This window comes from Mesoplodon densirostris, chromosome 6 (assembly GCF_025265405.1).
Source record: "Mesoplodon densirostris isolate mMesDen1 chromosome 6, mMesDen1 primary haplotype, whole genome shotgun sequence".
NCBI lineage: Eukaryota > Metazoa > Chordata > Mammalia > Artiodactyla > Ziphiidae > Mesoplodon > Mesoplodon densirostris.
This window is the reverse complement of record NC_082666.1, coordinates 75553027-75812069: the sequence shown is the minus strand read 5'-3', so window position 1 is coordinate 75812069 and position 259043 is coordinate 75553027. Positions and strand designations below refer to the sequence as shown.

The following is a 259043-nucleotide window of genomic DNA, read 5'->3' as shown; positions in this document are numbered from 1 at the left end:
GTGCACCTTGAGGGGACTCAGGATGGAGAAAAACAGGATACGGGCCCTAGATAGTTAATGTGCATATTAAAGGAATGATTTCACTAAGCCCAGACTCTTTCATCTTCCCATACATAGAAAAGCACTAAATTCATTAACTTGAGATGTCTGGTTTTCTTTAATTAACAGTAATCTTTTGATGTTCTAACTACCTGGTTTGGGTTTTTTGTTTTTTCTGTTTGTTTGTTTTTTTGTTTGTTTTGCAAAAACTCCTAGATCCTGGCTCCTCCCTTACATCTTCCGGACAGTCCCTTAGAGCTATCTGAGAGGCTGTTCCCGTGCTTAATTCCTCATGAATAAAACATAATTCTCAACTTTTAGTTTGTGCATTTTTTTTTAGTCTACAGTAGCTCTCCTTTATATTTACATATATATTTATGTATATTTACAATGAACTCCTTTGACCTCACCTCTAACCCAAGAACATTACCAATAAGTTACACCTATTCATGTAGCTGTCTCCTATTCCAACCCTCTGCCTCTCCTCTGAGATAGTAAGTACTCTCATAGTGGTTGATCATAGGTGACTTACTTCCTCTTTTCTTTTTAGTTCTATCACTTATATATGTACTTAGACAATATGATGTTTAATTTTGCTTGTCTTTGAATTTCATAAAAAGAGTATCGTACAATATATAATCTCCTAGGGTTAGCTAATTTTCCAGCTCCACTGTTGTATTATATCGTTATATGACTCTGCAGCAACTTATTTATCCATTTCCTGTCAATCATTTTCAGGTTTTGCTCTTATGAACAGCATTGAGTGACACTTCAGCATTACTGCCTGAACAGAAGCTGTTACAGCTGTGACTTCCTTCTCTTACATACTTCTCAGGCAAGTTCTTGCAGATTCCCTTACATGACTCTGGCTGAACATTATACTAACATCTCTTATCTCTCACCAAGAACAACGTGTGCCCTTTAGTGGCTCAGTCAAGAGGATGGACAAGTACTGCTGTAACTGTGTGTAGCCTCAGTCAGAAGCAAAAAGAGTTTTATACAGTAGTCAAAACTTAAAGGCACCCCAAATGTCCATCAGCTGATGAATGGATAAACAAAATATGGTATAATGGAAAAGTATCTCACAATAAACAGAAATAGAGTACTGATACCTGCTACAAGATGAATGAACCTCAAAAGCATTATGCTGAGTGAAAGAAGGCGTTCACAGAACACCACATACTGTATGATTCCATTTACATGAAATGTCCAGAATAGGCAGATCTATAGAAACAAAGTAGATTATTTATCACCAGGGACTAGGGGACTGAAGGCAGTGACTGTAAATGGGTACATTTGGGGGGTGACGAAAATGTTCTAAAATTGACTTGGTCATGGTAGCACAACTCTCTGAACACACTAAAAACCACTCAATTGTACACTTTAAATAGGTGTATTGTACAGTGTGTGAATTTTATCCCAAAAGAGCTGCTATTTAAAAAAGGTTCCCAGGAGTTCCCTGGTGGTCCAGTGGTTAAGACTCCAAGCTTCCACTGCAGGGGTCCCAGGTTCAATCCCTGATCAGGGAACTAAGATAAATAAATAAAATAAATAAAAATTTTTAAAAAATAAAATAAAAGAGTCTCCTCTGTGCATCAAAATGTGGTGGTGACAGTGTGCATTTGCACAGAAGCACTGCCTTCAGGTCTTGCCTCCAGCAGTTTCAAGTCCTGGCCTTCTGGGTAGAGTTATCATTTGTGGTTATTTCCCAATTGAGACATACCTAGGTATGAGTATAAAGATTAGAGCTTAAAATTTTTCCTTTAGTCTTTTTCTATAATATTCTTCAGCAAGATGTCTATCCATGAATTCTATGGAGTTCTACCATTTTCTTTTCTGACTCTAGTAACTGGACAGAATTTAGGAAGCACGTGTCTGAAGAGGTGAGGGATTTGATTTATTTAGTTATACGGCTTTCAATCTCAGCTCTTCTTGCATGTCTGAGTATGACTGTTGTTACTTCTATCTTAACACAGGACACCAATTTTATCCATTCTATTCTGAGTGAGACGTTGTTGTTGTTGTTTTTATTTAATCCAAAATGCCTTTTAAAGTAAGTTTTTAAATGTCCTAAGTATAATATTGTAGAATCTATCACAATCTCTTCTATTCTATTCTGCAATCTATTACAATCTATTCCAATGTAACTTTAAAATTTCCTCATTTTTGTGTTTTATTTAATCACAGTTGCTTTATGGTAAAATGATAACAATAATAATAATGTGTGGATCCCTTACTAAGTGATAGGCATTATGTTAAACATATTAAATGCATTATCTCATTTAACTCTGCAAGATAAATATTATTTGTATACCCATTTATAAGCAAGGAAACTGAGGCTTAGAAAAGTTACATATCTTGCTCAAAGTTGTACATTCAGTAAATTCAGCCCTGCAGCTCAATGCAGATCTTCCTGACACTAAGTCCCATGCTCTTCTAAACCAGAGATCTGCAAACTTTTTCTGTAAAGGGCCAGGCAGTAAGTACTTTAGTCAACAGGAAAATTCAAGGATGTTACATAGGTACTCATAACAGAGAAAACAAATGTCCACACGTTTTGAAATGTGAGCCTCATATAATTTTCATGTCATGAAATATTATTCTTTTAATTTTTTTCAACCTACAAAAAATATAAAAAGCATTCTGAGCTTGCAGGCTATACAGAAAGAAGCAGCAAGCCATAGTTTGCCAACTACTGATCTAATATGCACTGCCTTGTTAAGCTGAATTTTGCAAAAACAGATCACCCTTGCTATTTTCAACTCAGTTTGTAAATCATTCACCATTGCAACCACTCCCCGTCCTCAAAGGGTTAGGTACCATAGTATACTACCATACTAATATTCAGAGAAAGGTAGGTCTGAAACTGAGAAGTCTAAACTATTTCTCCAAGGACACTGATACCCAATTTAAAGAGCACCTGACTCTTTGCATTGTGGTAAGAGCCCTCTGTTGGCGCAGAGCTGGATTTCAGCAGCTCAGCTTTGTGGCAATAACTCTGCCATATGTCCTTTGGCATAATTCCCTGCTCCTCCCTTTTGCCTCATTTCTCTCCTTTGAATAATTATGATTGTTGCCATGAGAAAAAGTAAGGACTGTAGCTACATCCAAATCAGGGGAAAGCTAAAAATAATGCCAACTTGGTATTGTTTTTTTCTCTCAATTTTGCAACTTCCTGCAAAAGAAAGAACAACACATCAGTGACCAGCAATAACTATTGCCTTAGAGAAAAGGAAACTGAGGGTTTCAAAATTAACCCAGTTCCTCTTATCTAGCTGCAGTTGGCAAATAAATAAATATTTCTTAAATGCTAATATTTATTGATTTATTTGCTATTTTTCATTAGATGCACATGAACTTAGTGGGAATATCTCTGAAAGTCCAGAGGCCAGTGGTTTTTATTCTTGTAACTGCCTTAGATAAGACAGAATAACAATATTCAAGTATCACATAGTCCTCTGTTAGGATATAAAACCATTTTATGCACATGAAATAATATTCCTTCCCCCAAATATTGAAGGTGAGTGGTAGGTGAAATAAGTACATTTCTGTGTTTTTAGGGAGTGTGACTTTCATTTAAGGCTGTCAGTAATATTATTTGAATTCATTATCTTAGGCTGTTAAACTATGCTACTTGTAAGGCTTATTTATAGTCCAGTCACTTTTAAATCAGCTTCCCACAAAATCTTTTAAAAAGAGAAAAGCACTATTCAAAGCCTGCATGCTGGCCAACTTGAGTGGTGCACTATTCTCTCTAAAATATACTATCAGGCAAAGAGTGGGTGTTGAGCAAAACTAGAAAAATGTTGTGCAATGATTTATATTGTAATGGTTTAGGAGACAGTCTAAATAATAGCCTCTTCTACTGTCGATAGAAATTTAGAAGTGACATTTGTGGCTTTATTTAAGTTTCACTTGCTAACTTCTATGGTTTTAAAGAAGTGTATGCCAAAATCCACAGGCACCTGCTCATGATTGCTTAAATGTAAATAAAAGACACAGAAACAAAAGTGAAAGATCTCCATTCTTCTTTCCTCTTACTATTCCTCCAAATTTCCTCACAGAGTGTTTAATTGCACTTAACCGAAATACTGTGCTATCAGCAAAGCCAGGGCTTCCTGGTTTCAAGACCAGTGTCTTTGGAGTCCCATAGCTCTGTCTCTCAATTAGGCATTACGACTTCATTTATGGAGGAAGATTCATGAACTTTCTTCAGATTGACTTACTTACTTTCCTCTTATTATTTTAATGTTTTTGTTCTGCCCTTGAGTCTCAGTGTAGGCTGCTCCAAATACATAGCAGCAAATATTTTCAAGCCACGCAGCCACTTCCGGATCTCTGTCTCAATCACATAATCTTTCTATGGGAACTTCCTTCACATCAGCATCCTTCAGCACCCTTACTCCTTCTGCAAGCTACCTTTATTTTAGTGGTCCTTCCAAACTTATGTGCATAATAATTTGAAATTTCCTGAATTAGGTACTGTATGACTCATCCCCCTCTTCTTTAATAATAGCAGACCCCCTGAATTTTAAGCTAGGTACATGGCCTCTTAGGATAAAGATTACCCTTCCTAGTCTACCTTGCAATTAGGAATGGTCATGTGATGAAGTTCTGGCTCATGGACTGGATGAGAAGTGGTGTGTGGCAGTTTTGTAGAACCTAGTGTCCTTCATTTCTTCTTTCTCTGGCTGCCTGGGATACAGAAATGATGGCTGGAGCGATTCTTGGTTACTAAGTATGGGAGCCACACCCCAGAGATGTGGGAGCAGAGACCTGGAAGCAGCCCACACCCTGGCATGGAGCTGCAGGAGAGGAAAATGAACTTTCGTGCTGTTTAAATTTCTGTTCATGCCACTGAAACGAACTCTAACCAGTAGAAGGTTTTACTTGTTTGTCTTTAAAATAATATAAGTAACACCTGAATGTATTCTAATTAGAAAAAATTCAGACAGTGCATGTATACATGAGATTGTACTTATGTACGTGTGTGTGTGTGATGACATGCATGCAGTATGTTTGAAAGGATACACATCACTGTAATAATAGACAGGGGCAATGGGGGAAGAGGAGAAATGGTTACATTTTATTTTTTAATACATCTTTGTATCATATTACTGGTTACAAAAGACAAAAGGCATCTATAATTTTTAACACGAATACTAAACATTTTTAAATAAATAAGATATATATCAACAACCTTTTTATGGAAGACAAAATTTTAAATAACTATCAAAATCTTAATTTTATATGCCTTTTGACTTAGGAATTCTATGGCTAGAAATTTGTCCTACATATATACGTATGCAGACATTTATGACATTTATAGTAGGTGTGTTATAGGTAAAATGTTGGAAAAATCCTAACTATCCACCTGTAGGGGAATAGCTAAATAAATTTGGTACATCCATACATTGGAATACTGTGGTAAAGCTTTGAGTTATATTTACATATGAAACTGCTAGAAGCATCTTTGTTTTGGACAGCCCCCAAGGAAAAGACAGAAAGAAGAGTCTGAACGAAGCTTTCTGAATAACAAGAGAATCTATACTATACACGATGGATTTCTTTCTGATCACAGGTATGGTAAATTCATGTACAGCTTAATTGAACAAATTTAGTCTCCCATAACACTTGTATTCTATAGGTTAAATAACCAATTATGATTTCCTTTAACAAACATGTTTATAAGCTTTATGGTCATTACATGCTTTAAAGTTGAAGGTGACATTCCTAGGAGATTAAATAAAAACTTTGAAGTTAACAACTGACTCACCTGGAGAGCTACTTGCTCTTTTTCAGTAAACATTGAAGAGAAAAATTAATATAAGAGGGATTAACATATACACACTACTATATATAAAACAGATAACCAACAAGGACTTATTGTGTAGCACAGAGAGCTATACTCAATATTTTGTAATAACCTATAAGGGAAAAGAGTCTGAAAAAGAATATATATATGACCGAATCACTTTACTGTACACCTGAAAGTAACACAACATTGTAAATCAATGATACTTCAATAAAAAATTAAAATTAATTTAAAATTAAAAAATAAAGACCATACTCATAAGCACACATATGAAAAATATATCACAATAGCAATAGCACACACATAGACCTTTGCCCTACCTGGCCAGTGCTCCTTGGCTCCTTGTTCATTGTGCTTCTGTGGTCACCAGAATGTAAAACATTCACTTTGTTATCTCAACTGAACAGAATAATAACCAGATGAGTACTTTGAATTCTAAAAACTCATGGGTCAATAAGATTCTGCCTTTCCAAGTTTTGCATCAAATATCATTTTGACCATAATTTCTCTTTTAATATTAAGCAAAGCAGAATCAAGTTTTTAGTTTAAAATGTTTTATTTCACTAATACAAGAGTCACTAAAAAGATATATTCTTAAGAAGAAAAAGAAAAGTACAGAATGGTGCCGTTCCACTGGGAAGGGAAGAGCAGGAAAGAGAATGGTTAATATAATAATATTTAGTTTTAGTACTTCATTTAAAAATGTCTCTACCTCACCTTGTTTTCCTGCTTACCGCTTTATGAGCAATGGGTAAAATTCTGGTCACTACTTCACCATTAATTTCTTATCAATCCATTGCCATTTTCCCAGCTGAAAGTAAAACATCCTTTTAACCTTTAACTTTTCATTTTGAAACTACTTCAAAATAACTTACAAAAGTTACAAAAATAGTACAGAGATTCCCACATATACCCTTCATCCTGTTTCCCCTAATTTTAATATCTCACACAATCACACCACAGTTATCAAAAGCAGGAAATTAACATTGACACAATGCTGTTAACTAATCTACAGACCTTATTCAAATGTTGCTTGCTGTCTTCTGTTTGCTCGCTAACATGTTTTCTGCACCAGGATCCAGCATAGGATCTCACATTGCACTTAGCTGTCACATGCCCTACTTTAATCAGGAGTATTTCTCTGTCTGTCATTCCTGAACTTGACAGTTTTGAAGAGTGTTTGTCAGTTATTTTGTAGAATGTCCCTCAACTTGGGGTTGTCATATGCTTCCTCAGGATTAAATTCAGGTTATGCATTTTGAGCGGGAGTAACACAGACCGATGGTATATCCTTCTCTGTGTATCACTTCAGAAGGCATATGATATCCATCCGTCCCTTTACTGGTGATGTTAACTCTGATCATTTAAAAGTACTGTCTGCCAGGTTTCTCCACCATAAAGTTACTGTTTTCCCCATTGCAGTTAATAAGTATCTAGTGGGAGATACTTTGAGACTATGTAAATATCTTGTTTTTCATCATACTTGTACTAATTTAGCCCACTAATTTTATCATCCATTCTTCTTTTTTTTTAATTACAGCCTTTTTAGGGTATAATTTACCTAGCACAAAATTCACCCATTTTAAGTGTACAATTCAAGAGTTTTAATACATTTATCCAGTTGTACAACAATCACCACAATCTAGTTTTAGAACACTTCCATCATCCCCCAAAGTTCCTTTGTGTCTGTTTACAATCAGTCTTCTCTCCACCTTGGGCCCCAGGTAACCATTGATCTACTTTGAGTCTTTGTTTATACAATACACTAATCTTTTTCTCATTATTCATTTGCTTGACTTTTTACCCTTGTTCATCTGCATAGGAGCAGGCATAGATAGTTTACGAATGAGAAAACTTCAGTCTAACACATTGTTTGGTATTTGACACGGGACACTGATCAGCCTGAAAGTCAAGAGAAATGATGAATCATTCATTGACGTCAAACTAAACATGGCCTTTGGAAATTCTATATATTAGTAGGAGCTGAACGATCCAGATGCTTTAGATCTTCAATTAATTCATAAGTCTTCTCAATTAAATTCCCTTTCTGAATATGCTAAGTCAAAGGCACAACATTTGATATCTTACAAGTGTTCAGTAATTCTGATTTTATCACATCAGCGTGACTTGGAAAAATATTAAGGTCCAGAGGTTTTGTTTCTTCGTTTTGTTTTGTTTGGCTTTGGTTTCTTAGTCTTATAGGTCTTCACTCCTTGGTTTGCTGTTTAAAAGTGTTTTCATCAGAGCCAGTTTAACTAACTCGATGCAATATAATTTCAGGGCTAGTATGTCTTTCCCACACCCTCCAAGTGAGTATGAAAAAGCTTCATCATTTTAGAACTGCCAGCTTGAACTATATAGACCAATTGTAGCTCACAGTTATTATTATTATTTTTTGTATTAAGCAATGTTTAAAAAATCAGGACATTTCCATTTGTAAAAATGTACATATCTGGCTTTTCTCGAGAAATCCCTAAATCTTGTGATATAAGACTCGTGTTTCCATAGCTAGAGCTAAGCAGTAGCAGTCCACTTGAGGAACAGAGCACGTGCTCAGAGTACATGCTCTTCAGTTTGTCACATCCCACCAGTTCCTTATTCAAACTTACCAAGACTGCTTCCCTCCGTTAAGCTCCTTGCCCAACCCCGTTCGGCATTTGAGTTTGCAATCCTAGGTTGAAACCTGAACAATAATTGTTGGATTTTTTTTTTAATTGAGCCAAAACAGACAATAAATCTCACTAATCTTAAGTGTACAGATTGATGATTTTTCTTCATATAACCACAGATATAGGAAAATTTAACTGTTTTTTCATCCTTCACCTACACGTACACCTAGTACAAACACTATTTCTATCTCCCCACACTTTCAATATATTTATGTTGGCTAAATTAATATTTATTTTAACAGTTAAGACTGTGTACATGATATTCACAGTTGAGCCTCAGGGTGTCCTATGAATATATTTTTCTTTCTTACTCAACTTTTTTTTTTTGAGGTACGCGGGCCTCTCACCCCCGTGGCTTCTCACGCCGCGGAGCACAGGCTCCGGACGCGCAGGCCCAGCGGCCATGGCTCACGGGCCCAGCGGCTCCGCGTCATGTGGGATCCTCCCAGACTGGGGCACGTACCCGTGTCCCCTGCACCGGCAGGCGGACTCCCAACCACCGCGCCACCAGGGAAGCCCCACTATGCTGTCGTAATGATGATTTCTTTCTGGGCTTCTTGAGGGTTCATTTTCATGTCCCCAGGTCATTTAGTTATGTTCCCTTCTCCTTTTCCAATCCAATTCCCATACTATATGCCCTATGTCAGTGAATGGCATCCAGCTGCTTCCGTCTTTCCAAATGTCTAGACCACTCTTCTAACCTGTATCTGGCTACCTTCTTACCCACCTTACACATCACTCCCTTGGAAAAGATTTCATGACTTTCCAGGGATCAATTTGGTGTCTTTCGTGTGCTTCTGTAACACACACAGAATCCTGTTTGACTGATTAAAGCAGTGAGTATCCTGTCTAGAAATTATTTATTTACTTATCTATATCTCAACTACACTAAACTATAGGCTCCTGAGGACAGCGGCAATAGTCATCTTATTCATGTGACATGTCTATAGCCTAGTGCAATGCCTGGCACATAGCAGGTGCTCATTAAATATCTTGTTGAATGAATGAATAAACGAATGAAGTTATACATACACCTCAGTCTGAATGAAAAAAACTTTTTCATTTAAAATAATGTTCTAATGACATTTTAACATATGTCAAACAGGATTTCATAAAACACACATCTTTAACACTTTACATTTACTATTCAGAATACAGATAATATTTTAACTCCCACATTTAAAACTGTAGTGTGGATGTTAATCCATGAAGTAAATGCTGACAAGTTTGCAAAATACTTATTGAATTTCATTGTAGAATTTTAAAATATGAATTTTAATCTATATACAAATTAAATATCATCTTATTCTCAGATAGAAATCTGTCATGCTTTGAAGCCTTCTGTTTTAATTGGGGAAAAAATTCCATTATATAATGTAAAGTAAAATGCAAGAAATAATCAGAAAAGTATTTATGGTCTCCAGTTGTTACTGTGAATGGATCTGCTGCTATTTTTCTTGAGGCCTATGTGATAAACCTCTTATTGTAATTCCTGAGGAAATAGAAATTCATATGACTGTTATCAGAATTTATGCAAAATGTTTCTCAGAAGATGTGATTTTCTAGCTTAGACATTCTATGATTCAAAATCAGCCAAATTAAAAGAGCAGATTGATGGGATAAAATACAAAGAATGGGGAGAAGTAATAAACTCTTTCCCTGAAAGAATATAACCTTTTACACAGGCTTTTAAAAATTGTAAAGGGGCTTCCCTGGTGGCACAGTGGTTGAGAGTCCGCCTGCCAATGCAGAGGATACGGGTTCATGCCCTGGTCCGGGAAGATCCCATATTCCGCGGAGCAGCTAGGCCCGTGAGCCATGGCCACCGAGCCTGCGCGTCTGGAGCCTGTGCTCCGCAACAGGAGAGGCCACAATAGTGAGAGGCCTGTGTACAGCAAAAAAAAAAAAAAAAAAAAAAAATTGTAAAGAATTCAACTGCTTTGTCATGACACCCCATACAAATCTTTACAGTGATTTGAGAATCCACCTGTGGATTCTATTTAGAATCGGGGAAGGTCTAGGAAGCCACAGTCAACCTCTAAGCTACCCTTGAGGGAAAAGAGTCATTGACCAAATATTAACTGTCCAGGTATACTCATAGCATGGCCACACAGTAATGAGAGTGAATGGTCTCCAACTGAAGACAAAAGTATGGATGAATCCACAAACAAAATGTTGACCAGGCAGAAAAGCTTCCATTTACACAAACTTCAAAAGCAGATAAAACTGATATATGGTGTTAATAGGATATTAGTTGCCCTTGTGAGAACTCAACTAGGAAAGGGTAAGATGGGGGCTTCTGGAAGCTAGTAAAATTCTCTTTCTTGAGCTGGGTGATTATTACATGGATGTGTTTACTTTGTACATTTATTGCCGTGTACTTATCTCTATGTCTATTATACAGTGAAAAAATTACTAGCAAAATAAAGCATCATCTGTAACATTTTCCAATAATCTACTGCAGTCTCCAAGAGCTCCTAATCTAGGTAAGAGAATGCCCTGAACTATGGCCTTCCTAAATGCGGCTTAATGGCAGGATATCTAAGACTATAGTAACAATATGCTGAAATGTAAGTTCCACTGGGATAAACAAATACAACAAATGAGATATTCCACAACCAGATCACCATATGCAGAATTTACCAAGGAAATTCTGAGAACCATTTCCATGATTCTTGGATCCCACAGGATTTCTAAAGTGTTTTTGTTTGTCTGTTTGTTTTGTTTTGTTTTTGAGAAGATTTTGCCAAGGAGAGTTCCCATTTCTTCCTGTGGGGACAGGAGACATAAATGAGGGAGGGCTACCACTTCCTTCCAAGGCTTCCAAGACACATTTTAGAGCTTGAAATTACAATTTTATTGCAGCTAGGAGACACAAGTATGCTGCCTGATGCCTGACCAAGGATGTTAAAGTGGCCTGGGACACAAAGGTAGAGGTTGTGTTGGGATCAGCCAGGATTGTCAAGCCAAGGAGTTGAGCAGTTTCAGTGAATCAGATGTGGGCCACATGGAAAAGATCCAACCAAGGGTCATTTGGGGTCCCATCAAGTAGGGTCACTTAGAGAGTGGAGGACCCTAGCAACAGGAAATTGGAAGGGAGCTGCAAAGGAGTCACAAGTAAACAGGAGGCATAGAAATGAACAAACCAAGTAAAATGACTTATAGGAGAGAAGTCTCTAGGAAAACAATCTTCCAAAGGACCTAAAAAGATCCAAGGAAAGAGTCAGCTTTGAATAAGAGCTTTCTTATACTCACCATTCCTCCAACCCCAAGAGGTCAGAAACTAGCTAGCCAGCTGTGGTGGGAGAAGAAAAGAAAGGAAAAATAATACAAAGTGGAGGGAAGAAGCCAACCATGCATTCTTCCCCTCCTTTGCCTCTGCAGGCTGCCAGGCTCAAGCATTCCCCAGCTGGGGGAATATTTGCCATTATACATAAGGTGGAGTTTTGATCAGTATTTTGGGCTGGACATTCTGGTCTCAGACTTGAAACTATGTTTGCAACCAAGAACTTTGACCTAAGAGTAAGAGAAAAGTCATGGGACCTGCCCACATTCCCATATGGGATTGGCAAGGATTATCCCTGCTGAATGCACTTTTGAAGAAGCAGTGGGAAACCATAATAAAGATGTGTTTTGTTTCCATTTATCAGTCATATATTCACTGGATGGGTTACATGGACATTTACACTAATATACTCAGTTTTTATTTTTTAATCTGTTTTTTAATTTTTTAATGAGGTATAGTTGATGTACACTATTATATAAGTTTCAGGTGTACAACATAATGATTCACAATTTTTAAAAGTGTACTGAATTTTTAAAAAGTTTATTGCTGAATGATGATCTGGTCCTGGACAGAGAACCATGTCAGGATTCTAAATTCACAGTATGCCTGCTCATACAGGTTGCCTACACTAACTGACGTTTCTTCAAGCTATCCCTCTCAACTATGTTAAAATAATCCAAGCTAAAACTTCATCTGATAATAGTTTTTAATCTTATACCCTTTGAGGATATTTTCATTTTATTTGGGAAGTCTCAAGCAGCTTTGGTATATAACAGAATCATCTGGAGACCTTGGCAGACTTATGGAGGTCTATGCTTCATCCTATTTCAATGAGTCTGGGCCTCTGTGTTTGTTCTTAGCTCTCCAGGTAATTCTAATCTCAAAGTTTGAGAACTTTTGTCTTAAAAGACATAAATTGTTAGTGGTTGGGACATAGGTTTGCGGGCATGGCAGACATAGCACCTGAATTTAACATCCATATTCTACATATTACTCTACACCAGCACCGTGCTGCTACACTGTTATAAGAATTGCAAAGATCACATGGTTGAATTGTGCCATAGTATGACATCCAGTCTGTGGTCCTGCCCAGTCAATGGTGTGCGAGGACCAGGGGACACTGAGTCAGGCAAATTTGGACAAAGAACCACCATGCAACCTGCTTTTCCATCTTTTGAAAGTGTCCTGGTGCTTGTCGTGCTACCTGAATCCTTACGGTAATATGTGGGGCTATAGGGTGGAGTGAAGTGACTGGGAGGATATTGAAGAACACTGAAATGGGAAAAAAGCATTTCAAAAATGCATATTAAATTTGGTCTCGTGTTGACAGTCATCCAGGGCCAACAAAATTTCTAAAATTCTGTAAACTTGTCTGCTTTCCATTGTTCTCCAAATAGCTCAAGGTATTTAGGGAGATCATAGTTCCTTAAAGAGAGATAACCTACAATGGTAACATATTACTCCAAAGGGTCGACACAAATCAACAAGAAAAACTCTAAGGCTTTAATAGGCAAGTGGGACAAGATACAAATAGACACACAAGAAAAATACAACTCTATAATGAAATAACATGGAAAAATATTCAACTCATTTAACTAATAAACACATAATTTAAAATTTATTTTTAGTTGAGTAAACTTGCAAAAATTAAAAATGAATGCCAGTGTTAGTGAGCGTATAATGAAAGAGCCTCTTATACATTGCTTATAAGTTGCCACAAACTTACAAAAGCCAAAATTATGTTTGTAATTTTTATTTTTTTATCTTTAACTTTTTATTTTGAAAATTTTTCAAATTTACAGAGCAGAAACTTCTACATACTCTTCATCTAGATGGATTTAGTTAATTTATTATTATTTACAATTTTATTTTAGTATTATAAACATTATTATCATTATCATTGTTGTGATCATTGATGACCATCTGAGAGTAAGTTGCAGACATCATACGATTCTGCCCTTTAGCATAAATACTTCAGTGTACATCTCCTAAGAATAAAGCTATTGTCTTTATTTTCTTATGCAACCACGATGTAAGTATCAAATTTAGAAAATGTAATTTTGATACAGAGTCAAATACAGAGTCAATTGGCACATCTTGCCAATTGCCTCAGTAATTTTGTTTATGGTGTTCTTTTTGCGGTACGCGGGCCTCTCACTGTTGTGGTCTCTCCCGTTGCGGAGCACAGGCTCTGGACGTGCAGGCCCAGCGGCCATGGCTCACGGGCCCAGCCGCTCCACGGCATGTGGGATTCTCCCGGACCGGGGCACGAACCCGTGTCCCCTGCATCAGCAGACGGACTCTCAACCACTGTGCCACCAGGGAAGCCCTGGTGTTCTTTTCTTGATCCACGATCCACTCCAGCATCCCTCATTGCCTTTAGTTGCTCTGGCTGTTTAGTTGCTTTTAAGCTGTACCAGTTCCTCAGCCTTTCTTTGTCTTTCATGGCACTGACATTTTTTAAAAGATTGGCAGTTGTTCAGCAGAATGTCCCTCAATTTAAGTTTGTCTACTATTTCCTCATGATAACATGCAGGCATGTTTGGCATGAGATTATAACTTTGACCTAACAATTTCCACTTCTGGGAATCTATTATGAGGAAATAATAGTAAATATGTAAAAAACAATTTAAAAAACAATTTTAATGTTGTATCTACATGAGATGATGGATGTCCTCCATCCCCTAAACCTGTTCTGGTAATCATTTTGTGATGTGTGTAAGTCAAATCATTATGTTGTACACCTTGAATGTATACAGTTCTGTATGTCAATTATCTTGCAATGAAACTGGGGGAAAAACCCAATTTATATGGCTCCAGAGCAATACAAATGTCAAATAATAATAAAATCACAGCCCACATGTTCTGAGAGTGCATACTCGATAACCAGCAGTATGTTCTGTCATTTATGTGCTTCGTCTTATTTAATCTCAATGAAATGAGTCTGGCAGCCTCTGTTCACTGCCTATCCAACAGCTACTCTCCCCTTTGTCCCTTTTCTGTTTTTGCAGCGCAAGAGAATGAATCAGAGTAATTCTAAGCCAAACATAATCACCCACTTCTGTTTCTAGATGCTCTTTCCCCGCTTCCCATGCAGCCGAGGAGTAGCATCTGACCCATCTCTGGCTAGTGAGTTCTCATGGCAGGTTTCCTGGAGGACTTCTGGGAAAGGCAGAGTTTCTCATGGAGAAAGCCTTAGCCTCTTTCTTTCTCTCTTATTGGGGTGCTGGTGTGTGCTGTGGCTGATCAGAGTCCTGACCTCATGGCTACAAGTCCAGCTTGTAGCCATGAGGTCGTAAGAGGGATAACCAACATGACCAATGGACTGAGTATGGCAGAGTGGAGGGATGGAAAGAACCTGGACGCTTGATGGTGTTGTTGAGTTACTGACCTAGTTTATTACGAGGGTAATAAACTTAAAGATTAAACTACTTTTATTTAGACTTTTAGTAATTTGCTTCTGTAGACATTTCAAATAGTGATAATAATAGGAATAATTATATGTCACTTACTATGAGAGTTTTATATTATTTAATCTTTGGAACAGTCCTGGAATTGGTACCACTATTAACCACATTTTACACATGAAAAATGTCAGCTGCAGCCTAGAATAGAAGCCCACCACTAAATCCCCCCCAGGCGGGGATCAGAACCCAACTTTTCCCCCTGCAGGGACAGTGGAAACTAGCAGAAGGAGAAAGTGCAACATTTAGTGGATGCCTGGGAAATTGCCCAGACATAACAACAAACCAAGGGATGGGTAACTGATTCTTTAGGGAGAAGATGGTAGATTGATGGGAAAGTGGGTAAATAAAGAGGCAGTAACCATATTCCTGTGGGACACTCCAATGAGGGGCAGAGGTAACCAGACCAGAGGACCAGCACCTGACTTTCTGTCCCCCATAAATCCTCCCTCTCTCCATGCGATATGACTTTGGGAAAATTGCCTAAATCCTGCTGTAAAGAGCAATTTATTTCTTCATTAGTGTCCAGTGTGTGTGCTCAGGTTGAGAAAGATGGGGATGGCAATGCCAGATCTGGGAGACATAATCCTTACCACCCTGTGTCTATACTCTATGGGACAGTCCTTATCATGGATTGCCAGGTGGCAATGACCTTTATAGAAAGAGCAGTCCCTTTTTGGTGGTTTTCATAGCCTTTGGGATAAAGTCTGAATTCTTTAACAGGACCCTCACATTCAGGTCCTGCCCACCTTCCAAGTTTCATTTCTCGCCACTTGTCTCTGCACCCGTGGACTCCATCATACTTTTGACTCCTGGGATGGGCACTGGTGTCTCCTGGCTCCCTGCCTTTGCATGTAGTGCTCCTTCTGCCTGGAATATCCTGAATGCGCTCTTCTCTGCCTGGTGAATGCTTACTTGTCATTTAAGACCAGTTTCCATGTCACTGGGTCAGTAAAGTCATTCTTCCTCAGCGTCAATTTCTCTGCCAACACCCTCTCCACAAGAATAAATCATTTCCTGTCTGTGCTTCCTCACTCTCACGGAGTTCTGTGCAGGAAAACATTCCTGCACTGTCCCATGGAATAAGTCTCTTCTTTCCTTGGTAACGTGTATCTTGTTCCTAGATCATGAGTTCTGGGAAGTCAGGGAACAAGTATTGTTAATGATTTTGCCCCTAGTATCATTTAGTTCAGAACCTGACATATGGGAACTACTTGGTAAATGTTTGGGGAATTAATGGAAGGCACATAAATGATAATGAGAGAATTTATTCATTCATGAATTAATCCAAGGTCCTTCTAGGTATAAAATACTATAGTATGAATATTCCTATTGAATATGAAATAGCATTGTACATTAGAGTATGGCCTAACTCTTACATTTAAAATACTAATATACATAGTAAAGTAACCACATAAGATACATGTATATAATATGTGTGTATACAGTAGTACCCCATTATCCAAAGGGGATATGTTCCAAGACCCTCAGCGGATGCCTGAAACTGTGGATAGTATTGAACCATATACATACTATTTTTCCTAAACATACATACCTATGGTACAGTTTAATTTATAAATTAGGCACAGTAAGAGATTAACAATGACTAACAATAAAATAGAACAATTATAACAATATACTGTAATAAGTTATGTGAATGCAGTCTCTCTCTCTCTAAATATCTTATTGCACAAATTCAATGCCTTTTCCAAATTAATAAGCACATATCACATACCGTGGTCATAACTTTTGCAGTCTGAATTGTGATAGCAAAACTAGTATGAATTTCTTTGTCCTTCTTCACAATTTCATGGAGAGAAGATTCATTCTTACCATAGATCTTAGCAAACTCAACATACAATATTTTTTCTTTCCTTATTAATTTAGGCGCTTTCACCTTTTCCTTAAAAGAAGCTTCTCTTTGGCATATCCGGATTCCAGGTCACTACTGTTGCACTTTGTGGCCATTATTAAGTAAAAAACATTGCTTGAACACAAGCACTGTGATACTGCATATATAACCAAGACGGTTATATATATGCATATATATAACTGACTACTGGGCAGATACACTGGACAAAGGGCTGATTCATGTCTGTGGTGGGATGGAGCAGGACAGCGGGAGATTTCACCACGCTACTCAGAACAGTGTGCATTTTAAAACTTATGTTTATTTCTTGAATTTTTCATTTCATATTTTCAGACTGTGGTTGACTGAGGGTAACTGAAACCGTGGAAAGTGAAACCATGAATAAGGGGGACTAATATATACATATTAAGGGAAAGTTTCTTAGTTTTATTCTTTTCATATTTACAGATCTCTTGTGACAATATGAGAAATGAAGTGGAGAAAATTAGAAACTCCAAATTCTAATATCTGAGCTATGGCTGGATTTAAATACTAGCACACAAATCTTTCTATATCTGTCCTCAATTACAAGATGATAATAAAGAGATCTACTTGCTAGTAATAACCTATGTGCTAGTTTGATTTCTCAACCCAAGACATAAATACAAAACAGAGCTGGAAGATATTCATAAAAAGGCACAACTGAAAAACTCAAGAGAGTAAAAAAGGCTCTAACTTCCTTCTGAAAGACACATCAACTTGGCCACTCCCAGTCAAGTTCAATTTAACAAATATTTATTGAGTGTCTGCTTTGTATTCAATACCAAATCAGCTTTTCATTCATTTATTCAACAAGAACTTATTGAACACTTACTTTGTACCAGGCATTACTCTAGGTAATAGAGATAGAGAAAGGAATAAAACAAAAATCTCTGCACTCATGGAACTTATATTCTAGAAGCATGAGCGACAATAAACTTGCGAATAAATAAAATATGTAGTATGTCAGATAGTGACAAGTGCTTTGGAGAAAAACTATGCTTTGAAAGTTGGAAAAGGAGCTAGGGAGGGTCAGGATTAGGGAAAGGGGCATTGCAATGTTAAGTAGATGGTCATGGCAGGTGACATTTGAGTGAAAGCTGATGGAGGTCTTGAATGGCTTGCAAAATAAGGAAGGAAATGCACAAATGTCACCCTTTTCTCTATAGTCCTATGGACCTTGCATTCCACTAGGCTGTGTTTACTGGTGATGACCTATTTAACTAAACAAAGGGTGCTGTCAGACTGAATGAGACACTCCTTTAGGTAGAGGTGGAAATTGACAACTTGACTCAAACTTTACAGGATGGGGAGAGACTGGATGTGATGTCTGGTGAGGATGGCAGGAAGAATGACATAGCAAAAGAGGCCCCAGGCAGGAAGAACACCGATTTCTCTAGCTGAAGATCTTCCTTGCTTCAACAAAGAGATAAGGGATAGAGTTAGTTACATGACATGGAGAAGTCACTATAAGCCAGTTGGAGAAGGTCACACTTGGTCCTAGAGGCTACAGGAAGCCACCAAAGTTAATTGAGCAGGGAAGTAACATGATGAAATGGTATTTTAGTAAAATTAATACAGTGGTAGAGTCAGATTGGATTGGAATAAGGAGAAGCTATAGGCAGGGAGCCATCTAAAATCTTATTTTTGTCATCCAGACATTAATTTATAAGGGCTGGGTCAGAATGGAATCAGTGAGAACAGTGATATTTATAAAGGAGTGATGTTTATATAGAATAAATGACAGGCCTTGTTAGCTGATTAGATCTGAAGTGTAAAGAAGAGGAAGAAGTCAGAGCTGACACATTATAAAGAGAAGGGCAGATGGGGTCATTCTATGACTGAGAATTCTGTGGTCCAAACGGTGTGACTCGCTCAGAATCACATAGTGAAAACCTGAAGCCAGAACGCAGATTTCCTGCTTTCCCCTCCATTAAATGATTCCAAAGCTTTTAACTGGCAAATGGGAAATAGTGCCAACAGAAATGAGTGATTATGGAGGGATAGCAAGCTTATACAATGGGGTAGAGGAGATGGAGAGTTTCAGTTTTATGTTTGTGGAGTTTGAAGATATTTAAGTGGAAATATCTGGGGGATTGGAAATGCCCCGTACTAGTCTGTGATCTCGGGCCAGTCACTTAACCTCTCTGAGCCTTGGTTTCCCCAGCTGCAAAGTGAGGATAATATTATTACTTAAGGGTTGTTATTAATTAATTAATATTTGAAAAGGGCTTGATACAGGCCCTGGTGCAAGGTAAGTGTTATTTAATTGTCTGTTGTAAAAAATAAGTAAGATGCAATGTAAAGAAAGAGATTGGCTTTCTGAGGAGGTAAGAAGAAGAAGGTATGGAGAAAACGACAGGAGAATTTGGGATAATTGATATAAGGTCTGTCATAGAAGGGAGGAATTTTATAAAGGTGACAAACAAAATCAAATGACACAAAGATGCAGAGAAAGAGGAAGGCCTAGAGATGTCACATGGTGTGGAAAGAAGGAAGCCTTCCAGAGTGGGCTTTGGACAGAGTGGCAATTAGGAAAGAAGCCCTAGAGGGAAATAGGAGGGAGTGAGAAATGAAGCAAGGCACTTAGCTATTTTTGAAGTTTGCCAGAGATCTGTGACTGTACCCAAGAGCAGATAGAATATTTAAAAATAGGCATTTGCCTAATTTAGTGGGTAACACACTCATGGTGAATTACCAAAAGGCTGTTAAGGAAATCTGGAGTCATTTCTAATCATCACTTCTAACTAAGGAATTGATGGGATGGAGGATAATGATGCTGGCCTTACTTTCATAGTTAGGTACCAAATGCTAAGGTGAATGAGTTGAATGCAGCATGAGCTGACATAAGATGGGACATTTTAAGATTCCTCCCCTTCTCCCCCACCACACAAAAGTTTTCCTTAATTGCAGACTCTGAAAATTTGAGATACTCTCATTACATTTTATTTATGTTTGTGTGGACAACAATATATTTTGCTCTGTATGAAAGTGTATGTCACCATCATTCAGAAACTAAGAGAAGCTCATCTGAAAGGCTGACTTAGTACATGGTAGACTGAAGATTCTAGTGTAAAACAATTTTCTACAAATCATCTATTTGTTCCCAGTTTGAAGAAGTATTGAATTGTTATTATTGAATTGTTCTCTTACTATTTTTGTATGTAAATCTTTGCTTATAAATTCCAGTGTGGTAAACATACCTGGGAGAATTTTGAAAGTCAGAAACTCCAAATTTCAAAAAGGTTTCTTTTTTTGGGGTCTCGTTTCATAGTCTATGTAATGTTACACTTATGACCTGTGTCTTATACTATGCTTAAAGCCATTGATATTTCAAGTGGGGAGGGGGAGGAGAGTTACCTAACCAGCTCTGAAGAATTACTAAACTACCTGAGCTAGCTGAAACCAGAGAAAGAAAGTCAGTGGGCAAGAGACAGAATTCAGTTCTCAGGCACTTTAATATTAGGTTGCAAACGAGGTTCTATTGAACCAGCACTATCTAACAGGAATATAATGTGAGCTACATGTGTAATTTTAAACTTCTTTAATGAGAGCCACATTCTGAAGAGGAAAAACAAACAGGTGAAATTCATTTTAATAATATTTACCTAACATATGCAAAGTATCGTTTTAACATGATCAACATAAAAAATCATTGACAGGCTATTTTGCATCATTTTTTCTGTACTGTGTTCAAAGTTCGGTGCGTATTTTACACAGCACATCTCAATTCAGACTAACTATAATTTCAAGTGTTCCATAGCCACATGTGGGTAGTGGCTACCTACTGGACAGTAGTGCAGCTTTGAACCAAACGTATCTCGATTTCGTATTTTTTTTTTAAGGGTCAGTTGACAAACAGAGGCATTACATACGGAGTGCTCTAGCAGAGTAAAACTTAGAGCAAGTCGGTAAACACAGCCTTTTCCACTCCGGTGAGCACTGGGACTTTTCTGATTTTTTTCTTGAGTTTGGGGCTGGACTTCTTCCTACACTTCTCGGTCTGAAGCTGAAATAAACAGGGTTGCAGCATATGCTTGAATCACAGGAAAGTGCTGTGCACTGTTTCTCCAGAGAAAAGCATTTATCTCCAGGTTTTAAAAAATTGTTTATTCCTTGCATGGACTCGTTGTATTTATTTAAAGTCACCCCAATAAGGATGACGGACATACCGTTTGCGAAAGTTGGTATGTCTCCTGAAATTTCCACCAACGTTTTTTTTTCTTCTTCTTCTTGTTAAATTTAAGCTGCCTGCTCCAGGGCATGGTGCGAACACTTAACAAGGCCTAGCGCAAAGAATTCCAGGGTTGCTTTCCCGACCTCGCCAGCTGTGAGGGGCGGGCGGAAGGCGCGCGTTCCCAGCTCTTGCCCACAGGCCCTTGGCCGCCTCGCAGCTTCGGGCAGATGGAGTTTCCGGCCTCGCTCAGTGGTCGCCGGGTCATCCGCCCGAGCTCCTTTCTGCCTGAGGTCAGGGCCCCGGGAAGAAGCGCGCCGGCGGTCCGAGCATCCGGAGGGCAATTCCGCGGTGGGTCCACACCCTCCTCGCGCGCAGCTCCCTGCGCGCCGGGCCGGGCGCCGGGTGGCAGGGCTGGCCGCCGCAGCTCTGAGGTTGGGCCCTCCCCCGGGGTGATTTCAGCGCTTAAGGTGGAAATGCGGAAGTTTCCAGCTGCGACTGACAGATGAGGCTCGAGTCCCGCTCGGCACGTGCTGCTGCAGCCCTGAGGCGCGCCGGGCCCCCGCTGGGCGCCTCCCGAGACCCTAGAGGCCGAAGAGCCGCCGGCGCGCCATGGCCACGCTGCCGAGCGCAGAGCGCCGCGCGTTCGCGCTCAAGATCAACAGGTAAGAGGCGCCCCGCGGCGGACTCGCGGCCGCACCGCCTCAGCTGGTGGAGTGCGGCGCCTGGGCCGCTCCGAGGGGTGGGGGTGGAGGTTGCCGCCCGCAGAGTCCCAGGGAGTCCGCGGGGGTGGTGGTGGCACCCGAGACACGGCAGGGGGCCCGGGGCCCTGAGGCGGCTGCGATGGGGCCGTTGAGCGCGGGATGGCCCGAGGGCTGGGCTCAGCCAGCTCCTCCCCGAGAATCCCAGTCCTCCTGATGGTCCTGTCACCAGTGCCTCTTCCCGGAGCCACGTCCCCAGCCCCGCCTCGCCCGCGCCGCCCTCGGGGTTGACAGGTGGCCGGGCCCTGGTAGTGGGAAGGACGCCCGGTTAGCAGTGCTGGGCACGCCACGGAGTTTCTCATAAACTGCGCCATGCTTTGAGGCTGCTCCGAGAAGGGGTGAGAGAAGTGGTTGAAATGAGGAGAGTTTTGCTTTGAGGCAGCTGCTTCAAGACTTTGGTTGTTCTAAGGAGGACGCTTTCCCCTCTCGTTTTATTTTTCCAGAAAAAAAATTGGCTCCTACTGACATCGCTATTTTTATTCTCTGGTCCAAAGGAGGCATGAAGTGGAAAAAGTGATTTTTATTTTTTACTTACTTATTTTTTTTGTGGTACGCGGGCCTCTCACTGTTGTGGCCTCTCCCGTTGCGGAGCACAGGCTCCGGACGCGCAGGCTCAGCGGCCATGGCTCACGGGCCCAGCCGCTCCGCGGCAAGTGGGATCTTCCCGGACCGGGGCACGAACCCGTGTCCCCTGCATCGGCAGGCGGACTCTCAACCACTGCGCCACCAGGGAAGCCCGAAAAAGTGATTTTTTTAAGTTCTCCGTTTAAATAAAAAAGGAATGGCCTGTGGCTGACATTTTTAGATTTCTAGCACTCCAGCAAAGAACTAAAGACATAGATCCAACCCACCATCCAATTCATAATGAAAATTGCACAAACTAAATGCAAGCACATCTACTGCTCAAAGCTCCCACTAAAGGTGCTTTAACTGCAGTTTTTCCTCCACTGAAAACTGCTGACAAGTGTTTGGAGACATTTTTGTCGTGCCCTGAGAAATCTAGGCTGTCTGGTTAAAAGATAATATGAAATTCATCCTGAAGGGTCAACTTATTATTTTACTGCCCTCATTGCTCTAGGATTAGTTAGTCTTCTTTTAGCTGAGCCTGTGAAAGGCTAGTTCCACAGTCCATTTTTGTGCTGCTAGACTGTGAAGAGGTTTCAGCCACGGGGAATTAGAAGCCTGGAATAATAAGGTGGTAAGGTCTTGCAGAGGGCATATTGAGCTTTACTGGCCATTTTATTTCCACCTGTTGTGTAGCTGTGAGCAAACCATTTCTCTTACTTTACTATTTCTTCATCTTTAAAATGAGTTTAATTGTTATTGTGTACTGTGTATTAATGTTGGAGGCTGAAAGGTAGTAGTCAAAAGGCATAAAGTATATCAGGGATTTCCCTATGGGGATTTTTTTCTGCATCGGGTTTCGTGCCTGTTGCCATGCAGGAGGGGCAGTTCGTTTGGGGGCTGAGGGAAATCAAACTGAAGTTTCTGATGGATGTACCACTTGTCCTAGCTGCTGCTCTTCTGTCTCTGTGAACTTCAGGTCAGGTGGTATGACTCTGACAGAAATACGTTAGAGACTTGGGGTTCGGTGGAATTAGTCTGAGGAGAGCAGTAGGACCTGCACTAATCCCTATAAGGCAGTCTTGAAAGCAGCAGTGGGGTTGGTGTAGCCTGGGGGTTCAGAATAAAGGCCCTTTCTGGCTTACTTAAAATGGTATAGATGATCCTATTTGCAAAGCAGAAATAGAGACACAGGGAGAACAAATGTATGGATACTGAGGGGTAAGTGGGAGGGTGGGAGGAATTGGGAGATTGGGATTGACACATATACACTGTTGATACTATGTATAAAATAGATAACTAATGAGAACATACTGTATAGCACAGGGAACTCTACTCAATGCTCTGTGGTGACCTGGATGGGAAGGAAGTCCAAAAGGGAGGGCATATATGTATATGTATGGCTGATTCATTTTGCTGTACAGTAGAAACTAACACAACATTGTAAAGCAACTATACTCCAGTAAAAATTAATTTAAAAAACTAATAATACCTGTGTAACCATGACAAATACTAGTCTATTAATCCAACGAAACAAGATAATCAAAACTGAAATAAAAACAAAGATTCTAAAAAAAAAAAAAAAGAATAAAAGCCCTGGCTGGAATCCCATCTGCTTACCAATTGGCTCTCTGCACCAGACTAACTGTGTGACACTGGGCATGCTATTTAACCTCTCTAAACTTTGAGTTTTTATATGTTGAATGGGGATATTCATCATATCAATACCTACCTTGTATGACTGTTGAGAGGATTAAGTGAAATAATATATACAAAGTGCTTATAGTGCCTGGCTCAGAATAAATGTTAAATAAATGCTAGCTGGCTTCATCCACATTACTATCAGCTTCATCATTGTCGTCATCATCTCCATTGCCACCAACTTGAAGATTCTAAGAAAGAAATGTAGGAAGGAAAGCTGAAGCTGGAGAACTTCCTGTGCAGAGACCAGTTTGGGCTGGGAACAATGATGCCAGTAGCAGGTTGGAGTGCCCTTGAGGTTGATGTTCTTGCTCATATGTCTTCCATCTCTGTGCTGAGTATACCAGACAAACCCAGTGGAACAGAATGCATGATGCAGTCTGACCAAGAAAGGCCCCACTCAAGTTAAATAAAATTTAAAAGCTTCCCTAATCCTCAGGCAAAAATAAGGATTGGATATTCCTATTTAGGGGGTTCTATTTTCCCTTTGGAAGCATTTTGTGTACTTGGTAGAGAGTTATGCAGAGGAGCTTGGCAGAAATTATTGTTCAAAGGAATGGATTAATAAGGGCATACCTAGTATTAACATAATATTAAAATGCACCATTTATTGATCATTTACTATGTCCCAGACACTGCGTTATGTGCTTAATGGATTATATTGTTAGATTCTTTTTTTTTTTTTTTTTTTTTTGCGGTATGTGGGCCTCTCACTGTTGTGGCCTCTCCCGTTGCGGAGCACAGGCTCCGGACGCACAGGCTCAACGGCCATGGCTCACGGGCCCAGCCGCTCTGCGGCATGTGGGATCTTCCCAGACCGGGGCACGAACCCATGTCCCCTGCATCGGCAGGCGGACTCTCAACCACTGCGCCACCAGGGAGGCCCTATATTGTTAGATTCTTAGAAAAACCCTATGAGGCTCACCTGACGTCTCATACAGAAGAAGAAAATGAAGCTTGGAGATGTAGTTGCACAGGCCATGTAATTTGTTCAAGGCCATGCAAACATCAGAGGCAGAGCTGGGGTTACAAACTGCTCCAAAGACTGTGCTCTTAATTGGGCATGTGCTATTTTGATCCACATTTCTTAAGAATTTCCTTTAAAAGCAAGTAAGTAATTAATTAAAAAAACAAACATTTCAGTAGCAGCATTGCAAATTGTTCTGATCAGTGTTTAACATGTAAACAAACTAAGTGTGATGTTTTGCAATTTTGAAGTTGGAAAAGAAAATATTTTCCCTTGCATACCTATGTACTATTCGTTTTTTAAAATAGATCAACTTACAAAAGTAAGGCAACGTTGAAATAGGGCCATCAGTACATTCAGCATGGGTTCATATTTTTTCACCTTTCTACCCTGAATGATACAAACTATCATTAAAAAATGTTTGTGGGGGGCTTCCCTGGTGGTGCAGTGGTTGAGAGTCCGCCTGCCGATGCAGGGGACACGAGTTCGTGCCCCGGTCTGGGAAGATCCCACATGCCACAGAGCGGCTAGGCCCGTGAGCCATGGCCGCTGAGCCTGTGCGTCCGGAGCCTGTGCTCCGCAATGGGAGAGGCCACAACAGTGAGAGGCCTGCGTACCGCAAAACAAAACAAAACAAAAAAAAACACAGGATATAGATCTAGATCAAATATTAAAGTAATGTAAGGACCTTGGGTAAAGAGAGGAAAAATGCACATTGTAGAAAAAATATTCATGATCCTCTGGACCTTAAGGATGGAAAGGAGTAAATAATAATGACTTATGCTTGTATAATTCTTACTGTATGGCAGGTATGGGTCTATGCATATCGTAACTCATTCACCCCTGTGATGTAGGAACAATTACTATCTCCATTTTACAGATGGGAAAACTGGGCACCAATGACTTACGAAAATTGTCCAAAGTCACAAACAGCTAAGGCCAGAGCTGGAATTCAAATGCAGGCAGCCTTGCTCCAGAATCCTCTCCCTAAACCACTATACACCATGCTACTGTCTCAGCTTTGTTATATTTATTTAGTTTTTAAATTTTTATGCTGCACTGAGTAGCATGTGGGATCTTAGTTCCCTAACCAGGGATGGAACCTGCATCCCCTGCAGTGGAAGCATGGAGTCTTAACCACTGGATCACCAGGGAAGTCCAGTTTTATTTTAAAATAATCATAAAGTAAGTAATATTTATTGACTACTTACTATGTGCCTAGTATTATGTTGAGAACTTTACATAACTTCATTTCCTCATTGTAGAAAAGGAACAAAATGTGATGCATAATAATTATCATTAGAGAGTGATCTTGTGTAAGATAAAAACAAGGGTCCAAGAAGACAGATTGCATTTAAGAACAATCCCAATAATCTTAGAAAAAAAGATACAAATGAACTTGTGTACAAAACAGAGATAGACCCACAGACATAGAAAATAAACTTATGGTTACCAAAGGGGAAAGGTGGGGAGGAATAATTTAGGGGGTTGGGATTAACATATACACACTACTATATACAAAGTAGATAACTGACAAAGACCTACTGTATAGCACAGGGAACTATACTCCATTTTTTGTAATAACCTACAAGGGAAAAGAATCTGAAAAAGTATATATATATATATATATACACACATATATATATATACACACACACATATATATAAAACGGAATCACTTTGCTGTACAAAGTGACATTGACATTGACAATGTAATGAGATCATAACATGACATTGTAAATCAAGTATACTTCAATAAAAAAAGAACAATCCCAATAATTTTCAGCATAAAGACCAGAACAAGAAGAAGGCACTGAGCTGTGCCTGAGAAGTGTTTGCTAATTTTGTCTGCAAAAATGATGCAAGCATAAAATATATGTATTCATATGTCTAAATGCACGTCTGCAGTGAAACAGTGCTATTCTTTAGTAGTGATGGCAGAGCAGGGTGTGGTTGCTTTCAGAAATTGCTTCATTCGTCGGACGTGTTCTAGACCAAAAACCACGAGAAGAGGCTTCAGGCAACTGAACTCAGGATTTTGGTCTTTCACATTCAGAATCATTTTATTTTTGGATTCTTGGAAAAGCTCCACTTGAACTTCAGGCATCTAGTACAATTGAAAGACCCTTCTGCCAGGGTGAGCTTTTCAATTGGAGTTCTTTGAGCTCTGACAATTTCACATGTATATGTAAAGTCAGTGTTTACTTCTACATGGCAAAGAAAATATAATTATGTCATGTGGTTACCTAGGGAGAGAGGAAGAGCTCAGGGGACCAGGTCTCACATCTCCACTCCCCACACAGAGCTAGTGATGGAATGAGATGATGTTAAAAACACCTCAACCTTCCATCCTCTGTAACAGACAGGGATGTGACTACTCAGACTTCTTGCTGGAGGAAGCTAAGAAAAAAGAATGCTTAGTTCTTTTCAGTGGTAAACACCAGGTGCTTATTCATGTTTTGGTCAATAATCAGTGGCTAAAGCAACAGGAATGTGCTATTCCTTTTCCCACGAATGTTCAGTCTAATTTATTACCAATCAGCAGCTATAAAGGTTCTCTAGGCTCTAGGAAATTACAATAGAGTTTATGCAGTTGTGGTTAAGTGTGGTCCCTGTGCTTCTAGAGTTTGCACTTTAGTAGTATAGTTTGCTATATTGACAACTTGGGGGTACGCAGAATAAAAACAGAATGATACCTCTGAAAGTATATAGGAAGGTATCTGTATGCAGGGTGCGGTGAAATCAAACAAACTGGCAAGGTTGGCCTAGGGTATAAGACCATTATATTATGTCCCACTGTGTTTAGATCAGATGCAGGATTAGAAAAGCAGAAATGGCAATGGCAGAACCAGTGTTTCATCCACATTCTATTCTTTCATCCATGTTCATCATTAAAAGTAGGAAAGTACAGCAAGCAAAAATTTCTATTACCCATAAGTTATAGCTCTTAATATTTGGATGTACATCTTTCCATTTTTAGAAAAATGAGATCACATTGCACATGTTTTATGCTCTATTTTTTAAATTTAAAAATATGAACTCTCCATGTTCATCCATGTAGAGCTACATTATAATTTACATAGGCTGTATAAAGTTGTGTTGATTAGATATACAGTGATTTATTGAATTAATTCACTATGCTTGGGCCTTAAGATAGTTTCTAATTTTTTATAATAATGTACAGAGCTTGATGAACAGTTTTATGCATATATCTTTATGTGTTAGTGCAAATACTCCCTTAAAATTTCTAGAAGTGGAATTGCTTGCTTAAAGGAAAGAAACATTTTTCAAGCTTTTGCTACACATGGCCGAGTTGTTTCCCAGAAAAGTTCTACCTATTTACACTCCTGCCAGTGGCCCCGCAAGTTCTCATTTCCTCACATTCACACCCCCGCCTGGTTTTATCATTCTTTTAAAACTTTTTTAGAATCTTGACCCCTTCTCTTCAATGTCTCTTACCTCTTCCTATTCAGCTTCTCTCCCAGATCCCTGTATGACCTCTGAAGTCATTCTTTAGGGATTAAAGTAGTTGTACAATATATACACTACCAAATGTAAAATCCTTATGGGGATATTTGGGGCTTGGTAAAACTGAATGGTTGGGCTGATTCTCCCCTGTTGAACGGGGAGATGTAGTTCCTCTATTATACCATACCTCAAATTAGACAAACTGGGAAGAATGGCCATGGATAGAAATGTTTCTCCCCAAATCTCTGCTTTGCCTTATTGCTACCCAGGGCAATACTCAGCACACAGCAGACATCTTCTTTGTTGGATCTGTTTGAGTTCTCGGTAGTCAGTTCTCTGCTGTGTACTCTGAACACTCAGGAGAACTTGGGGTCTCATCAAGAAGTTACCCACCTGAGGCCCTGGGTAGTTAGGGAGGCAAACTAGAGTTGCCTAAGGGGTGCTAGTCCTCATGCAGTAATTTACACCAGAATGACCATCCCCTTTTCCTTTTGCTAGTAGAAAAACTTGGGTTCAAAGTCCACTAAAAATGCACTTTATCCTGCTATTTACCATAAATGTTGTTTCAAGGCAATGCTGGCCATCTGTTCTCTATGGGAACAGGATTGCCTCTGGTTTGCTTTACCTACTGGTATTTTACTCTTTCATTCTAAATAACTACCTGTTCTCACAGTATCCCTTTAGAAGGGGTATCCAATTTGCCTATTTTTAAAAATTAATCTTTATTGGAATATAGTTGATTTACAATGTTGTGTTAGTTTCTGCTGTACAGCAAAGTGAATCAGTTATACATATACATATATCCACCCTTTTTTGGATTCTTTTCCCATATAGGCCATTAGAGAGTATTGAGTAGAGTTCCTTATGTTCTGCAATAGGTTATTATTAGTTATCTATTTTATATATAGTAGTATGTATATGTCTCCAATTTGCTTATTGTATCTTGTTCTCTACCCAATAATTTCATTCAACTCACATGAATTTTTTGATTGCCTATGATTTTCTCTAGGCATTATGAGAAAAAAAAAAAACCCCAAACTCCCAAAACAACAAGTTTATGCCCCCTGAATTCAGCTGGAGTGAGCAGATTCACATAAGTGAACACAAGAGATGGTGTTTGGTTGCATGGCCAGGTGAGGGTTAAGGGCAGGAATGAAATGTTGACATAACTCAGAGGGGAAGGAAGGAGTAGCAGCCCTAGAGGGTGAGGGGGTGAGGCTTCAGCCAGGCCTGAAGGACAGGGAGGTGATTGACAGATGAAGCTGGTATAGTGCGAAGAGTGGGTTGGAGGGGGCTCCACGAGATGGGTAAGGAGGCAGTTGCAGTCATTCCGATGTGAGGTGATGTCTGGGATTAGGCTGGCGTAATGAGCATGGAAAGAAAAGGGTCTGCGCCAACAGATACTTCAAGGGGAATCAGCTGGACTTGAGAAACAACTAAATATTTATTCATTGGCTCATTTCATGAATATTGATTGTAGTCAACTATGTGCCTGGCAGTGTGTGTTCTAAGAGCTGAGGACAGAGCAGTGAATAAGCAGACAAGGTTCTTGTCCTGAAAGAAGTCATTTTTCCAATGGGAAGACAATAAAGAAATAAACCAGGAAATGAAAAGGAAATATCAGGTAAAATATGGTGATATGTATTTAGAGAATGTAAAAAGGGCCATGTCAGGTGTGTGGATACCTTAAGATGGAATCCAGGTCAAGGAAGGCATCCCTAAGGAGATGAGCTCCGGCCAGGACCAGGCAGGGGAGTTAGTTAGCAAGTGCCATACCCAGGGCAAAAGTAAGGCTGATGTGTTGGAAGAAAAGAGAGCCAGTGTGTCTGGATAGAGTGAGTGTGTGTGTGGGGCGGCGGGGAGTGGTAGAGATGAAGAGAAAAGTAGGCAGAAACGAAATCATAAAAAGTCCTTAGAAGCCGAGGAAAATGTTCAAATGTTATTCCAAGTTCAATGGGAAGATTTTGGGGGCAGAAGCACGATGTGATTGACCTCTGTGTTTAGAAGATCACTCTGGCTCCCCCATGGAGAAGAAAAGAGAAGAAGCAAGGCTAGGTGAGAGGTAGTACAGGGTCCAGGGGACAGGTGATGGTGGCAGGACTGGAGAGCCGAGAGTAGAGGGAGAGAAGTGGTCAGCTCTGAGACATATTTTGGAAACTGGGTTGATGGATTAGATGTGGCATGGAGGACAATGAGAGAAAAAGAGGAATCAAAATGTCTCTCAGGTTAGCGTTATGTGTGGATGTTGATGCTTTTAACAGATAAAAAAGACTGGATGAAGAATAGGCTTTCAGGCTGAATCAGGAATTTAGTTGGGGACATACTAAGATGCATATTAGAAATTCAACTGGAATTACCTACTACGTAATTTTATTTGGGAATCTGGGGCTCAGGGGAGAGGTCAAAGCTGGATATTTAAATTTGCACATCATTACCATCTAGAGGATATTTTAAAATAATGGGGAGAAAGAAAATATTAGAGTTATCTTGGTAAGTTTTTTAACAGCCACAAAGCTATATGTATAGTATGGTATCTTTTTTTATAGAAATGTAAATATGTGTCTCCCTACAGAGATTAAATAGATTGATACATGTGATAGGGAGGTGAGCAGAAGGACATGTGCTAACATGTGATAAGTGTTGGATAATACCTGGGTGTTAGGATTATTGGTGATTTTTGTCTCCTTGTATGCGACGTGTGTGGATGTATATTTGACAAGTTTTTTTCAAAGAGTGTTTTTGTAATTGGGAAAACTAAAGTTTATAAAAGAGGTAACACTAAGATTTCCATCCTGGGGAAATTGGATAAAGAGGATGCCAATGAGAAATTATGAAAATTAGGACCTTGAGTTGGTTTAAGGAGGATGATTTTGTACTTCTCTTGTAGAATTTTGTTTAAGAGAATATAGTAGATTTCACATTTCCATATATTTGCTCTCCCTCCCTGTCAGAGGACTTTACTTTTCACCTTGTTGAAAGTGATGTGGTCACCTTGAGGTGCGCTTTCAGAGCTGGCCTGCCCTTTGTCATATCGTTGCTTCCTATTCTATACAACCAGCAATGTTCCAGACAGAGGCTGATCTGTCAACCTGTGTCCTAGAGTAGAGACAGAGCAGAGCCACAGTTGCTCTCTGGAAGTCTTTGTTTTTATAAGCCATTAAGATTTTTGGATTATTTGTTATCACAGCAAAACCAAGCCTACCCTGACTAGTACAGATGTGCATAAAATATACAACATTTCTAGTGGGCAGTTTGAGATACAAGCTTGAGGCTTGAATGATAGGTCAGGATGGAAAATATTGATTAGGAAGTCATCGATAAGATGGGGCTGGGAATGAAGAATGGACACATTTTCTAAGTAGAGACGTAGACTGGGAAGAGAAAAGGAATGGGCCTAGAGGGTCACTGCTAGTTGGTGCAAGAGAAGAGCTATACAGAGAGGAGGAAGAATTGGACTAAGATGTGGCAGACTGAGGTGGTATCAGAAAAGGGAGGTAACAGGGCAGTTAAACAGGTCAGATGCAAAATTATGAGGACAAGGAAAGAGGCATCAGATTTGACTTGATGGTGATCAGTGTGAACCTCTGAGACAGCAGTTTTAGTGGAGCTGTGGGGAAGGAAGTCAGATTTCACAGGTTATGAAGGGAGTCAATGCAGAGGAAATGGAGGAAGCTGGTAGAGACCACTCCTTTCAAAAGTGTGGATCAGGCAGAGGAGAAGTGGGGCAGCGGTAATCAGATGCTCAACAAGCCTTTCACTTTCACACAAATATCACACGCAATGCTAACAGGATTCTTTCATCTTAGAGAGAAAGCACGCAGTTGTAGTTTTTTTTTTCCCCCTATAAAATAAGTCTTACATGTGACTAAAGATATTTAAAATACCTGATACTGTCTAATATATCATAAATTTTGCTTGGCACTAACAGTAATTAAGATAGTCAACTTAGATATTTTCTTCCTGGGAGATTTTGAAACTCAGTGGCACTGTCATATATTATCTATAAGAACATGGTTATCCTTTCTGTTTTGTTTTCTTTACATTTATCTTCATATGTTTGAAGTACAAAAATGATAGGAAAGAGTACCAATATTAGCTATATGTTAAACAAACCACATGTTTTGCATTGAGTTGTGTTCCCCCTAAAAGATTCCTAAGTCTTTGTGGACGTCATCTTATTTTGGAAATAAGGTTTTTGTAAATGTACTCAAGTTAAGATGAGGTCACACTGGATTAGGGTGGACCCTAAATCCAATCACTGGTGTCCTTATGAGAAGAGACACAGAGCCACACAGAGAGGAGGCCACGTGAAGACAGGCAGAGAATGCAGTTATGTCACCACAAGCCAAAGAACACCAAGGTCTGCCAGCAACCACCAGAAGCTAGAAGAGGCAAGGAAAGATTCTTCCCTAGAGCCTTTAGAGGGAGCAGGTCCTGCTGACACCTTGATTTTGGACCTCTGGCTTCCAGAATAGCATGAGGATAAATTTCTGTTGTTTTAGGCCACCAGCCTCATGACAATTTGTTATGGCATCCCTAGGAAACTAATAGAGTACCTCAAAGTTTATTCACTTAAAACAACAGCAGTTTAGTGTTTCTCATGATTCTGTGGGTTGGCAGTTTGGGTTGGGCTCAGCAGTTTGGTTCTGCTGGTCCTGCTGTGGGCATCATGTGGCTGCAATTCCCTGGTGTCTGGACTGAAGCTGGAGCATCTAAGATGGCCTTACTCACAAGTCCAGGGCCCTGGGGGGCTGGCTGTCTCTCTGCACATGGTCTCTTTTCCTTCAGAAGTCCGCTCCACATTCCTTACATGGTAGAGAGGACATTCTAAGAGGATGAAGGTGGAAGCTGCAAGGCTACTTGAGGCTTAGTCTAGAGCTCCTACAACATTACTTACACCACATTCCTTGGTCAAAGCAAGTCACAAGGCAACCCAGCTTCAAGGGATAGGGAAGTAGACTAAGTCTCTTGATGGGAGGAGCTGCAAAATATTTGTCCATTTTAATCTATTACAGCCCCCAGCAAAAAAAGTGATCATATCCCATTTCAAATTGCACATATTTAAGCCAAAGGTCTTGTCATTCTCTGTTCAGATCACAATACCCATTTCACTGGCAGAGAAACTGAGAACAGATTAAATCAATTCCTTCAAAGTTACCAATGAGTCATGCTTTGTGAGAGACTTTTTTGGCCCATGGAAGACAGCTATATATCCGGAAGAGCTAATCACAGTCCTGTCTGGAGGCAAGTGAATAAACAATAACTTCTTGGGTTTCTCTTAAATCCCATAATGACGTTGATGGAGCCCAGATTGCAGAGCTCTCTAGTCCAGAGATGAAGCAGCAGTTTGAGGATATCAGAGAAAGAAGGTGCTTGAAAATTGCTATGTGTCATTCAGAGGAGTAGGATTTGAGACTAAATTAAATGACTAGGAAAAGGGCCAGTGAGCTCTTTATCCTCAAGAGTTACCAAATGGGCTTAGAAATTCAGTGACTGCTCTGGTCCAGTGTATGTTCTGGGCTGGGAAGAATTAATGACAGTAGAAGAAAAGAATGGTGCAGAGAAGCAGAGAGATCAACCTGTTAGGAAGGTATGTGCTGTGGTCTGTCTTAGAAGGTTCACCCTTTTATGAGTTACGATTGCTTTTAGCTGCTGCAAGGAACAGACAATCCCACTAAACAGTGTCTTAAATAAATCAGGGGTTTACTTGTTTTTCTTGAGTAGGAAGAATTCCAGTGGTTGGCAGTCTAGGCTCGGTGTGATAGTCCAAAATACCACTGGAGACCCAGGTTCCTTGTGTCTTTGTCACCATCTTTAGTGTGTGGCTCTCATCCTCATGGTCAGAGGATGGCTCTTGAAATTCTATGCATTGAAAGAATATTGAAGACAGAAAGAAGAGGAAAGGCCAAAGAGGCATGTCAGCTAACTTTGCTCTCTTTTCAGGAACTTTCCCAGAAACTCCCACAGTGACATTTGCTATATACCTCATTGATCAGATCTGTTACTCTACCTATTAAAGAGGTTGGCAAATGTAGTTTTTATTAGCCCAGCACATTGCCACCTCCAACAAAACTAGGGCTGAGTTAAAAGGAAGGGGATAATGTCTATTGATGGGCAACTTAATGGTCTTTGCCATTGTTCCCAACAGTTGCTCTGGGGACAAATTAGTGACAGAACTTCCATTGTGGCAACATGGTGCTTCCATCCTGTTAATACTTGTAGCAGATTCAAGCTCATCTAATTCCAGGACCCTGGCCTAATGAGGAGGGATATCCAGGCTTATAGGTCTAGTATTAAATTAGCTGTTGTAACAAATAATCCCAAGATCTCAGTGGATTAACCCAACAAAATCTTATTTCATATTCATGTCACAGTCTGATGCAGGTCAGGTGGCTCTCCTCCAAGCGGTGACTCAGGGACCCAGGCTGCTTCCACCTTATGGCTCTGCCATCAGAAAAACTTTCAGGTTTTTCTGATAACATTCAGCTGCTGGCCAGGAGGAAAAGAGAGTGAAAGATTGTGCCTCCAGTTCTTAAATACCTCAACTCAAAAGTGGTACACATCACTTCCACTCACATCCCATTGATAAGGACTACTTACAAGTCCATTGATGTGCAAGGAAGGCTGGGGAAGATAGCTCTTGTCCAGCAGCTACTTTCCAGCAACAAATCTTCACTGCAAAAGGGGAGCATGAATCTTTGGGGGTCAACTAGTCATCTCTGCTACAGGGTCCCAATCACAAAGGAGGAGCCATTAACAAAATATCAATAAATGTATGTGTAGGCTTGGTTTGCTGTGTGTTTGGTGGATAGATAAAAGCCACGTGGTCTCAGTCACAACAGTAAGAGAGTAGAGGCTGTAATGGAAGCAAACATGAAAAGCAAATGCTGAAAGCACCTGAGATTCTAGGAGGAGATAATAAGAATACAAGGCATAATTATCCTTTTAAGGCAGGTGACTGATAGTTTAAAAAAATTATTTTAAATCTAATTGCAGTCAAGGACACCAGAAGTGCTATGTACAGCTGAACACTTATTGGAAACTCTGCAGATTGACAAGGAGCCAAGTTGCTCAGCCATTTTTTTTTTCCTGAGAACAATCAGTTTTAACACACTTTAGGAAAAACCACAAGATGAAGATATTTTTAAAGCTTTTGAGTGATTAACTTAGAATTAATATTTCATTTGACAGGAAATAAGATGTTCCAGATGTTAGAGAAAGAAGCATTCTAAAACTTTGCATTCCCACGGAGGAGTAACAATGTCATAGTCCAATCTCCTCTCTGTGACAGGAGAACTTTGATGAGAAGCTGAGTCACTACTTTTCATGACTGGTTCCCTTTGGGTCGGTTGAATTCTCTTGTTTATTTGCCTTTTAATCGTTTTAATAATCTGTGAAATCAGTCTTCCTTATTCATGTTAACAGTTGTAGTAATAATAATAACAACAACCCACAGAGAGAAAACAGGTTAAACCTTTGAGTCAGGATAGGAGGAGGCAAACAAGTCAGATTCCTGTCCCAACCCCACTGATTCCCAACAGGAGCATTTTTCAGAAGTTCTTTAACTTCCCCAAGTCTTTGTTTTCTCATCTGTAAGACAGAAATATTAATAATGCCAACATCAACAGGGTCAAATGAAATAGTATCTGTGAAAATGCCACATAAATCAGAGAGCACTGCACGCATTTTAATAAAACATCTGTAAAATGGGAATAGGTGCCGTGTTTCTGTGATCAGTCGATGAGGTGACATATGTCATACACCTGGCACAGGGTCTCACACTTGGTCACACAGGGTCTCAGAAAAGAAAAATAAAACACATGTGGACGAAGTAAAATACACTGGAAACGAGAGATGGAGAAATGTTAAAAACAGCCACAACAACATAAAATAAGGGCTCAACTCATTTACATGTACTTTTTCCCCCAAAAGTAACTTTTTATAGAAAATCTTGGAAGTTGTATAAGACTATAGAGGGAATTTGGTAGAGTCACTTAGGTAAAGCATGTCATGTGATCACCAGGAATGTTTATATGAGAGATGGGAAAGAAATAAAATGTTGAAAAAACAGAACCATTGAGGAGAAGTGATTCATCCTGAAGAGTAGCAACTGTAGTTAGAGACTGGAGACCTACAGGCATGTTTCCTATCCTTTCCTAAAATGAAAAATGGCTTTTTATTACAAAAGCTATATTTGTGAATTATGGAAAAAGCAGAAGTGCACATAGCAAACAATTCTTTTGTTTGTTTGTTTTTTTGTTTTTTGGCTGCATTGGGTCTTCGTTGCTACGCGCGGGCTTTCTCTAGTTGCAGCGAGCAGGGGGCTACTCTTCGCTGCGGTGCGTGGACTTCTCATTGCAGTGGCTTCTCCTGTTGCGGAGCACGGGCTCTAGGCGCACGGGCTCAGTAGTTGCGGCTCGCGGGCTCTACAGCACAGGCTCAGTAGTTGTGGCACACAGGCTTAGTTGCTCCATGGCATGTGGGATCTTCCCGGACCAGGGCTCGAACCCATGTCCCCTGCATTGGCAGGCGGATTCTTAACCACTGCGCCACCAGGGAAGTCCCGCAAACAATTCTTAAATGAAAATTATTTCTAGTTTTTTAATCTAAAGTTAATCACTTTTAATAGCTTGATATATATACTTTTCAGATACACACAAATACATGCATCTTTTTTACGGAATTGGAAGCATGCTTATATACTGCTTTTTTATTTAAAAATATATAATGAACAACTTTTCATGTCACTAAATATTTTTGCATTACACTTCTAAATGAATGCATAACATTCCATTGTGAGGCTAGTTCATAATTTAACTAATTCTCTTTTGAGAGAGAGAGAGAAATATTTCCTTTATATTGTTGTCCTTCTGGAAGGTTTTGTGTGACATCTGTCTTTAAAATGAAGTTTAAAAATATTTGAAAAACATAGCATCCCTGAACTTTGCCTTGATTCGTGGGGAAAGTTATTGAAAGCTGGTTTGTTTTCAAGTAAGTATAACTGGTAAGGTCAGTCTTTTATAGATGACATTTAAAAAAAATCAACCTCGAAAGATTGAACTGAAGCCGTTATTTTTTTTTTTTTTTTTTTTTTTTTGCGGTACGCGGGCCTCTCTCACTGTTGTGGCCTCTTCCCCTGCGGAGCACAGGCTCCGGATGCGCAGGCCCAGCGGCCATGGCTCACGGGCCCAGCCACTCCGCGGCATGTGGGATCCTCCCGGACCGGGGCATGAACCCGTGTCCCCTGCATCGGCAGGCGGATTCTCAACCACTGTGCCACCAGGGAAGCCCTGAAGCCGTTATTATGGTTGAGTCAGTGAACCTGCAGGTAAATCTGATTTGGACAAATACTATTAATTCATTAGGTTTTCTTGTGGCCTCAGTTTTTAAAAATAAATGCTTTTCTGGATAATCTTAGTCCTATTTGAGGCTCTCCTCATAATAATTACCAACATTTCCAGCTATAACCAGGAGTCTATAAACTATCCCTTTTAAGGCAGTTAAATGTATATTTTCTCAAAGAGAGTAAAGTTATATAGAAGTGTAAGTTCACCTAGAAAAACTATTAATTTATTATGTACAAATTCTTTCTTATTGCCAGAGTTATGTACTATTTACATTTATCTATTTAATTTTCTATTGTGTCCCCTTATTAAGTCATTAATAACTAATTCATTCATTCATCCATCCATTCATGTGACAAATATTTCTTGAGCACTTACTATGTGCCAGGTTCTATTTTAGACTTTGGGGCTGTTGAAAGACCCTACCCTCATAGAACTTAGATTCTAATGGTGGAAACAGATAACAAATGCTCAGATCAATACATAATATAACATCAGGTGGTGTTAATTGCTGTTAAGGAGAATAACACAAGGTGAGGGTTTATGAAGACACTAAGTCATTTTGAAACGAACCTTAATATTTGAGTCACACCAGGCTCCAAATGCCCATTTTACCACTTCCTAACTAGCTGTGAGCAAGTTACTTAACTTCTCTGGGCCTCAACTTCTTTATCTGTTACAAAGAAAGATAATGTGCTATCCTATAGGGTTGTTATGAGAAGTAAATGAGACTATGCAGAAATTACCATATAGGTGTTTGATAAATGTTAATTTCTCTTTCCTCTTCTCCTTTGGAAGAGGAAAGTGATTTGGTATAAATAGTTGAATTCTCATTTGCGATTAAGAAATAAGCAAATTATTTATTCCATATTAAAGGAATTGTTTTGTTTTCTGAGCAAAGTTAAATAGCAACTGCTCCTCTGCAGTTTAAAAAAATTTTTTTAACATTAAAAAACATTGTTTTGTTTTGTTTTCTGAGCAAACTTAAATAGCAGCTGCTCCTCTGAAGAGAAAGGCAGGCTGAGCCTTCATATCAAGTAGTCCTGATGAATCAGGTTTTCTTTTGCCTGAACAGAGCTGTCCTGGGCTGCTACACACACCCCGCACGGCCTTAGAAGAATTCATACATTTCAACTTTCTGGGTCTCAGTTTCTTCAAGATGGAGTTATAATAGATGATTTCTAAAATCCCTTTCAGAGCTAACATGACTTTGTTTGTTTATAAATGCTTCCCCCACTAGATCCACTCAAAAGGATGAATGCCAGGTCCCAGACTGTCCTTGAGAAGAAATTTGGGACCCAAGCCAATAACAAATGACAGCAACTTAACTATGACTTTTTCAAAATTCTATTTTACTGAGAAGTAGACAGAGCAACTGTATAATTTGTCTTCACTGACAGAGGAAGACTGTCAATGAGAAACTGAGAAATCAGTGGTATATTTCTTGTCCCATCAGAAGGAAAGAGAGAGACACAATATGATCAATGACTATTATTTTTAAAAATGAATTCTTGCACTTTTGAGCACTTTTACCATGTCCTTCACATGTGTTACCTTGTATAATTCTCATAACAGCCTAAAAGGTTCAGGGTGTTCTTATTATCCCAAGGATGTAGATTTGGAAACTGAGGCTGTGAGGTTATACAGTTTTCCCAAGGATATAAATAGTAAAGCTGTGGTGGAAACACAGGTCTAGCTGAGACCAAACCCATGTTCTTCACCGCTTTCTTCTTGTTACTGCCAAGCATTGCTGCCAGCAAGCCAACTTTCTCGCTGAAATAAGTTTTCATGGTGACCTTGCCATGCAATTTGTCAAGATTGTTTTTTCCGTATGCCATAATATGTTTCGTTTCGCCTCAGATGAGTCAGAGGATTAACTTCCAAGAGAGACGGACTGTGTCCACTCCGAACACAACTAGAGGTAGCCTTACAGCATCTGAAAATCCTGTGCTGGTGTCTGTTCATCACAACTTGAATATGATTTTACGGACTTTTTTTAATCTTTCCATTAGAGTGGACCAAAACAGACTTGATTTTTTTCTCTGAAATTAGCTATGAACAAAGGTGCATTTTCAAACTGAAGAGTCTTTTTTTTTCCTTCTGCATGTTATCAAAACTAGAAACAATCTGCTAAAAGCACTGCCCAGCCTCAGGGGCTTAATTAGCTCAGTGGTATAATGGATGAAACTTGAGTTTTAGATGGAGGAGAGAAAGTTTGGGGTGTGGGGAGACCTCTTTATGTTTTGGTGTAACAGACACAGTTCCATTCACATCTGGCCCCTTCAAACCAGTGCCCATTCCCATCCCCGAGTGCTGCTGACGTTATGAACTGCACCACACCCACAGATGGAGAGTCGACTGCTGTGTTCCTTCTCTGGGAAGATGTCATAGTGTGGAGAAAGAGATGCCACCCTGGGGATCAGACTTGGGTTCTAGTCTCTACTACCAGTGAAATTCAAGTTTCAGATACAAAGAAGAAAGATCTGATTGATCCCCTGACAGTTCAATATTTACTAGTTGATGTGTGCTTTGTTTAATGTCAAGATTCTCAGGGTGCCCTAGTTTGAACAACAGCTGTGTTCCCAACTGCAGAGCTGTTTTTCTTTCTTCCCTACCCTTGCCCCGAGGCCTCAAGTGGCTCCTGATGAAATGGGGTGTTTGGAGGTGGGGGGGGGAAGGGGATGGAGTTATTTCATTTAGCTAATTGCCCAAATCTAGACGACTCTGACAGCAAAAGTATTTTCCATCCTACCCTCTGGAAGAGTATGTCAGTGAAAGGGACTGCTTGGTCCACAGTCCCCCTTTCTCTCCACAGCTCCATCATCCATCCTCAAAGGTGATCTGTGGTACCTACTACTCCAAAATCTTAACTTGGTCTTTAATATTAGCTTTCAAAGTTTTTTCACCACCATCCACAGAAAGAAATACACGGTACATCACAATCTCCCCCTTTCGTATGCACAGAACACTCTCTTCTCCTTTCCAGCATGTATCACAATTTGTAATCCTAAATTTGTATGATTTAGGAGGCTTCAGAAGAGTAGGTTTTGCTAACTTTCCAATGTTTAGAGCTTAGCATAACTCCTAGCATTAATAAGTATTTATTAAAGAATTAATAAACTAATTTATGTGGCCAGCCTTCCCCAGGTCTTCAGGGTTCCTGCACAGAATTCCATCCCTCCTCTCAAGTCTAATGTTAGCTCCCAGCTGTGGAGGTTTGAAGTTCAATATTATTGGAGGTGCTTCCCCACCATAGCCCCTGAAGGCCCTACTCGTGTTTTCTTCCTAGTCCGTCTATGGTCACCTATGACAGGTGGGCCAGTGAATTCTGAAGATGGCTGGCTGCTGCCTCACCGAGTTCTTGGGGGCAGGTGCATCCCTCCAAGGGAGCGGATGGAAGGGCTGTCCAGGGGCAGGGCAGACCTCTGGGTCCAAGTCATAAGACACCTGGGTTTTCTGACTGCTGGCCATTTGTTTTGCCCACATCAGATTATCATTCTAGGTCACCCACCTTCTAAGGCTGCTTTGCTGATTGCTGACTTCAGGTCCTAGGCCCCTAAGGCCTCACTCAGCCTGCTGTGTACAGCGTAGTAGGCCATCTTCAGCTAACAGCATGGGTAATTTAGCTAAGGCTAAATTTAGCTAAGGCTAAGGTAATTTAGCCTTCCAGGGTACTTGCTTTTTCAAAAAAGGCAGCTCTCAAAGTATTTATAATACATCTCTAATGATGAAATCATTAGGCATCTTGAAAAACAGTGAAGAAACTGAAGGGTTCTCTCCATAGGACCCCAGTGAGGCTGACCCTACCCTACTCCCTACCATAGGTTGGCTCCATTTGCTGTACTGCTGTGACTAAAGAAAGAAACTGATATCTTGAAGCATCTACTCCGTGCAAAGTATCAGGCATTTTCCCAGATATCTCTGATACTTACACAATTCCAGGTCATTGGCGGAGAAGCCAACATTTGTTGGCTAGCACCAAGATGTGGATGTTAAAACTTCAAACTCACTAGACCAAGGGATATGGGACTTTGAGATGATTTTTCAGACAATTTAGGCAAGCAAACAAAACAATTAAAAAGTGCACACAAAAAAATGTGGTTTTTTGACCTACTTTTTATCTGACAGAGGCAGGAGAGGCAGAGGAAATGGACTGTAGGAATACTTAAGGGATTCTTTCTTATGGTGAAAGGAAGGACAAATATATATTTGAAACCTTTAGAATATACCTATAAAATGACTCCACTTTTCCAAGTGGTCTTGCTGTTGAATCCCAAGATTGTGGGCATGTAATTCACAGGTAATTTACCAGTTTTAAAATAAGACCTTCAACAAGTCCAAGTAAGTTAGATAAACTAGATGGAGGTGCCACAGAAAAAAATGAAATTTACCAGTATTTTTTCTCTTTGAGTATTCAATTTAGTGTCTCCTAATTGGCATTGAAGATCACATGTGAATGTTGAGTATTTAAAAGGTTTTATATGACCTGAATATTTTCCTTTTGATGCTTAGTAAAAATATTTTTAAACTTACAACCAAAATAGAATATAATACTGCATAAATTAATTGTCACTCACACCTGATGTATAGAAAGAAGTACATTTCCTTATTTATTAGACTCTTAATTTGAATTTGCTGTTTGTTTTTTATTTTCTTTCTTTCTTTCCTTCCTTCTTCTTAACATCTTTATCAGAGTATAATTGCTTTACAATAGTATGTTAGTTTCTGCTTTATAACAAAGTAAATCAGCTATATATATATACATATATCCCCATATTTCTTCCCTCTTGCATCTCCCTCCCTCTCACCCTCCCTTCCCACCCCTTTAGGTGGTCACAAAGCTGATCTCCCTGTGCTATGCGGCTGCTTCCCACTAGCTATCGGTATTACATTTGGTAGTGTATATATGTCCATGCCACTCTCTCACTTTGTCCCAGCTTACCCTTCCCCCTCCCCATGTCCTCAAGTCCAGTCTTTAGCAGGTCTGCGTCTTTATTCCCGTTCTTCATGACCATTTTTTTTTTTTAGATTCCATATGTATGTGTTAGCATACAGTATTTGTTTTTCTCTTTCTGACTTACTTCACTCTGTATTACAGACTCTAGGTCCATCCACCTCACTACAAATAACTCAATTTAGTTTATTTTTATGGCTGAGTAATATTCCATTGTATATATGTGCCACATCTTCTTTATCCATTCATCTGTCGATGGCCACTTGGGTTGCTTCCATGTCCTGGCTATGCTGTTTGTTTTTTAATGTCTCTTTGTCAGCTGGAGAAACATTATGAATTGCTATTTTATGTCTTTTCACTGCTTCCACAATTTGAAAATTAATCAAATATGGCAAGTTAATGAGCCTGTAGAATTTACATGAATTTTCTAATCTTTAATCAAGAAGGATATTTTTTTAAAATTTATTTTATTTATTTATTTTTGGCTGCTTTGGTTCTTCGTTGCTACGTGCAGGGTTTCTCTAGTTGCAGCGAGCGGGGGCCACTCTTCATTGCAGTGTGCGGGCTTCTCATTGCAGTGACTTCTCTTGTTACGGAGCTTGGGCTCTAGGCACGTGGGCTTCAGTAGTTGTGGCACACGGGCTCAGTAGTTGTGCCTTGTGGGCTCTAGAGCGCAGGCTCAGTAGTTATGGCGCATGGGCTTAGTTGATCCACGGCATGTGGGATCTTCCCGGACCAGGGCTCGAACCCGTGTCCCCTGCACTGGCAGGCGGATTCTTAACCACTGCACCACCAGGGAAGCCCAAGATGGGTATTTTTGACAGGAGATCTTTTATGGTGCCTATTTGTCATTTTTAAAATATTCAAATTTGTTTTATGGCAGAGAAATCTTTGTTTCAAAAGTGTGGCAGTCTCTGGGGAAATAAATATTTCCAAGCTTAACTTCTGTTGATAGTATTATTGTTTATAAATAGACTAAAATATTTCTAATTCCATTCTGTCGCCTCCATGTAAAGTATATTAAAAAGTTCTTTTCTGTTCCTCTATATATTAAAAAAAAAAAAGAAACAGAGTTGAACAAGCAATCTGTGCAAACTTTGTGTTGAAGTTCTTCAATACCTTCAAGAAAAAGGGTCTTGTGTTTGGTATAGTAATCTGGTGGGCTGGGGCCTCACGTGAGGTGGCTTTTCTGGGGGACACTGACACTGAGGTGTTACATGCTGCCACACTCACTCTCCCCCCTGGGCTTGTGTTCCTAGAGCCCCAGAAGGGAGCCCTTGGTTCTCTTGGTTGGCTATTTTTCTCCATGCTTTCCTTGACCTGTGTCTTTTATACAAAACACTAACATTGCCCTGTCTGTCATCTTATGGCCTGACTCATTACCAGATTTACTTGGTCAATTTTATATTTCTTCCTTTCAAAGAAATACCATTCACTTACATCGGGTGCTCTTTTTTTTCCCCTTTTCTCTGATTCAGTTATCAGGGCCTGAGGAAAATTGAGACATAAGTGATGTTGGTTTAGATTCTCCACCTTCTTATTCCATCCCTCCCTGGCTCCACCCACTTCTTGCAGGTTCTGAGATTCTGATCCAGACATGGTCTGCAAGGGCTCTCTCTATCTGTACCTGTCTGTCTTCTTCTCCCCCAGCTACTTTCAAAACCTCCCCTTACCTGATCCATCCTTCAATGTGAATCGGTTTGTGGCTGGTAAGCATGCAGTGGGTTATTGCTCATAGAGCTAGTTGCATTTTTACTGAGATAAAGTTATTACCAAATGCAGGGTCACTGCCTGGGGAAGCAGAACTAACTCTGGAAAATGGGACTTTCCAGAAACATCATAATCTATGGATGGGCATTTGTGGCCTGATACTGTTACTTCATTCTAAAGGACAGAATGAGGTGAGGGCAGAACTGAATGCAGTTTATACTCCACTCTGGGCAGGTAGCAGGGAGGTCATGCCTTTACAGGTTGGACCCAAGGCCCCATCTTCTCGTTTCTCTCTTTGTACCTGGTTGTGTTTGTAACTGTTGTCACTGCTGTATACACTTCCCTTACCTGGGACCTCACAGGATGGGGTGAAGGTGGAAGCAAAGGACTGCTGGGAAGTTGCCCAGGATCTTGGGCCAGTGCCAGGAAATGGCAAGCTTTCATGTCCAGAAATAGCCCTATGGCATGACTTTTGGGGATAGAACTGCCTACACCAGAGTATTCACATCCCAAATTTGTCACGCTGAGTTTTACTCTCCGACAGTAGCCTCTTTAAAGCAGTACAAAAATAAGTCACCATCCAAGTCTTAGCCTGCCTCTGACTGCCGTCTATTTTTCCACACAGGTAAATGAAAAAAGAGCAGTCAGTGATGTTTTATATACTGTCAGCACCAATCTGACAGCCTCAATAAACGTCCCTTCAAAACCAATATATAACATCAAACCTTTCTTCTCTGTTCCTGGCTGGTTAGAGTGTATCACATCTGCCATGCCATTTTTGGCCTTTCTAAGTATATTCTATTACTTTTAATTATAGCATCAAAACAATTCATAACACCCTGAAAGCTTGATAAAGTTGCCATTGGCCCAAAGGCCCTCTCTCTTATTTTAGAACATGGGCTTTGTAAGGAGAAGCCACAGCTTGTGATCATCTGATCTTCCTGACTGTATTCCACACACTAAGGATCTTTTAAGTTGTCATTATGTCCTGACACAAGCATTTACCATATCTTTAGGAGCAATGTGCGGTTCAAGATGAGAGGGCAAGAGAGGGCTGGGTTGTTTATTATTAAACTGACAGGAAACAGTCAAGGCTCATGCGCTACTGCTTTCAGTTGGGCAAAAGAGGATAAATTGATTGCTTTAAAGAAATTCCTTTCTGCATTCTTTAGGGAAAAATTTTCCATGTGGGCCAAATGATCAAAGTGGGGGCAATTTTGAGCTCAACAACTTTGACATTGGCTCTTGAAGGAATGAAACAATTAACTGATTTCCTTTGAGAAAAGACCATTTAGTATAATCTATCTATTCTGCAGAAAATATTCACAATAGACTCATCACAACAGGACTCTCTAATACCACATAACATTGGGGTTTTCATTGCTGGGATTCTCCCCTGTTTTTCTTCAATTTAATGCTTCCCTATATTTTTTTTTTTTGCGGTACGCGGGCCTCTCACTGCTGTGGCCTCTCCCGTTGTGGAGCACAGGCTCTGGACGCGCAGACTCAGCGGCTATGGCTCACGGGCCTAGCTGCTTCCCAGCACGTGGGATCCTCCCGGACCGGGGCACGAACCTGCGTCCCCAGCATCGGCAGGCGGACTCTCAACCACTGTGCCACCAGGGAAGCATCCCCATATTTGAGGAATAAGATTTACTTACCTGGATCAGCTGCTGATCCTTTTCCTCTCAATCCCAAATTTATTCAAGTACTACCAGTTGGGAATTAACAACATCTAAAGGACAGAAAGGGGGAGGAAAACCAGTTTAAAAAACTAAGGACATTTGGCTCGGAGAGTTGGTAGTATGTGTATAATTCCAGGGAGGGGTTTCATGAAGGATGGAGAAGGTCAACAGTGTGTGATGCAACAGAAGGGTCAAGTTAGAACAGGACTGGAAAGAGGTCACTGGCTGCCCAGTGTATCAAGGGCAGCTTCTGCACGGAAGCCTGAGAGCACTGGATTAAGGATGGGAGGGGGTGGCGGAAGGGGAGGCTGGGTGGTCAGGGGAAGGGGAGAGATAGGGAACTTGAGGATGAAGGGAAGGTTTTCTTTTCTGATAGAACTGAGTTGAGCAAGTCTCTAGGAAGTAGTGAGGAGTCGGGAGATGGAGAGTGCTGGTTAAGATCGTATATGAATCATTGATGAGGAAAGATCTTGAATAACATCTGTTCCAGGTACCTTTTCTGCCTTCTCCATTCCACATCCCCCCCAAATATTTAGTGCATTAACAGATTTTGGATTTCAAAGGGCTTCACTTTTCATGTGCTTGAGATTTGTTCCTTGGTGAAACATGAAGAGACAAAACTCTACACAAAAAAAGAGAATCATAGTTGATGAAAAATCAACCTTCATTAGTTGATCTTAAATCTTTTACCATTGCTAAATGTATTTGAATTACATTTGGAGCGTATTCCAAGACTACTTACTGTGGAAGGGTTAATGATGTTGGAGCTGGGTTCAAAGTCTCAATGACAAGCTAAAACCTGTTCTCTTCAGTAGTCAGATGTAAGGTTTAATATCCCTTCTTCAGAAAGCTTTCACATGCTGGGCTTTCCATTGCTAAGCTGCTGGAACAGGAAAATGCCAGAAATTTAACTCTTAGAACAATTACATTATGCAAGTTTCATAACCTTTGTTGGCCTCAGTTTTCTAATTTGTAAGGTGAAGATAATACCTATCTCATAGGGTTGTTGTGAGGATTAAGTGGGCTAATTAAAGCAGTTCCTGTCAAACAGTAAGCACTCAATAAGTGTGAGCTAGCCTTATAATTGTAGCGATTGTAGGCTTTTCTAGGTTACAAGGATTATGGATACTAATTACCTCTGGTAATGGTGAATGACCAACTTACCTGTTGATAGTGAATTATTTTAAGGATACGACACAAAGTAAGGAGAACAGGAAACTACTTAGCACATTAGGTTGGCAGATCCAAGGGAAATGTTTTTTTTTTTCCTTCTCTTGCCAATACTTACAAACTGTAGATTTCATATGAAAATTCAGATTTCCAGTAACACTAGGCATGTTACTCCAATGATGGCCTGGAGCAAAGTAGTCCCTCACTTCTCCAGATGGGTCTGTGATCTCAGGTTTGCCAAGGTTAGTGGCAATCCCTACTACTAGTTACGGGCCCAGGGCCTCCATGTAAGGCTGTTCAGGTTGCCACTGCACAAGGCACCCAGCTATGGAGCCAAATAGGGGCTGAATTCCTACAACCTGCAAATGGCATTTCTTATAGTCTGACAGATTTGGGACTCAGGGTGTCCCTCTTTCCTTCTTTTCTTTATCCCTTCTCCTTCCTCCTCTACTAGAACCATTGACATCTTTTCATTTCATGGCTTCTGCTCAACTGTGGCTTCTACTGCTTTACAATTTCTGCTTTTGGCCTCCTCTTTGTCTCTATACCTCTGCCTACACCACCATGTTTAGAAGGTCAACTAATTTGCCCCAGATCACACAATTAATAGGTGATGCAGCAGGATTTGGTCCAAGGTTATCACTTGTTAGAAAATGATTACTATGTAAGTTAGCATGAGGATATTGAAGGTAAATTTCTTATTCGATTTTTTTATTAAAAAAATCCTATGTAGACTTCCTTGCAAAAATTAGGGCAAGGCTTATCGTTGACTTTTATTCCTAGCCAACATGCATTTAAACTACCTTGTTATTTCCTAATCTAAGGGAAACTGGAAAATGGACAAAGTTGATCCTAGAGTGCCCCCAAGGTCTTAGAGTGTCCCCGTGTGCTTTGTTCTGCCCGTGGGACGAGGGTTTGATTTAAAATGCATTAGTCTGAGACTAGCCTTGAAAACCTGATTTTTACCTTCTTTACTCTCCATCCCTCCTGGAAGAGGACTGGACCCCCCAGTCCCACCATTGCTTTTTGGGACTCGTTATCTTCCTCAGTCCCCTAGGCCAGCGGTCCCCAACCTTTCTGGCACCAGGGACTGGTTTCTCTAGAAGACAGTTTTTCCGCAGATGGGAGGTAGTGGGGGAAGATGGTTCAGGCGGGAATGCGAGCGATAGTTCAGGTGGTCATGTGAGTGAAGGGGAGCGCTGGGGAGCTGCAGATGAAGCTTCGCTGGCTTGCCTGCTGCCCGACTCCTGCTGTGCGCCCCGGTTCCTAACGGCCCTGGGGTTGGGGACCCCTGCCCTAGGCCCTCATGGGATGGTCTGGGCTCCATTTCCTCAGTGTCCCTGTATGAGAGTAGAGGAAATAGATTAAGCCAATATAGGGACCTGACATAATAGTAGGTTTCATTTATCTATTATTCTCTCAAGTGACTAATCAATTCAACCCAATGAAACACTTCCTATAATGCTTTAGAAGTGGTGAAAATTACAAGTACAGCAAGTTACGGTTGGTCAGGTATTTTTGCCCCCTTTAAATCATAACACACTGATGTATGCCCATTGTGCCTCCTTAAAGCAACTTTCTTAAGAAGAAAAAGACCACAGCTGACTTTCTTGAGCACTAAGGGAACTGAGTTCTCATCCCAGCTTTGCTGCTTGCAAGGCTTGTTAGCTTTAGCCAGTGGATTAACCTCGCTGCTTGCTGACTTGTCCCTTAACTCCCTGAGTGTTGTTGACTGGTCTTGCCTATAGGCAGTGAGGTTTTGGACAGGGAAGGTGAGCCTTAGTAAGGCTCTAAAAGTTGTGCCAAAATAAGATACTAGCAGAGCTGGAGACATGTTCAGTAGCCTTCTTGTGGGAACACCTTGCCCTTGACCAAAAGGGTTGCTACAGGATGGGCTGTGTGAATTTGGCTCTGCACCCATCATGTGGCCTCTCCGCTAGGTGCAGTGGCTTCATGTCAGAAACTTGTTTTAGATTTTTTGTTTCCGAAATCTCATTCATGTTAATTACCATGTAGTAACTTCCCCTCTTCCATGTTTTGTGCAGTCACCTAGTACAAAGGCATTTGAACACTTTCAGAAATTATAACTACATACTCATGCTTTGAGCATAGAGGGTGGGTGTCGCCTAGATTTTGAGATGTGTTCAAATGCAAGAGACTTTTTTTTTTGGCTGCGTTGGGTCTTCGTTGCTGTGCGCGGGCTTTCTCTAGTTGCGGCGAGCGGGGGTAACTCTTCTTTGTGGTGTACAGGCTTCTCATTGCGGTGGCTTCTCTTGTTGCAGAGCACAGGCTCTAGGTGCGCGGGCTTCAGTAGTTGTGGCATGCAGGCTCAGTAGTTGTGGCTCACGGGCTCTAGAGCACAGGCTCAGTAGTTGTGGCGCACGGGCTTAGTTGCTCCACGGCATGTGGGATCTTCCCGGACCAGGGCTCGAACCCGTGTCCCCTGCATTGGCAGGCAGATGCTTAACCACTGCGCCACCAGGGAAGCCCACAAGAGGCTTTTAAAGCACAAAGTGTTCTAGAACTGTAGGAAGTTAAAGCTAAGAGTTATTCCTTTGTCAAAGTTCAAAAGTAAAGCTATTTTCAGGAAAATGCTTTTCCTTGTGTGTTTGATCACGGGGAACTGCATAGGAGAGCAGTTTAATAGGAACCATGGCATCAACAGTAAGATATGTCTTAATGTAATAGCTAGACCCAGAGTAGAATTTGCAAACCCTTGGCAGACATAGGGGTGACTGAAGAAGAATTTGGTCATCAGGAATCTCACTGAGACATGCAATTCCATGCCATCACTTGGTATGGATTGAGATTTCTGAGCAACATCACCCTTTTAAATGCTCATGGACTCTGCAGAAAATATGAGGCCAGAAAGTGAATAATTCCCAACTCTTACTATTTGGTTACTGGTGAATATTCTGGCTTAGCTGAGTACATGCCATCTGAAGCAGACCCTGTAAGTATGCAGCATTTACACTGCAGTCCATCCCACTTATGTGAGCCATATAACCTTTCTGTTACTGTTTTTCCTGTAAAAAATCCTCCTTTTCAATCGTTCCTTCTTTCTCTTTCTTAACTTTTGTAATCTAAAGCCCTGAACTTGTTTACATAGAGTGAGGAGGAAAATATTTACGTAGGTTATCCTGGGAACCTTGACCTTACTGCCTTGTGGATAAATCATTCCCCTGCTGGAGGAAGTGGGAAATTACAGATTGGACCACAGAGACACACATTCTCCTAGTTCTGTCTGAGTGAGCACCAAGTATGTATTATTACCTGAGATTTAGTGGTTGGTCTAATAGCAAGCTAAGTTTCTCTGTCAGGTTTTCCATTGGCTTTGAGGTCATGAGGCAGTCCTTCCTGTTCTCAAAGTGTGCCTAGAGGGACAGCATCTGAACCCCTGCCACTGTTGAAAGTGCAGATTCTGGCGTTGCTCAGACTCACGAATCAGAATCTCTGGAGGTGGGGCCCAGACACCTGCACTGTTTACCAGTTTCCTAGCTGATTCTTATGTACACTTAAGTTTGAGGCTCACAGCTGGAAGAAAAAGGATTCCAGGACAGAGGCAGCAAAGGAGGTGTTCAGTTTGGTCAAGTTAGCCTTGTTTTTATGTTATTAACTTGAATATCAGAAGATTTTTTTATTAAAGTTTTCTAAAAAAAGAAAAAGAAAAAAAGTCTCAATACATAAAAGGAAAGATTGTCACATATGTGCCCAATTATAAATATTTTGCATAATTTTCTAGGCATCTAGACAGAATGTCTTTAGGTCATCCTTATTATTTTGAGACTCTTTGGACTGCTTTGATTTTAAGACAAGTAATAAGAAAGAATCATCAATTAACGGAGGAAGAAAGAAATTTCTTTATATACAATCCTTACTTTTGCCATTTGTCTCTTTAAAAAAAGTTCATGGTTTGGCTTCAAGATGGCGGAGGAGTAAGACGCGGAGATCACCCTCCTCCCAACAAAAACATCAGAACTACATCTACATGTGGAACAACTCGTACAGAACACCTGCTGAACGCTGGCAGAAGACCTCAGACCTCCCAAAAGGACCAAGACTTATGAAAGAGACAACCTTCCAGTTTCTACTCCTGATACTCACGCCTATCACTAGGACATGTAAGCGGCGGCAGCAGCGCTTGGCAGCGGCAACTTGAGACTGCGCCCGGGGCAAGCCCCCCCCCCCCAGGGTGGTGCTCAACTGAGACGGGGGCTCAGTGCCCGAAGGGGCTGCCCCTCCAAGAGCAGAGGCAGCGAGAGGACGTGTGTGCACCGGTCCGCATGGGGAAGCAGTAGGGACGGAGCCCGGCACCACCTCCCGGTTCTCCCTCCAGCTGCGGTCGGCTGGAGCAAGCTGCGGCCCGGCCCTGCTAGCGGCTGGACGGGCGAAGGCGCGAGTCCCAATTCCAAGGTCTCCCAGCACCACAGTGGCTCCGAGCAACTCCTGGGATGTCACAGAATCCTGTGGCAACTACTCTGAATGAAAGCAAAGGTGAAGAGCATCCAATGTGAGAGCAGAATGTTTTACAGTCAGAAGTCCGCTATGGGTCTCACCAAAAATTAAGGTGTCCACCAGACGTGGACCTGTCCACCAGAAAGACAAGATCGAGCCTCAACCACCAGAACACAGGCATTAGTCCCCCCCACCAGGAAGTCTATACAACCTACTGAAACAACCTTAGCCACTGGGGTCAGACACGAAAAACAACGGGAACTACGAATCTGCAGCCTGCAAAAAGGAGACCCCAAACACAGTAACATTAGCAAAATGAGAAGACAGAAAAACACACAGCAGGTGAAGGAGCAAGATAAAAACCTACCAGACCTAACAAATGAAGAGGTAATAGGCAGTCTACCTGAAAAAGAATTCAGAATAATGATGGTAAAGATGATCCAAAATCTTGGAAATAGAATAGACAAAATGCAAGAAACAGTTAACAAGGACCTAGAAGAACTAAAGATGAATCAAGCATCGATTAAAAACACAATACATGAAATAAAAAATACTCTAGATGGGATCAATAGCAGAATAACTGAGGCAGAAGAACGGATAAGTGAGGTGGAAGATAAAATAGTGGAAATAACTGATGCAGAGCAAAATAAAGAAAAAAGATTGAAAAGAACAGAGGACAGTCTCAGAGACCTCTGGGACAACATTAAACGCACCAACATTCGAATTATAGGGGTTCCAGAAGAAGAAGAGAAAAAGAAAGGGACTGAGAAAATATTTGAAGAGATTATAGTTGAAAACTTCCCCAATATGGGAAAGGAAATAGTTAATCAAGTCCAGGAGGCACAGAGAGTCCCATACAGAATAAATCCAAGGAGAAATACACCAAGACACATATTAATCAAACTGTCAAAAATTAAACACAAAGAAATCATATTAAAAGCAGCAAGGGAAAAACAACAAATAACACACAAGGGAATCCCCATCAGGTTAACAGCTGATCTCTCAGCAGAAACTCTACAAGCCAGAAGGGAGTGGCAGGACATAATTAAAGTGATGAAGGAGAGAAACCTGCAGCCAAGATTACTCTACCCAGCAAGGATCTCATTCAGATTTGATGGAGAAATTAAAACCTTTACAGACAAGCAAAAGCTGAGAGAGTTCAGCACCACCAAACCAGCTTTACAACAAATGCTAAAGGAACTTCTCTAGGCAAGAAACACAACAGAAGGAATATACCTACAATAACGAACCCAAAGCAATTAAGGAAATGGGAATAGGAACATACATATCAATAATTACCTTAAATGTAAATGGACTAAATGCTCCCACCAAAAGACACAGAGTGGCTGAATGGATACAAAAACAAGACCCATATATATGCTGTCTACAAGAGACCCACTTCAGACCTAAAGACACATACAGATTGAAAGTAAGGGGATGGAAAAAGATATTCCATGCAAATGGAAATCAAAAGAAAGCTGGAGTAGCAATTCTTATATCAGACAAAATAGACTTTAAAATAAAGACTATTAGAAGAGACAAAGAAGGACACTACATAATGATCAAGGGATCGATCCAAGAAGAAGATATAACAATTGTAAATATTTATGCACCCAACATAGGAGCACCTCAATACATAAGGCAAATACTAACAGCCATAAAAGGGGAAATCGACAGTAACACAATCATAGTAGGGGACTTTAACACCCCACTTTCACCAATGGACAGATCGTCCAAAATGAAAATAAATAAGGAAACACAAGCTTTAAATGATACATTAAACAAGATGGACTTAGTTGATATTTATAGGACATTTCATCCAAAAACAACAGAATACACATTTTTCTCAAGTGCTCATGGAACATTCTCCAGGATAGATCATATCTTGGGTCACAAATCAAGCCTTGGTAAATTTAAGAAAATTGAAATTGTATCAAGTATCTTTTCCGACCACAATGCTATGAGACTAGACATCAATTACAGGAAAAGATCTGTAAAAAATACAAACACATGGAGGCTAAACAATACACTACTCAATAACGAAGTGATCACTGAAGAAATCAGAGAGGAAATTAAAAAATACCTAGAAACAAATGACAATGGAGACACGACAACCCAAAACCTATGGGATGCAGCAAAAGCAGTTCTAAGGGGGAAGTTTATAGCAATACAATCCCACCTTAAGAAACAGGAAACATTTCGAGTAAACAACCTGACCCTGCACCTAAAGCAATTAGAGAAAGAAGAACAAAAAAACCCCAAAGCTAGCAGAAGGAAAGAAATCATAAAGATCAGATCAGAAATAAATGAAAAAGAAATGAAGGAAACGATAGCAAAGATCAACCAAACTAAAAGCTGGTTCTTTGAGAAGATAAACAAAATTGACAAACCATTAGCCAGACTCATCAAGAAAAGAAGGGAGAAGACTCAAATCAATAGAATTAGAAATGAAAAAGGAGAAGTAACAACTGACACTGCAGAAATACAAAAGATCATGAGAGATTACTATAAGCAACTCTATGCCAATAAAATGGACAACCTGGAAGAAATGGACAAATTCTTAGAAATGCACAACCTGCCAAGACTGACTCAGGAAGAAATAGAAAATATGAATAGACCAATCACAAGCACTGAAATTGAAACTGTGATTAAAAATCTTCCATCAAACAAAAGCCCAGGACCAGATGGCTTCACAGGCGAATTCTATCAAACATTTAGAGAAGAGCTAACACCCATCCTTCTCAAACTCTTCCAAACAATTTCAGAGGAAGGAACACTCCCAAACTCATTCTACGAGGCCACCATCACCTTGATACCAAAACCAGGCAAGGATGTCACAAAGAAAGAAAACTACAGGCCAATATCACTGATGAACATAGATGCAAAAATCCTCAACAAAATACTAGCAAACAGAATCCAACAGCACATTAAAAGGATCATACACCATGATCAAGTGGGGTTTATCCCAGGAATGCAAGGATTCTTCAATATACGCAAATCAATCAATGTGATACACCATATTAACAAGTTGAAGGAGAAAAACCATATGATCATCTCAATAGATGCAGAGAAAGCTTTCGACAAAATTCAACACCCATTTATGATAAAAACCCTGCAGAAAGTAGGCATAGAGGGAACTTTCCTCAACATAATAAAGGCCATATATGACAAACCCACAGCCAGCATCGTCCTCAATGGTGAAAAACTGAAACCATTTCCACTAAGTTCAGGAACAAGACAAGGTTGCCCACTCTCACCACTCTTATTCAACCTAGTTTTGGAAGTTTTAGCCACAGCAATCAGAGAAGAAAAGGAAATAAAAGGAATCCAAATCGGAAAAGAAGAAGTAAAGCTGTCATTGTTTGCAGATGACATGATACTATACATAGAGAATCCTAAAGATGCTACCAGAAAACTACTAGAGCTAATCAATGAATTTGGTAAAGTAGCAGGTTACAAAATTAATGTACAGAAATCTCTGGCATTCCTGTACACTAATGATGAAAAATCTGAAAATGAAATCAAGAAAACACTCCCATTTACCATTGCAACAAAAAGAATAAAATATCTAGGAATAAACCTACCTAAGGAGACAAAAGACCTGTATGCAGAAAATTATAAGACACTGATGAAAGAAATTAAAGATGATACAAACAGATGGAGAGATATACCATGCTCCTGGATTGGAAGAATCAATATTATGAAAATGACTCTACTACCCAAAGCAATCTACAGATTCAATGCAATCCCTATCAAACTACCACTGGCATTTTTCACAGAACTAGAACAAAAAATTTCAAAATTTGTTTGGAAAAACAAAAGACCCCGAATAGCCAAAGCAATCTTGAGAACAAAAAAAGGAGCTGGAGGAATCAGGCTCCCTGACTTCAGACTATACTACAAAGCTACAGTAATTAAGACAGTGTGGTACTGGCATAAAAACAGAAAGATAGATCAGTGGATCAGGATAGAAAGCCCAGAGATAAACCCACGCACATATGGCCAACTTATCTTTGATAAAGGAGGCAGGAATGTACAGTGGAGAAAGGACAGCCTCTTCAATAAGTGGTGCTGGGAAAACTGGACAGGGACATGTAAAAGTATGAGATTCGATCATTCCCTAACACCATACACAAAAATAAGCTCAAAATGGATTAAAGACTTAAATGTAAGGCCAGAAACTATCAAACTCTTAGAGGAAAACATAGGTAGAACACTCTATGACATAAATCACAGCAAGATCCTTTTGGACCCACCTCCTAGAGAAATGGAAATAAAAACAAAGATAAACAAATGGGACCTAATGAAACTGAAAAGCTTTTGCACAGCAAAGGAAACCATAAACAAGACCAAAAGACAACCCTCAGAATGGGAGAAAATATTTGCAAATGAAGCAACTGACAAAGGATTAATCTCCAAAATTTATAAACAGCTCATGCAGCTCAATAGCAAAAAAACAAACAACCCAATCCAAAAATGGGCAGAAGACTTAAATAGGCATTTCTCCAAAGAAGATATACAGACTGCCAACAAACACATGAAAGAATGCTCAACATCATTAATCATTAGAGAAATGCAAATCAAAACTACAATGAGATATCATCTCACACCAGTCAGAATGGCCATCATCAAGAAATCTAGAAACAATAAATGCTGGAGAGGGTGTGGAGAAAAGGGAACACTCTTGCACTGCTGGTGGGAATGTGAATTGGTACAGCCACTATGGAGAACAGTATGGAGGTTCCTTAAAAAACTAAAAATAGAACTACCATATGATCCAGCAATCCCACTACTAGGCATATACCCTGAGAAAACCATAATTCAAAAAGAGACATGTACCAAAATGTTCATTGCAGCTCTATTCACAATAGCCCGGAGCTGGAAACAACCTAAGTGTCCTTCATCGGATGAATGGATAAAGAAGATGTGGCACATATATACAATGGAATATTACTCAGCCATAAAAAGAAACGAAACTGAGCTATTTGTAATGAGGTGGATAGACCTAGAGTCTGTCATACAGAGTGAAGTAAGTCAGAAAGAGAAAGACAAATACCGTATGCTAACACATATATATGGAATATAAGAAAAAAAAAATGTCATGAAGAACCTAGGGGTAAAACGGGAATAAAGACACAGACCTACTTGAGAATGGACTTGAGGATATGGGGAGGGGGAAGGGTAAGCTGTGACAAAGCGAAAGAGAGGCATGGACATATATACACTACCAAACGTAGGCTAGATAGACAGTGGGAAGCAGCCGCAGAGCACAGGGAGATCAGCTCGGTGCTTTGTGACTGCCTGGAGGGGAGGGATAGGGAGGGTGGGAGGGAGGGAGATGCATGAGGGAGGGGATGTGGGAACAGATGTATATGTATGACTGATTCACTTTGTTATAAAGCAGAAACTAATAAAAAAAAAAAAAAAAAAAAAAAAAAAAAAAAAGTTCATGTAACTTTACCATGCATGTCCTCTAGTCTCTTCTTATTTCTCAATATTAAGAATATACCCAGTAGTATAAATTTTGCTATACTTTTATACAGGAATTATAGTATCATTGTTCTAATATTGCACATGGGGGAAATACCACATAAGAAACCTCTTCCTGGGAATTCCCTGGCTGTCCAGTGGTTAGGACTCCATGATTCCTGGTTGGGGAACTAAGATCCTGCATACCGCGTAGTGCAGCCAAAAAAAATAAAAGAAATCTCTTCCCCCCCAAATTAGATGAGCTAGTGTTTTTAGCCAGTATCCTTTTTGCGGTACGTGGGCCTCTCACTCATGTGGCCTCTCCCGTTGCGGAGCACAGGCTCCGGACGTGCAGGCTCAGCGGCCATGGCTCACGGGCCCAGCGGCTCCGCGGCACGTGGGATCCTCCCGGACCGGGGCACGAACCCGTGTCCCCTGCATCGGCAGGCGGACTCTCAACCAGTGCGCCACCAGAGAAGCCCTTTAGCCAGTATTCTTGACTTAAAATACTTCTTGGTCCATAACTCAGGCTTTGCGATTTGACAAAGCAAATACTCTAATAACTGTCATCTTAAATAACTGTTTAGTGCACAGAATATGCTCGCAATTATTAGGAAGTAATTTTTTTTTGAGGGTGAATACGAATATTTATTTATTTATTTATTTTTGTAATAACTTTTTTTTAAAAACATCTTTATTGGAGTATAATTGCTTTACAATGGTGTGTTAGTTTCTGCTTTATAACAAAGTGAATCAGCTATACATATACATATATCCCCAATTAGGAAGTAATTTAAGGGACTTTTACTTCTGCATATATCACACTAACATGACCAACACTTTAGTAAGAGACGAATAAAAACTTATTTTTCTAACTACATAGAAATTTTATTAAGGATACAGCCTCAGGATTTTTATGGCAAATAGTGGATGGAACACAAGAACGAGGCTCTTTCTACCCGAGGCCAGCAGGAAAGAATATTTGCAAATTAATAAAGGGCATGGTGGTTTCCTGGAAAATGATGGCAGAAGACTGGGCCTTGCTTCCGGAATAGAATGACTGCTAAAGCTAAGTGAGTGTAAATATGCCCATTCAGCAAGAAAAAAAAAAACCTAGGAGAGGAAGACTTGACTTTTTAGGTCAGAACAGGCTCTGCATCAGAACTTGACCCAGTCACCCAATTCTCTATTTCAGTGTCCTTTTCTGTGAAATGAGGGTATTACTTATCCCATGAGAGACGTGTTATGAGGATGGATTTGGCTTTATAGAAAATACACGATACTAGGAACTTATAGAGAAATAAAATTTAGAAGCCTCCTTTGCTTTCTGAGTGGCTAAATTTGCTTAGTTGAGATGAGACTGGTTGCCTTCCCTTTTTGAACAATTTCCCCTCATTTTGGCCATCTCCTCCCCTCCCATGAAGGCACCCAAAGATTCCCTTGCCTCAGACACCTACTGTCATGAAACCCATGAGCTGAAAAATCACTGAACAGGGCAATGCTTGGTACCCACTAATGGTGCAGAAGCTCAGGTATCACTGCACATTCAAATATCAGCTTCTTAAGGACAGGGACTTTTGTCTGCTTCCCTCACTGTAGAACCTTGAACAGGTAGGTGCTCAATAAATATTTGTTGAAAGAATAAATCAGTGTCGGACTTCTGGGCTTACATCTCATCTTTCCTTTCTACTCTTCTCAACTAAGAGATTCTCTTCATTCTGCATCTTTCCTCACCTTGCTCTTTCTACAAAACATTCCCCCTTCTAGTCTCCACTGCCCCTCGATTCAGAGCTTTTTCCTAAAGTAAACAATAGTTCATTATGAATAGCTTAATAACTTAGAAATGGTGCAGTTTGTTTTGTTTAAGAAGCACTGTTCCCATCCTCCAATCTAAAATAAATTTTGAGGAGATGGTTTGGGACTGGGGAAGGTGATTATTTTGGGGTGCATTAACAATTTGTATAAAGTGGCATGTTTTAGTTAAATCTGGCTATGTAGGAATTTAAGCATCATTAAATGAATGTCTGTTAGAATCTTGATCTTCAAATTAACTAGCTAGGCAGAGTTAGTTAGACTGAGGAAGGGTGATCAGATGGCAAAGTCCAAAGTCTGAAGGAGGATGAGTACAAGGCAAGGGAAAGCTGGCAGGTAGAGCTGGGATTTGTCTGCTACAAGAGACCTGCGGTTCTCAGACCTGAGAGTGCATCAGAATCACCTGGAGGGCTTGTTAAAACACAGATTGCGGGAGCTTCCCTGGTGGCGCAGTGGTTGAGAGTCCACCTGCCGATGCAGGGGACACGAGTTCGTGCCCCGGTCTGGGAGGTTCCCACATGCTGCGGAGCGGCTGGGCTCGTGAGCCGTGGCCGCTGGGCCTGCACGTCCGGAGCCTGTGCTCCGCAACGGGAGAGGCCACAGCAGTGAGAGGCCCGCGTATCTCAAAACAAAACAAAACACAGATTGCTGGGCCCCACCCCGGAGCTTAGGATTCAGTAGGTCTGGAATGAAGTCCAAGAATTTGCATTTCTAACAAATTCCTAGGGGAATGTTGTTGGTCTGGGGACCACACTTTGAGAACCATCCTAATATAGGGCACACAAGAAGATACAACCAATCTTACAGTCCGTTTGTCCAGCACAGGTTGAGGCTGTGTTCAAGGGCAAACCAAAACTTTCTCTCTCAGTCACCTCAATAAATTAAACTAAATTCCACTTAATATAGGAAACACAAAAATGGAGGGGGTTAAAATCGCACCATTTTATCTTATGGTAAAAGGCATTTGAACCTCACAGCTGCAATTACCTTGGGTAGCAGAGGCCAGGGGGTTCTCAGGATCTTTCTGAAGGAACTGGCACAAATAACTTAGATAAATCACAGATCAGAGTGGAGAAATGAGGTGCTTTTTTAAACCAGTGGCACCCAAAAAGGTTTGTTGAGTTTAATTGAATCCAGATAGATCAGGAAGTGGATACAAGGGCTTAAACAAAGTGTACTGAGAACACAGTTTTATTTATAAATTGCAGGAGACTTAGAAACAAAATAGTAATGGTGAAAGGGGCCCTCAAGACACTCTTAAGATATTCAGGTTCATTCTTGTGTGTCTCAGCAGAAGAATTTACATTACTCAGTAAGTTGACACATGGGAGGTTAAAAATGTGTGTGTGTGTCGGGCTTCCCTGGTGGCGCAGTGGTTGAGAGTCCGCCTGCCGATGCAGGGGACGCGGGTTCGTGCCCCGGTCCGGGAAGATCCCACATGCTGCAGAGCGGCTGGGCCCGTGAGCCATGGCCGCTGAGCCTGCGTGTCCAGAGCCTGTGCTCCGCAACGAGGGAGGCCACAACGGTGAGAGGCCTGCTTACCGCAAAAAAAAAAAAAAAAAAAAGTGTGTGTGTACATGGTTTGTTATAAGATTATGGCAACCACAGTACAGACACATTGGAAAAAGAAAAGAGAATAGAGGGGAAAAACCTTTATTATCCTGCCTCTCTAACACAACTGTAAATAGTATTTCCTTCTAGTGGTTTTTCTTCTGTATATTTTTTAACAGTGCACTTAAATTTAAATACACTTTTTGAGCTTACATAATCATAGTGACTAAGAACACAGTCTTTGCAGTCAGATAGCCTTGGTTTCAAATCCTGACTCCAGACATTTCTAGCCCTGAGTTTTGCGTTTGTTAAATTTGAGAAGATAAATTCAGCTTAAAGTGTTGCTGTGTGGATTCAATGGGATGGTATGCATCAGTGCTCAGCACAGGGCCAGGCATCATGCAAACAGTTGATAAATAGTGGCATGGTTTGCTGTTCCCACTAAAAGGCTGTGTCAACTTTCCACAGTCCTAATAACTGGGAAGTTTTTCTCAACATTTAGAACCATATCTATTTTTATTTCATGAGTTTGGCAAAATTTTATTCCATAAAATCTTCTGTGATTCAGCCACTGCTTTGAGGATCTTTTATGAACAGCTTGTTGAGAGCCCTTATTACCTGGGTTTTCTCAAAGAGTAGAGTCATCAAAGAGGACTCAAAGCTAAAACATAAGGATGACTGTGCTTGAACTGAGAGGTTGGTTCAGTTGCTCTTTAGCTAGGTTGTGTGGCTGCGCTCCAGGACCACAGATTCTGACCACACCCTTGCAGGTACCACATACAGCCATCTAGGTGATGGGTTGCTAGGGAGATGGGTGAGAAACCATAGGTGGAGAGGTATAGATCTCTCACTCCTACTGGAAAAACAACCCCTAGCTCCAACCTGGCTAAATTTACATCTGCAACCTGACCTATCATTTCTGCTCCAACCTGATTATCCAGCTGCCAACTTGACCTCCACTTGGAGTCCTTTTCCTTGGGACCACAAACTCAGTATATCTAGACCAAATCTTCAGCCTGATGGAAGGTAACCAACCATATAGTCCTGAGTTTTACAGTTGCCCTGTAAACGAAGGGATTAACTTTGTTAGATGACACCTTCCGGTCCACAAAAGGCAAAAAAGCTCCTCATTGAAGACGTTGGTTTTGTTTATCACATAAACAGATCTTGACTCTACAGGATAGTTGCAGATAACAATAGGCAGAATAGCCAATTCATTCATTAATTCCTTAAATTTGATGGAACCATTCTGTACGTTCTCTTATATTGCTGGCTAGAGTATTAATTGGTAAAATACTATGAAGGACAAACACGCAAACCGTTTGACGCAGCAACTCCACTTCTAGGACTATATTCCACAGATATATTTATAAATGTATGAATTAATACGTGCAATTTACTGAACGTCATTTGTGTTGGCAAAAGTATAGGAACAACACAGGAATGTAAATTGGTGTGGCCAATTTGGAACACAGTATGGAAGTCCCTCAGAAAATTTTTAAAAGTTGCCATTTGCGACTACATAGATAGGTCTCGAGGGCATTATATTAAGTGAAATAAGTCAGAGAAAGACAAATACCATATGATCTCACCTATATGCACAATCTAAACAAAACAAAACAAACCATAGATACAGAGAACAGATAGGTGATTGTCAGAGGCAGTGGGTGGGGAGTGAGCAAAACTGGTGAAGGGGGTCCAAAAGTACAAACTTCCAGTTATAAAATAAATAAGTCATGGGGATATAATGTACAGTATGGTGACTATAGTTACTAATGCTGTATTGCATATTTGAAAGTTGCTAAGAGACGAGATCTTAAAAGTTCTCATCACAAGAAAAAACTTTTTTGTAACTGCGTATGGTGACAGATGTTAACTAGACTTATTGTGGTGATCATTTTGCAGTATATATAAATACTGAATCATTATGTTGCATACCCAGAACTAATATAATTTTATATGTCAATTATACCTCAATTTAAAAAATTGGAAAAAACAAAAATATGTAAAAGAGACTAGTTGAGAAGTTATTGCCAATCTATATAATAGAATACATATGCAACTGTAGAAAGAATGAGGCATTCTTATGTCCTTACCTATTAAGTGAAAAAAGGCAAATGCAGATCACCAGTGGATGATAAACAGATGATGGATAAACAGATTGTGGACGGGATAAACAGATTTTGGTATATCCATACACAATGTAATACTCCATAAAAAAAAGAATGAACTATTGGTCCACACTACAACATAGATGAATCTCAAATATTGTGTTCTCATTTGTGTAAAGAAAATGGAGGAAAGAAAATATACATGTATTTGTGTGTATACTCTATATGCACAAAAGGTACACAGAAACTGTTATGTGGATTGTCTATGGGGAGGGCACCTGCATAACTGCCAGACAAAATTATGAGGGAGACATTTTACAGTGTTCTTTTTTAATACTTTTTATATTTAAAAATACAAAAATATTACAGACTCAAAATAAATATAGAATAGTTTATAACTATTGCTATGTCTAGGTATTATACATAATTTCTCTCTCTTTTTTTAAAGTTTTTAATCAGTTTTGAAAAATCCATTTATTCAGCCTGTGTGCAGAAACATAAAGGAGATGATGCTTAATATTATGCCATTGGCAAAAATAAGCAAATATTTAGAAAGCTAGTTTGTTTTCATTGATTTCTAGTTTAATTCCACTCTGGTGTCAGACTACCTGCTCTATATGATTTCTGACCTTTGAAATTTGTTGAGATTTGCTTTATGGCCCAGTATGTGGTCAATTTTGGTAAATGGTTCACTGTGCACAATAAAAAATGTGTACTTTGTCATAAGATGTTGTGTTTTCTGTATAAGTCAATTAGATCAAGTTTATCATGTTCAAATCCTATATATCTCTAATTTTTAAAAATCTACATGTTCTATTGCTTACTGAATGAGGTATGTTAAAATCTTTCACTATAATTGTGGATTTGATATTTCTCCTCTTCTACAGTTCTTTTTTTTTTTTTTTTTTTTTGCGGTACGTGGGCCTCTCACTGTTGTGGCCTCTCCTGTTGTGGAGCACAGGCTCCGGACGCGCAGGCTCAGCGGCCATGGCTCACGGGCCCAGCCGCTCCACGGCATGTGGGATCTTCCTGGACCGGGGCACTAACCCGTGTCCCCTGCATCGGCAGGCGGACTCTCAACCACTGCGCCACCAGGGAAGCCCTACAGTTCTTGTTTTATACATTTTGAGCCTTTATTACTTGGTACATACATATTTATAATTGCTATATCTTTCTGGTGAATTGATCCTTGAACATTTAGGAAATGTCACCTTTATAGTCATGTGTCTGCCTTAAAGTCCTTTTTGTCTGGTATTACTATAGTTACACAGCTTTCTCTTGGCTATTTTTTTTTCTTTTACATCTTTATTGGAGTATAATTGCTTTACAATGGTGTGTTACTTTCTGCTTTATAACAAAGTGAATCAGTTATACATATACATATGTTCCCATATCTCTTCCCCTTGCATCTCCCTCCCTCCCTCCCTCCCTATCCCACCCCTTTAGGTGGTCACAAAGCACCGAGCTGATCTCCCTGTGCTATGTGGCTGCTTCCCACTAGCTATCTATTTTACGTTTGGTAGTGTATATATGTCCATGCCCCTCTCTCACTTTGTCACAGCTTACCCTTCCCCCTCCCCATATCTTCAAGTCCATGCTCTAGCAGGTCTGTGTCTTTATTCCCGTCTTACCCCTAGGTTCTTCATGACATTTTTTTTCTTATATCCCATATATATGTGTTAGCATACGGTATTTGTTTTTCTCTTTCGGACTTACTTCACTCTGTATGACAGACTCTAGGTCCATCCACCTCACTACAAATAACTCAATTTCGTTTCTTTTTATGACTGAGTAATATTCCATTGTATATATGTGCCACATCTTCTTTATCCATTCATCTGTCGATGGACACTTAGGTTGCTTCCATTTCCTGACTATTGTTAATAGTGCTTCATTGAACATTGTGGTATATGTATCTTTTTGAATTATGGTTTTCTCAGGGTATATGCCCAGTAGTGGGATTGCTGGGTCATATGGTAGTTCTATTTTCAGTTATTTAAGGAACTTCCATACTGTTCTCCATAGTGGCTGTATCAGCTTACATTCCCACAAACAGTGGAAAAGGGTTCCCTTTTCTCCACACCCTCTCCAGCATTTATTGGTTGTAGATTTTTTGATGATGGCCATTCTGACCGGTGTGAGGTGATAGCTTATTGTAGTTTTGATTTGCATTTCTCTAATGACTAGTGATGTTAAGCATCCTTTCATGTGTTTGTTGGCAATCTGTATATCTTCTTTGGAGAAATGTTTATTTAGGTCTTCTGCCCATTTTTGATTGGGTTGTTTGTTTTTTTGCTATTGAGCTGCATGAGCTGCTTGCATATTTTGGAGATTAATCCTTTGTCAGTTGCTTCGTTTGCAAATATTTTCTCCCATCCTGAGGTTTGTCTTTTCATCTTGTTTATGGTTTCCTTTGATGTGCAAAAGCTTTTAAGTTTCATTAGGTCCCATTTGTTTATTTTTGTTTTTATTTCCATTTCTCTAGGAGGTGGGTCAAAAAGGATCTTGCTGTGATTTATGTCATAGAGTGTTCTGCCTGTGTTTTCCTCTAAGAGTTTTATAGTGTCTGGCCTTACATTTAGGTCTTTAATCCATTTTGAGTTAATTTTTGTGTATGGTGTTAGGGAGTGTTCTAATTTCATTCTTTTACATGTAGCTGTCCAGTTTTCCCACCACCACTTATTGAAGAGGCTGTCTTTTCTCCATTGTATATTCTTGCCTCTTTTATCAAAGATAAGGTGACCATATGCGTGGGTTTATCTCTGGGCTTTCTATCCTGTCTCTTGATTGATATTTCTGTTTTTGTGCCAGTACCATACTGCCTTGATTACTGTAGCTTTGTAGTATATTCTGAAGTCAGGGAGCCTGATTCCTCTGGCTCCATTTTTCTTTCCCACGATTGCTTTGGCTATTCGGGGTCTTTTGTGTTTCCATACAAATTGTGAAATTTTTTGTTCTAGTTCTGTGAAAAATGCCACTGGTTGTTTCACAGGGATTGCACTGAATCTGTAGATTGCTCTAGGTAGTATAGTCATTTTCACAATGTTGATTCTTCCAATCCAAGAACATGGTGTATCTCTCCATCTGTTTGTATCATCTTTTATTTCTTTCATCAGTGTCTTATAGTTTTCCGCATGCAGGTCTTTTGTCTCCTCAGGTAGGTTTATTCCTAGGTATTTTATTCTTTTTGTTGCAGTGGTAAATGGGAGTGTTTCCTTAATTTCCCTTTCAGATTTTTACTCATTAGTATATAGGAATGCAAGAGATTTATGTACATTAATTTAGTATCCTGCTACTTTACCAGATTCGTTGATTAGGTCTAGTACTTTTCTGGTAGCATCTTTAGGATTCTCTATGTATAGTATCATGTCATCTGCAAACAGTGACATTTTTACTTCTTCTTTTCCAATTTGGATTCCTTTTATTTCTTTTTCTTCTCTGATTGCTGTGGCTAAAACATCCAAAACTATGTTGAATAATAGTGGTGAGAGTGGGCACCCTTGTCTTGTTCCTGATCTTAGAGGAAATGGTTTCAGTTTTTCACCATTGAGAACGATGTTTGCTGTGGGTTTGTCATATATGGCCTTTATTATGTTGAGGTAGGTTCCCTCTGTGCCCACTTTCTGGAGAGTTTTTATCGTAAATGTGTGTTGAATTTTGTCAAAAGATTTTTCTCCATCTATTGAGATTATCATATGGTCTTTATCCTTCAATTCCTTAATATGGTGTATCACATTGATTGATTTGCATATATTGAAGAATCCTTACATTCCTGGAATAAACCCCACTTGATCATGGTGTATGATCCTTTTAATGTGCTGTTGGATTCTGTTCACTAGTATTTTGTTGAGGATTTTTGCATCTATGTTCATCATATTGGCTTGTAGTTTTCTGTTTTTGTGACATCTTTGTCTGGTTTTGGTATCAGGGTGATGGTGGCCTCGTAGAATGAGTTTGGGAGTGTTCCTCCCTCTGCTATATTTTGGAAGAGTTTGAGAAGGATAGGTGTTAGCTCTTCTCTAAATGTTTGATAGAATTTGCCTGTGAAGCCAACTGGTCCTGGGCTTTTGTTTGTTGGAAGATTTTTAATCACAGTTTCAATTTCAGTGCTTGTGATTGGTCTGCTCATATTTTCTGTTTTTTCCTGGTTTAGTCTCAGAAGGTTGTGCTTTTCTAAGAGTTTGTCCATTTCTTCTAGGTTGTCCATTTTATTGGCATATGGTTGCTTGTAGTAATCTCTCATGGTCCTTTGTATTTCTGCAGTGTCAGTTGTTACTTCTTTTTCGTTTCTAATTTTGTTGATTTGAGTCTTCTCCCTTTTTTTCTTGATGAGTCTGGCTAATGGTTTATCAACTTTGTTTATCTTTTCAAAGAAACAGCTTTTAGTTTTATTGTTGTTTGCTATCATTTCCTTCATTTCTTTTTCATTTATTTCTGATCAGATCTTTATGATTTCTTTCCTTCTGGTAACTTTGGGGGTTTTTTTGTTCTTCTTTCTCTAATTGCTTTAGGTGTAGGGTTAAGTTGTTTATTTGAGATTTTTCTTGTTTCTTGAGGTAGGATTGTATTGCTATAAACTTCCCTCTTAGAACTGCTTTTGCTGCATCTGATAGGTTTGGGGCCGTCGTGTTTTCACTGTCATTTGTTTTTAGGTATTTTTTGATTTCCTCTTTGATTTCTTCAGTTATCTCTTGGTTATTTAGTAGCATATTGTTTAGCCTCCATGTATTTGTATTTTTTACAGTTTTTTTCCTGTAATTGATATCTAGTCTCATAGCGTTGTGGTTGGAAAAGATACTTGACATGAGTTCTATTTTCTTAAATTTACCAAGGCCTGATTTGTAACCCAAGATATTATCTATCCTGGAGAGTGTTCCATGAGCACTTGAGAAGAAAGTGTATTCTGTTGTTTTTGGATGGAATGTCCTATAAATATCAATTAAGTCCATCTTAATGGACTTTATTGTATCATTTAAAGCTTTGTTTCCTTATTTGGTTTCATTCTGAATGGTCTGTCCATTGGTGAAAGTGGGGTGTTAAAGTCCCCTACTATGATTGTGTTACTGTCAATTTCCCCTTTTATGACTGTTAGTATTTGCCTTATGTATTGAGGTGCTCCTATGTTGGGTGCATCTATATTTACAATTGTTATATCTTCTTCTTGGATTTATCCCTTGATCATTATGTAGTGTCCTTCTTTGTCTCTTGTAATAGTCTTTATTGTAAAGTCTCTTTTGCCTGATATGAGAATTGCTACTCTAGCTTTATTTTGATTTCATTTGCATGGAATATCTTTTTCCATCTTCTTACTTTCAGTGTGTATGTGTCCTTAGGTCTGAAGTGGGTCTCTTGTAGACAGCATATATATGGGTCTTGTTTTTGTATCAATTCAGGCAGTCTATGTCTTTTGGTTGGAGCATTTAATCCATTTATATTTAAGGTAATTATCGATATGTATGTTCCTATTACCATTTTCTTAATTGTTTTGGGCTTGTTTTTGTAGGTCTTTTCCTTCTCTTATGTTTCCTGCTTAGAAGAATTCCTTTAGCATTTGCTGTAAAGCTGGTTTGGTGGTGCTGAATTCTCTTGCCTGTAAAGGTTTTAATATCTCCATTGAATCTGAATGAGATTCTTGCTGGGTAGAGCAATCTTGGTTGTAGGTTTTTCCCTTTCATCACTTTAAATATGTCCTGCCACTCTCTTCTGGCTTGCAGGGTTTCTGCTGAGAGATCAACTGTTAACCTTATGGGGATTCCCTTGTATGTTATTTGTTGCTTTTCCCTTGCTGCTTTTAATATTTTTTCTTTGTATTTAATTTTTGATAGTTTGATTAATATGTATCTTGGCATGTTTCTTCTTGGATTTATCCTGTATGGGACTCTCTGCACCTCCTGGACTTGATTAACTGTTTCCTTTCCCATATTAGGGAAGTTTTCAACTATAATCTTTTCAAATATTTTCTCAGACCCTTTCTTTTTCTCGTCTTCTGGGACCCCTATAATTCAAATGTTGGTACGTTTAATGTTGTCCCAGAAGTCTCTTAGACCGTCCTCAATTCTTTTCATTCTTTTTTCTTTATTCTCCTCTGTGGTAGTTATTTCCACTATTTTATTTTCCAGGTCATTTATCCTTTCTCATGCCTCAGTTATTCTGCTATTGATTCCTTCTAGAGAATTTTTAATTTCATATATTGTGTTGTTCATCATTGTTGTTTGCTCTTTAGTTCTTCTAGATCCTTGTTAAACATTTCTTGTATTTTCTCCATTCTATTTCCAAGATTTGGGATCATCTTTACTATCATTACTCTGAATTCTTTTTCAGGTAGACTGCCTATTTTCTCTTCATTTGTTTGGTCTGGTGGGTTTTTACCTTGCTCCTTCATCTGCTGCATATTTCTCTGTTTTCTCATTTTGTTTAACTTACTATGTTTGGGGTCTTCTTTTTGCAGGCTCTAGGTTCGTAGTTCCCATTGTTTTTGGTGTCTGCCCTGAGTGGGTGAGGTTTGTTCAGTGTCTTGGGTAGCCTTTCTGGTGGAAGGGAACGGTGCCTGTGTTCTGGTGGTTGGGGCTGGATCTTGACTTTCTGGTGGGCAGGACCACATCTCCTGGTGTGTTTTGGGGTGTCTGTGAACTTAGTATGATTTTAGGCAGCCTCTGTGCTAATGGGTGTGGCTGTGTTCCTGTCTTCCTCTTTGTTTGGCATGGGGTGTCCAGCACTGGAGCTTGCAGGCCGTTGGGTGGAGCTGGGTCTTAGCGTTGAGACAGAGATCTCTGGGAGAGCTCATACTGATTGATATTATGTGGGGCCGGGAGGTCTCTGATGGTCCAATGTCCTGAACTCGGCTCTCCCACCTCGGAGGCTCAAGCCTGACACCAGGCCAGAGCAGCAAGACCCTGTCAGCCACAAGGCTGTGTGACTTAGGATAGTTGTTAAATAATTCTGAATTTCAGTTTTCTCACCTGAATAAAGAATATCTGATATGCTTTCAGGGTGCAGTTCTGGGTATCTGTATAATTGCTTTATCCATTCAGTCGTTGATAGGCACTTAGGTTGTTTCCATATCTTGGCTATTGTAAATAGTGCTGTGGTGAAAATGGGGTTGCATATATCCTTTTGAAGTAGTGTTTTCATTTTCTTTGGATAAATATCCAGAAGTGGAATTGCTGGGTCATATGGAAGCTCTATTCATAATTTTTTGAGGAAACTCCATACTGCTTTCCATAGTGGCTGCACGAATTTTCATTCTTACCAACAGTGCACAAGGGTTCTCTTTTCTCCACATTCTTGACAACACTTGTTATTTGTTGTCTTTTTGATAACAGCCATTCTAACAGATGTGAGGTGCTATCTCATTGTGGTTTTGATATGCATTTCCCTGATGACTAAGGATGTTGAGCATCTTTTCATGTACCTTTCTTTTTTTGGGAAAATGTCTATTCAGATCTTCTGCCCATTTTAAAATCAGATTTTTTTTTTTTGCTGTTGAGTTGTATGAGTTCTTTATATATTTTTGGATATTAGCCCCTTATCAGATATATGATTTGCAAATATTTTCTCCCATTCATCAGGTTGCCTTTTCATTTTGTTGATAGTTTACTTTACTGTTCAAAGGCTTTTTGATTTGATGTAGTCCCACTTGTTTATTTTTGCTTTTGTTGCTTAGGCTTTTGGAGTCAGATTAAAAAAATCATTGCCAAGGCCTATGTCCAGGAGTTTATTACCTATGTTTTCTTCAGGACTTTTATGGTTTCAGGTCCTGTGTTCAAGTCTTCATTTGAGTTTAAATGTATGCTTCTACTTTTTTTTTTTTTCTATTTTTCAATCTGTCTCTTGTTTCCATAGAGGTTACAATCCATACTCGACTTACTAAAATTCTAATATTAGTGTTTTTTATCATTTCATAGACAATGCAGGAACTTTAGAATATATGAACTCCATTTACCCCTCCCACCTTTTATATAACCGTTGATGTATATTTTAATTCTATGTATATTTTAAATTCCACGTTATTATCATTATTTTTTACAGTCATTATCATTTAGATTTACTCACATATTTACCCTTTTGATGCACTTCATTGCTTTCAGCACTTCTGTGCTTCCAACTGGGATCACTTTCCTTCTGCCTGAAGAACTCTCTTTACTATTTCTTTTAGTATGGCTCTGTTGGTAATAAATTCTCTCAGCTTTTGTTTATCTGATGAAATCTTTATCCTTTATTTATGAAGGATATTTTCACTGGGTAGAAAATTCTATGTTGGTAGTTGTTTTCTTTCAACACTTTAAAGATTGACGTTGCATTGGTTTTGGACTTTACTTTTTCAGTTGAGAATTCAGTTATTACTCTTACTGTTCCACTTCCAAGGTAGTGTGTGTTTTCCCCAAATGTTTTTTAAGAGCATTAAAATTTCTCTTTGGGGAACTTCCCTGGTGGCACAGTCATTAAAGAATCCAACTGCCAATGCAGGAGACACGGGTTCAAGCCCTGGTCTGGGAAGATCCCACATGCCGCAGAGCAACTAAACCCATGCAGCACAACTACTGAGCCTGTACTCTAGAACCTGCGAGCCAAACTACTGAGCCCGTGGGCCACAACTAGTGAGCCCATGCGCCACAACTACTGAAGCCCATGCACTCTAGGGCCCATGTGCCACAACTACTGAACCCGCGTGCTGCAACTACTGAAGCCTGTGCACCTAGAGCCTGTGCTCTGCAACAAGAGAAGCCACCGCAATGAGAAACCCACGCACCACAATGAAGAGTAGCCTTCACTTGCTGCAAGTGGAGAAAGCCCGCACACAGCATAGAAGACCCAACACAGCCAAAAATAAATAAATAAATAAATAAATTAAAATTTCTCTTTGATTTTCAGCAGTTTTACTATGATGGATCTAGGTTTGATTTTCTCTGTATTGATTCTTTTTTTTTAACATCTTTATTGGAGTATAATTGCTTTACAATGGTGTGTTAGTTTCTGCTTTATTCTGTATTGATTCTGATTGGGGTTTGTAGAGCTTTACAAACGTATGTCTTGGTTATTTTTGTCAGCAAGTTTTCTTTAAATGTTACTTCTGCTCTTGTTATGTCTCTCTTCTTCTTTTGGGACTTCAGTTTATATATGTTAGATCTGTTTCTTTATGTCTCAACACATTTTTCTGGAGAACCTCTTTTTTGTGTGTGTGTGTGTGGTATGCGGGCCTCTCACTGTTGTGGCCTCTCCCTTGGCGGAGCACAGGCTCCGGACGTGCAGGCTCAGCGGCCATGGCTCACGGGCCCAGCCGCTCCGTGGCATGTGGGATCTTCCCGGACCGGGGCACAAACCCGTGTCCCCTGCATCGGCAGGCGGACTCTCAACCACTGCACCACCAGGGAAGCCCTGGAGAACCCCTTTTTAACAACCAGTTACAAATAAAAAGCACTGAGTATTTACAGATGTAAATGCTTAGGTGATTATGCTGTCTCACTAGTAGGTGGTGATAATGGCAGGAGAAAAACTATCTTACAAGGTGATATCTGGGGGCTGGGGGGAGGAGATCCCTTAGAGAATCACTGAAGACACTGAGTAATCCTTCTTCTCTAGGCTTGCTGCAGGAATCCTCAAACACTGCAGTCATCTAATAAATATTCTTCTGTATGCTTAGGAATTTTCCAAGTGAAAGGGATCTGGGACTCCCCTGTGAAGGAGAAACAAGTTCCACAGCTTGTTAATAGGGGCAAACTTCTGTTTGTAGTCATGTTTCCACCTGTTGAATCATCTTTACAGAAGTTGTACATTTATGGCATGTCTGTTTATGAGAAGAGATGGAAAATATGAGAAACTCTAAAACTTGAAATATTTATTTTGAAACCTCAGCATGATGAACTTCTGAGGAATTCATTGCCTAAAACGTATACATGTATGTATATGCAAGGATGGAGATAGATAGATATAGATATATAAATAATAGATAATATTATTTATAGATATATAAATAATGTATAATATTAATACATATATAATATATATATCTATAGCTGTATATTATATATTATATAACATTATATATTATATGCATATAGATTTTGCCACAGAAATTCATTTTGTAGCCTTTTAAATTTAAAGATGTACTTCACTAAAAGTATCTGAGGATGCATCTCAGAAAAAGCCTTAGATCATTTTTATATGGTCAGCTCCAGGAACTACTCACTCTTGAGCCAGCTCTGTGTTTTCAGACGTTATCCATGCCCCAAAGTGTGATCCAACCCTGTGTTATTTACATCATTCAGAGCTAGTTTTTCTACATACATACAGCAAATTTTAAAAGCTTTATTATTGTTTTTATATAGCACTGCCCTAAACTTATAATTCAGGAAGTTTGGGGGGTAACGTTCTTTCACCATTTACTTGGTGTAAATCATTTCTAGTTCTGAACAGTGCCTCTTTGGCAAGGTTTAATTATAAAGTGTGCTTGTGGCTACATCCATATATATGCCACCCTCAAATGTCTCTAATTATTATTTGTTACCAGCTGTATACTTTACACTGTAGTTGTTGAGTGTTTTATAGTCAGTTTTTAGTTACTAAGAGTAACTATATGTAAACTAAGAATAAATTATATGTTTACTTTTCTTTATTCCACTCCTTTCACTATTATTTAAAACATGTCAGATTCAGGAAGACCCTAAACCTCTTTAAACACTTATAGACCAGGTTTTTTTCTTGAATCAGTTTTAAAATCCTCCCAACCATTTTGGCTGCTGGCCATACCAGCATACAGTGTGAAAGAATATTCTTTTAGGGATGAAAGCCAGAGAGAAGCCTTCTGGGGCTGTTCGGTTTCCTAGCAGAACTGCTGGTGTAGATGACGGTGCCGATTGTTCCACTTGGAGAGGCTTAAGCATCTTTGCCAGTTAGAGCTGGAAAGGTGCCCAGGAGATCATATAGCCCAGCCCCTTCATTTTACATGTAATGAAACTAAAACCCAGCTTGGTTAACTGATGTACTTGAATTCAAAACAGCTGACGAATGGCAAAGCTCAGGACTAAGTCACTGAGTTCACACTCTTTTTCTTTGCTCTTCTAGCTATGTCTGTTGTAAAGAAACAGGGCAGCCCAGATACTGCCCTGTTAAAGTGCAGGGTTAAAATACTTGAAGTAGGAGTATAGAAACCTAATGTCTAGATGTCATGAAATGGTTAAAAAAATGCTTGAAATGCATTTTTTTTTCCAATCAGGCCTGTTCCTACTGATTTTTTTTTTTTTTTTTTCCAAAACATGGTTCCAAAGTCCCCTTTTCCTGGAAGCCTCCTAAGCATTCTGAGACTGAGTTAGTAACTCCGTCCTCTTTGCTCACAAGGCACTGTGCACATTCCTGTGTATAATACATGCTTATCATATTGTATTATAATTATTCAATTATCCATCTGCCCTCCACCCTCCCACCTACTGGACTGAACTTCCAGGAGCAGCAGCAGTGTCTTCTTGGACTTCAGTCCCTAGCACTTGGCAGAGAGTCTGGCACTGTGTGTGCCCTCAGTGTTTTTATGAATGAATGAATCAACCAACCACTCTCTCATAGACTTGCCCCATCAGTAAATCTTATGCTTTGTTGGACATAAAAATCACGTGGAGGTGCTGGTTAAAAATGCATTTTTTCCAGGCCACACCACAAGAGTGGGGCAGGGTCTAAGAATCTGCCTTTTTACTGAGCAGCTGATGATTTGATGCAAATGGTCCATAGGCCACACTTAGCAAGCTCTGCCCAATCATTAATTCCACTGATACTTAGTTCCAACTGTATATATCACAACAATCTGTCCATCTGAATAAAAACATAGAGCTTTGCTACCCACCCCATTCTACCATTCTGACCCCAGAGTAGGGGTATCGACATTTGCAGAAATAAAGAAGATAATATTTATAAAGCATTTCAAGTTATTAGAAGAAGGCTATCTTAGCTCGTCAGGGAAATATGATATAAATCTAGCATCATAAAAATTATCTTAGACATGTTGAATTTGATCTGAGACTCAAATGCAGAGGAAATAAAACCCCCATGTAATACCTACATGGACACCACACCTATAGGAGCTCCTTCCCTGGTTGGGTTCTCTTATTTGTGTTCCATATCAGTAAATTTAATAGCTGATATTTACATAATTTTTAAAAATCCCCAGTAGTGCATCTATGCCTGCATGGCACTTTATAGGTACACACTATTTTTTTAAATGATGACTTTTTAAAGCAGCTTTATAGGAGAAAGAGCTGAATTGGGGTAGTTATTAAACTCCCTCTATATAACTACCAGAAGCATTTTTGAATCTTCTGGTATATTTATTTATACATATATTGTTGAATATTTGTATTCAGTTCCTCATATTACTTTTTACTTGTAACTTCTTTCTTTATGTACATTTCCATACAAATATTTAAATGGTAAAATCATATTTCATGTATTTTTTGCTGTTATGCACTTAGTGTTCTCCCTAATGTTGGATGCATTGGTTATTTTCAATTATTTGCTATCATATACAGAGTTCTTATGTTCATTTTTGTTCAAATTATATTTTTGTCTGTATAAATTTCCATGGGGTATATTCCCATGAAAGAGTAACGACAGTTTTAGAGTTCTTGTCACATGTTACAGTATTATTTTCCAAAGACACGACACCAATATACAACCCCACAGGGGTTTTCCCACAGCTTGACCAACATGTAATTTTATCATTCCAGCCTATTTTTGCTAGTTTAAATGTGCATAGGGCCTCTCCAGAGCTATTTTATTTCGAAGTTCTTTAAGCGAATACAGAGCAATTCATTCCACGTGTGATGATTCAGTGTTTTCATTTTAAGGACAAACAATTCATCTCCTTATTTGACGGTTTTGAAGGGACAGGTTTAATTGCCTTTTGTAGGATTGATTCTGTAGGGATAGGAAATAGGCTTGGGGCAGGCTTGACATGTCAGGGAAAAAAGATGAGTTATATATCTCTGAATCAGGAAACTTATGTGAAGGGTTGAAACAGGAACTCCAGCTGTTTATGCAGGGCTGGGGAGCAGGAACATTCTGATGGCATGATGAAAAAACGTATTGCAGCTTTGTTAGACAGCCAACTGTACTTCAAAATGAAAGCAAGAACCTGTACCTCCTGCTGTTCTCTGATTCTCTCACGATGCCACTTCATGTTGGCATGTTCACTTTCATGAACGTTTTCAGATATTCCCAATTCAGGTAGACCCCTCTGGTCTATGACAGGAAAGGCTTGAGAATGGCCAGAAAACTAAAACTCATTATTTGAGAGGCCCTGGGGGATAGACCTGGAAGCAGAAATCACAGGAGCCGTCAGTCTTATCTGTGAAAAGTCAGCCCAGTCACAGAAAAGGACCTTTGCTTGGATGTCTCTGCCCTGCATGACTATGGTCACCTTCTGAAATAAGCAGATAAGTGATTGCTCTGCTGGCTTGGGTTTCTGTGATGCCAGAAACAAGATACAATGTGGTTTATGCAAGATGGGCCTTTTGTTTTGGATAGTTGTCTAGGCTGTTGATTTTTTTTAGAAATGGTGACTGCCAAACTTGTAATGAAAATGAGCCTATTGAGCGCTGGGGATCAAAATCTGAAAGTTTTCCTCCATTCTTGGTCATGCTAAATTGTTGCCTTCCCTCTTGTCTCTGTAGAATACTTACACACACACACACACACACACACACACACACACATACACAGCACACATTTATATCTCTATCAGCTTTATTTAGAAATAATTCAGATACCACACAATTCACACATATACACAATTCAGTGTTTTTTAGTATATTCACAGAGTTGTGCATCCATCACCACAATTAATTTTAGAACATTTTCATTACCCCTAAAAGAAACCTCAGTCCCATTACTCTATAGATTTGCTTATTCTGGACATTTCATATAAGGAATTATACAATATGTGATCTCTTGGTTTAGCTTCTTCGACTGAATGTAATGTTTTCAAGGTTCATCCATGTTGTGGTATGTATCAGTACTTCTTTCACTTTTTTATTGCTGAATAATAGTCCATGTATGGTATACCACATTTCGTTTATCCATTCATCAGTTGATGGACATTTAGGTTGTTTCCACATTTTGGCTACCGTAAATAATGCTGCTATGAGCATTTATGTATAAGCTTTGTGTGGAAGTATGTTTTCCTTTTTCTTGGATTTAAACCTAGGAGTGGGTTTGCTGGGCTATATGGGAGCTCTATGTTTACCTTTCTGAGGAACTGCCAGACTGTTTTCCAAAGCAGGTACACAATTTTACATTCCCACCAACAATGTATGACTGCTTCAATTTCTTCATGTCCTCACCAGGACTCATTACTGCCCATCTTTTTTTGGTTTATCCACCCTAGTGGTTGTGAAGTGGTATCTCATTGTGATTTTGATTTGCATTTCCTTGATGGATAATAGACTACTTACTCCTTATCCTAGTATTTTCTCATACTTTAAAAAAACAGAGAAAGAAAATACTTCGGGAAATGGAGGAGTACAATTACTACGGGCTGCTATAACTTCTCTGGGGGTTCACATCTCATTGCCTCATAGTGTAAGGGGCCACTGCTGACAAGACTGTGCTCCAGCCATTTTCTTCCTTTCTAATATCCATTCATCATTCAGGATCCTGGAAAGGAGAGAGAAGTGTCTTACGTTGGGTTATGTGCCCGTCCCTTTGATTTGTGGTTATACCTGTACAACCTGAGTGTGCCAATCCTGAAAGGAGATTGAGGTGCTCCTGGGTTGGGAGAATGGATGCCACGGGTGGGGCCAGGACAGGTTTCCTGCCTCTCTAGATGCACCACATTTACTAAGATTGGGAGCCAAGCAGGTCATGGCAGAAACCTCACGCAGAAAAATTAATAATTATTCCCTAGCATACTTTATAATGGAGAAAATATAATAAGATTTATTTATAATATTTAAATATTTTAAGTTATAATTTTAAAAATGTGTATATCTCTGTTGGACATGCAGCATGTTTCAAATAGGGTCTCATTTTATACTCAATAATGCCAGTTTCTAGTTATTTTCTATAGTGGCCTCATTGTGGTTTAAGTACACTTTTGTGAACTAGGCTAAGAATCCAGACACCAAAGACTGACTTAATGAGAAAATGTGTTCTGGGTTACAAACCAATGACCAACAAGTGAGCGCACAAAAGTCAACCTGCTCATAATCCGGGATATCACTTGTCGGTAACTCCTGCCAGCAGGTGTGCGTGGACAGTGAAGAGCGACTCTCCTCTGCTCGGTTCCCGGCTACAGGGATGTTGTCTGAGGGCTCAGCAGTGTCACTGTGGCTGACTCAAAGGATCACTCACTAGGAGTGGTTTGGAACAAATACAGTCCTTGGAACTCCAGGTAGCATCTCAGGTGCCTGTGGGGAGGTGGAAGTGTTCATATAACAGGTCACTGGCATTTTCTGTGAAAGCAGGCAGCGACCATAGGGCTCAACTGCTTGAAAGGAGAGTGACTGGTTCAAGATGACGGCTTGGGGGTTTAAAGGACTCTCATCAGAGGCCAGATGTCCTCATGTGGAGAAAATGCCTTTGAATGGCCTGGGAAGAAAGAGCCAAGTGTCCTGGATTTTTTCCTTGGGCTGCAAACTCTTCTTCCTCCTCATGCTGTCATCCTTCCAGTATTGGGCAAGAGCCATAACTGCAGGAGTCCTGGCTTCTGTGAACTTCTCAAGAGTGTATATTATCACCCAAAAGCTCTAGTATCTACCCACAGGCCACTGAGGACATTTTAGTCAGTTCTGCCAGTCACCCGGCTAAGGAATAAGTTTTATAACATGCTATCAAAGATTGTATCTATAATTGTGATGATGTTTTAAAATAACCACTTCATTTAGATTTTTCTGTTTTAACCCAAGGTATTCTTCTGCGGAAATAAGGAAACAGTTTACCCTCCCACCAAACCTTGGCCAGTACCATCGACAAAGCATAAGTACCTCTGGCTTCCCCTCTCTTCAACTAGTAAGTATGAGTTACAGGTTTGCTTAGAGAATGGTCAAGGGCAGAAGTGCCCAGCGTATACTTTTGCTTCCTGAGTCTTAGATTTTCCCACCGATACCTTACATCACCAACCACCAGTTCCTGGCTCTGCACTGCTTTTTGACATCAATCCCCCTCTCTCCCTCCGTCCACTAGGGCTGGGAATACAAAATGGATCTCCAGGGACTCTGATTCTGAAGTCTCTGGATTCAGTGGACTTCCAGGCTATTTGATTTCACCCAAATTATGATTCATATTTTGGGGAGGTGAAGGATTAGCCTGGAAGCTTAAAACCATTTGTGACATGCTTTTATTGGAAAAAAATGTATTCCCAAATCTGAAAAGTCAAGTTATGAACCTTAAGCTTTTTAAATAATTTTTTTGGAAGTGTAATTTACATACAATAAAATTTCACTCATTTGTAGGTGTTTGTAGGTGTTTGAGGAATTTGGCCAAGTTATAGTTAACCTGTACTCAGTCAAGATATAGAACTCTTTCTTTACCCCAAAAAAGCCCCGTCATGCCCCTTTGCAGTGGGTCTCCTCTCCCAACCCTCAGCCAGCAGCCCTAGGCAATCACCGATACACTTCTGTCATCATAATTTTGCCTTCTCTGGAACTTCACGTCCATGGAATCAGACAGTACAAACCTTCATTTTTAAAACACACTCCCCCTTTTAAGTTGAAAATTGCCTACATTTTTATATTAACGCCAGTTGTTGAGTGTGTATACATATGTTATGTTATTTGAGGACTAAATGCTAGGCGTGTGCCCGGTGGGTTAAATCTGACTTAAATGAGATAGTTTATAAAAACAGAAGTGAGTCTTCACTTCCTTTGTGAAAGAGCTGCAGCCTCCACTGTACTCACTTCCCCTCACAGCACAGCCCCACTTTCTTGCTCATTCTCGTGGTTATCTTAAGGAGGTTAGTTATTTTTTCTTTCTCACTTATTACTTCAAAACCACTTCTGCTCTTAGAAATTTTGTAACCTTCCACTCGGTTTCCTGTAGCCGCCATTTTGTCTCCTGTAACAGTTTCCACGCCGTGTAACTGTGTATCTTTTAAAGGTATGTTTACTGGAGTGATTTGTGGTTCTTTCAGTAGGATAATTTGTGTGTTGTGTCACTGATGAAATAGTAGTACTAAAAAATGTATAGCACCTTTTACTGCAAGAGGTAACTTTCGATGACAGTTCTTTAAAAAATCTACTTATGACTTCGGTGGCTTGTTCAACTGCCCTTTTTATTTGTACTTTTCCTGTCTGTTTCAGAGTCACAGATTATAATAAAAGCACACCAAGGACATAATGTCCGTGCTTTCAGATGTATTAGATATGCTTTAATCCAAGATAAATTAGATATGCTTTTTGGTTTCATGTGGTGCTGGTATAGATTTCATTGAAAACCATAAAAAATTTGTTTTTAAATTTCTGACTCAAATTGTCTTCCAAAATATGCAAAATGCAGTTAAAAAGTGACTGGAGGGCTTCCCTGGTGGCGCAGTGGTTGAGAGTCCGCCTGCCGGTGCAGGGGATGCGGGTTCATGCCCCGGTCCGGGAGGATCCCACGTGCCGCGGAGCGGCTGGGCCCGTGAGCCATGGCCGCTGAGCCTGCGCGTCCGGAGCCTGTGCTCCGCAACGGGAGAGGCCACAACAGTGAGAGGCCCGCATACTGCAAAAAAAAAAAAAAAAAAAAAGTGACTAGATACATTTTAAAATCTTAAACAAGGTGGGGGAGGTGGGGTTTGGTGCTTTGCTTCTTTGTAAATTTAGACTGCAGCTTTCTGCAGTAGTTGTCTGGAGAAATAGTGTGGCCCTCACTATTAAGAGGCTTTAAAGAAGTTTAACTCACAGGCTTTAACCCCTTAGCTACATACCAGCTGCAGCCTGAAATTTGTTCAGGAGAAATCTTTTCTATTTAAAGTCACAAATTTTTAAAATTGTTTCTTATTTTTGCAGGCGTTCTTTTGGTAGTTATGCTGCGTCATCAGGTTTTGACAAAAGTGAATTTGGATGAATTACTTCATTAGCTAGGTGGTAGAGTTAACATGTGGCTTAACTTCTAATAGAATATGTCAAAGAAATAGCAAAAATGTTTAACTATACATGAATCATGTGGTCCTGTCATAATTTCTACCCGGTTCTATTTGCAAATAAATAGCCTTTAAAATGTATTTCTCCTGGTTAATTCCAGTTTAGTCTCCTGAATGTTTTCCCCCAGACCTCTACCCCAGCTTCAGCACAGTGTGCTGACCCTGCTTCTTTTTTTTTTTTTTTTTTTGCGGGCCTCTCACTGTTGTGGCCTCTCCCGTTGCGGGGCACAGGCTCCGGACGCGCAAGCTCAGCAGCCATGGCTCACGGGCCCAGCCGCTCCGCGGCATGTGGGATCTTCGCGGACCGGGGCACGAACCCGTGTCCGCTGCATCGGTAGGCAGACTCTCAACCACTGCACCACCAGGGAAGCCCCCTGCTTCTTCTTGTTAACTGCCTGAAGAGCAGGTGGCATATGAGGGAGCAAAAGTCTGCATTTGATTCCTCTTTTGTTTTTTAAATGCAAGGACTGCTCAGGAAATCCCAGCACCCTAATGTTTACCTGCTGGTCTTGTTGTAATGTCAGAATGAAGTAGCTGTTCTTTCCCTTGAGTCATCTTCCCGAATGAAGGTTCCTCCAACAAAAAATCATCCACTTACATGGTGATTTCCCTTTCCCTTAAAAACATTATTTTGTTTCATAGAAAGATAATGGGACATTTCAGGAAGATTCATTTCTGGCAAGGCAGAGGAGTAGTTTATCACCTAAAGACTCTCACCCTGAAGCACCTTTAAAAAAACTTTCTTAAATGAGAAGCCATAGACTGTTCATTGTACGATTTTAGACAATTGGAAATTTTGATTAAGTGCGTTTTGACCTTTATTTCCCTTACCTTTGTTTATAGAACCACCATTTCAACAACCCTACATGCTGATATAAATATTTAATTTTTAAAAGTACTTAATTGTCACCACGTTATTTATTTATTTTAATTTAATTTTTATTTTATATGTGAGTAGAGTTGATTTACAATGCTGTGCTAGTTTCAGGTGTACAGCAAAGAGATTCCGTTACATATATACATATATTCATTCTTTTTCAGATTCTTTTCCCATATAGGTTATTAAAGCATATTGAGCAGAGTTTCCTGTGGTATACAGTAGGTCCTTGTTGACTTTCTATTTTATATATAGTAGTGTGTATCTGTTAATCCCAAACTCCTCATTTGTCCCCCCCACCCCCTTTCCCCTTTAGTAACCATAAGTTTGTTTCCGAAGTCTGTGAGTCTGTTTCTGATTTGTAAATAAGTTCATTTGTATCATTTTTTAAGATTCCACATATAAGTGATATCATAGGATATTTGCCTTTCTCTGACTTACTTCACTTAGTATGATAATCTCTGGGTCCATCCATGTCGCTGCAAATGGCATTATTTCATTCATTTTATGGCTGAATAGTATTCCATTGTATATATGTACCACATCTTCTTTATCCATTCATCTGTTGATGGACATTTAAGTTGCTTCCATGTCTTGGTTATTGTAAATTGTGATGCAGTGAACATTGGGGTGCTTGTATCTTTTTGAAGTATGGTTTTCTCCGGATATATGCCCAGTGGTGGGATTGCTGGGTTGTATGGTAGCTCTATTTTTAGTTTCTTAAGGAACCTCCATACTGTTCTCCATAGTGGCTGCACCAATTTACTTTCCCAACAACAGTGTAGGAGGGTTCCCTTTTCTCCACACCCTCTCCAGCATTTACTGTTTGTAGACGTTTTGATGATGGTCTTTCTGACCAATGTGAGGTGAAACCTCATTGTAGTTTTTTTTTTTTTTTTTTTTTTCTTTTTTCAGTATGCGGGCCTCTCACTGCTGTGGCCTCCCCCGTTGCGGAGCACAGGCTCCGGACGCGCAGGCTCCGGACGCGCAGGCTCAGCGGCCATGGCTCACGGGCCCAGCCGCTCCGCGGCATATGGGATCCTCCCAGACCGGGGCACGAACCCGTATCCCCTGCATCGGCAGGCGGACTCTCAACCACTTGCGCCACCAGGGAGGCCCCTCATTGTAGTTTTGATTTGAATTTTTCTAATAATTAGCAGTGTTGAGCATCTTTTCATGTGCTTTTTGGAAATTGGCACCAAGTTATTTAAAACCCAATCAATTATACCTTGTTGTTGTTTTGCAAGAGGCTGGAACTTGCAGTCAGATGGATCTGGGGTGGAGCATAACTGTCACTTAATTAGTTACATAATTTGGGGCAAGTTAAGTAACCTTGATGAAGACTTCAGTTTCTTTTTTTTTTTCTTTGCGGTACGCGGGCCTCTCACTGTTGTGGCCTCTCCCGTTGCGGAGCACAGGCTCCGGACGCGCAGGCTCAGTGGCCATGGCTCACGGGCCTAGCCGCTCTGCGGTATGTGGGATCCTCCTGGACCAGGGCACGAACCCGTGTCCCCTGCATCGGCAGGCAGACTCTCAACCACTGCACCACCAGGGAAGCCCAAGGCTTCAGTTTCTTCATGTGCACTATGGGCATAGCAATGCTACCCCTATTAGGGTTAATAAAGAAGGATAAAGTAGATGCTGTGTGCATAGAGGCTAATGTTGCTGTCTGTTTATTGGGCACTATGGAGACACTGTAGGAGATTTCAAGAAGATGAGTAGGAGATGGTTTTGCCTCTTAAGGGCCTTATGATACATTTGGGAAGGCAGATAATACAGAGAATCCATGCTGGCTTTGGGTGTGGTAGGTGTTCAGAGGAGAGAAAGATCCAAGATAAAATAGGAGGTAAAGGCTTAAAGGGGGAGGCTGAGAAGATTTAGAGGAAGGTTCTCAGATCTGGCTCTCATTAGAATCACCTGAGACCATTAGAAACATCCCTGTGGTCTATCATAGAACAATTACATCAAAATCCCTAGGGTTGGGGTCCCGGTGTCAGTATTTTAAAGTTCCATGGGACTTTAACATGTGGTCCAGGTTGAGGATCATTTAAAGAACCTATATGTTGATAGATAGAAGTAGTCCAAACAGGAGGAGGAACATAAGAAAGGTAAAGTTTCTTTTTTTGTCCTGGTTGCTCTGAATTTCAGAAAATGTAGTAAGCGAGGACTACTTGCTAATCCTGTGAATATAGTTTTATATAAATATAGCGGATTCTGTCATAAATCTGATAAATCAAATGAGAGGAAGGTTGCGTTTGATTTTGTGGGTATGTGTGTGTGCATGTGTGTATGTGTGGTGTTACTGGGTTTTTGTTTTTTTAACCCTAATTGTAAATGTTAGCTGTGGTGATTGTGTAAACATGCATTTTCAAAGTAGATAAAATATTTTAAAATTTTGCATTTTTGAAAATGAAGAGGATTCACCATTTAGAGTTGGTTTTATAAAACAAAATGCAATGATTACAGACTTGCCCTGGGTCTTTTTGACACTCCTAATACACCCATCAGAGTGCTTTGTGGCCAGTGCCAAAGAGGGGCTTGTGAATAGAATCACCTGTGCATCACCCATTGGCCTTGGAATTCTCCATCGCCACAGCTATGTGAATAGGTTGGCCAGACCCCCTCTGATGCCAATCATCTATAAAGGCAAACAACTATATATTAGTTGTCTTCATTAAGATGAAACTGTAAAATAGTAAAACTATTTTTCTGATTATTCAAAGTAGAAAGGAGAGTAAAGCGTACAAGAGAAGAAAGGTAGGTCTTCTTTGCCCTAAGTTAGAAAGGATTTGAGATACTGTGTGCATGGTTAATAACTTAACTTACATTTTTATAGAGGAAAAGTGTTATTTTTAAAAGTGAGAATAGAAAAACTTTGAAGTAAAATGGAATGAATCAGCTGGATCATAACAGCTCTGGCTGAAGAGAAGGATGTAGAAAGCCACATCCTGGATATAAATCAAAACACTATGGTTACACGACATGTTTGTATATAACAGCTACAGGGGAAAGAAAAAAGAAGGTCTCATACCTTAGAAAGCATTCTTTTTTGTTTCATGTTTAAGCTTCTCTGCAATAAAAGCAACCTTTTTTTTTTTAACCACTAAGGATGATCTAAATGGTGGATCACTTGATAAACGTGGTCTTTTTTATTTTTCTTTTGTGCTTCATCTTTCAAAGAAGTTGGACTATCCTTAGGTTTCATTGATTTCACTGGAGGGGACATGATGGAAAATGAAGACTTCATTACAATTTTCATGCAAATTCACAGTGGAAGGCAAAATGAAAGAGTGCCACCCTGCACGCAGAGCATGAATTTCATTACTGTCACTGTAAAGCGGAGGAATCAAATCAGTCTTGGTAAGATTAGATTGATGTCCATTATGGCATGTCAGTGTCTTCCATGCAGTGGCATCAGTGGAAGATTGCCATTGGTTGAAACAGGGAAGTATTCCTTCATCTAAGCCATGAAGTACTTTGAAATATTGAAGCCAGAAGAACTTTACTGCCTTCTGCTCTGTTTACTTAAAGATAGTAGAGAGCCAGGAGGATTGCTTTACATATTCATTTATTCAGGAAACATGTATTGGGTCTCACTCTGTGCCAGGAATTGCTCTAGGAGCTGGGGATACAGTAGTGAATGTAACAAAGTGTCTATCTTCATGAGCTTACATTCTAGAATGAGACGTAGACAAATAAGTGAATGTAGACTATCTCAAGGGGTAGTAAGTGCTTTGAAGAATGAAACGTGGATAGGGAATAGAGAGTGACACAGAAGAGAGCACTATTTTAGACTGAGTGGTCTGTGCAGGCTTGGAGGGCTGGAAAGGAGACACTTGGGAAGAATTCTGAATGAACTTAACAGGTATTTGAAGGAAGAATATTTGATTTAGAAGGAACAGCAAGAGAAAAGTCCCCAGAACAAGAGCATATGGCATGCTCCAGAAACAGTAAGGATGCAGACAGTGAGCTGAGCAGAGTGGGCAACAGGAGATGAGATCGAAGAGGAATCAAGGCTGGGTCATAGGCCTCAGAGGCCATGGAAGAACTTTGGCTCTTACTTGGATTAAGATGGGAAGTCACTGGAAGCACAGGCTCAGCACCATCTGAATTTTTATTATAAAGGTAGCTTATAGGGTTCTTTTTATAAAGATCACTCTGGCTGCTAAGTGAAGAATAGACCGGGGTGGGGAGGGCAGTTAGGAAATTGTCACAGTAACTCAACAAAACAATGGTGGTGCTTTGGAATAGGGTGGTGGCAGTAGAAAAGGTGAGAAGTGGTTGGATTCTGGATCTATTTCAGAAGTTAAATGGATAGGATTTTCTGATAGATAATATGCAGGATGTAAGAAAAAGAGAGAAATCAACATTGACTCCAAAGATTTTGCCCTGGCAGCTGGTGGAGTGGAATCGCCACTTGCTGAGATGCACAGACCTGGAAAATATGGGAAGAGCAGATCGGCAGGAAAGTTAAGTAATTTTGAATTTGTCATGTTTGAGAGGCCTGTTAGATCACCAAGGTGCAATGCTGAGATGTAATTGGAAAAATCAACCTGAATATCAGGGCAAAGGTAGAGGCTACAGATATATAGCAATAATTTTAAAAAGAAAGAAAAAGAGGGTATTTAAAGTCATGGGCATAGATGAGATCGTATGGGAGTAAATTCAGACTGGGGAGGGAAGCTCTTTTAGGACTGAACCCTAGGGCTCTGCAAAGGAGAAGGAGAACCTAGGAAAAGTCATGTCCCAAAGGTAGAGTGACCAAGTGTCTGTTCCAGTTTGCTGGACTGAGGGGTTTCCTGGTACATGGACTTTCAGAGATTGGGACACACTAGGACAGTTGGTCCCTCTCCATGTGAAGAAAGTGTTTCAAGAAGGAAAGAGTGATTAACTGTCCAGTGCTATAGATAAACCAGGAATGAGCAACAGCCACTGAATTTTTGGCAACATGGAAGTGTTGGGTGACTTTGACCAAGACCCGTCTCTCATGAACAGCCAAGTTGATTTGAGGACCATCCACCACAGGGATAAACATGCATGAGGGTACAAGGCCAGGGCATTTGGAAGCATCATGCCTCTTCCCCTAGCCCCACCCAAAGCGGCATGAAGCTTCCCCAGTGTTGTAACAAAGAACCCAGGTCTTTTGTGATTACCTGTGTGATTTGGACCAAGTTATTTAACTTCTCTGTTTTTCAGTATCCTTATTTGTGAAATATTGTCCAGATTTGTTATTTTAATCATCTATCAGTGTGATGACAGCATACTATGCTGTGCTAAGGCTACATAGATTAATTTTAAACAGACATGGTTCTGATGCTGTAGAAATTTTCAGCTTCAAAACAAATTGAATCCTACCCCGTGTCAGGAGAACTAGCCCTTGATGTGCATTAGGGGACAAGGAAAATCTTCAACCCTCTTTATTAAAAATGAATATTTGTCTCTGAATAATTTAAGCTTTTAGAGTATTTATACTTTTTGTGTATTTCTAGTCTTCTGTTGATCAGACATCTGAAGAAAATAGCTAGAAAGAAAGACTGCACGAATCTTCACTAGAGGAGTGTTGAAAATTGATTGAGGTCATTGACTATGTCTCCTTGGCCTAGTGATGGACTGCTTAGGACCCCAGCGAGTACTTGTTGAATGAGTGAAAGTTGGTGTATTATTCTAGATTCAACCAGAACAGTGGAACTGGTAGGAGATGCATCTTCATGTTTATTAAGGAATTGATTACAGGGAATTGGTTTACCCACTGGTGGTGGCTAAGCAAGCCTGAAGTCCACGGGGCATTCAGGAAGGCAAGATCACAGCAAGCTGGAACTCCACGGGCATGAGCTGAAGCCTGGAGCCCTGAACTTCCAGAGAGCCTCCACTCTCTTTGAAAAGACATCCAACTGATTAAGTCAGGCCACCCAGGCTAATCTCCCTTTTGATTATCTTAAAGTCAACTGGTTAGAGACTTTAATTACATTGGTAATATCACATCACACCTAAATTAGTGTTTGATTGTATCAGTAGGTGTGTGTATGCTACAGAATAGCTGCAGTCTCCCTTCTGTCCTCCAGTTCTGGCAAGAGAAAACCCCGGTAGCCAACCACGACTGGAAGAATACTAGGAAGGGATTTTGGAGGAATGTAGCTCTGCTGAGCCAAGTTGACACATTATAGAGCCATCACAATCAAAGCCTGATTTAGGATAATGTACAGTCTTAAGTTGTTTTGTTTTTAAAAATGGGTTTTTTTTGTTTGTTTTTATTTTGATTATTTAGGGTTTTTTCTTATATTATTTTAACAAATGATAGACATGATGTGATAATTCCTTGTATAAGATGACCTTGAAATTACTTTGGATCATACCATTTAAACTAGTCTTGAGTCTCCACTAACTAGGAGACCACATATAATTCAGTAGCAGAGAAAACAGAAATAGTAAATTTTCACATTTGGCTTTTATGTTCCCAAGAGCCCAAGGGATGTTCTGACCTCAGAACATCCCCCTCTGGCCCCATTCCCAAACTTCAGCCCCCAATGAAATGCACAACCACTGTAAATCTCTTCAATATTTGTTTACCCCTAAATGTGTGTTAATTGCTTAATAATAAAACCTACTCTTGAGATTGACTTCAGATAGTTTAGAGAACAGAAATCTCTTTTGGTTCCTGGTTATTTGAATATGCAAGAGGAACAACTTGCTTGGAGGCCTAGATAACAGTAGTTGGCCTCTCCACCCACTTGCCAACAGCAGGACTAGTTTACATCTCTTTTGGAATGAACAGTTTCCTCCCTTGTTAGTTTCAGCATAGAAAGCGTAGTGGTGACTCGTTATTAAATGCCAGCTTATGTGTAGTGCTAGAATGATACTCAAGAATTCTATCATTATGGCTTATTCTTATCGTCTATTCAGTCCTGAAGTAGATTCAGACTGTAAGAGTTTATGACTTTATGATCAGCTGTGTTTATTGCTTTTGGCACATTGCTGCACAGTTAGTGCTCAGTGATGACACTGTATTCTTTGTCATAGCTCCCCCCTCCAAAGATAGCATTATTTTGTATGTGAGAAGGTGGCAAGCTTCCCCGTCTCACAGTTGGCTCAAGGTCTGGGGAAAGAGGCATGAGAGCAGCTTCCTGTATTCATCTTTATCCCTAAGGGCCAACTCAGTGACTTGCATTTAGTGGATATTCAGCAAGTAATTGAACTTGCTGATGAAGTTCAAAAATGCAGTCAGCTATCCTTTGCCCCCACCCCGGCTCTTCAGCAGCCTGTCCTGTAGGTAACAGGTGGCAGTATCAGCCAGGTTTTTCTTATCCCTTGTGGCTTTGAATTTTAGGGACATGATAAGTATAATACTTTGTCTGGACCTAAATTTTTTTCTCTCTGATGATTTCACACAAATGCCATTTCTCTGTGGAAGCTTCTATCTACTATTGGTTGGCCAAAAAGTTCCTTTGGGTTTTTTTCCATTAAGATGTTACAGAAAAACCCAAAGGAACTTTTTGGCCAACCCAATCGTTATTAGTGCTGGTGTCACATTGTTTCAAATGTGCTTCAATATAATTTTTCAGTATATCTTTTCGATGCCTCTGCTTGAATAATTGATATTCTTCATGATAAATTTACGTTTAGGATCACTTTAATCAGTTAATTACTTCACTATTACTACTTTGAGAAGCCAATCTCATGAGAAGTTCAGAGTGGAACTTGTGCGTGGTGGCAGATGGATTTATTTTACTCTCTTCTAAACACGCTTACCGCTGCCTTGTGTTTAATTATTTTTGGAAATCCAGATTCCCTGGAAAGCCTGCAAGAGAAAACAAAATTAGGAGCCTGCCTAGGTTTGAATTCCAGATGGGCTGCTTCCCAGCTATGTAAACATGGGCAAATTATTAAATCTCTAGGCTTCAAAGTCCTCATCTGTAAAATGAGGGTAATAAAAGAGTGTACTTTACAGAGTTCTGGTGAGGATTAAATGGGATAATGTCTAGAATGACCTAGCACAACTTCTTGGCACATAGAGTGCTTAACAGTTTTTAGTTCAAGGGTATAAACTTTCCAGTAACAAGGTTGAGTATGCAAACAGTGCCATCTCTTCATTTCGAGTTGAAGCCATTTCAGTCCCTGCCCCTGACCTCTGTGCCGTGTTGTGATAAGGACTGGAAAGTCCACTTTCTCCTTCGGGGTTGGTCTTATGTTAAGTCTGCAGTAGATTTTTTTTTTGTTCTGTGCATGGATAATGCCTGTTGTTCCCTCTGGTAGAGGTCAACAATGTCTTTTTTGCAAACTGTCCCCACCTGGCTTCTGCATAGCCTGATCTGCGGTTCTCTGAGCCCCTGATGGTCCCAGCTGCTTCATTTTGAGAGGCCCCTCTAAGGACTGTGGTCCTCTCCTTAGCTGACTTCCAGGTCCCCAGTCAGAACCCAGGGAAAGAAACTTCCTTGTCCTCGGTCACACTTTGTGGGAGCCTTGGGGAACCAGGGGAGTGCCTGTGCTCTCTCCTACTGAAGGATGTCCTGCTGCCTTCTCTTCTGCCCCTTTTGGTCCTGCTGGCATAGGGCATTATGTAAGCCAGCCACTTCAAGAATCTCAGACAAAGAGGGCATGTTTGCTCACTTCTCAGCTTCGTCCTCACTCTTTCATGTGTCACTCAGGTCTCTACCACTGCCAGGGACACAAAGGTGGGAGGAGACAGGGCGAGCCACACTTACCTTCTCTAATCTTCTTGTCTCTTCCATGGCACTTTTTTCCTCTTTTCTAACCTGGAGCCTTACATCTAGCCTGGTGTATGGTTTCAGGGTGATGAAAAACCGGTTTTGTCAGCATTTCCTTTGGATCTGTCCTTGTTTCAGAGCGAGGCAGTACAAGCCAAGAGTCTGGGGTGTTTGTTGGACTGATGGCTCCAAATAGTCTGCCATAAATGAACACCACAGAGCTGCTGTTATTATTATTATTATTGTTGTTGTTATTGTTATTATTACTACTACTACTACCACTACTACACATGTCAACTTGATCTAAGTGATTCTTTTACTCCCTTAAGGCAGTGGTTTCCTAAGTCTATGTGGACTTCACAAGCTAGAAAAATATATTTGTTGAATTGCCAACTTGCACCAGAGGAAAATTATTTTTTAAATTACCACCTACTTCTATCATTTCTTTTATACCCCCACTATGGAAGGTAATAATTGAAGAGAAAAAAAAAAGGCAATCCTTTTCAAGCAAGTACATTTAGCCTTATGAAAACTCAGCCAGTTGCCCTTAGTTTGCTCATTTAACTGCAGTCAGTGAAAATTCTTCCCAGCCGGCACCAGGCAGTGCAGCAGCGTCTGGAAATCACTGCCTTGGAGTGTCCCAGCCACCCAGCCTGGTTCACTGTGGGCTGTGATTACAAATGAAGTGCCTTCAAGAATCAATGTATAGGATAACTCAGGCCAAAGAAAGCACTGTACCTAAATACTCAGACAGAAGGACTGTCGAGTTTGCCTGATTTTCTAGAAAATTGCCTCCGATTCGCCGCTTCACTGTATTTGGGTAAACGCGGCCTCAGAGAGCTTTTGCATAAGAAATTATAAAAATGCAGCAAAGCCTTGTGATCTCATCTTGGATCTTCTCAGGAATCCTCATCAAGATGCAATTAAGCAGAGAAAAATTCTACCTTGGGGTGTGATTTTAATTACTCACTGTGGTCTGAGTTGACTTTCCATGCTGTGTTTCTTTTCCTCTGCATATGACCACTTCTGTGTTTGACAGCTTCTCTAAAGACAGCCCCACTTAGTTGTGCATGAAGAGCAAAGCACTTACTGGGGGGAGAGGGAGGACAGGGCACACATCTCCTGTCGCCTTAGTGCTTTTACCCTAAACCGTGTGGGAACCTCTTTTTCCTTTCCCTGCCCCCAGCCTCAGTTTTATGACCCGGTGGAGCCAGTGGACTTTGAAGGACTTCTGATGACACACCTGAACAGCCTGGATGTGGAGCTTGCCCAAGAGCTGGGAGACTTCTCCGAAGACGACTTGGACGTGGTGTTCACGCCGAAGGAATGTCGAACTTTGCAGCCCTCTTTGCCGGAGGAAGGGTAAATTGCTTTCTTAAAATGTGGATGGGATTATGATGATCATGGCTGTTCCTGGTTAGGGAGAGATGCCCTAATTCTGGACTTCTCTTACAAGTAACATGACTCAGATCTATCAAGATGTGCAGCATGACTACGGTGGTACTGTCACCTACATGTAGATAGATTTTGAACTGGTTTGACCAGAGGCTTTGAAAAGCCATGTGGGGACTAAGCCAGTTAAAGGGCTGCAGTGGAACAAAATCGACTGCTTAAGAAGAGGTGAAGAGTGAAGGCTCTGGACCCAGACTGCCCGGGTCAGCTCAGTGACTGTGGGCGAGTCATGTGACCTCAGGAGGCCTCAGTTTTTCCATTTGTAAAAATAATAATCATTGAAATGCCTCCATTCAGGAGCATTTTAATTGTTTCCATATATGAGACTGGATCAAGTCACAAAAGTAAGTCCGATCCACATTTCTTGATCATCTACTGTGTGCTGAGCAGTGGGATAAAAAGATGAATAAGGCAAAGTTCTTTCTTTTGAAGCAAGTCTTGTCAAGCGGAAAAACAATGGGGAAATCTCTGTAGTGTGAATATGTGAATAGCTGCTTAGGGTTGAGTTTCTACAGTGGGTTCATCGATGTGTTTACAGGTGTCAGCATTAGCCCTCAGTATCAAATGATGGAATTATATTTAGATGAAACTCCTGTTATTTCCATAGTGTAACAAGCAATGTCTCTTTGGAGATTTAGGATGAACTTTTATTTGCATTCATCTTCAAAACCAAATTAAGATTCACATCCGCCTGAGATTTTCAACCTTCTCCTCTTCCCCAAAAAGTCCTGGAAATGAGATCACGAAACACGGCCCCTGCCCTCACTACTCGGGGATATTCCAGTTCTATTTTGGATTTTATTTCATCAAAGTTTAAGAAGGTTAGATGACAGTGATAGGGTATTATTTGACCCTTTGCTCTTTGTTTACACAGTTCTCATTCATATAGAAGAGCTGACCATATGCTCTGCTCTAACATTTTGAAGATACTCACTTCCCAGAAAACAAAATCATGGTGATTCTTGGGAAACAATTTTCCCTGTTGTCAGTCCATTTATTCAGATGTGACTTTCATATAGGTAACATCTATTATTGTTACCTTTGGTAGAGAATCATGTAATTTCTTTGCGTAAAATATATGGTTAATTGACTTCAAATGAGATCAGAATCTTGGAAAATCCTGTTTACAATAAGTTTACAGGTAGGAGGATTTTGATTTTTTTTTGAAATTTGGTAGAAGAGGTAATTTTTTTCTTAACATCAGTTTTTTGTTTTTTGGTTTTTGGTTTTTGGTTTTTTTGAGGTACGCGGGCCTCTCACTGCTGTGGCCTCTCCGTTGCGGAGCACAGGCTCTGGACGCGCAGGCTCAGTGGCCATGGCTCACGGGCCCAGCCGCTCCGTGGCATGTGGGATCTTCCCGGACTGCGGCACGAACCCGTGTCCCCTGCATCGGCAGGTGGACTCTCAACCACTGCGCCACCAGGGAAGCCCTTAACATCAGTTTTTGAGCATAATATTGCCTTGTCACCAGAATTGATAACAAATACGTTATCTGTCTGATGGCTTTCAAATACCCTCCATTTCAATCGTTGCCCAAAAGTCTTGTGTGTAATTAAAGCCCAGGAAAGTACCATCATCATCAGAGTAAACGACAGCTGACTCCTGTTAACCCCAGTGCCTATCCGAGAACTTGATGTTGAGCTGTGATAGTGTAGTGGGTGTAAACCTGCGCTCCCAGGTGAGTGGCCTGGGGTCGGTTCCCTGCTCTTCCACTTGCTGAGTGACTTTGAGAAAGATCTTTTCATCTCATCCCTCTGCAAAATGAAAATAGTAATAGCGTCTGTTCTATGGAGCTGATTGACATTAACTGAATTCATACATGTAGAGGGATTACATCAGTGCCTAGTGCAGAATGAATGGCACACAAGTGTGAACTATCACAGGTAGGTCTTATTATATGCCAGACGCTTTTCTAAGCACTTCACACACTGACTTCATCTTCATCACAGCTCTCCAAAGGAGCACTGCACGATTACTATCACCACTTACGGTGAGGAAACTGAGGCACAGAAGGGTTGAGTGACTGGCCCAAGGTCACGTAAGGAATGGGGCTGGGATTTGAGTAGTCAGGGCCCAGGGACCACATGTCTGACTTCTACAGTATTCCATCTAAAACTAACAGCCAGTCCACAAGGTGGGTACTGTTCTTACCCACTTTCTACAAACCAGAAAATGAAAACTTAGAGCACTTAGACCTATTTATCTGTAGTACCAACACATGTGGGAGAACAGCAAAAAAAAAAAAACCCAAAACAAACAAACAAACAAAAATAACCTTTGCTATTGTGGGGAGGTAGTGATTTCTAAATTTCCAGACTCCGAAGCACTCTAAGAGTTTCTCTCATGACACACTCTACTCAGTAGACAAGAGCTGCCCAAATTAATAATCACCAACCAAAGCCAGGGCCTGTCAGCTCCTCAAGTACAACTCCTCTTCTTCACGGCTTTCAAAAAGGAAAACATGCATGTCCTAACAAGGTTACACGTAAGCAAAAAATATGCCTAGATTACCCCAGAAGAGACTAGTATTTATACTTATTCTTCTTGTTTTGTATATGACTACAGCTAGTTCTACCTGTCTTGTGTTGGAATGCCTTCAGGGATAGGTAATAGTCTAATACGATTCTATGTAATAAAGAAAACCCACAAAGCATAAAATGCCAACGTTTGTCTCATCGAAGTAAAAATGTTACTGCCTCAGGAATACTTCAGACACTTGAAAGGACTGGATAACAATGCCCTCCACATTCTCAGTTGATATGGATTTGAAATCCTGCTGCTCTCCTTGGTTATGATAAACGATTGCTTTGTTGTGTTTGCCTGGTAATAACATTTTAATGTTGTTTTCCACCTCATTAGGGTTGAACTGGACCCTCACGTCCGGGACTGCGTTCAGACCTATATTCGGGAGTGGCTAATTGTGAATCGGAAGTAAGTTCATTTTTTTCCCTCTTTACATATATACTTACTTTATATCGTTACCTCTTTATAACTTTTTAAAAAAATGAATAAACTTTTTTTGGAACAGTTTAGGCTTACAAGAAAATTGATTAGAAAGAAGTACTGAGGGTTCTCATATACTACCTCCCACACACATCTCCCCCTATTATTAATGTATTGGGTTTTTTTTTGTGTGTGAGGTTTTTATGTCCTTGAATGACCATGAATACTGATTTTGGGGATTCCAAATAAATTTTAGCAAGTAGGCAAATTTGCAAATGCAAAATCCATGAGTAATGAGCATTGACTGTATCTTGTATCACTCTCCTGCTCAAACACCTTCTAAGGCTCTCTCTTTCCTACTATACCAAATATAAACACCACCTGCTTGCCTTTCAAGGGCTTTAATAATCTGGCCCAACTCTATCTATTAAAACGTGTTTCCCTTAACTCCTGGAGCCCCTTCCTTTCTCTGAGCCTGCGTCTCTTCCTCACTGTTGCACCACATGACTGACTCAGTTCTCCCTCCACACCTTTGCTCTTGCTGTCTCCCCTCTGGGCATGCTCTCCCTTCTTTCATCTGTCTACCCAATCCTACCTGTGGATAAAAGATCATATCAAATTTCTTTTTTCTTCGTGCAGCTTTCTCTGACTAATTTATCCTTCCTTGGATGAGTCTGACGTAAGTGTGGAATATTTGGTACAATTGATGAGCCAGTGTTGATCCATTATTATTAACTAAAGTCCATAGTTTCCAGTAGGGCTTATGTTTTGTGTTTACATTCTGTGGTTTTGACAAATGTAAAATGACGTTGATCTACCACTGGAGTGTCATACCGAAGAGTTTCACTGCCCTAAAAATCCCCTCTGTGCCATCTGGTCCTCCCTCCCTGGCAACCACTTATCTTTTTACTGTCTCCATAGTTTTGCCTTCTTTCTGCATGTCTTTTTGTGGCTTGATAGCTCATTTCTTTCTTCACTGAATAATATTCCACTGCGTGGATTTACTATAGTTTGTTCATCCATTCACCTACTGAAGGAGAAAGTTACATTTTAAACACAAAGAATAGGGCCCTTTTATTTCTATTCTGATGAATTCCTGGGGGGTGGGGGTAGGGATTAATGAATGGAAATTTGACCTCAGATTCAAAGGGCACATTTAAATTTATGACCAAGAAATAAATTACTTGCTTGCCTTCTAGTCAAAAAGGCCCTTCTCTCCTGGGTTAATTAAATGTTCTATGACATTGTCCTGAGTTTTTTGTCTCCATGCCAATGACCTGGAGAGTACCCTCTAATGAGAAGCATCTACCCACACTGGAATTTGCAACCTGTATGTGTGTACATGTTGGGGAGCTGTCTGGGGAGAGTCTGCAATCAGGGGCACACCCCACTAGAGAAACATCAGAGAACCTGTGACAACACACAAGTAGTTTGAAATTCTGATGTCCTCACCTCTCCTATACTCGAATAAGAATTACCGTTCTGTGGGATAAATGATGAAAGACTTTGGAGGTTGGGTTTTATCCAGCTCCTGGAAGGGTGCCATTGAATTTGTGCTGATGTGTTTTGGAGTAATGTCAGTATGCATATACTATTTTCAGTAGCTGAGAAAGAGAAAGCTTCACTTCTATAAAGTAATTAAGAGAAAGTTAGATGCTAATCCATCATCTATTCTAACTTGAATAGAAAACCAAGTTTGCCGGGCAGTCAAATAAGATTATACTTTGCTGGTAATAAATAAAAGGCTTCAGAACAAGTTGTTCTCATGCTTTTAAATGTTATAATTAGAGGTAATTTCTGGATATGAAGGTTTGAAAGAAATCTGAGAAGGGACAATAAATAGAAAGGTCCATTTTACTACATTTGGTTTTTATTTTCTATTTGGGACACTGCACTTTTTCATTCTTCATGGCAATTCCCATTGGAATTTTTTTCTCTATCTTGAACAAACTTAAAGAACTCTTTTTAGAATACTCATTGTAAAAATTTTGGAGATCATAGTGAAACAAAAAGAGAAAACAAAAATCACTCAATTTCGCTATAGACAGATAACCACCATTAACATTTGATGTGTTACCTTTGAATCATATTTCTTTGTATATATTTGTATAAAAATTAAGTCAGATTATGATACTATTTTGCAGCATGCTTTTTCAGTCTTCACACTAAGTGGTAACTATCTCTTTGCTATTAAATACTCTTCCTCAAGACAATTTTTAATGGTTGTATAATGTATTTATACAAAAATTTATTTAAACAATTTTAATGTTTAGATGATCCCCTGTTTTTCAGTGTTATACCCAGTATAGCAACATTCTTGTGTATAGTTATGGTTTTTTCCCTTTGGAATAAATTCCTACAAGAGGAGTTTCTGTGTGTTTAAGTGTATGCACAAATTTAAGGATTTGAGAATAATATATCAGAAAGATTATTAGCAAGATATGCATGAATCCTCAAGAATATTGGATGATATCTTTTAATAAATTTCCAATTTTATTTGTAAAATGGCTGTCTTTTATTTGCATTTTCTTTGTTTCAGTTCGGTATCTTTTTTTCCATAAATTTGTCGTCCATTTGTAAGTTTTCCTTGGTGCTCTGCTTATTCATTAAATTTGTGCATCTCTATTAATGTATTTGTCTGGTCTTGTTTATCTTTAGGGCTGCTTTTATTTGGTAAGGATATTAACCCTTTGTATGTCATATAATACAAATTCCTTACCCAGGATACTCTTTGTCTTTTAAATTTGTTTATACTTTTTTAACATTCAAAATTATTTATTAGTAAAATCTATATTGACAGTTTTCCTTATGATTTATATTTTTGCTGTCATGCTTAAAATTTAATCCATAAACCTAATATTATTTACTAGGAATTTAGGATTAAAATGTTAAACTAGACCATTAGCCACTTTGATTATTGCTTCTGTTCCCTCATGTGTCTCCATTTGTTTTTATCTCTTCTGTAGGAACAGTGGTTTTTCATATATTTATTCTATGCAAGTTTTGTATCTTTTTATTTTCACAAAACAAAGCAATGTCTGTTTTAACTTTATGTTTGGCAACATACTGAGGATGGGGATTGTCATTGGCCCCGTTATCTGTGCACTTGGGTAATGGACCAGCTTGTTTCCCAGAAATTAGCTGATGGACAGGTAGACGTGTGCAACTTTGAAACTCGTTGTCAGTTTCTGGCAAGCTTTGACTAGTGTTCAACTGAGGAAGCCCCTTTTCCAACCCCACTGTTTGACCTTTTGGTACTCTAAATCTGATACTCTAACATAAAGGCTGTAATTCCTATTGCACAGTCCTCCCAGGATCATTCTGCCCTCACGTGCATCCATAATATTTTATTTGTGGGGAGAATCCAATACATTATTCCAGGTGCCCTTCATCTCCCAACCCTACATACATATTCAGCTAGTTGTTTTCTATGAGTTATTTCTATATGGTTGCAGAATGATGGTAGAAAGAGAAAGGCAAGGAAGGTAGTGGTTCTGGTGGTAGTTCATTTCAGTAAAACCAGGTGGAACCTGTGAATGGCTTCATAGATAAGCCATTACAATGAAGAAGGAGAATTTAGATTTCTGACTATTATAGACATTGACTATTGGGGGACTGGCAGGAAGGAAAGTACAAAGCGCCTTCCTCTGCATTGCCCTTTGGGGAGGCAAAGTATGGTACATCCTTCTCTTTCCCGCTGCATCTGATCCACAGAGATTCTGTGTAGACTTCAGCATTAAGTTATCTGTTTTGGTGAGTTACCATTTTTTCTGTGTCTTCATAGGCAGGGAAGTTGGAGAAAGTCACAATAGTAGTTGCTGACCAGTTGTTAATTAGCAATTAATGAGCTCTCCTTTGAATTTGTTATTTTATGTGCTAAATAATGTAAGCTTGTTTTGAAAGAAATCAAGTAATAAGGAGTGTCTTAAGTAAAAAGCTAGTCTCTTCCCTCACTGCTCGCTTGCTCCCTGTCCTTCTCTTCAAGTCACTCTCTTTTTTTCCTAACTTTTTTTCAGATTTATTTTTTTATTTAGGTAACATTGGTTTATAACATTATGTTTCCCATCTACAACATTATATTTTTACTTCTGTGTACCCTACAGCACGCTCACCACCAAAACTTTAGTTTCCATCCATCACCGTATAGTTGACCACCTTTACCCACTTCATCCTCCTTCTGCCCCTTACCCTCTGGTACCCACTACTCTGTTCTCTGTTATCTATCTTTTTGAGGGTTTTTTGTTTTTTTTCAACCCACTCTTAACTGCATGGAGGTCATTGTGTAGCCTCCCAGATCTTCTTTTCATGCCCTCACAAACATACATGAATATTCATATTCATATTTACACAAATATTTATGTATGCAAAAATACACATGTAAACAAATATTTTACATACATACATAATATACTTTTTTTCAATAATGTCTTTGAAATCTTTCCATATCAAAAACCTATCCCTTTCTTTTAAAATGCTGCCTGGCATTCAAGGGGTGAAGGAAAATACCATAAATTATTGACTTTCTTACTGTGGATGTACACTGCAGTTGTCTCCATTTTCCAAAATATAAATGATACCACAATGAACATCTATGCACATTTGCCTCTACACATGTGTGAATATTTCTGAAGGTAGAAATGGAACCAGTGCATATGATATAGTCTAATAAGTACTGCCAAATTCTTCTCCAGAAAAGTTGTGTTAATTTACTCCATTACCAGCTGGACATGAAACTGCCCTTTCTCCTCATATCCTTGCCAAGGCTGGATATTATTGATTAAAATAAAATTTAAATGCCTCCAATCTTATTCTAGTTATCATTTTAAACCAGGAGCTATTACACCCACTTTCATAATATTGTTTTCTTTCACTGGGTTTTCTTCCCTTACCTATCCTAAAATTCCAGTTAAATATACATTTATCATACACCCTGAAGTCCCACTCCTAGGTAGTTACCCAAGCAAAATGAAAACCTGTGTTCATTTAAAAATATGTATGCAAATATTTATAGTAGTTTTATTTGTAATTTCCAAAAACTAGAAATGACCCAAATCATAGTCAATGGAGGTAATGGATAAACAAACTCTGGTACATTCATGCAATGGAATACTACTCAGCAGTAAATTGGAACAAATTATTGATACATGCAGTAACATGGATGAATAAGGTATACTCTGAATAAGGAAATAAAACTAAACATTTAGAAAAGATATCAAGAGAAATATTCAGAATAATTTCTGTTTTGGGATTCCTAAATGCTAGCAAAATAAGCAAAATTTAAAACATAATGTTCACAAATACCAATTAATAAAAAAGTATTTGGGGGGACTTTTTTTTTTAACTGAAGTGTACTTGATTTACAATGTTGTTTAGTTTCTGGTGTACCGCAAAGTGACTCTGTTTGGAAACAAATGGAATGACTTTTGAGGGTTAGAAGTCCAGAGGGACTCAGCTCACAGCTCAAATCTCAGTACATCTGTAAGTAGGTTATGTTGGCAGCTTTTCTCACAACCTAAGGTCTGTGAAGTTGGTTTTTGTTCTGTGCGGAGGGACGCCAGACTCATTGAGGTGGCTAAAGTCAGGGCTGCGCCCTTCTGTGTACGTGGCCAAAGGCAGCCCTGTTGAGGGAAGGAGTGAGGAACAAATATGTGTTTTGCATCAACTGGAGGCCTGGCCTGCCCTAGGCGCTAGGGATGCACCTGTGAACAAGACAGAGGCAGCGCCCTTTACAGAGCTCAGGATCTAGGAGGACAGAAAGCACTAGATAAGAGTTGGAAAGGCGAGCACCCCGCAGTGCTGTAGACGTCTTTAATGAGATGGTTTAACTTGGTCGGGGGCATCAGGGAGGGTGTCCCCAGGGAATAATAATGATAGTAAACAGCCTTTATTGTGAAAAAAATATGTATATGTATTCTTTTTCATATTCTTTTCCATTATGGTTTATTATAGGATATTGAGTATAGTTAGCTGTGCTATACAGTAGGACCTCTTTGTTTATCTATTTTGTATATAGTAGTTTGTATCTGCTAATCCCAAACTTCTAATTTATCCCTACCCACCTCTTCCCCTTTGGTAACAATAAGTTTGTTTTCTATGTCTGTGAGTCTGTTTCTTCTGTAAATAAGTTCATTTGTATCACATTTTAGATTCCACATGTAGGTGATGTCATATGATATTTGTCTTTCTCTGTCTGACTTCACTTAGTATGATAATCCTCTGGGTCCATCCATGTTGCTGCAAATGGCATTATTCCATTCTTTTTTTGTTGTTTTTTTGGCTGCATTGGGTCTTCGTTGCTGCGCGTGGGCTTTCTCTAGTTGCGTTGAGCAGGGGCTACTCTTGGTTGCAGTGCGCAGGCTTCTCATTGTGGTGGCTTCTCTTGTTGTGGAGCACGGGCTCTAAGCACATGGGCTTCAGTAGTTGTGGCGTGCAGGCTCAGTAGTTGCAGCTCGTGGGCTCTAGAGTGCAGGCTCAGTAGTTGTGGTACACGGGCTTAGTTGCTCCATGGCATGTGGGATCTTCCCAGGCAAGGGATCAAACCAATATCCCCTGCATTGGCAGGCGGATTCTTAACCACTCCACCACCAGGGAATTCCCTTCATTCTTTTTTATGACTGAATAATACTCCATTGTGTGTGTGTGTGTGTATGTGTGTGTGTGTGTGTGTGTGTGTGTGTGTATGTATATATATACATATATATATACCACATCTTCTTTATCCATTCATCTGTAGATGGAAGTTTAGGTTACTTCCATGTCTTGTCTATTGTAAATAGTGCTGTAATGAACATAGGGGTGCATGTATATTTTCAAATTATGGTTTTGTCCAGATATATGCCCAGGAATGGGATTGATGGATTGTATGGTAGTTCTATTTTTAGTTTTTTAAGGAACCTTCATACTGTTTTTCATAGTGGCTGCACCAATTTATATCTCCACCAACAGTGTAGGAGGGTTTGGGGGGACCTTTTCGAACAATTCCTCAGAAGAAATAACTATTTAAAATATTTACGAAAATGATTTTGGTTCCAGTTGCTCTAAGTGTGCAAATCATAGTGGTAAGAAAAAAAAGTAGATCCACATGTGACCAAACTTCATTTTATCTTATAATATTTATTTTCTACTTTCTAACAGAGATCTTTGAGAGAGAGCCTCACATGGGCATTCATAAACTTGCTAGCTTCTTCAAAGTTATTCTCACCAATATTCATTAAGCAACATGTATGTGTATGCCAAATGGGTAAGCTTTTCTAGTGTATAAAATCCTTAGGGGGCTTTCCCTAAGGATTCAAATAAAAAGCTTCATGTGATCTAATGTCCTGGCAAAAAAACCACCCAACTCAAAGTAATGGAAAATATAGGCAAACATTAAATTGCTTCCTAAGATTACTACCCTAAATGACAACACACTGAATTAGTGAGTGTTTTTCCCGAGAAATCCAATTTTAAGGGGAAAAGTTCCCAAAGGAATTAACTAACGTTAACTTGTTCTAAGGTGGAAAGAAAATAGTGAATTAAAACTCAAAATTCACACTTGCCCTTTGCCTTTCTTAGGATGTGTACACTCCAGAGGATATTGATGTCACAGGTTCAGTGTCACATACTTCTTCATAAGGAAGCCTGTGTGGGCCACAGGAATAAAAATCTGGAAGCAACCTAGCTTGAGACCTTATGTGTGGTAGCCTTGGAGACCAGAACTATATCTGGTCTTTAGCTTTCTTCCTTGTGTCATAAAATGCACTTATTTCCAAGAGTGTTTACTTACAAGTGAATCCCCACCCCCGCCACCAATTACAGCCATGTGCCTGCTTCCATTTTCCTCAAGTCACTTCTCTCTACGCCTCTTTCTCCATTGGGTATGGCATAGACATGAGGTGAATTCTAGGACATTTCCCCCAGCTTTAAGATTTTAAGATAAAGAGTTCATACACCATATCTGAAAAATTTTATATCAGATTTTCTCCTCAAAAGAAACTTAGATTTGGGAGAAATTAAACTTATTTGGTTATTGTTCTTTTGCTATTTTATGCAAGCTGATGCTTTCTTTTTTGTCCTCCATTTTGTTAGAATGTTTTCTGAATCATTTACCTGGACCGCACAAAGACACTAACAAATGGGCATTTAAAAAAAAATGAGTTACAGAATACTGTTAAAAGTTCATTTCACAACATGTATACTCTAACCCTATATCTGTGTCACCCTCAGGATTTGGAGGATGGAAAGCATTAAGACTAAATGTATTCCATGGCTGTGGATTTGAAACCAGAGCAAACTGTGCTCCCCTTCCTCATTCTAGATTTAGCATCTACTTCCCCATTTTGAAATCTCAGAAAGTTGCAAAGCTACCTTGTGACAGCAAGGGTAAAGCTGGCTGGTGAGGAGAGGCCAAGGGTTGGCAAGCATGTAAAGATGACTCATTTCAGAAGTGCCAGCCACAGAAGTCAGAAACCACCATGGGGTAGGTAGTGAGACTGCTGGCTGAGTGCCATCAGCTACCAGAGTCCCAGCCTCACTACCCGACCCAGGCATCTGAGCCAAATAAAGCCATGTTCCTGTTGAGCCTATTTGCAGACAAGAGAGAGATGGGCAAGTAGCCAAATGGTAGAAAGACTATTTCTCATGAAATAAACACAACCTATTGCTTCTCCAGAGAACTGTGTTCCTTTTCTTCAAACACTACTGTTACCCATTTGGGGACAGTCCAAAGACCAAACATATTTTGAGAGTGTTCTCTTTAGAGGCAGTGTCATGGAGTAGATAGAGTCTAGACTTGGGTCCAGATGCTGGCTCCTTATGTAATGGCTATGAGACCCTGGGGAAGTGACTTAATCTCTCTGAACCAGAGTTTCCTCAAGTGTGAAATGGGGGGAAATGTTGCTCATTTTGAAGGCTTATTGTGAAGACTGGAAAATAATACATGCTCCTTTTCTTCTTTTTCCTCTTCCCCTTCCTATACCCTTTTCTCTTTCCTCTCCCTTCTTGTACAATTTGGTGTGAAAACCATCAGAACAAGTTAGCCATCCATGACTCAGGGTGGGGAGTAGCTGAAGAGGACCAGAATAAGGAGTTGAAGGCCAAACACAGTGAGGAGGACACACATTTAGAAGGGCTGCCTGGCATGAAGAATCAGAACCTACATGGTGTGAGGAGGGTATCTGAGGGTATCTGAGCCTGGGGCAGCCTGGCATGTGATAACAGAGCAGACATTCTGAGTAGAATGAGCGGGTGTTACATGGGGGAGAAGCCTACCACGAGGTGTCAGAGCCCAGGCAAGGGACAAGGATGTCCTACCACTAAGTGTCAGTGCAGACTGAAGAAGACATCATGCCAAAGGGGCAAGCCTGGTGCAGGGTGTCAGAGTCAGAATATAAGGAGGGCAACATGTGTGGGCATGGAGGGATGCTGTTAGCAAGGGTTACATTAAGGGGATTAATCAAGTAAGTAAGTATATTAAGGACAGTAGGTGTTAGATTTTTCACTGTCTGAGAAGGAAGTTAAAAATATGGAAAGGAAGAAAACTAGAATGGATACTGTGATGTCAGATTGAGATTGCAAGGATCAACATGAACTCTTGGCTTTCGAAACACACACACACATACACACACACACACATAGACACATGCTCCCTACCTAACTCTGTTCACTGAGAAGACACAGGAGGAGCAACACCTTAATAGCAATGAGCACACCCAACACCTACATCTTGGCTTCTAAGAACTATTTTCCACTAAAAAGAATCAGAGCTTCTTGGAGAAATGACTGATTCCAGGGTTGAGGAAAGGGAAGTATAAGATCAACCTGAATATCTTGTGGCAGAAAGCAGGATGTGATCAGTGACTGCTGGGGACATGTAAAAAGATGTAAGAGCCAGCTGAAGGGATTCACACTGGTCGAATTGAGGATAATTAGAACACCAAAATAAATAATAGAAATGGATTAAGATATGTTGAATAAAATAGGAAACTGTGAATCCATATTGATACAAATCAAACTGAAGGCTTGATGAGGAATGGGGCATTTACAACAATCAAACCCAATTAGAGGGACTTTCTAAATAATAATTGGCCTATAATCTTAAGGTCATGAAAGGCAAGGAAACACTGAGGAACTGTTCCAGAGTGAATAAGAGTAAAGAAATGTGACATATAAATGCAATGCATGACTGCGGACTAGATCCTTTTGCTCTAAAAGGCATTTGGGGGACATTTGGTGAAAGCTGAAAGGGGTTAGAGGATTAGATGGTAATTTTTTTTTTTTTTTTTTTTGCGGTACACGGGCCTCTCACTGTTGTGGCCTCTCCCATTGCGGAGCAGAGGCTCCGGGGCCATGGTTCACGGGCCCAGCCGCTCCACGGCATGTGAGATCTTCCCGGACCAGGGCACGAACCCGTGTCCTCTGCATTGGCAGGCGGACTCTCAACCACTGCGCTACCAGGGAAGCCCTAATGTTTCTGTTTTTAATTGTCTCAATGACTGGCATGGGCTACTGCATTTCACACCCTGCAGTGCATGGGGCATCACATACAATGAAGGATCATCCCAAGTTCAACATCCAACACAACTATCAAATGTCCTGCTGAACATTCAGGGTGGTGAAAAACCAGTCTGTAAATATCCAAGCCAAGCCTCTGTGCCATCTTACAAATATTTTTGCACTGAATTTTTCAGGAAAACAACTATCATGTAAATATAGGGTAAATTAAACTTTGTGCTGATTAGAGCTCTACAAGAGTTTTCCCCCATTTTGGAAAATCACATTACTGACAGCAGTGCTGCTTTGTGGTGTTTGAGTCACCCATACAACACATCTGTTGCAGTCTGCTTTTGTAGGTGTTATATATACAACGATTCTTCCTACAGGTGCAAACAGCTATTTCATTATGTTCTCTGGTGTAGTTGTGTCCAAGCATTTGCATATTTACATACATGCTATTTTAGGTATTATGTTTCTTTTATTTCTCATTTATATAACAGCTGGGACATTTTATTGACTTCTAAAAATGAGAAAGTTGATGGGTTATAAAGGTGGCCTTATAAAACATTTGTTACAGAGAAAGACAGTGTTGGATCTGACAGATTTGAAAACACTTGTGTGAGAGGAAAACGATATAGATATTTGCTTGTTAGAGTTTCATTCATTCTCCCATTCAACAAATGTTTAGAAAATATCTCCTGAGAATAAGGCACCAAAGAAGATGCAAAGAGGAATACACAGGAATCCTAGCTCTAAAGGACTCCCTGTCCTCAGCAAAGTCATAGTCTAGTGAGAGAGAGCACATATTTAGCAGGGGAGATAAAAATGTAGACAAGTAATTAGACTGTAACATAGAATATTATAAAAGCTTCTAAGAGAAATACAAACAGCATGCTTTGAAAATTCAGAGAAGGGAGCAGTTACTTCTGGCCAGGTTAGGGAAGGCTTGGTGCAAGTTCTGGCCTTTAAATTGGGCTTTCGTGGGAGTGGATTTATGGGGATGGGGAGTCTGCGTGTAAGAAGTCAAGAGTGGCTCAGTGATTTCCACAGCTGGATTGCTCTTTGTCACTGCATAGGCTGATGAGCCTGGCTTGCTTTCCATACTTTTAGAAAGCAAATAGCTAAGCACCTTGACAGCCAGAGCAACAAATGCATGTCATAATAAGCAATTATTGATCAGGGAGACATTTTTATGGTGTTTTGGGAGTAACTGAATTATATTCACTGATGTGTTTGAATTTTAATTGTTTACCAGTTCACTGGGAGTAAAATATGGAGTAATAAAACAGATGATACCCCATTCCTTGATATCCCAGCTCTCCTTGAGCATGACCTTCCTTCAGAATTACCTTAATCACCCAGGATGAAAGACAAAGTCTAAGGGCTTTTATGATGCTGCTCATAACACTCATGAAATGTTTCACTGTCACTATGGGTAATACACCAAGAATAAATAGCATGTAAACAAGTTTAATTACTTCAGAGTTTTACTGTCCACCAAGAAACCAAACACATTAAGTTATTCACTCTTTAGTTCATTAAAGAAAATTACAGAGAAAATAATGCTTATAGTATTTACCATCACCCAGAGGATGCCAGTAAACAGCAATGCATACAAAATTGTCAAAATATATGGAAATAAGATGAGATAAACAAGCAACCATGGCACCGTTCTATTCATTAGATTAATGGTCATTTGCAAAAGTCATGAAGAGAAAAGCACTATGATTTTTAGAGCAAGGAAACAAAACTTTGTGCTATAGGCATGAAAAAGATAAAATGAAATTCATTCAAGGCATCTTCCAGTCTAAGTAACAGAGGCAAACAGTTCAAGTAGGAAAATACATTTCTCCCAAAAAGAGAACAGTACTTTGTGCTTCTGTGTAGTTTGAATCTTTCCTTACTAAGTTAAAATCTAAAACTTTCCTCTATCCTGCATGAGCAGCACTATTTGTCTGATTTAAAAGTCTCAGTTATAGAATCTGAGTGGCAAATGTCCTATAGACTTATGAGGGTGGGAGGGAACACAGGTGGCCATTACTCTACTCCTCTGGCCCCTAAATGGGACTCAAAGCCATTATCACAGATAGCAAGGACATAAAAGACTATTCCTAGGTATTATAGAGAAATGTAATATCAGCAAGGAGATAATTGAGGAATAAAAGAGCTAACTAAATCAGTGTTTGACTGTATGGTTATGGATGACAAAGACATGTCCATAGACCAAGGGGGGAAAGCAGAGGTGGGGGGGATGGTGGTGGTGGTGGGATGAATTGGGAGATTGGGATTGACATATATACACTAATATGTATAAAATAGATAACTAATAAGAACCTGCTGTATATATATAAAAAAAGGCATCCATAGAAAGCAAAGCGGCTTCATTAAGCATGGTCCTCCAGAGGAAAGTAGTTTTTTCCACTATGATGCATTAAAATATATGTGATAGAGTTTGGGGTTCATTCCTCTGACATACTAAGATAAGTGCTTTTTCTGAAGTCCTCAGAAAATCTTACTTCACTTGAAAGGAATATTTTGCATAGGTTGAACTGGAACGAGAATAGCCCTAAAGTATAATTCTTATGATTTTTCAAATCTTATCTTTATTCCATGAATACATACATTTTAGTGCCTATGATGTGAAATCTATCCTGGACCATTACATTAAAAGAAATCTTCAACAATACTGAGTTGTATCTTTTTTTTTTTCCCTTTGCTTATAATATCTTATTCATTGGTCTAATTTGGATTATTTGTCCACTGACAGGGACAATTGGCATATAATTGAGCCATATTCTCTAATACTATTTAATAAACATCATTAAGTAGTGGCAGATATTCACTGAATTATGGCCATAAGCCAAGAAATCTTCTAAGTATTTTACATATGAGAATTTATTTATTGCATGCAATAGAACTGATGACCTAGGTATTATTCTAATTCTTATTATCTTCATAAGGAAATTGAGGCATAAAGAAGTAGACTAATTTGCCTTAAGTCACACAGCTTGCAAGCTGTGGAGCCAGGACTTAAATCCATTCACTCCTGCTTCAGTGAGACCACCATCCTATAATAAACCGCAGTGAAGTATCAGCCCTTATGTTGAATGACTATTAAATGTACATACTATCCTAATTAATGCCAGGCATAATCCGAAACTGTCCGTTGATTTGGAGGTAATTATAATTCATTCTTTTTAGACTAAAGTTCTGTGAGTTTTGACAAATGCATACAGTTGTGTAACCACTATTACAATCAAGATACAGAACAGTTCCATGCCCCACCCACCCCCCAAATTCCCCCAGGCCTCTTTGTGGTCAACCCCTTTCTCTACGCCCAGACCCTGGCAAGCCACTGATCTCTTTTCTGTCTCTATAGCTTTTCCTTTTCCAGAATGTCATATAAATGGAATCATGCAGTTATCTTTTTATTTTTTTCCTGGCTTCTTTTACTTAGTATTGAATACTTGCTCTGTGCCACTGTGCATAACCCAACACTTCGCCCCCCCAGAGTTGTAAACTGTATTTGGATCATTGCTAGTAGCTCTCCTACATTTCCTGCTTTACCTGTCTTCCATCTGATCTGCCTAATAAATCCTAACCTCATTTCACGTCCCTTTACCAGCTTGTTCAGTGGTTTCCTAATAGTGTGGAAAATCAAACAAAACAGGTGCATATTTGTGTAGTTGAGTTTGCAGCATGTTTTCCAGGAGACCTTTGAGTCATAAAAATGGGGAACACACATGTTGGTTTCTATAGTTATTATTTGACAGTGTATATCTGTTGCCTTTTTTGTGATGGTCTAACTTCTTTCTCCAGTGACAGTGCTAGACATCATATTAAACCCTTTCCATAGCAACACATTTTAAAAAATTGAAGTATAGTTGATTTACAATTGTGTGTTAGCTACAAGTGCATAGCAAAGTGATTCAGTTATATATGTATATGTGTGTATATATATATATATGTTTTCAGAATATTTTCCATTATAGGTTATTATAAGATATTAAGTATAGTTCCCTGTGCTATACAGTAAATCCTTGTTGCTTATCTATTTTATTTTATTTTTTTTGAATTTTTGAATTTTATTTTATTTATTTTTTATACAGCAGGTTCTTATTAGTTATCTATTTTATACACATTAGTGTGTATATGTCAATCCCAATGACTATACTACCCAAAGCAATCTACAGATTCAATGCAATTCCTATCAAATTACCAGTGCAATTTTTACAGAACTAGAACAAAAAATCTTAAAATCTGTATGGAGACACAAAAGATCCCGAATAGCTAAAGCAGTCTTGAGGGAAAAAAATGGAGCTGGAGGAGTCAGACTCCCTGACTTCAGACTATACTACAAAGCTACAGTAATCAAGACAATATAGTAGTGGCACAAAAACAGAAATATAGATTAATGGAACAGGATAGAAAGCCCGGAGATAAACCCACGCACCTATGGTCAACTAATCTATGACAAAGGAGGCAAGGATATACAATGGAGAAAAAAGTCTCTTCATTAGTGGTGCCGGGAAAACTGGACAGCTACATGTAAAAGAATGAAATTAGAACACTCCCTAACACCATACACAAAAATAAGCTTATCTATTTTATGTGTAGTAGTTTGTATCTGTTAATCCCATACTCCTAATTTATGCCCCCCCCCTTTCCGCTTTGGTAGCCGTAAGTTTGTTTTCTATGTCTGTGAGTCTGTTTCTGTTTTGTTTAGATTCATTTGTATTATTTTTTAGATTCTACATATAAGTGATATATAATATTTGCAAAATTTTTTAAACACAAGTTTAATGGTGTGTATGCAGTGGTGATTGAGAATGGCAGCAAAGACTTTCGGTACATAAATCATTTATTTCTATTTTTTCTTAACCATGTTCTGCCTTTTTTAGTCATTACTAAGAACATTGATTTGGAGATTAAATGTTTTCCTCTATTTTTATCTTCAAACGACCTTTATTCACTGCGTCTGCACTTTGTTAGATTTATTCCAGCCTCTTACACTAGGGTCATAGTTTAGCTTCAGCTTGGAGCCAAATGCCCCACAGCTGAAATGGCCGCACCTCTGAAGTGGCATTTTCCCAGGCCACTCCTGCCTTTAATAATGAGCCAGCCAGGAAGCAAGTTTGTATCTCATTACAACAGAGCCTTGTGTTAGGCCTGGTGCATAATTAGATGTGAAGAATTACAACTGGTCCTCTCTTTGCAAGATCTTTCAGCACCATGTCTGCACTTAAGCCATTACTTTTATTTTAATCTAATGATTTTGCCTCTCTCTCTCTCTCTCTCCCTCTCCCTCCTTCCACACTCTCTCTTATTTAATAACAACAATGAAAGAAACCAAGGAAGTTCGGAGATTTGCGGCTTTAAAAAGACTGGATCCCGAAAAGATTTTCACAAGACGCTTCAGAAACAGACGTTTGAGTCAGAAACCTTGGAGTGCAGTGAACCCAGCACTCAGGTATTTCCTACCAACAAACACGGTTGCCAGGTTACTGGACGTTCTTCCATGGCATGCTGGCGATCTTTTTTGAAACTAATAAAAAGGCTAGACTCATAGAATATTGGAATAGGAGGAATTCTACCATTAGAGTCAGTGATTTTTTTTTCAAACTTGTTTATAGCTATAGACATTGGTGTTCAAATGAAAATAGATGAAAGTGGAGGGGCTCTAACTGGGGAGGGGGGGGAATTGGGCCCATCCCTATAATGATTCCTACAGAGACTCAGAGGTGCCCCCAAGCCTAAGGCAGGCTGCAGCATGACTGAAAGCTCCACACTGAGGCAGACTGTCTATCACATACCAACTCTATAACCTCAGACAGGATAACTCAACTCTCTGGGCTTCAGTTTCCTCTCCTGGAAAACAAGGATGATAAAAGTACCCAACTCATGAAGTTGTTTGAGTATTAAATGAGTTAATGTGTGTAAAGCATTTAAGACAATTCCAGCTCACACTTTGCACCCTATAAATATTGGCTACTGCTGCTGCTGCTGTTGTTGTTATTATTAATTACTATTACAGAGTAGTTACAGTTTAAAAATCAGTGCTCTATACACCTGTGTTCATAGAGCATTATTCACCGTAGCCAGAAGGTGGAAACAGCCCAGTGTCCATGGGCAGATGAATGGATAAACTAAATGTGGCATATACATACAATGGAATATTATTCAACCTTAAAAAGGGGGGAAATTCTGACATACTACAACATGGGGATGAACCTTGAATACATTATGCTGAGTGAAATAAACCAGTTACAAAAGAACCAATACTGTATGATTCCATTTATATAAGGTACCTAGAGTAGTCAAGATTCATAAATATATAAAGGTAAAACGTTGTTTGCCAGGGGCTGGGGAGGAGTAGGAATGAGGAGTTACGGTTTAATGGGTATAGAGTTTCAGTTTTACAGAATGAAAAGAGTTCTGGAGACTGGTTGCACAACAATGTGAATGTAATGAACATTACTGAGCTGTACATTAAAAAATGATGAAATGGTAAATTTTATGTTGCATATATACTTGACACAATTTTAAAAAGATTTTAAAAACCAGTGCTCTGGGGCTTCCCTAGTGGTGAGGTGGTTGGGAGTCCGCCTGCTGATGCAGGGGACACGGGTTCGTGCCCCGGTCCGGGAGGATCACACGTGCCGCGGAGTGGCTGGGCCTGTGAGCCATGGCCGCTGAGCCTGCGCGTCTGGAGCCTGTGCTCTGCAGCAGGAGAGGCCACAGCAGTGAGAGGCCCGCGTATCACAAAAAAAAAAACAAAAAAAAAAACCAATGCTCGGGTCCAATCTGTCCATTTTATAGGTAAGAAAAATAAAACATAGAGGAAGAAACGTGTCCAAGTTTGCACAGGACTTCTTCTAAACCAATATAGTTTTCAGCTTCCAGGTGCCCTCATAACACAAGCATCTCGACATGCTGAATATGACTAGAGGTTTTAAATAATACCTATTTTTTCAAACTACAGTCAGGCTGACTACTTATCTCTGCAGAGGAATCAGCCATCAATTCCAGTGCTGAACCTGGTGGGCTTACTGAGGAATGGGATATCTGTATGCTGTCCTCTGTGGGAAATTTCAGGGGTTTTTCATTGGTAATTTTGACTAAATTCAGCTTTCATCATGTAGGTGACCAGCTAAATTGTTCCTTGTATCAGTCAGACAGATGAAACACTAGGTATTTCCACAGAAGAAATTTAACATAGGGAAATGGTTAAACACATTTTGGAGGACTGCGAGAACCAAAAAGGAAAATTGAAGTCATACAGAAATTGTAACTACAAGAAACAGCACGCCACCCTAAGCCTGGGGTCTGTGGCAGTGGTTCTCAAACCTAAGCTTCATCAGAACCCCCTGAAGGGCTTGTCGGAACACAGAAGGCTGGGCCCCACTCCAGAGTTTCTGCTTCACTGGGTCTGGAGTGGGGCTTGAGAATTTGCATTTCTAAACAGCATTTCCCAGGAGTTGCTGATAAACATGGTCCCAGGACCATGTTTGAGATGCATGGGTCTAGTGGGAGGAGCTTGGAGTTATCAGAACCTAGCAGCTCAGAAGAGGGGCCTCAGAGCTAGGACTCAAATATCTGAGGAGGGGGCACAGCCTAGTCAGTGGTGTCGTCAGAGGAGAGACCTCACAGGGGCTGGGAGTCTGGACTTAGACCTCCTGGGAGAAGGAATTGCCCAGTTGGTGCTGATACCTCCAAGGAAGGTAAGATGAGGGTTGTTCTGGAAGTGCCAAAGAAACAGAAGACTAGGACCAATGGCCATAACCAAGGTGAGAGGAACTGCAGGCAGAGAGGAAAGGGTCAGTCCCTTTTCCCTCCCCCAGCCATCCAGTCTCCCTGGAGTGCTCCCTGTTGGCAGAACCTAAAGGGAGAAGGAGCAAAGCAGAAATGTGATTTGCTGAGTTGCAGACCCAGCACCACAGAGCAGAGCATAAAAGGGTAAATTCAAGAGGTGAGTGTCCAGCACAGCCATAAAGCACACTCATTTCTTCAGCACACTAACACAGCACTCAAGTCATCGGCTGGGTTTCAGAGCCAAGTTATACAAGAGAGGTGTGGTTTTAAGTATCAGACTAGTACTCATCATGGAGAGATGCTCAGTCCAGCAACATCCTCCCTTTCAATCATTTTTTTTAATTAATTTATTTTTGTCTGCGTTGGGTCTTCATTGCTGTGCGCGGGCTTTCTCCATTTGCGGTGAGCGGGGGCTACTCTTCGTTGCGGTGCGCAGGCTTCTCATTGCAGTGGCTTCTCTTGTTGTGGAGCACGGGCTCTAGGCACGGGGGCTTCAGTAGCTGTGGCACACAGGCTCAGTAGTTGTGGCTCACGGGCTTAGTTGCTCCACGGCCTGTGGGATCTTCCTGGATCAGGGATCGAACCTGTGTCCCCTGCATTGGCAGGCGGATTCTTAACTGCTGTGCCACCAGGGAAGCCCTTTTCAATCATTTTTATGCACCTTATTGAGTGGAATTGTGAGGCCAAATGCCTGAATTTCATAAGTTAAATATATATATGATGTGAATCCATGGTACACATAATATTTCATAAAAATTATATTATATACAATATTGTATAACTTCCTCTTTTTTATTAACAAGACAATATACTGTGATCATCTTTCTCTTCCAATGGCAGCACATTTTTCTGTTTTTCAATGACTGCCTAATGTTCCACTGTATGAAAGTTCCAAAATCTCTTAATCTGAAAAGTTTCTTTCGAGGGGGGCATTTAGGTTGTTTCTATTATTTTGTTATTACAGAGTTCCAGAGATACTCTTGTCCTCACATCTTTGCTCACTTGTCCAGTTGTGGCCTTAGAATAAATTCTGAAGATAGATAAAGACATCAATAACTATCTATCTATCTATCTATCTATTTATCTATCTATCTACATCTTTACATCCTTTTAAAGAGTGTTGGGAAATCCAATTCAGTTTCCCAAGCATCTTACAAATTCTAAGACGGACAAAACTATTAATAATTAAATTATTACCATTGATTATTGTTAACACATTCAGTTTAGATAAAATTTATGATCTAGGAGAGTAACACTTTTATGAGGTAGACAGATGTCACCAAAAATATGTATTATGGAGATATTGTACAGTAGTATGTCCATGTAATAGTATTTTGAGAATAACATTTTACCGTAAATTTTACAGGTGTTTATAACAGATCCATCTATTATTCTTACAACATATTCTTGATTATGATTGTATGTTTTATGCCAAGTCTGTAGTTAGGTATCCATTTCCCAATTTCCAGGACATTTCTCGTGGAATGAAGTGGCCATTTTGTGACTGAAATAAGACAGTTTTTTTCAAACACACTGCAGCTGAGTGAATACTGCTGGAATAGCAAACGCTCTTTTTTTTTTTTTTTTCCTGGTGTTTATTCCTGTAACTGCTACTACAGTCCTGTAGGAAAGTGTTCCCATGCCCACATCTCTGTCTTCGGAAACATACTATTCAGCTTTGGAGTTTATATAAAATTTAATTTAGAAGGCTTCTCACAGATCGTCTTATTTTCCAGTTTCGAAAGCCAAGCTCTGGAGTTGGGATTAGGATGAGGTCCCTTTACTCCCCAGTCCAGTCTCTGCTTTTTTTAAACACCTTATTCCGGTTCTGTTCTGCTTGAGCACAAGGCATGAGTAGGGTTCATAAGAGGTTTGGCTCCCAATCTCCAGGAGAGAGCATGCCCCAAACTAACAGCAATACAGAACTGTTTTCAAACTTTTCCTCAAGAACAGGTGTATCTACATCTGATGAGTTAATTACCTGCTTCCAGGCAGGAAGGATACATTTAATTTTAGGATACCCAGTCCAGGAAGCTATGATGTGATTCTTGTCAGAAATTCTTTGAGACCCAACCCTGCAGTCTCACATTGGAGCAGTCTTGAGACATTCCAGACCCTTTAGTTCTCATTTTAGACCCATGATCTCTCTCACCAAGACATGTCTTTTTTCACAGGCAGGCCCCTGCCACTTGAACGTGCTGTGCGATGTATCTGGGAAAGGCCCCATCACTGCCTGTGACTTTGACCTCCGCAGCCTGCAGCCTGATTTGCGGCTGAAAAACCTCATGCAACAAGTGAGTGCCGAGGACTTTGAGAAGCAGAATGAGGAGGCCCGGAGGACCAATCGGCATGCCGAGCTCTTTGCCCTTTACCCATCAGTGGATGAGGTGGGTGTGACCATCTTTATGCTGGAGAATTTCAATGAAGACACAGGGAGCCTCCAGGAAAATATTATTGTTTGTCATTACTGTATAGTAATGTCAGGATGCTTACTTGTGTGACTTCTGGGCTGTTCTTTTCATTAAGGCAAGCCTGTGTAACAGCAGAGCAAATTATTGATCAATCATACAGATGAGGTTCCTTAATAACAACTAGGATTTTCATAGCACTTTACAGAACACTTTCACTGATACTGTCTCATTTAATCCTCAGAACATTCCAAGGGTCTACATGCAGCAAGCCCACTCAGCCAGTCAAACCATTAAGTTACTTGAAGGTGTGTTTTGCAGCTAATCTATCAATATATGTATTACTTAATCCCTGATGTTCGTTAGTGCTCTGTTAAGATTTTTTGTTTTTTGTTGGATGGTCTCTATGAACAACCAGAGAATGAACAACCAGAGAGACCTGCTTTGAAAACATTCCAGTCGAAAATAATCATAGCTGTGTTCCCAATGCATAGAACACCCAGATCTTGATTGTCCACTCTATGTAGTGGAGCTGACCTGAAACAACTTGATTTAGGCTTTGCCTTTGGTCGTTCCTGGGGGCACTTTGGATGGGATGGCGGATGACCGTTATTCAAGCCTGTTCAGGCTCCTTTACAAGAGGCTCCTAGTCTTCCGTTCTGCATGTCAGAATATCTACATTTCTGCGTCTTGCCAGAAACGGATTGCCACAATATATCTTTGCTGTCCAAATTTTATTAAAAGCTGAGTTGCAGGAAATAAGATTTAGGGAAATTTTGCATAAAAGATATGCCATCCTTCCATGCCTCTAAGTATTTGAAATGTGATCTTTGGATCAATCAAAACCATCAGGGAGCCTCACTCTCACACCTTGTGAATCCCCCACCCCTGTGAATTGTTTGCTTATTTGCCCTTCGATGAGCTTACTAGTTAGTGGTCAGCAAAAAAAGACAATAAGGGAAATAGCAGTTATTTGATATGATATGTCCACTGTGCAAATATTATTAAGGATATTGACCTACTCATCATGCAGCACCCGCCTCAATGAGGATCCAAAAAAAAATTGTCCCTCAAACCTTCAGACAAAGAAGAATTATGCTCCCACTGAGAAAATGTGTATGCTTAGAGATTGTCACATCTTGTAATCAGCTCCACAAAATTCGTTACTTGGAGTCAAATTTCTGTTCACCTCTACTAAATCTGGTGGCTTACTTATTGGTGTCCTGAATTTACTTCAGCTTTCTTTTTTTCTTATCCTTATTTTCCAACCACCTTGGTTTTCTCTTCTATTTATTTTATTTGCAATGGCTTCAAATCCTTTTTTTTAATTGTCAGGGGCCTCGAATCCTCTTCTGAATGAGGCAGATTAAAAATAAATATGAATTATGTGGGCAGTGTTATCATCTCCATCTTCAGATTACAAAGTAAGAATTAGAGATGTTAAATAACTTGTTCAAGATACAGCAGGTAAATTGAATTATAGAATGGGGAATCCAAACCCATTAACTCCAAATTTTATGTTTAACTGTTTATTTATCTATATATGGCTACCTGGTATATGAGCACACCTAATGGAAATCCAAAGATGACATAAACAATCACATCTTGTAACTTTTCAGTTTCCATCTACAGCTTTAAAACTTCTTACCAAATTTGTCAAGAAATATTATATCTGACTGATATGACCTTCACTTGCATTCCTCTTCCTCCCAATTCCATGATGGAGGTGCCAAAAGGTAATAAAGACCCAAAGTGGACACAAGTAGAGAGAAAACAGTTAAAGGGTGAGGAGAAGACTACCAGTGAGACATCAGCTCATTAAAGTCTCCTTCATGAGATTAAATGGGAGGATATCCAGGCTTGATTACAAGGATGAATCATAGACTATTTTGAAGGAATTTTGTTTTATGGTCTTTAAACAATGCAGAAACTCAATTGAGACTAAAAGTTATGATCTAGAGGATGTCCTAATGGAGCCTGCCATACTAAGTGGAGAGGAATGCTTTGTGATTAGTGTATAGTTTATTTGGAAATTGCTAAGTCTAAAATGTTAGAGGGCTTCTATACCAGCCCTTTAATGTGTTGGAGTTGTACACACAGAAATTGCATTTGTTCTTGTAATTTGTACTTTCTCCAGAGAAAGTCCTGTAGAAAAAAGGGTAACTTTCTGGCCTACCATGAAATGATTACAAGTGCTGAATTTTTTGACACCACATTAGTGAAATTATTTTATATTATTATTACTTTATTTCCCAATGAAAAAAAAGAAGAGAGGTGAACTCTTACATCCAAATTATGACTGAGTATACAGGGGATGCAAAAGTAGAATTCAACCACCAAGCTTCTATGAGGTGAGCTTTTTCCCTGATTCACTCTGATTCTATAAAAGGCATCCTATGTGTTGATCCATACGAAGGGTGCCACTATACTCCAAATCGTAGAGGAGTTTGCATTAGGACTCTTTTGGTTGCAAGTGATGGAACCCAACTAAAAACCAATTTTTTTTAAAAAAGGTAGGGACTTATTGGCTCACATAATGAAATCACAAGTAGGCAGATGTAGAATTGGCCTCAGGATCCATTGGGTCAGCTGATGGAAGAACATCATCTCTCATATTATCCCTTTCTGTCTTATGATCTCTCTCTCTCTCTCTCTCTCTCTCTCTCTCTCTGCCTTTCTCCCTCTCTCTCTTTCTCTCTCTCTCATTGTAAATATCTATCTGTTTTCTCCCAGGAAGAGGAAAACAACAGGTATCCAGTACAACTTCACATTTCCTCTTCTGCTTTATTGGCAATTCATTCTTATTTCAGATAACTGTAAAGGTGCAAGAAATTCATATAGATTAGAGTTAGCAAATATATGAATATGTAGACTTTGGAACCTGGATTAACAAACTAACTGTAAAAAAAACTGAGAGAGCTGGGGAAGTTTGGAACTGACTACGTATTTCGTGACAATAGGACATTATTTTAAAAAAGTAATAATAGTATTATGGTACGTGTTTTTAAAAAGTCCTTATCTTTTAGAGATCTGTACTGAAATATTCACAGATGAAAATATATGATATGTGGGGCCTTGCTTCTAAGCTTCCAACACTGAATGGGGGAAGGTAGTAGGAGGGAGTATAGATGAAACCAAGTTGCCCATGAGTTGAAATTGTTAAAGCTAGGTGAGAGGTAAATGTGGTTCATTACATTCTTCTCTCTACCTTTGTATATATTTACAATTTTCCAAGTGAAAAGCTTTTTAAAAAGGATCCCAAAGCTCTGAATCCAGACCAAAGGCAGTCTTGGAAACCCATGAGTGTCTTTACGGTGAGGTTGTTTTCCAGTAAGGGGCCCCTTCCCTTTCAGATGTGTCTGTTCTGATCACCCTGAAAATTCCAGCTTGCTCTGAGAGACTTCAGCTCAGTGTAGGTATCGGAACAGAATTTTAAAATTCTTCTGGTTGCTGTGGGGTATTTGGGATATCATTTATAGCCCAGGAAAATACAATTAGACATGGCTCTATTCGTTGCACCCTTGTGAGCTGCAGACCACTCATCAGAGTTTGTATAGCCTACTACAAGAGCAAGAATTAAAGTTCTCAGGGAAACTTGCACTGTTGATCTTTGCATGCATGACTATGCTTAAGATACTGTGATAGTTCACATTTGAATGTTAAAAGTTACAACAGGAACTTGATACTTCCCTTTAAGTACCTTGGTCCCTATGTAGTAAAATAGACAGACGTATCTCTTAAATTTGTCATTACTAAGCTTCTCTATACTTAGAACTTTAGCAAGTTCTAGCTGGACATGTCTATTTAGAACATACAAATTCAACCCCACATCTCTATCATCTGTTTAAGAAAACAGTAAACCGAGAAAGACACTGTATTATAGTTTTAATGGTTTACAGCCTCAGGTGAACTGTTCTGACTCAGATCTCCAATCTGAAACTCACATATTTACAAGTAAAGCCTTTGGCAGGAGAAATATTCTGTGTCCTTAGAGCCAGCCAAAAAAAAAAAAGTCAACAATAAGTATAAGATTTTGCATTGCCATCTGGTGGATGTTACTAAGCCATATCCATGTTCACATTTCCTTCCTTCCTCCCTCAGTCTCTTTGTCTTAAATGCTTGGCTTTCTGAAAGGAGAAAATGTTTGCTGTAAATGCTGACTTTGAAGCATAGGGGTTGGATAGTAAACTCTCTTGTAAAAGTCAATGTGTTATTCTGCAATTAGAAATAAAGCAAATGCAAGCTGTCTTGCATGGTGGCTAGCAGCCTTCCCTTCCCCGAGTTAACTTCAACTGAGACTCTTCATGGGAATTCACTACTGATTTCTTTTACAATGTGATTAACAATAGGAGGATGCTGTGGAAATACGCCCGGTACCAGACTGTCCTAAGGAACATCTGGGCAACAGAATATTGGTCAAGTTGCTGACCCTGAAGTAAGTATGAGCAGACACTAATCACTACATTGAGGTCTGTCTTGCCTTTCAAATACAGACTGTGTCTTTACCATCAGAGCTTGAATCGGGGAGGACCCCCAACACACTTTTAACAGTGCCCTGTGAGGTAGTAGAAAGAGCAGAGTTTGGAGTCAGCTATTCCCAGAATCTAATCCTGCCAAGCCTTTGACAGTCATTCTTCTATGACAGGGAAGGCAAAACACTAAGGTTAGGCATGTAGGTAATTAATTGAGTGAAGTGGCCTACATTAAGAAAAATAACGGTAAAAGCCAATGGTGTGCTGGAGTCCGCTCTAACTCCTGAGAGCTGATTGTATACTTCTCTTCCCAACTCTTTATTCAGTGAAGTCACGTTGGTAGCTTGAAATTGGCCATAGTGAAATGGTGGAAGTATTTACAACACTGAACTCAGAAAATGCTACAACTTAGAGCCTTTTTTTTTTTTTTAGAGGCTTGTTTGTTAAACATTTACCAGCACACCACTGTTAAAACACAATGAAAAATGCAACTAAAACTCAGTCTCAGTGCCAGTGGACAATATAGAGTAGTGGGGACTGCAGCAAACTATCTCAACGGGGCACCCACTACTGGCTAGGGTCAATTCTTGCCATCCAAGTAAACAAGCCCATTTTGGTCAATTGTCTGATATTTTTTTTAAGAGAAGCTAGAAATCCAGATTTTTCTGCATAATTTCCTGACTTCTTAAATATTTTCTGATTTCCTTCTTAAGTACCACACGTTTCAAAAAGAACATGTCTGAAATCTGGATTCATCTCATGGGCCACATTTGCTTTAAAGCAATTGTTTCCATATTTTTTTATTGTATTTAGAAGTCACACATCCTCTGCATGTGTGTATTCATTTTTTATTTGTTTATTAAATATTATATTATAAAACATACATAAATGAGGCATTTTGAAGGATGAACTCAATAAATAAAAATAAATTATAGTATTTTCTTCCTGCATTCCAGTGGATTGTCTTGCCTACCCCCTGGAGTGCTTGCCTGCCTCCCTTTCCTCTTTGCAGACTGCTGCTTTAGAGAATTAGTTCTTCCACTTCTTCATAGGCTCTTTTGAAAATATTAAGTTGTGAATGCTCTACCAAGGCAAAAGTTCATAAGCATAACATTTTTTCATACCCTATTAGGAAGGTCATCCATCTCTTGAAGTCAATTCATGGACCCCTTAGGCAGCACCTGATTTGCAATTAGAGCCTTTGGATTCTGGATTCAAGACTATGTTTCAGCCCTGGGGACTTCTCTAGGATTTTGAGTTCTTGTAAATGAAGTAGTGAGACCAGATCTCAAAGTTCCTATGTGCCATAAATTTCTGATTCTATTGCGGAGCCTCCCGAATTCTCTGCTCAGAACACAAGCCAGCATGACTGCTTACACAGGTGTGGAGATCTCTTGATGTTGTAACACCCTCCTTAAGCCAGTTCTACCAGTAGGATGGGGGGAGCAGTTCGGACGTTTTGTCTTGTACACGGAGATGAGCAGCCGATAAGTGAGTTCTGTATCAAGCAATGGGTACAGAAAGGCAAACTCTAGCCCTTCCGAGCTGACCCGGAAGGGGGAACCTCCTAGCCCTTCAGCAGGAGGACTGAGTAGAAGTGGCTGATCGGTCCCCCTCTGCATTCATTGTTCAGGAAATCCACCCTATTGCCTGAGGCACTCACCCACCCACCACAGGAAGCTCATCAGATACAGCAGCTATGCCCTTTGGGATTGGAGGAATTCTTCCCTGTGATGCATGACACTAAGTCTCCTAGATGTTTTCCATAAATAAATGGTAGCTCTTCTCACAAGTGGTAACACGTGGTCACTAAGATAGTCATGTAATATTATTAAAAAAAAATTGAGTCACTTGGATTTCTCTTGATGAAGATTGTGAAGTGTAGTTTCTAGTTATTTTTCCCCCAAACTGCCAAAGCAGAAATTAAGTAGAATCACAGTGTTTGCTCAATGTATACTTGACCTACTCCAGTATCTTAAATAGTATTCATACCAACATATGCCTGCAATAGGGGAGAGGAACCAGAGATCATCCTGTCTTTCACTACTTTAAATAAACTGGATAAAAGAAAGCAAGTTCTTATAGGTAAACCTAGAATGTTTAAATATGAACAGTAAAAATTTAATAATGTTAAATTTTATTTGTGAAATATGCATAATGTAAAATTTGCCATCACAACCATTTTTAGTGGTGTTTCAGTGGCATTAAGTACACTCACACTGTTGTACACCTATCACCACCATCCATCTCCAGAACTCTTTTCACCTCTTCAAATTGGAATTTTGTACCCACTTAACAATAATTCCCATTTCTCTCTCCCACCATTCCCTCATTTAAGTGGAATTATATAATGCATGTCCTTTTGTGACTGGTTTATTTCACTTATACAGTGTCTTCAACATTTTTCCATATGGTAGGATGTGTCAGAATTTCCTTTCTTTTCAAGACTGAATAATATTCCATTGTATGGATATACCACATTCTATTGATCCATTCATCCCTTGATGGACACCTGAGTTTGCTTCCACCTTCTGGCTACTGTGGATAATGGTGCTCCTTGACATTGTTTATAAAGCATATTCACACACATTATCTTCCACAATGCTTACAACAATCCTAGGGAATGGGAAGAGCAGGTGTCCCTTCCTCATGTTACAGATAAATAAATGCAACTGGGAAAAGTAAGTAACCTGATTAAGATCCCAGAGTTAGCAAACAGTGGGAGAGGGAACAGAGCCCAGGTCTGTCTGACTCAGTGCCCTACGAATTTGCCCTCATGCCTTACTGCCTCATTTCCAAAAGTGCCATTTGACCAACTCACTCTTGTCTGTGGTTACCTCTGCCCAAATATTCTTCTTCAAAAGTCCTCTTTTTAGACAAAGCTATCTAATGATAAGGCCATCCTCTCACATATGCCTTGAAACAAAATTTGACCTAATTTATCTGACTTCTGCAATAACAGTGATCCAGGGCCTGATTAGTAGGGCTCTTAGCTGGCAGTATCATGGATTGTTAACCTGAGAAATTTGGAAGGTGAACATCTCTGCTCCATGTGCATCCTATAACGTGTGGCAGGATTATGCTTTGGGGATGCCCTCTCTTCAAACCCACCATTTCCGGGGGAATTGGCAATTAGGGCCATATGAGAGCTGCTCTTTCCAGCTCTCATTGGATCCACACACCTCAGTGTTTATCAGCAGTGCTCAGTCCCCTCCCTCCACCTCAGGTCAGCAGCTACCCTGGCAGTGGAGTTAGGAAGGGCCAGATATTCACACACATCATAACCTAACCTAAAGAAAAGCAACTGAACTTTCTTTTTTGTACTAGGTGAAAAGCCCCAGCCCTTAAAATTGAATAATAGAGCTTTCTATTCTAGCAGTAATCTGTAAACTGTAAACAAGACCTTTAGCTAAGACAGAGACTCAATCCTCTGAAAACACAGCAACTACAATGGTAAGAAGTGCCATACTGGATCAGACCAAGGATCTGTTCCACCCGCTCTCTATTGCAGGGTCACCAGCAAGCACTTTTGGGGAGAATGTACCATCCACTATGATCTCAAATGATTAGGAGTTTTCCCATGAACCTCCCATATTTCTCCACTAACATTCCAGTGTGATTCTCACATGCATAGAGCTACCCAAATACTTCTGAAAACAACTTACTTTTTTTTTTTTTTTTTTTGGTACGCGGGCCTCTCACTGTTGTGGCCTCTCCCGTTGCGGAGCACAGGCTCCGGACGCACAGGCTCAGCGACCACGGCTCATGGGCCCAGCCGCTCCGCGGCATGTGGGGTCTTCCCAGACCGGGACACGAACCCGTATCCCCTGCATCGGCAGGCGGACTCTCAACCACTGCGCCACCAGGGAAGCCCCAACTTACATTTTTAACCAGATTATATATCCAGGCACTTTCAGAAAATTCAGAATTATCTAAGTTAAAACTATATGTTTTTCTCTCTTTCTTTGACAGGTTTGAGATTGAAATTGAGCCTCTGTTTGCCAGCATTGCCCTCTATGATGTTAAAGAAAGGAAAAAGGTAAGACAGCAAAATAAAGCCCAACCCTGAGGGCATCGCATTTTGTTCATTGTCTTGGGTTTCATGTTTTTAAATCTCACTTCTATGTAGGAAAGCCACGTCAGATTTGAAAGCAAATGACCTTTGATATGTCCAGTTCTATTGCCTTTTCAGTTTTTAAAGAAGTGACCTGGGAATTTATGTTCTTTGAAGAACCTTTACGAGAAAGTCGGCTGGAGGTGGTAGCCTGGCTGAGATAGAGAAGTGAAATAGTGACATATGGGGTTACACATAAAACAAAGCAATGTAAACACGGCTATAAGAAGCCCAGTGCAAGTATATTGTGCTTTTAATTGAAAAGATTTCTCCATGAATGTCTTAATGTTTAGTCATTTTGTAACTCCTAAAGGAGGACACAAATAGCAAAACCAGAGGAGACGTTTCTGCCCCTCTACCCATAACCATTCAGTAGTTAAGGAAGTGTGTATATTTTGAATAAATATTAATAATCACTAAGATTTGTATTGGTCAACCTCCCACACACACATTCAGTGGTTTAAAGCTGAATGGTTTAAATGGTTTAAAGTGGTTTAATGGTTTAAGTGGTTTAAATGGTTTACAGTGGTTTAAAGCTCAGATTTGCACAGGCATCAGAATCACCCGGAGGGCTTGCTAAAAGAGATGGTGGGCGCCCCCCCCCCAGAGTTTCTGATTCAGTAAATCTGGATGGGGCCTAAGAATCTGCATTTCGAACAGGTCCCCGGGTGATGCTGAAGCTGCTGGTCAGGGGGCCACATATGGAGAACCCTTGGCTAGAAGAAGGAGAATTTTCTGCCTTTGTCTCTTAACAATCCAGAGTAGGAAGGTGTGGGGTCAACAGTGGTCTGCTCCACTCAGGCATTCGGGAACCCAAGTGGCAGTGTCTCCTCCATCTTCAATATGTGCCCTCCCCAGTCACTCTTGTCACTGCCACTACAGCCCCCAGAAAAAGGGGAAAAGCTGGTGGGGGTGTGGGGTGGTGTTGGAGCCTGGAAGTTAGATACATCATCACTTGTGCTCGCAATTCACTGGAAAGAATCTAGTCACATGCTCACTCCTAACTCTACAGGGGAGGCTGGTAAATGTAGTCTCTGCCCGGGAGCCACTTCCTGGCTGTAAATCTATTAGTGATGAAGGGGAAACCCAACTCTACAGTGGTTCTTAAGTAACACTGCACCGGTGAGCTCAGGAGCACTCATCGTGACATGCTCTTGCTTGAAATCTTTAATGGATCCTCACTACCTGCAAATTAAAAACAAATTCTTCAGCTTCCATGCCCGGCTTTCTTCAGGATGGCTCTCATCTGCTTTCTTTCCCTCGAGAGCCTAGGCAGAGTCAAGCCAGGCTCCTTGATGTTAACTAAAGTCACTCCACGTGTTCCAGCCTCTGAGATATCTGTGGTGCACTCTCTCCCTGGTACACAGTCCCCCTCCAGCTCTGCTTGGTGGAACCTTCTTCCAAGGCCTATCCATCTCACATGCCTCCCCCATGGAAAGCATTCCCCATGCCCCCAACTGGATGTGACCTCTCACCTTCGGGAACTTCCACAGCACTTTTTTGTATGCGTGTGATCACTTATATTTTGCTCTTACTGTAGTTAGTATGCATTTGCCTTTTCCCTCATTCTTGTTTGTAAATTAATTGAGAGCCAAAGTAATGCCTTGCTTTTCTTCAATCCAGTACCTAGCACATCACTGAAATTCAGGAGATACTGGTGGGTTAATAAAAATTTTAATGTTTCAAAGAACATCTCTCAAATGACTCAGAAATATCTAGAGACTGTAACAAAGTATGTATCAGATTTTCCAGCAGCCACTAGTCATAAACCAGGTCTACGGTTATACTTATTTCTTTGGTGAAACTTGGTGGGTTTTTCTTTTCCACTTTTTTTATTAACATGTTTAGACCATGAGAACAATAGGTATAACTCATTTTTCATTTTGCCACTCATTTACAGATCTCAGAAAATTTTCACTGTGACCTGAACTCTGACCAATTCAAAGGATTTCTGCGCGCTCACACGCCCTCTGTTGCCACATCCAGTCAGGCAAGATCTGCGGTATTCTCAGTCACCTATCCATCCTCGGACATCTACCTAGTAGTCAAGGTAGTTCAACACAATCTGATTTGCACAGTCTGATGTTCTCATTGTTGCATTACTCCCAGTGAATGTTTAGAGTGAAAGAGGTATCAGAAAATATTACATGTCCTCTGTGAGATTCGCTTTGTTTCCCTCTCAACTTTACTCCTTTTCCTTTAAAAGCAAATTGAGTTGGGTACTAGAATGACTATGGATTTTGGAGTCAAACAGTCCTAGGTCTGAGTCCTGGCTTTGCAACTTAGTAGCTATATGACTTTGGGCAATTACCTAACCTTTCTGAGACTTAGTTTCTTCATCTGTAAAGTGGAGATAATAACACCTCCCTCAATGAGTAGTTGTGATTACAGAATAAAACCTGGCATGTATAGACACCCTTCCTTCTGACAAGGAAAACACCCTCAGCTATCCAGCTCTGGGATGCTGCTGTGGAGAAAAATCTCAGACAGAGTCTCCTAATCATGTTCACATTTTTCTAAAGGCCCAGAGTTAAATGTCCGAAAATCCAGGCTCTGACAGTTTGAGGTGTGGGTTATAGAGTCCAAGCTTCACTCTCCCTTTTCATCACCATCTCACAGACTGAGTATGTCTAGTGAGAGTCAAAATCTGCGGGCAGTTCTAAGTGGAAAGACCTTTCATTCTAGGTTGTACTCTTTGCTGATGTAAGAAAACCAGAGACTTTCTCTACACACCGAAATGGCTGGTTAGAAGTTAACAGCAAACATTGAGTATTTTATCTACTTTAAGCCAAATAATTAGTCTCTTTGACTCTTTACCCTCAAATTTAAAAAAAAAAAAGTCCTGGTGTTTTAATTTCATGTACACCCAGCATTCTAGGATTGGGACATTTTCTAGTTAGCACAATGTTTTATGTCCATAATCTCATTGATTCCCCCATGATCCCATGAGAGTAGCATACAGGTTCCAAAGACTTCAGGTGATGTGGAGGTCACTTAACAAGAGGCAGATGTCCTTCCATTCTAGCTCCCTTTACACCGTTTTACAAAAATTCTGAAAGGTCATTATAGCTTGAAGGGAACATTTAAGTTTCTGGAAAATAGAGTTAAAATTCTATTGCTGAAAAGACACATCTGTTGTTGTCAAACTTAATGTGTGTCCTTTTCATTGCAATATTACTTAGACATACAGGAAAATTAGCTTAAAGTCCACTCTAGCAAGCTGTAGCAGCTTGCAGTTACTTTGAAAATTCACTCTAGCCTGGGAAATCAAAGAAGCCAATACCAGTTCCATAGATCCAAATTTTACTTCCAATTCCAATTCTCAGTGGATGACTTTATTTTGGGTAACCCATAGCAGTCTGCTAAATATCAGTCGTTACCTATGGGTGACTATTTACTTACTTACTAAGTATATTCCAAAATTTTCAGATGTATAAATGCATTCATTTGGCAGTGATAAACATTCTCTAAATTGTCTGGATAGAGTTAAGAAATTTAAATCTACTCAGTAAGACAGTCCCTGGTTTGCTTCTGATTTGTTTTTCTTTATTGTAATACCACAATTGTTGCTTCTTTCCCTCTAAATAGGGCTGAGGGTAGCCTCTTTACCTTAAAGAAATTTCCAGGCAATTCTGATATGCCCCTTTCCCCTACCTGCCATGGTTATGAGGACTGAGGCATTTCTTTTACATATCAATCCTGAAGGACCATATAGTAGGCTCTCATAGCAGCCGGCAGCTCCTTCTCGCAAAGTACCTGAAGTTAGCCAACTCGGTGAAGGGAATAGTAGCTGCTGATCTGGTCGAATCTGGATCCTCCTTCCAAATTCTGGAGATCCCTCTCCTGTGGGTTCCATGATATAGATGCAAAGTCATGGCATTCCCATTCTTTGCTTCAGGATTCTAATGAAAAGGTTCTTTATCTCTGTTCAAAGTTCATTTTAAAGACCACATTTCTATCCAGTGACCTCATGGAAAAATTAGCTTCTTTCCACTTTGCTGTATAAACTCCCGACCATAAATTTCAGGAGGATAGGGACCAGGCTTATCCTGTTCACCACCTTGGCTCCCCAACAGCTACCCTATAGAAAGGACTCAACAAATGTTTTTTGAACAAGTGAATAGGTGAATGATCGCTGACTAACAGGAAAATGGGTTAGTCTCTACCTCGAGTGTTATGTGTCCATGGCCTCAACCTGGTGCATCTCTCAGGAGGATCAGCCTTGTCTTCAGGCTATGGCAGTGGGAAGGGGTTTTTAAGTTCCTCTGTGAGACGAGAGACTTAATGCTTGCACTCTCCTTGAGACAGATGTTCATTGAGCAGCCCCATGCCATTTCCTTTGAAATTCCATGAAACACCGTCTACCACTTGGGTGTTTCTGGTTTAAATACTTTGTGCCTAATTGATAATGCCTGTTAAGAATGTGTGCCTTTTAGGATATGTTGACCCAAACTTCTTCTTCAAGGATTATCTCAACTAATAACACAGACTAATGGGACTAAATCCATTTGTTTTTCTCTTCCACATATAAGTTAAATTAAATTTTCTTTGAGCAGAGGGTTAGACAATTTTAAATTTCTGCTTTTTTTTCTCTTAAACATGGTGCCTAGATTTATGGCCAGCCAGGTCCTTCACTTGAAGCAAGATGGAAGACGATGCTTGACAGTAGTAATTCATATTACCAGCCAGTTAGCAAAGTGAGAAGCTCTACCATCCTACTGCTTTCAAGTTCCTTTCCAAGTCTGTTAAATCCAGAGAAGCAGCCCTAATAGGAAACACAAGGGAGACAATTACAGATAATTTATTCTGTTCATTTATTCATTTTGTGGAAGGTTTTAGTCCCCAACCTGACTTTCACAGAGGTCATATGTCTTTTTTCATTGTAAGCAATAATAAACAAAATGAACTATTCACATCCTACATATGTCTCGTGGGTTTTGTATTAAAAAATAACTTTTATTGTATTTTTTATTATAGGCATAATACATGTTTATTGTTTAAAAACAGAAAATACATGTAAGCAATAGGAAGAAAATAAAGATAGTACATAATCCCACCATACAAAGACAAATACTATTAATATTTGCTGTGTATCTATCGTCCTTTTAATATGCCTTTATGATTTTTTTTACCAAACTGTGTAATATTCTTCGTACTAATTTTTTAAATCAAAAAACATATATTATGGACATCTGATGTCATCAAATATTGTCATAAGACACTATTTTGCTGGTTGCATAGATTCCATTATACAAATGTAATTCACGCACTTTGTTTTAATATTATTTTTGTTGGTAGATTGAAAAAGTCCTTCAGCAGGGAGAGATTGGAGACTGTGCAGAACCCTACATGGTTATCAAAGAAAGTGATGGTGGAAAGGTATGCTATTTTGAGTATTGCTAAATGGTAACATTTTAGAATAAGCAGACGTTTTTCAGAAGTCTCCCATAAAATAGTTAATGGAGTTTAGTCCATAATGTGTCCCCATATGAAGCACTAATAAATTATATTCAAACAAAATAAGGAAGGGAAACTTCATCAATGACAACTTTTTTTTTTTTTTTTTTTCTTTTTGTGGTATGTGGGCCTCTCACTGTTGTGGCCTCTCCCGTTGCGGAGCACAGGCTCCGGACGCGCAGGCCCAGCGGCCATGGCTCACGGGCCCAGCCGCTCCGCGGCATATGGGATCCTCCCAGACCGGGGCACGAACCCGTATCCCCTGCATCGGCAGGCGGACTCTCAACCACTGCACCACCAGGGAGCCCCAATGACAACTTTTTAAAGAAATAAACTATTAAACTCAGCAAATGATGATGTACACACCAATGTCTAATTACAAAACTTGACTAGGGCAAAAACGCATCCTGTTGTCTTGGTTCTGAGGCCTGGACTCGGTTGGGAAGGCCACAGACACCCCACAAAACTGAACAGTGCCACAGCTCCTCTAGCTTCCTCCACATCATGGGCCACCACCCTTTCTGATCTGGATATTTGGACATTAGCTGAGACTGCTGTACATCATAAATTTATTAGTACAACATAGGTACTGAGCCATGAAAAGGACATCTCTTCTCAGCACCCATTTGCAAAAGTTTCCAACATAATTTTTAAAACATGGCCTTTTTGGAATAAGACTTGCCCAACAGCATCCTACTGCAGACTCATAAATTTCAAGTAAGATTTATTGAACTCAAGATAACTTGGTTTTTTTCATCTACCTTTTATCCTGAACTTAGAATGATTACCTTGGAAGTGTTGTCAACCTAATAAGGAGGTTGTTAGGAACCCTTATAGATCTTTCTGGAATCTTCCAAGACAACTTTGGAAAAACAGGCTCTCTTAAGAGCTTGATAGAGATGATGTACAAAACTTTTCATCCCAAGGTTCTCTCATGCGAATCTAGTGTAGCTAGCACCTAAAAGAGGTACTTGTTGATTAGGTAGTATAATAAGCCCCAATACTTTTGGGTGTTTTGTTTGCTTGTTTGTTTGTTTAGCTGAAGGTATATTTAATAATTGAATGTAGGCTTTCTTTAATTCTTTAAATTCCTCCTTTTCTATTCTGTATTTCCTTATCAGTTGGACTTCTGGCCTGAGATGTGTTGTTTTTCTGCCCATTCCCTCTTTTTAATCAGTAGGGTAGAGATTTTGGAGATGGCTGTCATATCCATGGCAGAGGCAGTTGACTTGGTGCTGGTGCCATATTGGTTTTTCTTTTTTCTTATATCTTTATTGGAGTATAATTGCTTTAAAATGTTGTATTAGTTTCTGCTGTACAACAAAGTGAATCAGCTATATGTATACATATATCCCCATATCTCCTCCCACCCTCCCTATCCCACCCCTCTAGGTCGTCACAAAGCATTGAGCTGATTTCCCCGTGCTACGCAGCAGCTTCCCACTAGCCATCCATTTTACATTTGGTAGTGTATATATGTCAATGCTACTCTCTCACTTCTTCCCAGCTTCCCCTATCCCCCTATGTCCTCAAGTCCGTTCTCTATGTCTGTGTCTTTATTCCTGCCCTACCACTGGGTTCATCAGTACTGTTTTCTTAGATTCCATATTTGTGCATGAGCATACAGTATTTGTTTTTCTCTTTCTGACTTACTTCACTCTGTATGACATACTCTAGGTCCATCCACCTCATTACAAATAAGTCAATTTCATTCCTTTTTACAGCTAAGTAATATTCCATTGAATATATGTGCCACATCTTCTTTATCCATTCATCTGTTGATGGACATTTAGGTTGCTTCCATGTCCTGGCTATTGTAAATAGTGCTGCAATGAACATTGTGGTACATGTATCTTTTTGAATTATGGTTTTCTCAGGGTATATGCCCAGTAGTTGGATCATATGGTAGTTCTATTTTTAGTTTTATAAGTAACCTCCATACTGTTCTCCATAGTGGTTCTATCAATTTTCATTCCCACCAACAGTGCAGGAGAGTTCCCTTTTCTCCACACCCTCTCCAGCATTTATTGTTTGTAGATTTGTTGATGAGGGCCATCCTGACTGGTGTGAGGTGATATTTCACTGTGGTTTTGATTTGCGTATCTCTAATGAATAGTGGTGCTGAGCATCTTTTCATGTGTTTGTTGGCAATCTGTATGTCTTCTTTGGAGAAATGTCTGTTTAGGTCTTATGCACATATTTTGACTGAATCGTTTTTTGATATTGAGCTGCATGAGCTGCTTTGTATATTTTGGAGATTAATCCTTTGTCAGTTGCTTCGTTTGCAAATATTTTCTCCCATTCTGAAGGTTGTCTTTTCGTCTTGTTTATGGTTTCCTTTGCTCTGCAAAAGCTTTTAAGTTTCATTAGGTCCCATTTGTTTATTTTTTATTTTATTTCCATTACTCTAGGAGGTGGGTCAAAAAGGATCTTGTTGTGATTTATGTCATAGAGTGTTCTGCCTATGTTTTCCTCTAAGAGTTTTATAGTGTCTGGCCTTACATTTAGGTCTTTAATCCACTTGGAGTTTATTTTTGTGTACAGTGTTAGGAAGTGTTCTAATTTCATTCTTTTACATGTAGCTGTCCAGTTTTCCCAGCACCACTTATTGAAGAGGCTGTCTTTTCTCCACTGTATATTCTTGCCTCCTTTGTCAAAGATAAGGTGACCATATGTGCATGGGTTTATCTCTAGGCTTTCTATCCTGTTCCATTGATCTATATTTCTATTTTTGTGCCAGTAGCACACTGTCTTGATTACTGTAGCTTTGTAGTAGAGTCTGAAGTCAAGGAGCCTGATTCCTCCAGCTCTGTCTTTCTTTCTCAAGATTGCTTTGGCTATTCGGGGTCTTTTGTGTTTCCATACAAATTATAAACTTTTTTGTTCTAGTTCTGTGAAATATGCCATTGGTAATTTGATAGGGATTGCATTGAATCTGTAGATTGCTTTGGGCAGTGTAGTCATTTTCACAACGTTGATTCTTCCAATCCAAGAACATGGTATATCTCTCCATCTGTTTGTATCTGATTTCCTTCATCAGTGTCTTATAGTTTTCTGCACGGGTCTTTTGCCTACTTAGGTAGGTTTATTCTGTTCATTGCAGTGATAAATGGGAGTGGTTCCTTAATTTCTCTTTCTGATTTTTTGTTGTTAGTGTATAGGAATGCAAGAGATTTCTGTGCATGAATTTTTTATCCTGCTACTTTACCAGATTCATTGATTAGCTCTAGTAGTTTTCTGGTGGCATCTTCAGGATTTTCTAAGTATAGAATCATGTTGTCTGCAAACAGTGACAGTTTTACTTCTTCTTTTCCGATTTGGATTCCTTTTATTTCTTTTTCTTCTCTGATTGCCATGGCTAAAACTTACAAAACTATCTTGAATAATAGTGGTGAGAATGGCCACCCTTGTCTTGTTCCTGATGTTAGAGGAAATGCTTTCAGTTTTTCACCATTGAGAGTGATGTTGTGCCATATTGTTTGTTTCTGCTGTCTCTTTCCATTTTCCTCTAGAGTAAAGAAAAGATTGAAAAACTAAAACTTCAAGCTGAATCCTTCTGCCAACGTTTGGGGAAATACCGGATGCCCTTTGCCTGGGCTCCCATAAGCTTAGCAAGTTTCTTCAATGTCTCTACCCTCGACAGGGAGGTAACTGATGTGGAGTCCACGGTTGGTAAGCTTTTCGACTGTGGTGTGAAGGGAAGGGCTCCCCAATGTACCAGCTCTGAGGTCAGCTGCTGATTGTTGGGGGGTTGGGGGTGCAGTAAGGTGGGGGAGTGGGCAGGAAGAAGGAGGTGAATGGGATGAAACATGATTAAGACTGGAATACAAATGCTTGATTGGACAGCGATCCCCAAGACAATTACAATGAACTTTGTGAAGTTTAAATATAGTAAGGTTTTTGGTTGGAATTTTCTGTACAGTTTGACACTTTAAAGAGTTAATTTTCAGTGGCCATCTCTTCTTAAAAGTAAAATTCTTGAAAATAACAAGAAAATATTATAATATAATAATATAGTTTGTAGTGTGTTAAACAAAGGCACCATGGTTGGCTCCTAAATATAAGAAAAGCAAGAGCTTCAAAGTGAAAAACTCTGGTTTCTATCAAAATTTCCAGTTCCTTAAAGTTTATTTTGCCAAGGGCAAATGAAAAAAGTGGATGCCAAAAGAATATTTAGTTACTGTTCTGATTTATTTAGCATATTTCTCTTTTTCATTACCTAACCCTTGATCTGAATTATTAATTTCCTCAACAGTTTGGGTATGGAACTATCCAAGAGGGTTACAGAGTTTGCAAGTATATCACCCCTCACCTGTGGCGGAGTTTCTGTTTTTTAAAATGTCTTTGTATCCAGCAAATATTTATGTCTCTAGTCACATTTCTTGGGAAGTTTCTCATGCATTCCTAAGCTCTGCCACTTCTGAAATGTTGCCTTTACCAGAGGAATGGAGGAAAAGGTATTTTGTTATTGCTGCTGCTATCCTGGAGTTATTGATGCATAATTACCAGTCACAACTCCCGGGTTATTGCTGATTTATCAAAAACAGATCTCAGGGCTTCCCTGGTGGCACAGTGGTTGAGAGTCCTCCTGCCGATGCAGGGGACACGGGTTCGTGCCCTGGTCCGGGGAGATCCCACGTGCCGTGGAGCGGCTGGGCCCGTGAGCCATGGCCACTGAGCCTGCGCGTCCGGAGCCTGTGCTCCACAACGGGAGAGGCCGCAACAGTGAGAGACCCGCATACCGCAAAAAAAAAATAAAAATAAAAATAAAAATCTCATTTTAGTGCATCCCAACATTCACACCACAATATGTGTGTGTGGTTTTTTTTAATGCTAATTTCTATGTAGACCCAGGTAGCCTTATTTGAAAGAGTTCTGCATAGAGCTTAAAGGACACATAAACTACGTAGTTAAGGCATAGAGCTTGCTGAGTCCTCAGTCATCTCTGGGTCAAGGAGAAATTAACCTGACTACAGAGGCTGATTTTTAAGAAGCAACCAAAAGATGTAGTGTATTATACTGAGGCAGCATGGCAAGTTTAGGTGGCTCAGTGGTAGCAGGAAGCTCCAGTTCAGCATTATGACAAGAATTAAGGGTAAGAGAATGTTCAAAGACAGGATTGAAATATTACAGTTGTATGCAATTTGACCATTCACTACAGAACCCCTGAGTTTTGCAGTATAAAAGTAACAAAATCCTCACCTAAATCTCAAAAGGGGTAAGAAATAACTAAGCAGAGTATCACGGTTCAGGTTTGGGTGTGACTCAGTTCTAATTACCATTAGGCAGTTTGGCCAAGGCAGAAGCTCAGTTCTGCTGCCTGGTCCACACAGCAAGAGCAGAAGAAAGCTAAGATCCAGGATGTACTCAGGCTGACCTGTATGTAGCATGTTCGGGCCACAATCCCAAATGCCTGCAGGGGCATTTGAGTACATGCCTCTCCCAATGGAATGTAAATATAAAAATAAAACAAAACTAAACACTGTTGACTAAATAAAGCTTATTATTTAGCCAGACCCTGTTCTGGCTGCAGTTCTGGACTCCTGCTACCTTGATCGCCACGTGGGAGGGCACTGTGGTTGCTCATGGGCTCTCACTATGATCAGAGGAGGATTAGGGGCTCCAACAGGGCGGTCTAAGAACAGGGATCAGGGGAGGGAAATTGTCATGCAAATCAAGAATGGCCGTGTTCAGTGTTCTCCTTCAGTGAGCTTCAACATATCTTACATACGGTAAAGTTAATAACTGCTATATATTCAAACAGAAAGGCAAACTTTAGAATGACAATTGTTTTCCTTAAAGGGAAAGGCTCTGTGGGTGAGCGGAAAACTTTGTCCCAATCTCGAAGACTTTCTGAAAGAGCCTTCTCCTTGGATGAGAATGGGGTTGGATCCAACTTCAAGACCTTGACCATTAACAGCTTCTTCAAGCAGGTATCTCTTCATGTTACAGTGTGTCTGGCTTTGTCTCCTCACAATGGCATGAGTGCTGGAGCCCAGAGGGGGAGTATATGCAGTGACTAAGAGAACAAGTTAGTCAACCTCACCAAGCCTCGGTTTCATTATCTACAAAACAGGGATGATGGCACTTGCTTGATGTGGCTTTTGGGAGGGTTCGATGACATGAGACGTGTAAAGCTCTTTTCAGAGTGCCTGGAATATAACAAGTGCTAAATGAATGTTAGCCCTTTTAATTGAGAGAAGGGCTGGTTCCCATTAATACAAACTATTCTATTTGAACTATCATGGTCAATTCATTTATTAGGCTATGAAAACAGTCTGGCTAAAATATCCATTTCCCCTTTGGCTTGGGGTTTCTTGGCCTAGATGTTGTCCATCTCACCCCTTTTCCACATGCAGGCTTTCTAGAGCTGCCTACTTCCTCACAGAGTGTGACCGTTACAGATGGTGCTCTTTCTTAGCTCAGAAATCATTGAGACTACTTAAAGAATGAAGCATTTCCTAGCGTAATCAAATTCATAGAGACAGAAGGTGGAATGGCAGAAAGTAGAATGATGGTGGCTAGGGGCTGCAGGAAGTGGAGAATGGGGAGCTGTTTAATGGGTATAGAGTTTCAGTTTTGCAAACTGAAAGCATTCTGGAGATCGTTTGCTCAACCAAGTGAAGGTACTTAACACTACTGAACTGTATACTCAAAAATGGTTAAGATGGTAAATTTTACGTGATATGTATTTTACTACCAAAGAAAACAACTTGACTTATACTTGGTTTGACTCTGTTTTGGAAAATCTTCTGCAGCTCAAGCAGTTCTCATGGGGCATGTCAAGGGGTTATGTTAACAAACTGAAATGCAGAAGAGATACTAAGGGTTCTGTGTGCCATGCCTCAGGATAGAGATTGCAGGGAACTGAAAGGGTTTCTATTTGGGAAGTACTCCTTCCAATTGTATTGCCTTGGGGAGCAAGGCCCTTGACTAAATAAGCCAAAGTTTTCTCATCTGTACTTAGGAATAGGACACAGCTATCTACCTACCTACCTTCCTTACTGGGCTGCTGTAAGGATCAGAGCTCATGCACACGTATCCCTCAGCAGCATGCCTGTCCCACATACGCACATGGAGTGTAGTATGTGTGCTTAGCCTTCTTAGTCAAGACAAATGTGAAGAATATGAGAATAGGAAAAAGATGGAAAGCTGCTTTCTCCATCTTCAAATCTTTGAAGAAAACTTTTATTCTGTTTTGTTCCAGGGAGTAAACAAGTATCAGTGGGTTTAAGTTATAGGGGGAGGACCTTTTGGCCTGGATACTAATGGTCAAACAGCCTTCCTCAGGAATGCAGTAAAATCCCCATCTCCAGGAGGATGGAAGAGGCTGAGAGAGTCAGAGTGGCAGAGAAAGAATATTTGACAAGAGGTTGACTAAAAGATTTCAGAGTTGCCTTGTATCTATGAAAGGCACGTTCAATAATACTTAAAGATAAAAATCTTCTGAGAAATCTTTGGTCCCGACCCCAGGAGTGTATGGTGCATCTACACTAACCCTGACTTCTCTCTTGGCAGGAGGGAGATCGCCTTAGTGATGAAGACTTATTCAAGTTTTTAGCTGACTACAAAAGATCTTCATCCCTACAGAGAAGAGTCAAGTCAGTTCCAGGTGTGGATGGCTTGTCTTTATCCTCTTTGTTGTGCCAAAGCCATTTATGATTAGACACATTATTCATGTAATGCTGCAATTTTTTGTCAAGTGAAATATAGGATTTTGTATTAGGAGTTAAGGTCTGGTTTTTTTTTTTTTGTTTTTTTTTGTTTTTTTTTGTTTTTTTCTTTTTGCGGTATGCGGGCCTCTCACTGTTGTGGCCTCTCCCGTTGCGGAGCACAGGCTCCGGATGCGCAGGCCCAGCGGCCATGGCTCACGGGCCCAGCCGCTCCGCGGCATATGGGATCCTCCCAGACCGGGGCACGAACCCGTATCCCCTGCATCGGCAGGCGGACTCTCAACCACTGCGTCACCAGGGAGGCCCAAGGTCTGGTTTTTTTTGGCCAACCTGTTAATGTTTTCTATTTTTATTAAAGGACTGATTCTGTAAATAAACATCATGCTTTATATTTGATTGCTCACTCAGAAAATCAGATAATTGTTCGAAGAGAGGAACCTCTTCATCATATTGTATGGAACTCTTAACATGAGAAAAAGTGAAAGTGAAATGCTTTGGTAGAAGGTGAGGGTGCACCCTCCTTATCCTCAGCTTAACAGCCCCTGAGGCACTTCTGCAGCCCCCTGGGGTACCAGGGAACCTAGTTTGAAAACCACCAATTTTTAGTGCTCGTAATGAGAGAAATTACTGAACTATATACTTATGGTGTGGTAGTTCTGGAAGGGACTTTAAAGATCCTCTAATGTGTTCTTACTCATTTTACAGTTTCTTGCTTTTTAAGTTCTAGAAACTAACTCTCAAAAATTGTCATGACATGCTTTTTCTCAAACTATGGGAAATTAACTGGGTATTCCAAAATGCTTATACTCACACAATTTACCCTCATTTCCATAAAAGAAATATAGTACAGCAGTCTTTCTTGACTCCCTCGTATATAACGTCTTTACTAAGACAGTCCTATTTTCTTTCTTAAGGCTTGCTCAAACTGGAGATTTCTCTGGCTCCAGAGACAACCAGCTGCTGTCTGACTCCTGAAATGCTGCCAGTGAGACCCTTTCCTGAAAACCGGGGACGTCCACACAAAGAGATTTTGGAATTTCCAATCCGAGAAGTGTATGTCCCTCATACTGTGTACAGGTAAGAAACAAAGGCTCTTGGAAAATTATTGATCCAAAAATTTGAGCCTTGTTTGGGTAATGCTTTCATCATCCTTTGACCTATTTTCCTACTTCCTAAGTTTTGGGGAAAATGTAATATGATGTTTACAAAACTATAGATAATTACTTCTTAAGATCAATTTTAAAAGATGATTTATCTCATTTTTTTTCACAAGAAAATGTTACTTCAGTCATAACTGGAATGTAGAATTATAGTGGACATATTCCTTCTAGAAACAAAAAAATCCTCCTAGTCATTACCTTGATTTTCCTATGGGCAGAAGGACATATTAGGGAAAGAGCAATGACTAAAAGTGTTCTGGTTGTCTAAAAGACAGGTTTTTAGCTCAAGACTGGCTCTGTCAATAGAATTTAGAGGAATGATAGAAATGTTCTATATGTGTGCTGCCCAGTAAAATAGACACTAGCCACATGTGGCCCTTCAGCCTTTGAAATGTGGCTAGTGCAGTGTAGGGACTGAAATTTTCATTTTATTTAACTTTAATTAATTTGAATTCAGATTCAAGTAGCTATATGTGGCTGGTGGCTACCATATTGGATAGCATGGAACTACACAGTAAAGGCCTAAAAGGTTAGGTTGCCTCAGTTTCTTGGAGGCCCTTTGCATGGGGGCTCAGAGGGAGCTTGTCAACATCCGTCTGCCGAAAGCATTGCTGATCATATACTTCTATTTTTTATTTTGAGAAGATTTTTTTTTAATGCAGAGAAGAAAGTTATAATAAGCACCTTTTCTCCAGCATCTAGAAATGACATTTTGTTGTTATGTGTGTGTGTGTGTGTGTATAAATATATATATATATATATATATATATATATACACACATATACACACAAACAATCATACTGGTTAAGTTGAAGTCTCCTTTATCCCCAGTCTCCAATTACAGACCCCTACCCTGCCTCTCACATCACATTGTCATGAACTTACATAGGTCCTTTCTATTTTCCCTGGATACAGGGAAAATACACACACACACACACACACACACACAGAGTCATGTATTATGAATCTGTGAACACTGAATGGTATTATTTTTATATTCATTTAAAATGTACGTAAATGGCTTCATACTCTATGTGTTATACTGTACTACTGTACTTTTCATCCAACAGTATGATTTTTTTTCTTTTTTGTTTGAGTATTATTGTGGACTCATGAATTCTATTGATTCAGTGTGTTACACTCAGTAGCAGTCATTATTCTTTTTTAGTTACTCAGATTTTCACAAATGTAACCAATGGGAATTCCTTAATAGCTTGTATTTTAGAAATATTGATTTATATAGAGCTTTGCCATTCTTTTAAACTGCTATTTAGTGTTCCTTTCTGTGAAGAGGCCATATTTTATTTATCTATTTCCTATTTTCCTATTGATAGATATTTATATTTTTTCAATGTTGGGCTTTTATAAACACTGTGCAGTGAGAATTTTTGTCTTTGTCTCTCTGTGCACATATGTGAAAGTTTCCCTAAGCAGTATGCCTAGAAATAAAATTATTGGGTCACAGTGATACATATTTTCAGTTTTAGTTATACCACCACTTCTTTCCAAAATTGTGTCAGTTTGCAGTCCTTCCAGCAGGGTAAGAGGGTTCTGATTCCCCCAGATCCTCACTCATACTTCCCATTGTGATGTTTGGGTATGTGGGACTGAAATGCAAAGAATTTCAGAACTCACCTAATCTAAGCACCTCTACCCCTCACGTTTTCAGATGTATAAAACTGAGACCCAGACAGGATAAGTGAGTGGTTTGTTGATGTCAAAAATGGCAGTGAGTGGGCTTCCCTGGTGGTGCAGTGGTTGAGAGTCCGCCTGCCAATGCAGGGGACACGGGTTCGTGCCCCAGTCTGGGAGGATCCCGCATGCCGTGGAGCGGCTGGGCCCGTGAATCGTGGCTGCTGAGCCTGTGCGTCCGGAGCCTGTGCTCCGCAATGGGAGAGGCCACAACAGTGAGAGGCCCACGTACCACAAAAAAAAAAAAAAAAAAAAAAATGGCAGTGAGTAAAACAACAAGGTTTTACTCTGTAGCACAGGGAACTATATTCAATAGCTTGTGATAAACTATAATGGAAAAGAATCAGAAAAAGAATGTAGAATCTAAAAAATGGGAACTTATTTACAAAACAGAAGTAGAGTCACAGATGTAGAAAACAAACTTATGGTTACCAGAGGATCGGGGAAGGGATAAATCTGGAGATTGGGATTGACATATACACACTACTGTATGTAAAATAGATAACTAATAAGAGCCTACTGTATAGCACAGGGAACTCTACTCAATACTCTGTAATGGCCTACATGGGAATAGACTCTAAAAAAAAGAGTGGATATATGTGTATATATAACTGATTCAGTTTGCTGTACATCTGAAACTAACACATTGTAAATCAACTATACTCCAATAAAAATTTACAAAGAAAAAAGTATATAGATATATATACATGTATATATGTATAACTGAATCACTTTGCTGTATACCTGAAACTAACACAATATTGTAAATCAACTATACTTCAATTTTAAAAAATGGCAGTGAGAATTACAACCAACCATTCATACAGTTAGAAGTGTACCTCTTCCTTTCAGAATTGAAGTACACATGCATTTCCCCCAGTTAATTCTTTCTGAAGCAGTTCTTGGTTTTCTCTTCTCATTCCTAAATACAAAGTCAGCTAAGTTTCCCTCCTAGATAAGTAAGCATTCCTAGGATGCAGTAGTTTCCATTCTCCATCCCCTAGAGGGAGATGAAGACATGAAAATGTTTGCTTCTGGATGCTGTGTATCTTTTTAGAAACCCTATCCTATAATTGGAAAAAAGAATGCTCTTGGTATTGGAATAAACTTGCACCAAATGAGTTCTATAGTTATTCAACTTCCCCTAGCTTTTTTTTTGTTTGTTTGTTTTTTTGTTTTTTTGCGGTACACAGGCCTCTCACTGTTGTGGCCTCTCCCGTTGCGGAGCACAGGCTCCGGACGCGCAGGCTCAGTGGCCATGGCTCATGGGCCCAGCCGATCCGCGGCATGTGGGATCTTCCCGGACCGGGGCACGAACCCGTGTCCCCTGCATTGGCAGGCGGACTCTCAACCACTGCACCACCAGGGAAGCCCTCCCCTAGCTTTTAATCACCCATGGGAGGCATTTACAACTCTCTCTACTCCTTGCTGCAAACATTATCCCTTAATTACATCACAGCGGGACTCAATGCGTTAGTGCACCTACTGATTCAGAAATGTAGGAGTGCTGAGGAGGACAAGTTTGAACGGATTACTGTGGACCCAACTTGGCATCATGAGAAACGGACCCAACTTGGCATCATGCGAAACAGACCCACAAGTGCAAAATGAATATTCTTTAGCTGTTCTGTACACTGTGGAAATGCCAAGGCCACCCCATTAAAAATCAGGTCTCTTAGGAATGATAGAAGACAATACTTCCCTCCAGCTTTGGTCTTCTGTCTTCTCCTGGCTCCCAAGCCACCATATTTTATAGCTTGTTTAAGGGAGGAGAGTTGTGGTGAACTTGGTTCAGAATCTTACTATGTGAAAATGTCAAGGAATTGAGAGAACATTTTGTCTGAATTTCTCATGCTGTTGTTAAATTTTTAAGTGTTTTGTCTCCAGGCCTCATATGCTTTGTAGTGGTTTTGATTAGGCTGGTCTGGTAACCCAGTCCTAGACTAATTCTCCCCTTTTCTCAACCAACACTCCCATTTCACAAAACGGAAATGGAACACTCAAGTCAGGTCCGAACCCCAGGTCAAATCGGGAAGTTGACTCAGTTTACCCTTGGTGACCTCATCTTCTCATTTTTGTCAAAACTTGTAACCTCTTGACTTTTCTGTCCCCTCCTCTCCAAATCAAAGTCTCCTTTTAAGCAAAGGTCTCTAAACCTCTTTACATTATGGTACCAGTAACAGGTGAGGTCTAAAGTCTTATGTCTCCCAAGAATATTATTTCAGTAGGGACAGCAGTTCCTGTTTCTTTTAGAAAAGTTTTCCTTTGACTGAGTTGAATTCTGGACATCATTCTAAGGGTTTGGCATGTAGGGTAACTTTTCATGTTGACCTTTCTATTTCCATGTCTCTAATTCTGGCTGTATCCCTTTAAGGAAATCAAATAAATGAAAATTAAGATTTACAGAGCAGATAAATTTAGGGATAATTCTTTGTTTGATAGCAGACTTACCTCATAAATTTGAAATATGGCTTGACATAATAAATTGATGTACCTGGAACTTGTGGAGAATATATCTATTGGGCCAAGCAAGGAATGCCTACAGTGACAAAGCCAGGATTCAGATTTCCAATTTGTGTATCTTTCACATAAACTTCAGAGCTCCCTTGAGTGGAGGGAACTATTACATGAACGAATGGCAGGTGTTGTCTGGCCTTGAGTGTCAGTTGTGGCCAGAGTCATGCTTTACAGGATTGTCATATGGGTGGGGCTTCAGTTTAATACCATATGAATAGCACTCAGGTTCTTTACCTCTCTTAAAGAGCAGCTGCCATGGAGCCTCAGATAAAATTGGCCTGGGATAGGCTGAGCTGCCTTCCTGCCCTCAGTCTCTCCATCCTCCGATCTCTTCAGGTGCCTCCTTTGACAGCCCTGCCCCTTCAGGTGCCCTCAGCTGGGGTCACTGTGTTGCCCGCAGGGGCACCATTCATACTGTATTCTCTGTGGATGCTGCCTGATGCCTCTACCTTAATTCAACTCACTTTGAGGAGTAATCTAGATCAGTTATAAAAGAACTGGGCCTGGCTGAGGAAGCATCCCCATGAACCAATGGGAGTGTTGGTCACTCATAAGACAGACACTCACTTTGAGGGAAGACACGAACTTCTAGAGCCAGAAGTACTCATTCTAGGAATGGCGAGCATCTCCCCAACCAGGGGCTTGGGCCTCTGCAGTGCTGTCGGCAGCCTCTATGTGTGAGAGGCATGGGGTCAGACAAGTACACCGAAGCAGACCCAGATAAGAGCTATTTCAAAATCACAAGCAGAAGGACGTTCATTCCGAAAGCGGAGCAGAACAGCTGGAAAAATTAGGTCGATAAACAGGATTATCTGACTCTGAGTATGGCATCCTTTTCTCCATGCCCAGATTTTAAAAATACTGGTTGTTAGCCCAAGAACACGTTGGAACCAACTCCTGGCTGATTTTTCCATGTGGCCCAGCAGCTGGTAATGGAGACTCCAGCTGCCTTCTGGCGGGGGCAGAATGAAAACAATGCGGCCTGGGGCCAAGGCCCAGCGAGACCTTTAAGGGCGTTTTATCTCGTGGCAGTTACGGGAGTTTGCGTGGAGATCACAGGCGCTGAGGTTGTAATGAGCCTGTTAATAAGCTCCTTGCTGTCCCTGTAACTGGTGATTACATTAGAGAAATCCACATAAAGTGCGTTTTCATCTCTCATCCCAGCCCCCAAGAGCCTCTGAGGTCGTTTTATCCAATTATCAGACTCTCTGTGGACGACTGTGCTTGCTGTGAACAAGCATATCAGTTAGAACATGATTTCTTTGATGGATAATTAGCTGTTTTCAGGCTGCCTCCTACTTAGCTGAATGTTCTCAGACCAGAAGTCTGCATTCTGGTCTAACAGGGAGGTGCCTTTCGTATCACAATGGCATTTTGAGGAACGCTGCCAGGCTTGCATCCTACAGGGGCAAAAAGCACGGCATAGGATAAAGCTGGTGTTGAATGACTGTCTGGAAGTTATAATTTAGTGAATAGCGTTTCTAAGGAATAAACCAGAAAGAATTCTGGGTGACGTGTTGAGGAAGGAGTCAGGGCATGGGGAATGGAAGGTATCCTTGAGAGGAACTTTCTTTTGTCCAATCTGAGCCCAGTCGTCTCTCCATCCAGAGTGGATCTGTTCAGTGTTGGGGGTGGGATGGGGGAGGGGAAGGAGGGTAGTGTGCCTCCGAGTTCATTGTAGAGCTTTGTAAAAATGCAAGTGTCCAGCCCTACCTGGAGACTCCCATTCAGGAGGCCTGGGGTAGGGTCTTAAGGGTACAACACGCTTTTTTGAGGATCAAAGCCTCTCCCTCCCTTCCATGGCCCCACTTAAGTTCCTCTACTAATTGGAGTCATCCAAAGTCCACAGTGACGCAAGCCACGGGAAACTCAGGGGAAAGAGCCTTGCGACTTAATCCCTCTGACCTGGGAAGCAATCCTATCGTATGCCAGGATACCAGGTGAAATGGATATGGTGAAGAGCAAGTATTCAATACTTGTCTATCAGGAATCTACAACACCCAGAAAACCTCTCCATGTGAGAATGATGAGGTTTTTTTTGTTTTGTTTGCGGTACGCGGGCCTCCCACTGCTGTGGCCTCCCGTTGTGGAGCACAGGCTCCGGATGTGCAGGCTCAGCGGCCATGGCTCACGGGCCCAGCCGCTCCGTGGCACGTGGGATCTTCCCGGACCGGGGCACGAACCCGTGTCCCCTGCATCGGCAGGCAGACTCTCAACCACTGCGCCACCGGGGAAGCCCAGGACGATGTTTTTTTTTATGGCGTAATGCTCCTCCATGCTGTTAGTACTCCAGGGTTATTGCTAATTAATGGTTAGTAGTTTATGATGTGATTGACCCTGGTCTAAACCACCACAAAACAATGCCTTACTTAAATAACTATTCCAAATAATAAATCCCCATTCTTATTTGTTTCTTTGGTTGTTTGAATTTTATTTATATTGGAATAGATATCCTATGCTAATATTTCAATATTTTATAAGTACATAAATGCACAGTGAAAATTCTCTCTACCATGCCTGACCTCCAACTGTAGATTCCCCTCCTTGGAGACAGTCTTAAAAAATATATATATTTACACACACACATACACACATTTTATTTTCTTCATTTTATTCCACAAATATTGAGTGCCTGCAACATGCCAGGCCCTTTTGTAGACACTGGAGAATACTAGTGAACAAAACAGGTGAAAATCATGTATATTTCACAGCTCAATCCAATTTTTGACAATTGGAAACAGCCATTTTTTAATCAGTTTCTTGTTTATCCTTCCAGAAATAAACTATGTTTGTACAAACCAATACAACCCTGCACTTTTCCTTTCAGAGTGCAAGTATAGCATAATCCTCACACTGTTCTGCACTTTGATTTCTCATTGAACACTATATTATAGACAGCACTTCTATATGAATACAGAGTGGCCTCGTGCTTTTTTACACCTCCACTGAATCTCATTATATGGCTGTATCATAATTCATTTAACCCCAGACTAATGAGCATCTAAGATGTTGCCAATCTTTTAACATTACAAATGATGTTAAAATGAAGAATCTTATATAACCTTTCACACATGTACAAGCATATGGTGTAAATTCCTACTTTTCACCCTTTCAAGGAGTGTTTAAATAACTGTTGTAAGTATAAGACAGCCCTGAAGCTCAGTCCTTGGTCTTCCTAGACTCAGTGAGCAGTTGTTTGTGGAACATGAAGCTTATTATGAACAAACACTTTATTTAGGAATAGCAGTGACAGCCCAGGCAAAATCTAATCATTTAAATTAGCCAAGTAATGCAGACAAAGGCAAAGTGAATTCCTGGTGCCAAAATTACCCAGATAATTAAGTTCCTGTACTTGACTTTGCTCTGGCAAGTTGGCCTCAATAATAAATCAGGAACACAATCCTCACTTTCCTCCAAAATTCAGTCGTCCTTCCTCTTTTTAGAAGAATTAAAAAACTCAGGAGGGAACAAGTTACCTAAGATTTCTTAGCAGCAAGGGCAGGTTTTGCGAAGCTCCCCTTCCAGTACCACATTTAGCCACTTGAGGGCACAATTTGCTCACTTTCTAGATTCAGAAGCAGCTAGGTACCTTTCCATTTCTAAGCAGATGGAGTCGTGATTTATTAAAGGCAAACATGCATTGTATTTTTTGGCCTTGAAGCGCAGGACCAAGAAAAACTGGGAAAGTATTCCAGTGTCCCAAGAGATCACTGTTGGCACTTTTTGCAAAGGATTTTCTTTTACCCTGTCAGCTTCTGCCTTCTTTCATCAGTTAAGTCAGGAACTTAGAAATCTGTCACTTTGTTGAAAGACGGTGGTGGAGAGGAGGATGGAGAAATGTATCCTGTGGTCTAGAGAGACAGCAAAATCTCGTTTTGGGGGTGGATTGCTCACTATACATTTTTACACATTCACCAAACCTGCCTCAAATACAAAAGTAAAGGAATGTGGTTTGGCAGTAATGAAATAGTGTTAAGGAGGTTCTGTGTACATTAAGTACAAGTCACAACCCCTCACTGGTCTCTATTTTATACTCATTCCCTTTGAGTCCATCATGCTTTAGCGTTACTGCCTGTAAACAACTGTCCTAACCAAAAATCCTGCTCTGTCCACATATTGGGGGTGAATGTCATTTTTTTCCCCAGAGATCCTTTACGTAGATTTCAGCAGTAAGGTTCATGAAGCATCCTGTTTTTACATGGGGTGGGAATGTAAGGTTGGTGGGGGCAGAAGCAACAGAGAAATGGTGATGAAAATGTGGCAAATCTGGGCCTGCATTTGATGATGATGATGAATAGTTTGCCTAGATTAGAAGGAGCTTCCTCAAACTCAAAAAACCTTCTTTCTTTGACTTCTCTACTTCTGTTAGTTTTTTAAATTGTTATTTTAAAATTAGTTCTTTGAAGTGGCTTTGTCTTCTGATGAGATATCCTTCAGGGAATTGTTCCCTCTTATTTCTTTTACCATTTAGGGGGAAAAAAATCTTCTCTACTTTTTTTTTGGCTGTACACGGGCCTCTCACTGTTGCGGCCTCTCCCGTTGCGGAGCACGGGCTCCGGACGCGCAGGGTCAGTGGCCATGGCTCACGGGCCCAGCCGCTCTGGGGCATGTGGGATCCTCCTGGACCGGGGCACGAACCCATGTCCCCTGCATCGGCAGGCGGACTCTCAACCACTGCGCCACCAGGGAAGCCCTTCTCTACTTTTTAGCTTCTCATTCTTTGTTCTGACTTTACTGTATACTTTAAAGATCCACTCTTCCCATGAAGTGTTTGGCCATCTCTAAAGGAGAGGTGTTTTAATAACTCTCCAGTAATGGGTGTCCTGTGGTTTTAAGGACTCAGATACGCTGCCCTTTGCCCCTCTCTGCTGAAGTCAGAATGCCCTGGGTCGAAATATTAGATGCTGTGTCAGTCTTCCCAGGGCAAAAGTGGGTTTGGGAGTGAGGACAATGAAGGCTAGCCCCACAGCACAAAGTAAAATAGAACTAGGAGTGGGTGGGGGGGGGGACTGAGTTTTGACTCAGTATAAGAAGGTAACTTTTAAAAAGCCATGGCTTATCAGTCACATATCATGTACCTTTTATAATTAAAAAATGAATTTTATTTATCCACTGACCTAAACTATAACCTCCAAAACTGTGCTGTTCCACCTCACATGTTTAATGTTCTTTGTTTGACAAACTTCAAAATGTAAGCTGAGGGCTTCCCTGGTGGCGCAGTGGTTGAGACTCCGTCTGCCGATGCAGGGGACATGGGTTCGTGCCCTGGTCCGGGAAGATCCCACATGCCGCGGAGTGGCTGGGCCCGTGAGCCATGGCCGCTGACCCTGCGTGTCCGGAGCCTGTGCTCTGCAGCGGGAGAGGCCACAGCGGTGAGAGGCCCGCGTACCGCAAAAAAAAAAAAAAAAAAAAAAGAAATGTAAACTGAGATCCATGCAATGGTTCAGAAATAGAAATATTACAGTTTAATAAAGATAAAAGTAGAGGAGCTCAATTCAATGGCTCATTTTAATGATTTTAAAGAGATTTCCATGCCTAGGCTAATAATTATATATTTAGCAATAAGAACATCTCAAAGCCCATTTCTCATCTTTTCCTGGAGTTACATTTTTTACTTTTATTTATTAATTAATTTAAAGGGAACATGTTTTTTATTGAAGTATAGGTGATTTACAATATTATATTAGTTTCAGGCTCTGGGCACAAGAGCCCGGAGAGAGATACACTTCTTTTATATGCTCTCTAAAGTCTTCTCCCAGAGTTGAGTTGAAACGAAACCAACTCTAGCACGAAAATCCAAAATCCGTATCCCAGCCAGCAGCCAACAAAGTGCTGCCTCTTTGTGTTTCTAGGTCAGGAAGAAGTAAAGTCCATAACAATGACTGTTACTCAACCTTCCAAATGGTCTGGGGATGGCATAGCCCCTTGTGGACTTGTCAATCTGGTGTGAGTGTGGGCAGCGAGAACTCTTCCCTCTCCTCCTTCCTCACCCTCTGTCATAGAGCAGGATACCTGTCCTTTGTTTGTTTTTTTGTTTTTGGCCGCACATCACAGCACCCGGGATCTTAGTTCCCCGATCAGGGATCGAACCCACGCCCCCTGCAGTGGAAGCGCAGAGTCCTAACCTCTGGACCACCAGGGAAGTCCCAGATACCTGTCCTTTGAGAATGTCACCAACTGAGCAATACTTGTCACCCTATGAATAAAGTTCATGCAATCACCTAACATACTTTTGAGCCCCGACCGTGTGCCAGGCACAATGCTTAGTGCTGAGAGAGACAAAGAGGAGGACTGCCTCTCCTTGGAGGTAAACCCCAGTCTCCTGGAGACACTGGAACCCCTCACAATCACATTGATCTACAGAAAGACACGCATGCAACTTTGTCCTGCAGTCACTTGAGATCTTTGCAGGTTCTCCTGCCTCCAAAACCCAGACAAGCCTTCTCTCTCACCAAGTACCCAAAGCAGGCATATGTTTCTAGAAGTAGTTGGGGACATCTGAACAATTTATTTCTTAGTAGGCTTGCTGTTTCCTCCAATTCCAATATTTTCTTCCCCAACCCGAACCAAGACATCTACCAATATTAAAATCATCAGGAATGTTAAAGCAAGCATTTTAATCAATAGTATTGATTTATTCATTGGCTGTTTTTTTTTTTTAATGGGTAGGGGACTAGTAAAAGTTCTGCCTCAAACCCAAAGAAAAAAGTCAGCTTCAGCAACAGCAAAACTTGGAAATTTTCTGGTATGTGTATGAGTTTTTGTCAGTTGGCAGATTTGTTTTAGGAAACTATTTGCAAAGCCTGGAAAAAATGTGCTCCCTCTGTCTCTCAAAAGAACATGCAGGTTGGTTCGTGTTAGTCCTCCACGTGACAATTCTGCCTAGTGGCCTTTTGAAAAACGTTGTCCAGATTTAGCATCAAAATGGTGTCTTTAAACTTGAATTTTAGGTCTTTCACAAAACCAAATATTGTTGAAATGTTTGAATATTTACCAAACATATGTTTGGCAAAGCCAAATATGTTGAAATTGTTGTTTTGTTTGGGGGAAACTTTCATTAAAAATTTGATGTTTTAAGGGAGGAGGAAGGTATTTGTGGTCGGTACTTTAAAGCATTCTTCTCCTCTTTTATCTGACCTGTCACAGCCTCTTTAAGAAACATTAGGGCTTCCCTGGTGGCGCAGTGGTTGAGAGTCCGCCTGCCGATGCAGGGGACACGGGTTCGTGCCCCGGTCCCGGAAGATCCCACATGCCGCGGAGTGGCTGGGCCCGTGAGCCATGGCCGCTGAGCCCGCGCATCCGGAGCCTGTGCTCCACAATGGGAGAGGCCACAACAGCGCAAAGCCCACATACCGCAAAAAAAAAAAAAAAAGAAAAGAAACATTAATTCAGTGAATAGAATCAAAACTACAACCAAAGAAAATTTAGTTATTCATATACTTATAAATTCTCAAGTTTTTATACTTAGTTGGTGATTGGATGGACTCCATAGAGGCTATTTTGATGTTGAGTATTTTCCTCAAGGTAGTCATGATATTATATTCCTTAGAGCAGGAATAAGAACCCTGAGATACAGTTAAGAGGCAGAAATGTTACAAGGTAAAGGATTTTTAAAGGAATCACATGTTTAAATATCAGCAAATACCTAACATATACTTTTAAAAAATGTATATACTTGTATCAGTTACCTATTGCTGCATAACCAAAACTTTGCAGCATGAAACAACAGTTGTTATCTCACAGATTATGTGGGTTATCCAGGTGTGGCTTAGCTGAGTGCCTCTGACTCAGGGCTCTCCAAAGGCCACAGTCAAGATGTCAACCAAGGCTGGGATCACCCCAAGGGTCAACAAGGGGAGAATTCACTTCCAAGCTCACTCCTGAAGTTGTTGACAGTGTTCAGTTCCTCTCTGGTTGTTAAACTAAGGGCCTTAGGTCCTCTCTAGCTGTTGGCAAGAGATCCCCTCGAATTCCTTGCTGTATTGGTTTCTCTGTAGGGCAGCTCACAACATGGCAACTGGGGTCTTCAGAATAAGCGAGAAAGAGAGAGAGAGAGAGAGAGAAAGCAAGATAGCAGCCAGGGTCTTTTTGTAACCTAATCTTGCTGTATCCTATTGGGTAGAAATGAGTCACTAGGTCCAGCCCACACTTGAGGGGAGGGAATTACAGAGGGTGAGAACACCAGGAGGCAGGCGTCATTGGGAGCCTTAGGAGCTGCTACCATAGTTCTTAACCAAGCTACCAAAAGTTGGGGCACTCCAGCTGTGTGAATTTGAAGGAGTGTGGGGAGGTGGGAAGGTGAGGGAGGGAGGGTGGATTACTTCTGCTGCTGCAGAGGACCAGGCTCCTTGTGGAGCCTGGTATATTTTTAGGACACTACACCTCTCCCTAACAGAAAATTAACAGCTTCTTGACAGATCCTCTAAGGTGAGAAGAGTCCGTCCCTGGCCCCGCTCCCAGCCCAGCCCTCCTCACTAACCCACACTCCAAAGAAACAAGCTTACCATGCGGGGGAACATTTTTTTCACCTAGGTTAAAGGAGATTTCCCAAGTTTTCTTAGACTCATAGTAGTAGGAAAAAACCCTAAGCTGTACATATTAAGCAATGGGATCTTTTTTCCCATTGCCCAGCATGTAGCACCTTACCTACCACACTCCCCACCTTACACCCTATCATAGACTCACCACCCAAGCATCTGTTCATCTATATACGTGTATAAAACCTATGTAAATCCTCTGAGTGAAATGCAGAATGTACGTGTGGAAGGGTGAGTCTTATAGGATGTCTGAAACGTATATTGCTGAAGTAGTTCCAAACTCTGCTCATGTAAAATAAAATACATTCTTATTAAATATTTTCTAGTCATCCATAAAAACCCACTGAAAATAGGCTAATAAACCAACTGAGAGCTTGACCTATTTAACAAATATCTGAGCCCTCCCTAAGTGAGAATCACAAAGAATATCCAAATAACTTAGACCTTAAAACCACATCATGGATTCCATGATGGTAGCTGGGAGTTGAAAGAGCTGCAGTTATCCAGTGAATATTTTGACTGTGTTGTCAGTGTCAAGTTTAAGAAAGTTATGAGGGGCTTCCCTGGTGGCGCAGTGGTTGAGAGTCCGCCTGCCAATGCAGGGGACACAGGTTCGTGCCCCGGTCCGGGAGGATCCCACATGCCACGGAGTGGCTGGGCCCGTGGGCCGTGGCCGCTGGGCCTGCGCGTCCGGAGCCTGTGCTCTGCAACAGGAGAAGCCACAACAGTGAGGGGCCCGCATACCACAAAAAAAAAAAAAAAGAAAGTTATAGAAAAAAAATTGTGGAATAAAAAAATCTGGATTTGGGTACTTTTCCAACTTCCCCTTACTTTGTCACTCTCCCTGACACCCTAGGCAACTGGGGAATCTTCCTCAAAGCAGTGCCTCATGGTTAACAATTACCAGGTCATCCTTTTTATTTCCTTTCACCACTCACACCTAACAGCCCCTAAATCTAACCTCTTTGTAAGAAGGAAAAATCTGGGTAAACTAATTCATACTAAGGGTGGGAGTGAATGATATATAAACCACTTAATACATTCAATCTGCTAAGCAGAGTTTCAAAAGAGTATATGGTAACATGAATATCTTAACTGGTAAAATTTCAGCCAGTTCAACAAAGTATCTTTAAAAAAACGTTTCAAGCAAGGTTAGATATTTATTTATTTTTTCTTGAAGCAGTCAATTTTCCCCAGCATGTTTCAAATGCTTCTGTATTTGTGATTCTTTTCAATGGGAATCTGATCTAGATAAAGCCTAGGATCATAAACATCCCAACTTTCCCTTTGGGTCTTTTGCTATTGAAAACTAGCTGGACTTTTCCTAAACAAGTAAGTGGGTTTTAAGGAGAGCTAGGGTGCTTTCACTTGTTTCTAAAAGGTAACATTTTCTTTGCCCCAGCTTGAGGTCCTGCATTATTTCATAGGAGTGCTGGCTTTTCAAGCTCTCACTTAAGTGGAACTTTTTATCTTATCTCATAAAAAGAAGGGATAGGGATTGATGTAACAGAAAAGGTACTCTGCAAATATAGGAGCTGTGAGCATTTAGTTAGTTCATGTTGGAAGACAGATTCTTAGTACTTATAATAGCTGTCCTATGTAAAGACACCATATTTGATGTTCAAGTTGTAGTTCATCAGTTGAGAAAGCATAGACCATTTTCCCTGCAAAAGTCTTGAAAATGGTGTAATAACAAGTATTAGAGTTTGCTGTTGTTTTTTGTTTTTCTCTCTCTCATTTGATTTCTGGTTTTGAGTGCATTATTTTAACATAAGAAGACTATGGAGAGAGCATATTGGGTCATTGTAGTGTTTCTAAACAATACGGTAACATTTTGTCTCTGGCTTCTTAACCATGTTTGCTTTTTGTGGGGGCAGAGGGTAGAGGTCTGCAATGTTCAGGATACAGTGCCAACATTTATACAAAGCATTGCAGCCTAGCCCACAGAGCACAGAGGTTACTAAGGGGCAAGCTGCTGCTTGTGACAGCATCCCCGGTGCCTCCTTCCATTCTTGTGCCACTTCGCAGGGCAGGCAGCCTTGTGTGGATTCTGACTGGTGTCCTAGAACAAGTCTCACATTCCGTTTTTCTTGCTCTGATTTCTGAAGATGGAATGTTCTCTTCACCCTACACGTTAGGGGTTTTCTTCCCATTTTCCGTTTTTCACTGATTCCTTTGTGAGTTTGTGATTTGATCTAACCTAAAGTATTAGAAATAGGAATAAACACAAATAATGGCATGAGACCATGGAACAACAAGACAGGAGGTAGCAAATATTTTACTTTTGTGCAGTTATTTATAAATATTCCCATTCTAAAAAAAAGTATGTGAGGCAGCTTATGGAGATTGTGTAACAAGGAATAAAATTTCTGGGTGAAAGGAAAATAAGGAGAAGGAAATCGGTATAAATCTGGGTAAGGTTAAGGCCCTCTACATTTTCTTACAAAGTCAGCTGCAAATTTGACTTTGAGCTTCCTAGCAACCAAAAACAAAAAACAAAAACAAAACAAAAAACCCCTGAACTACAGGTTTCATACATCTGTCAAATTAAAAAACAGACCAGTTCCCTTGGATCACTGCTTGTCAAACTTGAATGTGCATTTGAATCACCTGGGGTATTGTTAAAACGCACGTTTTGATTCAGCAGGTCTGCAATGCATCCTAACTGGCTCCCAGGTGATGCTGATGCTGCTCCTCTCTGGATGTCCTTTGAGTAGCAAAGTCAGCTCATCCAAAAGCATTTACAAAGCATGATCCCACTTGAAATATATAGCCACTTTAGGCTTGCAGGTTTCCTATTTCCAGAATATTCCAAATACTAAACTCTGAGATTTCTAACTTCATTTGCACTTGATGTATTTAAAACACCAAAACTTCTAACACTGAGGGACAGTACTCACTCTCATCTCCTCAGTTATTTTAAACTTTTTAAACTTTGTTATTTTAAACTTAAAAAAAAAACTCTTATAGTTTGCTTGGTGAAACATCCTTTAGCCCTTGAACAATTTAATAAAAAAACACATCATGATAAAGTTCTGATGAGTCTGATTGTTGACCAAAGAAACTGTTTACTGTTCTTAGAAGCAGCAAAGGTTATGGGCAGTGGGTCTAGTATGACTTTCAGGGCACCCGCATTTGAATTGCCCTGTGCCATTTGCCAGCTGTGTTACCTTGTGCAAGTTATGCAACCTCTCTGTGCCTCAGTTTTATCATCTGTCTAATGAGGCTAAATAGTAGTACCTGTCATTGGTACTATTAGCTGTTATTAGAATGGTGCCTGCAAGCAGTAAAAGATAAATATTATTAGCTACTTTTACTATTACATTTAAAATAAATTTTCCTGGAAATGAAATGTGACTGAAAAATAAAACCGCCTCCTCAGCTTCTTACCTTGCATAGGTACCTCAAAATAGTATCTTGGGCTTCCCTGGTGGCGCAGTGGTTGAGAGTCCGCCTGCCGATGCAGGGGACGCGGGTTCATGCCCCGGTCCGAGAAGATCCCACATGCCGCGGAGCAGCTGGGCCCGTGAGCCATGGCCGCTGAGCCTGCGTGTCCAGAGCCTGTGCTCTGCAATGGGAGAGGCCACAACAGTGAGAGGCCCGCGTACCGCAAAAACAAACAAACAAACAAACAAATAGTATCTCTAGGTTTGCAATTTTTGGTAAGCATTTAATTTAAAATTCATTAATTTTGATTTTGAGGTTTTACTTTTCATATTTTGGAGCTAATCATTTTTGAGGGTCTCAGGCGTTTTTTTTGGAATCCTGAGACGTTCATAGATCTTGGGCTCTGTACCTGTCATCCTGAGAGAAAGAAACAGCCCTGCCTGTAACCCAGGCCTGGCTCAGGGTGGAAAATCATCAAACGCTTGTGAACTTGTAAGGAAATGGATTTCAGTGACTAGATGAAACTGAAGGAGTGCCCCCGCAAAAAGAGCATTTTGCCTTTCTGAGAGGCCATGGGAGAGAGAAAAAGATGGTAGAGGCTGTATCAGAAAGACAGAAAGAGAGAAACTGAGGGATACTGAAAGAGAGGCAGAGACACACACATGGATTAAAGACAGGGGGTGGGTGAGAGAGAGGGAGAGAGAGAGAAAGAGAGAGAGCGCCACCAAGAGATATACGAGAGGCATAGATAAATTGAAAGGTGGAGAGAGAAACCCAGAGAAATTGATCCATTCTGTAAGTAATATGCTTTAAGATCTCACAGTCCTGCAGAGTGTTTAAAATTGCATTATAAAGTCCACTCAGCTGTTTTACAGTTTTGATAGGAAGAGAATCATCATTTGTGTCACATTGCAGTTTACTAAGCACTTTTGGAGTATCATTGCATTTGAGACTTAACTCCAACCTTTCTATTACAGGTGAGGAAACTGGCTTGTCCACCTTCTATTTGTAGAACATTTTGCAGTTTTTTAAAGGACATTCTCCCCCAATTTCTTACCTGGCTAGGGTCACTAATCATAGGTCTCCATACAAGCCCATCTTCCCTGGTATAAAAGAAGCTTAGGTTACAGGCATTACTGATACTCAAAAGACAGTGAAGATAACCCAGGCCACAAAACCTGCAATTCTTTTTTTTCTCCTTTTTTTCTTTTTTTTTTTAAACATGTATTTGATATTATTACTTTGTTACAGGTTCTATAGTGAAATAACAGAAAGAAAACCAAAATTGACACCAGTTCCTCTCAAAATCACATTACCTTTTTCATTTCCCCAGATCATCTTTTAGACCTTATCCTTTACGCATATTCAACTTCTGAATATTTACGCCCCTTTCGTACAGAATGTGTTATATTCTAAATTTTCACTCCACATTATGCAATGAGTATAAGCCATTTAACTCACTTCAGTCTCACTTTCAAAGAGATACATAAGTAGCACCCAAGGATTGTCTGACCTGAACAGCTACATTTAATCCTTTGGCTCTCTTTGGGATTTCCAAGGCCCTATAATATTCTCAGAGTATAGCAGGCTAGGCTTCTGGCTTTATGGCATGACTGAGTGGTTCTCTATGTACTCCTTGGCAGGTGTGGTAGTGAGTGACACAAATATGTTTTTATTCAAAACATGGTTTAGGTTGGCATTATCAGCCACAGAAGATACGTAAGTATTTGCATCCCAAAGGATTAATCTGTACCACTACTCTTTTTAACCAGGCTTTTGCACAGGAGAAATAAGCCCAACTTGATGCATCTTACCCTTGTGGCTTATCTTCCAATCTGTTAAAATCATGGTTAACTCAAATTATCAATAACGATCTACTCACCATGATGGCACCCATCACCCTAGTCAGAGAGAGCCCACCTGTCTTGAATAACGCAGCTTCCCGAAGCTTCTGCTCTAGCGATTTCAGCTTCTCGTTGAATTTCTCCCCGGGCTTCATCCCTGCAACCAGCCGATGGAGGCCTTCTGTCCTCTTGTCGGGCTGGGGCTGCTCAGCTCTCCTCTCAAGGCCTCCTTTCATCCTCTTCTGCTGGCTGAGTTGTGTTAGTAGCTCAGCTAAAGAGGTGTTCAGAGCAGCCAGTTGTTTAATCAGGTGGCCAGGATGCTTTTTCTCTAGCTCACTTGCTCCTTGAGCTCCACTTGGAGCTGGAGAAGCCTCTGGGGGAGAACACTGAACCCGTGACAGGGCAGCTTTTTTTTTTTTTTTTTTTTTGGTCAGCAATGTTTTTATTAATGTGTATACTCACACTTTTTTTAAATTGAAGTATAGTTGATTTACAATATTGTGTTAGTTTCAGGTGTACAGCAATTCAGTTATATCTACATATGTATATGTATATATATTATATATATACCTATAAGGGAAAATATTCTGAAATGTATATATACATAATATATATTATATATAATATATATTATATGTATAGTGGTATGTATATGCTAATCCCAGCCTCCTAATTTATCCCTCCCCCCCAACCCCCATATCCTCTTTGGTGACCATAAGTTTGTTTTCTAGGTCTGTGAGTCTCTTTCTGTTTTGGAAATAAGTTCATTTGTATCTTTTTTTTTTTTTTTTTTTTAGATTCCACATATAAGCGGTATCATGATATTTATCTTTGTCTGGCTTCTTCACTTAGTATGATAATCTCTAGGTCCATCCATGTTGCTTCAAATGGCATTATTTCATTCTTTTTTATGGCTGAGTAGTATTCCATTCCATACATACATTTTAATATATATATATAATATATATACCCCACATTTTTATCCATTCGTCTGTCGATGGACATTTAGGTTGCTTCCATGTCTTGGCTATTGTAAATAGTGCAGCATTGAACATTGGGGTGCATGTATCTTTTTGAATTATGGTTTTCTCCAGATACTTGCCCAGGAGTGGGATTGTAGGATCATATGATAGCTCTCTTTTTAGAATTTTAAAGAACTTCCATGGTGTTCTCTACAGTGGCTGTACCAATTTACATTCCTACCAATAGTATAGGAGGGTTGCTTTTTCTCCACACCCCTTCCAGCATTTGTTATTTGTAAATTTTTGATGATGACCATTCTGACCGGGGTGAGGTGATACCTCATTGTAGTTTTGATTTGCATTTCCCTAATAATTAGCGACTTGGAGCATCTTTTCATAGGCCTATTGGCCATCTATATGTCTTCTTTGGAGAAGTGTCTATTTAGATCTTCTGCCCAGTTTTTGATTGGGTTGTTTGTTTTTTTTGATGTTGAGTTGTATGAGCTGTATATTTTGGAGTTAATTCCCTTGTCAGTTGTATTGTTTGCAAAGATTTTCTTCCATTCTGTAGGTTGTCTTTCTGTTTTGTAGGGCAGCTTTTCTCTTTGTTTCCTTGCAGTGGATAAAGAATAGGCTAAACTGAGGAGAAGCCAAACTGATGTTTTTGGCATTGCGGCTTTGAAAGTTTTCAAGGTCCCTTGAGTTAACCTGTTTTCAGCAAAAGAAATGGAGGATAGTCCCAAGAGAGTAAAGAGCAGAGAGAGCTTGGTCAACAATTGGATCTAATAATGACCAAATTCTACAAGTTAACCTCTAACTTCCTGGAGCTGCTTAATCCCGGCAGTTTAAAAATAAGTTGAGGGGCAGTTGCTGAATCAGTGGAAAGAATTTAAAATTTCTAAAATAGTTTATAATCAAGAGAAGCCATCTGAAGTGGCTTTGGAGAGAAAACTGTTGATGAATACCAAATGTCCTGTTCTATGTTGTGATGCATATGACTGAAGAGAAGCATTTTTGCCTGTATTTGGGGAAAGATGAGATTATACTAAATGAACTGCACTTACACTGGACCTGTAGTTACTGGAGAAACTTTCAAAATAACTTTGCTTTAACAAGGGATTCCTATTTCAGTTATGGATGAGCTTCTCAAAAATCATTAGATAATATAATTCTTAGGATTTTTCTCTAGCTAATATGACACTTAATTTACCATATATAAAATGTATGCGGCTGTTTATCAGTTTGTTGATCATTACTCTTATCTGGTTGAGCCTCTGTGCATCACTGATCCTGCAGGTAGATCTTCCCTTCCAAGAGAAAACACTATTATTTTCTTATATTCATTTCTTAAAAATCATACAGATTTAACAAAACATATCACTTGGCATTCTTGCCAGTAAGAACTATGATGATACTTGGGAAATGTATCTTCTTAAAAAAATTCTTAAGCAAAGTCATTTAATGTCTCTGGGAGTCAGCTTGTGGCCTGCAGAAAGGGATGTTGGACTAAATTCTCTTGATGTTTCCTTCCTGCTCTGTACTGTGTGGAAAGTGCATTCAGTATGGGCAGAACACTGTATGCCCGTGGTGATGATGTTTGAATATAGGGGGTCAGCAAACCCTTTGGAAGTCGTGTGCAAAATTGTTGACCGGTGTTGGGGGATGTGTGGGATAGGTAGGTGGTGCCCCTGTGTTGGGATGTAGGAGAGGAGTGTGGTGACAGCTGACTTGCTTATGCATTCTGGCAGGGCTACTACCATTGTGATCTACACAGACCCTTTCATCTAGCTACTTCAAAGCATTTTTACAAACTCTTGCTCATTATTTCTTCAAGCACAGCATAAAGAAAAGTTGATTGGTGTCTTTTCAATTAACTCAAAGATGAAGAAACTGAACTATATAGAACTAAAACGGATTCTCCCAGAAGTATACTGCATTGCAGAGGGGCAAGACAGAGAAAGTGCTCATCCCAGCTTTGTAACTGACAAAAAAGGAAAAAATCTTAGTGCTTATTTTTGGAGACCGTGTACATTATGGCACCCTCATAATATGGAAGATCATGCAGCCATTATACTCCCCTCTCTGCATGCAGCCTCTCTCATGCAGAGAGGGGAGTATACCCCACACAGATCCCTGCATCCCAACCGTGAACTGCCTTCTGCCATTGTTACTACGTCCATGCCTCTCCTGACAGCATCTGAGGTTCAACTCTATCTGCCTGCCTTGAGATTGGGGTCCCTCAGTGTGACAGAGAAAGATTTGGAAAGCGGCGCTGAGACATCCATGTTGTAGGGTCAGAACAGCACTGAACTGGACGCTGTGCCCAACTGGTGGCTAATTCATGGAGTGAACTGTTAACTTCACCTCTCAGGGCCTCAGTTTCCCATCTGCATGACCATCAGATGCAGGTCCACTAGGCCATTCACTGTGACTTGTCCAGGGTTGTGGTTATTAGTGTTGTCACTCTTGATATTGTTGTAGCAAGGAAGATCCATGGGGTAAATTCATGGATTTATGCAAATACTGGTCCAGAAAGACCATTTGCGTACATGCACGCACATACACACATGCACACACACAGGATGGAGGATCATTGTGGTTATGACAATGTAGAGGTTAGAGTTGGTCAGCCTAGTCTTTCTCTTTTGGTTTTTCAGTTCCTGACTACCCCAGACTTCCTAAATCAAACTTTAAAATTTTCCTTCTCCTACCTCGTACTTGAGTATTGACTTTACTCTTTTCCAATGGAACAAACCTTACATGTGAGTATGGACCCAGTAGGTGGCACTGACTACATCTACTAAAGATAGGAAATTTGCCAGGTATAGTTGTATAGATCCATAATGCAAAATTCACATGGATAGCTCAGTGGTTCTCAGATGGGGGTGACTTTGCCCCACCTGGGGACATCTGGCAATATCTGGAGGCCTTTTTAGTTGTCACAACTGAGTAGGGGGGAGATACTACTAACATCTAGTGGGTGGAGGCCAGGGATGCTGCTGAACAGCCTACAGTGCACAGGACAGCCCCTCAGCAAAGAATTGTCCAGTCCAAAATGTCAACAGTGCTGAGGCTGAAACCCTGGTATCAATTAATATGCAAATCCTTGTAAAGTATTATGAGAGCCTATATTCACAGAGGGAAAATCTGGTCACCTGGCCCTCCTTCTTGGTCACTGCTCTCCTGGTGTCTAGTTCACACAAAGGCTGTTTTGCATTCTTGAAGCCTTTGGGGCAAGAATGTGTCCATTTGGGGAGAATGTGTTACCTAGGAGTTAGAATAGTGGACCAAGGGTGAGGAAGACAAGACATTTTCCCAGAGAACATGACACAGTTGAGTCAGCCTTTGGTGTACTGTTGACACTCAACTGTTAATAAGATCCAGAGAATTAAGGCAAGCTTGCCTCTGAGAGATGTCATGAATAACATAGTCTGAAAAGGCCATTCTTATTATTTTGTTTAATGGCAGTCTTATCTGAGGGGATATAGCTTAGATAAGGTTAAGAGCATGGCTCTGGAACCAGAGTGCCTGACTTTAACTCTTGATTGCCATTCACTAACTGTACGTCATTTTTTCCCTCATTTGTGATGTGGGGATGATGCCATCAAAATAGTATCTACCTATAGAAGAATTATGAGAATTAAACTAATAAATACGAAGTATTTGAAACACTGCCCAACTTAGGATAAGCACCTTATAAATATTAGTATCACTATTGTTTCTTTAAGTCAGGAATATGATTGAAAGTATATACATTCATTCTTTTATTCAACAAGTATTTTTTTTAGCACCTACTATGTCCCAGGCACTGTTCTAGCTACTGAAGATACATCAGTGAATCAAAAACATCAGATAAAAATCCCTGCCTTCATGGAGCTTACCTTTTAGTGGGTTATAGTAGTAATAATGCAAACAGAAAGAAAAAATATACAAAATTATAGTCAGCTTGGTACCTGTCCTGTATTTTTTGAATGGATGGATATATTATTCATAGTTTTGTATTATGTTACATAGCTAATTGGGCTTGGAAGTTTGAACTGTCATCTTATGTAAGAAAAGAAAGTTAGGGACCTCCCTGGTGGTCCAGTGGTAAAGAATCCACCTTCCAATGCAGGGGACGCAGGTTCGATCCCTGGTCGGGGAACTAAGATCCCACATGACGTGGGACACAGCCCACGTGATACAACTACTGAGCCTGTGCGCCTCAACTAGAGAGAGAAAATCTGCACGCCACAACTAGAGAGAAGCCCGTGCGCCACAACGAAGAGCTGGCACGTCACAACAAAAGATCCCGCATGCCACAACTGAGACCCAAGGCAGCCGAAAAAAGAAAGTTAAACCAATACAGAAAGTCATGCCAATAAAACATGGAAACTACTGGGACTTCCATGGTGGTCCACTGGTTAAGACTCTGCGCTCCCACTGCAGGGGGCGCAGGTTCAGTCCCTGGTCGGGGAACTAAGATCCTTCATGCCGCGCAGCGTGGCCAAACTAAGATTAAAAAAAAATTTTTTTTTGAACTACTACATAACATTAGAAAGGAGAAAGAGGAGAACTGAAATTAGGCCATTGTCTATGGCCATGTGTTTTGTTTAAAATGAACTGAACGTTTTGCCTTCTTATCTTTGTATCAGACATATAGTTACCTCTAGGCAGATTTGCACATTCCAAGACATTCCAAGACTTTCTCAGCTGCAGCAGGCACCTCTGTCTGTGTAGCAAAACAGAGAACAATGTTGGTTATTATCAGATCACTGCAGCTGAAGAGGAAGAATCAACAGTAACTCACTCTCCAAAAGTAATTCACTTCAGAAAGGAAAAACTCCTTCAGAACAATCATCCCATGAGTGCAGGCTTTAGCATTCCCTGAAGAACTTGGTTAAAAGAAACTATAGACCTTACTGATTGGTTCCTCATCTTTTGTTTTCCAGAAACCTTCTCTATGTCTACCCACAGAGGCTGAACTTTGCTAACAAACTAGCATCTGCCCGGAACATCACAATCAAGATCCAGTTTATGTGTGGAGAGGATGCCAGCAATGCTATGCCGGTAATGAGGGAAATAAACATTTGCCTCAAACCAGGGTGGGCTGAACTTCCCTTGCTGGTTCACACAGACAAAATCAAGGGCTGATCAGCATAGAGTGTGTGTTGATTCAGGTCAGTATGACTGATCATGTGTAAGGGGCTTTGTGGCTGGTCCAGTATTGCTCCCAGGATACTGATGGGGAAGCAGGGTCAGCCTCAATCGAAAGTCTCTTTCCCAACTTATTCCACAGTGAGCTGGGAAATTTAGAAATGCAAATCATTTTAGAAGACTGAAAAATATCATGAATTCTTTCCATGCCACCCTAACCCAATAAGAAGTAGAAAGACAGGCCCAAGGTGTCAGCCATGCTTGCTGTACTTTCACATGTGCACTGTGGTACACATCTACCTAAGCCCCAGTCCACATCTAGAGATAAATATAATAGAAAGTACTGCCTATAATAATAAACATACACCATCTCAACACCTTCTAGGAATGGATCTTCATCCTGAGGTAAAATGTAAATCAAACAATAAATACATAATGCAGTGTTCCCTAAGGAACCCAAAATGCCAGAATTTGTATTTTTTTTAACCATCTGCCAACAAACGAGATGGTGGTTAGCTATTACTATTTTATTTAAGGTGTAGAATTCAGTTAATATACCTTTCTACGGAAGTCACTTTTTTCCAGTGCTTCCATTCTTCAAATATCCACTTTTAAAAAAAAAACCCATCTTTTTAATGTCCCACCTACCTTCCCAATGCAAGGCATCCTTTTGCAATGGTTGTGGGAAAGAAATCCTAGAGGAAGACTCCCCTGGTTCTCCCCACTCTCACCCCTGGCAAATCCATCAGGGCTGCCAGGTACAGCTGTGCAGATCCTGGTGGTAGCCAAGGTACCCAGCCAGGGATGAGTGGGGGCCAAACTCCAGCCTGTTCACCACTCACCAAGCCCTGGGACCTGGCATGGGCATTAGTGCATCTAGTAGGAAGGGCTCTTTTTTAATTTACCCAAAGGTGAGTCCACTTGTGAAGTCATGTGCCTTTAGGGCTGACCCAGGCCCAAAGAGGTGTCTTTTTCTAAACACCATAAACGTGTGGCCAGTGATGGTCCTGATGACCGAAGTGACCAGGCAAAAGAGCCTGGGAAAAGAGCCTCGACCAGGGATCTCTCACGGAGGGCAAAACTCTGTAACATTGCCCTGTAGTATAGACCTCTAGGTGAAGAGGCAGATGGAGAGAGCACTGGTTTTCTAGTCTCACAAGCCTATGGCCCTTGGTCACTGATGTAGCCACTGGGGTCTCAGTTTACCCTTCATAGCCAGTTCTTCTGCATCAGTTGGGCCACTTGTAGAACTCAGCACTCTTAATTTACAAAATGCAGCTCTATGAGACCAGAACCTCCTACTGGGCTAATGATCGTTGATTTGATTTAACCAAATATCACAGTTAATTTGGCCCTTTCTATACTGGTGAACAGGTCATCTTTGGAAGATCCAATGGGCCTGAATTTCTGCAGGAAGTTTACACGGCTGTTACATACCACAACAAGTAAGTATATTTCAGAGTTCTAAATATATGCCAAGATTGTTTTATTATCTCCTGGCTTTTCTGAATCCCCTAAGTGATTCCTCCTACCAGTATTTATAATTCAGGGACTAAGGGACAGAGGAAATCCATGCCAGTTCCCTGATTCTATGTTGGAGAACCACGATTTTTGCCATTAACTGTGTTTGGGAGAAGAACATATCTTCAAGAACCTAATATTGTTTTGAGTTTTCTGGAGCCTTCTACTCTAGTGTGATATAGAGAGGTCTTATGGTGTTCCATAAAGAGATAAATTTCTTGCCTTGCTTTGAGGTACTGGAGGGGCCAGAAACAAAATCCAGCCCTCCTTGGTCTGTCTCCTTGTCTTCTATCCACACCTGCACCACTACCTACTTTAAGAAGATTTAAGTTGACCAAAGGAGAAATGAAACACTCATTTTTATGTGGATAAATTGAGTCAGAGAATAATGTCTAAACTGTTATTCACACTTCCAGGTAGAACATCTGTACAGGGTCAGAGAAACTTGGCTTTGATCCCGGCCTGATAACCTTGGCCCATTTAAGTATTGAATACTTCTCTGAACCCACCCTCTTGGACTGGAATGAGGATTAAATGAGGAATGTACATGAAGCCCTTAGTAAACTGCCTGGGACGTCATAATTCAGTAAAATCAGATTCCCTTTCCTTCCTGCATCCTTCATTTGTTTCCCCCAAATCCTTTGATGAGTGCCGGCTGTGCACCAGTCCCTGTTCTTGGGGTAGAGATAGAAAAGGAGGTCACAGCAGGACTCCAAACCTCATCCTCTGTCCAAATTAAGTCGTTGGGTTTTTCCATTGTGTGCAGGGATTTTTTTTTTTCTGGCAAAGCTTTTCGTTTGTGAGCAGCCTTATATAAGTGAAGTGTATCCAGTGACATAAGCTTGGTCTCAGGACTTTAAGCTTAGGAGGAGACGGATGTAAAATGAAAAGTAAAACACCAAGCCGGCGAATTCTGAGGGGCAAAGGGTCCGTGGTGTTACAATTTATAGTCAGAGAAGCCATCATTCTCGCTAAAAGTTATTTGTGTATAATGTGCTCTTGAAACAGGTCTCCTGACTTCTACGAAGAAGTGAAAATTAAGCTCCCTGCTAAGCTCACAGTAAATCACCACCTCCTGTTCACCTTCTACCATATCAGCTGTCAGCAGAAGCAAGGAAACTCCGTAGAAAGTCTCCTGGGATATTCAGTGAGTTGTTTTCCACTTGCAGATTCACTCTGCAGTTGTTGGTGCATCCAAGGTTCCTGCAGAGATAAAAAGCTAAATTCTATTCACTTGCTTTTTGTCCTGTCAGAAGTAGCAAAATGTGCCAAACCAGATTACAGCAAAGAGCAGAGATGACTTGACTTAGCAAATGACGATTTCAGGAATGAAAGGTAGTGGGTGAGAGATAGTGAAAGAATACTCATTTGTAGAAAAGGCATTACAATGTCCATTATTTCCAAAGTTATATGCTTCACATATAAAAATAGCTCTTTTTTCCCCAAGGGGAAAAAGTTATTTCTTTACAATATATAAAAGGTAAGATAAACATTGATGTTTTCCAGATATACACACACATTGGCTGTAAAGAAAAATGCTACTACTTTGGCTCCAAAAGCAGTGAATCATTGATATTACCATCTCAGGAGCTCTCAGGGAATTTAAAATCTAAAGAACTTGACAGAAATTACTGCCCAAAAGAGGTCTGGTCAATATCTAATCATCATTTAGTTGCATTTGATTATTGTGAGCTAGATAAATTGCCAGAATTATATGCTGTAATAAATACCATTTTATTCTTTACATCATCTGTTTCAGTGGCTGCCAATTCTCTTAAATGAACGTCTTCAAACTGGCTCCTACTGTCTCCCAGTTGCCTTGGAAAAGCTGCCACCCAACTACTCTATGCATTCTGCAGAGGTAACCAGCAAGCTGGCCATCACCTGTTTCCTGTCCAGCCATGGTCTTGGACCACCTTTCCAGAGCCACTTCCCATTCCTTTATACATGACCAAGGATTCTCAGCATGTTTTGGGGAGCGGTCATCTGTCAGCACAGGGTGTTTTCTGTGAACACATTGTTCTGATAGGATGGGAGAAATAACTGGTTTTAAGACCTCACTAATTTAGATTATCACCAATTCAGAATGTTGGGTAAATACAACCCATACCCAGGCAGCATTACCTTGTATTATCTATAACAAAGGGGTTTACAGAATGGGGTATTTTAAAAAGGAAGGCAGGGCTTCCCTGGTGGCGCAGTGGTTGAGAGTCCGCCTGCCGATGCAGGAGACACAGGTTCGTGCCCCGGTCTGGGAAGATCCCACATGCCGTGGAGCGGCTGGGCCCGTGAGCCATGGCCGCTGAGCCTGCGCGTCCGGAGCCTGTGCTCCGCAACGGGAGAGGCCACAATAGTGAGAGGCCCGCATACAGCAAAAATAAATAAATAAATAAATAATAAGCATAATGAGTGCAAGGTCCTGGTGGAATTTGTTCACACTGGAGACTGTCTTCCCACCCAAGGTCATAGCTACTCCTCTGCTCTGCACATTGGTGCCATGCTGGGATGCAAGACCAATGTCTTCATATCTTCAGGTTCTGAAAAGATGATAGAAAAGCAGGCTTTCATGTGAAATTTTCTGACATTCAAATGTTTGGCAACTAATTCGACAGTTTCTAACACTGGGCCAAACAGCACCTGTCTGTGGGCTGGATCCAGCTTTGGGCCCCAGTTTGTAACTCTGTCTGAGATAGTTCCAAAGGTCCCCACCCCGTGCACACATCCTACCCTTGCAAGTAGAGTATGCTTCCTTCCATTAAAATGCAAGAGACACAAAACCCACACTCACATGGCCAGGTTTGCCAAGGCCCTCCTTACTCAACACTGTAGAATGACAATTCCCTTGAGATTTTAAGGCAAGAAATGGTCTCTGAGGACTACAGGGCTATTGATATGTAAATATTATAAAAGTCATTTTGAGTAATTAAAGCAGGAGCCTAGAAGGACTGCTACTTGGAAACATTTTGTTAAAATGGAACAAAACTGTAGTCGCTCAAAAGCATTAAAATTTCATGTCTTCTAAAGATATTCTACACTTTGTCCTGACTTTCCTGATTAATGGAGAAATCATTAGGATATTACTTTATGTTAATTCCTAGAATCAAGGATACCAGTGCTGGATGGAAGCTTAAATTAGATAGATAACTCGATTCAAACCCCTTCTTTCAGCATGAGAAAATGAAGGCCCAGAAAGTTTCATTGACCTGTCGAAGTGAAAATAATTAATTTGGTGTAAAACTGAACTTGAACCCAGGGCTCCTAACTCTAAGGCCAGTTATATTAGTTTTCCAGGGAGACTTATATTTGTATAACCCTGACATCTACTGTCAAGTTGCTTTACTCTGCTTGTTAGTACTGAGAAAAGGGAATTGAATTGCTAATTTGTTTTCTTTTAACACAGAAAGTCCCTTTGCAGAATCCTCCCATTAAATGGGCTGAAGGACATAAGGGAGTATTCAATATTGAAGTGCAAGCTGTTTCTTCTGTTCACACCCAGGTAAGGAATATCCAGGTCAAGTTTAAATCAGAACAGCAGGCTACTAATGAAGATGGGGTTCAGCAGAGAAACTTCTAAGGACAGTTCAATAAAAGATCAGTGAAAATCTTTGTGCCTGGATAAAACAACACCAAAAAACCCTTTTAGTTCTGTGTTGGAAGTTGCAAGGCTGTGAGGTCTTATTTGTTGTTTTCATAGAAAGACCTTATAAAAATGTTGGAGCACCTCGGCACCTGCACTGTTGGTTGAGAAGTTTCGTGGGGAGACTTCATTTAAACATTCTCCTGCTGTTGCTGCCTCATTTCCCTCTGTAATTCTGCCGTTTCTCTTCCAGATTTGTTGTTGTTGTTGTCCTACTTTCCTTCCTTTTCCTGCCACTGTCTGAGTTTTGCATCTGCCTAGACCCCTATCTCGGCAGTGTGTTTGCCTGGTATCCTTGCCTCTGCTTACAGAACATGTCAGAGTCCAGATTAATTTTTCTTCAGCTAATAATTATTGAGAAGTTCCATTCTGTGCACAACACTCTACAAAGAAATTCATAACCTGGTCCGAAACATCCGTGTCTTAGAACTTCTGCTCTGAAACACTGGATAAGAGGTTTTGCCTAGAAGGAGCTATCTGATTGTGTTTATGAATCCGCTGGTGAGCGTTGAGGGGATGAGACCCATGAGGCCTGCCATCTGCCTTCCCAGGACAACCACCTGGAGAAGTTCTTCACCCTCTGCCATTCCCTGGAAAGCCAGGTGACCTTCCCCATCCGCGTGCTGGACCAGAAGATCAGTGAAGCGGCTCTGGAGCACGAGCTGAAGCTCAGCATCATTTGCCTCAACTCCTCCCGCCTGGAGCCCCTTGTGCTCTTCCTGCATCTGGTGCTGGACAAGCTCTTCCAGCTGTTCGTGCAGCCCATGGTCATCGCTGGCCAGACAGGTAGGAGGCCTGGGGGCCTGGGAGGAGGCAGGCAGTGCCTTGTTTTATGAAACATGATTTTCCAGAAGTTCCGGGAGCAGGGCCAATGTGATCTTTCTGTTGAGGATGTGAGTCCAAGGGAAACCAAGTCCACTGCTATTTTTTTTTTTTTTTTGGAGATTCCCTGGATGTTTAAAAAAAAAGAAACGTTAATATAGGATGCTTAAAATTATCGGGTTTTTTTTTTTACATTAATGTGTTGAATGACTGAAGCCAATCCTTTAAATTCCATTCCTAGTAATTGATGGCTTTCATTTACCTCTAAGATATTTTTTGTTGACTTGACCAACAAGGGAATCCAATGTTTTAAAGAAATAAGACAACCCATATTAAATGGAAGGAAAGAAACTGTCTAAATGGAAATTCAATGTGATCCCTTTTTTATTGAGATAAAATGCACATACCATAAAATTCACTAAAGTGTACAATTCGGTGGTTTTTAGTATATTCACGAGGTAATGCAACTGTCACTACTATCTAATTCCAGACCATTTTCATCAGCCTCAAGTGGAACCCCATACTCCTGAACAGTCACCCCATTCTCCCCTCCCCTCAGCACGCAGCAAACGCCCATCTCAAATGCTTACTTTTAACAAATGAACACTAAATACAATGTGTAAGACTTCCTTTGGAAATAATGTCATGTAGGGCCTGGGTCCAGTGGTTCTTCCAACTCCTGCAGGGGTAGACTGGCTGCTGTAGGGCATCTTTGTTTGACACTATTTTCAGCTGGGCTTGTATTAGTCTGTGCTCTCCAGCCCCGCAGATAGCTTTGGGTACCATCCATGCTGCCGGTACCGTGCTTAGAGTTGTAGGTTTTGCAATAATAATCAAGAGCATACTGAACTTCAGAGGACTTACAATAAAATATAGCAAAGAAGAGCAGCATAGGACACAAGTCCTCAAATGGACACAGCTAAATACTGTTGGGGGGATGGCGAAGACACCCATCTGGGAGGATGAGGAAGGCCCCCAGGAAGAAGACTGCAATTGAGATGGCTCTGAAGGGGGGTTAGAGGGAAAGAAGCCAAAATGGGGACAGTGACTGGCAAAAGCAGAGAACCAGAGTGTCTGGATCAGAAAAAAAGTAGTTCAGAAAAAAGTGTCAAAAACCACTTTTCTGGGAGTGTCAGAAAAGAAGGAGATACCACTGTTGGGCCATGGAATATGAGTAAGTTGGTGGGGAGGGAGAGATGAACTTGTAGCCTAGGACACATGGGGGAGCTTTCAGAGCTAGGGAAGAGCGTGACCTCTGAATCCCCCAGTTTGCAGTGTATCCTGGGATGCATCTTCTGTGGCTCCACAGATAAGGCATCCTACATTGTCGGCTAACTTTCCACACGTGTAGCTGTGGCCTCTCCAGCTAGATTCCTGTGGAGTGGCCATCTGTACACTCCCTGGATTTCCTTCTACACCCTCCACGTGTTTGGTGCACTGCTTTGTAGGCCCCAGCTATGGAATGTAGACTTGTTCACTTGGCAAAACATTCATTCACACATTTTGAGCCAATATTTGGGACTCCAGGGTGTTGGGACAAGCAGAATAGGCAGAGGCAGTTAGTCTCCAAGCATTTATTCAGATCTTATCTGTGTCAGGCACCATGGAAGGCATGGTGGGGAGAGAAGAAAGTAGGAGAAATGCACTTGGCTTCCGGCCTATCAGACAGACAGAATTTCCCACTGGAAACAGTCCAAGAACCTTGTGATTTGGTGTCGTGTAAGCCTGGTACTGAGTGGTGTCAGAGGCTTCATTGAGGAGGTGGGATGGTGCTTAGCATCGAAAGGTTAGTATGCTTTTGTGGGTGGGAGCAAGCAGGGCTTCCTAGGTGAGGACAGCAGCACAAGCAAAATTGCAGAAGTGAGAAGCAGACGTGTGATGGGGACAGTATAAAGATTGCCTTATCTTTTTTTTTTTTTTTGCGGTACGCAGGCCTCTCACGTTGCGGAGCACAGGCTCTGGACGTGCAGGCTCAGCGGCCATGGCTCATGGGCCCAGCCGCTCCACGGCACGTGGGATCTTCCCGGACCGGGGCACGAACCCGCGTCCCCTAGCATCGACAGGCAGACTCCCAACCACTGCGCCACCAGGGAAGCCCAAGATTGCCTTATTTTAAGGAAGTTGAATTTGAGCAGAAGAGGGTACCAGGTGGGATAAGTAGGGTGGAGCCAGACTGTGGAGGGTTTGGAGCTCCTCAACAAGAGAGTGTCCACGGAGAAGCATTGTTTGTACAGGTCCAGGGACTGACATGATACACATACGTTTTTAGATTAATCTGTACACCAAGAATCTGTATTGTTCAACAGCCCATCTCAAACCATAGTGTGCATAAGGATGACCAGGGTATCTTGTTAAAATGCACATTCTGACTCAGTCGGGCCCGGGTGGGGCCTGAGATTCTGCATTTCTAATAAGATCCTAGGTGATACTGATGATGTCAGGACAGACCCCACTGAATAGCACCAGTTTACAGTGTGGTTTAGAGAGGGGAGGATGTCTGGACAGGCTCGCATCTTTGTCCTGAAAAACCACAGTGCTGGCAGAAGGAGGAAATGTGAAGTCCTTTGCAGTAAGCAGAGCTGGCATGCTGGAGCTTACTAAAACCACTCACCCTGCCCCAGGGGGTTCAGCCTGGTTCAGCCGGTCAGTGGTCAGGACTCCTTGTCACTGCCCCAAAGAATGTTCCTCATTAAGAATGTTCCTCATTAAGGACTCACTGCGGAGCTGCCCATTTTTCTCTTGGTTCCTCAGCCAACTTCTCCCAGTTTGCCTTCGAGTCTGTGGTGGTCACCGCCAACAGTCTGCACAACAGCAAGGGCCTGGGCAAGGACCAACATGGGAGGAACTGCCTGCTGGCCTCCTATGTGCACTACGTCTTCCGCCTGCCCGAGCCGCAGAGGGACGTACCCAAGTCAGGTAACGTCCCCCTGGCCCACCCCCGCCGCCCCCGAGTATGGGAACCTGGCGGGCAGCACACCCTCACCCCCGCCCCACAGAATTCACAATAAAATTAAAAGCCCGAAAGTTAAATTTTATCTTTCAGAATAAACAAAACTTACATGAATGCTGAAATTAAAAGTTCATGTCTAGATTTTTCTCTCTTGCTTTCTATCTGCCTTCCTCCCTATTTTTATATTCTAAACACTTGTTTTTTCTGCCTATTTGATAATTCCTCGCTGATCTTCACCCAGTCGGTACTTTCTGATTTAGCTGCAAATCCCTTCTTTTAAAAGCTGGAGAAGTGACAACAGATGCCTAGGATTTTAGGATCATAATGATAAGGAAAATAATATATATTTGATAGCTGTGGTAAGCAGTGGCCCCTAAACTTTTCATTATGAAAAAATAAATCCCTTTTCTCATTTCCCCCAAACTAAACTTCTGAAATAATAATTCATTTCTTCACTCTTTTTAATTATTTACATAGGTAATAATCAACCAGAACGTCTGGTCAGCACGATATAAAAAGTAGCATCAATAAGTTAACAAAATTCCAGGCTCTAACAAAGGAACTTGGGCATATTTATTAGTCCATGCAGCCTCATTTCAAGTAAACCTGTAATTTTAAATGTTTTTTAAAAATACTCATAATATTCATAGACTCACATAATCACCTTTGAACACATGTAAATACTTAAAGGTGAGAAACATTGCTATACAGTGTATACTTATTCTCATAAGATTCAGATGATTCCTTGGATTCTCAAATCTCAGAAATGCAACACTTATAAAGCTGTCATCATTTAAATATTAAGAAATAAAAAATATCCACATTTCGAGCTTGTCTTGAGAAATCAGAACCTCATGGGCTGTTTCCCCATGGCTATAATAAGCTGGAGAGGAGGAGCAGCCCCTGTCTTTGGATGAGGCATGTGTTTCCAGTTTACCACAGTCCTCACCGCTCCCTACTGCCTTCCACCCTATCTTTCCACCAAAACATTGCCTCCCTGGCCTCCCCTAGGCATTTGCTAATAAGACCCTAATTCCAAGACCTAATCTAGTGGGTTTCCACTCTACTATCTACCCCATCCCTCCTCAGTTCCTTCTCAAGTCCAATAAGTGACTCTGATCCCCTTTCTGTTTACATGTCTATACCTGGTGGGGTGCAGGTGGTCCCACTTCCCTCCTGGACCCTCGCTACCACACATACGGACGCACGTCTGCTGCCGCTGTGAGTTCAAAGCTGATGCAGGCCCGAGTGATGAGCAGCAGTAACCCAGACCTCGCGGGGACACACTCTGCAGCAGACGAGGAGGTTAATAACATCATGTCTTCAAAGGTAAGGAAGATGTCAAACCCTGGAAAGAGACATGGGCTTTTTTATTTTTAACTAACACTTGGAGAGACAACAAGAAATCAACCACTGCTGCTGCCCACTGTCTTGGTCAAATGCTCAGCTTTCAAGTTATTAATATTCTTTTCTTTTGAAGTGACTGAGATCATTCTGATGCCAGGCAAGACTGGCATTTGAACGTATGCGCGGAGTTAGTGAACTCTGGTGGGAAGTTTCTTGAGCATAGCTGGTTTAGCCCCGTGGAGTCGATGAATACCATGAGTTTTATCTTCAAGGAAAAAAATTTGGCTTTAACTGTTTTTGATGCCTAGAAAGACTGTTTTTTGTTTTCTTTTTTAATAACTTGCCTTTTAGATTCATTAACATCCATAGATAGATTGATTATCCCGTGTAAGAATCCCAAAGATCAAAGCCAAATTTATAAACAAAAACTGAGATCCTGGGAGGGTTGGTGACTTGCCCTAGATTGTTTCCCTCCATGAATTCTTTACGTTTTCTCATAAACTTTGTATTTTATAAAAGTTTTAGATTTATAGAATTATTGTCAATATATGACAGAAAATTTTTGTGTACTCAATGCATAGTTTCCCTGTTACTAACATTTTACATTAGAACAGCACATTTGTCACAATTAATGAACCAATATTGATATATTATTATTATTAACTAAAGTTTATATTTTATTCAAATTTCCTCAGTTTTTCCCTAATGTCTGTTTTCTGTTCTAGGATCCCACCCAGGATACCACATTAGATTTTGTAGTGACGTTTCCTTAGCTCCTCTGGGTTGTGACAATTTCTTAGACTTTCCTTGTTTTTGAGGACTTTGACAGTTTTGAGGCATACTGGTCAAGGATTTGGTAAAATGTCTCTCATTTGAAATTTTTAAAAATTGTGATATAATTCACATACCATAAAATTCACCCTTTTGAAGTGTATAATTCAGTGGTTTTTCATATATGTACAAAACTACCATGAATTTTTAATCTAAATTTTCTTTCCAGTTATCTGTGGCCTCAGGGTGGCTAAGCTTTTAGAATAATGTCATTTCCTCTGATGAAGATAAATCAAACTCTCTAGGTTTTGACATCATTCCCCTTACACAAACCACCCACTTGAGACAGTACGTTGTGAGACAGGAAATCTGGAGACCAGGGTTGGGTCTCGATCTGATACCACCCAGGCCTGTGGTCATGAGCAAGTCAATTCCTACCCTGAGCCTGATTTTCCTCATCTCTGTAGAAGTTCTGAACCCTGGATGAATGTAAGAATCATCTATAGATCCACTCCTAGAGATTCTGATGGTCTATAGGTTGTTATCATATGAAACTGTTGATATTCTATCCTTTTTGACTTACAGAATCAACGCAGGGATGTGCTGGAGCTGGTTCATACCAGTTTCTGAGAGCTGATTGTTAAATTTTCCAGAACTTTCTGAACCAGTTGTTAAACGCAGACATTATTAAAAATTAAATTATATAAACTAACAAATAAGTTATATGGAAAACAAAGGTAATCTAAATGCAGTGTTCTGGAGCAGAACAGGACATTAGTGGAGAGGAGAAATTGGTGAAATTCAAATAAAGTCTGTGGTTTAGTTACTAGTTAATATGCCAATGTTAATTTCTTAGTTTTGACAAATGTACCTTTTTTTTTTTTTTTTTTTTTTTCTTTTTGCGGTACGCGGGCCTCTCACTGTCGTGGCCTCTCCTGTTGTGGTTGTGGAGCACAGGCTCCGGACGCGCAGGCTCAGCAGCCATGGCTCATGGGCCCAGCCGCTCCGCGGCATGTGGGATCTTCTCGGACCGGGGCACGAACCCGTGTCCCCTGCATCGGCAGGCAGACTCTCAACCACTGTGCCACCAGGGAAGCCCTAAATGTACCATATTTATGTAAGATATTAACATTAAGAGGAACTTGGTGAAGGGTATCCAAGAACCACCTTTGCAACTTGTCCATAAATTCAAAATTATTCCCTTTTTAAGGGAGTACTCAAACTTCATCCCTTCTTAATTACTTTACTACATTTTACTGTTATCTATGTTCTTGAGGTTATTTATGCCTACTGTACAGTGGTTTGCTACTGCACATCTCTTTGCAACACCATATTCGGTAATGTCATGTTAACTTGAAATCAGCTATGATGGAAGCATTCACAAGCACAGAAACTGGCAGATTCTACCAATCAGCCCCTCCCCTTTGAGAGCTGGTTGTTAAGCATTTGCCAGCACACCCTGGATCAATTTTGCATCTAAGTCCTCTTTAAGCAGTATCTTTTCGGATCGCTGAGGGGAGAAGTGGTCGGCAGCTGTTATCCACAGACTTGATTATTACGGTTTCCTTTAATGAAAGTGAAAATATTAAATTCTCTCTGTGGACTAGGTTAAGAATTTTTAAATTATTCTGTAGTGAGGGGAAAAAATTTTGTCTAACTAGAAGTATCAAGCATGATCTTCCTTTCAGAAGTGGTTTTTTGACAATTTATTAAAGAGTGTTTAGGAGACTGGGTAAAGTACCATGCTAACCCACAGAGAGGCACTGTTCCCACACATTTTTTTTTTCTTGCTCTTCCAATTAAGTCAGAAAGTTGAAGGGACTGTTCAGGATTTAACTATAGGTGGCTACACACCAACTAACAGTGAATATCTCAGGAGCAAGTAGAATTAGGTGTAACTTTACCTTCTTTGCTTTGTTTTATGTTTATTTTTGGCAGTTGTTTTACCTTTGTAACCAGAAAAAAAAAAAAAAGAAAAAGAAATATGTTAACAATGAATTCTAAGCTTGTGATTTCCAGGCTGTTGGCTCATCTTTCTGGAGACCACTGTTGGTTGACTGTTGAGTCATGGTTTGTGTATTTCAGATGGCTGATCGTAGCTGCATCCGGATGTCTTACTATTGCTCTGGCAATAATGATGCTCCAAGTTCAACAACAACCCCAAGGCCAATCAGCAAAAAGGTACTGAACAGGCAGTGTGAGAATAATTTGCCCAGCCTCTCACTATGATTGAAAATAGATGCCATCAAGTACTCTCCTGTCTTGTTCCTGCCCTCCTAACACACACACACACACACACACACACACACACACACACACACACACACACACACACACACACTCTTTTGCAGCCCTGTCCCAGGTGCCCCATTTTTTGACCACCTAATTACCTACTAACTCAGTGGTTCCCCAACTTACTGTGCATCAGAAGTACCTGGGTGGCTTGTTAAAACTGACGGCTGGCCCTACCCCTAGAGTTTCTGATTCAATAGATCTGAAGTAGGGCCCAAGGATTTGCATTTCTGACAAGTTCCCAGCTGACGCTAGTCCAGGAACCACACTTTGAGAACCTGAGAACTGCTGTATTAGCTTCTTTTTTGGTAAAAGGAGAGCTGGGGACAATTCATCCTCAAAAAGTGAATGGCAATAATTAGGTATCATTTATTTCAATATGATATCAAACATGAAAAGCCTTGTAATTCTTTCCAATCAGCCTTCCCTCTGAGTTCAGAGACTTGACAAGCTGTTAAACTGCTCATCAGAAAGAACTCTTTATATTAAGAGGATTCTACAGTCGTCACGTCATGTGTGGTCCAAGGGGTGGAGGATAAAGAAACTGTCTGCCCCAAGTTTTCTCCTCTGCCAGGCACCCGAGAGTCTCACCATTTTAGTAGCTACTTAAGTTAAGGTCTTGAGTGTCTTTCAAGACCCCTATTAAAATGTAAATATGCTGATTGGAAGGATAACACAGGAAGCTCTTTGCAACAGCTAACACCACTGGGAAAGATGTGTTAAACAGCCATGGAGGTCATGAGCTTCAGCACAGCTCACTTTGGACTGGCTGAGGGAAAGATCAGGCATGGGGAGGCCCTAGTAGGGTCCAGTGCCTGCAGACTTGGCAGTAATACGGGCTCCATTTGTCTGGAAAGAGGTACCAGGAATTAATTCTAACAGGAGGAGTAAAAGAAGATGTCATGAGATGCTGAAAATAAATATTTCACTTACTTTAAATCTTAGCTTTGGGCTTTGCAGGGACTGGTTACAAGTACCATTTTCCTTCTTAAAAACCATGATTTGCTTACAGCCTGGCTTGCTTCAGGCAGGGCCTGATTTCTTCTGGGCACATTTGCCTTGTTTTGATTTTGTTTCTGGTCATTTCAATGACCAGAAGAGAATCATTTCATTTCAGAGGGAGGTTTAACCAGTGGGTTTCCTTAATAGCTCAGCAAACTGGGTTTAGCTGCTTGGCTATTTTCTGTACCCTCCGGAGCAAGGTGTTCTTGTAATAATGTTGCCTGGTAAGCAACATAAATTACTTTAAGAAGCGGCTTATCCTCCTCTAATCTTCTCTTGCCTTAAGATTCTGGCAGTCAAACTGACCTATTTTCCAGAGGTTACCTTTGAAGCTTGTGGAGCGTGTCTTCCCTACAATGGGAAGATCCGGGTGTAGCTGAGTTACATCAGGGCAAGCTTAGACCACCTGCTAGATTAACACGCAGCCCTGCACCTCTCTCAGATGGGAGAGCTTCCCTCATGTCTCACAACAGCACACAAATGTGTTCACGTGTATTGAGATTATAAAGGTTTCACTCGCCTGACAGAATGAAGTGGGACCAATGACAAGCTGAAACACTTCAGCATTCTCCACTCATCCATCAGGGGACGTAAATAGTTTGAATACCCAGACATCTGCACAGAGATTTTTCCATTTGTCTCCTTTTAGTATAGCTGAGTAACTCTCCAATTTTACTGTACATAAGAATCAGTAAATTGTGTTGTAGGCCTACTGTACACTGTGGGTAATTTAAAGGTTTGTCAAGGGTAAGCTTTGCTGTAATACATTTTTGCTTTGGGTGTTGACTTTAAAACTTCATTTCCACATACGCCAGTACTCTAGGATGTGATATTAGGGTGTTCAAGTAGTTTCAGCTTTCTTACCCACTGAGCAATAAAAAATGAGTTCATCTGTATTTATTCTAGATTTTATGGTTGTAAAATGAATGGAATCCACAGAAATGCCCAGACATCATTTTTGCTGTCAGTTAGGGTGACCAGCTATCCCAGTTTCTCTGGGACTTAGGGGGTCCTTGGGATATAGGATTTTACATTTTAAGACCAGGAGAGTGTTGACTGAAAAGAACGCACATCCTAAACGTTGAGAATTATGTTTTATTCAAGGACATTACCAAGGACTATAGCCCAGGATACAGTCTCTCAGATATCTGAGGGACTGTTCCAAGGAGGTAAGGGAAGAGCCAGGATATATAGGGATTTTTGCTGAAAAAAAAAAAAAAAAAAAAAAAACCCATGTAGTTGAACATCAAAAGATGTTCATGAAAAACAGACATCTCAGGTTAATGATTTTAGTGTTTTTCTGTGTATGGGAAGATGCGAGGGTCTGAGCTCATTGAAATTATTCCTTAGATAGGCATCTTAACTCTCTAGGGCCAAGTATCCTGTTTTTGTACATCCTGAATTCCCCTCAGGGTGCACCCTCTGGGTCTCAGTGGCTGATGGCTTGATGGTCTGGAAACATGTGTTGTTCACTGGAACAAGCAGGCAACATTTGTTGTTTACTGAAATGACAGGCAACATTGTCTTTGTCCACAACAGTCTCAGGCAAACTGAGATGAGTTGGTTGCCCTACCTTTAGTCTTAAACTTGTTCCCTGTCAAAGCTGTTGTCAAGAGTATTAACAAGTATCCAGATAAAGTAGGGAATGGAAAAGATGCAAAAGGTGTACAAAATCACCATCTGCTACATCTGCAGTCAGATGACTTGACAGGGGGGTGTAGACATAAAGTGGAGCATCTGACCCTGGGACAAAGAAGTATAGAAGTTGGGTGAGTTCAAGCTGCTACCCCTATGCCTTTTTTTTTTTTTTTTCTGGTACGCGGGCCTCTCACTGTTGTGGCCTCTCCCGTTGCGGAGCACAGGCTCCGGACGCGCAGGCTCAGCAGCCATGGCTCACGGGCCCAGCCGCTCCGTGGCATGTGGGATCTTCCCAGACGGGGGCACGAACCCGTGTCCCCTGCATCGGCAGGCGGACTCTCGACCACTGCACCACCAGGGAAGCCCCATCCCCCCTATGCCTTTTAATGCAGACAATCTACATTAAACGAGGTTTGATAAACCCAAACCTCGTTTCCCACAAAGCCATAGCAGGATTATAAAAACAAAAATTGTTCCATCTAGAACGGAGTTGAAATACCATCTAGACAGTGGTTTTTTTTTTTTTTAATTTATTTAATTTATTTATTTTTGGCTGTGTTGGGTTTTCGTTGCTGTGCGCAGGCTTCCTCTTGTTGCGGCGAGTGGGGGCTACTCTTCGCTGAGGTGTGCGGGCATCTCATTGTGGTGGCTTCTCCTGTTGCGGAGCACAGGCTCTAGGTACGCGGGCTTCAGTAGTTGTGGCTCACGGGCTCTAGAGCACAGGCTCAGTAGTTGTGGCACACGGGCTTAGCTGCTCCGCGGCATGTGGGATCTTCCCGGACCAGGGCTCGAACCCGTGTCTCCTGCATCGGCAGATGGACTCTCAACCACTGTACCACCAGGGAAGTCCTAGACAGTGGTTCTTTGATTGAGGTCCCTGGACCAGCAGTGGCAGCATCACCCGGGAACTTATTAGAGATGCAAATTCTCAGGCCCCACCCCAGACCTACTGCATCTGAAACTCTGGAGGTGGGCTCAGCAATCTGTTTCTTAACAAGCTCTCCAAGGGATTCTGACACACATTCAAGTTTGAGAACCACTGCTACCAACTGAGTTTATAGATGAGAACATGGAGGGTAAGGGGAGGAACAGCTTACACGTGGTCACACAGAGGGTTTACAGTGGGGCCTGGAAGGAAAAGAACAGAGTCTCAGTTCTGACCGCTACCCAGGAATGCTTCCCCCATAAAATGTATTAGCTTCACGCCCCTGCCGAGGCCATTCCTTCAAACCCAGCTCTCCAGTAAGGTTTAGAAGCCCCATGTGCACAGGTTTCCAGTGACTCAGAATGCTCTACTGCCTTTTCTTTTCAAGAAAGGATTAAAAATACACTCCTGCTGTGCCCCCTTCCTCCCTCGAAACTCCTGCCTGTGTTTGTGTGGCTCTGGGGATTTGGGATCCACACAGCCTTCTCCTACCTACTTAAAAGGCCTTCCAGTCTCAGATTATGTCAGCATTGACTCTGCCATCCATTGTGGTCTAAGACATCTAGGACACATACTAACAAGCTATTACAATTGGGAAAAAAGAAGAGTGGGGTCGGCGAGTAAAGCACCTAGTACAGACCATCATTACGTAAGTGTAATGTTTTTGTGTTTGTCCAGCATTTCCATGAGGAGCTTGCCCTGCAGATGGTGGTCAGCACTGGAATGGTGAAAGAAACAGTCTTCAAGTACTCCTGGTTCTTCTTTGAGCTTCTGGTGAGATTCTTGCATGTTTATATCTGTGCTCAATAGGGCACGAAAAGCAGACGGGCAGTGAGGTTTCCCATAGTAGGAACTGACATCTTATCTACTGAATTGCTCCTGCAGAAAACCTGGGACCGTTCCTTCGGTTTTAACTCTCCCTCACCCCTTCATCCATCTTCCACCAAATCTTACTGATTCCACCTTGAAAACCTACTTCCACCTGCCGCTTCTCACCAACCTTCACTGCTCCTCGCCTAGTCAAGCTGCCATCATGTCTGCATTCGCTTCCTCTTTGCCCACCTGCATTCATTTGTGCCCTCTGCCCATCCAATCTGCACAGGGCAACTCAAAATTAAGCAGATAATGACACTCCCCTCTTTAAAACCTTTCAGTGATTTTCAGTGTACTGGAAATAAAGCACACATTTTTCTCATGGCCTAAAAAGCCCTTGGATGATTCTGTTTCCCTTCATCTCTAACTTTATCTTAGACCCTATTCCCCCCCTCATTCAGCCACATTGTTTCCAGTTTGGTCCTTTGAAGATGCTGAGACCTTTTCAGCCTCAGAGCCGTCTTAAGATTCTTTCCCCTGTCCGTACCTTTCATGCCCCCCACATACATACACACTTCGGGAGTTCTTCTCTTTAGGTTTCAGCTTTAATGTCGCCACTTCTGAGAGTCCTTTTCTGACCACCTTATACCATAATATGTCTTCCACTCTATTCCTCTCCTTTTAAACACCCTCTTTATTTCCTTCCTAGCACTTATCACAATTTGTAATTGTTTTTCTCTTTTGCCTATTGGATTTCTAGGATTGGGGTCTATCTTCTTCATTATCTTATCTCTAGCCCCAGAACATGGCTTGGCATCGTACAAGCACCAACTAATATTTGTTGGGGGGAAAAATGAAACTTGTAAAACTGTTTACCTGCAACTTCTATCTGTTCTCTAGCAGAAAAGCAAAAGGTACAGCATAGTCTTTAATTTAAAAATAAAGAGAATAATAGTAATACCTATTTTATACTAGAAGTGAAAGGATTTTGCCACAAAGCCACTAGAATAAGCATTTTGTCAATGTGGATAAATTGAGATGCATTGTGAAATGAGGTTAAATGAAAAAGGTATGAAAGCACAGACACTAACTACATAAAAATGCACATACAAACAATCCAGAGGATAAATAGTGGATTGAGATTTAGTGATAGAGTCAGCTTTATATTGACTGGGTTCTTTGCTCTGTGACACTGTTAAAGTGGATAATTTTTTTTTGAGAGAGATGGTAGGATTTTCACCTGAGCTCTAGTTTATCTATGTAAGTTCAAGCCCAAGTAAAAGAGAACAATACTGAACAATAAGACATAGAGGACAAGAGGGTCAAAGGAAACAAAAATAAAACATACATTGGGGAGGAAATGGGAAGTAGTGTGCAACAGAGTTAAAAAGAAGTGAGGGGGCTTCCCTGGTGGCGCAGTGGTTGAGAGTCCGCCTGCCGATGCAGGGGACACGGGTTCGTGCCCCGGTCCAGGAAGATCCCACATGCTGCGGAGCGGCTGGGCCTGTGAGCCATGGCCGCTGAGCCTGCACGTCCGGAGCCTGTACTCTGCAATGGGAGAGGCCACAACAGTGAGAGGCCCACATACCGCAAAAAAAAAAAAAAAAAAAAAAAAAAAGAAGTGAGGCCCATGCCACAGAAGCACATCCAGGTTGCAAATCCCTTAGAGTTTCACCAAGTTCCCACCCGTCGTATGAGAAAGGTATTGCTAGCGAGATGTCTTTTCCAAACACAGTCCCAGATGCCTGCAGCAGAATCACCTAGGGTGCTTAGTGAGAATAAAGCAGATCTGGAGCCCCTCCCTAGAATACTGAGTGCAATGAGGAGGGGGAAGCCGGCGGTGCATGAACCTGTCTGCCCAGGTGCCCTCCAAGCATGCTGAAGATCCACTAGTCCACAACACCTCTGCTCTGTGAGTTCTGAACAGAGCTAAGGGTCTCTATATGCAGCCAGCACCAGGAGTTTGCATTCTAAAAGACAAGCTGATTCAGGTGGGTGGCTGCAGCTCACAAGTCTTGGAGCAACCGCATTGGCAGTGAGACATGAGCTTTGCAATCTAGCAGGAAGAGGCTGGCCATAAACTCTGTCTTGAGGCAAGAGGAGGATCAAAACCACCACTGTGTGTCCAGTACATCTTGTTTCTATGTGCCCATCCTACCACCATCAAGTTTCTCCATAAAGAAGATTTACTCAGGTGGTAATCCATCTATAGATAATTTATACAAATAATCTTCAACTGAGTTGATCTGCCATGTTGCAAATTTTAAAAGACATGATGCAAAAACTCACTTTGACATTGTGGAATCTCTTAGAAGAGAGTCCCAAAGGAAAGCAGTATCTCAGTTCAAAGATGTTTCATGTCATTTACTCACACACATGCACACATATGCACACACTTCACCTAATCATTCTTAGATGTTATTTAGTGGCTATGTATTATAAGCTCTATCATGAGCAGTTATCCCCGGTGCAAACACAGGACCCTGAAGCTAAGTAGGGGTTTGCCCAGTCCTCTCAGCCAGGGAGGGGCAGGGCCTCAGTTCCGCAATGCTCTAGTCCAAATTCTGTTCCTCTGCCATTTTGCTTCTCCTTGGAAGCTTAACGTGACAAAACATTTTCTTAGCCTAACGTATTAACAACCTGCAAAACCTTTGTATTCTGAAGTCAGCTTTAATGGAGTGCTGCAATCACTATCCCATTCTCAGTAGGCATGAACTCAGCATTGCTAGCCCTAAATGGCTCCTCGTGGCATCTTAGAGCTCTCTTTCAAAAGCAAGTTTGCATTCTCTGCAAATGTAATGATACTCTGTCCTTCATATAATACCAGTGACAGCTGGCATCCCCAAGGAAGGAAAAATAATAACACCTAAAATGTGTTGAGCATCGATATACATGCTAGGCACCCTTGTAAGCATTGTAAGCATCATCTGGTTGAATCCTCAGACGACCCTCAGTCAGGAGCTTTCCATCATCCCCAGTTTACAGATGCGGTTGGAGGAAGGGTGTAGGCTGTAAGAAGTCTCCAGGTCTGCCAAAGACTTCATCAGTACCATTTCAGTGCCCCTAACTGCAGGGATCTGAGAACCATGGAACAGGTGAAAACTGCTGTTGATCTTGCACATTTATTTACTAGGACTCAGTAGGCTCAGGGAAGAAAGCAAAAGCTAAAGCTGATAGCCCTCCTTCCTCTAGGAGTCCTTTATGGTAAACAGATGCAGAAGCTGGAAAGAAAGTCCTACTGATACGAGTGCTTGGAGGGGGTTGGTCAACATGCAGATCACCCAGGATACTGACTACCCAGTCGCCCAGGGCCCTGCAGGTTATAATTAAGTCTGTCAGGGTCCTCGCAGGACAGCATTGGCATTGCTCAAAAGGGTTAACTGAAAAGCATTTATCAAAGGGACTTTGCCCAGGGTATGTGCCAGGTTACAGGAACAGATAAGGGTTGGTGAGGCACCCTGGGAGCAGAAGGTGCTGGAAGCATTTCTCTCTCCTAGCTCTAAAGAAGCAAGGGTATGGAATAGTGTAACTGGGGGCAAGAGAAAGCTGAGCCAGAGAAGAGGGTCCACATGACAAGGAGCTGGCATCTTAGAGAAACACTGCCACTGCCAGAAGCATGCTGCACAGGGATGAGGGCAGTGGAGTGGATGTGTACCTGCACCACTCCTCCCGCCCACTGGTCCCCTGATGGTGCCTCCCATTTGCCAGGTCCAACCAGATGCCTAAGTTCAAGGAGTCCTGAATGATGTAGTCTATAGGGATCAGCTTCCCAGGGCTCAGAGATAGATGGAGAAGGGCAAGAAAGGGAGCTGGAGTTTGCATTTGGAGGCAAATGGAAACTATCAGCCCCAGCCAGAACTTTGCAAGGAAACCGATCTTGGACCCAGACAGGACACCCAGTCCTCCATGCATTGCTTTTGCATTTGCCTTACAGATGCCTAGGAAGTTGTTGCAAAACCAAAACAGTTTTTTCCCAAGAAACTTGAGGAGAAAGGAGTGACAGCCTCCTTGGGCTTAGCCAACAACCTGGGCAATTTAACACCCTTTAGTTGTATTAATGCCCACGTGCTAATGAACAACCACTTTGGCATCAGAGCTGTTGAACACAATCCTTGGGCAGATTTCACACTTGCTAATGAATAAATTCCCATGCTTCTAGAAACTGCTGAGCCAGACTTTGGGGATCCAGAGGTAAATGGTGACCCAGTTTACCCAGGACTTGAAGTTCTACACCAAGGGGTTCTTGGTATCCCAGCTTTGAATGGGTCACAGAGGCCAATATGGAGGAAAATATTTTCCTGCCTTATCCCACACTACAAATAACGGGCCAAGTCTCCACTACTATTTCTACTGGGTGTTCCTCTCTTGAGATGCAAAGAACATAGTAGTTGGCAAGTAGCTGACAGTCTGGCAACAGGCCAATTGTTGGAAGTATGGTATTGTGAGGATTATCTATTTGTTTGTAGGATGGCCAAACTCAGCAGGCAGGAGCCGAACACAGCAGTGAGTTCTAAAAGCCCAGTGCTGGAGTGGCTTAGGCAGCAGGGAGTCAGGAGCAGGTAGCTCTAAACAAAGGGGCCTCGTCTTCCTCGGTCCTTTGTTAGGATCATAGTGAGAGAGGCATTTTGTCAGACAAATATTGGGTCCAGTTCCCACCTCTCATTCAGGTCCTCCATCAAGTACATGTGACTCTGTGGGGTACAGACACTTTAGTGTGTCCTGAGCCAAGAAGGACTCTACTGTGAAGAGAAACTGTGGTTCTTACCCTGGGCTTCAGGATTTTATGTTCTTAGGTCTTCCCCAAACTGGCTATGGCATTATCTGAACACAGAAAACACATTTACCTATCTGTATGTTTTCGCTTCTTAAGTTACCTCTTCTGTGTTTTGTTTTGTTTTTGTTCATCTCTGTTAATCTCAGTGCTAAAAATATTGCCACCCCTGCATTCTTAGAAATGTTAGTGCTGTTAGTGCTCTTGGGAGTGAAAGTCATTTTCCCATACACTGTCTTTGTCCCCTCTTCTTCCAGCCCTGACCTAGTGGGTCACCTTCAGGCCAGTGTGGGTGGTTTAAGTTCCAGGGCCATTTCTTTATGCAGTGACTCTCAGACTAGCGTGGAGGCATTTATGGAAAAGGTAGGCACCTGACCACACAGCCTCTTCCAGCCTTTCCCGTCAGACTGTTCCTACTAGCTCTGGGCAGCTTCCAACAAGACGCAACCTCAGGCTGTATCAAAAGGGCGTGTATTGACCCATAATCTCCTGGGCCAGGAAGAAGTCCAAAAAATAAGCATGATTTTGACTTAAAATTGTGGTAGGCATTGAGCTGGTATTGTACTAGTCATAATACAGAGAATCACTGATTGATATACAGGTTTTTAGTTAAACTACATATACATTAAATATGTATTTTAAATATATAATTATATAATATAAATGTATACATATATATGTATATTTAGCAAGCTAGTCGTATAAAACTCAGAACATAATTTCTCCTAGAGGTAATGTTCCAAGCAGCGGTTAAGTTTCCAGCTAGCATACTATAGAATTGCTTCTGGAAAAACTGTTCTCCTGTTCAACTGGAAACTTGACATAAGATTACCATTTCTCTCTTCTTCTCCTTACTGTAGTTTCAGAGACAGAAATTACTTCAGTTCACATCAAAAACAGTCTCATAAACACTTCCTCTTTCTTGAATGTGTTGTGTGCCATGATAGGGTGGTGCCTCAGTGGCCCTAGGGGCCCAGTCTAGGTCTGCCTTCCTGGTTGAGAGAAAGGGAGTCTTGTGACACCACAGCTAAAGAATTAGGCTCCCTGGCTTTGTCAGCAGCAAAAAGGGAGCCCCTTGACTTGGGGTCAAGAAGGGGGCACCCTTCCCACCTCCTGCCACCATGGTAACCATCCGGGTGTCAGGAGCATTTTTCAGATCAGAGCCTGCTTGGGCAACCAGCAGCACAGATAGAGTGTTAGAAAGTCCATTGTTAATGAGCTTTTCTTCCAGGCTTTTCCCCTTTTCCACAGTGTACAAGCAGGTCACCAGTTTCCACATTGACATTTCCCCTATCTTCTCTGCAGGTGAAAAGCATGGCCCAGTATGTACACAACATGGACAAACGGGACAATTTTCGGAGGACTCGTTTTTCCGACCGTTTCAAAGATGACATAACTACTATTGTTAATGTGGTCACCTCGGAGATTGCAGCCCTTTTAGTAAAACCTCAGAGGGTAACTGTGTCATTTTACTCTTTACTTTCTGAAATTTTTTACCTTGGGCATATGTTATTTTCATAATCAAAGAAAAATAAGCATCATCTTAAAACAGTAATTAAAATGTAACTAACATACTGCATAACAACTAAATGCAGTATGTTATACTGGACAGGACCCTGGGGTGGGGCTGGGGACTGCTAGCAAGAAATTACAATATGCCGCATAGCACAGGGAGGTCAGCTCGGTGCTTTGTGACCACCTGGATGGGTGGGATAGGGAGGGTGGGAGGGAGGGAGATGCAAGAGGGAGGAGATATGGGGAGATATGTGTATGTATAACTGATTCACTTTGTTATAAAGCAGAAAATAACACACCATTGTAAAGCAATTATATCCAATAAAGATGTAAAAAAAAAAAGAAATTACAATATGGAATTGCAATAGTTTAAACTGTTGTATCAATGTAGCTACGAGAGATAATATTCTTATTCTTAGGAAATATACCCTGAAGTATTATGAGGTAAATGGGCATGATATTTGCAACCTACTCTCAAATGGTTCAGAAAAAAATTTGTATATGCAGAGAGAATGATAAAGCAAATGTAGCAAAATGTCAAGTATTGATGCGTCTAGTTAAAGGAGTTCTTTTTACTATTCTTGCACCTTTTCCTTAAGTTTGAAATTATTTCAAAGTAGAAAGTAAAAAAATATGTAAAATGAAATAAAACAAAATTCTAAAATTTGAAGCAGAATTTAAAATTCTATAAAATTTGAAGCAGCAGTGATCATTATTAATACCTTTATCATTATGAAGAATTTGTATGCTACCATACAAATACTCAGGAGAAGTATTTGTATGGTAGCATACAAGTACTACAGGTAGCATACTTCTCCTGTACTAAGGAGAAGAAATTTCCATTATGGTTATTTCTTATGGCAAACTTTGTGAGAGCGGCAATGGTGTCTCCATTTTGGCAGGCATGAAAAATGAGGCACAGTGAGGTTGATACATTTTCCAAAAGTCACACAGCTAGCAGCAAAGTCAAGACTGAAGATTCCAAGCCCAGAATATTCAGTTTCTTAAGGAGTGGTCCATGTGGAGGATGCTAAAAGCATGAGGACTTGCCACTCCATGGTAACTGTGGAAACTACCAAGTCTCCATCCATGCCAGTGGCTGGTCAGCTTGGCCTGAATTTGCAAACTGTACATGATAACAAGAGGAAAATATTTTAAAATCATATTTTCAATAGTGTCAGAGCAAATTATAATTCTGAGAATAAAGAACATAAACATGAAAAAGTGAATCCCCAATTGCTCTGAAGTGCTGTGAAAATCCCTCATAAATATGAGCACTGAGAAGTAATACAAACAAAACCATGGCCTCAATTCATGCAAGAGTTTACCATGTATGACTCTGACCTCTCTTAGGCTGAGAATGCTAATTGGAGAAAAAAAAAAATCCTGGGCTTCCCTGGTGGTGCAGTGTTTGAGAGTCTGCCTGCCGATGCAGGGGACATGGGTTCGTGCCCCGGTCCGGGAAGATCCCACATGCCGTGGAGCGGCTGGGCCCGTGAGCCATGGCCACTGAGCCTGCGCCTCTGGAGCCTGTGCTCTGCAACGGGAGAGGCCACAACAGTGAGAGGCCCGTGTACCGCAAAAAAAAAAAAAAAAAAAAAAAAAAAAAAAATCCTTAAGTAAAAACTGGTTCTTTTATCTTGATTAGATTTTCTTCAACAGTCCTTACAAATTAAGAGTCTATCTCATTGAAGATAGTGAATACATTTCAAGTTACTTTTGCCAAAACAGTAGTTACCAGAATTGAATAAATTATAGTAGAGCAATATAAAGGAATATAAGAAATATGAGAAACCAGAATGTGGGAAAATGTTCATAGTATAATGTTGAATGAATAAATTCAGGACCCTGTTGTAGATAGAGAATGAGCTCAATTATATACAAATAAATATGCACGTAGGAAAAAAAGCCTAGAAGGAAATGTATCTAAATATTAACAGTAGATAAGGAATTACTTCATTCAACACTCATGGCATCAATTAAGTTCTAAATTATATTTGCTATACTTTTGCAGGGTTACCTGCTTTGCTCAGTAACTTCCAGAGGGACACTGGCTAAAAACATAGGACCTGCCTCTCCCAACTTTCCCATCAGAGACCTGGGAGTTTATGACCAGGGTTTACCACCAAATGATGTGGGTGTTTGTATGTTTGTTTTTAAGGAAATTGAACAGGCGGAAAAGATCAACATCAGCCTGGCTTTCTTCTTGTATGACCTCCTCTCACTCATGGATCGTGGCTTTGTGTTTAACCTCATCAAACATTATTGCAACCAGGTGAGTGTTCCCTCAGACCCAGCCCTGTTGTTCTGGTTCCTTCCCATCTGATGTGATGCTCATTGCCGTGGCATGTTCTTTTGTTCATTGCCAAGTTAGACAACTTGACTCTTGAACATTCTGGGTTTTGTGATATATTCTTCAAGTCATTTGTTTTGTGCCATGGACGTCTGTAGACACACTGGTTTGTGTGGATTCCTGAAGCATTTACCAACCCAGCACAGAAGAGCCAACAAGTTAACCTATGGGAATTGAAATTTGTTAGTGATATGAGCTGCTTTCTTCAATTTAACATCTAACAGAAATTACATGACTGTAGCATTCAGTCTTTGACCAGGTACAGAATTGAAAATATGAGGTCTCTTTTCTCATATCAGGGTAATTAATTAAATTGTAGGTGTGAAATTCTGACATTAAAGAACCCTGGTAAAATCAAAGAGACTGAATTTGACCCGGCATGAAGCAAATACTGTCCTCTGGTGTATCTGTAGAGGATTAGTTCCAAGACCCCTCCCCAGCTCCCCCAAGGATACCAAAATTCATGGATGCTCAAGTCCCTTCTATAAAATAGCATAGTATTTGCAAATAATTTACATACATCCTCCCACATACTTTAAATCATCTCTGGATTACTTATAATATCAAGTATAATGTAAATGTTATATAACTAGTTGCCAGTACAAATTCAAGGTTTACTTTTTGGAAATTTCTGGAATTTTTTTTTCTGACTAGTTTTCAATTCTCAGTTGGTTGTACCCATGGATACAGAAACTGTGGATACAGAGGGCCGACTGTATTTTATAATCCAGGAGCATCTTCTCAGTGCCCCAGATTTTTCAAATGGAATTCTTCTTTTGTTCTCTATCCTCCTCAAACTATCCCAACAATAGAAATGTAAGTAGCAGCTATTATTGCCGCTGCTCCTTTCCTTCCATATTCCTGCTTTAGGACCACCACTACTATCCCTGCCACTAACATCACTACCCGCCACCACTGTCTTCACTGCCACCAGTATCACCACCCACCACCTCCACCATCACCATCACTGTCACCACCCCTGGTTTCTTCCACCCCCGGACAAAGCACTGTGTTAAGCACTTTATAGAAATTGTATCATTGGATCCTTGCAAGGTGTCATTGTCAACATTTTGCAGATTATAAGGCTGAAATTTAGAGGAGTTATGTAACTTCTCCAGGGAAGAAAGAGCCATGGCTACCTAACTCAAGGTACAGTAGGTTAATTACTCTGTACCTTAGATAAGTCATTACATTTCTATGGGTCTCATTTCCTCCTCTGTAAAATAAAAGGATCTCCCCTTCCCAGTAAAAAGACCATGACTATTCTAAAGAGACTCCTAATACGGAAGATGACTTATAAAAAGTGAATCCTAAGGAAACATCAGAAGTCCCAGAGCACCAACATCTGGTGCAGCCTGACCTCCTGACCCTGCATTGATCTTCTGTCCCTATCCCACCAGATTGGAGTGGTGGAGGAATGTGCCATTTCTCTTTGCCATCCCTCTCAGGTGTTTAGGATGGCAGGTCGCTGGATGAATTGCAAATGTAAATTAATATGTTTTTCAAAACTTGAAGTTGAATATATGGAAAGGAGATACTGGAACACCACTATAAGCCCAGGATTAGCCTCTGTTAAAGAAAAAATTTATGCATGACGCGTGGTAAACTGTAAGGCAGACTTTATTCAGGACCATCGTGATAGGTGCAGGGACCACTACACCACAGTTTTTCAGTAGGGGAGAGAGATTGTGTTCAACTCTGAATACAACAGGAAAAATGCCAATTTATAGACAAGGAGCAGGGTAGGAATAGTCAGTGGATGAAAAATTACTAAGAGGAAACATCAGGGGTAAAGGAAGAATTCTGGCCAAACTAACCTAACAGGATTTTACTGAAGGCAGGCCAGGTGATCATATACCACCTGGGGGACGGTGAGGGATGAGGAATTTGGTCAGATCCCAAGAGTGATCAGATATCAAGGGTGAGGGATTCTGGCTAAACTGACTTAGCAAGATCCTTGTGAAAACTGGGCCACTGAGGCTACTGCTTTGGGTCCTGACCTTTGCAAAGGATGTTTTGGGAACGGCACTTTACTCTTTCCTAAACATTGCTAAAATTATTTTTGAAATTTCTGTCTTCATGGAAGTTTCAAGGGACCTATGAAAGATGGCCACAATGTGGTCTTCTTTCAAATGCAAATATCTTTGCTTTCTTAGAAAATATAAACAGACCAGTCACAAGCACTGAAATTGAAACTGTGATTAGAAATCTTCCAACAAACAACAGCCCAGGACCAGATGGCTTTACAGGCAAATTCTATCAAACATTTAGAGAAGAACTAACACCGCTCCTTCTCAAACTCTTCCAAAATATAGCAGAGAGAGGAACACTCCCAAACTCATTCTACGAGGCCACCATCACCCTGATACCAAAACCAGACAGAGATGTCACAAAAAAAGAAAACTACAGACCAATATAACTGATGAACATAGATGCAAAAATCCTCAACAAAATTCTAGCAAACAATCCAGCAGCACATTAGAAGGATCATACACCATGATCAAGTGGGGTTTATCCCAGGAATGCAAGGATTCTTCAATATATGCAAATCAATCAATGTGATACACCATATTAACAAACTGAAGACTAAAAACCATATGTTCATCTCAATAGATGCAGAAAAAGCTTTTGACAAAATTCAACACCCATTTATGATAAAAACCCTCCAGAGGGCCTCCCTGGTGGCGCAAGTGGTTGAGAGTCCGCCTGCCGATGCAGGGGATACGGGTTCGTGCCCCGGTCTGGGAGGATCCCATATGCCGCGGAGCGGCTGGGCCCGTGAGCCATGGCCGCTGAGCCTGCGCGTCCGGAGCCTGTGCTCCGCAACGGGGGAGGCCACAGCAGTGAGAGGCCCGCATACCGCAAAAAAAAAAAAAAAAAAACCCTCCAGAAAGTAGGAATAGAAGGAACTTACCTCAACATAATAAAGGCCATATATGACAAACCCACAGGAAACATCGTTCTCAATGGTGAAAAACTGAAACCATTTCCTCTAAGATCAGGAACAAGACAAGGGTGCCCACTCTCACCACTATTATTCAACATAGTTTTGGATGTTTTAGCCATGGCAATCAGAGAAGAAAAAGAAATAAAGGGAATCCAAATTGGAAAAGAAGAAGTAAAACTGTCACTGTTTGCAGATGACATGATACTATACATAGAGAATCCTAAAGATGCTACAAGAAAACTACTAGAGCTAATCAATGAATTTGGTAAAGTAGCAGGATACAAAATTAATGCCCAGAAGTCTCTTGCATTCCTATACACTAATGATGAAAAATCTGAAAGTGAAATTAAGGAAACACTCCCATTTACCATAGCAACAAAATGAATAACACACCTAGGAATAAACCTACCTAAGTAGACAAAAGACCTGTATGCAGAAAACTATAAGACACTGATGAAAGAAATTATAGATGATACAAACAGATGGAGAGATATACCATGTTCTTGGATTGGAAGAATCAACATTGGGAAAATGACTATACTGCCCAAAGTAATCTACAGATTCAGTGCAATCCCTCTCAAACTACCAATGGCATTTTTCACAGAACTAGAACAAAAAAATTTCACAATTTGTATGGAAACACAAAAGACCCCGAATAGCCAAAGCAATCTTGAGAAAGGAAAATGGAGCTGTGGGAATCAGGCTCTCTGACTTCAGACTATACTACAAAGATACAGTCATCAAGACAGTATGGTACTGGCACAGAAACAGAAATATAGATCAATGGATAGAAACAGGATAGAAAGCCCAGAGATAAACCCATGTACATATGATCATGTTATCTTTGATAAAGGAGGCAAGAATATACAATGGAGAAAAGACAGCCTCTTCAATAAGTGGCGCTGGAAAAACTGGACAGCTACATGTAAAAGAATAAAATTAGAGCATTCTTTAACACAATACACAAAAATAAACTCAAAATGGATTAAAGATGTAAATGTAAGGCCAGACACTATAAAACTCTTAGAGAAAAGCATAGACAACACTCTATGACATAAAGCACAGCAAGATCCTTTTAGACCCACCTCCTAGAGAAATGGAAGTAAAAACAAAAATAAACAAATAGGACCTAATGAAAGTTAAAAGCTTTTGCACAGTAAAGGAAACCATAAACAAGACAAAAAGACAACCCTCAGAATGGGAGAAAATATTTGCAAATGAAGCAACTGACAAAGGATTAATCTCCAAAATATACAAGCAGCTTATGCAGCTCAATATCAAAAAAACAAACAACCCAATCCAGAAATCGGCAGAAGACCTAAATAGACATTTCTCCAAAGCAGATATATAGATTGCCCACAAACACATGAAAGGATGCTCAACATCACTAGTCATTTGAGAAATGCAAATCAAAACTACAATGAGGTATCACCTCACACCAGTCAGAATGACCATCATCAAAAAATCTACAAACAATAAATGCTGGAGAGGGTGTGGAGAAAAGGGAACCCTCTTGCACTGTTGGTGGGAGTGTAAATTGATACAGCCACTATGGAGAACAGTATGGAGGTTCCTCAAAAAACTAAAAATAGAACTACCATATGACCCAGCAATCCCACTACTGGCAATATACCCTGAGAAAACCATAGTTCAAAAAGATACATGTACCACAATGTTCACTGCAGCTCTGTTTACAATAGCCAGGACATGGAAGCAACCTAAGTGTCCATCGACAGATGAATGGATAAAGAAGATGTGACACATATATACAATGGGATATTACTCAGCCATAAAAAGAAATGAAATTGAGTTATTTGTAGTGAGGTGGTTGGACCTAGAGTCTGTCATACAGAGTGAAGTAAGTCAGAAAGAGAAAAACAAATACCGTATGCTAACACATCTATATGGAATCTAAAAAAAAAAAAGGGTTCTGAAGAACCTAGGAGCAGGACAGAATAAAGACGCAGACATAGAGAATGGACTTGAGGACACGGGGAGGGGGAAGGGTAAGCTGGGACAAAGTGAGAGAGTGGCATGGACATATATACACCACCAAATGTAAAATAGATAGCTAGTGGGAAGCAGCCACATAGCCCAGGGAGATCAGCTCAGTGCTTTATGTCCACCTAGAGGGGTGGGATAGGGAGGGTGGGAGGGATATACAAGAGGGAGGAGATATGGGGATGTATGTATATGTATAGCTGACTCACTTCGTTATACAGCAGAAACTAACACACCATTATAAAGCAATTATACTCCAATAAAGATGTTTTTAAAAAAGTAATTTAAATAAAAGATCTAAAACAGGCTTATGCAAATGTTAAAAAAAAAAAATCTTGTGCTTTCAAATTCTATTAGCTGGCTTGACCCAACAACTTTGTGAGTGGCCATTAAGTGATGGGCATAAGACCAAGTTCTAATCAGTTCAATTTGCTGGTGTCCCCATTGGTCCAAAATCAGCCAGTAATGCACATTGACAAGAGTACGGGTTCTGGTAAAAGTTTTTACACAGAAGTCGTATATTCTGTTTTTTCTATAATACATAATGGTATTCATTTGTTTCCAGTAACTGTCTAACTATAGATTCTATAGGCAAAATGCCATAACACAATGGCTTTTCCTAAAATGGCTGAAAACATGTGCTCATTTAAATTGTATAGTTTATAAAACTGCTCTTAAAGTGCATGAAGAGGAAGCATGGGCATGGGTAAGGATGAGATGCTTGGTTTCCTGTGCTGCGGCAGTAGAGTATTTATAATGATATATTGAGAGGTAGAAGGTCCATCAAGACCCTCCTTTCCTTACTTTGCCTTAAGAGAAGCTGTCTCTGAGTCACAGCCCATAGAGTCTCGGTCCTTCAATTGTCAACCTACCTGAGGGAAGCAAGAGATCTCTTCCAGACTATCACCTTTGCCAGCTTTTCATTGCTTATTTCAGGGTTGGTTTGTTTAAGGGAAGATTTTTCCTGGAAACTCTTCCAGCTTTCTCTTTCTTTCTCCTCCACTTCCTCCTCTCCCAGCCTGGGGCAAACTCCTTGGCTGTTATGCAGGGACTACATGCTTTTCTAAGTAATTTGATGCCTTCATCTAGGGAACTGGTTTGAGAACTTCCCAGGGGAACCTTTAATTAGAAACCACAAAAGAACACTTGTGGCATTGAAGTCATCCAGTCCTATTCCATTAATTTTGTGTGGCCCCATGTAGGGTCAACTCCTTTCATTTAGTTTCTCAGACACAGTGGGATTTTTGTGAAATTATATTGTATTACACTGAAGACATACCTCCAGATTATTTTTAACACAGGCTTGCCATGGTATTAGAGATTTGACAAGGGTGGGAGTCGCAGTAAGCATCCTCATTTCAGATAGCTGTTAGACGAGAATAATTAAAGGGAACAGTAATGGATGAAAATTTACTGGGCCTCCCGGTAATGCAGACTTTGCCATCTGTTGCCCTGTCCCATTTGTTTTTATTCGATTGATTGCCTTAATCTGGGGAGAAAGGATATTTTTGTGTCTGTCAACCTCAACTCCATTCACCTTAAACACCTCTTTTCTCTTCTCATTTTTCTTCCCAGCTGTCAGCCAAGCTCAACAACCTTCCAATGCTCATTTCCATGAGGCTAGAGTTCCTGAGAATTCTCTGCAGCCACGAACATTACCTCAATCTGAACCTCTTCTTTATGAATACTGATACTGCTCCAGCATCTCCCTGTCCCTCCATATCTTCCCAGGTAATCGGCTAACTGAAAAAATTGTTTAAGCTATTTCATTGAAATAGCTTAGCTTAGTCATTTATTCCTGTAAAGATTGGTCTTCTTAATTAGAAGAAAAATTGAGCTATTCAAGCCAGATCAATTGATCCAGATACACACAAGTATGCTACCCATAGTTGTGCCATCTAACTAATCATTTACAAGCTATGTGATTGTTTTCTTCCTAGGTCCAAGGATTCCTGCTGAGGCCAAGTAGAGCAAGGAGTCCCTATGCACTATGAAAAATATGTAATTCATAGAAAAGTCACAGATCTTCCTTTGTCTGACAAGCATCTTTCCACTCTAGCTTGACAGTCTCCTTTGCTCACTTCCCTTTTCCTAAACCTCAACACCATAAAATTTAAGAAATGGCAGCTTCCTTTATATTGATTCCCAAATGATCTAGTAGTGGTTTTTAACATGGATATTATATCTTTGAACGATCCTAGAACTTTCTGCTGATTGTGCTTTAGAATGGAATTCAGCACAAGGTGATTCCTCCTTGGATCATATTCCAGAAAATTTAGCTCTTGAAACACTAAAAAGATCTCATTGTAAACTAATCAAGTGTTCTGTTTTATAGAGAGTGTATTTCTAACAAGTTTTTTTCTTCATCAGCCCAGAAGAGTAACACTTGTATTAAAATTTAGAGATGAGGCTTTGACTGACATGGCCAGTCTTTTTTTGTAGAACAATATTTTGCAGGTTAAGTTTGGTGGGCCCCAGATTCTACAGGATGTTAAGAGGTATTATGCAAATACAGAATTCCAAAGACAAATCCATTTTGAAAACCCCGTGTTAACAGGTTTCTTTGCAGTAGGCCATCCAAGAGTCTCTAACTTGTTCATATAAATTATAAATGCCTATGGGATGGGAGAGGAAATGGGAGGCTGTGTATGATAAGCAGTGATTCCCAATATGACTGGACTCTGGAAATCTTTTTTTTTTTCCTCCATTGATGATTCGGGGGACTAGTGTCCTCTAGAAAAACTTTAAAGGAATGCTGTTTAATAGTCACATTCCATTTATAGGGAACAAATCAGTAGCTCAGAGCAGCAGGCAAGATTTCTTCTTCTTAGGTTTTCTTTCTGATGCATATTCCTTGAATACTAGCCCAAAGGAGAAGGCTTGTCTTAATAATTTTTTAAAACTCTTAGCTATTCATGCCAAATGACATGATCCAGATGTGCACTGCATGACCATCTTCCTGTGAACTGGGAAAGAGCTGACTGACAAGCAGCTGTTCCAGACGTGCCAGCTCTGCCCTGGGTCCTCTCCCACATTCCCCTTCTGACTGCCCCAGCCTCACCAAACTGGAAAGGCTTTCCAGAGACATTTTGGATTCTCCTAGTGACATATAAAGTATGCCCCCAAGATAAGAACACAGGAATTGCCTAGGACTGGTCAATCTGACACTTCCCTGCCTGACGCTGCTTCTGGTTTCCAGGCCAGCAAAATTCAGAGAATGTATGTAAGCCATATTCAGAAGTGTAACAGGAGCCTTAAATAAAGGGGGCAGTTTGTTACAGAGGAATCACCTGCTCACAGCCATAGCACTGGAAAGAGTCCCCATTTCCCTGTCCAAATGTGATCCTAAGATTTTAATCCTCTTTGCTGGGAAAGCAGAGTGAACGCCCTAAGTCTCAGTTTCTTCATCTGTCACACGGGGACACAAGTGGTACCTGCTTCACTGCATCGTGCCTACAGAGCCTGGCCATAGCATGTGCTCAATAAATACTAGCCATCATGATTTTAATTCCAGTTCTTGTCACTCATAGAACTGCTCCTTGCATTTCTGTAGAACTCCAGCTCCTGCTCCAGTTTCCAGGACCAGAAGATTGCCAGCATGTTTGATCTGACACCAGAGTACCGCCAGCAGCACTTCCTCACTGGGCTTCTCTTTACCGAGCTGGCCGCCGCCCTGGATGCCGAAGGGGAAGGGTATGTTTCAGACATTTATAATGGAACACAAAGAAAAAAAAAAAAAAGGTGCTCCTTACTGAAGTTTGCAGTTCAGCCTCTCTTGCTTGGCGAAAATCTCTGCCATTCACCAGTTCCAAAGAGTAGAAGCAGCCACGTTTAGAGAAAATGCTGCTATAGGAATGTGGAAAGGCATGGGGTAGGGAGAGAAACCATAAAATAGCTCTTTTCAACCTCCTATCCTTTGAGAGGAAGTTTCCAATTCTACTAGGTTTCCCAGGGATGCTTGATTCGTGAGCTCCTTAGAAGCAGTGCGTGCCTTGGGTGATGTGTGCACACAGCAGCCAGGTGCCATTTGGATCAGTGCTAACAAAGGAAGTGGCCACTGATGAGAAGGTAGTTGCCCCGTGTCCAGATTAGGTTTCTTGCAAAAAGACCTTCCCAGTCTAAGAGAGATGCCACGGGTCCAGGGCTTACACATTCTTCCACTGCTTATAAACCTGATGACCTATAGGCACGTGGCAATATCTGGACTTAAAGTCAGTGAACTGGGACTTCTGTTCTTTCCTTCTTTTCCTCTGCTCCATAAGCCCAAAGGATCAGACCTGACTGGACAGAAGCAGACAATGCCTTCCACAATACTACACATTCCATTCAGCAATTACTGAATGCCTACCATGGAGCAGACATAGTTGAGTGTTGGAATATATCAGAGATATTTCAATGCACGAAACAGACAAAATCCCCTGCCCCCAGAGAGCTCACCATTCAGGGGCTCAAATCCGAGGAGCCTTAGGATTGGAAAATAATTTAGGTTCAGCCCTTTTGGTGTTCACCTGAGGCCCACAGAATTGAAGGAACTTGCCAAAAGTTACATAGCAGAGCCAAGTCTAGAGCCATGGTCTTGAGAGTCCCTCCTCAGGGCCCACCCTCCTATACCACATCATCTCCCTGCCTGGGAACCTACTCCTACAATGCCTACATTCTTCCTTCCTCTGCTAAAGAAGTTTCTGGAATAGAGTACGCTGACTAATGGCAGCATGGCTGTATGTTATAGATTCTTGTCTAATTGGAAATTCTCAAGTTCTCTCGAAGTGCTTATAATTTTGTGACAAAAACAGGACATCCTTGTATGAAACAATTACAGGAGCACAAGATAGTGTAACTTCAATAACAAATGTGTCCTAAGCGCTTTGCCTATACTGATATTGCCTAAGTGAATGTAGGTCTCTGTCGCCCAGCAGGTCATTGTGGGAAGTCTGATGTTCTTAGCTCTGAATTCTGCCTCCTTCCAGAAATTCAGGTGCCAAGTGTATCCTTACAGAGCTTCATTTTCCAAGGCTTCAATTTCTTAGTCTTCTCTCAACCCTAACTAAACTCCTCTCAATTTTCACAATAGAACTTTCTACTCTGTAGCTAACATAAATTTCCACAGCAACACAAAGTGCCCTGACAAATATGCTGAAAGGCACTGAGAAGGAGGCTTATGCACAAAGAAAATTGCCTTCATACACGCACACACACACACACACACATGCTTTGTCTTAATTGTCCTTTAATAGCACTGATTTACGTGATTTCTAAAAGTGCTCTTTAGTATTTACATAAACGGTAGTTTCTATTTTCCATTTCTCTTCTAGTGAAATGTCTAAGGAAACAGCCTTTACATCTGTTTTGATTCCTCCTAAAATTGTTGCTGTTATTTTAAATACTAGCAACAGAGTAGAGTATGTTCAGAAGCCATGATGTGATTGTGTTCAATCAGGTAGGGACATTCTTCACATGTGTACACACACAAATACACACAAGGTACCTTTTCTACCCCCCAGAGGAAACTAATTAAGAGTGTCACTCCTTTGGCAACGCAGGAATCCCTGATCGCGGTGTTGTCAGTTACTCTCCTGGAGAGTCATTAAAAATGCCACCACAGGGCTTCCCTGGTGGCGCAGTGGTTGAGAGTCCGCCTGCCGATGCAGGGGACACGGGTTCGTGCCCCGATCCCGGAAGATCCCACGTGCCGCGGAGCGGCTGGGCCCGCGAGCCATGGCCGCGGAGCCTGTGTGTCCGGAGCCTGTGCTCCGCAACGGGAGAGGCCACAGCAGTGAGAGGCCCGCGTACAGCAAAAAAAAAAAAAAAAAAAAAAAAAAAAAAATGCCACCACAGACTTTACCCTGTGGGTGAAAATCTCAGAAACATCTTATCCTTTGACAATATTTCCTTTTGATCAGTACTTCCTTTTGCTGCCAATGTAATTAGTAGACTCACCAACACCTGCCCATATGAGGCGCAAGGCCAGTGGGACACATTTCAATACCTGAACTCCTGAAAAGGAGCCACAGGTCTAGTTTCTAATGGATCTCTCTGGAACCCCCCTTACCTGGGGGTATCCACAAACATCCACGTGTCATTAAATCCATAGTGGTTTTCAAGAATGTGGAAATTATCTAGCATCTTTGTGTTACGCTACCAAATGTTTAAAGAATTAATTCCAATCCTTCACACACTCTTCCAAAAAAATAGAAGAGGAGAGAATATGTCCCAGCTCATCCTATAAAACCAGCATTACTCTGATGGCAAAAGCAGACAAAGACATCAGGAGAGAACTGCAGACAAATACGAATATTGATATAAACATCCTCAAAAAATACTGGCAGACTGCACCCAACAACATATAAAAGGATTGTACACCATGGCTAGGTAGGATTTATCCCAGGAATGCAAGATTGGTTTAGCATCTGAAAATCAGTTGATGCAATACATTATATGAAGAGAATAAAGGATAAAACCCACTCAGTCATCTCAGTAGGTGAATAAATACTGAGTGAAGTAAGTCAGACAGAGAAAGAGAAATATCGTATGATATCGCTTATATGCAAAATCTAAAAAGAAATGATACAAATGAACTTATTTACAAAACAGAAACAGACTCCCAGACTTAGAGAACCAACTTGTGGTTACTAGCGGGGAAGGGTGGGGGGAAGGGATAGCTGGGGAGTTTGGGATTGACATGTACACACTGCTATACTTAAAATGGATAACCAACAAGGACCTACTGTATAGCACAGGGAACTCTGCTCAATATTATGTAACAACGTAAATGGGAAAAGAATTTGAAAAAGAATAGATACATGTATAAGTATAACTGAATCACTTTGCTGTACACCTGAAACTATTACAACATTGTTAATCAAATATACTCCAATATAAAATAAAAAGTTTGAAAAGAAACATTTGACAAAATCCATTAACTCTTCCTGAAAACAGACACTTCACACACCCTTTAGGAATATATGAGAATTTCCCCAACCTGATAAAGGCATCTGTGAAAAACCCACAGCTAACATCATACTTATTGGTGAAAAACTGAATACTTTCCTTCTAAGGTCAGGAGCAAGACAAGAATGTCCACTCTTGCTTCTTCTATTCAACATTGTACTGGAAGTTCTACTCAGAGAAGTTAGACAAAAAAATGAAATAAAAGGCATCTATATCAGAAAGGAAGAAGTAAAGCTATCTCTATTCACAGATGACATGATTTGTTTATAGAAAATCCTAAAGAACCCACTAAAAGAACTATTAAAGGTAATAAGCGACTCACGGACTTAGAGAATGAACTTATGGTTACCAGGGGGAAGGGTGGGAGGGAGGGATAGACTGGGAGTTTGGGATTGACATGTACATACTGCTATATTTAAAATAACCAACAAGGACCTACTGTTAAAAAAAAAAAGTAATAAGTGAGTTCAGCAAGGTTGCAGGGTATAAGATCAGTATACAAAAACTAACTGTATTTCTATACTCCTGAAATGAACAATATGAAATTTAAAAAAAAATCCACTTAAAGTAGCATCAAAAGAGTAAAATTCTGGGGGCTTCCCTGGTGGCGCAGTGGTTGAGAGTCCGCCTGCCGATGCAGGGGACACGGGTTCGTGCCCTGGTCCGGGAGGATCCCACATGCCACGGAGCGCCTAGGCCCGTGAGCCATGGCCGCTGAGCCTGTGCGTCCGGAGCCTGCGCTCCGCAAGGGGAGAGGCCACAACAGTGAGAGGCCTGCGTAACGCAAAAAAAAAAAAAAAAAAAAGAGTAAAATTCTTAGGAATAAATTTAACAAAAGAAGTACAAGACTTGTACACTGAAAACTACAAAACACTTTAGAAAGAAATAGAGAGATCTAAATAAATTGAGAGGCATGACGTATTCATGGAGCAGAAAATTTAATATTGTTAAGATGGCAATACTCCCTAAATTGATCTACAAATTCAGTGCAATTCCTCTCAACATTCCAGCTGGCCCTACAGAAATTGACAGGCTGATACTAAAATTCATGTGGAAATTCGAGGGACTCCAATATAGCCAAAACAATCTTGCAAAAGAAGAACAAAATTGGAGGACTCACACATCTCAATTTCAAAACTTACTACAAAGCAAAAGTAGTCAAGACTGTGTGGTTCTGACATAAAGATAGATCTATGTAAATTAATGAAATTGAATTGAGTCTATAAATGAATCCTTACATTTATAATCAACTGATTTTTCAACAAGGGTGTGAAAAAAATCAATGGCGAAAAAATAGTGTTTTCAACAAATGATGCTGGGAAAACTGGATATCCACATCCAAAAGAATGAAGTTGGACCCCTATCTCACACCATATACAAAAGTTAACTCAAAATGAATAAAAGACCTAATTGTAAGTGTTAAAACTATAAAACTCTTAGATGAAATCTTAAGGGTAATCTTCGTGAAATTTGATTAGGCAGTAGTTTCTTAGATCTGACATAAAAAATACACCCAGCAAAAGACATAAGTTAGACTTCATTAAAATGGAAACTTCTATGCTTTATAGGACATCATTAAGAAAGTGAAAAGACACCAAACAGAATGGGAGAAAATATTTGCAAATCATAGATCTAATAAGGGATTTGTATCTAAAATATATTTTTAAAATCTTACAACTCAATAATAAAAGAACAAATAACTCATTTTTTTAAAGGGCAAAGGATCAGAATAGACATTTCTCCAACGAAGCTGTGACCAATAAGTACATGAAAAGGTTTTCAACATAATCAGCCATCAGGGAAATGTATATCAAAACTAGTTAAATACCCCTTCTGTCTTAGTTCCTTTAGACTGCTATAACAAAAATATCATAGAATATTTTTAGAATAGGTGGCTTATAAACCACAGAAATTTATTTCTCATAGTTCTGGAGGCTGGGAAGTTCAAGATCAAGGAGCTGGCAGATTCAGTGTCTTGTGAGGACCCACTCCCTAGTTCACAGATGGCCATCTTCTTGCTGTGTCACCCCCATGGCAGAAGGGGGCAAGGGAGCTCTCTGGGGTCTCTTTTATAAAGGCACTAATCTCATTCATGAGGGCTCTGCTGTCATGACCTAAAGCCCTCCCAAAGGCCCCACCTCCAAACACCATCACATTAGGGCTTAAGTTTCAACATATGAATTTGGGAGGCAGGTCACAAACCTTCAGTTCCTAGCACCTTCATACCCACTAGGATGGTTGTAATACAAAAGATAGATAATAACAAGTGTTGGCAAAGAGAAAATAGAACCTTCATATACTGCTAGTGGCAATGTAAAGTGATGTAGCCACTGTTGAGAACAGTTTGGTGGTTCCTCTAAAGGTTAAATATAGAGTTACCAGATGATCCAGTAATTCCACCCTCAGGTAGATACCCAAGAGAAATAAAAAACCTATAACCACACAAAAACTTATACACAAATATTCATAGCAGCATTCATAATTCATAATAGCCAAAAAATAGAAACAACCCAAATGTCCATCAATTGATGAATGCATAAATAAAATGTGATCTGACTATGCAATGGAATATTATTCAACAATAAAAAGGAATGAAGTACTGATTCTACAACATGATGAACTTTAAACATCATGCTAACAGCAGAGCCAGGACTAGAACACAGGCAGTTTGTCTCTGGATTCTGTATGCCTCTACCCTACTTTGCTTGGTTTTCACGTCATCACCCCATCGTTTAGGAGCATTCTGGTCAACCTCGCTTCACTATAACCTTTTGCTTTTTGTGTGGTGCCAATAGGATCAGCAAAGTGCAAAGGAAAGCTGTCAGTGCCATCCACAGCCTGCTCAGTTCTCACGACCTGGACCCGCGTTGTGTCAAACCAGAGGTGAAGGTCAAAGTTGCTGCCCTCTACCTGCCTTTGGTTGGTATCATTTTGGATGCTTTGCCTCAGCTCTGTGACTTTACAGGTAACAATGCCTTCTGTTTCCTTCTTTAGATTGATGGGAGCTCTTGCCAAATGCCCCACTAAAATGAGGTTTCTGTTACTAGCTCCAGTGTTGATATGCTTGTGTGAGCAATTCCCAGCACCGGTGCTCTCCAGACTTTTTTTAACATAGGCCCCAATAAGTGTATTTTTTTTAAGGCACATAGACCTGTATATGTTTTTCATTTAGAAATTGTTTGTTTATTAATTCACTCATTGGTCTGCTGGTATATGATGAACATTATAGACCATACACCACAAAGGATAAGATAATAACAGAATTATTTCTTCTGGAGATCCGTGCTCTAATGCCTTGAAATAAAGTTGTTCCTTCTCTTTTTTTTTTTTCTTTTATGAGCTTTTAAGGAAGGAAGCAGGCTCGAATGAGTCTAAACACTTGTAGTATGCAAAAAAAAAAAAAAAAAAGGCATGGTGTCTGACACTCTTAGGAGATTCTGCCACGGCAGAGGAATTTTGCCTTTGTCACTAAGAGGCTCATTCTAAGGTTGAAAGTCAGTATCTCCCACTTGGCCACAAGAGGAAAGGATAGATTGTCTGAGAGGCCTTTGTGTACCTCCTGGGTTTATTTGCATGTTACTGTGTGGATTAGGGAATGTAGACAAACAAAACTACCCTCTCCCAAAAAAGAGTATCTTACCTGAGACCTGAGAAAGACAAGCCAATCTGCCTACCCTCCCCACAACACACACTCACACACACACAATTCTGACCACTTCAGAGTGGTTCTTGCTTTTTCCTCAGCAAAGGGAAGTTCTTAAAAATTACCTTGCTTGTTCTCTCAACTGAGGAAGGATCCCAAGGAATGCTTATTGAGCCCAGCATCCTTGGAAGCAATCATGCTCGGAATCTTAGCACCATCCGTGTTTTCTTGCTTCCTCCAAATGCAAAGTGTCCTATGTGACTAAATTATTTCTAAAATCCTTGTGGTGACCATTTTTTAGCTCATAAAATGAGGAAAAAATGGGCAGGGAAATTACAGAAGCAAGCTCGGCACACGAGATGTGCTGGCTGCAGGGTGAGGTGCATGGAGCTTTCTGTAGCAGTGCCTGACTGGAGGGCAAATAGAGAGCAGAGTTGTCTTCAAGATTTAAAGATGCAGTTCAGAGCATGGCAGGTGACTTGCAGACCATTTCTAGGATTTTGCCTGGACCTTTCAAGAAAGTTTCACTTGAAGACCTGTGATTTGTTTGTTCCCAAAGCAGGGAATCACATACGCCTGCATTATCCTAAGCTTCCTTGTTGATTAGAATTTTCCAGATCAGTGACTTGGGATCAAAACTTTTCAGCACTTGGTCTTTGAGCCTTTTAAGTCTCAATGGTTTCTTTACGTATGCAGTGAACTTTATAGTCATGATGTAGCCGACAAGCGGGAAAACAGTATAAGTATTCTACTATTGGAGGTAATGTAGTGCATCTGTTACATATGAAATCTTTTGATTGATAAACTAATAAGCATATAGTATATTTTTTTAAAAAGATACAACTGAATTCAAATTCCAGCCTGTTTATTACTATATATGACCTTTGGAAAGTTCCTCAGCCTTTTAATGCCTTCCCTTCCATTCCTCGGCTGTAAAAATGTGATAACAATGCCTATATCTTAGGGTTGTGATAAAGATGAAATGAGAGAACTTCTATAAAAGCATTTTGGCAGCAAATGTTTCTAGCCTCTCCTCTCCTTGTCTTGTAACCATGACCCTATGCACATTTAGGGGAAATGAGAACATATCCTCAAATTAATCCTGATAAAGTTATCAGGTCTTGAATAATTGCCACATGCTCTTCATTTCACCATTGGTTTAAAAACTCAACTGACTTAAAAACAATAGTGAGTTATTATTTTTAAAAATTGAGTTCTGCTTTTATAAGTTTGGCAGGTGAAAATACTGTTGACACTGTAGTTTTTATGAAAAATTGAAAGTCAAAATACTATAATGTTGACAGGTCTAATAAAATTACAAGTTTTTAATGGATCAGTCATACGTGTTTTAACACACTTTTCTCAGAACTGCTTAAACAAATATTAATACTTTCTGTGTGTATGATTCATAATGGTCTTAAAACGAGCCTTTTAATTGGTGGGTCCTTATTTTGTTTGCATGCATCTAGACCTATGTATAAATATAGATACATCTATATTACATTGATACAATAAACTAACATTTATTTCAAATATTCAAAATTTAATAAATTATTGCTGAAATTATGATAATAGCTTGTTATTTTATAAGGTACTGTTTAATTCTGTAATTATAGGTTCCTTTCTATTTTGTCATTATTTGAAATATATGAATGAAGTAAAAATATCATATTATAGAAAAGTGTTATGAAAGCTTTGAAATTTTTTTTCACAGTTTGAAAAATTAACTTCCAGCCTAATCTTGTGCTGGACATGTTCTCTCTTTTATTAGACTGCCTACTTTTTCCTATAGATGCTAAACAGGAATAAATAGATGATAAATAGATGCTATTTTCCTATAGCAGATAAATAATGCTAAATTTCAGGTTTAAAATTACTGTGCTGACCTTAGTAACTAAGTATCAGTCACACATGGGGCAGTGGGTAGGGAACATAGGGTAATACTATCTTTAGCTTGATGGCAAGAAAGATTTTTTTAAGACTTTATTTTTTAGAGCAGTTTTGGGTTTATAGCAAAATTGAGAGGAAGGTACAGAGGTTTCCCATACACCCCCTGCCTGCACACATGCACAGCCTCCCCATTATCAGCAGCCCCCTCCAGAGGGGGGTGCATTTGTTACAATAGATAAACCTACATTTGAGACATCATAATCATCCAAAATTCATAATTTACATTAGGTTTCACTCTTGGTGCTGTACATTCTGAGGGTTTGGACAAACGTATAGTGATATGTATCCAGCATTGTAGTATCATACAAATTAGTTTCTCTGCCCTAAAATTCTTCTGTGCTCTGCCTATTCATCCCTCCCTTCCCCCAACCCCTGGCAACCACTGAACTTTTTACCGGCTCCATAGTCTTCCCTTTTCCAGGATGTCGTGTAGTTGGAATCACACAGTATGTAGCCTTTTCAGATGGGCTTCTTTCACTTATTAATATGCGTTTAAGTTTCCTCCTCACCTTTTCATGGCTTAATAGATCATTTCTTTTTAGCACATTGTCTGGATGTGCCACAGTTTATTCATCCATTCACCTACTGAAGGACATCTTGGTTGCTTCCAAGTTGTGGCAATTATGAATAAAGCTGCTATAAGCATCCATGTGCAGATTTTTGTGTGGACATAAATTTTCAACTCCTTTGGGTAAATACCAAGGAACATGATTGTTGGATCATATGGTAAGGCCAATAGTATTTTAATTGCAGCTGCAGATGCCCGCGGTGGAAAAAATCGTACCAATGGCTCAGATGAAGAACAAGAAGGGACCAGTGCAATTAACCAGAATGTGGCACTAGCCATAGCTGGGAATTTTAATTTGAAGACAAGTGGAACAGCGCTGTCTTCCCTGGTATGTTGATGCGCAACTTCTGCCGTTTATTTTTCATTTTGTGTCTTTTCCCATCCTTTAATGGGCTTGTTCCTAACTTCACCCACCCGAACCCAGCATAGAGCAGGCAGTGAGATTTCTGCCTCATTGCTTGACGCTAGAAGGAGTCATTGTGAGCTAGCAGTTGAAAAGGGAAATGGCACAGTTGAGGCAGCACACAGTCAGGCAGGGTTCTGGCAACAGCAAGAGACTCACAGATCAAATTCAGGCAGTTTCAATGGCGCTAAGTTCAAGGCTCAGAAAACCAAGAAAGGTGAACTTGGAAAACCTGAGATATTGCAAAGGAGATCAAACCAAGGCTCCCTCAGGTGGGAGGCTGGCACTGTGTTTATTCTATGTGTATATTATTCATTCTGTGTCTGCCTTAAACAAAAAGATTGAAGGAGGGCGGTCGCTTGGTAGGGGGTGTCTTAAGCTTCTTCAGCTTTTCTAGGTCCCCAGAGAGCCTAAGCAGAGTTGTTTGGCTCTGTCCTTTTTCACAGACGCTATGGGCTTGAAGAGGGGCTCATGCAGGAATACAACCTCTGATTCACTTGAGGTGGGATCTACCTCTGTTCCTTGCTGAGTTCTGACAATCCTTTTGTCAAGACAGCACTGCATCCTCCAGCTTAATTTAACTTTGCGTTTCAGTGTAGCGTTCATATCTGCAGAGAACTCAGCTCAGTTCTTTCCTGGGAAGGCAGCCTCTCAACCTAATTCTGCTTTGCTGGGTGACTTTCTTCTCTTCCCTCCAGCACTCCCCCATTCCCCACACACCCCCATGAGAGTTGAAGGACAGGAGGTAAAAAAAGAGAAAAGAAACACTGGAGAGTTGACATCAGTCATCCTACGGTTGAATAAATATGGTGTGCTTTATGACCTCCTCCACCTTCTTACCTTCTTACCAAAGTTAGCTGCCTGAGGTGGTGTGTGCCTTTTACATTGTTGTTTGTCTCCAACAGAGAAACTCAAAAGCCCAAGAACCTTCACCTCTTAGAAGTTATTTCCTGTGAAGTTATAATATTGTGTGTATACTCAATACATCTAAAGATTTCACTTCTTCTTGTAGGCAGACTCAGAAAAACTAAAGTTAAAGTAATTTCGTAAGCCCTATCATTCCCATCCAGACCTACCATTCCCCTCACATATGAACTGATACCTCACTGCAGCTTCACCACTACATTCCGTTGGATGTTAGCTATGCCACGTGAATCACATGTTGTCCTTTGTGTTGATTGGATGGGTGACAGAAAGTGTGCTCAGCACTCTGAAATGAACACTGCAGCCAAAGTATGAAAGCAAACAGTCTGAGCCCCTACACCTCCCCCGCAGGAGAGCATAAATTGTGGTTAAAGTCCCATTACAGAGGCTTCCACTGAATTATGCACTTGATTAATCTGCTGAGCAGTTCATGACCCTTATACTTTGGACTCTGACAAAGAAGCTAAATCTTAAACAGTTAGGGTATTTTGGGAAACCAGCCAGGGTAGTTCTTTGCTATAAGTCCAACCCTGCAGTCGCCAGCTTGAAGGAGAAATATAATACTTGAAGGTCTCACAGCTGGGAAGGCCCTGTGTATCACTGAGATTGGGTTGGGGGAGGGCATGGTCAAGGTCCAGGGCGGACCACCAGACCACACTGCTCCTGAAACAGAGGGTGCCCTGGCTGAAAGCCTGGTTAGAATACTGCCCCGGGCCAGACCCTTTGCAAAGCAGCCCAACTCAAAAGAACACGGCCTCCCCGGCTGGAGGAAGGCAGAGCTCCCGGAAACATCCCCGTCAAGGAAAAGTACAGTTACTGTGTCTTAGGAAATAGCATCCCTTTCAATGTGTCTGCTGCTCAGCCTCTTGCCCTACGTCGATCTCCCAATCTGCCTGCTTCCAGCCCTACAAGCAGTACAACATGCTGAATGCTGACACGACCCGAAACCTCATGATTTGCTTCCTCTGGATCATGAAAAATGCTGATCAGAGCCTCCTTAGGAAGTGGATTGCTGACCTGCCATCAATGCAACTAAACAGGATTTTAGATCTCCTTTTCATCTGTGTCTCATGTTTTGAATACAAGGTATTGCTCAAGTTCTATCCTGTCTTGTGACTGTTCCCCTCTGTTTGGGCAGTGGGGGCATCCTTAACTTTGTCTTATTTCTGTATTAAAGTCCATAGCCTATTTGTATATCCATAACCTATCTAGCTATGATAATTCCACCGGCAAAGGATCTCTTCCTTCTGCAGAGAGAACCTCATTCCCGTTAACAGGATTTCAGCCTTCGGGGCGTGTCTGTGTAGCACATGTCCAAACTGGCTGATGTCACCATGAAGTGTTCTGTCTTTAGGATTCTCCCCATGAGCAGACATCTAACCAAACTTAATGTCCTTCTGCTTCTGTGCAATCCAGGGAAAACAGAGTTCTGACAAAGTCAGTACCCAAGTTCTGCAGAAGTCGAGGGACGTCAAGGCCAGGCTGGAAGAGGCTTTGCTCCGTGGGGAAGGGGCCAGAGGGGAGATGATGCGGCGCTGCCGGGCTCCAGGTGTGTTGGATCGGCCCTTCCCTGCTGTCAGCAGAGCTTTGTACCTTTGTGGGAAGGAGTGTCCTCCCCACATGATGAGTAGACACCATCACTTTCTTAAGACGTTATGGTAGGGCTTCCCTGGTGGCGCAGTGGTTGAGAGTCCGCCTGCCGATGCAGGGGACACGGGTTCATGCCCCGGCCCGGGAAGATCCCACATGCCGCGGAGCGGCTGGGCCTGTGAGCCATGGCCGCTGAGCCTGCACGTCCGGAGCCTGTGCTCCACAACGGGAGAGGCCACAACAGTGAGAGGCCCGAGTACCACAAAAAAAAAAAAAAAAAAAAAAAAAAGACGTTATGGTAATAGAGACAAGCAGCTTCTGGGATTCTGTGCAAGATGTATGTGATGTTAGCCCCATTCCTCTAAGGGAAAGCTCCTTTCCTGAGATCACAAGAACCCTGGAAATGTCCTCAAATGGCATCTTCTGTTTCAAACTTGTTGGTGGTAAAAGATCCTGTCCAAGAATGTGAGTCATAGGATGAGATTAATGGTGTCTCCCTCAAGGCTGACACTTCTCCCTGGGATATTTGAATAGTCTTTGTAGATAGTTCTACTGGATAGTTCTGGTTCCAAGATCATCTTCTCAAATCATGCAGGGCACTATTAGAATGGATCCAATCCTCACAACGGTCTCAGAGTGTTCCAGTCCTCCAGGGATCTCACCACATTAGGAATGATCTCCAAAAAGCTGAGCTCTTCTCTGTAGGATAGAGTGAAATGTTCAGGCACCCTCAGTCTTATTCACTGTGCTCAAGAAAAACAGAGTGACAGCTCCTTCAGCAGTGAGACACCATGGTAGGGAACTTGGAAGGAGACGAGCTTTTTCAGTGGTGGTTGGACACCCTCATTCAACACAAACACTCCTTTTCAATAATTCAGGGAGAACCCCCAATTTCACCGGAACCCTGTGTTCATGAGAAATGTGCTTGCTGACACTCCAGAAGGGCAGGTGTTCTTCTAAGCTCTAGCCTGTCAATCAAAGAGCAGGTCAGCCCAGACTTGGTTGTGGGCTTTGTCTCCCACCAGCACCCAGCATGGATTCTAATTAGCCAGAGAAGTGATGCTGAGTCCTCTCAGTTGAGCTTGTTACGGAACTTCTGGTTATCTTGCTACTGCTAATCAAATTCCTGTCGTGCATTTCTTAACTCCTAGGGAATGACCGATTTCCAGGCCTAAATGAAAATTTGAGATGGAGGAAAGAGCAGACACATTGGCGGCAAGCTAATGAGAAGCTAGATAAGTAAGTCACTCAGCAACTTTGTGCTACTTTTACCTAAAGTTCAAAACTATTTTTCCCAGGCTACTTGTATTACTGAAACAACTACATCCTTCCAAGGGTAAGAAAATGAAACATCATTATCTGTGTAAATTCAGTTCATCCAGGGACCCAGGATAATCAAAGGTATAAAGAGTTATGATTTCCAGCCCTTAAACATTTATCACACTGATAAGCATTTAAAGAAAACTAATATTTAGCAATCTCAGCTAGCTTAAGAAAAGCTGCTGATAAGGCAGGACAGGGTACCCAGGACCACATCATTTCAATCCATATTTACACTCCAGGAGTGTGTACAAAGATGTATATTTAGGGACATTTATGTCAGCATTACATAAAGTTGTGAAAAAAAACTGGAACATTCTTAATGCTTAAGAATAGGGAAATATGGAATGAAATATTAGATTGGCATTTAAATGTTTTCAAATCATTTTAATGATATGGGAAATGCTTATGATATAATGTTAAGTGAACAAAGCAGAACAGATACTTGTTTTTAGAGTATAATCTTAAATCTCCAGCTACACATAGTAAATACATTTTTAAAAGACTGGAAGGAAATTTACCAAAACATTAACCATGGTTTTCTTTGGGTGTTAAGAATATGTGTAAATGATGTTTTCCTTTTTATACTTTGCTGTGTGTCCTACAATGGATGTGTATTATGATGTATTATCAGAAAACAATGCTAAAAGGAAATGAAAGAAGAAAAATCCTACTTGGATTGCAATATATGCTATATACATATAGCTATATGTGCAACAATTTGGACATAGGAGTGCTAAAATGAAATTGCATAGATAGCACATATCAGCTGCTCCTCTTAGCAACAGGTAGCCTAATGAATCCTAGGGTTCACTGGCAAAACATTATATGGCTAAAGACACCCCCCACACACACACACACACACTTGACAAGGCATAGGTAGGGTATCCCCATGGTGTGTAAAGCACCCATCATAAGGAGGGGTGGGAGATGGGGCAGATGTGAGTAGCAATGTTGTTTTGTAAATAAATATGTTACTATCTTGGTTGTTACCACAAGAATGAATCATTCTGGCTCGCTTATGGGACTTTTGGGAGTCAAATTTATTTTAAAACATTAAGGAGGTAAATATTTTTATTGTATGTGTTACTTGCACAGCCCAGTTGTTGGTCTTATGAATAGTATCCATTTGGTTTGGGTATTTTATGCTTGTTCTAAGTTCCCTGAACTGATTTATAAGATATTGGTTCTGAGAGTGTATAAGTTCTAGTTCAGGCAATGAAACCCGCCCCCCATCCCCCCAAAATTAAAGAAATATTGTATGTAGTTAGTTGCCACAGAACTGCTTGGGTGGTTAGACCATGAGATTAAAAGAAGAGCCTAACAAAGCATGTTTGCCTGGGCTGTGTGAGTGGATGTGTGGGGAAACCTTTCCCTTTTGCCGCAGAAACAACACAATACTGAGACATTCCATGCAGGGTGCACCAAAGCCCTCCAGGTCAAGTCTCAGCCCTGAGCTACGGGATGGACTGCTCATAATCAGAGCTAATGATTCTCCTCTGATCATCTTCAGGGGTGATTTTTTAAAAAGAGAAAACATAGTAAAATTGTAAGTGCTAAATTAAGCTATTTGGAAAACTTTTGTAATTATAATAGTGGTGTCTTTCACCTTTTTCTTTCAGATCACTTTTCAATTATTTTGGCTCTGTTTTTTTTACAGCAGTCATTTTCAACCTGGGCTGTACATTAAAATCACCTGGGGAGCTTTTAAAATCTCCCAGTGCCCAGGTGTACCCCAGGACAGTTAGTTTGGAATCTCCAGCTGCAGGACCCAGAAATCAGTATGTGGTGAAACTCCCTAGGTGTTTCTTGTGTAGTCAAATTTGAGAACCATCGTTTTAAAACAATGGCTTTTTAAAAATCAAATTAGTAGTGGTGATGGTTGCACAACAAATATGAATGTACTTAACTGTACACTTAAAAATGGTTAAGGTGGTAAATTTTGTATTATGTGTATTTTACCACAATTAAAAAATTCGGGAAAAAAAATCCAGATTAGGCCACTCTAGATCTGCACTGTCCAGTACAATAGCCAAGGTAGTACTCAAAGTGAAAAATACATGCCAGATTTTGAACTTAGCACAAATAAAAGAATGTAAAATATCTCATTAGTAAGTTTTATTGTGATTGCACATTGACCATTTTTTGATATACTGGGTTAAATAAAATATACTAACATTAATTTCACCTGTTTCTTTTTGCTTTTTCTGGTGTGGCTACTACAAAGTAGAAAATGACACATGTGGCCCCCGTTATGTTTCCTTTGGATGGCTTTGCTCTAAATCTAAACCTCCAGTAAATTAATAAAAAGTGGCTTTTAAATTTCACTTATTTTACCCAAATATTATCATCTGGAGAATGAGGGGAAAATGTAGAGCAGCTTTGGACCACAGAGCCTATCCTAAGTGTGAAAACATTTTTTTTTAATTAAAAAAAATTTTTTAACATCTTTATTGGAGTATAATTGCGTTACAGTGGTGTGTTAGTTTCTGCTTTATAACAAAGTGAATCAGTTATACATACACATATATCCCCATATCTCTTCCCTCTTGCGTCTCCCTCCCTCCCACCCTCCCTATCCCACCCCTCTAGGTGGTCACAAAGCACCAAGTTGATCTCCCTGTGCTATGCGGCTGCTTCCCACTAGCTATCTATTTTACGTTTGGTGGTGTATATATGTCCATGCCACTCTCTCACTTTGTACCACCTTACCCTTCCCCCTCCCCGTGTCCTCAAGTCCATTCTCTAGTAGGTCTGCATCTTTATTCCCATCCTGCCCCTAGGTTCTTCATGACCTTTTTTTTTTTTTTTTAGATTCCATATATATGTGTTAGCATACAGTATTTGTTTTTCTCTTTCTGACTTACTTCACTCTGTATGACAGTCTCTAGGTCCATCCACCTCACTACAAATAACTCAATTTTGTTTCTTTTTATGGCTGAGTAATATCCCATTGTATATATGTGCCACATCTTCTTTATCCATTCATCTGTCGATAGACACCTAGGTTGCTTCCATGTCCTGGCTATTGTAAACAGAGCTGCAGTGAACATTGTGGTACATGACTCTTTTTGAATTATGGTTTTCTCAGGGTATATGCCCAGTAGTGGGATTGCTGGGTCATATGGTAATTCTATTTTTAGTCTTTTAAGGAACCTCCATACTGTTCTCCATAGTGAAAACATTTAAAACGCAGGGAAGGGACTTCCCTGGTGGCGCAGCAGATAAGAATCCGCTTGCCAATGCAGGGGACACGAGTTTGATTCCTGGTCTGGGAAGATCCCATGTGCCGAGGAGCAGCTAAGCCCGTGGGCCACAACTACTGAGCCTGCGCTCTAGAGCCTGCGAGCCACAACTACTGAGCCCACACGCCACAATTACTGAAGCCCGCACACCTAGAGCCCGTGCTCCACAACAAGAGAAGCCACCACAATGAGAAGCCGGTGCACTGCAACGAAGAGTAGCCCCCGCTCACCACAACTAGAGCAAGCCCACCCAGAGCAGTGAAGACCCAACACAACCAAAAGTAAAAATTAAAATTAAATTAAAATAAAATAAATAAATAAAATTATGCAGGGAAATATTTATTCTGAGCCCTTGATGGTATGTAAGCCATAGCAATGCCCCCATCATTGGGTGAAGGGGACTCAAGCACAGCTAAGTGATTATCCCGGACCAAGAGTTTTGAGCTCATATCAGGATGCCCCAACCCCTATGGCAACATGTTGGCCACTGGGACATCTTGGGAAAGTTAATTCTTCACACTTTCCTTTCCTGGCCACTATATTTAGAAGATACAAAATGTCTCTTTCCAGCTTCACTTGGATTTTATGAGAATGGATAAATTAATGCATAAAATGTTCTGATTCTTTAAAAAGGAACCTAATAGAGAAGCAGCACCAGGTAATTTCCCATTCCCTCGTGGGTAATAACCACTGACGTCCAGCAGGATGTTAGATGGCCTGCCGCACAGGAATGCAACCTTTCTTCCCACTGGAAAAGGACAAAAGGCCCATACTTGACTGTGCAACCCCAAGGCAGTCTTTGGAAAGTCAAGACACTGACTCTTCCCTGACCCAGTTCTGAAACATCATCCTTTCCTAATCAAGCAGCATCGCGATTAGCCAAATTCACATCACACCCAGTCTCACCTCCTCTAGCTTGTTGCTGAGGCTTTTTGGCTCAGATCAGGAGATGGTTCTCATGGGTGAAATGCAAGAATGACCCTGAAGCTTTAAGCACCAATCTGATTGGCTGACCTAATTGCTAGTAATAACCAATAATTGCTTTTTTACCCCTTCTGTTATTTTTATAATTGTCATAATTATTCATAATAGGGGCGATGGGGATGACCTGGAGACTTTACCTAGGAAGCCTTTTTAACCAGACACCAATTACAGAAGGCACCTATATTCCTTAGTTACCAGGAACCAGCTGCTTTGTTTTCACTTCAAGATTGACTCTTCAGAAGATTTCTTTACACTTGGAATATAGATTACCATCATTGGGAAATGGCCCGATTTGATATGCACTTTAATTTGACCTCTTTTTGTTCCTTAGAACAAAAGCAGAGTTAGATCAAGAAGCCTTGATCAGTGGCAATCTAGCTACCGAAGCAAATTTAATCATCCTGGATATGCAGGAAAACATTATCCAGGTGAGGACAACAAACAACTGATCTATTCAACATGAATATGTTTACTAGAATTTAATAAGGAGTTCTTTATAGAAAATTGTGAAAGAAATAAACGTGATATGAAATGCTTTTTGTTTAAATGAAGTTGGGAAGTTTACCATTTACAATAGTGTCCACCTTACAAATTCCAGAGATACCAAACATCCTTCTGGATTCATTGACTTGAAGCTTGCTTGGAAAGAGTTAGGTGCTTGACAGACTGACTCTCGTAGTTAAATCTGCCTGCGCATGTGCAAAGTTTATAATGTGGGTGGTGGGCTTATAGTTCAGTATCTAGAATAGGGGTGGTAGGGGTTTTTTTTGATAGGTCAACTCCATTTGAATTATAGTTGATGTCTGTATGGGAGCTAAGATTATGACTGGGCTAGGTAAAAGGAGTGCTAAGTGTGATTAATGATGTCTGTTTTGGACACAAATTAGTGAAGAAAAATCATTTGTGCCATGAATTTGCCATCCCTGCTGTAGAAAAGTGTTATATCAATGTGAATTTTATAGTAATACAATTCACCATACTAATTTCGTTTTCTGAGTGAATGCTTCCAGAAATTCTCAAGACATCTAGGTGATAATGGGTTTTTAGTTAACCTGAAAAATGAGTCCTTACATGTTTCCAATGAAAAATCATTTATTAGAGGGCTAGAAGAAGAAATATTGTCGAAACATAGTTGAAGTTAGTAATCCAACTTTTAAGTTATCTTTTAAAAAGTGATTATTGTACAAAAATAAAGACCAAAAGTATATGATACCTTTGATAAATACTTGGTATCAAATACTTGGCATCATGTTGATTATATCTTTATACAATACTGCTTTGAGTGCTATATTCTTAAACCCAGTCCTCAAAATGTATTTGCAGTTTTCAAAGGAAGCTGAAACTTATTTATCATTGTTTTGGGGGGCATTAGTCCTGCTGCAGCTGATAAATAAGCTTCTATTTAGAAACATCACTGCCACAAGCAGTCCCTAGTGTAATGGGAAGCCCACAATTGTGGTTTGAAAGCCCATAAGAAAAGCTGTGCCTTGTATACAAGGAAAGAACTTTCCAAAAGCTGTTGCCCAGGATTGGGGGAAGGTGTACCTTATAACTTGGTTTAGCAGCCCGGAATTAGGCATACATCCCAAATCAATTGGGAGTTTTGGAATAAAGTCATGTGGAAATAGGTCTTCAGCTCGCCTGGTAGTGGACGATATACGGGGTGCTTTCCCAAACCCTTAAGATCATAGATGGAGAGAGATGAAACATCAGCATCACTGTGCTAATTGCCAAGAGCACCCACCTGTGTCTTCCCCCTCAGTTCATGGGCACAGCACAGGGATTCATTGTTGCTGTTCTGTTCCCCCAGGCAAGCTCGGCTCTGGACTGTAAAGACAGCCTGCTGGGAGGCGTGCTAAGGGTCCTGGTGAATTCTCTGAGCTGTGATCAGAGCACCACCTACCTGACTCACTGCTTTGCGACACTCCGTGCTCTCATTGCCAAGGTAAGCATGGGACACTTGCTTTCTTACTCTTAATTAAGAGTTAAGATTCTCATCAATCTAGCTTCATGTTTCTTGCTTCAGGTGTACCAAAACCCACAGACCACTGTGTTAAGTGACACTGCGGTAAAAGTCTTAAGTCTCATTAGGAAGGAAGCAGGTACACTGATTCTACAGCACTCACCATGAAGAGGAAAAACAGTGCCTCTCACACTAGAAATGTGGGCCCAACTATAGAAATTTGAAATGGCCACTCACTGAAGACATGAGAGTGGAAATCAGTTGAGCAACTTTGTTTTTCACCCTTTTTCTTTAGTAACTTATCTGAGTGAGATTCAGTTCCTGTACATGACTCCCATTCGTAAATCTTACAAAATGTCATGTCATAAAATGCAGAAGGTTTAGCAATACATTTCTCATAGCCTGAAGAACATAGATTTTCCTGAGGTAAAACAGTCTATTGCAGATTCCTATCTCCCCCTTTATTGAAAATCTCGGTTGATGCCTTCTATCTGGGATCTTTTACATTTAGAAAGTGGAATCCCGGGACTTTCCCTGGAGGTCCAGTGGTTAAGACTCTGCGCTTCCACTGCAGGGGGTACAGGTTCGATCCCTGGCCGGGGAACTAAGATCTGCAAGCCGTGCAGCGTGGCCGTGGAGGGGGGGTGGAAAAGAAAAAGAAAATAAAGTGGAATCCCTCTGCTCTCACCCGTCAGGATCATTTGCTTTTTCTTAGTCACCAGTAATTTCCAGGGAACCCAGTAAACTCAGGCTAATTCCTTCAGAGTTGGGACTTCAGCAGGGAAGGCAGCCTGGCTAACCATGCAGCTAATTACGCAGCCCTGATCTTAGCTGAACAGCTCATAAGGAGATCTTAAGTCGACTCCGTTGCTTCACTTCTTCTTCTGATTCAAGTAACTCATCATCTTTATGGAGCAACGCATTAATTCTTGTGGGCTTTTTGCTTGTCCAAGCAGCCATTTCCATATTTCAACAGGCATCCAGTCCAGAAAGCGTACGATCGTGCCAAGTGACGTCTTATGGCCCCTGTGTCTCTCCTAGTTCGGCGACTTACTGTTTGAGGAGGAAGTGGAGCAGTGCGCGGACCTGTGTCAACGAGTTCTGCATCACTGCAGCAGCAGCATGGACGTCGCCCGGGGCCAAGCCTGCGCCACTCTCTACCTCCTCATGAGGTTCAGCTTTGGAGCCACCAGCGTAAGCACCCAGGGCAACCCAGGATCAGCAGAGGGTCAATGCAAAGCCCTGGGGGAGGAAAAGTGTGCACTATTGCAGTGACTTCTGCTACGTGGGAAGGAAACAGTTGGGCATGTAGATGGATAGCAGCTTTTGTTTGACTTTGCTTCTAGAAGTAAATTATTAAGATTGATGAATGCAGTGGTTTCCATCCATGTGTTTCAATAAGAAATGAACAAATATGTGTAGATTCAAGGTTGTCGTCTGTGGGGAAAAAAATACAACAGAATTAGGACTCCAGAAGAGTTTGTCCTGTTTCTAAAATCTGATTGGTACCAGAATGACCCATGGAAGAGAATTTGAAATGATCGCTATCATCTACACCTGAGTGTTAATTGAAGCTTAGCAGCCTTTGGAATTCAGCTTTATTACAGCACAGTCTTAGTTTGTCTAGATTTTAGTATGTTCTTTTGGAATTTACATTTGTAGTCACGTTAATGAACATGCTCAACTGATATGAAAAGATAACTTGGCCCATGGAAGAAAGGCAGGGCCCTCAGAATGTATTAAGTATAACTATTTAAAAGCCTTTAGGTCATTCCTCAGAGGCCAGAGGCCCTTGGAATAGCCATAGTTTTCCATGGGCCTAGAAGGAAAGGAGAAACAAAGTTGCTGCCTACCCAGAATCCAGAAATCTCAGAAATCTTGCCCATATAGATCCTGTTCCTCCTTGCAGTTTAAATAAAGTTCCAAGAAGAGGAATCTTGACACAAAGGGAGACATCCTGTGACCCAACTCTGTAGGAACCTTCCAGCCTTGCTGCACGGAGCTGGCCAGGTCCTCAATGAAAATTTAAAGGGAACTGACAGATTTATGTCAGGGCAATAGCCATTTAAACCAGTTAAACAACAGTATGAGTCTTGAGCAAAGTATAGCTCATATTTCATTGGGAAAAAAAGGAAATAGTTGAGACTGGGTTAAAGAAACACCAGAGAGTTATTGGTATCTGGCTCTACTGCCTTCAGTTATCTACTAGCTGAGTGCCTCTTATTTGCTCCATCATTATTTTTTCCTGACTCAGAACTTTGCAAGAGTAAAGATGCAAGTAACCATGTCTCTGGCATCTTTGGTGGGAAAAGCACCAGACTTTAATGAGGAGTACCTGAGAAGATCCTTGAGGACAATTCTGGCCTATGCGGAAGAGGACACAGACATGCAGACCACTCCTTTCCCCATGCAGGTAGACTGAAGAGCATGCCTTGTCTGTGATCAGCCAGCTATAAACTCGTGTGTGTGTATGTATGTGTGTATACACACACACACATATACATACTTATACATACATATATATGCATGTATATATGTATGTAATATATAATTCCATATATTACATAACATATAGTTACAGATTATATAATTTTTGTGAAATATATATATTATAATGATGTCATATGATACAGATAATTATATAACGTATTATGATATATATTAGATGGAATCTAAGCTGAGGTCCTAAGCTGCCTCCTACTTGGTATAAAAAGCTCTGATGTTCCAGAGTACAGTTGAGGGCTTTCAGGTTGCAGATAACTGAAACTAGTTCAAACTAATTTAGCCAAAAAGGTGTTGGAGAGGGAAGATAGTATAACGATTTCAGGACTAATTCATGGATCCCAAGGGCCAACTCACATCTGGGCCTCGGAAGTACCTGGACCTGCAAAGGTGAGGTCAGAGAGGATCCAGTCTAGACTCCCCTCACCTGTGCTCTCTCCTCTCTTAGCGAAGCCTGTCCATGTCTGCCCCTTGGACTTTCAATGCATCCTAACTTGTTACCATGGACTACAAAGCTGAGACTGTTTGGGGCGTACACTTTTTTTTTGCAGGTGGAAGAACTTCTCTGCAATCTGAATAGCATCTTATACGACACAGTGAAAATGAGGGAATTTCAGGAAGATCCTGAGATGCTTATGGATCTCATGTACAGGTAAACTTTTCTGGTAAAATCAAAAGGGTGTCACTTAAGGATCTAGGGTTTGTCACTATGAAGTTCTTATGAATATAATAGTCACAGGAAATGTGGGTACACTGTTTTGGCTGACATGCAAAACTGTACTTAGAAATTGGTAGAAAATCACCATTCAGAGGGTGTTGATTCATGTACACGTTTTCAGAAAGATCTCCCTAATTTAAAGGGAGGTTACTTATTTTTTGAAATTATTTTCTACTTACCATAGAATGAGAGAAAAGAATATCAACTGATACGTGAATTATTTCTGAAATGTTTTTCCACTTATATTCAGACATACATGTAAGTTTTATTTAGAAATCATATTTTACTCTGTCATTTAAATTTTTGTCTTATAGTCCTTGTTTTAGGAGAAACTACTTACAAAGGCAAAATTGTTCTGATGCGATGTCATAAGAAGGATAGTACTTTTTTTTTTTTTTTTTGGCTGCGTTGGGTCTTCGTTGCTGCACGTGGGCTTTCTCTAGTTGTGGCGAGCGGGGGCTACTCTTTGTTGCAGTGTGCGGGCTTCTCATCGCAGTGGCTTCTCTTCTTGCGGAGCATGGACTCTAGGCACGCGGGTTTCAGTAGTTGTGGCACGCGGGCTCTAGAGTGCAGGCTTAGTAGTTGCGGTGCACGGGCTTAGTTGCTCCGCTGCATGTGGGATCTTCCCAGACCAGGGCTCGAATCCATGTCCCCTGCATTGGCAGGCGGATTCTTAACCACTGTGCCACCAGGGAAGCCCAAGGATAGTACTTTTGTCTTCTGTTATTTTTTTGCGAGAAAAGAAGAAAATAGACATTCAAATAGACATCATTTTATCAGGTATTTTTCCCCCCATAAATCTTTAACTAAATCATAGCATTCTTGGCATCCTGCACACCCCAAACATGGAATGAAAAAAGCTGGACTGATAGATGTTTGCCTTTTCTCTCATTCTCTGAACATGTAGGCAAAACCCTTAACGGGAAAAAAAGTGGCCATGCACAATAGAAAAACACTGTCACTAACCCGTTGTCCTTGAAATTTTCTCAACCCATCTTTAGAATTGCCAAGAGTTACCAGACATCTCCTGATCTGCGGCTGACCTGGCTCCAGAACATGGCGGAGAAGCACACCAAGAGGAAGTGCTACACAGAGGCTGCCATGTGCCTGGTGCACGCAGCTGCCTTAGTGGCTGAATATCTGAGCATGTTGGAGGACCACAGCTACCTGCCCGTGGGCAGCGTCAACTTTCAGGTGGGGGGACAAGTTTAGCTTTTCCTTTAGCACATTGATTCTCAACTGGGAGCATTTGACAGTCTCTGAAGACATTTTAGGTTGTTACAACTGAGGGTGGGAAGGTGGATGCTACTGACACTTAATAGGTATAAACCAGGGATGCTGCTGAACACCCTACAATGCATAGGATAGCTCCCACCACAAAGAATTATCTGTCCCCAAACATCAATAATGCCAAGGTTGAAAAACCCTGCTTTAGTGTATTAAATTTGCCTCTTCTAATTGCTTTACCATCTTGGGTTTAAAAAAAAATTTTTTTTAATTTATTTATTTGTTTTTATTTTTGGCTGTGTTGGGTCTTCGTTGCTGTGCGCCGGCTTTCTCCAGATGTGGTGAGCGGGGGCTACTCTTTGTTGCGGTGCGCAGGCTTCTCATTGCAGTGGCTTCTCTTGTTGTGGAGCACGGGCTCTAGGCACGTGGGCTTCAGTAGTTGTGGTTCACAGGCTGTAGAGCGCAGGCTCAGTAGTTGTGGCGCATGGGCTTAGTTGCTCTGCGGCACGTGGGATCCTCCCGGACCAGGGCTTGAACCTGTGTCCCCTGCATTGGCAGGTAGATTCCCAACCACTGCGCCATCAGGGAAGTCCCCAAAAAATTATTGTTTACAATAAATGTAGAGCCGATAGGCACTTTAGACATTCCCAAACACTTTCACGTCCATGATTTCATCTGACCTTCCCCATAAACCAGTGAAACAGACAGATAGAGAAGGTATTATTACTCCCACTTCACAGATAAACTGAGAGAGCAACTTTTCTAAGGTTATTTAAACCCTTTCTCAAAGACTTGTAGTTGGCACAGTATACTGACAACTGTGAAAGTATTTTTTCTAAATATTGGAGAAATTATTTCCCTCAGGGCCCATTCCTTTGATTACACTCCTCAACTCTGTAACATCCTCCTCGCTAATCTAAAATCAAGAAAGAACCAAATTGGGGGCTTCCCTGGTGGCGCAGTGGTTGAGAGTCCGCCTGCCGATGCAGGGGACACAGGTTCGTGCCCCGATCCCGGAAGATCCCACATGCCGCGGAGCGGCTGGGCCCGCGAGCCATGGCCGCGGACCCTGTGTGTCCGGAGCCTGTGCTCCGCAACGGGAGAGGCCACAGCAGTGAGAGGCCCGCGTACAGCAAAAAAAAAAAAAAAAAAAAAAAAAGAAAGAACCAAATTGGGACTTCCCTGGTGGTGCAGTGGTTAAGAATCCGCCTGCCAATGCAGGGCACACGGGTTCGACCCCTGGTCCGGGAAGATCATGCCACAGAGCAACTAAGCCCATGTGCCACAACTACTGAGTCTGCATTCTCGAGCCCGCAAGCCACAACTGCTGAAGCCCACGCACCTAGAGCCCGTGCTCCGCAACAAGAGAAGCCACCACAATTTGAAGCTCACCTCAACTTGAAGCTCACCTCAACAGAGAGTAGCCCCCTCGCTGCAACTAGAGAAAGCCCGCACACAGAAACGAAGACCCAATGCAGCCAAAAATAAATAAATAAAATAAATAAATCTATTTTTAAAAAAATAAAGAAAGAACCAAATTGACCTGGGAAGGGAAAAAAAAGGGCTGAATCAATACTGTCTTAGGATGAGCTGAATATTACCCATAGTTAGCAGAGGGAAATTGTCTGCTAGGCCTGAAAATTGGTTCAGGCTGGGATGCTCAGTGGCCACTTGGACTGTTTTGGCTGAGTAGTTTAAAACAGTCTTTAGAGGAAACAGAAAATTTTACGAGTACTTTTAGAGGCATAATCTGTAGAAATGACAATCCCTGAAACCTGTAACAATATAGTACAGTAAGAGAGCCCTTTTCAAGCCAGACTCACAAAGTCATTTACAAGTGTTTGGATTATTCTTGTCTGAATTTTCATGACTGATTTTATAAAAGACTGTTCTCATTGTTGCTCTTCAACACAATTCTGTGATGCTGCGTGAACCAGAAAGAGAGGACAGTTTAAAGTAGCTTTCCCAGGCTTATAGAGTAAGGCATAAAAATGGTTGCTGGTAGAGCCAGGAGCTTCTGATTTCCTGAATACTGTTCACCAGGCAATCTGGGTATTGCCTCAAACTGCTAATTCCTCCTTTCTTATGGTCTTCAGTAACAATAGTATTTATTCTATCATTTTATTCTCAGCAAACAAATTTTATTCTCAATTCAGGAATGTTCATTATAAAGCCAAAAATTTAATTCTTACACAAAAAACATAAAAAAATCATATCTGATTTTGAATCACATAAAAGTGAAGAAAGGTATAAAAATCAATTTTAGACATATTTGCTTTTTTGTAAAATTTATTTTGGCCATATGATATTAGCAAGGATAAATATTATAAGTGCTACTCTTTCAATTACCAGAAATCTCTGGGTTTAACACTTAATGTGGAATTATATCAACCTCTTGTCTTGTTTCATTACTATTGCTTATAAATTCTTTTTAATTTGCTTATAGTAAGTCATGCCAAGGTGAGTAGAATAGTTATTCTAGAAACAACAGAAAAACTCCACATTGTCCCTACACGGGAGCATATAGCTCTATTTTTTCATAGATCTTTATCCACGTATTCATTCTTTTAGGTGATATTTATTGAGCACTTATTCCGTCCTCATGAACTTTACATTCCAGCCAGGGAGAGTGGCATCATACAGCTAATTCTTCCATTTCTTATTCAATTTCAATTATGATAAATGCTGTAATAAAGAGGTACAAGATGCTGTGAGTGTTTATCACGTGACTCAGCCTGGGGGTCATGAAACGCTCAGAAAGACGAGGAACGGGAGGGGGAAGCAGAAGGAACTGTGAAGAATGAGGTCTTCAGAATACACAGAACATGGTGAGTTAGGTATTCTCAGCTACAGAAGAGAAGCCAAATTATGCCGATGCTTATGAACAAATTCTCTTTTCTCTCAAATGAGACATACCAAATCTTTTTGGAAATGTGTGCTTGCAAGTGACAGAATACCTAACCCAGATGGACCTAAGGTAAAAATGGAATTTATCAGCTTGCATGAGAGAGATGAGTCTGGAGTAGCACCTGCCAAACTGGACCTAGGGGTCCAAACAATGTCATCAGACCTCAGTGTCATCATCACTTCCTGTCTCTGCTTTCTGTTATGTCAGCCTCATTCTTCATAGGCTTCCCACACTCATTGAGAGGTACTTATGTTTACATCTTCCCAGGTTCAAGTCCAGGAGAATAGAGAAATCCCTCATTTGTAGCAGTTGCAGAGACAGTCTCAGTGCATCTTATTGGTTCTGATGGGGTCATATGCTCATCTCTGAACCAATCATAGTGGCCAGAGACATGGAATGCCATGATTAGCTGAGCCAGAGCCAGAGCTGAGGTCCACACGTGGAGTTATGGATGGTTTCTCAGGAGGCTATACTTTATAGAAGGATGAAGGAATTCTGGGTAGCATTAACTACAGATGTCTGGTGTTGATTTCTTAAATGCTGTGTGCTTTAGTTTTCAACCTTGTTCTGCTCCAGTAAAATTGATTTTTTTTGAAAAGAATTATAAACTGGAGATAAATAAATCTGTGCAAGGAAAATAACTCTGAGGCCACAGAATTCCAAGGAACTGAGATCGTTGAAATTCTATGCCCCAGAGTACAATATTTATTCCACAAATGTAGATATGGATACATTCTCACATAACTGCTGTTACTTTCACCTCCCTAATTCTGAAGCCAGGAAAGTCTGCCCAGAATCTTTTCCCTCTGACGACAGCTACTAAGGCTGCATAACTGCAAATATATTCCTCTACATGTGGAAACTTGCATACAATACTAATAGTATTCGTTTCTTGGGTTATTAGATTCTTTCAACTGAATCTCTTGGACCTTTTACCATTTCCAATTTGGAAACATCATAATAGAAAGACCAGGTCTGAAAGAAAGGCTGGCCACAAAAGGTTCTGAAAGCCTCCTATATTCCTAAAACTACCTTATAATTTTGGATATGAAGATACAGGACTGTAATAACTCTCTCTTCCTTGACTGCTAAGGATGAGTCACTTGATCTTGCTAGCCAGGCCGACGAGAGGCAGACAAATTTTACTTCACTAGCCAACTCTGGTCAGTTGGTAGTGACTGAATGGGGTACCATGCTGAGAAGAATTTTGAGACCATATACAAGCTTCAGGGAAAAGAGTACTATAATTAATTAGTTCTGTCTGCCATGAGTGTATGCATAAAAGGAAAGGCAAATGTGCTACCTGTATGCAAGTCCTAAGCTACAAAGGTTTCCAGTTTCTTTCATGTTCCATATGCATTTCTTCTATATCCATGAGACAGGTTGAAGAAAATGATTCTTGACCTGTCAAAAGTATGAGAGTCACTGTCAGAGCCAGAACTGGGGTGAGGTGAATAAGGCACATGAAGTGCAGAATTTGAGGGAGCACTCACTCTTGGGGTCAAGCAAGTTCAGGGTCACGACTTACAGGACCCTGAGAGTGAGTGGTCCCTAAATTTTGTTTTCACCTTGTTCACCCTAATCCTGGCCCTGATCACTGCATTCTCTATGAGACTCTAAACTATGGTTTATGTAAAAGAATAGTGTGTAGAAAGGAGCAAAATGTTTGGGGGGGGGATAGTAACTGCTGCATTGCCATAAAGATTTCGTAAAGAAGACCTTCTCATTGGCAATTGTCATATGATATTATGGCCGTTCACCTAAAAGCCAAGTCAGTCATAGCAAGTACTTCAGAGGGTCACTCAGCTGGTGAAACAAGGAGTCTAGTTAACTGTTCGTTGGCCTTTGGCTTTTAAAAACCACGACCCCTGCTGGACGTCCCTTAGGGTCCTTTCTCTAAAGCAATTCAACTATTGTTCCATTGAGGTTAAGTGTCCTTTCTGTATCTCCCAATGGTTAAAAAGAAAAGAAAATCTTGAGTTTTGAAGGCCAGTTGTTCTGTGCATTCTTTCAGAATGAGTGGCAGCCAAAGGCTCTTGTGGGTGGAATTACAGACCTTGTATGATGAGGGATGGTGAGGATCTTGGAGCCAGGGCTTCCTCCTCCATATGTTACGGGTTCCTGTGGGGCCTTTGTTAGTCAGATTCCCCTGTTCTCCTGGCTCATACTATGATCTCTTTCAGAATATTTCTTCCAACGTGCTGGAGGAGTCTGCGGTCTCTGATGACACCCTGTCGCCGGATGAGGACGGGGTGTGCTCCGGCCGGTACTTCACCGAGAGCGGCCTGGTGGGCCTCCTGGAGCAGGCGGCCGAGCTCTTCAGCACGGTCAGTGCACACAGCTGTCTGGGCTTCCACAGTCAGCCTGAACTCTGGTGTCGGTGCCCTGAGCGCCGGTCTTAACGTCCAGCCAGTCCCACTTCATGATGACACCACGTTCAGGGGCGTGCAGGGCAGAGGAGGGGCTGGAGGACTTTGATGTATGTAAATTGCCTCAGCATTCAGGGAGGCGAGAAGGCCTTTCATCACTGCAGTATTCTGGTTTTCACTGCACGCTCACTGGCTGGGCAGCAGTTTCACAGTATTATTTCCATTTAACAGAGGTGGAAACTAAGCCACAGAGAGGGGAAATGGCTTGCCCAGGGTTACACAATAAATCACGAGGCATGTTCTCACTCTCTTATTTTCCCTCTCTTTGAGAGAGGGACTCAGCTGACAGCTGAGTCATCCTCAGGATCGTCACAGACCAGGGACAGCTCAGAGAACTGTGAGGGTGGAAGCCATGGAGACTGCCCTCATTAACCTAATCTGGGTCTAAACACTCCTAATAAGAGAAAAATATAGAGAGGTTAAAAATATATAGATTAAGTCATTGAGATTCAGGGCAGGGAAGAAAGTATGTTGTTCATTTTCATTTTCATAGTTTCCCTACTCCCTCAAATTTTTTTAAAATAAATTTATTTATTTTTGGCTGCACTGGGTCTTCGTTGCTGCTCGCTGGCTTTCTCTAGTTGCAGCAAGTGGGGGCTACTCTCTGTCGTGGTGCGCAGGCTTCTCACTGCTGTGGCTTCTCTTGTTGCGGAGCACGGGCTCTAGGCACGCGAGCTTCGGTAGTTGTGGCTCGCGGGCCCAGAAGTTGTGGCTCTCAGGCTCCAGAACGCAGACTCAGCAGCTGTGGTGCACGGGCCCAGCTGCTCTGCAGCATGTGGGATCTTCCCGGACCAGGGCTCGAACCCACGTCCCCTGCATTGGCAGGTGGGCTTTCAATCACTGCGCCACCAGGGAAGCCCTCCCTCAAATTTTAAGCCAAGCAAATATTTAATACTTCACTGTTTAGCTGATCCAGTTTTGTTTTCATCTTGATATTATTCTTTCTTCTCTACTTTTCATTTCCAAGTTTCCATCCTACAATCTCTGTATTTTAATTTTTATTTTGACTATCTTCTCTTTTTCCAGCTTTCCCTTTCAGAATTCACATAAAGTCCAAGATACTCTTGTTTTTCCTGGAATTCTAGAAAACCAGGTAGTTAGACCCCTAACTCTTTTCAGGCATGCAATGAACATCTGGCTACAGGAGGACCCCTGGTGACATTTAAATATGCTAAAGCTGCCTTCCTGAATTGTTCTTAGTTCCTGCTGCCAGTCTCCTGTCCTATTTTTTTCCCCCAGGAAACTCCTTTTTCCAACTTAACATTATCAAATAGGACCATTTAGTGTGTCTAGTTCAGTCTGAATGCTACAGCCATCCCAAAGATGCTCAGACTTTGTTCCTGCTCTATAAAATATTGTGGTGCCACTAATAAATCCATTCTCCAATGCCTAATGCACTCTGATTGCTCTTTTAAGTTTCCAGTGGATTAAATTCTTTTTGATTTTTTCTCCTCTTTCCAAGGGAGGACTGTACGAGACGGTCAATGAGGTCTACAAGCTGGTCATCCCCATCCTGGAAGCTCATCGAGACTTCCGGAAGCTGACCTCCACCCACGAAAAGCTGCAGAAGGCCTTTGACAGCATCATTAGCAAGGTAGCAGGGGCATCCTGGCTAACAGGTCCTATAATCTGGCAGCAGGTGACCCTGTCTCAGAGATGCTTAGCCCTCCTTCCTCTCTAGGGAGTGATTTACCTTAAGGACATCATTACTGTAGCTCTCTCCTATCAAACGGAAGAGGGCTGAGAAGAGACAGAGGACCGTGATTCAAACCGTGAAAGAAGGAAGCTTGAATTACTTTACAACCAGGAATGTGAAAATCTTAAATTCACTTGAGAAGTCCTAGAAATCTTTCATGGGATTTTTTTTTTTTTTGCCATTATTTCCCAAGTTTATTCCATAAACAGTAAAAAAATTTTTTAAAGGAGTGAATTCTGTTTGTATTAGCCACAGGAATAGAATGCTTTATAAGCCAACAATAAAAGACTCCTGCCCTCTCATCTCAATGGATTCTTATGAATTACATAACTAAGGAGAGGTTGTCTTATTTTGTTCATCAGGGTCATAAGAGAATGTTTGGAACCTACTTTCGAGTTGGTTTCTATGGATCCAAATTTGGGGACTTGGATGAGAAGGAATTCATTTACAAAGAGCCTGCAATTACCAAGCTTCCTGAGATCTCTCATAGACTAGAGGTAAGACAAGTGATTCCAGGTGATTGACACTGTGTGCTTTACACAAACAGGTTAGAGTGGGTCATTACAACAAAACCAAGAGTCATGGATTCCTCATTGATCCGTATATAAAGTTTCCCACATTGCTTGTATAATATCAAGATATTAGGTGAGATCATGAGGTAAAGCAAGATAAGGATAGCTTTCCCCTAAGATTCTGTACATACTTTTCAAACTTTGTAAGTTTATATGGTGAATATTTCTTTTCAGGAGCATCCAAATTCAATCAATGTCATGTGCTTTCTTATAAACCTTTCCAAATTTTAGTAATAGTTTTTCAGCTTGAAGTTCATCCTCTTGACTTTGAAGTCATTGGGCCAAATTATCAAATTACCCCTAGAAAATGCTGTGGTCATCCTTTTGGTGTCACCAGACAACACTTCCCACTCTGACATGGAGATGCTTGACTATAGGCCCGCTGTGACCTGGAACAAATGAACTCTCCCTGCTGACCAAGGAGCACCCCTCTTTGGATAATCAGAGTCAGCATCCCATTCCATGGGCTGGCAGCCCCAATCCAACCTGCTGTTTATATTTGATCCGTAACGTAGCAGAAGAGAGCAGCATGTTCTTGGAGGAAAGGCTGGAGAAAAGGAGAAACAACGTAGAGAAGAGTGATAAAAAAAGAAACAGACGTTGAAAGGGCCAAGCACTAAGAACTCAGGAGGAAAGTCAGGGGGTGCCCTCAAAACAAAACCATCTCAGACTGAATAACTGGGGTCCCCTGAACTGCTGACAACAACCAGAGATTCACTTCTTTGCTTTCTTGCTATTGCTTTGAATTTATGCCCTTTCGTGGCTGTCAAACTTAAAACACTTTCATTGTCAAATTGCTCCATCCATGCCAAGTGAGACAACAGACTTTAATCCTTACTTGACCCAAAGAAGCCATGTCTCAGAGTGGTTGGGTGACTTGCCCAAAGTTGTTCAGCTCATGAGAGGAATTAGCAATTGACCCCAGGCCACTTGGTTCCCTAATTTGTTTCCCCAATGTAGTACTAGAAGCATATATTTTATCTTCCTGTGCACTGTGGTTTGTCCCATTACAGGAAGCCTGGTGACCTCCAAAACCCTAGGGTACAAAAGGCAAGAAGTAAATAGTTCCATGCCCCTGGAGCATCTTTAGGAAATATGATGATGTTGGTTGAATTAGATGTCACGCATACAGTTTATAAGGAAGCATATATCAGTTTGCAATGCTGGACTTCCTTATGTTTTTATTTTTGTCTCAGGAAATGCTGAACTTGCCTCGTTAGCTTAGAGGGACTTTCAGTAATCAAAAGGCATATTCTCCCTTACACTTGTTCCAAACGTATTCCACTTCTGAGAGACAAAGAGTTGCAGTATATTAAAATAACCTTTATAATCTGTTGGTTTCTCTTGCCTAGGGATTTTATAGTCAGTGTTTTGGTGCAGAATTTGTGGAAGTGATAAAAGACTCTGCTCCTGTGGACAAAAGCAAGTTGGACCCTAACAAGGTATGGGAAAATTGCAAAAAATAACCATCAGGCTCTGATTCCCTTTGTTCTACACCCAAAAACATAACATGATCTCCTCTGTCTGGACTCTTCAAGTCATTTCAATGCAGCCAAATTTTTTTTTGTCTACCGTTTAACTACTATTTGGTTAGGTCTTAAAGAAACAATACTCAGGGCTTCCCTGGTTGAGGGTCCACCTGCCGATGCAGGGGACACAGGTTCGTGCCCCGGTCCGCGAAGATCCCACATGCCGCGGCGCGGCTACTCCCGTGAGCCATGGCCGCTGAGCCTGCACGTCTGGAGCCTGTGCTCCGCAACGGGAGAGGCCACAACAGTGAGAGGCCCGTGTACTGCAAAAAAAAAAAAAAAAAAAAAAAAAAAAAAACAATACTCAAAGGCAGGGATCATAATAGGAGCTACCAGTTATTAACGATCATCTGTGTGCCTGACACTGCATTAGACCCTTCACGTACAGCATTTCATTTCATCCTCCTAAAGCCCTTTGAAATAAGTGTTGTTATTCCTATTTTACAGATGAGAAAAGAAAGGGTAAGCAACTTTCCAAGATCATGCAAGTGTCAAAACCAGTATTCAAACTCAGGGTCTGTCATCCTCAAACCTGCACTTTTTTTTTTAAAGAAGATTTTTTTTTAAATTTATTTAATTTATTTACTTTTGGCTGTGTTGGGTCTTCATTGCTGCGTGCGGGCTTTCTCTAGTTGCAGTGAGCGGGGGCTACTCTTCATTGCAGTGCGCGGGCTTCTCATTGTGGAGGCTTTTCTTGTTGTGGAGCACGGGCTCTAGGTGTGCGGGCTTCAGTAGTTGTGGCTCGCGGGCTCTAGAGCACAGGCAGTTGTGGCCTACGGGCTTAGTTGCTCTGCAGCATGCGGGATCTTCCCGGACCAGGGCTTGAACCCGTGTCCCCTGCATTGGCAGGCGGATTCTTAACCACTGCGCCACCAGGGAAGTCCCAAACCTGCACTTTTAATCACTTCCCTTTATTGCCCTTCTATTAAAACCTTGAATCCTCAATTTAAAATATGTTGAAAAGATACAAACTTCTCACTGACAGCATTTGGTGGAGGACTTCTTTTCAGCCAAGTGCAGGGTCATTATGCTGTTGGAGGAATGATGAAAAGGGCTTGGACTTCAGTTTCCTCACTTTTCAGGTGAGGATGTATTCTGTCTCACCCCCAGTTGGGTGTACTGCAATACAATTCTGATGCTCACCACCCAGAGTTAGGGTCAGACTCCACCAGTTACAGGCTCGTCCTGCAGGAGGTTGCCCTAACTTCAGACACCAGCCTCAAGTGGGACCCCAGGCCGCTTGCACTTCTGACCAGACAAATACAAATTTGTGGGTTCCCATAGCACCTCTCAGTAGATAACCCACTAGAATGCCTCCCAGAACTCAGAAAAGGGCTACACTGATGATTATAGTTTCGTGATAAAGGGTACACATAGGGCAAGATCTGGGATGTATCCCAGAGTTTCTGTGCCCTCTCCAGTCATCATCTGGCAGGCCTATAAAATGAAGAGTTCAAACTCTTCTCTCAGTTCTGTCCTCCAGGATATTATGAAGATGATGCAAGTAGGGAGAAGTGTCCAAATCTAAGAGTTTGTTTTTCTACACATTTCAAAGGACTCACTCACTTCAGATACACTCCCTAATCTAGCCTGGAAGCAATAACTGTGGTAAGTAGCTGAGCTAAGCTTCACACAGAAATGTTTGACATCTTTGAAAGACAGGATTGGCTGTGTGCCCACGGTGATCTGTGCCCAGCACATGCCACGTAGAGTTACCAGTGACATCCCTGACACATTTCTCTTTTCCCCTCTGTTAAAACGCCCGAAGTAGGTTGTGAGAGTTTTAAATGAGAATCTGCAGCCAGAATTATAACCAGATTTCATCACACTCAATAGTGATTTATGGTCTGAGATCAGTGACCTCATCCATCCATTTCAGTGGGTGGGTGTTGCAGTGACTATAGTCATTGTTATTCTTTTTTTTTTTAAATAAATTTATTTATTTATTTATTTATTTTTGGCTGAGTTGGGTCATCATTGCCGTGCGCAGGCTTTCTCTACTTGCAGCAAGCAGGGGCCACTCCCCGCTGTGGCGCACAGGCCTCTCACCGCAGTGCCTTCTCCCCTTGTGGAGCATGGGCTCCAGGCTCACTGCCTTCCGTAGTTGTGGCATGTGGGCTCAGCAGCCGTGGCTCACGGGTTCTAGAGCGCAGGCCCAGCAGGTGTGGCACTTGGGCCCAGCTGCTCCGCGGCATGTGGGATCTTCCTGGACCAGGGCTTGAACCCGTGTCCCCTGCACTGGCAGGTGGACCCTCAACCACTGCGCCACCAGGGAAGCCCAAGGCCTTCTTTTTAAATAAGTGCTCTTCTTCATAGTATGTTTGTGTGGGCTCATGTGTATGTGTGTACATTTTTTAAATGAAATACATGCAGTAAAATTCACTTTTTTGGTGTTTATTTCTATGAATTTTGACAAGCACATGGAGCCATCACCAAAATCAGACATAGAAAAGTCCCATCACCCCAAAATATTTCCCCATGCCTCTTTGTAGTCATTCCCTCCCTCTGTTTTCAGCCCCTGACAGTCACTAATCTGTATTCTGTCTTTGTTGTTTTGCTTTTTCCAGAATGCCACATAAGTGGAATTATACAGTAAATAAGTGGAATCATATATCCTTTTGAGTCTGGCTTCTTTCACTTAGCACAACACATTTGAGATTCATCCATCTTGTAATGGTTCATTCCTTTTTATTGCTGAGTAGTATTCTGCTATAAGGATGTACCACTGTTTGTTTATCCATTCCCCACTTGAGGGGCCTTTGGGTTGTTCCTATTTTTTGTCTATTATGAATAATGCTGCTATAGACATTTGTGTACAGGGTTTAGTGTAAACATAAGTTTTGATTTCTATTGGGCACGTGCACCGGAGTGGGATTGCTGGGTCATATGGTCAGTATAATTAAACTATATAAGAAATGGCCACCTGTTTCCTAAGGTGGCTGTACCACTGTGCATTCCCACCATCAGTGTATGCACACTCCAGCTGCTCCCCATCCTTCTCAGCCCTTGGTGTTGTCAGTTGCTTTAGTTTGGCCGTTCTAATAAACACGCAGTGGTCATAGTTGTTCTGAAAAGGAAAGTTTTGCTTCTTCTGAATAGCAGTTTGCAAACTCTCACACCAAGTTTCAGTTGGATGAGCAGCTCTGCTAGGAGGGGTAGCTTGTGGACCTGACTTCACACGGGCGCACTCCCGTCCCTTCTCCCAGTCCTGTCTCTCATATCCCTGGGGTGGAGAGGAAGGATGGCTGATGGCCGATGTCTCGCCTGATGCTTTCAGCTTCTGCGGCTTTTGTGAGCGCACAGGGGTGGTGCTGCCCCTCTGTGCTCCACGTGCCCCCCAGTGCATCCTAGGTGGTAGTTTGCAGACCAGCTCACCCCTTCTCTTTCGCCCCTCAGGCCTACATACAGATCACTTTTGTGGAGCCCTACTTTGATGAGTATGAGATGAAAGACAGGCTAACCTACTTTGAGAAGAATTTCGATCTGCGGAGATTTATGTACACCACCCCCTTCACCCTGGAGGGCCGACCTCGGGGAGAACTTCACGAGCAGTACCGGCGGAACACTGTCCTGACCACCATGCACGCCTTCCCCTACATCAAGACCAGGATCAGCGTCATCCAGAAGGAGGAGGTAAGGCTCTGGAGGGAATGGGCTCTGGACGGAGGCCAGAGTGAGTGAGTGAGTGGGCCTGGGTCACCTCCCAGGATGACACACAAACCTCCTTCATGCTCCTTCATGGCAGACTCAGGTGAAAATCTAAAAAGGGATGCCTTTGGGCTTCCCTGGTGGCGCAGTGGTTGAGAGTCCGCCTGCCGATGCAGGGTACAAGGGTTCGTGACCTGGTCCGGGAAGATCCCACATGCCACGGAGTGGCTGGGCCCGTGAGCCATGGCCACTGAGCCTGCACATCCGGAGCCTGTGCTCCGCAACGGGAGAGGCCACAACAGTGAGAGGCCCGCGTTCCGCAAAAAAAAAAAATAAATAAATAAAAAGGGATGCCTTTGAAATATTATTATGGTGGGTATCCTCTCACTCTCATGGTGCCAGGGAATCCCATTTAGGCAGCTACATGTTTTATAGCACACTTTATATTTAAGCATTTTCTACTTTAAAGTTATATCTTTAACATAAATATATGTACACAATTATAATACTTACTATGTCTTTATATTTTAATGTTAAATTTACATGAAATATCCAAGTTTACCATATTTTATATTAGATTTTTATATATTTAAAAGCTTCCATGTGACTCAGGCAGCGTTCTGTTATTCATCGTCAGAGGCAGGAACAGCAAGTGAGCAGAGCCCCAAGGAGTCTGTGTTGAGCTGGAAGAGGGCACCATGCCAGTCAGACAGGAGACCAGTTGTCTTCTAGTCCCAGCATCCTCCTGTGACATTGCACAAGGCACTTATCTTCATTCAGTTTCCTTATCTAAATGTTGATACAGGGAAGACCTCTTTCTTTTTTCTGGTTCCATGTGTAGCACAAGTCTTCAAGTTCATTGTAATGGCACTGATTGAGAAAATGTCTCAAGCTACAAAACTGCTCAAAATTAAACATACTGTAAACATTTTCTTTTACTTTAAAATATATACATGTGCACTTATTTGTCATTCATTTTCTGTAGAGCCACAGCCTTGTCTGTGATTTAGGGTTGGCTGATCACGATTCAGCACTGTCTTTCTTGTATAAACCATATGCAGTGTCCAGGATGTTCAGTTTTGGTTTCTGTAAAGCAGAGTGAGAGCTTAAAGATCTTTGTTAAACAATATAAGAGCAGAATGCTTCTGGATTTTTATGATTTTTTTCCCTCTAGCCCTTTACCATTGTCTTGTGCACACCTAATAAGACAGGAATCTCTTTTTTTTTTGCAGTACACGGGCCTCTCACTGTTGTGGCCCTTCCCGTTGCGGAGCACAGGCTCCGGACGCACAGGCTCAGTGGCCATGGCTCACGGGCCTAGCCGCTCTGCGGCATGCGGGATCTTCCCGGACCGGGGCACGAACCCGTGTCCCCTGAATTGGCAGGTGGACTCCCAACCACTGCACCACCAGGGAAGCCCCAACAGGAATCTTTTATAGCAACTTGCTTTCATAACATCTTGCCCAAGCATTAGCTTGGTTTTCATAGAAACAACTCTCCTTCTTTCCACAGCCATAGTTCACCAGTTGATGCATTATGGAATTAGATTAGGTCATTAAAGTAACAAGTGTAACAAGTGTAAGCAAGTTGGTAAACAAGCACTGATGAGTTGTGGTGAATACACACCTCCTTGGCAGGAGCACAGGGACTGAGGCTACTGGAGAGCCGTCCACCAGCTCAAGTGTTCAGCAACCACATCAGAGAGTGGTTTTCACAGAGGGCAAAGGAAGCCAGAACTGATGACTCAGCTAAGAGAAGGTTTGTTCAGAAGGCATCTGCTGTCTTTATTACTGTTTTAGACTCTTCAGCACTAGGACATGTCGGCACAGCACAGAAATAAATTCACGTTCCCAGTAAGAGTCCTCACAATTTTTCTGGGCCATTTGTAGTTCCCTAAGAACCCCAGTGTGTTAGTTTGTTAGAGCTGTTGTAACCAAGTACCACAGACTGGGTGGCTTAAACAACAGAAATTTCTTGTTTTATAGTTCCAGAGGCCAGAAGTCAAAAATCAAGGTGTTGGCAGGGTTGGTTCCTTCTGAAAGACGTGAGGGAAGGATCTATTCCAGGCCTCTTTCCTTGGCTTGTAGATGGCTGCCTTCTCCCTGGGTTTCTTCACATCATCTTCCCTCTGTGCATGTCCCTATGTCCAGATTTTTCCTCTTCTTGTAGGGACATATAGGTCATATTGGATGAGGGCCCATCGTAATGACCTCCTTTGAACTTGGTTACCTCTATAAAGACCCTGTCTCAAATAAAGTCACATTCCGAGGTACCGGGGTTTAGGAATTAAATACTTGAATTTGGAGGGGACATGACTCCATCAATAAAATTCAGAAAAGGTCATACTCCAAGCCAACAGAACTTAGCAACTAGCAGATTGACCCTTAAGAGAATTCTTTTTACTAAGAATTCACCTTCAGGGTGAGTTAGAAAAGGCACACATGATGCCAAAATCTTGTGTTATGGTGGAGAAGAAAATCTTGAATGCTGTGCTTCTAATAGCTTTCCCAATCATAAGTCAAGTCACTTCTTCAACAACAGGAAAGGAAACCTAACAGTGTAGAAAAAAACATGGATTTTGAATGTAGACATTATTGTGGTCAAAATCTGACCTCCCCACTTAGGACCTGTGTCACTTACTTAACCTTACAAATACCTCTTTGATTGCAAGGTGGAGAGAACAGGAAGTTGTTTGAAGAAGTAAATCATAAATGCATGTCAAGTTCCTGGAACATAATAAGTACTCAAGAAATGTTAGGCTCTTCCTTCCTCTTAACCTGTCCTGATGATTCTAAATTTCTCTGAAAGCCTTCTTAGCTGCTGCTTCAAACCCAGGTGTCCTCTTTGTCATAGCTCCAGGTTTGTCCATGGCTTATAAGACCTGAGAGTGACTTTCCTACATTTATGTCTTATGTTCAGTTTGTTTTGACCCCAATTGAAGTTGCCATTGAAGATATGAAGAAGAAGACCCTGCAGTTAGCAGTGGCCATTAACCAGGAGCCCCCTGATGCCAAGATGCTTCAGATGGTGCTGCAAGGCTCTGTCGGAGCTACTGTCAATCAGGTAAGCAAAACCAGCTGGTGGCAACTCCTCTGGTTCTTGTTATTTTGATTTGTGTTACTATATGTCTGCACCCTCCTTTCTTGAGGTCGATGAGGAGTCTGATCAACATACAAATGATGTTCCTAAACTTACACTGAACACTTGAGGAGGTCCCTTCCCTTCCCTTCTGTAACAACCCAAGGTAGACAAGAAATCCTAGAGATGAGTGGACCGTGTCTAAGGAGTACCATTTTTTGGAGAAGTTGGGGCCAGTCCTGGCAATATGATCCAGATGGAGTGCTTAGTCATGCCCAATTTAGGCAGAGTTGTTGCAAGGCTTGAGATAAATCTGAGAAGGCCTGTAGGAGAGAAGGGAAAGGGTCTAGGACATTGAACCCCTGGGTCAGTCACCAGATGAAACCAGTATGCCAGGAGCGTTGCTAAGCAGGAATGACCTGGAACCGGCTTCTTGGGCCACTTCAAAACAGACTGGATCTTCTCAGATCCGTTAGAATTCTAACTCCGATCTCAGCATGGAACTAATCCGGCCTCAGATGGAGGGCATACTAGCTTAGTTCTCTCTGTTCTCTCTGTGTGCTTCCTTAATTTCAGAACTAGATCTGCACACCTCCACATGCAAAAACTCAATGAGTGCCGTGACCCTTTCCTCATTCGGCACAACTGGACTCTCCAGCAAAAATTCTCTGTCCACATAATATCAAGGGGACAGAAATAGTATTTGTTACGTTTGTTACATTTCCATGATCAGAAAATATTAGGAAGCTTTTGCTTTTGTAAGTCCCAATCTTTTAATGAAAATGGAAGACTTTATAAGCCCACAACCATAGATTACACATGTACTATGCATATCTCTGACTCAAGCCAGCAATTACGCAAAATGGTGCTTGCCACTAGGGCAACTAGACAAATGAATATGAATGGCTGGATCAAGACAATCTCTAATCACATACCCTTTGATGTAGTATATTACCTTTCTATGTGAAGGAAAATCTGTAACTAGTAGTATTTGATTAAGGAAATACATTTATACTTTTGAATATTCTCCCAAAACTGCAAACTCCTCCTAAGGAATCAGCATTTTCCTGAGAAGTTCAAGACCTTTCTTGATATTTTGTTTTGATCAAACTAACAAAATTAAATGTTCAAACTACGACCTCACTCCCAACATTTCCTCCCAAGTAATTTCACTTTCTTTCCAACATCAGTAATGTTTTTCACTTTTCCCATCAGGGACCACTGGAAGTAGCCCAAGTATTTTTGGCTGAAATTCCAGCTGACCCAAAACTCTATCGACATCACAACAAGTTGAGATTATGCTTTAAAGAATTCATAATGCGGTAAGAGGGGAAATGGCTGGGATTTCAGTAGAGCAGTGGTTTTCAAAGTGTGGTCCCCAGGCGAACAGCTTCAGCATCACTTGAGAAATTTGCTAGATGGGAAAATTCTCAGATACCAATCAGACCTACTGAGTAAGACCCTCCAGAGGTGGGACCCAGCAACCTATGTTTTAACAAGTCCTCCAGGGGATTCGAATGCACGCTCAAGTTTGAGAAGCCTGCATAGAGCAACACTACTTGCACTAGTAACTAACAAACTGTATGGTGCTTTCATATTTATCATCTCACATTGTAAAATAAATATTCATTTTACAAAAGGGGAAATGGACGTTCAGAGATGGGTAATGATTTTACTTAAGGTCACACAGCAAGTTAGTAGCAGAGTTGAGTTCAGACCAGGTCTTCTGAATCCAAGTAGCACATACTTCCTTCAATGTGCTGATATTCCACTGATGAATTAGAGCCTGAGAGTTTCTTGGCATTGGCAGTCTTTGTAATTTCCCATATCATACAATAACTTATTTTTATAAATGTATAAGACACTGCCTCAAATTGAGAGATAGAGGCGAGATTCTAAAACTAGAATTTTACAAAGGTATCAATCATCTCTATGGCAATTCCCACTGGCAGACAAGCGTCATCTCTGCTCCTGAATTCTGCAGTAGAGCTGGCTCCAAGAGCAGCCTGTTCAGGCTGGATAGGAAGTGAATCTTGGCACAAGGTCTTGCAAGTTGCTGCAATGCAGACAGGCATACTGGGACTCCTGTGGCCCTAAAAGGAATGATTATGAAGGATGTGGATGGCACCTCACCCATAAGAGAGAAGGACATCAGAAATACATGTACTAATATTTCTTTTCACCCAGAATCTTAGAGCAGCATATACAGTATAGGAATATCTTTACTTGGCAGATGGGGATAAAGGAGGCTAAAAGTTAAAGTTTGCTAAATTCAGTGAAAACTCACCAGAATGCTAGTGTCAGGTGAGGTTCTCCTCCTTCACAGGCTTTGGTGAGACGTATGTAAATTTGCTACGTATAAAGGAGACATTCTTTGTCCTGCAGTGAATCTCAGCTGCTTAGTAATAGGGGTATGTGTGTGTGTGTGTGTCTGTGTGTATGTGTGCGTGCACACTATACATATGCACATACATACACATGCACAGACAAATTATATTTATTAATGTTTTGTACTTGAATTGTTTCCTGTATTTCATAACAATGTTGACATTATGCAAAATCTAGATATTCTTCAGTAAAGAGTGCATCTTCATAAAACAAAAGGCTAGAAGAATATTGGGGGAATTTTTAAAGATCAATTTACTTTCCATGTATCTTCATATAAAATGAAGTTATTGTGAAAGGCCCATGAAGGTGGCAGCGGCCCGGACCTCTCTGGACCTCTGCAAGGACCTGTGAAGTGTTTAATGAGCACACACTAGGACCCAGGTATGATATTAGCTGTAGGAATACAGGAGCTGGGTATTCCTCTGCTCCTGACAACAGGACTTTTACCTGGCTAAATAACAAAGCAATGCAGCATGTCCTAAGAATTGTGGAGAGTACACAAAATATAGGGCTAAGAGTTCAGAAAGGAACGGTCAGTTGCAGTCTGGAGTGTCTAGGGAAAGCTTTATGGGAAAACATCACGTAAACCTTGTCTTGAGTATGTAGCGGGTAGGAAGGGGGCAGCGGGAAGGCAGAGGCATTACTGGTAAAGGGACCAACAGGAGCACAAGACACAGAGGCAGGGGTGTCCTTGATACGTCTGGGCCCTTCTGAGTTGGCAAGAGCAGTGCCTTCTGTGGGCATGCCAGCACAGGGAGGGGAGCCTGGGGAGACAGCACTATTGACAAGCGGGGCTCTGAATAGAATATAGATGTAAAAGGAAGCTTGCTAAGAGAAGTGATATTTTAGTTAAAATGTCCTTATAAAATCCCTAACGAGGGCTTCCCTGGTGGCGCAGTGGTTGAGAGTCTGCCTGCCTATGCAGGGGACGCGGGTTCGTGCCCCGGTCCGGGAAGATCCCACATGCCGCGGAGCGGCTGGGCCCGTGAGCCATGGCCGCTGAGTCTGCGCGTCCGGAGCCTGTGCTCCGCAACGGGAGAGGCCACAGCAGTGAGAGGCCCGCGTACCGCAAAAAAAAAAAAAAAAAAGCGAACATACATTCTCTAATTAGGTTCCAGCCCCAGGACAAGTGACTGCAAAGAAAACCAGAGCTGAGTAAAACTAGTCTCAGGCAAGATAACAAAAGGAAATGGATTTTCTTAGGAATGATCCTTTAACAAAGTCATGTATTGTTAGACTTTTGATGGGGAAGTTATCTTTCTCCCCAGATGGCTTGCAGAAATGTTGGATTTCCAAAATCAAATTCACCATTTACGACGTTGTTCTCCAACCTTTCCAATGATTCCTATGGGAAACTAGTCTGTAGTCCTACCTTCCCCCTGCTGGGTGGGCTGCCACCCTGTTCTAGGAATGCCACAAGAATATCTGTCAGCGCTTCTCAAACTTCACTGTGCAAAACAAATGACCTGGGGATCTTGTCAAAATGCAGATTCTGATTCAGTAGTTCTGGGGTGGGCCTGAGACTCTGCATTTCTAACAAGCTCCCAGGTGCTGCTGAAGCTGCCGGATGGGACCGATCTTTGAGCAGAGGCCGCAAAGCTGTAGAGGTTGCTTGATTGCCGCCATCTCACATTTTCTCCTCCCTGCCCCGTCCCCGAGGGCTTCACACATCAGGTCCTGCCTACTGTCACTCACCCTTTTTCCTCCTCTTTCCTCCCTTCACAGGAGGAAATGTGCCGTTACTATTAACACCTTTGAACAACTATAGATGCCAGTGCATTCATTCAGCAGACACTTATTGAGCCCATACTTTGTGCCAGGCACCCTGCTACCTGTGTGCAAAGATGCAGTTCCAGTACACATGAGACAAGGCTACAGGCAAAACAATACTTCTGCTCACTACTTCATTGTCAAAGTCAAAGTACAGTGATTTTCATTCCACTTCATTTCACGTGCATCAAAAGTAGTGGGTGAGATTGTGGTGAAGGTTGCATAACTGTATTAATCTACTAAAACTAATCAAACTGTATATTTACAAGGATAAATGTGATGATCTGTAACTTATACCCTCAGTACAAGTAGTAGGTGAGGAAACCTTCCTTTCCTCCATTGCTTAATTGCTTCTCAAGTCCAATCAGCAAGTCACAGCTTTGTAATGAATAGAGGAATTGTTTGGTCAAGTTGTTTGCACCCGTGTGTTTTCTCCCCGGAACCTGCTATCAGCAGAGATGATGCAGGAGTGGAAAATGTTTGGTGGTGAAACCATTCCCAGTTTTGCCTTGAGTGAGCTCCAGCTTCTCAGCAGAATTGGGCTGTAGGTCGATAAGCCCAGGTTTCCAAGGTGAACATAAGTGAGCCTTCCAAGGCTGATTGCTGATAATGGAAATGTACGCTTGCTGGGTACACTGTAGCTGGGTTCTGCCACTGGGCAGTGGCCTGTCTGACTCAGCTGTAGTGGGCCTGGATGAAGCCATAAAGAACCTGGCAGGCTGACCTGCTGCAGCCGACACCTGATCCAGCCAGTCCTGCGGCTTTTCAGATGGTTGCCAAGTTGGGGCCTGGATCCCCTTCTGAAACATCTCAGGGTTTCAGAAGCCAAGAGAGGTACAACATACTGTGTCCCTCCTCTGCTGCCCAGAGCACCCAGACCATTTTAAACACTGCAATCTGTGCCAGTCTGTGGTTTTAAATTTTCCTCTTATATTTCTGTCTTAGTCAGCTTAGGCCACTATAGCAAAATACCACAGACTGAGTAGCTGAATAACAGACATTTATTTCTCGCAGTACTGGAGTCTGGGAAGTCCAAGCTTAAAGTGCCAGCAGATTAAGTTCCTAGGGAGAACCCTCTTTCTGGCTTGTAAATGGCCACCTTCTCACTGTATCTTCACATGGTAGAGAGATGAAGAAGCAGCTCTCTGGTCTCTTTCTACAAGGGCACTAATCCCATCATGTGGGTCCCACTCTCATGGCCTAATTTAAACCTTCATTCTTCCTAAAGGCCCCACCTCCAAATCCCATCACATGGAGGTCGCATGTGAATTTTGGGGGGGACACAAACCTTCAGTCCATAACATGTGAACTTTCTCATTCCTATAAAGACTAAGTGATTTTTAAATTCATTTTTATATTTAAAGAAAAGAGAGCAGGACTCAATGGCACCAGGCCCAGGTTGCCTTTAAGGGACATAGTTTCAGATACATCAGTAGAGTTCCACCGCATAGATGGTCAAAGAGTGTTAACGGGAGTTAAGGTCTGTGAAGAGGAAGGAGAGGGAATTTGCCCAAGTGGCCAAAGGAAAACCAACTGTGTGTAGTGTGGGTGGAAACAGAAGCAGTAGGTGAAAAGAGATCTGAGTATTTGGTGGGAAAACCAAGCCTGAAACATTACGAGAGGTTGCTCGGGGGCAGGTCCATAGCAGGGACATATGAAGGACTTCTGTCCCTTTTCCAGGTCACAGACCCCTGTCTTAGTGGGCCTAGGAGGCTGGGTGGCAAACTGAGAGCCAAGTGGAGCAGCACACACACACACACACACACACACACACACACACACACACTTGCACGTGGCTTCCCCCTCCCAGCCCTTCTGCAACCATTCTCGAGAGAAGAAATCCATTTCAGTTACAGTGCTATCCTGTCCTCCTCTCTTAGCGCATCTCCACCCCTGGTTCTCTTGAACAAGGTCTCGGTCCTCAGGGCTTGACGGTGCTCTCACTTCAGGGCCAGGGCACTGCGTGGGAGGGTGTCCGGGCTGACTGTGAATTCGAGAATAGTGTGCGATCGTCGGAACCACAGGCCTCTGTAACTCCTCAGAACAGACGCCCAGGGCCCAAGGAGGCAGAAGACAGCGTAATGTGAGTCAGGTCCTAGAGACTAGCCTAGAGTCTGATCTAGGCGGACCCCACCCCCCGCTGGCTTCTGGGGTGTTCAGCAGGTCCTCAGAACCTGCTTCCGGGTGTCACACACCTTCCCAAGCCCATAGTCCCAATCTCGCCCCCTTAGGAGGAGGAAGTAGGGCCACTGTGACTTCCCCGAGGCAGGCAGCCACACCGGCCCCTCTGGGGCCGCCCAGCCAAGGGAAGTAGAGGGGGCTCAGGGGGACAGCCGGAGGATCCAGCCGTGGCTGCTGCTGTCTACCCTGGGGTGCGCTCCCTGCCCCCGTGGTGCCCTGCTCCTTCGGCCTCAGGCGCCTCCCTACCGGCAGCAGCGGGGCACCCCGGACAGTGCCCCTGGTGGGCTGTCTCTCCCACTTCGCTCCAGGAGAGGCAGGCCACGCCGCTTGCACAGCACTCCTCCTGCAGCCGCTTGGCCAGGTCCTCACACGCCGGACACCATTTCATCCTCATAAACCCACTTTATAGATGAAGAAAGTGTGGTTGAAGGAGACCACGATTAGCCCAAGGTCACACAGCAAGTAAGCGGCAGAACCGGGAATTAGACTAGCCTTCCACTGAGACCTGAGACCGGCTGCCCTTGGGATCTGGGGCTTGGTAGAGGTCGGGCTGGGAGGGAGGAAATGCAGGGGACAGCGCTGGAGGTGCCAGCCGAGGTGGCTCTGACCAGGGGACCCTCACATCCACTGCAGCCCTTCCTGTGGAAAGGCCAGATGTTCCTTTGGTGCCCTGCCCCCAGATAATCCTTCCTCAACTTAAAGGGCCTGGACCACATATATCACTCCAGTCACGGGAGGGGTTGGGGAGCCAATCCCTCAGTTTCTCCGGTATTTCTCCTCTCACTCCGGCAGCTGTGTTTGGTTTTTTTTTTTTTTTTTTGCGGTGCGCAGGCCTCTCACTGTTGTGGTCTCTCCCGTTGCGGAGCACGGGCTCCAGACGCGCAGGGTCAGCGGCCATGGCTCACGGGCCCAGCCACTCCGCGGCATGTGGCATCTTCCCGGACCGGGGCATGAACCCGTGTCCCCTGCATCGGCAGGCGGACTCTCAACCACTGTGCCACCAGGGAAGCCCCAGCTGTGTTTTTTTACTGGACCTTAGCTGGAGACTTGCTACAGTGTTACCAGGAAGAAGATGAGAAAGGCAGAATACTACAAACTGGGGCTCGGAAGAGAATAGTCCCAACTTGAGACCAAGGCCATATGCCTGGATTCTAGCTGGAAGGGTCAGGGTCTTTCCTAGGCAGCATTTGTGGTGCTGGGGTTATGAGTGTGGGCTCTCGGGCCCAGTTGCCTGGCTTCACATATTCACTCTGGGACTTCCCTGGTGGCACAGTAGTTAGGAGTCAGCCTGCCACTGCAGGGGACATGGGTTTGATCCCTGGTCCCGGAAGATCCCACATGCCACAGAGCAACTGAGCCCGCGTGCCACAACTACTGAAGCCCGTGCGCCTAGAGCCTGTGCTCCGCAGCAAGGGAAGCCCCCACAATGAGAAGCCCGCGTACCGCAACAAAGAGTAGCCCCCACTCGCTGCAACTAGAGAGAGCCTGTGTGCAGCAATGAAGACCCAATGCAGCCAAAGATAAAACAATAAGTAAATAAATAAATAATATCTACTCTGCCTTAACTAGCTATGTGACCTTGGACTAGTTACCCAACCTTAGTTTCCCCAACTGTAAAATGGGGATAAAATAGTAACTACCTCTCAAAGTTAGTATCAAAAGAGTCAATTCAGAGAGCTTAGAACAGGACTTGGCACATATGAAGTGATTGATGAATATAACATTATGGGACAAATAGAAACCAGATTGATTTACGTAGGAAAGAGACTTAATCTGATTTAAATATAGACATTGTCTGCCCATGACTTGTGTGCCTCTGTAAGGTTTGTACCATAACACACAGTGGGGCTGATGAGACATCAGCCTGGGAGCAACAGGATCCTGGATTTACATCCACCTTTGCTGTTCCCAAAGGTGTATGACTCTGGACAGGGCACTTCATCTCTTTGCATCTTAGTTTCATCAACTATGAAAAAAAAAGGAACTGGAATATAAAATCTCTGACATCCCATCATCATTCTTATATAGAAGAAATAGGGCTTTCCTGGTGGCGCAGTGGTTGAGAGTCCGCCTGCCGATGCAGGGGACGTGGGTTCGTGCCCCGGTCCGGGAAGATCCCACATGCCGCGGAGCGGCTGGGCCCGTGAGCCATGGCCGCTGAGCCTGCGCGTCCGGAGCCTGTGCCCCGCAACAGGAGAGGCCACAACAGTGAGAGGCCCGCGTACCGCAAAAAAAAAAAAAAAAAAAAAAAAAAAGAAGAAATAGTTTCTGCACTCAGACTGGGTCTATCAGGAATAGTAACAATAATAATAATAACAATAAGTGTTCTAGGCTTTAGCTATGTACCAGTACTAGTCTAAGCATTTTATGTATTTAATTCATATAATCTTTACAAAAATTTATGAGGTAGTCTATTTTCACCATCATGTCACAGGTGAAGAAACTAAGGCATGGAAAGCTTAAGTAACTTGCCTAATGTCACAAAGCCAATAAGTAGCAAAGCAGGATTCAGAGGTGAACACTCCAGCTCCAGAGCCTGTTCTCTCTAGGAAGTACATTCAGTTGCCAGTAACAGAATGGAATCAAGGGTGGCTTAAATAAGATAGAAAATTATTTTTCTCTCATATGAAACAAGATCAGAGATAGGCATCCCAGAGCTGTGTGGTGGTCACATAAAGTCATCAGAGACCCTGGCTCTTTCCATTCTTTTGCTCTGCTATCCTGGTTATTGTATAGCCATCCTCATAGTCACAGAATGGCTGCTAAGGCTCTGGCCATCACAACCACATCCTAGGCAGGTATCAGGAATAGAAATGAGGAAAGAGCAAAAGGCTACACCCCTTTAAAGAGCTTTCCTAGTGACTTCATCTTATAGCTCATCAGCCATCCCTATTTATAAGGGAGGCTAGGGAATGTAATTTTCCAGGTGGGTATACCACCTGGAGTTCTGCTACTAAGCAAGAGAGGGAATGGTTGTTGATGAAGCAACTAGCAATTTTTTGGCCATACTGAGGGACTGATATGTGAGCTGTGCTGAAGGAGCATCACAGAGAAGGGAGGGCAAGAGATGCAGCAGGGGGATTCCCTGGTGGCGCAGTGGTTGAGAGTCCACCTGCCGATGCAGGGGACACAGGTTCGTGCCCCGGTCTGGGAAGATCCCACATGCTGCGGAGCGGCTGGGCCTGTGAGCCATGGCCTCTGAGCCTGCACGTCCGGAGCCTGTGCTCCACAACAGGAGAGGCCACAAGAGTGAGAGGCCCGCGTACCGAAAAAAAAAAAAAAAAAAAGATGCAGAGGGTGAGGGCTGCATGACCACCCTCTCTGTAGAAAAGACACCTTAGATAGAGGACTATGAAAGTTACCCCCAGCAAAACCAGGAACCATGTTCTGGAAGCACAACTTCCTGCCCTTTCTAGTCCCCATCAGTCTGGTTTCTGTAGGACTCTGCTGAAAAATCCCAGCACACTGACTTTAAGAAAATGCTTGTGTTCAGTGAACTTATCAACAAAGGGAGCAGCAAAGGAGGGGGCTGTCTGGAATGGTGGTGTCACTGAGTGAAAGTTGCACAGTTCAGCTGTTTGTGGACCTAATGAAAATGTTACAGATAGGACCATTTAAAAAAATGATTTGCAATGTAGTTATATGATCCTGTATACATTTCCCAAGAGATATGGCTCTTCTCTAGGAGGGAAACATAATGCATGGCTCTCTTTAGTTTATGGATTTAAATTAACATAGTGGAAGTTATTTTAACTTTAATAAGAAAATCTAGAGAATATAATCTAAATGGAAGGAAGAAATACAGAAAATGTCTATGAAACAATTTTATAAGGTATAAAATTTGTTAAAATATAAAGTTATAAAAATTCGATCCACCTATTAATATATTTGTCTTTTTAAAACACTATATAAAAATTAAAAATTTTTTAAAGTAATAAAAAAAAAAAGAACGAGAGCAACCAAACCAAAAAACAAATCCACCAGTGATAACAAGCACTAAAAACTATACTAAAAAAAAAAACAAAAACACTATATATATCTATAGCTATTATGTCTTCTGATAACAAAGATCACAGAGAGTATAGTTGCTTCTTCCAAAGTTTGCAGAGTAGCCATCCCCAAGTTAGCAGTTCACTCCTGCAGGTCTCTTGTCTGCCAGTGTTACAGAACTGGTCCTTGAAGTCTCCTTGAAGAAACTGATTTCATTTTACACATTGTGGTAGCTCATAACTGTTAGTTAAGAGGCAATAAAAAAATAATAAGGGGTGATGTAGATTTCTCAGGATTCAAAGGCTATATACCTCCCCTTCCTACCTCTTCCCTGAAATCTTGATATGTAACCTTTGGTATCCTACAGTTTGCTTCAATTAATGTCAAACTTAAAAGATAGGTGAAAATCCAGTTAAGGGCGTGCTATTGGCTTCCAGGGTGAATTAAATCAAGCCGTTCTTCTACAGCAGGCTGATTCCATCATGAAGCTATGGCCGTAGGTTTAATGTTACCTAGGCCAAGTAGCTTTCCCCTGCCCCATAGCTACATGTGTTTAGTGGTAATAGGGAGGATTTGGTAGCAAGGCCTGGGTATCCCCATAACACAATCCAAATCTAGCATCACTATTAAGAAAACAGTTTAAACCATGTTGATCATGGGAATCCTATTCATCTGAAGGAAAACAGAATCATTACTAATCACTGTACGTCAGCTAAGTTTCAGCCATTATGTTGTCATTTCAAGATTCGTTGATTTGTAACTTCCCTTGGGTAGAACAGTATAAAATAAAAGGCAAGGCTTCATCATGTTTGAATAACATGGTTTTCTTCTTTAGTACATACCATACTGCATGGGAGACAGACTGGAGCTGGCTTTGCAGCTTATTGACTTTGTGACATGAAGCGAGTTACTTAAGCTTTCCGTGCCTTAGTTTCTTCACCTGAGGTGTGATGGTGATAATAGCCGACCTCATAAATTTTTGTAAAGATTAAATGAGTTAAATATATAAAATTTGTGGGCTTCCCTGGTGGCGCAGTGGTTGGGAGTCCGCCTGCTGATGCAGGGGACACAGGTTCGTGCCCCGGTCCGGGAAGATCCCACATGCCGTGGAGTGGCTGGGCCTGTGAGCCATGGCCACTGAGCCTGTGTGTCCGGAGCCTGTGCTCCGCAACGGGAGAGGCCACAACAGTGAGAGGCCCGCGTACCACAAAAAAATAATATATATATATATAATATATATAATATATATATATATATAAAATTTGTAAGCACTTCAAACTTGTATGAAACGCAACCTCATTTTCTCCCCACCCTGATATTTGCATCTCAGATGCGGTGAAGCCGTGGAGAAAAACAAGCGTCTCATCACGGCAGACCAGAGGGAGTACCAGCTGGAACTCAAAAAGAACTATAACAAGCTGAGAGAGAACCTCAGGCCAATGATAGAGCGGAAAATTCCAGAACTCTACAAGCCGATATTCAGAGTTGACAGTCATAAGAGGTAAGAAGAGGGCAGGGGAGGCCTCTTCCCAGAGGATAAAGGATAGCGCTTGAGGCCCAGCAATCAGAACTGCAGAACCTCTGGGTGTGGGAGCCGGCCCTGGAATCAGAGAAGCCACCCAAGCGTGATCTGCTCTGCTTGCATCCCGCTCCCCCTGTGCCTTCTCCTTGACCTCTCCGGGGCCCCTCCATGCGGCCTTCTGCCAGGCGTCTTCCCAGGGCCGAATTACTGCCTGTATTTCTTCCGGCACAGCGTGAAGGCATGGCCGCACTTTCCCATATTTACTTACTTTACTGAGTTCTCCATGATTGATGTGCTTTTCTAGTGAGTGATTTTCCTCTTTAAAAGGCTAACTGATGTTTCTTACTTCTGTTCTCTCTCCCTCCTTAATTTCAGAGACTCCTTCCACAGATCTAGTTTCAGGAAATGTGAAACCCAGTTGTCACAGGGCAACTAAGAAAAGCTATCTTCACGCATGAAGACTGGAGGCCCTGTGACCCTGGAGAAGGACCCGCTGGAACTTAAAACAGGACATTTGCCACACAGGACATGCCACATGCTCCCTGACCAGACAGCAGTCTGGAAGCTTTGGGATCCAAGTGACCATGGGAATTACACCTAAATGGGGTCTGAGCAGATCTGGGGCATTTGGGGGATGGAGGTGGTGGAGGATGGTTAATCAGGGGTGCCTGTGTATTTATTAAGCCATGTTTTTTTCACATAATTGTGCAAAACAAAGCATAAACAGCATCTCCTGCTGAGTGGTCAGGAACTGATGACTTCCTCCCGCCTGTATTTGAATTTAACCTGAATTTAGATAAACCCAAATTGCCCAAGGGAAAATGGACAAGCTGTCCACCAACCTATTCAGAGTGAACTTCTCTCCTCCCCTCTTTATGGGAAAGGAGGGTGACCTTGCTGGAGTACAAAACATTTCCAATAAAACTGTGAGGGGAGGCCCTACTAGAAATCAGAAGATCATGAAGGCTGGAAATGTGGGGATCAATTAATTATTTGTGAACTTGTTACCCTTTTGGTAACGGTGGACTAATTGTTGTATAGTTATTTTTGCTTTATTGTTCTGTTAGGTGGTTAATTTAACATGCATTTATAGAGGAGCACACTCGAAGCACTGAGGTAGGAGATAACGGTACTCTGAATGACCCGCCCCAAGTTGCAGATGCTGCAGTTACTTAAATTGAAACAATTCTCCTCTAAAGCTTTGCATTTTTTCTTATGCTCGCTCTTACTCACTCTTTTTTCTCATCCTCTCTGGGACCAAGTTTATTTTTATAAAAGGATAATATTTCTACTTTCATTTCTGAACATTGTGCTGTCCGTCGGCATGTGTACATCAACTAAAGAATATATTCAGGATTCTTTGGACAGTGTACTTTAGGAGAAAGATGGACAAAGTTATTATTTGAGAATTAAATTACATATTTTTTAATATGACTGATTACCTTGACTGGTACTAAAAATGTAATAAGAATTGCAAGCAAAGTGTTTCCCTTTGCAACTCGTGTTTTTTATTTCGACAACTCATGACTTTTGTAAAGCATTTCAGAGAAGAAGAAAGATGCATGCATGATCATGGCCTTGGTCAAACAGTGCTATCCAGGGTCACTCCTCGTATATAATATTTAATCTTGGCGGTCATGAGAGAGAATTCAATTTGGATATTCCAGAACTTTTTGCTTACACCATCAGGTATGCATGAATTTATATTCTGAAAGAGGACTGTTTTGTTTTGTTTTTAAATTACTAAAGCTTACTAGTTTAAGGGGCAAACTTTTTGTTTTTTAGGCATTTGGGGCAGAACTCTTTCTAAAGTACATGATATGTTTGTTTTCTTAAATGAGTACGCATGACATATTTTAATTCCATGTGTTTTTAAGTATCTTCTGTGTGGGAGACACTGGGTGAGACCAAGGTCAAACAACAGTGTCACTGCCCTCCAAAGCCTCTTAGTTTAGTGAGGAAGAGCGTCTGTATGGCTGTAGCCATAATACACAGCAGACTAGAACAGGCGCTGCGGAAGGTAACCTTTCCTGAGTGACTCCAGGGTGGCCATTATTATCAACACCTATTATATTTTGCCTTCAAACAATAAGCCTTAGGTGGTAAGTAATGTAGGCCTGGCTTTTAACTCTAAAAGCCCTAACAATCCTATGACCTAAAATATTCCGGATTAAATGTCCCCTGCTTTTAGATATGTGTTGTCACTTTTGATTTCAGTCTCTCTTATACTGCAGTGGGTACCACTTGCTTCACAAGTGCAAGGGCTGTGTCCACTGTTGCATTTCTATCCCCTAGCCCAGAACTCAACACACAGAAGACATTTAATAAGCATAAGCTGAATAATTAAATGAATGAATGAGTGTGAGTAGGCCTGCTTCTAGACCAGCACTGTGCAGTAGAAATATAGTACAAGCCACATATGTCATTTTAAATTTTCTAGTAGGCACATTAAAAAAAAAATTGGGAAAAGAAACGGGTGACAGTAATTTTAATAATACATTTCATTTAACCCAATATGTACAAAATATTATCAATTCAACATGTAATTAATATGAAAAATTATTAATGAGGTATTTTACATTCTTTTTTTCATACTATGTCTTCAAAATCTGTATGTATGTGTTTTATATTTAGAGATTTTACACTTAATCTCAATTAAGTCCAGTCACATTTCAGGTGTTCAATAGCCACATGTGGCTAATGGCTACTGTATTGGATGGTACAATTCTAGAAGCTTCCAACTTTTATAACGTGATGCCTCTGATCTGTGGGCTCAGACTATAGATAACCAATGTAGGAAGAATACTGTCTAGAGTAAGAAAGACAGAATTCTGACTGAGAGCCCATGGGCTTACCTAGAAGTGAAGCTGGTGGAGTTGGCAAGTGTGGACTGGTCAACACTGGTTTAAGCTCATACTCCTTCTAGGCTAACCCTGGCTCTTTTCTCAATTCCAGATAGTTTAGTTCTTCTTTACGTAACAGTTATAAATGAAGTGGAGGCATTGCTGCACTTACGTAAGTAACGGCATAAACAAAGAACTTGGGCATTGGTCCTCTGATTATGTATCCTAAATATGGGGTTAAGAAAGAAGCATTTCAAACATTGCTAAGAGTAAAGCACACGAGGCCTTTTGAATCCTGAAGATTGGAGAAACCTCTATGCCATGGTAGGCCTCTTGATTTTACTTTGGAAAACTCTTCAATGAAAGTTTATGGGAGAAATCTTCTGATTAGCTTCTTGCCTCTTTTCCTTTAGCAAGGTCAAGGGTGCAACTGTCACCAGCTCTTAAGAATCTCATGAAAGTGAAACATGCATATACTGCATAGACCTGTTTGGGTTTGTCATGCCACACATTGTCTTAAACTCCATAATTCTATTCAGTAAGAAGTCCTTTCCATGACAATAGATTAGTTGTAAAACAAAAAACTTTTAGAGCTGTCACTGGTAATTGTGGTTTGCAAGTATGTTTTCAAACACAGGGAGCTTTTGTTTTGCTTTGAATGTATTTTTAAATGCTTGTTATCTCAAATGTTGTAAAGCTGCTATTGACTAAGTATCATTTAAAAAAAAAAAAAAACTAAAACTAAAGGTTCTATTATATTCCGGAATGCTGGGTATGTCCACAGTGTTTCCTAACCTTTTTCACATTCTGGGTATAAATGTTATCTACTGAGGCATAACAAATAGCCCCCAAACTCATTAGCTTAACACAACAATAAACAATATCTCACCCAGTTCCAGTGGATTAGGATTAGTCTAGTTGGGCAGTCTGACTTAAGGTCTTGCATGAGGTTGCAATCAAGATATTGGCCAAAGCTGCCATCATCTGAAGGCTTGACTGAAGCTGGAGGATTCTATTCCAAGGTGGCTCATTCATAACATTAGAAAGTTGGTGCTGGTCATTGATGGGAGGCCTCAGTTCTTCTGCTTGTGGACCTCAGCCCCTACTGCATGAGTGCTCGCTGACTTCCCCTTTGATGAGCAGTTCAAGAGAAGCAAGGCAGGGCTTCCCTGGTGGCGCAGTGGTTGAGAGTCCGCCTGCCGATGCAGGGGACACGGGTTCATGCCCTGGTCCGGGAAGATCCCACATGCCGCGAAGCAGCTAGGCCGTGAGCCATGGCCGCTGAGCTTGCGCGTCCGGAGCACAGGCTCCGCAATGGGAGAGGCCACAACAGGGAGAGGCCCGCATACTGCAAAAAAAAAAAAAAAAAAAAAAAAGAGAAGCAAGGCAAAAGTGGCAGTGTCTTTTTATGACCTAGTCTCAGAAGTCATACTCTCTCTTGTCTGCCATATTCTATTTTTCAGAAGCAAGTCACTAAGTTCAGTCCACATTCAAGGAGAGGAGAAGTAGTCTCTACCTTTGGAATGGAGGAGTGTTAAAGAATTTTTGAACACATTTTAAAATCACCATAATGGGACACATTAAAATTTTGCATTTGTTGTCTTACTGGGATAAATGGACAAAGTTACTTGCTTCTAGAGATGACCAGCCCTGGCACTCTGGCTGCCCTGAGTCCCTCCCAAAGGCTAGGGCCATCAAGCTCAAGTAATATCTATAAGCAAGCTCACAGGTGCACCATGGCCCACCATTTGGGAAGCCTTAGCCTAAGGGGAGTCCTTAGCTGGCAATTTTTTTGTAAGGAACAGAAAACCAAACTCAAATTAGTGTTTTCAAAGGGGGTAGTGGAGTTAATTGGTTCACTTAACAGATTAACCCAGAGGTAGAATTGGTTCAGACCCAGCTGCATTCAGGGCCTACCCTCCATGTCCTGGGCCCATTTTTCTTCTGCTTTCTCGTTTGGCTCCACCCCCAGGCTTTTAACAGTGGTTCCTGGAAATTCCAGGCTCATCCATCATGACAGAGGCAATCCTGAGCCTCACAACTTCATACCACCAAGCTCCACAAAGAAAAGAGATTCTGTGTTCCAGAATTCTCAGGCAAATTCTTTGGGTTCACTCTGATTGGAATGGCTCAGGCTAAACAAGGTTCTCCCCTCTAAGGAGAAGCAGGATGAATATCAACTCAAACCACAGGGCTAGCGATAGAGGGGCCGGTGGTTCCCCAGGGAACCAGGAAGAAAGGGAAAAAGAAGCGTAACATGGGGGCTCCCTGCAGAACATCACTAAAAGTAAATGCATTCAGAAGAAGGAACTTCTATGGAGATCAGGATTACAGTTTATTTCATATCATGTTCACAACCATTGACCTGGAAGCATCTTCCCTAGAAGGGGAGATGAAAGGGATATACATTACATGAAGGAGGACTTAGGGCTTATCCTATCCTGAAAGAGTGGGGACTGGGACAGATGGGAGTGGGAGGTTTTGCTGTACCAGTAATACATCCTCTGGAGTGTCTTGCCAAAAATGACACAAATGATCAGGAATCAGAACTCAGCTGGGACAGGCACTGGGAGAAAAGTGAGAGCAACAGGGAAATAGAATAAGTTATGATAGGTTTGAGTGGAAAAAGTCAAGCATCAAAATTGTGTCTCTCATCATGGCATCCTCAGGGCCTGGGCCATAGTGGGCACTCAATGAGTGTTTGTAAATGACCGAAGTACTGAATGAAGGTGGCCATCAGTGATGACTTCTGTCAGACTGTTCCTCTTCTGTATCTCTCGGCTAAAAGCACCTAACAGAGGACAGACAATCAAGGTCAACTAGCCCCGGAGGAATGGCCTTCCGTTCCCTCTTGACTTTACCTATTATGAATGGACAAGAATTAAGAGGATTTTTCCCTCTTTTCTGCTGTTTTCCCTTGAATCACCCTAGACCTTATCCTTAATAAGAATCACAGAGCCTGATTAAAAAGCCAAAGCTCTGATGGTCACTATGTTTTCTGCCATGGGATTACTGAAGGAAATGTAGCATAGCCTTGGTTGAAAACTGTTTGGAGAGCTGTCCACGTTCCTGATCCTCAAGGCCTTGATGCTGCAGCACATCTTGGGGGAGCAGTGCTCTCTCTGGAATGATGCTACTGAGTCCAACCCAGTTCCTGGTCTGATGATGATCTTTGTGGCATTAGCTTAGCAGCTAAATGGCTTTCACCTTTACTATTTTCCCCACACGTTTGGAAGATGGCAAATCACTGGTATCCAGGATAAGGGAGTGATTAGCAAGGTGGTAGAGCTCTAAAGGTTACAGCTGAGAAATCAGCGCTCCTGTCCCTTATCATTTCCTTTATGCAACAAGAGAACATGACATGGATGAACAAATTGTTGTTATCCAACAGGATTATCAGGGTAATTAGTTAGATTAAAAAAACAAACAAACAAAAAAGACTGTGTGACTGCCAAAAGTTTCTAGACCAAGGATCAGAAGTCCTGGTTTCTTATTCTTCTATTGTACTTTCTAGCCCTGCAACTGTGCCCAAGTCACTCTACCTCTCTGAGCTTCAGGTTTTTTCACTGCAGAATAGGGATGAGTTGCTCCATCTTCTCCCAACCTGCTGAGGAAATCCAATGAGACAATTACTGCATGGAGCATGTTTTGGAAACTCGAAAAGTGCTGCCCCAAATGTAAGGAAACACTATTTACCATTGACACCTCCAGAAAGTTTAGCCAGAACCCCACACGTCGTATTCAATGCCAGCAACATTTATCAAAAGCAGGCCAAAGGTGCAGGCAGGACAGAGGCCTGATTTATCAGAAAATAAATGCCTGGTCTATTCAACTTGCAGTGTCAGTTTCCATGGTCTGTCCAAGGCCAAAAGCAATGGCCTTCAGGGTAGAAGAAGAAAGGGAATCGGTGAAACGGAGAGGGCACACAGGGGCACCTGGAAAGCCAATCTGACCTGGCTTCCCTTCTCCTCTAGTGCAGCGTGTCTCCAGTGCATTCCCCTAGAAGGTAAATACACGGATTCCAACAGCCCACTTGTGTCCCCCGCCTGTAAATGCTCCCGGAGGGTATCAAAGCACACCGACTTCCACTTGAAACAAAGCTACTGAGTGGCAAGTTTCCCTTATAGTAAGAAAGAAGAAAAAGAGGACTTGGCAGCCAGGATGGATCTGGAATAACTAAGCTGACGTTGCTCGTTAAGAAGCCCAGGGTCTGTCTGCCTGTTCCATCCACTCCATCGGCTCCAGCTTTGCAGCCGGGACGCGAATGTCTCCAGATGCATATCAAGCAAAAAGTTTCTAAAAAGTATTGCGAGGAGCCCAGAAATTGATTAGGAAACTCAATGGTCCTAACCCACCGAGAACTGAGCACAGGACGCCCCAGCAAACGTCCCAATTTAAAAGCGGCTTAGACAAATCAAGTAACCCGCCACGCCCACGCCCCACGGGGGGTGGGGAGGGTGGATCATGTGTGGTTAATGCGCATGCGCGCGCATCGAGTGGGGTTTTTTTGTTTGTTTGTTTTTTGGCGTCAGGAGCGGAAAGGTGCTTCAGTCTGGCGGTGAGTAGCTGGAAGTTGGGAAAGGGAGATGCTGCACAGCGTCAAGGAGGGATTCGGGGAGGCTCGGGGACCATTCCTCTCAGGAATTGTGAAGCTGCCTGATAATGGAGTCGAAGTGGAAAGCAAGTAAAGTAATATCATGGGAAATAGGCACAGTGCTAAAATCTCCTTCCTGGGTTCCGTCCAACTGGAGGAACCCAGAAGGTGCTGCTAAATGTATCTGGAGTGAAGAGTGAGAGGAAGTGGGGTGGGGGTGGGGGAGCCGGGGTGCGTGTCTAGTAAAGTCTCCTGAGAGGAACCTCCACCTGTGCCCAGGCTTGGTTTTCACCTGCCTGAACCCTGAATCTCACGGCAAGCCCACACAGTGGCGAGGGCAAGCCGGGCAGGCTTTTCTGCAGATGAGGAAACAAGACCCAGTCCCTGCCCGGAGAGAACACCTCCACTCCAGTGGGGTCATATGTGTGCACACAGCTGTGGCTGCAGTTTGAAAGGGTCCCCGCCCTCCTTTGCACCTGAGCTCCCACTTGGAACCTAGCTGCAAGCTAATCCCCGCCTCACGCTTGCTTCTTGAAGCTTTCCTCCCTTTCCCACCCATCTCTCATCGGCCCCTCACTGTTTGGTTTTATCTGAGTATAAGACTGCCCGCTCCACTTGATTGGAAGTTCCTTGAGGCCAGGAGCTATCCTTTTTTATCAGTGGAGAGACTGATGATCAGGAAGTTCTTAACCAAGTAGACACTAGCCGTCCTGGGTAGTTAAGACAGACCTGTTCATAGTTCTTGTGGTGATTCTTATCATGTAGACTAGACACCAGAACATTTTAATTCTCCAACTAAATCATGCCAAGTTTACTGCTAACAAGGAGGTAGTCAAAGGTTAATAGAGAAAAATATCATTTCTTCAAATAAAACTAGATTGTGTCATCACTGGGAAATATGAAAGTTCACTTGGTTGAAGTTGCTTGTGTTTTAGGTAATGAATGAAAAATCGCTCCCACAGCTGTCAAGGGTGGGAAACTGCACTGGGGTCCGATCCCAATGTCTCCTTCACTCGCTAGATGGAAACTTGTCTTTCAGAGCCAACGAAACCGGGCATAGGAGAACCCCAGCACCAGCGGAGGCTGTAAATGTTGGCGTTTACAAGAAAACACCAAGAGAGGAACAAGGAAGGGCAGTATGTATGGGGAAGTAGGTGGGGTTTCCTGAGAAAGGGATGAGTACACTGGATGAGGGTGTGAAGGAAGGAACTGTAAGGGGGTGAAATGGGAGAGGTGGGGTGGGGAGCACACTGAGGAGAGCCGTGTGAGAGAGGTGGGGCTCTCAGTGTGGGAATCCCTCCTTCTGAGAGCCTAAGTCGGCCATCTTTCCTGGAGTGGGACAGAGTCGACTCAGATAAAGTCACAGTTTCTGGTTCTTCATCACTCAGCCGTTCTGTGAGGCTGGTTGACATTTTAGTAAGAGAATGCATTCTCCTAAACCTCCATTGTAGGTGGGCGTTGCCATTTGAGGTCAGGTGAGCCATCCAGCAAGAACCAGAACTGACTCCCTGGGCCCAAGGGACAATAAAAAGAAATCAGATCCCCACACCCACCCCTCCCTTTGCTTCAATAAGAGGTAGCAAGACATGCCTTTATGTGACAGAAGAAGGGGCGCTGGTCCTCTAGGGCCAAATTATATCCCCATAGGCCCAGACATGGTCTTGTTCATAATTACTGGCCCTTCATAAATAGTTGATAAATAAAGACAAGCATCCCATCAGGTTATATGGCCCACCTTATCCACAGCCCCTTGTTGAGAGCCCACCCAGCCTACAGCCCCTGGAAGGGGCAGTTGTCTCTTCTGAGTGACCAGGTTCCTGCTGCCCACC

The 259043-nt window shown here is 41.2% G+C and overlaps 1 protein-coding gene across 1 annotated transcript; it reads left to right on the top strand.

Moving 5' to 3' along the window:
* The first annotated feature begins 21576 nt into the window (after nt 1–21576).
* On the top strand, nt 21577–253314 carry DOCK8 (dedicator of cytokinesis 8). The gene is made up of 48 exons (XM_060102256.1): nt 21577–22000; nt 78945–79047; nt 91923–92098; nt 95048–95119; nt 110951–111074; nt 115591–115803; nt 120174–120259; nt 124269–124335; nt 126311–126460; nt 129709–129789; nt 133380–133539; nt 135670–135800; nt 137386–137479; nt 138455–138617; nt 162572–162689; nt 164151–164221; nt 165306–165444; nt 166057–166158; nt 167698–167793; nt 168486–168720; nt 171508–171672; nt 172866–173035; nt 175910–176005; nt 180360–180455; nt 186571–186720; nt 188942–189055; nt 195657–195812; nt 197635–197774; nt 203825–203994; nt 207376–207518; nt 209421–209603; nt 209934–210066; nt 211259–211346; nt 215988–216084; nt 217467–217601; nt 218661–218813; nt 219874–220032; nt 220673–220773; nt 221841–222033; nt 227158–227301; nt 228866–228997; nt 229462–229596; nt 231024–231113; nt 234597–234833; nt 237768–237911; nt 239142–239248; nt 249586–249756; nt 250153–253314. Exons 1-48 carry the CDS (start codon nt 21948–21950, stop codon nt 250211–250213), a joined length of 6297 nt encoding a protein of 2098 aa, XP_059958239.1. The 5' UTR covers nt 21577–21947; the 3' UTR covers nt 250214–253314.
* The last annotated feature ends 5729 nt before the right edge of the window (nt 253315–259043 follow it).

What these genes read in the sequence shown, in the direction of transcription:
- DOCK8 (XM_060102256.1), top strand. Translation starts at nt 21,948, where the DNA reads ATGGCCACGCTGCCGAGCGCAGAGCGCCGCGCGTTCGCGCTCAAGATC. An exon ending in TTAACAGCTTCTTCAAGCAG is followed by an intron (nt 135,801 to 137,385) that starts GTATCTCTTCAT and finishes CTCTCTTGGCAG; the next exon opens with GAGGGAGATCGCCTTAGTGA. An exon ending in AGATCTCTCATAGACTAGAG is followed by an intron (nt 229,597 to 231,023) that starts GTAAGACAAGTG and finishes TCTCTTGCCTAG; the next exon opens with GGATTTTATAGTCAGTGTTT.